Raw genomic sequence first — 288,358 nt, 5'->3', positions numbered from 1 at the left:
GTTATGTTTGTGGCCTGCCTTTGAACTTAATCCATAATGCTTGGGAACTCCTTTATGTAAGTGATCCATTTCTTTCCTTTCACATTCTTTCTTACCTTAGTTTTCTTCTTTGAAATATATGTATACTGTAAATTTAAAATATACATACATTTATATTTACATATTGAATTTGTCCCACTACTTGCACAGAAGTTTATAGTTCCCATCCTCTTTTTCCTACCTCTCTCTTTTGCCCTTAATGAAAAGAGATTCCAATTCATTTATCTCAGTGATGGGTAAACTGAGTTCTTCATAGGCAATTAAAATATATTTACAAATTAAAAGCTAAAAGGAAATAGTAGTAGTATTTTCTCTAGAATACTAGACTTTTTTTAAAGCCCCTATGAATGAATGATGGTTCTATTTTCATGGTAGACTTTACTTAAAGAGAAAACAAACAGAAGAACAAATTGTCAGCCAGAATTAGTATTATAACTTGTGTCAAGAAGGTAATCTAGAAGACTATAGCTTGCTTTCTCACTGTCAGGCTTAACCATGTATTAAATGTACTTCTATGGACTAATTTACCTCCTTGATCAAGGAAAATCAGTATAGCTAAGAATACATTTTGGAATGTTAAAGAATTAAAATACTTTTGGAGGTTTTTAGTATCCCTTTTCTCTATAATAAATTGCTTTGTTTAGATAAAATCTGGAATACAGATTCCCCTTTTCTTAATGACAGGATTCCCTTCTCCTCTCTTCCCATGGAACAACCTGCTTTTAAGGGACAAATAATTTATTAAGCTGCTTGTAGTGAGAACAAAGGCCCTGTCAGGGTTTGTTCAGGTAATAGTGATGGTAGTCACTAAACTGCCTTTTCAAAAAAGGTAAGTGGTTAGAGGACTTTGACTTCGAAGGCATGTCATTTGGGGCTGTTGCTGAGTTGCTTGAAGAGGAGGTTATTGGTTACAGAGAAAAGAGCTGACAGTGGAAAAGTGAGACTGCTGTGGCTGAAAGCAAAAGACAAAACTATTAATACAAAGTGAAGAAACACATATGATCTGTATTTTTAATAAGTGGTTTAAAATATAACCTATTAGTCTAGTCTCTCAGGTAACCTCCTTAATAAATCTGTTTTTGGGCTCTGCCTGTAGTCAGTTGTGGAGGGATTTTGAAGCTTACATCCAAAGATGTCCCTGATACAGGGAAATCATGACTGTTGCAGTCTGTTTTTCTGTGACAATATGCACCGCTTCAAGGTCAGTGCAAGCAGAAGTAGAAACTGACAGTGGGAGTACACCCATTGCTAACAGTCATTTGTCAAGGTCCAAGGCAAAATATACAATGAAAATTTTTATGGGGGGTCTTCTCGTGAGTACCCTCCTAATACTTTTACCTGCTTTTCTACTTCATTCCCCTTGTGGGAGATAGATATTTTATTTATATTATTATACCACAACTCAGGGTGCTGTTGATAATAATTATAATTATGGTACTATTATTATATACTGAGTACTTTTGTAATTTGTTCCAGTATTCAAATAAATTTCTACTTTTTTATATCATCCTGAGTTATCTACACCTGGGATTTGATCTTACGATAGGACCCATTCCTCACCCCTCCCCGTCCATCAGGAAATCTGTGGAAAGCACACATACACATCAGCTGCAACCACCACCATCCAGAAGTACTATTTCACAAAGACAGAGTTAGAGTTATTCATTCCAGAATAATACCATGGAAGGGTTCACATAAACGTTTAAGTGAGCTTTGGCACCTCAGGTCCTGTGGAACATTTAGCTCTTGAGACGGGCAGCAGACTTTCATTAATACTACCAAGGAAATTCAAAACCAGAAAGTTAATATTTCAGATGGAACTATTACAGAAGGGACAATAAACTAACAACAAACCTTTGGTTTATATGTTTATAGTGGTAATATAACTATATTCCTGAAAGGAGCTAAAATGTAAAGGGATAAAAAGCCAAATGATAGCATATATCTCCCTGTTTCAAAATTTTGTCCATAATTTTTCTTCCTTGAGTGTTTTCACTTATTCATTCATTGAATATTTTCTAAATCTTTGCAATAAACACAAATAAATAGAATAATCAAATGTGTTCTAATGGGGGTTCATAGCTAAATGAGACCTGATCTTGTGTAAATCTCCTAAAGATTTGAAGTGGCTTTTCAGTAAAGCATTTCTGCCCTGGGATAATCTTTACTCACTTTATCAGTGCAGAGAGAAGAGAAAACGTAGTAAAGACATAAGATTGCAAGAAGAAAAGAATATGAACCTCTTAAATAATAACAATAGATGACATACAACAAATGCAAAGTAAATATGAATACACTGGGGAGAGTACACTGAGATCAGCTTATGGTCTGGGCAGGGACTAAATCCTCATTATGGGCAATGGGAAATATTGACCACCTTCTCTTACAGTAGCTGGAATATCCCTTCAAAGTGAATTCATCTAGTTAATATTGCCTAGAACCAAAGGGAGAGCATCTGGCTTGTTTATTGAAATCTATCACTGACTGTTTAATGTGGGACTGGCAATATATACCTTGAAACTGGACTAGGAACAAATGGATGAAAATCAAATTTAGAATCTCAGAATTATCCAATAGAAAATTATTCCTGGCTCTAGTACTAGTATTTTTCTTGGCATCTTTCGTTCTTCAACCATTGAATGTCTCCCTTGAAAACTACCTGGCTTTAGTCCTCAAACAAAGATTGTAAACACATAATATCTAGCAGTAATTCTAGCTGTGCTAGATCAGGTTTATAGGGCAATTAAACATTGCCTGATGGCTAACAATATTGTTTGGTGAGGTCTATGGTATTGTTGCTCTAACATGATAGTTCTACAGAAAAGGGAATTAAAATAGACTCAGTTCACCCCATTATACCTCTGGTGGTGATGTATAGATCAGCTAAGATTGACTACAATATAGACTCAGATTTATAATGGCATAATGGAACCCCTTTCAACACACACACACACAGAATTCTGTAATAACTGAAATTCCTTTATAAGATGGTTTTGTTCAAGAATTTTATAAGCAATGCTGTTTTAAAGATTGGAAAATGATTAAGTGGATGCCTATTAATTTTTTCCCCTTTTGATTCATGAATTGCATGAGCTGATTAGCTTTCTTACATCCTCCAGATTGGCCTTCTTATTATATAGCCTTCTCTCTGCCTCCCAAAGGCTAACCTTTATGGATTTCTTGTTTGCTTCCATTGGGTTGACAAATGGAAAGATGGATAGAGGGCATTGGGGGCATTTATTGTCCCAACTCTGTGGTTTCTCTTTGGCCTGACTGCATCCTGTAGCAGAAGGTTCAATCTCTCCAGGTGGCCATCTCCACATGACACTCTGAAGATTTCTTTATATAAGTGCTCTGTCCACTCACCTCTTCAGGGGTACAAACAACCCTGGTGTTGGCTGGGTCACATCTCTGTTAATAGCCCTTTATTGAACTCCCTTGAGTTATCCAATCTGAATATGCCATCTGTTTCCAGCTGGTGCCCTGACTAATGTGCACTTGATCAGATCTCAGAACAAAGTAGCACTAGGAGCTCCTGATGATTGGATCAGTTCTGTTCACTCGCTGAGTTGTGTGTGACTCTGCAACCCCATGGACTGCAGCACTCCAGCCCTCCCTGTCCATTACCAACTCCCAGAGTTCACTCGAACTCATGTCCATTGAGTCAGTGATGCCATCCAACCATCTCATTGTCTGTCGTCCCCTTCTCCTCCTACCTTCAACCTTTCCCAGCATCAGGGTCTTTTCAATGAGTCAGTTCTTCACAACAGGTGGCCAAAGTACTGGAGTTTCAGCTTCGGCATCAGTCCTTCAATTGAATATCAGGACTGATATCCTTAAGGATGGACTGGTTGAATCTCCTTGCAGTCCAAGGGATTCTGAAGAGTCTTTTACAACACCACAGTACAAAAGCATCAATTCTTCAGCACTCAACTTTCTTTATAGTCCAACTCTCACATCCATACATGACTACTGGAAAAACCATCAGTTCAATTAAGTTCAGTCGTTCGATCGTGTTTGACTCTTTGCGACCCCATGAATCGCAGCACGCCAGGCCTCCCTGTCTATCACCAACTCCCGGAGTACACTCAGATTCACGTCCATCGAGTCAGTGATGCCATCTAGCCATCTCATCCTCTGTCGTCCCCTTCTCCTCCTGCCCTCAATCCCTCCCAGTATCAGAGTCTTTTCCAGTGTGTCAACTCTTCGCATGAGGTGGCCAAAGTACTGAAGTTTCAGCTTTAGCATCATTCCTTCCAAAGAAATCCCAGGGCTGATCTCCTTCAGAATGGATTGGTTGGATCTCCTTGCAGTCCAAGGGACTCTCAAGAGTCTTCTCCAACACCACACTTCAAAAGCATCAATTCTTCGCCTCTCAGCCTTCTTCACAGTCCAACTCTCACATCCATACATGACAACTGGAAAAACCATAGCCTTGACTAAATGGACCTTAGTCGGCAAAGTAATGTCCCTGCTTTTAAATATGCTATCTAGGTTGGTCATAACTTTTCTTCCAAGGAGTAAGCGTCTTTTAATTTCATGGCTGCAGTCACCATCTGCAGTGATTTTGGAGCCCCCAAAAATAAAATCTGACACTGTTTCCACTGTTTCCCTATCTATTTCCCATGAACAGCTTTGACTAAATGGACAAAGTAGATGGACTAGTTGGCAAAGTAATATCTCTGCTTTTTAATATGCTGTCTAGGTTGGTCATAACTTTCCTTCCAAGAAGCAAGTGTGTCTTTTAATTTCATGGCTGCAATCACCATCTGCAGTGATTTTTGGAGCCTAAAAAATAAAGTCTCTCACTGTTTCCCCATCTATTTGCCATGAAGTGATACAACCAGATGTGATTATCTTAGTTTTCTGAATGTTGAGTTTTAAGCCAACTTTTTCACTCTCCTCTTTCACTTTCATCAAGAGGCTCTTTAGTTCTTCACTTTCTGCCATAAGGGTGATGTCATCTGTGTATCTGAGGCTATTGATATTTCTCCCGGCAATCTTGATTCCAGCTTGTGTTTCATCTAGTCCAGCATTTCTCATGATGTATTCTGCATATAAATTAAATAAGCAGGGTGACAATATACAGCCTTGCTATACTTCTTTCCCGATTTGGAACCAGTCCATTATTTCCATGTCCAGTTCTAACTGTTGCTTCTTGATAATAATTCAGAAACTAATTCCAAGAGGTTTTTTCTATTTGACAAGTCACAGCCAGTAAAACAAGGGTCTGCTAGACTTCTGGATTGTTTTCCCCATTAGATATTTTCATCCTGTTCCTCTTATTTAATTTTTGCATGATTTTCCAAAAGTATCTCCCTTTTAAATAAAAAGGAATTGACTACCCCACTTTAAGTCTTTTTATACCATCCACATACCACAAACACCAACCTTCACAATTGAATTTCTTTCTCTTCCTTCTTTGGAATTTTTAAAATATCTTCACCTTTGAAAAGCCATGCCAGATGGTGCAGTATTGGGATCTGTGCCACTTTTCTGTGTTTCTTTAATAATTTTTATTTATACATTATATATTTATAAATATAATTATTTATATTTAAATTACAGCATGTATTTTAAAATATTTAAGGTGCCTATGTAATTGCTACCTATATCCATATGTGTATACATATATGTGTGTGTGTGTGTGTGTGTGTGTAAAATATGACACTCTTGAAAACAAGGACCGTGTTTTGTTCATTTGTGCAACATTACACGTACCCCAGTACTGACACATAGCAGTCACTCAGTACAACAGTCCCCTCTTGTCTATGGAGTATATATTCAAAGACTCCCAGTGAATGCATGAAACCAGAGATAATACCAAATGCTATATGTATGTCCACTATGGTTTTTTCTTGTACATATTATAAAATTTGATTCATAAATTAGTCACAGTAACAGAATATCCAGATTGCCAGCATCAGTACTCTTTTACTTTGTGGCCATTATTAAGTAAAATAAGGGCTATTTGAATAGAAGCATTGTGATACTATGACAGTACAGCTGATAACCAAGATGGTTTCTAAGTGACTAGTGTATATTGTCACCCTGCTTATTTAACTTATATGCAGAGTACATCATGAGAAACGCTGGACTGGAAGAAACACAAGCTGAAATCAAGATTACCGGGAGAAATATCAATAACCTCAGATATGCAGATGACACCACCCTTATGGCAGAAAGTGAAGAGGAACTAAAAAGCCTCTTGATGAAAGTGAAAGAGGAGAGTGAAAAAGCTGGCTTAAAGCTCAACATTCAGAAAACGAAGATCATGGCATCTGGTCCCATCACTTCATGGGAAATAGATGGGGAAACAGTGGAAACAGTGTCAGGCTTTATTTTTGGTTGATCCAAAATCATTGAAGATGGTGACTGCAGCCATGAAATTAAAAGACCCTTACTCCTTGGAAGAAAAGTTATGACCAACCTAGATAGCATATTCAAAAGCAGGGACATTACTTTGCCGACTAAGGTCCATCTAGTCAGGGCTATGGTTTTTCCATTGCTCATGTATGGATGTGAGAGTTGGACTGTGAAGAAGGCTGAGAGGCGAAGAATTGATGCTTTTGAACTGTGGTGTTGGAGAAGACTCTTGAGAGTCCCTTGGACTGCAAGGAGATCCAACCATTCCATTCTGAAGGAGATCAGCCCTGGGATTTCTTTGGAAGGAATGATGCTGAAGCTGAAACTCCAGTACTTTGGCCACCTCATGCGAAGAGTTGACTCATTGGAAATGACTCTGATGCTGGGAGGGATTAGGGGCAGGAGGAGAAGGGGACGTCAGAGGATGAGATGGCTGGATGGCATCACTGACTTGATGGACGTGAGTCTGAGTGAACTCTGGGAGTTGGTGATGGACAGGGAGGTCTGTCGTGCTGTGATTCATGGTGTCGCAAAGAGTCGGACACGACTGAGCGACTGAACTGAACTGAACTGAATGAGTAGGATACTTTGGAGAAGGAAAAGGATGATTCCTGTCCAAGGCAGGATGGAGTAGGAGGGCTTGAGATTTCGTCATGTTACTCAAAATGGTATGTAATTTAAAACTGATGAATTGTTTATTTCTGGAATCTTCCATTTAATATTTTTGAACCATGGTTGACTGTAGATAACTGAAACCACAGATAAGCAGCAACTATTGTACTCTAGAATAGAGCTATGAACTTAGTAAAGTCAGATTGAGTTTACCTAGCATTGTACTTACAACCACAAACCTGTCCCCTAGATTTAAGAAGACACAATGAGGATTGTAGAACAGCCCACTTCTCTATGATCTTTGATTCCCCATAATGCCTATATGTTGAGGACTCAAGGTTAGCAAAATGAAAAGAGTTCATTAAGGTGTTGTTGAAGCAACAAGGAAAATTTAACGATTAAATTTTTTTTCAAATAAGTGATAATTTTTTAGTCACTGTTCCAGAAAGTGTATCAGGACACCTAGATCTTTCCTACACCAATATTTCATTAGGGACATATTTTATTTTAAAATCTTTACACAATATTGTATATGTATTTAATCCTAATGAATTTTTTTTCTTTTTTCTTTTTTTTTAATTTATTTTTTCAATAGTTCAATAGCTCATTCTGGCATGCACTTGTAAAATCCCTCTCCATTATTCAGTTCACTTAAGGAGAAAACTAAAGAGCATCTGTTTTTAAAAATAATATTTTGCGATTTGGATACTTTATTTAAGAAATTACTTATGGTAATTTGGACCTTGACATTTTTTCTTAAGTCCTAATGTACCTAAGAATTGCTTAAAAATACATAAATATATGAATGCAATGAATAAAAACATGTAAGCAGAATGAGTAAATAAATAGGGTTTATAGAAGAAAATTTGAAACACCAGAATAATAACAAGTTGTCATCATACAATTCACTAGGTTAAATAGGAACAGAATAAGACATTGAAATAATTCTTCCATGAATGTTTCAGTTCAGTTCAGTTACTCAGTCAGGTCTAATTCTTTGTGACCCCATGGATTGCATCATACCAGGCTTCCCTGTCCATCACCAACTCCTGGAGCTTGCTCAAACTCATGTCCATTGAGTCGGTGATACCATCCAACAATCTAATCCCCTATCGCCCCCTTTTCTTCCTGCCTTCAAACTTTCTCAGCATCATAGTCTTTCCCAATGAGTCAGTTCATCACATCAGATAGCCAAAATATTGGAGCTTCAGCTTTAGCATCAGTCCCTCCAATGAATATTCAGGACTAATTTTCTTTATGATTGACTTGTTTGATCTTGCAGTCTAAGGGGCACTCAAGAGTCTTCTCCAACACCACAGTTCAAAAGCATCTATTCTTCAGTGCCCAGCCTTCTTTACAGTCCTGACTACTCTCACATTCATACATGACTACTGAAAAAGCCATAACTTTGACTAGACAGACCTTTGTCAGCAAAATAATGTCTCTGCATTTTAAAATGCTGTCTAGGTTGGTCATAGCTTTTCTTCTAAGGAGAAAACATCCATGAATGTTTAGATACCTCTTAACTCTGCTACTGTACAAGATTTAAGTGCAAAACTCAGCAGTGACCACAGAACTGGAAAAGGTCAGTTTTTATTTCAATCTCAAAGCAAGGCAGTGCAAAGAATATTCAAACTATAATACAATTGCTCTCATTTCACATGCTAGCAACATTATGCTCAAAATCCTTCAAGCAAGGCTTTAGTAGTATGTGAACTGAGAACTTCTAGGACCACAAGCTGGATTTAGAAAAGGCAGAGGAACCAGAGATCAAATTGTCAACATCCATTGGGTCATAGAAAAAGCAAGAAAATTCGAAAAATCATCTGCTGCATTGAATACACTAAAGCCTTTAAGAGTGTGATCACACCAAACTGTGGAAAATTCTTAAAGAGATGGGGATGCCAAGCCGTCTTACCTGTCTCGTGAGAAACTTGTATGCAGGAAAAGAAGCAGCAATCAGAACCAGACATGGGACAGCAAACTGGTTCAAAATTGGGAAAGGAGTATGTTAAGGCTGTATATCATCTCCCTGCTTACTTAACTTATATGTTGAGTACATCATGTGAAATGCCAGGCTGGATGAAGCACAAACTGCAATCAAAATTGCTGGGAGAAATATCAACAACCTCAGATATGCAAATGATACCACCCAAATGGCAGAAAGCCAGGAAGAACTAAAGAGTCTCTTGATAAAGGTGAAAGAGAAGAGTGAAAACACTGGCTTAAAACTCGTCATTCAAAAAACTAAGATCATGGCATCCACTTTCACTACTTCATTGCAAATAGATGGGGAAAAAGTGACAGATTTTATTTTTTGGACTCCAAAATCACTGTGAATGGTGACTGCAGCCATGAAATTAAAAGATGCTTGCTACTTTTAAGAATAGCTATGGCAGACCTGCTGCTGCTGCTGCTGCTGCTAAGTCGCTTCAGTTGTGTCCAACTCTGTGCGACCCCATAGACAGCAGCCCACCAGGCTCCCCCATCCCTGGGATTCTCCAGGCAAGAACACTGGAGTGGGTTGCCATTTCCTTCTCCAGTGCATGAAAGTGAAAAGTGAAAGTGAAGTTGCTCAGTTGTGTCCGACTCCTAGCGACCCCATGGACTGTAGCCTACCAGGCTCCTTCATCCATGGGATTTTCCAGGCAAGAGTTCTGGAGCGGGGTGCCATTGCCTTCTCTGATGATAGACCTAGACAGTGTATTTAAAAGCAGAGACATTACTTTGTGGACAAAGGTTCATCTAGTCAAAGCTATGGTTTTTCCAGCAGTCGAGTATGGATATGAGAGTTGGACCATTAAGATGGCTGAGTGCCAAAGAGTTGATGCTTTTGAACTATGGCACAGGAGACACAGGAGATGCAGGTTTGATCCCTGGGTTGGGAATATCCCCTAAAAAAAAACGTCAACCCATTTCAGTATTCTTGCCTAGGGAATCCCATGGACAGAGGAGCCTGGTGGGCTACAGTTCATGGGACTGTTTGAATTAAGAGTCAGACACAGCTGAGTAGCTGAGTACACACACATCACAGGTTTTATCCAAAGGACATATTTTCTTCTATTCAACCCTTTGATGGAATAAAAAGGTCAGGGCTCAGTGCTTTAAAACCAAAAAATAATGAAAAAAAAAACAGTAAATTATCTCTCACTGCCTTACTATCTCCTGGTGTTTGGTTCTCTGATGAGAATTCAGCTTGATTACAGGTATTCAGTTCAGTTTAGTTCAGTCACTCAGTCATGTCAGACTCTTTGCAACCCCATGAATTGCAGCACGCCAGGCCTCCCTGTCCATCACCAACTCCCAGAGTTCACTCAGACTCACGTCCATCAAGTCAGTGATGCCATCCAGCCATCTCATCCTCTGTTGTCCCCTTCTCCTCCTGCCCCCAATCCCTCTGACCATCAGAGTCTTTTCCAATGAGTCAACTCTTCCATGAGGTGGCCAAAGTACTGGAGTTTCAGCTTCAGCATCATTCTTTCCAAAGAACACCCATGGATGATCTCCTTTAGAATGGACTTGGTTGGATTTCCTTGCAGTCCAAGGGACTCTCAAGAGTCTTCTCCAACACCACAGTTCAAAAGCATCAATTCTTCGGCCCTCAACTTTCTTTACAGTCCAACTCTCACATCCATACATGACCACAGGAAAATCCATAGCCTTGACTAGATGGACCTTTGTGGGCAAAGTAATGTCTCTGCTTTTGAATATGCTATCTAGGTTGGTCATACCTTTCCTTCCAAAGAGTAAGCGTTTTTTAATTTCATGGCTGCAATTACCATCTGCAGTGATTTGGGAGCCCCCCAAAATAAAGTCTGCCACTGTTTCCACTGTTTCCTCATCTATTTGCCATGAAGTGATGGGACCAGATGCCATGATCTTGGTTTTGTGAATGTTGAGCTTGAAGCCAACTTTTTCACTCTCCTCTTTCACTTTCATCAAGAGGCTTTTGAGTTCCTCTTCCCTTTCTGCCCTAAGGGTGGTGTCATCTGCAAATCTGAGGTTATTGATATTTCTCCTGGCAATCTTGATTCACAACCCAGATAATCATGATGGTGTGATCACTCACCTAGAGCCAGACATCCTGGAATGTGAAGTCAAGTCGGCCTTTGAAAGCATCACTACAAACAAAGCTAGTGGAAGTGATGGAATTCCAGTTGAGCTATTTCACATCCTGAAAGATGATGCTGTGAAAGTGTTGCACTCAATATGCCAGCAAATTTGGAAAACTCAGCAGTGACCACAGGACTGGAAAAGGTCAGTTTTCATTCCAATCCCAAAGAAAGACAATGCCAAATAATGCTCAAACTACTGCACAATTGCACTCATCTCACATGCTAGTAAAGTAATGCTCAAAATTCTGCAAGCCGGGCTTCAGCAGTACGTGAACCATGAACTTTCAGGTGTTCAAGCAGGTTTTAGAAAAGGCAGAGGAATCAGAGATCAAATTGCCAACATCTGCTTGATCATTGAAAAGCAAGAGAGTTCCAGAAAAAACATCTATTTCTGCTTTATTGACTATGTCAAAGCTTTTGACTGTGTGGATCACAATAAACTGTGGAAAATTCTGAAAGAGATGGGAATTCAGACCACCTGACCTGCCTCTTGAGAAACCTATATGGAGGTCAGGAAGCAACAGTTAAAACTGGACATGGAACAACAGACTGGTTCCAAATAGGAAAAGGAGTACATCAAGGCTGCATATTGTCACCCTGCTTATTTAACTTCTATGAAGAGTACATCATTAGAAATGCTGGGCTGGAAGAAGCACAAGCTGGAATCAAGATTGCCGGGAGAAATATTAATAACCTCAGATCACAGGTATTAAAAATAGAAATAATGATTATTTAACCCCTACTCTTAACCATCTTGAATATTTTATTTATCTTTTTTATATTACATCATTTATTTTTAGACAACCATATAACATAGCTTCTACTCTAAATGTGTGATAAGACAGTTCATATTTAGGCAAATTAAGTACTTATACATGATAATGACACTCATAAATGGCAGATCAGACTGAAAACCATGCCCATCAAAGTTCATTGTCATACTTTTATGCTGTAATATTTACTCTCTAGATTACTCTATGCATCTCTCTCTGTCAAACCTTAATAGGCTTGGCTTCAGTTTCTTTCAAGCTTTGTTTGTGTACAGTTTTAAAAATGTTCATATGTATCATCAGTACTGCAACTAATCATCACTAACACACAGTGTCTACAATATTTTGGTCACTGTTCTGAGCATTTATTTGTATTAACAAATTTAATCCTCCAATAATTCTTTAGGTAAATATCATCTCTGCTTTGAACAGAAACAGGTTCATTCCTAAAGAAGTTAAGTGACAGAGTTAGAATTTATGTTGTAGTCTGACCCCAGAGTTTGAGTTCTTAAATGTTATTCAGTGTTTCTTTTCAGTGTTATCAAATTCTTAAATATGTTTATTAAATAGATTCACTATGCATACATTTTATTTTTAAAATCTTTATTCATTTTCACTAAATACTAGTTAAATATCTAATACTTAAAAAAAATTGAAGTATAGTTGATTTATAATATCATGCTAGTTTTAGGTGTACAGCACAGCACAACAATAGTGCAGCACAGTAATTCAGTTCAATTATGCATATATACACATACATATATTATATGTATATATCTCTCCTTCAGTTTCTTGTCCCTTTTGTTTCTTATAAACTAGTGAGTATAGATCCCTGTGCTATACAGGAGGTCTATACAGGAGGTCCTTGTTGGTTATCTAATTTATATATTTTAACTATTAATTATATTAGTAGTAGTGTATAAATATTAATTAAGACCTAATTCATCCTCCCTTGCCCCTTTCACCTTTGGTAACCATAAATTTGTTTTCTTTGTATGTCTCTTTCTGTTTTGAAAATAAGATCATTTGTATTGCAATTTTTGTTGTGGTTGTTCCATTTATAAGTGATATCATATAATATTTATCCTTCCCTGACTGGGCTACTTCACTTATTGTGATAATGTCTAGGTCCATTCATGTTGCTGCAAATGCATTATTTCATTCTTTTTTATGGCCGAGTAGTAATCCATTGTATATATGTACCACTGCTTTATCCCTTCCTCTGTCAATGGACATTTAAGTTGCTTCTGTTTCTTGGCTATTAGAAATAGGGCTGCAATGAACATTGGATTGCATATATCTTTTGAATTATAGTTTTCTCCAAATATATGCCTACGAGTGAGCTTTCAGGATCATATGGTAGGTCTATTTTTAGTTTTTTACAGAAGCTCCATGCTGTTCTCCATAGTGACTCTATCAATTTACATTCTCACCAACAGTATAAGAGGGTTCCCTTTGCTCTGCACCATTTACCAAGTGTATTGGTTGTAGATTTTTTATAATGGCTATTCTGACTGCTGTGAGGTAATACTGTATTGTAGATTTGACTTGCATTTCGCTAATAAATTCGTGATGTTGAGCCCCTTTTCCTATGTTTGTTGGTCTTCTCTATGTCTTCTTTGGAGAAATATTTAGATCATCCACCCATTTTTTGATTGGGTTGTTTGTTTTTTAAATGAGCTGTATGTGCTACTCATATTTTTGGACTTAAATCCTTGTCATTCTTTATAAGTGGCATCATTTGCAAATATTTTAATCTCATCTCATAGATTGCTTTTTGTTTTATGGTTTCCTTTACTGTGCAAAGGCTTGTAAGTTTGATTATTAATAGGTTCCATTTGTTTATTTTTGTATTTTGTTTTCATTATTCTAGAAATGGATCCAAAAAGATACTGCTGCAATTTATGTCAAAATATATTATGCCTGTTTCCCTCTTGGGGTTTTATATTATCTCGTCTTACATTTAGAACCTTAATCCATCTTGAGTTTTAAATTGTATATGGTGTTGAAAAGCATTCTAATTTTATTCTTTATGTGTAACTGTCTGGTTTATCCAAAACCACTTATTGAAGAAGCTGCCTTTTCTTCATTGGATATTCTAGCCTTCTTTCTTGTAGATTAATTGATCATAGCTGCATGGGTTTATTTCTAGGCTTTCTATTCTCTTCCATTGAACTATGTGTCCTTTTTTGGTGCCAGTACCATACTATTTTTTGTTTTTAATTTACTTTTTTTAATTGAAGGATAATTGCTTTACAGAATTTTGTTGTTTTCTGTCACACCTCAACATGAATCAGCCATGCTGCTGCTAAGTCACTTCAGTCGTGTCCAACTCTGTGCGACCCCATAGACGGCAGCCCACCAGGCTCTCCCGTCCCTGGGATTCTCCAGGCAAGAACATTGGAGTAGGTTGCTATTTCCTTCTCCAATGCATGAAAGTGAAAAGTGAAAGTGAAGTCACTCAGTTGTGTCTGACCCTCAGTGACCCCATGGACTGCAGCCTACCAGGCTCCTCCGTCCATGGGATTTTCCAGGCAAGAGTACTGGAGTGGGGTGCCATTGCCTTCTCCGTGAATCAGCCATAGGTATACATATATCCCCTCCCTTGTGAACCTCCCTCCCATCTCCCTCCCCATTCCACTTCTCTAGGTTGATATAGAGCCCCTGTTTGAGTTTCCTGAGCCATAAAGCAAATTTCCATTTGCTATTTAATTTACATATGGCAATGTATGTTTCCATGTTACTCTTTCCATACATCTCACCCTCTCCTCCCCTCTCCCCATGTTGATAAGTCTATTCTCTATGTCTGTTTCTCCATTGCTGCCCTGTAAATAAATTCTTCTGTAGCATTTTTCTAGATTCCGTGTGTATGCATTAGTATACAATATTTATCTTTCACTTTCTGTCTTACTTCACTCTGTATAATAGGCTTTAAATTCATCCACCTCATTAGAACTGACTCAAATACATTCCCTTATTATGGCTGAGTAATATTCCGTTGTGTATCTGTACCACTACTTCTTTATCCATTCATCTGTTGATGGACATCTAGGCTGCTTGCATGATCTAGCTATTGTAAATAGTGCTGCAGTAAGCAATGTGATACATATGTCTTTTTCAATTTTGGTTTCCTCAGAGTATATGCCTAGGAGTGGGATTGCTGGGTCATATGGTGGTTTTATACCTGGTTTTTAAAGGAATCACCATAGTGTCTGTATTAATTCACATTCCCACCAACAGTGTGAGAGCATTCCATTTTCTCCACACCCTCTCCAGCATTTATTGTTTGTAGACATTTTGATGAGGGCCATTCTGACTGGTGTGAGGTGATATCTCATTGTAGTTTTGATTTGCATTTCTCTAATAATGAGCAATGGAGAAGGCGATGGCACCCCACTCCAGTACTCTTGCCTGGAAAATCCCATGGACAGAAGAGCCTGGTAGGCTGTGATTCATGGGGTCACAAAGAGTCGGACACGACTGAGTGACTTCCCTTTCACTTTTCACTTTCATGCATTGGAGAAAGAAATGGCAACCCACTCCAGTGTTCTTGCCTGGAGAATCCCAGGGATGGGGGAGCCTGGTGGGCTGCTGTCTATGGGGTCGCACAGAGTCGGACACGACTGAAGTGACTTAGCAGCAGCAGCTATAATGAGCAACACTGAGCATCTTTTCATGTGGTTGTTAGCCATCTGTACGTCTTCCTTGGAGAACTGTTTGTTTAGGTCTTTTTCCCACTGTCTGATTGGGTTGTTTGTTTGTCTGATATTGAGTTGTATGAGATGCTTGTATATTTAGGAAATTAATTCTTTGTCAGTTGTTTCATTTGCTATTATTTTCTCTCATTCTGAGGGCTGTCTTGTCACCTTGTTCATAGTTTCCTTTGCTATGCAAAAGCTTTTAAGTTTAATCAGGTCCCACTTGTTTACTTTAGTTTTTATTTTCATTACTCTAGGAGGTGGGTCATAGAAGATCTTGCTTTGATTTATATCATCAATTGTCCTGCCTATGTTTTCCTCTAAGAGTTTTATAGTTTCTGATCTTACATTAGGTCTTTAATACATTTTGAGCTTATCTTTGTGTATGGTGTTAGGAAGTGTTCTAATTTCATTCTTTTACATGTGGCTGTCCAGTTCTCCCAGCACATTTATTGAAGAGGCTGATCTTCAGAATGGTAGATAAGTTTTATTCCTAGACATTTAATTCTTTTTGTTGCAATGGTGAATGGGATTGACTTAATTTTTCTTTCTGATTTTTCATTGTTAGTATATAGAAATGCAAGTGATTTCTGTGTATTGATTTTGTATCATGCAACTTTGCTAAATTCACTGATTAGCTTTAGTAATTTGATACTGTCTTTAGTGTTTGCTATGTCCAGTATCATGTCATCTACAAACAGTGAGAACTTTACTTCTTCTTTTCTAATCTGGACTCTTATTTCTTTTCCTTTTCTGATTGCTGTAGCTAGGACTTCCAGAACTATGTTGAATAATAGCGGTGAAAGTGGACACTCTTGTCTTGTTCCTGATCTTAAGGGGAATGCTTTCAGTTTTTCACCATTGAAAATAATGTTTGCTGTAGGCTTCTCATATATGGCTTTTACTATGTTGAGATAGGTTCCTTCTATGCTCATTTTTTGAAGAGTTTTAATCATAAATAGGTGCTGAATTTTGTCGAAGGCTTTTTATGCATCTATTGAGACTATCATATGGTTTTTATCTTTCAATTTGTTAATATGGTATATCACATCGATTGGTTTGCCTACATTGAAGAATCCCTGCATCCCTGGAATAAACCCAAGTTGATCATGGTATATGAGCTTTTTGATGTGTTGCTGAATTTTGTTTGCTAAAATTTTGTTGATATTTGCATCTATGTTCATCACTGATATTGGACTGTAGTTTTCTTTTTGTGTGTTGTCTTTGTCTGGTTCTGATATCAGGGTGACCTCATAGAATAAGTTGGAAGTGTTCCTTCCTCTGCAAATTTTTGGAATAGTTTTAAAAGGATAAGCATTAGCTCTTCTCTAAATGTTTGATAGAATTGTCCTCTGAGGCCATCTGGTCCTGGACTTTAGTATTTGTGGATATTTTTGATCAGAGCTTCAATTTCAGTGCTTGTAATTGGGTTGCTCATAATTTCTATTTCTTCCTGGCTCAGTCTTGGAAGATTGAACTTTTCTAAGAATCTGTCCATTTCTTCCAGGTTTACCATTTTATTGCCATATAGTTGTTCATAATAGTCTCTTATAGTCCTTTATATTTCTTCATTATCTGCTGTAACCTTTCCTTTTTCATTTCTACTTTTGTTAGTTTGATTCTTCTCTCTTTTTTTCTTAATGAGTCTGGCTAAAGGGTTGTCAATTATGTTTATCTTCTCAAAGAACCAGCTTTCAGTCATATTAATCTTTACTATTTCTTTCATTTCCTTTTCATTTATTTCTGCTTCGATCCTTATGATTTCTTTCCTTCTACTAATTTTGGGGTTTTTTTGTTCTTCTATTTCCAGTTGTTGTAGGGGTAAAGTTAGGTTTATTCAATAGAAAAACATTCTATTCAATGTTTTTCTTGTTTCTTGAGGTAGGATTGTATTGTTGTAAACTTCCCTCTTAGATCTGCTTTCGCTGCATCCCATAGGTTTTGAGTTGTTGTGCTTTCACTGTCATTTGTTTCTAGAATTTTTTTTAATTTCCCTTTAGATATCTTCAGTAATCTGTTGGTTATTTGGAAATGCATCATTTAATCTCCATGTGTTTGTGTTTCTTACACTTTTTTTCTTGTAATTGATATCTAGTCTCATAGCATTGTGGTCAGAGAATATGCTTGGTACAATTTCAGTTTTCTTAAATTTACTGAGGTTTGATTTCTGACTCAAGATGTGGTCTATTCTGGAGAATGTTCCATGTGCACTTGAGAAGAAGGTGTATTCTTCTGCATTTGGATAGAATGTCCTGAAGATATCAATGAGTTATCAATTAATCTCATCTAATGTATCATTTAAGACTGATGTTTCCTTATTAATTTTCTGTTTTGATGATCTGTCCATTGGTGTGAGTGGGGTATTAAAGTCCCCTACTATTATTGTGTCACTGCCAATTTTTCCTTTTATGTCTGTTAGTGTTTGTCTTATGTATTGAGGCACTCCTATGTTGGGTGCATAGATATTTACAATTATTATGTCTTCCTGTTGGATTGATCCCTTGATCATTATGTAGTGTCCTTCCTTATCTTTTGTAATGTTCTTTATTTTAAGGTCTATTTTGTCTGATATGAGGATTGCTACCCCAGCTTTCTTTTGCTTCCTATTTGCATGGAGTATATTTTTCTATCCTCTCACTTTCAGTCTGTATGTGTCTTTAGGACTGAAGTGGGTTTCTTGTAGACAGCATATATATGGGTCTTGTTTTTGTATCCATTCAGCCAATCTATGTCTTTTGGGTGGAGCATTAATCCATTTACCTGTAAAGTAATTATTGATATATGTGTTCTATTGCCATTTTATTAATTGTTTGAGGTTTATTTTCTTCTCTTGTATTTCTTGACTAAATAAGTCCCTTTAACATTTGTTGTAAAGCTGGTTTGGTGGTACTGAATTAACTTTTGCTTGTCTGTAAACCTTTTGATTTCTCCATCAATTTTGAATGGGATCCTTGTTGGGTACAGTGATCTTGGTTGTAGATTTTTCCTTTTCAGTACTTTAAATGTATCCTGCCATTCCCTTCTGGCATGCAGTTTCTGCTGAAAGATCAGCTGTTAAACGTATGGGGTTTCCCTTGTATGTTACTTGCTTCTCCCTTGCTGCTTTTAATATTCTTTCTTTGTGTTTAGTCTTTATCAGTTTGATTAGTATGTGTCTTGGCATGTTTCTCCTTGGGTTTATCCTGTATTGGATTCTTTGTGCTTCTGGACTTGATTGACTATTTCATTTTCCACATTGGGGAGATTTTCAACTATAATCTCTTCAAAAAATTTCTCATACCCTTTCTTTTTCTCTTCTTCTGGGACCCCAAATAATTCGAATGTGGTGCGTTTGATTGGCCCAGAGGACTCTGAGATTGTCCTCAGTTCCTTTCATTCTTTTTACTTTATTCTGCTCTTCAGAAGTTATTTCCACCATTTTATCTTCCAAATCACTGATTTGTTCTTCTGCTTCAGATATTCTGTTATTATTTCCTTTTAGAGTATTTTTAAATTTCAGTAATTGTGTTGTTTGTCTCTGTATGTTTATTCTTTAATTCTTCTAGGTCTTTGTTAATTGATTCTTGCATTTTCTCCATTTTGTTTTCAAGGTTTTTGATCATTTTACTATCATTATTCTGAATTCTTTTCCAGTTAGTTTGCCTATTTCCTCTTCATTTATTTGGACTTCTGTGTTTCTGGTTTGCTCCTTCATTTCTGTAGTATTTCTCTGCCATTTATTTATTTATTTTTTTTACTTATTGTGTTTGAGGTCTCCTTTTCCTGGGCTTCAAGGTTGAATTCTTTCTTCTTTTTGGTTTCTGCCCTTGTAAGTTTGGTTCAGTGGTTTGTGTAAGCTTTGTATAAGGTGAGATTTGTGCTGAGTTTTTTGTTTGTTTTTCCTCTGATAGGCAAGGCTCAATGAGGCAGTAATTCTGTCTGCTAGTGATTAAGTTTGTATTTTTGTTTTGTTTGTTGTTCAGACTAGGCATCCTGCACAGGGTGCTACTGGTGATTGGGTGATGCCAGGTCTTGTATTCAAGTAATTTCCTTTGTGTGAGTTCTACTTGATACTCTCTAGGGTTAGTTCTCTGGTAGTCTAGGGTCTTGGAGTCAGTGCTCCCATGCCAAAGGCTCAAGGCTTGATCTCTGGTCAGGAACGAAGATTCCACAAGTGGCTTGTTATGGCATTAAGTGAGATTAAAACAAATGCCTGAAAACGAGAAACCAAAGTTGAACCCCAGGCAAATAACATTTACAAAGTCAGGCAAATGAATATACAGATATACCTATACACCCATAAGCAAAGTCAAAACAGTCCAACAAAAATAAAATACAGTAGATTGACCTGGCAAACAAAGGAAATAAAAAATTATATGTACCAGTTAAGAATAAAACTAACTAAAGCACAAACTGGAAAAAAAAAAAAAAAACTAAAGAAAGGTGCCAAGTGTGGAATTAAGCAGTGAAAACAAAACTAACAAATATGTTGAGAGAAAAGAAGAGGAAGAAAAGAAAGAAAGAATAGATATGCAAAGTTAAATATAGGTAGATGAAAAAGATCTATATACATTAAAGATTAACTGCAAGGAGTAAAGAACAGTAGGAAAATCAAGCAAAGGATTAAATGTAGAAAAATATAATATGTTTAAAAATTAAAATTATAAAATGGAGAAAGGAAAAAAGAGGAAAAAAAGAAAAAGGAAAAACAAAAAAGGAATATTCCACAGAACTGCAAAAGCCCAATGTAGAGGCAGAGGTTTATAACAACAGTAAAAAGTGTAACTGAATATACACATGTACGTATATACCCATAAGCAAAATCAAAACAGTCCAACAAAAGTAAAGTATCATAGATTGACCCAGTGAACAAAGTAAACCAGAAATTGTATCTAACAGTTAAGAACAAAACTAATTAAAGCACAAACTGGAAAACAAAACTAAAGCAAGGTGCCAAGTGGGGAATGAGGCAATGAAATTAAAACTAACAGATATGTTGAGAGGAAAGGAAAGGAAAAAAAAAAAAAGACTAGGTATGCAAAGTTGAGTAGAAGTAGATAAAGAAGATTTATATACATTAAAGATTAACTGTAAGGGGAAAAGAACAGTAGGAAAATTAAACAAAGGAATAAATGTAGAAAATAGTAATAATAGGTTTAAAAAATTAAAATTAAAAAAAGAGAAAAACCAAAAACAGGAAAACTCCACAGAACTGCAAAAGCCCAACATACAGGCAGATTAAACTGTGACTGAGAAAACAATAAAAAATGTGACTGAGAAAAGAAAAAAAAGCTTAATTGGATTTGACAGTGCCAATAAAATTGACAACTACAATTAAGGCAGAAAAAGAGGGGAAAAAAAAGAAAAGAAAAGAAAAGAAAAATCCAAGACAATCTACAGAACAAGTCAAAACATAAGAATAATATATGTTTTTCTTGAGTCACTGCTGCCAGAATCCTTTCCCTCACTAGAAGTCACAGTCCACCTCACCTCCCTAGGATGCCCTCCAACACTGTGCTGTTTGCTGGACCTGCTGTGGGGGCAGCTCAGATTCTATTCTGGTCCTACTTCTGTGTTTTCTTGCCTCCAATGTCCACAGCTATCAGAACTAGTGTGTTTTCTTTTGTGGGAGCTCTCAATGTCCTTTTGTATATTCCATAGACACTGAGTCTCCCTAGTTGATTGTGTGAATTTAATCCACAAGCCTGATCTCTATGGTTGTGTCTCCATCACTGCCCTGCAAATAGGTTCATCAGTACCATCTTTGTAAATTCTGTATATATGTACTCATGTTCAAAATTTGTTTTTATCTTGATGACTTACTTTACTCTGTATAGTAGGCTCTAGGTTCATCTGTCTCATGAGAACTGACTCAAATGGGTCCTTCTGTGGTTCCATACAAATTGTAAAGATTTTCGTTCTAATTCTGTGAAAAATGTCATTGGTAATTTGACAGGGATTGCGTTGAGTCTGTAGATTGCCTTGGGTGGTATAATCATTTTGACAATATTGATTCTTCTCACCCAAGAACATACTGTATCCTTCCATCCGTTTGTCTCACGTGAAGTTTCTTTCATCAGTCTTAAAATTTTCAGAGTACAGGTCTGTTGCCTCCTTAGGTAAGTTTATTCCTAGGTGTTTTGTTTTGTTTTGTTTTCATTTCTTTTTGATGTGATGATAAATGGAATTGTTTCCTCAATTTCACTTCCTGATCTTTCATTGTTAGCACATAGAAAAGCAACAAATTTCTGTGTATTAATTTTGTATCCTGCAACTTTACCAAATTCACTGATGAGTTGTAGTAGTTTTCTGGTAGTGTCTTAAGGGATTTCTTGGTATATTATCATGTCATCTGCAGACAGTGACTAGTTTACTTCTTTTGCAGCTTAGATCCTTTTTATTTCTTCTTCTTTTCTCTTGGAAGCTGGGGCTTCCGAAATTATGTTGAATAAAAGTGATGAGAGTGGACATCCTTGTCTTGTTCCTGATCGTAGAGGAAATGATTTCAGTTTTTCACTGTTGAGTATAATGTTAGCTATGAATTTGTCATATATGGACTTCATTATGTTGAGATGTGTTCCCTCTATGCCTGCTTTCTGAAGAGTTTTTATCATAAACTGGTACAGAATTTTGTTAGAAGGTTTTTATAAATCTATTGAGATGGCCATATGGTTTTTATTCCTTAATTTGTTAATGTGGTATATCACACTGATTGATTTGTGGATATAGAAAAATTCTTGTATCTCCAGGATAAATCCCACTAGATCCTTTCCTTTTAATATATTGTTGGATTTGGTTTGCTAGTGTTTTGTTGAGGATTTTTGCATCTATATTCATCAGTGACATTGGCCTGTGATTTTCCTTTTTCCTTGTTCCTTTGCTTTTGGTATCAGAGTGATGGTGGCCTCACAGAATCAGTTTGGAGGTATTCCTTCCTCTGGTAATTTTTGGAATAGTTTGAGAAGGATAGATGTTAACGTTTCTCTAAATGTTTGGTAGAATTCACCTGTGGAATCATCTGGTCCTGACTTATGTTTGTTGGGAGTTTTTAAATCACAGAATCTATTTCAATATTTTTACTTCATTTATTCATATTTTCTATTTCTTCCTGGCTTAGTCTTGGGAAATTCTAACTGTCTAAGAATTTGTCTATTTTAGTTGCTTATAGTCATCTTTTACTGTGAATAATTTTTATCATGAATCACTTCCTTCAACACTTATATAATGCCAAATATTTACATTATCTTATCTTTAAATTGAAATTCCATTTGTAGATTTTTGTTGAAGAGCCAAAGAAGCATGAGTCACAAAACTCATCCCCCTACCCTGGAGTAAGGTGTTAGTCAACAGACTTCCTCTGCTGGATCATCTCAACATGCAACATTAGCTTTTGTTTTCTCTGTATCTCGAATATTACTCATGACACAAATCAGACGCTAGAACTGTAATTCTGATCCATAGGAAGTAAGATTAGTCTTGTGGAACATTTTGCCATAGATGTAAAAAAAAAAAATACCTATACCAATAGACATTAAACAGTTTAACTATAACAATGACTGTTTAAATAACAATTTTCTCCTCAGGATTTCCTTCTTAGTCTCCTTTACAGCAAAGATAACAAATGGGTTTCAACTCTTGTTTTAATTCTGATTACTTTGTATACCGTAAGTACATTCCCTCTTGTGCACAGCTCCTAAAATCAGTGTTTACTATTGCCCAGAACTTGGTATGTGCTCAGTTCAGTTCAGTTCAGTCACTTAGTCCTGTCTGACTCTTTGCGACCCCACGAATCACAGCACGCCAGGCCTCCCTGTCCATCACCAACTCCCGGAGTTCACTCAGACTCATATCCATCGAGTTAGTGATGCCATCCAGCCATCTCATCCTCTGTTGTCCCCTTCTCCTCCTGACCCCAATCCCTCCCAGCATCAGAGTCTTTTCCAATGAGTCAGCTCTTCGCATGAGGTGGTCAAAGTACTGGAGTTTCAGCTTTAGCATCATTCCTTCCAAAGAAATCCCAGGGCTGATCTCCTTCAGAATGGACTGGTTGGATCTGCTTGCAGACCAAGGGACTCTCAAGAGTCTTCTCCAACACCACAGTTCAAAAGCATCAATTCTTCGGTGCTCAGCCTTCTTCACAGTCCAACTCTCACATCCATACATGACCACTGGAAAAACCATAGCCTTGACTAGATGGACCTTAGTCGGCAAAGTACTGTCTCTGCTTTTGAATATGCTATCTAGGTTGGTCATAACTTTTCTTCCAAGGAGTAAGCGTCTTTTAATTTCATGGCTGCAGTCAACATCTGCAATGATTTTGGAGCCCAAAAAGATAAAGTCTGACACTGTTTCCACTGTTTCCCCATCTATTTCCGATGAAGTGATGGGACTGGATGCCATGATCTTCGTTTTCTGAATGTTGAGCTTTAAGCCAACTTTTTCACTCTCCTCTTTCACTTTGATCAAGCTTTTTAGTTCCTCTTCCCTTTCTGCCATAAGGGTGGTGTCATCTGCATATCTGAGGTGATTGATATTTCTCCCAGCAATCTTGATTCCAGCTTGTGTTTCTTCCAGTCCAGCGTTTCTCATGATGTACTCTGCATAGAAGTTAAATAAGCAGGGTGACAATATACAGCCCTGACGTACTCTTTTTCCTATTTGAAACCAGTCTGTTGTTCCAAGTCTAGTTCTAACTGTTGCTTCCTGACCTGAATACAGATTTCTCAAGAGGCAGGTCAGATGGTCTGGTATTCTCATCTCTCAGAATTTTCCACAGTTTATTGTGATCCACACAGTCAAAGGCTTTGGCATAGTCAATAAAGCAGAAATACATGTTTTACTGGAATTCTCTTGCTTTTTCCAAGATCCAGCGGATGTTGGCAATTTGATCTCTGATTCCTCTGCCTTTTCTAAAACCAGCTTGAACATCAGGGAGTTCACGGTTCATGTATTGCTAAAGCCTGACTTGGAGAATTTTGAGCATTACTTTACTAGCACTGAGATGAGTGCAATTGTGTGGAAGCTTGAGCATTCTTTTGCATTGCCTTTCTTTGGGATTGGAATGAAAACTGACCTTTTCCAGTCCTGTGGCCATTGCTGAGTTTTCCAAATTTTCTGGTAGGTGCTCGAGTAATGTTTATTGAATGGATGAATAGTTGGATGAATAGTGCTTGATAGAGAATTATCTTGAGAAAGAATTTTTCCCATCCTCTAACCTGAATGTTAAAGACTGACACTACTTTTTATATAGGCAGGAATAGTGAAATTTACCTCCTACATTTGCCAGGCTTGTAGAACAATGCTTTCTTCAACACGTATATACAAGTGAATCACTTGAGGATCCTATTAAAATGTAGATTCTAAATCCATAGGCATGAGATAGAGCCTCAGATCTGTTGATTTAACAAGTTACCATGGGTTCCCAAAGTTGTTGGTTTTAGGCAACACTTGGATATCATTAGCTAGACTGAACAGTGGTCCTTGTTAAAACCCAGATTGTCCCAACCACAGAGTTTCTGACTCACTGAATTTTCAGTGGAGCCTGGTAATTTGCATTTCTAACAAGTTATGAGCAGATGCTGATGCTGCTCTTTGCCTTACTATGCTTTGAGAATCATGGATCCAGAATATGTGGGTAAGAAAGAATGTAATCTACTCCCCTCCACCCCCCAATAATGATATATGAATCAACAAGTTTTATGGCATATCTCCTTGAATTTAATGACCCAACTTGGGTTATTTCCAGTTGCTGGTGTTTCCTTTCTCAGCACTCCAGAAAGAGTCCTAGACTGTTATCCATTTAAAAGATTTCTAAGAAAGCAATAGCATTTGCAAACTACCTACTTGTATATGTGTTGAGGATGAAGAGAGAAATCATTTTCTCTCTAGCTCACACATTTAGATATTATAGAAATTCCCCAGGGTTTTTTTTTTTTTTTTTGCTAAACCATCTGTCCCCCTAAAGAGAAAAACAGTCTGATATCTATAGCTATGTGTCAGTCACAGCTCAGGACACTTTTCTTCTGCTTAGGGAGCTTTAAATTAAACAAACAAAACAGTCCTGAGCATGATTGTATCTGGCATTTATCCATAATGAGTTATCTATAGCTGAGTTGATGAGGTATCGACTAATCTTTTAGAAAGTTTCATTTATCACTCTTCTATGAACTGTGAAATCGTTTTCAGAATTTGGTGCATCTAGCTTTGTGGTTTGTCATTTATCATCATAATATTGGGAAAAGAAAGACCACACTGTGCCATTTGAGTCCCTAGAAAAAAATATTAAAGCGATAAGAAGAATCTGATGATTTCTGGGAATGTAATTTCCATAGGGCAAGAAAAATAATATTTTATGTTCAAAGTCCAGGAAGCAAAGGGTTTGTCATTATTTATACTTTCATGGCCGAATTTTAATATCTTTAAAATTTGAGTATTTAAGAATTAAAATGTATTCTTTGGCATATCTGTAGGAGAAGGGGAAGATCCATTTGCACTTATAATTTGAGAACTCACAATTAAAATAAGCTATTGATTAGAGTTGCTTTTCAGATGACTGAGAAAGATAATAATTTCATGGGTTTTTATTCATAAAAGACTTGCTGGTGAAGCATTCTATATTATATTTACAATGCACAGATTTTCATATACTTAACGCCTTGTTTGGTTAACCTTGCCTAGCATTAGAACCGTGGGAAGAGCAATTAGCAAGTTTCCTTTAGAATTCAGTTTTCCTATCTAGTGCAAAATAGCAAGTTAAACAACTCATGTATACTTATTGATCAATTATGTTCATTTGTACCTGCTATATTTCTTTTACATTATGAAGGCAGGTTCAGGCAGCATTTCTTACACTAATGCCTGTGATACAGGCTAGGGCTTTGATTATATTCTCTGACAGTACAGGAAAAAAAAAATCAGTGGTGCTAGAAAAGTCTACAAGCAATAAATGCTGGAGAGGGTGTGGAAGAAAGGGAACCCTCTTACACTGTTGGTGGGAATGCAAAGTAGTACAGCCACTATGGAGAACAGTGTGGAGATTCCTTAAAAAACTGGAAATAGAATTGCCATATGACCCAGCAATCCCACTGCTGGGCTTACACACTGAGGAAACCAGAATTGAAAGAGACACATGTACCCCGATGTTCATCACAGCACTGTTTATAATAGCCAGGACATGGAAGCAACCTAGATGTCCATCAGCAGACGAATGGATAAGAAAGTTGTGGTACATGTACACAATGGAGTATTACTCAGCCATTAAAAAGAATACATTTGAATCAGTTCTAATGAGGTAGATGAAACTGGAGACTATTATACAGAGTGAAGTAAGCCAGAAAGAAAAACACCAATAAAGTATACTAATGCATACATATGGAATTTAGAAAGATGGTAATGATAAACCTGTATGCGAGACAGCAAAAGAGACACAGATGTATAGAACAGTCTTTTGGACTCTGTGGGAGAAGGTGAGGGTGGGATGATTTGGGAGAATGGCATTGAAACATGTATAATATCATATAAGAAATGAATCACCAGTCCAGGTTTGATGCAGGATACAGGATGCTCAGGGCTGGTGCACGGGGATGATCCAGAGGGATGTATGAGGAGGGAGGTGGGAGGGGGGTTCAGGATGGGAAACATGTGTACACCCATGGCAGATTCATGTTGATGTATGGCAAAACCAATACAATATTGTAAAGTAATTAGCCTCCAATTAAAATAAATAAATTAAAAATAATAATAAAAAAAGAAATCAGTGGTGCTAAATTTTAATCTTGGGTCTGGCACTTTTTAACTATAAAGCTGGCCAAGTCACTTTAACTTTCTGTCTTTATCCATAAAATGGGAACACCAAAACTCACCTTACTGTGTTGTTGCAAAGACTAAATCAGTTTGTTTATTAATGCCTATAGTATAGTACCTGACACTTGCAAACCCTCACTAAATTATAATTGTTACTATCATTGTAGAATTTTTTCCCCCACAGAGGCATTTACAACCCCAACAGATTAATTCTCTCAGAAAGGCACTGTAAGGGAAATGTAAGATTTTTGAACCTCTGGGTCTTCAAAACATTGCTCTAATTTGAAAAGCAGTCCATGTCTGATGCAGGATACAGCATGCTTGGGGTTGGTGCATGGGGATGACCCACTGAGATGTTATGGGGAGGGAGGTGGGAGGGGGGTTCATGTTTGGGAACACATGTAAGAATTAAAGATTTTAAAATTAAAAAAGTAAATAAATAATAAATAAATAAATAAAATTCAAAAAAAATTCAAAAAAAAGAAAAAAAAAGAAAAGCAGTAGGCACTCTTCCCTCACAGCATATCATAGTGTATTATTATCTTCCCATGCAGAAAGCTACATATATATATATAATCTGTTTTGAAGTATAAACATATAAATAATGAACTGATATCTTGCTTTCTCTATAATTTTCTTATGACACAACAGATACTAGTAAGGGACATTACTAGCTTTTAAAATACAAGCTTATATGTAAAACTGATCTCATGGCTTATACTTTCTGAAAGGAATGTTTTTATTGCAAAAATTTATGGTTTATTCCTTTTTTTATATTGGATAGTTTTACATCTCCTTTTTAGTTGACATAATTAATGGAATATCCTATCATAATAAAGCATAAAGAAATGACATTTTGGTGAGAGTTCCAGAAATAAATCATAAATGTTAGAAGTGAATGACTTATAGAACATTACTTCATTCAGTGGACATATTTGATAACACCTTAGATTTTTCTTTCTTGAATTCCTGGAAATTATTTTGACTGAAAAAGAGACCTTTTAAGAAAAATATACTTAGTGGATTTTGAGATTTTTCTGATTTTTTTCTCCTAGTTCAGAAAAATTGGGCATGGTCTATAATTAATAGTATATTTTATCAACCCTTGCCAAAGCCTCTTGGAAATATAGCTTGGAAATCATGAGACCAGCAGTTGAAAATGGTGCCCCCCTACTTAATATAAAATAAAACTGTCTATCCTGCATACAAGTAGACAACAGTTTTGTCTATATGGATTGCTTGTAGAAATTTACAGAAGAGAACATTAGAAGAAGATATGGATAGCTTAGAAATGTATTAAACAGTTTATGAACTATTTAAAAATGAGAGCTTATATCAAGAAATGCCATAACCCTCTTTAAAATCAACTAATCTTTATTAGAAATATGCCTCAGTTCCTCAACAGTGTCTGACTTTTTGCGACCCCGTGGACTCTAACCTGCCAGGCTCCTCTGTGTCTGTGGGATTTTCCAGGCAAGAATACTGCAGTGGTTGCCCCTTTCTGTTCCAGGGAATCTTCCTGACCCAGGGATCAAACCCAAGTCTCTTGTGTTTCCTGCAATGGTAGGTGGATTCTTTACCACTTGCTCCACCTAGGAAACCCCAGGAAATATACCTCAGGAAGCACAAAAATAAAAATTAATATATAATAGTAAATATTTACTTTCCATTTGGATATTAAAATGTTTTAAGAGACTATTTCCCTCATGCTAACAATTACAGCAATGAAACTAAAAAAGCTACAAAATCATCATCAAAAGGAGAAAAAAAAAATCTAAGAATTGAGTATTCAGACCAACAATACCAAAAAAGTATATGAATTCAAGTTCAAAAAATGTTGAATCCCTTTAAAGAGGGGAAAGCCTGCATTTGCTTTGATTTCTGGTAGAGAGAGAGAGGAGCATAAGAAATCTTCCAGAGAGAGGCGTGTGGAGAATTTAATAAACATTTAATTGCCATTTGTGGGCTGGTTTGATAGAATACTGAGGAGCTGCAGCTACTGAGCTGCTTTCATCCTTCAACTTTCTACAAGCTACCTCTTTAGGCTGAGGCAGGAAAAGATAATCAAGGGAGATCTACCCCACGGCCCGCACCAGAGGTGCTTTTCCGTGTGCAAGACAGCGGCTTACTGAAGCAGAACAGGGTTGAAAAGCTGAGACCACTCCCCTGGGGTACAGTAGACAGAAATTGTGTGCACTCAATTGTGTCTGGCTCTTTGCGACCCCATGGACTGTAGCCCTACAGGCTCCTCTGTCCATGGGATTTCACAGGCAAGAATACTGGAGTGGCTTGCCATTCCTCCCTCCTGGGGATCTTTCTGACCCAGGGATTGAACCCAGGTCTCCTGCGCCTCCTTCATTGGCAGGCAGATTCTTACCACTGAGCTATCTGGGAAGCCCTTGAGGTACAACAGGCTATCATCAAATCTCAGCCTTCCCACAGGCTGGGAAGAGGGTAGGGAAGCTGAGATTAACCCTCAAAGGTGGCCCTCCAAATCTTCTCTGAGTGTACTGTAGCAACCCTGCTGAAACCCCTGCAATTCTGGTGTTTACTGAGAATGTTGCAATGGTGCTTTAAAGGGTTAAATGTAGATTAAAGGTTAAATCTGTTGCACTCTGCTCAGTTGTGGCCGAAGAGATAGGATTGCTATCTCATGTAGGATTACTTACTCATGTAAGTAAGTATATTACTAAGGCCCATCTATTTATGTGGCAAATGGTAATGTGTAAGAATGAAGCATGAACTAAGCAAGAAAGATATATTTATTGCAAAGTTTTGACCTCAAAAGTTTGTTCTGTGTACCCAATAGTGAAGTGTATATATGATGCAAAGTGGAGTACCTAACACATAGTAAGACAATACTAGGTTTTTTATTATCATAATAATAATTGTTTTAAAATGTAAGAAGGCATATAACATGGTGTGAACCTTTTTCAAGTTCAGAATATTTGCTTATTCTTTTTTCCTTCTTCATTAAAAAAGAAGGATAACTACACAATGCAAAGAAAATTGTTTGATAATCACTGTCTTTTTGTTCACTTGACTTCTGCTTTTATATCATCATTTGAAGGGTGGAATAGTTCAAAATAGAGCCATATCATAAATATATGCCCTACTCATGTCAAATATGTTGCATATATAATAGAACAGTTAATCTAGAATAAAAAGAAAGTATATGATTTCCTAGAAGTACACTTCCAGTCTGTGTTACCATTGTTAAAAGATCAACTGAGTCACATTAAAATTTTCAAGAGTTTATTTGAACAAACATCAATCAGAATCTACCAATGCCAAACAGAAAGTAGTTAGGAGCATACCACCTGATAGGAGCCGGGGGAGAGGTTTTTATAGAGAGGAGGAAGAAGCAAAGCAAGGAAACTGTTGATTGGCTATCACTGAAGCTTCCCAGGTGGCAGAGTAGTAAAGAATCCACCTGCCAATGCAGGAGCTTCAAGAGTCGCAGGTTCGATCCCTGGTCAGAAAGATCCCCTGGAAGAAGAAATGGCAACCCACTCTGAGGAAGAAATAGCAACCCACTCCAGTATCCTTGCCTGGGAAATGGCATGGACTGAGAAGCCTGGCAGGCTACAGTTCACAGGGTCACAAAGAGTCAGACATTACGGAACACAGCACAGTTACAGTCACAGCTGAAGCAGTTGCCTTATTCGGGAAAGCCTAGGTAGCTGTGATTTTGTGAATGGTTGTTCTTTCATTTTCTTGGATTCAAGTGCATTGACTCTGCCTTAGGTTTTGGTTTGCTGAGTAGTCTGCCGAAGTATTAGAGCCACCCCAGTCTAACAGCTTCCTCCTTTAATAAGTTTTACACCAGCTTTTGCTTGATGTGTATGCACCTCATTCTATGAATCATAAAATAGCTGTAAACAACATAAATATGAATAATGCTTTTATAGTGATGAAGAAGATGGTACATAGGCTGGACTGCATAAAATATTTTGAATATTAGACCATAATTTTCTTCAAGGCTGGACATATTTTGATCCTTACTTTATCTCATCATTCAGTAAAGTGTGGTACGGTGTAGGTACACATTAACTGTTGTTCTGTAAATTTAGGACATTGCATTTTCCTTCGTCCTGCTTCACCTATTCTTTATAGCAGACATTTGAAGATTGCCTCATGGGATTTTGAGAAACTTATAATGAGTTACCTCACATTGCCCCTGTTAGTTTATATCGATAAAAAATTGTAATGTAATTTATTCAATGTTAATGGAATAGCAAATGAGAAAACTGAGGTTACAGATAGATCTTCTGACTACATACTGAATGTTCTTTTCATACTTATAAAGATGCATAAAAGTTAATTAAAGTGATTCCTAATTTCCCCAAAAGAGAAGTCTCTACTGAAATTTTAAGTAACTTTCCAAGAACCTCATCAGTTCAGTTCAGTCACTCAGTCATGTCTGACTGTTTGCAAACCCATGAATTGCAGCACGCCAGGCCTCCCTGTCCATCACCAACCCCCGGAGTTCACTCAAACTCATGTCCATCGGCTCAGTGATGCCATCCAGCCATCTCATCCTCTGTTGTCCCCTTCTCCTCCTGACCCCAATCCCTCCCAGCATCAGAGTCTTTTCCAATGAGTCAACTCTTCGCATGAGGAAGCCAAAGTATTGGAGTTTCAGCTTTAGCATCATTCCTTCCAAAGAAATCCCAGGGCTGATCTCCTTCAGAATGGACTGGTTGGATCTCCTTGCAGTCCAAGGGACTCTCAAGAGTCTTCTCCAACACCACAGTTCAAAAGCATCAATTCTTCCAACACTCAGCCTTCTTCACAGTCCAACTCTCACATCCATACATGACCACAGGAAAAACCATAGCCTTGACTAGATGGACCTTTGTTGGCAAAGTACTGTCTCTGCTTTTTAATATGCTGTCTAGGTTGGTCATAACTTTCCTTTCAAGGAGCAAGCATCTTTTAATTTCATGGCTGCAGTCACCATCTGCAGTGATTTTGGAGCCCAAAAAATAAAGTCTGACACTGTTTCCACTGTTTCCCTATCTATTTCCGATGAAGTGATGGGACCAGATGCCATGATCTTCATTTTCTGAATGTTGAGCTTTAAGCCAACTTTTTCGCTCTCCTCTTTCACTTTCATCAAGAAGCTTTTTAGTTCCTCTTCACTTTCTGCAATAAGGGTGGTGTCATTTGCATATCTAAGGTTATTTATATTTCTCCTGGCAATCTTGATTCCAGCTTGTGCTTCTTCTAGCCCAGCGTTTCTCATGATGTACTCTGCATATAAGTTAAATAAGCAGGGTGACAATATACAGCCCTGATGTACTCCTTTTCCTATTTCAAACCAGTCTGTTGTTCCATGTCCAGTTCTAACTGTTGCTCCCTGACCTACATATAGGTTTCTCAAGAGGCAGGTCAGATGGTCTGGTATTCCCATCTCTCTCAGAATTTTCCAGTTTATTGTGATCCACACAGTCAAAGGCTTTGGCATAGTCAATAAAGCAGAAATAGATGTTCTTCTGGAACTCTCTTGCTCTTTCCAAGATCCAGCGGATGTTGGCAATTTGATCTCTGGTTCCTCTGCCTTTTCTAAAATCAGCTTGAACATCTGGAAGTTCACGGTTCACATATTGCTGAAGACTGGCTTGGAGAATTTTAGCATTACTTTACTAGCATGTGTGGATGAGTGCAATTGTGCGGTAGCTTGAGCATTCTTTGGCATTGCCTTTCTTTGGGATTGGAGTGAAAACTGACCTTTTCCAGTCCTGTGGCCTCTGCTGGGTTTTCCAAATTTGCTAGCATATTCTAAGAAGATACATAGAAACAGAAATCCTTTATTTTTATATATTTTTTAAAATTGAAAAGTTGTTGGTTTACAATGTTGTGTTAGTTTTAGGTTTATAGTAAAATGATTCAGTTATGTGTACATGCACGCACACGCACATACATATATATACACACGCACAATATTCTTGCCTGTAGAATCCCACTGACAGAGGAACCTGGGAAGCTACGGTCCTTGGGGTCACAAAGAATGGAACATGACTGAGAGACTAACACTTTCATTTTTTATCATATGTATATGTATATATATACATGTATTCTTTGTCAGATTCTTTTCCAGTATAGGTTATTACAGTATTTTGAATACAGTTCCCTATGCCATACAGTGGGGCTTCCCTAGTGGCTCAGATGGTAAAGAATCTGCCTATAATGTGGGAGACCTAGGTTCAGTCCATGGGTTGGGAAGATTCCTTGGAGAATGGAATGGCTATCCACTTCAGTATTCTTGTCTGGAAAAGTGCATGGACATAGGAGCCTGGCAGATGACAGTTCATGGGTTCGCAAAGAGTTATACATGACTCAGTGACTAACATGCCATGTAGTAGGTTCTTGGAAATAGAAGTTCTTGATTTGAAAACTCTTATTACTATAAAGTATGCTCACTAAGGGACCCACCCACTGCATGCTGCATTTTAGAAGAGCTAAATTAAAACTTAGTGAGCTGTATGTAGGTTCATTGATACGTATATATTTACTACTTCTGTCATATATTTTCTCTAATTAGTATAACTGTTATGTCATTCTGCAAATAGCAGGCAAAATGTTCTTTGGAACGATTTTCATGAAATCATTCCTCTTCTCCGTAGTAGTCAGTGACACACTGTCTTAAAAGAACCTAACATATCAAATTATCTCATGCATTTAGCCCAACATTCAAGGTACTTATTCAGGTACTCTATTTCTCAACCTGTATGTTCTTACCTCTTATGATATCCTTTATTCCCACAGAGCTTATTTACTTCTAACTACGTATTTTCTGTATACTTTCTTCCTCTACTCCAATACATGCCTACTCTTTAACACCTACTGAAACCTTCCCCAATATGACATGAATTTCTTGATTAGCCATTGTAGCAACCTTTGTTGTTTCTACAGCTTAACATTCTATTCTCTTCTTGGAAAACCTATTAAATATATTCTGATTGCCAATGTGGAATTGGGCTCTTTCCTATTCTGAATCAACTTATTTCTAGTGAATCTGGTTAACACTGAATGAACATGGTAATCGGCAGTGATATTTGTTCGCAGACCTGAATGATTAAAAGAGTATCAGTTTCACAGAGATCTGAGGCTTTTTACTCTACTGGAATGATTCCATGTAGAGAAAAAGGCAAGAGCAAAGGCTTTGAGCCTGAAATGGACTTTGCATTTTTGAGCAACTGAAAGAAGACATAGAAGGTGAAGTGTGTAGTGAATGACCGGGGAATGGTGGGAGCTGGGAATGAAGTGGTGTTGATTTAGTCACTAAGTCATGCACGACTCTTGCAACCCCATGGACTGTAGCCACCAGTCTCCACTGTCCATGGAATTCTCCAGGCAAGAATACTGGAGTGGGTTTCCATTCCTTCTCCAGAAGATCTTCCCAATCCAGGGATCAAACCTGGGTCTCCTGCATTGCAAGCATATTATTTACTGACTTAGCTATGAGGCAAGCCCCATGATCAGTTTCTGAATTTTATGAGTACCAAAATATACTGGAAATTTTTAACTTTAAAATTTAAATTTTAGAAAGTCTGTATGATCAGACATATATGGATAAAAATCAACTTGAAATTTAGGGGAGAATGTGCTAAATGGTGTTACAGTGTAAGCCTACCTCCTGGTTATGAGCGAGCCCTCTCCTGCTGTCAAAAGAGGGTAACAGCTTCATTTAGTTCAGTTCAGTTCAGTTCAGTTCAGTCGTTCAGTCGTATCCTACTCTTGTGACCCCATGAATTGCAGCAGGCCAGACCTCCCTGTCCATTGCCAACTCCCGGAGTCCACCCAAACTCATGTCCATTGAGTCAGTGATGCCATCCAGCCATCTCATCCTCTATTGTCCCCTTCTCCTCCTGCCTTCCATATTTCCCAGCATCAGGGTCTTTTCTAATGAGTCAGCTCTTTGCATCAAGTGGCCGAAGTATTGGAATTTCAACTTCAAAATCAGTCCTTCCAATGAACACTCAGGACTGATCTCCTTTAGGATGGACTGGTTGGATCTTCTTGCTGTCCAAGGGACTCTCAAGAGTCTTCTCCAACACCACAGTTCAGATGCATCAATTCTTCAGTGCTCAGCTTTTTTTATAGTCCAACTCTCACATCCATACGTGACTACTGGCAAAACCATAGCTTTGACTAGACAGACCTTTGTTGGCAAAGTAATGTCTCTGTTTTTTAATATGCTATCTAGGTTGGTCATAGCTTTCCTTCCAAGGAGCAAGCGTTTTTTAATTTCGTGGCTGCAGTCACCATCTGCAGTGATTTTGGAGCCCCCCAAAATAAATCTGCCACTGTTTCCACTGTTTCCCCATCTGTTTGCCATGAAGTGATGGGACTGGATGCCATGATCTTAGTTTTCTGAATGTTGAACTTTAAGCCAATTTTGTCACTCTCCTCTTTCACTTTCATCATGAGGCTCGTTAGTTCTTCTTCATTTTCTACCATTAGGGTGGTGTGAACAGCTTCACTAGGAAGAAATAAATATGGTCTTTTATGAGAAATATTTAGGCGAGGATTTGATGAACAGTAATGATATAGGAAAGATCTTGGAATTTATATAAAAAGTCTAATGTAAGGGAAGGAGCATAATGTCTAGTCAAGAAATCAAGAGTTATATAATAAATTACATGTTATTCAGAATAGCAGAAGTAACAAAGGAGCAAAATATTTTCTGCTGAGAAAACTTCCTAATACTTGGGTTTCCCTTGTCCTTAATATGATTTATGCCAGTGCCCCGATGACCTTGTACAGCACAGGCCACGTGGATAAGGCTCAACCACAAGAGACACAAGCCTTATCAGAATGCCCTGTGTGTCTTCAGCAACAGGGAGAGATAAGCAGTGTCGTGAGGAGCTGATGCAAAGCAATTTCTCATTCACTTCCCTATCTTGAGAGAAGCTTTCACAGGGCAGTTTCTCATCTATCTCTCAATGGACATGAGTTTGAGCAAGCTCTGGGAGTTTATAATGGACAGGAAAACCTGGCGTGCTGTGGTCCACAGGGTTGCAGAGTGGACACCACCGAGTGACTGAACAGGACTGAACTGAGAACTGGCAAATTAGAGAGGCTGGTAAGTCAAACAAAGATTTTAGGAAACATATGGACTAACACTCAGAGGCCCATCCCTGAACCAGTTAAAGAATTGTTGGCCTTTAAAATTCTAGCAAACAAAAGGAAGACCCAGCATCTAATAGGCCTATTTGGGTATTGGAGTTAGTTTATACTTCATATGGAGACGCTACTCGGCCAGTTACATAAGAACACTGAAATGACAGCCACTTTTGAAAGAGGCGGTAACCAACACCAGACCCTAGAATCTATCCACCAAACTGTACACACACGAATGAGCCATGACTAACAATTATGTGGGTTGGAGCTTATGGCAAACAGTTGTTCCCACTAAGGCAGCAATGCCTTCTGGGCTTCTGGATACAGCACGTGCCTTCCTTTCCTTGTTAAGTGACAGTTATTGATTTGTAACTGGATGTTGGTGGAGACTGAGAGACTAAGCGACAGCCGATTGATACCTTAACATCCTTATCTGAGACTGGAGTTTCTCTGGTGGCTCAGATGGTAAAGAATCTGCTTCCAATGAAGGAGACCCAGGTTTGATCCCTGGGTTGGGAAGATCTCCTAGAGAAGGGAATAGCAACCCCCTCTAGTATTCTTGCCTGGAGAATTCTATGAATAGAGAAATTGGTCCACATGAAAGCACCAAGAAAATGGGCATTGACCAGTAAGCATTTATTTTAAATGGAATTAATATGTCCAGAAAAGTGGTAAGCCAAGGATTAAACAAAGCTACAGTAAAAAGTGCCTGGTCACCCTCAGATGGGACCATCTCAAATGCGGGGTCTACACTGGTCCTTTCATTCTCTGCATTCCTCCTCCACTCCTGTGACTCTCCTCCTGTATCCTTCCATGCCACGGATTTGGAGGTGTCCTTCCTGGCCTGCCTTTCCTGATGGCCATTGCCTATGCCTGGTACTCCCACAGCCCCACTGAACTGAATCCCTCCTGTATTCTATTATCTCAAGGGCCTATTCTTTGTTTACTAGCGTGTTTGCTTAATTCATGTCTATCTTCATGGTAATTAACGTTAACAAGTCTAATATATCGTCCGGTCTTTCAACTTTGTGCCTCTTTAGGGCTTTTAAGACTAAAGTAGTTGCTGATGTGGTAGATTTCAGACCTGGTGACAAAATAATGAGGGAGATTTTTCCGTGCCCCGAGAGGCATGGTGTCTTCCTCTGTCCCTTCTTGCTTTCCATTATAGAGCAGAATGTGTGGTAAGAGAGAGGAAACTTTACAGAGAGAAGCAGCGTCAGCACAGCCCAGAAAATGGACGGTGCAGGGCTCCACCCCATGGCCCTTGAACCAGAGCATCTGGTGCAGGCCACCTCCTGCCATCACTCTTGTGTTTTAAGGAATCCTTCAGCTGATTCTGATGCCTTTTCAAGTTTGAGAATCACTGATAAATTCATCGATGGGTTTAGATAAAGTGTTTCTAACTAATTTGTTTTTATGTGGTATTACTTTTGTCTGTAGTCAAGGACTATTTTTCCAGCAAATAGAGGAGAAATTCCAGAAAGAAATGCAAGTTTTAAGGCTCAGATTTTTCCATAGTGCTATGACTCACCAAGCCAAAAAATCTTATAAATAGTTTTTTCTTCTTGTTTGAAATAAGAGTATCGTGTTCACTTTGAGATTCAGTTCTGTGACCTCCAAGGCCTGGTTTCTGGGGTGGACTCCATCAGGGGCCTGCTGTGAGTAATAATTGCTCCTCATCTCTCGTCTCCCATTCTCTCTCTGTTCACCCTCCATCCCCTTTCAGCACTAACCTACTCTAAAATACATTTAAGGTAGCAGTTACATAACTTGAGTTTAGACCAAACACCTGTGTGTCCCCATTTATATATGCAATGGAAGGGTTAATACTTATTTTACCTCTCCCAAAGGTTTTTCAGAAAGCTGAAATAAAATCACATATGTGAAGTTATTTATAAACTGTGAAGTGCTTCGCAATCATAAGATGGGAATAGTAATAGCATGATTCTAAGCTAGACTTTTTTAACTCCAAGAAAGCAGAATTCTTGCTTGGTCAATTGATGTGTAAATTTTGTAAGGAGAGTTGATTAAAATAATAGTTTCTACTGTGAATGTTTTCACATATTGAGAGAAAGAGGGAAGAGGGGAGGGGAAAGAGGAGAGAGAAGGAGAATGAGAATAATATATTGCAAACAAAAGATATTTATTTTCTTATTTCAATAATCTAGTTTACCTTCTGGTAGTGAGAATAGGAGCTAAAGCTTTCACAAGTATTTAGCCTTGAAAGATGTCTCCTGGTTTCTGTCTCCTCCTAGGTACAACATTAATTTCCTCTGGGGCATTAAAAAAAAAAAAACAGTTGGGAGAGACAAAAATGAACAAATGAAGGCCTGGAAAACAATGTCGTCATATTTGTGAGTTGCCATAAGTATTGGTGAAACCACCCACCCAAGAAAATGAAAACTGGTCTTTGTGGACTCTTAAATTGATCTCAGTATTCACCAGGACCTTCATAGAGGCATACTTAGCAGTTGGGTCATATTTTTCAACAATAACTGAGTCAGAATATAACTGATTGTGGCCCTGGCAGAGGGAGGGGAGAAGGGACGGTTTGTTGATACCCGAGCCAAAACTATGATCCTGACTCCTCCTCACCTCCAGAATTGAGCCCATCTGTGATGATTTTAAAAATGTGTCATCTAATTCTTTGATACTCTTCCTTTGAATTGGTCTTGACTTAGTATTTATGTCTAAGAAATAGAATGAAGCAGAATTAATGGTATCTTGCAATAAGCTACAGAAGCACTGGTACTTCTGCTCTTTCTCTTGGGTCATTTTTATTGGGGAAGCCAGCTGCCATGTTGCTTGCTCTGGAAAATAGCCTATGAGGACTGAAGGCTTGCCAAAAACTAATCGAGCCATGAGATTTTTAAAATTTATTTTAAAATACTAATTTGGGTGAAAATTGGTTAACAGCAATAGATAGCCGACACAATATATCTTGATACAATTAAATGATTATTTAGGTCTTTTGCTTTTGCTTGTGGACTCCGGGAGTTGGTGATGGACAGGGAGGCCTGGCATGCTGTGGTTCCTGGGGTTGCAAAGAGTCGGACATGACTGAGCAACTGAATGGAACTGATCCCCAGTTGACTGGGCTTCCCAGGTGGCGCTAGTGGTAAAGAACCTACCTGCTAATGTAGGAGACACAAGAGACATGGGTTTGATCCCTGGATCGAGAAGACCCCCTGGAAGAGGGCATGGCAACCCACTGCAGTATTCTTGCCTGGAGAATCCCGTGGACAGAGGAGCCTGGCAGAGTACAGTCCATAAGGTTGCAAAGACTTGGACATGACCAAAGCAACTCAGCACACACAAATGACTGGGAAGGTATTTTATGAAAGGAACAGACATGGACACTAGTTCATATTCAATTCAAGGACTTTTTCTGCAAAGTATTTCTGTAAAAGATTTGAATCTTCAAAACTAGCTTTTTATTAACTGAGACGTTTTAAAGACATTTCAGTGCAGTTTTAGATTCACAACCAAGTTGAGAGGAAGGTACAGAGAGGTCCCATATCTTTTCTCCTCCCACACATGCAGAGCCATGCCTTTTATCAATACCACCACCAGAGTGGTACATTTATTACAACTGAAAAATCTGCACTGGCGTATCATTATCACCCAAACACCACAGTTTAGGGTTCACTCTTGGTGTTCTACATTCTATGAGTTTTGGCAAGTGTGTCAAGACATGGATCCATTGTTACAGTATTACACTAAGTAGTTTCACTTACTTCAAAATCCTCCATACTCTGCCTATTTATTCTCCCCATAGACCACAATCCCTTTATACTATCCCCACTGATCTTTTTACTAACTCCATAGTTTTGTTTTTTCCAGAATATTATTTAGTTGGAATGATGCAGTATGTAGCATTTTTCAGTGACTTATTTTACTTGGTAAGAATATACATTTAAGGTTCCTCCATGTCTTTTCCTGGCTTGAAAACTTATTTCTTTTTAGCACTGAATAATATTTCAATATCTGTCTGTACCATAGTTTGTTTATCCGTTATTCGTTAACCTACTGAAGGACATCTTGGTTACTTCCAAGCTTTGGTCATTACAGATGAAACTACTATTAACATCCATATGCAGGTTTTTGTGTGGACGTAAGTTTTCAACTCCTGTGGGTAATACCAAAGAAAAGGATCGTATAGTAAGAGTATGTTTATTTTTGTAAGAAACTACCATACTCTCTTACAAACTGGCTGTACCATTTTGCATTTCCCCCTGTGATAAATGAGAGTTCCCATTGCTCTACTTCCTAGCCAGTGTTTGGTGTTGTCAGGGTTCTAGATTTGGCCATTCTAGTGGGTACCAGATGGTATCATTTTGCTGTTTTAATTTGTTTTTCCCTGGTGACATATGAGGTGGAGTATCTTCATGTGCTTATTTGGCATCTATGCATGTTTTTTGGTGAGGTGTCTGTTAAGGTCTTTGTCCCATATTAAAATTGGTTGTTTATTTTCTTGTTGAGTTTTAAGGGTTCTTTGCATATTTGAGTTATCAGTGTCTTTTGTTTTTACGATGTGTCTTTTGTCAATATTTTTTTCTCAGTCTGTGGCTTGTCTTTCTATTTCCTTGAAAACTAAGACTTTTTTTAAAAAAAGTCTCATGACTCATGTGTCATTGCTAAAACTTGAACCCAGGAGCTCATCCTTACCTTGCTGCACCAAAGGCTGTTCTGAGCGCTTGTTATATAGTTTGCAAGGTTATAAGCACTTAGGATCAGACTGAACAAAACAACTACCAGCCTCCATTCAGCATTGATCATCAGGTCTGATTTTCCTTTACCTGATCACTAGAATTTTCAAAGCCATCATGACAAAATTTGTATCACATCCCTCTCTCATTTCCTTTACCCTCACCTTATAGGAAAATAGTCTGCAAGAAAGGAGAGAGGTCATATTTGTGTTATTCAGGAACATAGGCATCAGAAGGAAATGACAAAATTGTATCCTTGTGTGAATATCTATTTTTTTCTAAATACAGATGAAATAGCCTTTATTTGTATATTAAGCAAGTGATACATGTTCCTCTTGAAAAACACAAGTACAAAATCAAATATTACATTTAAGCACACAAAACATGGTAGTAATTACAAGTTTTTTCTAACTCTGTCCCTCCGTGTGTTTTTCTCTCCTCGTATCTTTGATGTGCATGTGTATGAATAGGTGTAGAATAAAATATTCTGGTGAATCCTTGCATTGACATAGTGCTTTATGGTTTAAATATTGTTTCAAATCATCTCTAATTGCTCTGTTAATAGTCACTGGACTTTGAAGCCTTTAGAGGCAGAGAGTCCATCTTCTACATTTTCCATGTCTGTCATAGTTCCTAACATGTATATGGATCTAATCATTGTTGAAAGTGTTATTCCTATTTTATATAAAGTAAAATGACTCAAGGATAAAGCAGAGGGCATATTCAAGTCATACTGTTAGTTCTCAATAGACCCTGGAACAAGAGATACTGTAATTGCACTGAAACTTCCTCTTTTCTGGGAAGGCACATGACTGCCTCTGGGAAGGTGAGGTGCTCTCTTGGGAAATGAATTAGTGGAGAGAATGACCAGACCTTGGATATCAGAGTGCAGTGGCCCTTTAAGCCTGGCTTTCTCTTGTAGTTTTGAAAACCTGCAGTGTTTTACCCACAGCTAATCAAAGAGCCAAGTCCAGTTAGAAGTGATAGATGACAGGAGAAAGACCACACCATCGGAGTCTGTTAGAAGTGTGGCTTTTGGAAAAGTATAGTGCTTTTTGTTTCCAGAGTATGTCTGCAGACGGTATAGTGCAGAACCGTTTTGGATTTTTAATGTTTCGTTCACAAAAAGCTATTTCAGAAATTGTCTCAATGCTGCTTGCTCAGTCTTTTCATTCACACCAGACAGAAATTCTGTCAGAACTTGTCACTTTTATTTAAGCAAGGCCCTGACACAGAGCAGCTTTATTCTAATCATGTTTGCATTCAGTTTGACACTTGCATGAAATTTTGTGTGTCCAGTGTACATGCTCAGATAGATAATTTATCGCTAAACATTTCTCTTTTGCCAACTGTGATACATTCTCACTTTCTTTTAGCTCAATTTCTGGGGAGCAATAAAATCTACAAAAAGTATTCTAGTTTTCCAGTTCTCTGTGGATGGTATGAGAAGACATATAGTAGAAACAAACAGTTTTATTTGTTGAGGGGCAGTGAGGGGGTAGGCAGGAAGCCAGTGGAAACTAGTAGAAAAGACGTAGTTCTCACAGAGAACTGAATCCTGAACTTTCTGATTTTCTCTTAGAATTTTATTTTCCCAAAGGAATAGATCACATTCATTCAGTTGGTTTTGTTGCAGTTTACAAAGCACATTAAAATGCAATTTTAAATGTTACATTAATAATGATATATAAACTGAATCTTTTAGTCATAGCTAGCCTTAAAAAAACTAAAGGTCAGAGGAGGACATTACTGAATAATCAGCTTTCATTGGTGCTGTGCAAAAAAATATTTTCATAGTAATAATATTAGTATCTCTAATTTCTTGAATGTGATTAAGGCTCAAGCTTTCTATTTGCTTTTATACAGTATTTCATATATCTTTGCATCTACTCTGTGAGGCATTATCAGCTCTACCTTACAGAAGAGGAGAATGAGCCTCAGAGTAGACAGGTGTCTTGTTCAAGGTCATTCTTTTAAAAGGTTGTTTCAGGGAGATGGTCATCCCTGAATTTTCTACGTAGATAGGTTAATCTGTAAATATTTTTTGAGAGGTGGGGCACAAGTGTGTGCCTTGTTATGGGCCAGAAAACTAATGGGGGAAAACGATAAGAATGGACTTTGACTAGCAGCCTTGCACAGTGTATCAGCCAACAACGCACTTCAATAAATGAGGAAACGAAAGAGTGATTTCCCATGAATTGCAACACTTAATTTGCACCTGTAGGTGCATGTGTGTTATCACTCTCTACACCCAAACCAAATTTGGGGTGGGGGTCCCTCCTGTCTCTGAGGGATAGCCAGATTATCTTGTATGTTTCCTAAAATGGGGATAATAGTATCTCTTTTGAAAAGTTTTTATGAAGGGAAATAGGAATTTAGTACATTGTCTGAAAGTCTTACTGCAGAGGGACGTGGTCTTAGGCAAGACCCCTTGGCTTCCAGGTGACACTCCTACCGCTGCTCGGTTCAGGTTTCTACTTAGATGTCAGCCATCAAATAGGATATTCTAACGACTCCAGCTTATACAACATCCCACATACTTTTCAGTACAATTCTCCAAATTAATACCGCTAATGCATTTGCACATATTCTGTTAACTTGTGAGAGGAAAAAACATATGTTTTGTTTTTACTTGGTAATACCCAATTAACTATGTAGCTCTGGATGTGGGTATCATTATGGAAACTGATATGTACACATCCATGGCTCCTTTTTTGTGATACTAAAAGTCAACCATGTACGTTGTCTAACTTTAAAAGCATACATACAGGTAGAAAGAGTAAAATAGCATTCCCCTTCCAGTTGTTCCTCCTCCTTCCACCTACCCACCTGCCCTCCCTTTTGCTTCTCTTCTTCTCTCCTGAATGTCCTTCCTTTATTTCCTCTTCATACCCTACACATGACATACTGTGCTGAGATCAGCATTCTCAGGAATTTAGTGTAAACTCTTACATATTTGAAAAATATTTATTATGATGCAGTGTATCTGTACATATAGGAGTAGTATGCCTTCTTTACATATGGACTATAAGTACAAAATCCAACTTTGCAACTTTTATATCTATCTATAAATAGATATCATTTTACAGTGTGCTTTTTCCACTTACCGATGTATTATGGATGTTTTTAATGTCAGTGAGCTTAGATCCACATCTTTATTTTAGCTGCTGCATAGTAACATATTACATGGGTGTATGTTGCTTATAATAATCAATCTCTTCTTAATGGCTGCTTCAAGTTTATATTAACATAACTTCAGCAAGGCATATATTATATATTACCATATCCTTTATAAATTTTTGTGGACATTATGTTATGCTCTGGTAGACCAATAAGTAAATAGACCAGATACAGATTCTGAAAATAAATGTATATTGATATTGTGTGGCTGAAGAAGAATATACATTTTTTAACTTTTAATTTTACATTGGAGTATAGCTGATTAACAATGTTTTGATAGTTTCATGTGGACAACAAAGGAGCTAGGCCATACATACATGTATCTATTCTACCCTAAACTCCCCTCCCATCCAGGCTGCCACATAACATTGAGCAGAGTTCCCTGTGCTATACAGTAGGTCTTTGTTGGTTATCCATTTTAAATACAGCAGTGTGTTCATGTCGATCTCTAACTCCCTAATTATCCCTTCCCCCCATCCTTCACCCCTGGTAACCATAAGTTAAGTCTGTGAATCTGTTTCTGGTTTGTGCATAAGTTCACTAGTATCATTTCTTTTTAGATTCCACATGTAAGAGATATCATATGATAATTCTCTTTCCCTGTCTTACTTCACTTGGTATGAGCATCTCTAGGTCCATCCATGTTGCTACAAATGGCATAATTCATTCTTTTTAATGGCTGAATAATGTTCCATTGTATGTATGTACCACATCTTTATCCATTCCTCTGTCAATGGACATTTAGGTTTTCTGTGTCTTGGATATTATAAACAGGGTAGCATGTACTTTAATGTGGGAAGTAATTGGTTCACGAATAATTTTTTTGAACTAAGCAGTTCAGTATATAAATTAAATCCTTTAAATCATATAAAAATAAATTCCAATAGGAATAATTAATAAAAATAATTAAAATTATAGAACTGTTACAATTAAGTATACAAATATAGTTTTCATTCACTGTTTAGGGAAAACTTGCTGAAGAAAAAAATACATAAACTTAATTACAATGAATTGAAAACTTCCATATGCCACAACAGAAAGTCTAAAAAACAGTGGACAAACTGAGAGAAGATATTTACAACATCTACACATTTATAACAAAGGCTAGCTATGCAGACCACACAAAAACAAAGCCTACTATGAATAAGATCAAAAAGAAGAATAAAGAAAGGAGATATATGAAGAAAACATATGATGTATATGAATAGCTGATTTACAAAAGAGATTTGCGTGATCACAAAGATAAGGAAAGATTTGGAAACTCATGAATATAAAAGAAATGCAATTTAAAACAAAGCAGCACAATTTCATACCTAATAGCTTAGAAAAAATATTTAAAATTGTAAGGTACTATGTATCAGCAGGAGTATGAAAACATTATTTTCTCCCATTTTTTCTGGTGAGAGTCTAAATTGATGCAGCTACTTTTGGAGAGAAATGTTAGTAGGTAGGACAGGATGAACATGACCACCAACATTTCTGTCAAATTATGTACACTGAAGGTTCTTTTTTGATTTAAGTAGGAAAAAAAATACACACAAGTTTAGAGAATTTACAGAATCCCTGAGATCTATCTCTTAATATTCTAGGCTGTTTATTAACTTCTATACCCCTGGTATATCATTTGCTTGTTTGTGAACTAGCAACATTATATAATAATCATCTAATGACTCGCAGAGCCCTTATGGGAGACTGTGAATAATTTAGATGCCTCAAAGCTGCTTGTAGAGCAAGAAATGGAGCTTTCTGTGTTATGATTCACCAGTGGTAGAATTCTAGCTGAGAGACGCGTGACGGACTGCCATAGACTGAAGTCTATGTACCCCCAAAATCTGTACATTGAAAACCACTCTCCAGTGCAGTGGTGTTCAGAGCTGGGACATTTGGGAGATGACCAGGTCCTAAGACTGGAGCCTGCTGGACTGGATTAGTGCCCTTATGAAAGGAGCCCCAAAGAGCTCCCTTGTCTCCTCTCACCATGTGAGGACAAAGTGAAAAGATGGACGTCTTTGAATCAGGAAGTGAGCTCTCACCAGGAATCAAATCTGGATTTCACAGGCTCCCAACACAATGAGAAATAAGTTTTTGTTGTTTATAAGACATCTAGTCTACATTATTTTGTTATAGCATGCTGAATAGACTATATATATATATATATATATATATATATATATATATATATATATATATATATATATATATTTAATTATCCAGGAGAAATCAAAACACATATATATAGAGAGAAAGACACATACAGAAGAGAAAGCCCTGTGAAGACAGAAGCAGAGATTGGGGTTATGCAGGCACAAAATCAAGAAAATCCTGCAGCCACCAGAAACCAAAAGAGACAAGAAAGAATTCTACCCTAGAGCCTTTGGAGGGAGCATAGATTTGTTGACAACTTGATTTTGACCTTCTGGCTTTGTGGATTGTGAGAGAATTAATTTCCTTCATTGTCAACTGGGAAACTAATTCAGAGTGAAAACAATTTAACTTCTTAGAGCTAGATGCTCCCAAGTGCTCAGGTTAAGTGATTAGACAGTAAATCTGCCTTCTCGATACTGGTTAACTCTGCTTCAGGCCATAGTAACTAACCCCATCCAGTCAACTAGCCCTGACAAATTTGACTACATTGCTGTCTATCCTTTACAACTAGAGAAGACTCTAGAAGATTCATATAAATCAGTGAGTTATTTCAGCAAGCACGTTTGATAGTTGTGTCTTAGATGTAATTTACCATTGACTAACTTTTTAACTTTTGTCGAGTTACTGAAGTCTATGGGTCTCCCTTTCTTTGTCTATAAAATATAGAGGTGATGTAAGGGAGAACAAATTATAGCAGAAATCAGAGGAATTTCATGTAGAAAAATTTGCTTTGTTTCTCTGGTTCTATTTATTCTTCTGTACCAACACATTTGCTTTATGAGAGCACAGTGATTCTCGGTTTTGAGAAACTAGTCCAGGCATTCACACCTTTCTAATCTATATAAACATTAAGGTAAATAATAAAATCATTTGAGAAGTATGACTTCCAGCTATGTCACTGCTTACTTCACTGGTGACATTTACAGACCTTCCTATTGCTCCTCACCATTTACTGGAGAATTAAATATCTGACTTACAGCCTTGCTTCTCGCTCTAAGTCCTAAAAAAATCTCCGTTTCTTCAGTATCTATGTGGATCACTCATCCAACAACATAACTTGAGTCTTTATCAGTTCTCAAGACCTTTGACCTTCAGTCAACACCAGTAAGCTGGACATTGCTATTTTCAGTATCGCTTTCCTCTGACCTCCATAGTCTTGTTTCATCTCTTTCTCCCACCTGTTCTTTTTAGTGCCAACTAAGTCACTTCCCAAATGCTTTTTCATGAATCAGGAAATGTTTCTATTTCATAAAAGTTATTTAGGATGTTGTTTAAAAGTATAATCTTTAGGTCAGATACACAGAGATTCGGATTCTTTGTATCTGGATTTGTGTTTGTGAATTTGCGTGACTTAGATTTATTCTGTGACCCTTCACCATCTTAATCAATATTTATCGCCTTCCATCTCCGTCCTGGATCTTATGAAAATCAGGTATATCTTTTTGACAAATGACACACACACCTCAGTACCAATCTTTTGTTGTTCTTTCTTCAGTCATGAAGTGAATGGCATTTTCCTTCACCTATGTATCAGGTCCCACTACATTCAGTCTCCTTAAGAATCTGGGTCATCACTGATAGAATTTATTTTCTTAGTCTTCAACCTTTTCTTTTCTTTGACTCCTTCCCAACAATATTTAAACCTGTGAAATTCTGTCCCATCTTTAAAAGATAAAACTTTGCCTTCATCTTTTTTAGGCTGCCTAGAGCTATTTTCTTATCTCTCTCCTTCCCTCCACATCCCAGTATCTTAAAGAAGTTGCCTACAATTGCCGTCTCTATTTTTTTCACCTTGCATTTGTGCTTCAGACAACTCCAATCTGACTTCTGCCACCTCCACTCAGATGAAATTATTGTAGATAAAACCACTGTTTTCTTCTTGGCTACTAAATTCAATGGAAACTTCTCAGTCCTAGGTTGCGTTAACCTTTGTGCAGAATCTGATCTGTTCATGAACCTCTCCTTCCATCACACCGAACTTCAGAGGGATTGAGGTTGCTGAGACACTACACTTTTTTTGCTGTGTCCTACTGGGCTTTCTTGTAAGAATTTTCTTTTATTTTAACTCAGGGTCACTCTTTTTTTATTTTGAACACTTTCCTTCAGTTATCATATCCATTCCCTGATCTTCATGCACTGTTTTATATTCTAATAATTTAGACTATACTTTTATCTCATTTTCCCCTTCTTGTCTCCAATCTAAATATCTCAGATCCAAGCATCCACTATATTATCACTACTTGGATAGTAATACTACTATTAAATGCAAAGATCATAATAATTGAGAAAGAACCATGGACCAAACTCTCTGAAATTTCCATTTCTTGATTTATTTCACTGTAAAGTATCCCCATTTTAAGAGGAATAAACTGAATCTTGAAGATATTTAATAAATTACTCAGTGCATACAGCTAGAATCCAGATGTGTTTGATTTCCCATTCCTTACCATTATTCATTTTTAATATGCTTCTAATGATAAATATGCAAGGGTTTCTCCATAAAAACTCAAATCCAACAGATCCTAAACTGAAATCTTTCACTTATTTTACTATTTCAATGATTTTCCAATCTCCTTCCATTTATTCAAGCAAGAATTTTTGTCTTACAAACTATATCTAGTAAATCACAAATTTTCTAACTTCTCCTTCCTTAATACCTTGAAAATACAGCACATTCTACTTATCCGCATGGTTCAAAACACTATTAACCCTCCCCTGAATTGGTGTAGCAATGGTGTCCCCGCTTCAGGTCATGACCCCTCCAATCCATTTTTCACAATGCAGTCTGAGTGATTTTGTGAAGTCAGATCCAATCATGTCATTTCCTTGCTTACTTCAAGCCTGTCAATGCCATTCTGCTGCCCTCAGGATAATGTCCACTCTCCTTACCAGGGGATGAAACGTCATTCGTGAGTGACCTAGTATCTCTTTAAATCTATATCTTCTTCTCTGTCCAACTACTTACTTCATTTTAAGCTCCAACCATTGGACCCTATTTGTAAATCCCTAAGCAGTGTGCACTTTCTTTTCCATTCTAAGATTTTAATAAAATTTTTTCTCCTGACAAAAATTTTTATCCTTCCTCCTCCATTCAGTGAGTTAACTGTAACCGATTTTTCATGATTCTGTCTAGATGGACTTTTCTCTTACAAGCCTTCTCTCTCTCTAACCAAGATACCCCTGTGTTCTTCCAGAGTGCAGAGTCGTTTTCCTGATAATAGAATTCATCACACTACAGTGTCATTGCCCATTTTCTTGTCTGACTTTGTAACTACACTTTATCTTCCTTCAAGAATGGGCATCATGACTTTATTTTAGCCTTGTTTTCTTTAGAAGAATAGCCTTAGAGAGGGATTATTCAAGTGCAGATAATTTTGCAGGTGATCTTGGGAAACTGGAGACAATAAGGAAGTGAAACAGGGAAGCTAAGTAGACAGTGAAGAGTTCAAGTGCATTACCACTCTGGATAAGTGGATATTAAAATGTTGAGGCATTCTGGGAGCCAGTTTAAAATCTGCCTTACAGCTATCCCAGGCTAGGACAGAGTTGGCATATTCACATACTATCTTGGTTATGTGAAGTTACACTTTTAGAACAGGGTAATCCCTTCATCCCAGATAAAACAGCGTAGTTAATCACCCTGCCACCAGCTCCCCTCAGTTAACTTTTGAAGGTAACTGAGAAGAGGTCAGGGAATTGGAAGAGAGGACATTAATTTCCTAATGCTTGTAACCTACCATGTAAAAAACAAAATTAACTCCAATAACCAACCCAAATGCACCCAGGCAAAGAAATTTAGGAGCTGGCAGTTGAAGGCTGGGCAAGTATATAATATGTATAGATCTCTCCTTTACTATAGGTTTACTGTTCTAGACTTAATGCCTCGCAGTGTCTCATACACAGCATGTACTCAATTAATTATTAAATGATGGAATACTTTATTTTCTAAAAAAGAAGCCCATTTCTGTGACTTTATTATTCTGTCCTCAGCATGGAACATGATCTCTAGCACTTGTGTGTGTTCAGTCACTAAGTTGTGTCTGATTCTTTGCAACCCTATGGACTGCAGCATGCCAGGCTTCCCTGTACTTCACTGCCTCCCAGAATATGCTCAAATTCATGTCCATTGAGTTGGTGATGCCATCCAACCATCTGCTGCTCTCTTCTCTTTTTGCCTTCAATCTTTCACAGCATCAGGACCTTTTCCAGTGAGTTGGTTCTTTGCATCAGGTGACCAAAGTACTGCAGCTTCAGCTTCAGCATCAGTCCTTCCAATGAATATTTGTATTGACTGGTTTGATCTCCTTGATGTCCACGGAACTCTCAAGAGCCTTCTCCAACAACACAGTTCAAAAACATCAGTTCTTTGGTGCTCAGCCAAAGAATCTGGCTTTATGGTCCAACTCTCACATCCGTACATGACTACTGGGAAAATCATAGTTGAGACAATGCAGAGTGATGTCGGCAAAGTGATGTCTCTGCTTTTTAATATGCTCTCTAGGTTTGTCATAGTTTCTTTCTAAGGAGCAACTGTCTTTTAATTTTGTGGCTGCAGTCACCATCTGCAGTGATTTTGGAGCCCGAGAAAATAAAGTCTGTCACTGCTTCCACTTTTCCCCCTTCTATCTGGCATGAAGTGATGGGACCAGATGCCATGATATTAGTTTTTTTAATGTTGAGTTTCAAACCAGCTTTTTCATTCTCTTTCACCCTCATCAAGAGATTCTTTAGTTCGTCTTCACTTTCTATCATTAGAGTGGTATCACCTGCAGATCTGAGGTCATTGATATTTCTCCAAGCAATCTTGATTCCAGTTTGGGATTCATCCAGCCAGGCATTTTGCATAATGTATCTGCATAGAAGTTAAATAAGCAGGTTGACAATATGCAGCCTTGTCATATTCCATTCCCAATTTTGAACCAGTCTGCTGTTCCATGTCCAGTTGCTTCCTGACTTGCATACAGGTTTCTCAGGAGACAGGAGGTGGTCTGGTATACCCATCTCTTTAAGAATTTTCTAGTTTGTTGTGATACACACAAAGGCTTTAGCTTAGTTAATGAAGCAGAAGGAGATTTTTTTTTCTGGAATTCTTTTGCTTTTTCTGTGATCCAGCAGATCTCTGGATCTCTGGTTCTTTTGTCTTTTCTAAACTCAGCTGGTACATCTGGAAGTTCTTGGTTCATGTACCGCTGAAGCCTAGCTTGAAGGATTTTGAGCATATCCTTGGTCACTTCCTTCTGTACAATGTTATAAACCTCTCTCCATAGTTCTTTTTTCTACCAGATCTAAGCCCTTGAATTTATTCATCACCTCTACTTTATAACCATAAGGGATTTGATTTAGGTCAAACCTGAATGAACTAGTAGTTTTCCCTACTTTCTTTACTTTAAGCTTGAATCTTGCTATAAGAAACTGATGATCTGTGCCAGCCACAGTCAGCTCCATGTCTTGTTTTTGCTGACTGTATAGAGTTTCTCCATCTTTGGCTGCAAAGAATATAATCAGTCTGATTTCTATATTGACTATCTGGTGATGTCCATGTGCCATCTCTTGTTGGAAGAGGATGTTTGCTATGACCAGTGTGTTCTCTTGGCAAAGCTGTTAGTCTTTGCCCTGCTTCATTTGTACTCCAAGGCCAAACCAGTCTATTACTCCAAGTATCTCCTGACTTCCTACTTTTGCATCCCAGTCCCCTATGATTTAAAGGACACCTGTTTTTGGTGTTAGTTCTAGAAGGTCTTGTATGTCATCATAGAACCATTTAATCTCAGCTTCTTCGGCATTAGTGGTTGGGGCATAAACTTGGATTACTGATACTGAATGGTTTGCCTTGGAAACAAACAGAGATCAATCTGTCGTTTTTGAAATTACACCCAAGTACTGAATTTTGGATTCGTTTGTTGACTGTGAGAGCTCCTCCATTTCTTCTAAGGAATTCTAGCCCACGATAGTAGATATATTGGTCATCTGAATTAAATCCACCTATTCCAGTCCATTTTAGTTTACTGATTCCTAAAATGTAAATATTCACTCTTGCCATCTGATTGACCACCTCCAATTTGCCTTGATTCATGGACCTAACATTCTAGGTTCCTATGCAATATTGTTCTTTACAACACTGGACATTATTTTCACCACCAGACACATCAGCAACTGAGCAACTGAGCATCATTTTCGCTTTGGCTCAGCATCTTCATTCTTTCTGGAGCCATTAGTAATTGTCCTCTGCTCTTCCCCAGTAGCATATTGGACATCCCCTGACCTGGGGGGCTAATCTTCCAATGTCATATCTTTTTGCCTTTTCATACTATTCATGTTCATGGGGTTCTCATGGCAAGAATACTGGAGTGGTTTGCCATTCGCTCTTCTCTCTGACATTTTGTCATTACTCTCCACTATTTTGGAGAGTATTTTGGGTGGCCCTGCTTGGCATGGCTCATTGCTTCATTAAGTTACACAAGCCCCTTTGCCAGGACAAGGCTGTGATCCATGAAAGGCCTCTAGCACTTAGTAAGTGCTTAACAAATATTTTGAATGAGTGAAAAATTAAATAAAATCCTCACTGCATGAAGTAGATGAACTTCAAGGTCCTTGTAAGTTGTGAGGGTCTATCATATTAAAAAAAAATTCAATATGCACCTTCCACTGTGTCCTCTAAACACGTCACTTCACTATCTCTGTGTGGGTACTGTGGAGGGCAGAGCACACTGTTTAATCATTCTTAAGCAGTCCACATTAGGGAAAAGGAATGTTGCAACATTATTCCATCAGCCTCACAGCAGAGTAGCTGTGACTAATTGGAGGAGGGCTACCATAACCCACTTTTGGGGCCCTGTCACCATAGAAACATTTAATGCCACACTGTGGGATGGTGGAACACAGACTGACTGTTGCTCCATGAGCTCCCCTAATGATGGAAATGAAAGGAGAACTCTGATCTCCAGAGCTATTACCCTGGTTCTTCCCTTGAGCACTTTCTGTATTTTTCAGAAAGAGAAGAATGAAAGTGGAGGTGTGAGTGTAGGAAGGGCTGTCTTCAAATAGCTTCTTGAAATGCCATCTGACACAGGAAGGGCCTGGAGAAGAGGACAAAGGGAATGTGTGTGAGCTATAGCAGAAAGTGAATGTGCTCTATTTCTGGTTTTCAGAACACTGAACATTTAGAGAAACTCTTTCTCCTGTATGTGTGGTTTTGTGTGTATGAATATGTATGTACCACTGCAGTCTGCTTTACCAGAAGAGTCTCTTGTTCTCTAAGAAAGTTCTTTTCCAAGCTGACTACATAAAATGTATTTTTAAAATCTAGATTTTATCACAGCAGTTTTAAAATTTAAAAACATATCCCTTTTCTGATTATAAGATTAATTCATGTGAATAACTGAGGATTTTAGAAAACTCAGATGAGGATTTTCTTTAAAAAGCAATGATCTCCAATGCTCTAAACATCATAAATATTTTTATCATTTTTTCTTATAACTTGTCTGTTGTCTATATCAATCTATCTGTCTAGCTAACTAACAAACTTGGAAGTTATCTTTGTGATTTTCTGATTTAAAATACACCAGGTAGTCTACTCAGAACTTTACTTTGAAGTACCCAGTGTTAGGATCCCAGAAAAGCTGCATGTCCTGATTTCCTTTGAACATATGTAACTTTCATGCTTCATTTTGGGATGGGTGGCAGAAGTCTTGATTTTCCTTGGAAAGCTCTCTCTGAAAGCTGACCTTCAAAGTGACTGAGATCTCTGTGCAGCTCAAGGGTCATGTGACTTAGTCAAGGGAGGTAAGGCGAAAAGGTGTTATGGCTGTGAATGGAGAAAACTGGTATTTCAGGTCACATGACGACCATTTTTATGTGCCTAAATCTTGGTTGGCAAATGTATATAACACAAATTAGGGTAAATAGCATTAAATGGTTCCTCATCTAGTCAGAGTTCATAATCTCAAGCTAAGAAACAAAGAATGGATATGGATTTGCATTTATTTTCACAATTGGATTATTCTGTTCATACATTTTGTAGAATATTTTCCATCTGCTAAAATATTATTTTAATTTTGTTCTACATGGCATTGTTTAGTAAAACTTGTGACCAGTGTAAGAATTGCATTTTGTAAAGTTAACTAGTATAAATAAACATAATAACAGGTCTGCTGATAATGAACTATATCCATCCTCTTCATTCTTTTTCAAAGGAAGTACTGGTACTTGTGATGTTTATGTGAAATGTCATGCATAGTTTATATGTGATATAAAAGGTAAACTTGGGAGTTCCATGTGGTCCATATCTCTCATTAGAAAAGTTTGAGCTGATTTTCCACCCCCTAAGGTTACAATGCTTATTTACTTGTAAAAAACATAGATGGAATAAAATTGATTTCATTTTCTATCAAGATCCTTTCTATTGTGCCCCATGGAAACTTCTCATATATTGGATCTGAGAAGGGATAAAAATTTTGTAATCAGAATCATTAGTTAAGCGTTAATAATTCTTACCAACTACTGAATTTCAAATTTAATACTTTTTGGCGTGATACTGTAAACTTTATACAGACAAACCCTATGCCATGATAGCTCCAAAGCATAGTTCAATGTTTGGCATATGGTGGGTGCTTAATGTATTTAATGAATTGAATCACATCTTCATTACTTTCCAAAGGGATCAAGTCTTTTGGGGGGAAAAAAAATCAAAGAGTGAAAGGGAAGACAGAGTCAGTAGATGTTTAGAAGAGGAAAGGAACTAAATTGAAGTACCATGTAGACTTGCCCAATCTTCTGTTCAGGAGGGTTAAAATCTGGTCCTAATGAGGACCTACTTCCTCCCATGACTTTCAAAGGAGTGAGGACTTTGCTCAGTGAGGCATAGTCTTATACATGGCTGGACACTAGGCTCAAAGAGCCTGTTGAATTCATCTGGTCTTCAAATGGTTCAACTGTAATCACTTTCAGTTAAGTCATATCAATTAAGTTTTCATTGTCCTCTAGTCATTTTGTTTATATAAATAAGACTCTGGTTTTGCTATTTTTAGCCCTGAACTTAGAATTGTATCCTTGGGTTCACACTGACTCAGAAGCCTTGCCGTTTTAAAACTGAGCAATAGCAAATGAGAAATACTGGATCAGAAGGTCCACTCTCTGTAAAACATCTCCAGGCTGCTTTGGACTGCAAATCACTGCCTGACTTGGCATCCTTGCCATGGGGCTCACCATAGGGCCATGGCTATTAACCCACATTAACTCCCAGAAAGCAGTTTTCTGAAGGCATTTGCTTGATGGTTGTAAAGTCAGTTGGAAAGTTATTTGTGCTGAATAGAATACATGGTATAAAAAATATGGGTCTCTAGAATTCCTGTGATTAAAAGGAATCTTGTGATTCCTTTTAACGATTACTTTTTTTCATGCAATAGAAACCATTGAAATGACATAAATATCACATTTATCATCAGATAATTATGATAACTAGTATACAAAACAAAGAGACTATGCTATTCTGTGCTATTTTGGGGAGCGATTTTTCTGGATAATTTCCATCCATTCCTCTAGATTGACTTTCTACCCTCTGACTACCAGTATGCCCCAGTGAGGCTAACCTCTGTTGCCCACACTGTCTGGGTGGGTTTCCTTGTCTTCCACTATCTATTTGGTTTGACCAACTGATCAAATAACGGGCTGCTTTGTGAAGGAGAAGAGAGAATTCTGGGTAATTATCTTCACCCTCCCTCTCTGCCTGAGCACTATTCACAATGGCTGTATCATTTGTCCAAAGTCACAGCTCCTGTTGGCTTGTTCTGCAGCATGTTCTGGGTCTCATTATGGCTCCTTCCTCTTTTTAGGACTAGAGAGGTATGATAGGCAGAATAATTGTCCCTGAAGATGCTCATGTTCTAATCCTCAGAATCTGTGAATGAGTGTACCTTATTTGGTTAAAAAAAAAGGGGGGGGTGGTGGCGGGGAGTTGGTTTGTAGATGGGATTAAATTAAGGATTTAGAAATGAATAGATTTAAATTTTCCAGGATTGTTGGGTGCTGTTATTTGGGCTTCCCTGGTGACTCAAACAGTAAAGCATCTGCCTGCAATGAGGGAGACCTGGGTTCCATCCCTGGGTTGGGAAGATCCCCTGGAGAAGGAAATGGCAATCCACTCCAGTATTCTTGTCTGGATAATTCCAAGGACAGAGGAGCCTGGTAGGCTACAGTCTATGGGGTCACAAAGAGTCAGACATGACTGAGCCACTAACACCAAGTGACAATGTTATCTCAGCGGTTCTTGCAGGTCAGAGTTCAGAGCTAGAACAGGACATGTGAGGAAGGAAACAGGTTGTACTGATGTGATTGCTATCTTTGAAGATGGAAGATGGCCCACTAGCCAAGAAGTGCAGGAAACCTCTAGAAACTTGAAAAGCAAAGAGCATGTTCTCCCTTAGAGTATCCAGCAAAAACTCAGCTTAGAAGACACTTCTGTTTTAGCCAGCGAGACTTCCACCGTTCAGAGGTGATGATGAATTTGTGCTGTCGTTAAGTCCCTAAGTCTGTGGTTATCGGATACAGGAGCAATAGGACACTAATTGAGATGGTAATGATGGACATGAGTTTGAGCAGGCTCCGGGAGTTGGTGATGGACAGGGAAGCCTAGCATGCTGCAGTCCGTGGGGTCACAAAGAGTCGTACATGACTGAGCGACTGAACAGAACTGAATGACTTTCCACTCCTGATTGACCCATGGTACTACCACATCCTTTTATTGGTGGATCTTTACCTTGCCCATAACCTTGCCAATAGCCCCTCCATTCATTTTACTTTACTTATCTGAGTATACCTTCTGGCATCTGCTAGGACTCTGTTGAATGCTTATGCCTTTATATTCAGCAAAGCCAATTGTTGGTATTTGTTCTATGAAAATTCTGGGAAATATATATAGTATCTGAGATATATGTAGATACTGATTGTAGAATTATTTATAACAACAAAAATAAACAGAATAGGGACTGGCTAAATAAATTATAGATGTATGATAATAGTAGAATGCCAGAAAATGTTTGTTAATTCATGCCTAATTATATGAAAAATCAGGCTACAAAACATATCTATTGTGTATTTTTACCTATGCCTCAATTTACCTATTGTATTTATCTATCTATCATTTATCTGTCTGTTTAAATACATAAAGAAAACTGAAAAAGGAGAAAAAGATAAATGATGCTTTTAGAGGTTAACTCTTGCTAGTGGATAAAGGATAACATTTCTTTTCTTTGTGCATTTTCATATTTTTCAAATTTTCTACAAGGCTTTCCTTAGTAGCCAGAAAGAAAGCTTTAAAGCAGTAATGGGTCCTTCTCACACATGGTGGAATGCTTTGTATTACAGAGGAAATCTCTATTTCACTCTCAATTAGAACAGTTTCTTCTATCTACAACTATTTTGCCCAGCTTCATTATATTTACTTGTATTCTTATCTGACTCCTGTATCATATTATGGACATTTTGATGCAGACCATGTCCTGAAATGTATCTCATCCTACATCACAGTGACCTGTGTGAGGCTTGCAATATGCATTTATTGAAAGCTTTATATTGAATTGCAGTAGATGCTTAATCAAAACTTCTTTGATGGGGCACTTATTTTCAGACCCATAAAAATTACATATAACAGAAAGAAAAACCTATGAGGCAAATTTGCATAGCAGGGAGATAGATGGAAGATAAACAACCTGATTTAAGATGCAAATGGATAGTGAATTATTTATATCATATTCTTGTCACAGAATTGTTCGTTTAAAATGTGTTTACTAAGAGGATTAGATGAATTTAAGTGCTTAGCTGAGATAAATATTAGGATTAGACTATTCAAAAATCTCATCAAGTACTGGAAGGGATGAAAAAAAAAATAGCCTATTATACTTTAGTCAGACTGGAAAGACTTCTTGAACCAGGTAGAATCTTTAATTAGTGACTCTTCAGTATGTTGAGCTGAAAAAGGTATTCTAGGAATATGGCACTATTTTAGAAACTACTCAAGGAGGGAATAGGACAGATGTGTCAAGATATCTATATGGAGATATGGCAGAGTTTCAGTTCAGTTCAGTTCAGTTGCTCAGTCATGTCCGACTCTTTGCGACCCCATGAATCGCAGCACGCCAGGCCTCCCTGTCCATCACCAAATCCCAGAGTTCACTGAGAGTCACGTCCATTGAGTCCGTGATGCCATCCAGCCATCTCATCCTCTGTTGTCCCCTTCTCCTCCTGCCCCCAATCCCTCCCAGCATCAGAGTCTTTTCCAATGAGTCAACTCTTTGCATGAGGTGGCCAAAGTACTGGAGCTTCAGCTTTAGCATCATTCCTTCCAAAGAAGTCCCAGGACTGATCTCCTTCAGAAAGGACTGGTTGGATCTTGCAGTCCAAGGGACTCTCAAGAGTCTTCTCCAACACCACAGTTCAAAAGCATCAATTCTTTGGCGCTCAGCTTTCTTCACAGTCCAACTCTCACATCCATACATGACCACTGGAAAAACCATAGCCTTGACTAGACAGACCTTAGTCGGCAAAGTAATGTCTCTGCTTTTGAATATGCTATCTAGGTTGGTCATAACTTTTCTTGCAGAGTTTAGGAGAGTCTAAATAGTAGATGGTAATCAATAATATCATACCATAATAAACAGCAGAGGAGTGATAGAATTAAGACATGTCAGGGGAAGGAACTAAAATTGGAAGATCTTCAGATGTGACTTAAAATCTCTATTCTTGGTCCAGTGACATTTTTCTTTTTTTTTATGGGCAGAGCACTCAGTAGTGATTAATGAGTCCTCATTTTCATTTCACTAAGGATTTTTGAAACAGCTACAAAACAATGTATTTGATTTATATCGCAAAAATACTATATTAAAAGAAGTACGTATTTATTTATGTTACACATGTTTATTTAACAATTTTTTGAGGGATTTAAATATTTTAAGGGAAATCATGTTTAATTTTCAAAAGCTATATCAACGTTTATCTCTTCGTACATATCACATATAGTGATTTAAATAATATACTGTTCCACTTGAGAGTAGTCCTCTGTTAACACTTAGCTCTATAATTTTCTTTATGTACATGAATTTACCAAATATGGGATGATGATAATACCACATTCCCACAAAGCAGAAAAGTGTAGTAATTAACTTCATAAATGACAATCATTATTCTTAAGCCAAGTAGACTATGAGCCTCATGGTCTTTGTTTTATGATATTTCATATCTGTGCTAAAGAAAATTACTAAAAAATCCAATAATTCCTTAGTATTACTTCAGTCACTCCTTGTAAACGAAACTGAGGTAGAGAAACGTTGAATATTAAGTCTTGACAGGTCCAGGATTTGAACCTGTGTAATCTGGAGTAAGAGTGTCTGCTTTTCCATTTTGTTTCAAAAACAATAATAAGGGAAAACTTAAAAAAAAAAAAATCCCAAATAGAGAAAAATAAAATCACAGCTAGATTTTGTAATTGGTATCTAACCTTAGACCAAGTATTAATAGAGTACTCCTACCACTTTTCTGATACAGTGGAAAGAATGAGCTGGTAGAGACAAGATATAAGAAACTCTGGTTTTCTCTTCTCCCATGCCCAGAGGAAAAAAAGGGCAACTCTGAGTCTAGAGCTTTTCAGATTCTTTGAGATCCCTTCTTTCAAGCAGAATTCTGAAAGCAGTGAATAACACTGGAAAGTGACTAGAAATAGAAGGAAATAAATGTAAAATCCATCAACTTAACTCTGTTGCTACATATTTTAAAATTTGTCTCATTGCAATTAAAATGAAGTCAAGATCAAAAAAGAAGGCATCTTCAAATTTGACAGATCTTAAAGCATGAAGAGGAAGATAATATATTCCAGATTTGACTTCCAAATCCTAAAACACTATGAGGGTCAGTAGAAAGAGTAATGCTTGGTGGCTGTCCCATGTTTGCCATTAACTGGCTGTGTGACCTCTGGCAACTCAGTGAGCATTAAAATTATATAGTAGAGCTATCGGTATAGGTCATTCTTTCTTTCTCCTACATGTTAAACAAAAATCCATAGTGACAAGGCATAAAGTTAGCAGTTTTTGACATAATCCCCAATGATCACATCATTTGGCTAAATGTAATTTGACCTTCGTTAGAGACAAAAAGCATTGCTACTAGTCAGAATAATATTGAGACTTTAAAAAGGGGATGGAAGCTAAAAATAAAGGCATTGAGTTAGACAGGAAACAAGACCAAAATGAAAACTTATTTTTTTATGTGTCTGGAAGGTGAGAAATAGATGTTTAAATTGGATGCAGGAAGACATCAGGGGCCAAGAGAATGATAGCAAGAGGAAGGTTAGGGTAGCTCGGTTTATAAAGGATTATGCTAACTGTTCTGAGGAATTCAGAGGACTTAAAACAAAAATGTGATATTGTCTCTGGAGCATGGCTCCCTATATTTTTAATTATTTGAGGGGGTGGTTACAGAGACAGGTTCTTTGGCTTTGAAAATAATCTAATATGTGACATTTTTCAATAAAGACTTAGATTGTCAGCCTGTAGTATAAAGAACGATCTGCAGTTCAGTTACTCTTTCAAAATGAAACATCATGCTACAGGGCCTCAGTTAAGACAGACTGGAACGGTGCCAGACGCTGTTAGCTGATTTGATGGGAGTGGGAGGAGCCCAGCAGCAGAGCACTGGTGTTACCCACGGGGGGCCTGATTACACCTAATTCATAGCTGGTAAATGGAGGCTTATAAAGGCTGACCTGACGGTTGTGAAACAGCTGGTCTCTGGCAGAGCTGGGATCCCAGTGATGGCTTACACCAGTGTCCCTTCTGTTAGCCTCACCAAAGCTTTAGGCACAGAAGTCTTGAGCTACTCCTTCATGCCATTTCTTTATGTCTCTACTCCACACTCCAAAAACCATCTCTCAATTTCTTTGAAGTGAGTATCATGCATAACATGATCACACTGCTCACAACTAAAATGAACATAAAGGGACGGCAGTGTTGGGGAGTGAGACAGAGAAGAGGGATCAGAGAAGAGACAAACAGAAAGTGAAGTTTGTCTCTTTTAAGACAAGTCAACCAACGACTGACCTGATGCCATGGCTTAGAATGCAGCATTTTTATTGTAAAAGTCCACATATTAGGCAGTTCCCTTTGTGAAAAGGTTTTCATATACATAGACCGGGAGCAGCTGATAATTAAGAATCAGATTATATATAATATATATTTATGTTGCCAATACTATGCACACATTGGAAAGCTAGCTTTTTTTCTTGAATGTCCCCATTAATGGAATACATTTCAAGTTGACAATAATAACATGTTTCTTGTCATTGAAAATTTGCCAACAACTCTCCCCAAAAGTCAACATTTAATATGTTAACAATTCAAAACAAGAAAATAATTCTATTTACACCTGGTTGAGGTTATATACTACAGCACTGATACAGTAAAGGTTTGTAAATTTGGCAGCTATATGTATTTCAAGATTCATCCAGATGACCTGATGATGACTTTACATGGTTTTCTATTAACAATGACACTTTCTCTTCTTTTCTACTCTTGGTAGATTATCTGTAGCTATGATTGAATTCTGACTTAAATAAATGATTGCCAAAAGGCAGAACTGATGAAGGACGCTATTTTAGAAAAATAGGAATTCAGGTTGAGTACATGAAAATGGAGCTCAACTCATCAAGCTTGAAGCCGGGGATAGCCACTCCGTGTGAGTACAGTATGGTCAAATGAGGACGCACTCATAGGTTTGACCTCCTTGTGAGTCTTTCGGGTTTCTTTAATTTTGTAAATGTAAACTTCAGTACATTTTGCTTTCCACAGAACAAAGGATACTACATTTGAACACCAGTCAGGTATGACTCCTGTTGTGCCTGTCTATGTCCTGGGTGAAAAAGTGGGGGGTCAGGACTGACTCACCCCCAGACCTGGAACCATACTACACAGATTCTAACTATGCCCTGGTAGACTCACTTCTGTACAGAAATATAGGACATAAATATTGTTCTAAAAGGAATATGGTCTTTGCCTAAAGTAAATGTGTAATAATGAACAAAAATAGTCAAAGTTCTTTGGATCCTTCTGTTTACTTCTATAAGATCAAATAGCACTGGACAATGCCTGTGTGAAAAGATGAATCACTGGTTCCAGACCAGTTCAGGAAGCTTTACCAGAGGCATCCAAAGCCAGTTCACTTCAAACCACATTCACAGGCACCAGCTATGTGCTGAGCACTCTATGTGGTGCTGAGGACCCAAAGGAGAGATGACAAGGATTCTGCCCACAAGGCACTCACAAGTCACTAGAAGCAGATCTTGAGCGTAAGTTCTGTGATGACCTATTATCCTAAAAAGAAGAAAAAGTAGCAAGCACATACATTTATTTGCTTTATACTCTATGAAATTGGGCATATTTCGAGGTGGCAAATGTCAATTATCCAGTCTATATTTTACTTAGTGTTGTAATACGTCTTACAAGGAAAAAAAAGAAAAAAAAACAAGATGTTTGAATCTTCATGCGTGAGGGAGAAGATTTGTCTCTCCTGTTCCAAACCCAAATCCATATAATTACATTCATGATTCATTTAGAGCCCAAAGACACAGAATAAAAGACAATATGATGTTAACTTCAGTCTACTTGTTTCAGCTCTAGAGATGCATGCATTAAACTTGAAGCATTCTATGTTACTGAAATATTTACATCATTGTACATGTGATGTGGAGGAAGTTTCCTTCATATCTTGGAATGGAGATATAATAGATTTCTAGTCTAGGTTCCTATATTTAAAGCAGGTTGTGATTTTTCTCAAATTAGGGAGATATCCTTTGGGAATCAAATTTACCACAACTTGATCCCAGAACAGAGGGTACACTTTTGGGTCTTTTGCATCTAATTGTATTTTGAATTCAGGAAGGATAACACCATTGTAAATAATAATGGCTTTCACAATTGCAATTGTTGTAGCTGAAAGAAAAGCTTGTTTTGTTTCAATGTTCTTGCTCTAATTTCACTTTGCCTTGCAGGTTTTGAGACACAGCAAACATTATACTTCAAATTACACTTACCATAGGAGAGTTGGGTGCAAACAATATGACATGAATACAATTTACCAGGCTGGAACACAGAAACAAATTCAAAGCATGGTAAACTACACAGGGGATTATGTAAGTAGACTCAGAAAGGACATCTTCTCTTCAAGGGATTTAGTGAGTAAGACTCACATCAGTAACACCCATACCTCTTCACAGGTAAAGGTAGGAGACCCAGTAAACCAGATTGAACAAGCAGAAAGCAGTGGGGAAGAAGATCCGCGCATAGGAGTCCATCTTGGCAATACGGATATGTATCCTCCCGTGTCTCCAAGCCCCTGTTCGGCAGTCTTCAAAACAGCAGAAAAAACTGGCACAGTCCTTGCCATCCAGACACTCATACCCGTATTCTTCATCTCTCTCTTGAAGGTGTGTGGCATTGTTCATTTGAATGGTTGCTGATCGTGGGCGGATGTCAATTGTAGGGGCCTGAGATGGAGTAGGGAAGGAGAGGGATCAGAGTTAGTTTTACCTGATAAATCCCAGACCATGTCTCCACAATGTCCCCAGTGTGCGAATGATGAATCTGAAAATGAGTACTCAGGGAATTGCTATGACATCATGATCTACAATGGTGAAATTGAACTTAGAAGGACAGCAGTTGCAGATTTCAGATTTTGAGCTTAAGCAGTGCAGCTGAAAATAATACCACCAAGCTAATAAGCTATAGCAAGAAGATTGAACACCAAAAGAACTCAAAGTTTGGAGATTTAAATCAAACAACTACATGGAATCTTATTCTGGTAAGTATTACATGTGAGGTTGGTTACATGAAGGCATTTAATGGTGTTGCATGTGAGTAGGATAGAGAAATAAAAATGAGTTGATTGTGAAATCAAATTTTGTGTACATGCTTATCTATATAGGCAAAGAGTAAACCCCATTACACTGAGCAAATGTGTTAAATGCTTTTAACAGAAAATGTTAAGCTATATATAAATATGGAGCTTCCTGAGTTTATACCACAATGGTAGGGCTTATACTTTAAAGTAATATAGTACTTTGCCTAATGTCACCCTTTAGAAGCTTCAGAATGTCAGCAATATTAAATTATACTACATGTGAGTGAACTTTTTTAAATGTTACTAGCTGTCAAACTCTCTTGAAGATTTGAGAAGAAACTAGTACCAATTAATTAAATGTTAATCTAATCTTTGCTGCTGCACCAATTATAAAATTGCTAAAAAATTCAATTTATTTAATGTTAATTCAGTAAGTTAGTTTTAGGAATGATATGTATACAAACTCTATTGTCTCTGAATCAGCTATCAGAAAGTTTAGCTGAGAATAGAAATCTCACAGAATATTGTATGATAGAGCCAAAAGGCCCCTGGATAACCCTGGAAGGAAGGGATGCATGTTTTAATTTAAAGCATTTCAAAGACAGTATCATTTTTATAGAGCCTACAGGTAGAGTTCAGGCCAATGGAGATTTTTATATGTACTTATTGAAAAACAATCCTTTTTTGAATTAGGACTTACAGAGTTAAATTTTAGGACATAAATGGAACTTGGTAGGTATAACCAGTGAAACTAGATTCCATTTTTATCTGCAAAGAGAGGGTAAGTCTTGGCTTTGATGTTTAATGAGGCCCACTTCGCTAATGACATCTCAGAGAGCTTAGAGATTTTTAGTCCCATATTAGGTCAAAACCTCTGAATTAATGTAGGGTTGCTGAATCAACTCTAAAACTCTAAAGAACTTTCTCCATCTTAAATGTGTTATCTCTAGTAGAATGCTTAAATGTCTATTCATAAAAAATAAATAAAACACCATGTAAGCATTAATAGTTAGGTCCAGCAGTTGCATGCAGTGAATTTCCATTCCAAAAAAATTATACCTTGAAGGAAAACATCCGAAGAAGCTTTGGTTTGTAGACAGAAAAGAGAATCGCATTTTTTTAATTAAAAGAAGGGAAAAAAGGAAAAAAAAAAGAGAGACAAAATAAGATAAATTAAAAATACATTTTGAAAACATAGCAAGTGAAATGAACTGAAATTATAAACACAGAAGGACAGTTCTGAGCTTAGAATAAAGTATATGCCTAATTTGGAAAATGAAATTTTGGTGATTCCTAGTGAAATCTTTGATAAATTAATCTACAATGATCTAACTGCAAAATTCAGTGCTGCCTACTTGTAAGGAAGATTTGTTGCCTATTTTCTCTGTATAGAAATGCTGATTTTATTTTCTGATTATCATTAAGGAGGCCTTAACTAGGAGAGTGTTGACATAATGAACCCAAGAACATATTAAATGGGAAAGTGAAATTTTAGCTTCTCAGTCACAATTGGACTCTAGCTAGTTCTGATAAATCATTGAATTAGCTTAAAAGGGAAATGAGCATAGAGTTCTTGGGTAATTTCATTTTTGCAGTTTCTTCAATTCCCTTTCTCCTCTGTCACCTTTTCTCTTTCTGCCATCCTCAGGACCAGGACCCTGATCTAAGGAATCCAAGTGTTTCTATCTCTGCAACAAAATCCACTCTGCAATAGAAAGGGCCAAAGGGCTTTCTCCACTGTCAGTCCTCACTCCCTTGTTACTACTGGCAGGTAATAATGCTGCATGGCGATAGAATCATCTTTTGGGGGGAAAATGAAATGGCAAGTGAAGAAAGGGGGAAAAATAAAAAACAACACAACAAGGAAAATAAACTAAGGATAGAAAAGATGCAAAGGTAAAGAGAGGCCATACAGAAAAAGAAGGGGCTGCATAAAGTGTAGTGATTGGGAAATTGAAGATAAGCCTTTCTTTTTACAGTAATCATCAAGAATAATGATGCATCTTTCTTTACCTGTTATAATGTTTTACAGTCAAATAAATGTGTGCCATTTGTCAAATTTCACCTGGGTTTCTGAAGATGCATCAGGATTCAGGCTAGAATCAGCTAGAATCAGTGGTTATAATTCAGCTCCCCAAAGTCCATGGGTCAGAAAGCTAGCCACTGTCATGGCCCTCACCAGGAAAGGCTATAAATTCAGGAGGGTGGGTGAGTTCTTTTGCCCCATTTTTGGAAAGAAATGGACCTTCACTTTCATCGGGCCTCCTGTAAACCAAACACTGGATTTAAGTGGGCAAATGGGTAGCTACATGCTCTTTTCAGCATCCATAATACAAAACAGTTACATTAGGCTTTTATAAATGTGCTTCTTCAACTCTGTTTAAAGTTTGGTGGCAAGGTGAAGTCATCTTACCTGTTTCCAAATCACTGAACTCAATCCAGGTTGGTAACTATATAAATCATCAACATCAGCCATCATCATCCATTTAAATGCCAGGTAGTATTTAATGTCTTTTATATCCATTACATTTATTTCTCACAGCAGCCTCATAAAATATATATAAAATAATACTCATTTATATATGAGAACATGATAACACAGGGAGGCTAAAAATATATATTTTGAGTATAAAACCAACAGAAGTCCTCTGGCAATGTATACACACACACACACACACACACACACACACACACACACACACTCTAAATGATTGATTTGCAAAAGTATGATGATCCCTGAAACTTTAAGAACCTCATGGCTTCCTATCGGAAAGCAGTGGATGAAGGACTTGAAACATCAGTAATTTTAAAATATTAAAGAGTCAGACAGCTGAAAATCAGTGAAACCTAAAATGACAGCTACTAAAAGATGAATGCAGTTTCCAGTCATGGTTATTCTTCCAGTGAAATGAAGAGAGCTACAGTCTGCCTCAGTGAATGAAGTCTCTCCCGATTAACTGATGACCATAATGGATCCTGGGAGCCTGGCCAAACTCACACAAGCTATCTTCACCTTGGGGCCCAAAGTGTGGATAGCCCACAGATAGGCCAAGCAAGGCCAAACCAAAACAAAACCAGGTGATCTTTCTGCATAAAAATGTCAAAGGGCCCAGTGAGAAATGATACATACAGGGTTTTTCTTCTTTTTGTCTTTGTCCTTGCTTGGTTTCCGGTTGCTGACAAAATAATGCAGAGTGCCATACTCCACCAAAGCAGAGAAGACGAAGATGAAGCAAACAGATACAAAGAGATCCATCGCTGTGACGTAGGAGACCTTGGGGAGCGACTTCCGGGCAATGGTGCTGAGGGTAGTCATTGTCAGGACAGTGGTGATTCCTGGAGGAAGGCAGGATGAAACAGACCCCGTGACCACATCAGCACATTGGATAACTGTCTCACTGGTGAGTCTAAACGTGCTTTGTGACTTCTGAGGAGTGGCCTCGGTTCTGGGAAAGGAGGCTTGACTGGAATTCATTCACACTGTTCACAGATATGTATCGCCTGCCTACCATGTGTCATCTACCGTATGTGCTGAGAAATGTGCTAATGTGCTGACTGTGCTGAGAAACAAAATAGACAAGGTCTCTGCCCATATGTCCCTTATGTACGCCCATGTGTATTTCAGTGAGAGACACCACCATGCATCAAGAAAGCAGAGAGAAGAAGAATGACAGATTATGGTACGCACCGTGCAGAAGGACAGGGGCGGTGAGAACTTAGGTGGGAGGCCTGTTTGAGGAGGTGATATTTAAGGTGAAGCTTAAAAAATTAGAAGAAACCAACCTTCTGGCTATCAACACTGAAGTAGCAAAGAGTTGGATACAACTGAGTGACTGGACTGAACTGACTAAATTAATTAAAGGGAGGTTCTGAGGAAGGGAAACCTTATCTGTTTTTGAATTTTTAGAACACCTGGGATGGGCGGCCAAGTCACAGTGATGCTGGGTAAATAGAAGTTACCTAGTTAAGTTATGCACAGCCTGCCCAGGAGTTTGCATTTTATTCAGAGTGTAAGGAGAAGCCCTTTAAAGGTATTAAATAGAGGAGGTACTTTGTATGTGACTGACATGTTCTGATGTATAAATTCTTTAGCAACTATTATATGATGAAAATAGGCATCTCAGAAGTGATAACTAATATTTACTGAAAATGTCCTCGTGCCAGGGACTATGGTAAATATTCCATGTGCATTCTCCCTTTGAATCTTTACAGCAAATATTTTCATTTTGATTTTATAGTTGAGGAAAAGGAAGCCAAAAGGGCAAGCTCTGTGTCAGATAGTAAAGTAGCAGAAAGATTTGAGCACAGAAGTTAAATGTCCAGTTTCAAAACACTTCTTTTTCCCATTGTACAACAGTACCCAAGAAAACTAGTTCTCCCCAATAATTGTTTAACAACAAAGTTAAGACAACCTATATGTATTTACAGGTGTGTTATTTATAACAACGGCAACATGGATTCAGTATTTGAATAGGTTCTAGCTCTAGTTCAGTTCAGTTCAGTCACTCAGTCATGTCCGACTCTTTGCAACCCCATGAATCACATCACTCCAGGCCTCCCTGTCCATCACCAACTCCTGGAGTTCACTCAAACTCACGCCCATCGAGTCAATGGTGCCATCCAGCCATCTCAGCTCTAGTTATAGTCACTCAATTCACTTCGGTATTCTAGGTTTCAGTTTCTGCATCTGTTTGACTATCTTTTTGAAGATCCATCCATTTCTTATCATGCTATGATTTTAATTCAACATTTCTTATGACTGGATGCAATTTTTCTGTACTCCAAAAATGGTCTTCCCAAGCCCTTACCGTCTATAGCCTTGTGACTTAACATTTTTGTTGGAGGCAGGGGAGAGGGGAAGTTTCTGTTGTCTAATGCTGTGTGCTAATTCTCACTATTACTAGGACCAAGATACTTCTAGGAGAGAGTCAATGTCCCTGCCTCAAAGAGCAGTGCTGGGAAACTCAGAAGGAATCAGACACGAGAAACTTGAGGAGCAGGGGAAGGAAGCTACAGAGATTAGGAACAGTATCACCATACAGGAAAAGAGAAATAGGATTTTCTTCTCTCTTTACAACATGAGTACAGAATGCTCCAAAGATGGTTAAGGGGAGCCAGCCACTCTTGAAGAAAGGTTAAGCCAAGAAGGACATTGACCTTTCTCTTCCTAATTGCTCAGGGTTTTTTTCAGAGCCATTTTTGAAGGGTTTGGGTATATTTCTAAGAATACTTAGCTTAGTATCCGGTTTGTATGCTACATTGTATGTTATGAAATTCTAGAGAAGGGAAAGGTCAGTGTTAGTTAAAAGAACTTCACAGAAAGAGTTAGCCTTTAATAGAGGCCCTCCACAAGGAAACTGTAGTCATAAAGACTGAGGCCTCTCTCGTGTTCCATCATTAGTGATTATGGAATAATACATCTCTCTGTCTAGTCTACATACTTTGTGACAACAGACAAAACATGAATCTTGATGTCCACTGTAACCCCATAGTGAGTATAGAGCTAGGACTCAATATCTGTTGAATAAATAAAATGATTGAAAAATAGTGTATACGTGAAATATCAAAGAGACTCAGCCTACATATGAAAATAGGAATCCATATTGATGATTCGGGAGGATCATTTTAGTTGTACATAACAGTAGCTAACATTTAAGAATCTCTTCGTTTGGCCAAGTACTATGCCATTTTGAGGGGCTCCAAAATCACTGCAGATGGTGACTGCAGCCATGAAATTAAAAGACGCCTACTCCTTGGAAGAAAAGTTATGACCGACCTAGATAGCATATTCAAAAGCAGACATTACTTTGCCAACAAAGGTCCGTCTAGTCAAGGCTATGGTTTTTCCTGTGGTCATGTATGGATGTGAGATTTGGACTGTGAAGAAAGCTGAGCAACTGAAGAATTGATGCTTTTGAACTGTGGTGTTGGAGAAGACTCTTGAGAGTCCCTTGGACTGAAGGAGATCCAACCAGTCCATTCTGAAGGAGTTCAGCCCTGGGATTTCTTTGGAGGGAATGATGCTAAAGCTGAAACTCCAGTACTTTGGCCACCTCATGCGAAGAGTTGACTCATTGGAAAAGACTCTGATGCTGGGAGGGATTGGGGGCAGGAGGAGAAGGGGATGACAGAGGATGAGATGGCTGGATGGTATCACTGACTCGATGGACGCAAGTCTGAGTGAACTCCGGGAGTTGGTGATGGACAGGGAGGCCTGGCATGCTGCGATTCATGCGGTCGCAGAGTCGGACATGACTGAGCGACTGAACTGAACTGATGTCAAGCATATGTATAATAATCCCAGAAAACCGTCAAAATGAGGTAATAAGCACTGCTATCCTTCTTTTTGCAAGTGGAAAAAATAAAAAAAATAAAAAAACCTGAAAAACTGAGCACAGAAAGAATAAACCAGTAAGAGAGAGAACCTACAAGCCCAGCAAGTCTGACTTTAAGTGCAATGTTCTAAACCACATTGTTGTATTTCCTCTCCATAAATAGGTCCATACCATGCAGGATGAAGTACCACATTCTTAGGAGCTATTAGGGATTTAGCCATCTGAAATCCCTAATCTGGGATGTGATGTGGATCTGTGAATCCTCCGTGTTGCCATGATGGAAACATAAGAGTGGTGTAGCTTCGCAAGTACAAACTAGGGATGGTAGTGACTGCATAAGGCGCTCATGAATATTTAATTAAATCATGAACATAGGCTGACAATTCCTAGTAAAGTCTCAATAAATATAAATATAGTCTTCTCATTTACTTTAGAGAAGAAAGATCTGCTTCTCAAAGTAAAAAAGCTTTACTTAGGTTGTCTATGTATTAATTCACGCAGAAGTTCTTGATTATACCTAATCACAGCTGATATTTTTGTGGGATAATTTCAAAAATTAATTGGCACTTTCTTCACTTCATTCCGGCCTCAAAGCAAAAATGACCTATGAGAAGTGAAAATGTCAGTATCCATAGCAGATATCATGGATATGTTCCCTTAAGAATATTTGGTATGTCCGATATTATTAGGCTACATGGAAGTTTATCACAGGCATGTAAAAGAAGAATCTTGAAAAGGTCCTTCACGATATTTTCAGGCCTGCTTGGAGCCACAGAGAACAGTGAAGAACAGAAAAGTAGTGATTCTAACTGATTTACCAACCAACAGCAAGATAGCTTAATCTGTTTCACTTGTTCCATGTGGTTTTTCAGTCCAGTTTTGCTAAGCAAAGAAACTAGACTTCTCTTACTTGAGATGGATGAAAAATATCCATAAGCTTTTTTCAGTTCCTTCAGTCTTGGCATGAGGTAAGCTCTTTAGGCATGTTTAATCCATCATCCTTATACCATGATTAAACCTCACCAGCTACCACCTGTGTACTAAACTATACTCAAGTGTTACAACCTTCAAAATGACCTCGAATGTTGTGATCTGCACTTAGAAAGCAGTCACTCTCTTAGCCACGTGGATATATTTATCTCGCTCCTCGAACAATGTGGCTCTGTGTTTTGTGGCAATAAACCTTTAAGTTCACAGGCATTTATTGTCCACTGGTTCAACTGTCGACTGTAAACATTGGAAAAGGTAATTGGACCCAATGGTCTAAGTCAGTGTTCCTAAACCTAAACCTGATTACGCCTAGACTCGCCTGAGGATTTTTTTTTTTTCATCCTAAATTCCACAAGCCCACCCCCCACCCCACTGTGTGCTCTCAAGAAATTAAATAAGCATATCCTGGGGTTGGACAAAGGCAGCTGTACTTTTGAAGGCCCTCTATTGATTTAAATACACAGTTGAACTTAAGAAGCAGTGATCTAGAGACCTGAGGCTGCAAAGCTAAATTTGAGAAATTGGCTCAGCTCACCACCCCACCTTCTCCCACAAGGGGCCCTTCAACAGGGCCTCACACCCAGAGCCACTCTAGGTCTCCTCAGCCAAGGCACACATCTGCTATCTGCTGGCAGTGGCCTTGTGAGTGCCATTTAACCTTATGGCACCTCTGCTTCCTCAGCTCTAAATATGTGATACTAACCTTTGTTTTCATTACAACTTCGACATGCAGTTATTCTAAAAAGTAGGAAAGCATGAGGACCACACTGAGGATGACTGGCTTACGGTAAATGATCTGTGAGCAAGAGGCGCGCCTACCCGCTATTTGTTCTGTCCCTCCTTCCTCAGCCTACTCTCCTTCCTTCCATCTCCCACTGCAGTCTCTTGCCGGTATGCACTCATTGATCAAGTGGTAGAAATGAGCTAGTACTATAAGCCTTAAGAGGGCTTTTTAACCAGCAGGAGTCTAGACTTCAAGGGAAGAGGTTGATTTGAAATCTTTCCCTTAAGATATTTTTGGGATGGGTGGATGGGAATGCATCAGTGTGCTTGTTCCCTCCACTCATAAGTGCACATATTACTTGAGTAATCACAGAGGGACCTGCCGTGGACCAGGCACTGTACTGGGAGTGAGGAAGACAATGATTGATACCCTGATGTGACAGACACAGAAAGCGAGTAATGTGGTACATTCTACTCACGATGACAAGTAATCGTCCTGAAAAGTAGCAACGTATTTTGGGTTTGTCTTAGCATGTAGCATTAGACAAGATATTATAATTGTTAAATACAGCCTGTAACATAAAGTACCGCCTATAACAGAAAAAATCAAAATAACCTTATTTTGAAACAGATGGGAGACTAAATTTGGTTTGGAGAAGAATAAACATGCAAATGATGTCTTTTTTTCCCAGTAATCATTGCTGCTCTCGGTTTTAATAACCTGGTACAGATCACTTTGTTAGAAAACGACTATAATTGCTAGTATTTCTGAGGCCCTACTATGTTTTGTGCTCTTTGCATGGAGTACCTGATTTAACCTAATACAAACCCCAACAGTTAGGTACAGGAAATGATGTTTCACATGTGAATGTGGTTTGTAGTAAAATGTGGTTTGTAGAGACTAAAGGATGTATCGAAGGCCATACCGTGTATGAAGGTTGAAATCCATTTGTTGGACTTCAAAATCCAAACTCTTAACTATTACATGATACTGCCTCTAGCCAAAGAGTGGATAGGAATGGTGGTTCTAGTTGTCACACAGATGATGAAAGAGGATAGCAGCCTTATAATTCATTTTTCAATCGTTTTAGTTAAGTCTTTAGGAAATATTATGTAGTGTGAGAATTCTATTCATGGACCTAGCCTCCAGTGTTTCCTGTGTGTCTGTGGCTTTGTAATAATCTTTGATTCCTCTTCCTTATGTGAGGAAAATGATGTGAAACTCCAAGACAGGTATCACCAGACAAGAGATTAAGCAAACTCCAAATAATCCTTCATAGGTAATCATATTTTCTCAAAATAATCTTTTCAACAGCTCTTGTGTACTGAGCCAGTTATGTATATGTGTGTCTTCAAATGGCATCAGAATCATGCATGTTGGAATTAATCAGTAGCCAGTGGTGTGCAAGTACATGTGTAATAGCTGATTTCCTAGGGAAAAGGTGCCCCTGATTTTTTGTGTTTATCTGTTTCCATGGTGTTAATATTTGCACCTGGGTTGATTTCAAGCTACCAAACTGGCATCACTGAACACAGTATTGGGAAAGGATAACTATGACCAACTCTAATGGGTATACAACTGCCCAGAGATCAAAACAAACAAACAAAAAATTTCCTGAAAAGTTTTTTAAAAAATTTTATCCCAGTTATTTTATTTAAAAGATTAATCCAGGTCTAGTTGGGAAGATCCCTTGGCTTCCTTGGTGGCTCAGACAGTAAAGTGTCTACCTACAATGCGGGAGACCCGGGTTCGATCCCTGGGTTGGGAAGATCCCCTGCAGAAGGAAATAACACCCCACTCCAGTACTCTTGCCTAGAAAATCCCACGGACTGAGGAGCCTGGTAGGCTACAGTCCATGGGGTCACAAAAAGTCGGACACAACTGAGCGACTTCACTTCACTTCTTCCAGTATTCTTGCCTGGAGAAACCCATGAACAGAGGAGCCTGGCAGGTTACAGTCCATGGGGTCACAAAGAGTTGGACACCACTGAGCAACTAACGCTTTCAAAGCAAGGAGAGAATTTAGCAAAACAGAACTAAGAAGCTTTAAACACTGTTTCAATATGCTAGTTTAAAATAAATGGCATTTCTATGTAATTACTAACTGAATTAAAAGCAAATCAACTTAGAAGGGGAAATAAAGATTAGTGTTGTTCAGTACTTACCTTGGGACAGTACAACACAAGAAATTGTCTCTCACCTAAAGAAGTTCTGGCTGGGACAGCATCCTTATTGATCCAGAAAGACACCCAGGATAGGACAACAATGAGTGTGCAGGGGATGTAGGTCTGGATGGTGAAGTAGCCCATTCTTCTGCTCAGGTCAAAATAGACAGTCATGACCACATAATCCCCTGGAACAGAGCAAAGATGGACCATGAAAACCCTTAACAAAACTGGAAAGTGTTTCAAAATAAGCATGTATATCACTCTCATGTGCACTGGAAAATTTTAATCCACCTGCATTAAGAACAAAAAACAACCAAAAGCAAAATCCAGCCTGTATTCACTGCTATATTTAAAAGGGATAACCAATACGGTCCTGCTGTAAAGCACTGGAACTTTGCTCAATCTTATGTGGCAGCCTGGAAGGCAGGGGGCTTTGGGGAAGAATAGATACATGTATATATATGACTGAGTCCCTTCCCTGTTCACCTGAAACTATCACAACATTGTTAATCGGCTATACCCCAATACAAAATAAAAAGTTATAAAAAAATACCCAACGTGTACTGAATTCTGATCCTTTAGGAAGCAACGTGACTACTAGATGAAAGGAAATACCTTTGAGTATATTGCTCGTATTTTCTTCTCTCGGGTGATTTTTTACTTTGCCGTCTCTGCTGACTTAATGCACACAATGTAAGGGTTTATATTTGGTGCAGAGGTAGGGGAATCTTTGTTTCTACCCTGTGCCTCTCTGGCCTGCAATGAATTCTAAGATTTGTTACAATTTCTTCTTTTTCTCAGGACCTTTCTCCATACAAATCAGAGAATTACCATTGTGCTTGACACTTAATAGATAACTATTTACTCAGTTTATAACCAAATTCCTGTGCTGAGACGATTTCTCATGTTTCCATTGAATCAAGTGGTTTTCCTTTATAACAGTTGCATCAGTTTGTAATTTCTTGTTCATCCCTGTGGTTGTCTTTGCAACATCCGTCTCATTGTTAACTTGATTCTGCATGAGTCCACAGACTGTGCTTACCCCAGCCCTTCCCTGCCCCTGTCACTACACGTAGCATCCCACTGGATTCCAAACAGGTACTCAGTAACATTTGTGAGTAAATGATTAAATGAACAATGTATTTATATATTTAACTATAGAGAAAGAAACCAAAAATCAGGAAGTTGTATTTTGGAACATTTTGGTGATAAAGGAATTTATATAAATATTCCAGAGAGTAGAGTAATTAAGGAATCCAAGAATAACTATACCTCTAGGCATGAGAACAATGTAATGTGACACAGTCCCAAGTCTCTGTAATTTGTTAAGATCATGATACATGCATTGTTTCACTTTACAGTAGCAACTATAAAGTACTCATATAGTATATACCATATTGTACCTTATAGCTCAGACTGATATAAGAGAACACCACTTTCAAGAGAGCAGATCATCGGCTATCTCCCAATACAAAATAAAAAGTTATAAAAAATACCCAGCCTGTACTGAATTCTGATCCTTTAAGAAGCAACGTGACTACTAGATGAAAGGAAATACCTGTCAGCGTATTGCTCATATTTTCTTCTCTCGGGTGATTTCTTAATGTGTATCTGCTCTCTTAATGTGAGGGGGCACGTGAGACTGCTTTTCCAATGTTGTTTTTTCCTTCCTTATAATCTGTCCTAAAATAAATGGACAGTGAAATCCAGATCACATTTTTTTTTTTAATTACTTGACTTCATGTCTGTGTTTCTCTACTTACTTAGATGATTTAAATCTGATTTGAAGATAAGGCACTTTAAAGAAGACGGACTTAGCTGGATGAATTATTATTGCTTAGTCCACTCCTTCCTTCCCTCTCTCCATCTTCACTCCACGTTCTTCTAAGCTGCTGAGACAGAAGACCCTTCACTGGGTACTCCTCGAGGGAGTCAAGATTCTCTGTTAACCCTGCGGTATTTCCTAAGTGGGGCTATGATTACTTCCTAACACTGCCCTTCGGTGGACGGAAAGACTGTCACTTGTCTGAGTCAGGCCTGGTTAAGGCAGTCATCGTGACCCAGATACTAATTACAGAATTAAGCTCCCATTAGAACGTACAGTTCCCTTTCTGAGAGCAGTAATTTGCCATTATTTAGCAATTATCTTTGAAAAGTTAAAGGTAAGAATTTTCTCATTGATCATAAATAGATTTGTGTTAGTTCCCTGAGATGATGCTTCTCTGTGTTGATTTATTTGGATTTGGCTATGGTTTTTCCTGTGGTCATGTATGGATGTGAGATTTGGACTGTGAAGAAGGCAGAGTGCCGAAGAATTGATGTGTTTGAACTGTGATGTTGGAGAAGACTCTTGAAGGTCCCTTGGACTGCAAGGAGATCCAACCAGTCCATTCTGAAGGAGATCAGCCCTGGGATTTCTTTGGAAAGAATGATGCTAAAGCTGAAACTCCAGTACTTTGGCCACCTCATGCGAAGAGTTGATTCATTGGAAAAGACTCTGATGCTGGGAGGGATTGGGGTCAGGAGGAGAAGGGGATGACAGAGGATGAGATGGCTGGATGGCAACACTGACTCGATGGACGTGAGTTTGAGTGAACTCCGGGAGTTGGTGATGGACAGGGAGGCCTGGCGTGCTGCGATTCATGGGGTCGCAAAGAGTCGGACACGACTGAGAGACTGAACTGAACTGAGGCTATTTAAAGTCACAGCATTTCATATATTTGTTTGGTCTCTGCTTTTGTTCTAATCTAGAATATTCTTCAATTACAGCCTGCCTCTGTTTATTCTAAAGATATTTAATTGCAGATGATCCCTATTAGTTTCTGTCTTTTTCTTTCATGTTTCTTTGACCACAATATCAGAGGCAAATGTAAGTTTCTTATTCTACCTAAGAAACACAAAGAAAGAAAGGGTTTCTTTTTAAATAACCATATTTGGGGGCACTTTTTCTTCCTAATTTTTCAAGTCCTTGAGAATTCTCTGTATGCAAATTATAATATCTTAAATAAATCTAGACAATTTTAGTAACATCTTTTTTACTCTTTATCATGCAAGTAAATGAGAATCTACACATTGCCATTAATGGCCTGACTCTTTTAAAGGTGAACTTTAATTTTGCCTCAAGTTAACAGATAATTATCTCAATTTTCCACTTCCCTTTAGGTCAGAATCGTGACTTCCCTAGCCTATTTATCTATCAATTCCTATTTTAAGGTAATAGCTTCTGAGCATCTTTCATCTTTGCCAAGAAATCCGAAGCTTTTCTATCACTAGATTATGGATTCAAACTTGGGAACAGGCCATTTAAAAGCCAAGCAGCTTCACAGTGAAAGCCTGACATCTGTCTTATCTCTAAGGCCACATCACTTTTTGTGTTTTTTAAAACTCTCAGGCTGAGAAGCCTATAAAATCGAATCCCCTGAAAGTGCCGCATCAGTGATTTCCCCAAGTCTAAAAGGTTTAAATACCCACCAAGTCAAAGGTGGTTATTTCAGCCACTTCTAACTTATTCTATTGATTTATTCTAACATGATACTTAAAGCCATAGCATCTTAAAAAAGTTTAGTTTGGTTCCCTGTTTTTGTCCTTGTTAATGTAATAGAATGTAATTGAAACAGGCTATGACTGAGAAGACATATCATTTGAATAACACCCATTAATGTCCATTATTTTTTGTAAGATTCTTATGTCTAGTTTTAGGAAGAGAGCAATGTCAGTGAATAATGGACTTCAATAATTACTTTTTTTAGCTGTCTGTCATATTAATAATTTGAAAGCTTTAAAATTCAAATTCATTGGAGTGTTTAGGGTCTTATACATGAAAGTATCTCCTCGTCAAAACTTGATTGCATGATAAGACATCTGCCCCTCCCGAATGCCCCAAATAATAAAAATAATGGTTTTCTAATTACAAGTAATGAGGGCCTACTATGTTCAGATACTGAGCTGAATAGTTTGCATATATTTTCTTTAAAATTCCTAAAATTTTGTCATGATGGTGAAAAAACTAAGATTTCACCTGGTTCCTCTCCCATGATTCTTACTCCACTTAAATATAGTTGAATAGAGTATATATTACTCTACTGGATTAATTTTGAAAGCATAATTTGTGTTGATATACTCTAGTTTCCTTTCTCTAGTCTCTTTATTTTTCAATAAATATTTTTAATCACTTTTATGCAAAGAGCACTAAATTAGGTAACATGGAAACTAAGATCTATGAAACCTCACAGACAGATTCTAAATTAAATGGATTGAATGAGAACAAGATTATTTCATCTCTTACTACAACTCAGAGAGAGAGGTATTGAGACAATGCAGTGCATTTTCCTTTATCACTCCTTGATACACACTTGAATCTGAGGCCTGGTTCCGCAGGGCTGGTTTTGACCACAGGAAGGTAGGAGAGTTCACTGGCTGTAAATTCATTTGGGGAAAAGGGTTTTCTGAAATTAGATCTATACCTCACCTAACACACAACAATATATTTGAGATGTATTGAAGATTCAGATTTAAGCATGAATATAAATACTACCCAAGAAAGAAATGTAAGAGAACACCTTCATGATCTGAGTGTGGAAGACACTTTGTCAAAGCACAACATAAAATATAGAGAGCATGAAGGGGAAAAAAGTATACCATGTTTAGAACTGTATTATACTTCTTTAAATAATTTTGAAAGGCAAAATACTGCATTTGAATAAAATATTACCTATATAAATAAATCAAAGCCTAATATCACTGATATGTAAGTAATTCTCATTAATTATTGAGACAGAGACTCACATTTTTAACTGGGTTGAAAAAATGAATGAACAATTCATAGACACTAAATACAAAGAAAGATTCTCAACTTCAATACTGATCAGTGAAATGCAAAGTAAAATAATAGTATTTCACTTTTAGCCTATAATATTGGGAAAAAATAATTTCCTATACCACAAAACGTGGATGAAGAGCAGAGCTATACACTCTTGCTAGGGGTATACACTGATGTAAACTTAAAGGTAACCTGGAAGCATATAAAATTATTTTACTTCTCTATATTTGGAATTAGCACTATAGAAAAAAACGGCTTTAAAATATTGACTTTTGATTAGCACCAAGTTTTTTTTCAAGGTTTGCTCTGTGCCCAGAAGTATGAATAGAATACTCAGTCCTTGGGCAGAATCATAATCCCTGAGTTTATGTGCCTAGTGGAATAGAGCATAGTGGAAGAGAAAAAAAATTCAGATTTAATCATGCTGCTTACTTCTATGCTGCTGCTGCTAAGTCGCTTCAGTCATGTCCGACTCTTAGCAATCCCATGGACCACAGCCTACCAGGCTCCTCCGTCCATGGGATTTTCCAGGCAAGAGTACTGGAGTGGGTTGCCATTGCCTTCTCCCTACTTCTATGCATGACACCCCTAAGTATTCTGCATCCATCACTGGCCCACCATTCCCAGGCATGGCTTAGGCCTGCAATTCTTCTGAAATTACATTCAACACTTTTCCAGCAACTAGGTCCTTGGAGGTCAAGAGCAGGCAAAACAACTAAGCTGTAATCCTTGCCATCAGGGAGTCCTCCGGCTAAGAACGACATATGAATATAGCATCATTACTCCACAGCACGCATGCATGCTTAGTTGCTTGGTTGTGGTGTCTCCTGCATTGGCAGGTGGATTCTTTAGCACTGCACCACCTGGGAAGCCCTACTCCATGGCCCAAGGACTATATAAAACATAGCTGTTAGTTTATCTTATACACCTTGATTAGATGAAGTTTCTAGCAAGCATATTTCTAAAAGTTCTGCTTAATAATGTTAATCTTCACAAACCTTAAAGAGATCCACTCTCTTCACAGAGAGAGTATGGCCTGTAAGGCTATCTGTAATTTGAATTTAATCTAGGTTTCTCTCCCTCATCATTCCCTTCATGTTCCCAAGGCCCTAAACAAAATAAATAGTTTCATTTCACACTGCTATGATTTTCCTGTCTTTATTCTTCCTGACATCTTATATCTCCCAGATTCCTACTGCTGCTAAGTTGCTTCAGTCCTGTCTGACTCTTTGTGACCCCATAGATGGCAGCCCACCAGGCTCCTCCATCCCTGGGATTCTCCAGGCAAGAACACTGGAGTGGGCTGCCATTCCCTTCTTCACCCAGATTCCTAGCTTATCTCTTTAATCTTTTTTACTCATTCCAACCTTCCAACCACCTCCAGCACCAGCACACACTGCACACACATACCCATACTGTGACTAGACCTGTGCTAAGTGGTAGCAATCTTAAGTAAATTTAAAATTAAAAATCAATTCCTTCAGTTGACCAAGGCAATATTTCAAGGGTTTTAATATTTATTTAGAGCTAGCAAGTACTGTGGGCTTCCCTGGTAGCTCAGATGGTAAAGAATCTGCCTGTAATGCAAGAGACCCGGGTTCAATCTCTGGGTCAGGAAGATCCCCTGGAGAAGGGAATGGCAACCCACTCCAGTATTCTTTCCTGGAGAATCCCATGGATAGAGGAGCCTGGCAGGCTATAGCCACAAAGAGTCGGACACCACTGAGAGACTGACACCTTCAGTAATATAATAGCACAGATATAAAAGTTACTAAATGATAGGAAGCTCAGTTAGATAGTGCTGGTCTAAGCTAATCTTTCTGGAAGGCACTTATGCTCATGCCATTCCCTTCCAAGTTTTTTGGAATAAAATCCATACTACTCAACATAGGATTCTAGTCTCCTTTCCCCTGATCCACAACGAACCATCCAAGTTGTACCTCCCACCATTCATAATCTCTCCATTTTATGCCCACCCAGCCTGATTTACCTTCTGCACTTCCAAGGGGTTCTGTTGTCCTCATTTGCCCATGATGTCTTCAATTTCTGAAACACTCTCCACGTCTCCAATGGTATGATTCATGTATATCTCCAAACCCTTTCATTATTGCCCATTGATGTTAAAAGCTAAATTAAAAGTTTTTAACTTGTCCTGTGGGAGTTCTTATGGCATTTCCCTGACTACTCTCCAGCTTCATCTTAAATAGTTTTTCTTTATACTCCAGCCCGAGTTCTTACAGTTCCCTTAGATGCTCCCTGCTACCACTCACAAGGTGGCGCAGTGGTAAAGAATCCACCTGCCAATGCAGGAGACAGAAACACAAGAGACACGGTTTGATGCCTGGCTCAGGAAGATCCCCTGGGGCAGGAAATGGCAACTGGCTGCAGTATTCTTGCCTGGAAAACCCCATGGACAGAGGAGCCTGGCGGGCTGTGGTCCATGGAGTCACAAACGGTCAGACACAGCTGAGCTACTGAGCCCACACACACACCTCTTACCTTAGAGTCTTATCACATGCTGGTTCCCTCAGCTCAGCGTCTAATGTCTCCATCTCTACTTAACGACAATCTTTCTTCAGATGTAAATTAATGTATCCCTTCATCTGAGAAGCCCTTAGTAGATCAGATGTTCTCAGTAAGATCTCACAGCACCATATGACTCTCATAGTGCTGATCTTGCTAGGAAGTATGTGATTGGTGTGAATATTGGATTACACTCTAGATTATAATTAGTCCATGAACTCCATGAAGTAACTGTAGCTATTTATCTCACTGTTTTACCCTCAGTATCTAGTACAGTGCTGGTACACACAGAAGGAATTCAACAGTTATTTGTCTAATGTATAAATGTTTTAGCTCATATGGCCATGAAAAATATCGTGGGTGAACTATATACCCAAAGCATTAAGACCAGGGCAGAAATCAAGGTAGGGTTTTAAAATACTAAATTTTGCTTTAGAAACTATTGCTTCTGGAGATATTTCTTACTGGATACCCTGGGGAACTTAATCTCCAGAGATGTAGATATAAGGTCACAGAGAGCTGTTAGCAGCCCTGACTGCTTGCCAAGAAGAAATGAAGGAAAATCAGCCACATCAGAGTGGCTGCATAAAGCTTATTAGAGAATCGATTGGTGATTTGAGTTTTTCAACTAGATGCAATTAGGGAGAGAAAAAGACAAAGGGGCTTGGCTGCTGAAACAGCCATCACTGTCCTCCACATTAAGTCTAATAGGTGTGTTTTCGTTTCAAAACTTGACCGTTATTATTTAATCTGTTGCTTGTTCAAGCTCACATGGTGATGAAAAAGAACAACATAGCAACTGGGGAAAATACAATGAAAAATAAAAAGTGTAATTTGTAATTATTTTCCAGGCTAAATCAATCTTTTCAAGACTTCCTCTGACTTTTCTCCACTGAGGAATGGGAACAGGGTTGTCAGGAAGAACAGGAGATGCTTCATGCCAGATGGCAAGGAGAAGTCCAGAATCCCTGCAGGGGTGACGTTTGGGGCTCAGCTATTGGAAAATGTGGAAAGCACACAAGGGCAGGGGGACCTGCTAAGCATGGATTTGCTTCAGCCCAAGGAGGAGAGCTTCCAGGAGGTTCTGGAACAAAGTGCACAAGCAGAGTTAGTGCCACTTGAGACCAGAGCGGCAGTCGCTTGTCTCCCACAGGCTGAGGTGGGGTGGTCTGAATCTCCCAAGTTCAGATGGCCCTACATTGCTCAAGGACATTCTCCAGACAAGGGGACAGTGATACACTGTTAGCATCCAGACTTTGTAGCACCTGGAGAACGGGGCACACCAGCTCAGAGAAGGTGAGGTGAAAGAGGGAACATCAGAAGTGTCCACTGCAAGAACTGGTGTTAGGCTGCATTCAAAGGTTCTAGTCCAGTCACTCACAGGTTGTGTAATTTTAGACAAGTGTAGAAATGATAAGAGAATATACCTCACAGGGAATCATGAACATAAAAAGAATTAACATATATAGTGTGCTTGATAAGTTCCTGGTACACAATAAAAGGTCTATTAATGTCAGTTATGATTACAAAGTAGTTTAATCTATGGAAAATAATTAACAAAATTCTGGCACATATAAGCATAGAAGAAATACAGTCCATGGAATTCTCCATGCCAGAATACTGGAGTGGGTAGCCTTTCCCTTTTCCAAGGGATCTTCCCAACCCAGGACTCCCACACTGCAGGTGGATTCTTTACCAGCTGAGCCTCAAGGGAAGCCCAAGAATACTGGAGTGAGTAGCCTATCCCTTCTCCAGCAGATCTTCCCGACCCAGGAATCAAACCAGGGTATCCTTCATTGCAGGTGGATTCTTTACCAACTGAGCTATCAGGGAAGCCCAGTTTAATCTATGGAAAATAATTAACACCATTCTGGCACATATAAACAGAGAAGAAATGCTACTAAACATTCGTAAAAGAATAAAAATTAGAAAGGATCCTAGCATTCATGTCAATCAATTCTATCCTCTCATAGGTTAAACAATTGAGATCCTCTGAAAAAGACAGAGTTGCAGACCCAAGACTCCTGCCTCCCAAACCAATACTCTTTGGGGTAAACAGCCTGCCCATTTTGAGCCAGTAGTGAAGATCATGGAGATAATGCAAAACAGAAAGTGGGATAAAGCAAAACAGGAAGTGGAACAATTACTGAATAGGGTTAATATAGAAAGCTGGTATGGATGACTAGGAGGCCCAACCTCAACAAGAAAAATTCCTTTCATTTGCTTTTAAACCTTATATAATAGACCTGTTACTTTTAAGAGAGTGGAAACTCATTTGTCTAGAATTCCAGACTAACACAACAACCATTCTAGAACTTTCCATCTGGAGAATAGCTCTAGATGAAAGGAAGCTCAATATTTGCAAAGCCTCCAGGTAGTGAGATAGCCGATAGACAGGCTCCAGGTTGGAAATTCACATTTGGCTAGTCTCCTCTCTGCATTTCCTGAGGCAAGAGATAGGTGGTCTCTGCTGAGGAATTTATCATCAGCCTCCCCTCTCCAAAAGGGAAGTAATAACAGAAACAGGGTAAATAGCCAGTCTTTGTTTCTTGTAAACACCTCAAGGAAATAATCATGGCAAGGACAAAGAGGCAAAACCCTGTCTGAGTAAAGGATAAGTGAGACACTACACACACACAAAAAGTCTCCTTGGAGTCAAAAATCGGGATAATTCCAGGTCAAAGTGAGTCTTGCTCTGCCCAGAAGCATTCACTTTGAGATCCATCAGTGTGCATGCTGACTTTCAACTGAGCTATTGCAAATTCAAAAGATGATGCTGTGAAAATGCTGCACTCAATGTGCCAGCAAATTTAGAAAACTCAGCAGTGGCCACAGAACTGGAAAAGGTCACTTTTCATTCCAATCCCCAAAAAGGGCAATGACAAAGAACTTTCAAACTATTACACAAGTAAACTCATTTACATGCTAGCAAAGTAATGCTCAAAATTCTCCAAGCTAGGCTTCAACAGTATGTGAACTGAAAACTTCCACTTGTTCAAGCTGGATTTAGAAAAGGCAGAGGAACCAGAGATCAAATTGCCAACATTCGCTGAATCAAAGAAAAAGCAAGAGAATTCCAAAAAAAAGAAAAAAGAAAAAAAACATCTGCTTCATTGACTATGGTAAAGCCTTTGACTGTGTGGATCACAAACGGGAAAATTCTCATAGAGATGAGAATACTAGACCACCTTACTTGCCTTCTGCAAAACTTATATGCAAGTCAAGAAGCACTGGTTAGAACAGGATATGGAACAATGGACTGCCTCAAAATTGGGAAAGGAGTACATCAAGGCTGTATATTGTCATGCTGCTTATTTAGCTTATATGCAGAGTATATCATGTGAAATTCCAGGATGGATAAAGCATAAGCTGGAGTCAAGATTGCCAGGAGAAATATCAATAACCTCAGACATGCAGATAACATCACCCTTAATGCAGAAAGCAAAGAGTAACTAAAGAGCTTCTTGATAAAGGTGAAAGAAGAGAGTGAAAAGCTGGCTTAAAATTCAGCATTCAAAAAATGAAGATCATGGCATTCGATCCCATCAATTCATGGCAAATAGATGGGGAAACAATGGAAACAGTGACAGACTTTATTTTCTTGGGCTCCAAAATCACTGCAGATGGTGACTGCAGCCATGAAATTAAAAGATGCTTGCTTCTTGGAAGAAAAGCTATGACCAACCTAGATAGCATATTCAAAAGCAGAGACATTACTTTGCTGACAAAGGTCCATATAGTCAAAGCTATGGTTTTTTCAGTAGTCATGCATGGATGTGAGAGTGGACAATAAAGAAGGCTGGGCACTGAAGAACTGATGCTCTTGAACTGTGGTGTTGGAGAAGAGTCTTGAGAGTCTCTTGGACTGCAAGGAGATCTAACCAGTCAATCCAAAAGGAAATCAGTACTGAATATTCATTGGAGGGACTGATGCTGAGGCTGAAGCTCCAATACTTTGGCCACCTGATGCGAAGAGCTAACTCATTGAAAAAGACCCTGATGCTGGGAAAGATTGAAAGCAGGAGGAGAAGGGAAGGACAGAGGAGAAGATGGTTGGATGGCATCACTGACTCAATGGACATGAGTTTGAGCAAGCTCCAGGAGTCGTTGTTGGACAGGGAGGCCTGGCGTGCTTCAGCCCATGGGGTCGCAAAAAGTAGGATACACTGAGTGACTGAACAATAACTGTGTTCACGCACACCCCAGGGGAGAGCCCTGAGACAAATTAACCAAGAGGGGACAAAGCACGATGATTGGCCTGAGGGAAGACAAAGACACAGAAAACTGCCCCTTTATAAAGTATCTAAACTTCCCCAAGGTGGGACTCTCTCTCTCTGAGCTTGCCTGCCGTGGGCCTTTCTACACATACTTTTCTTTTCAATAACCTTTTTACTTTACTCTTTACCCTCTGCCTCCTTGCCTGAATTTGTTCTTGACTAGGCAGGCGAGGCTAGGGACCTTAGCCCTAACTGCCGGTCCCTGTGGTCCAGCAGTTAGGACTCCCAGGCTGAGAAGCTGAGACACTGCGTCCAGCTACCACCCTCTGCTGCTTGCTGCAAACTGCTGCCTACTACTGCACCCATCCGAAATCAGTAGTGGTTTTCTCTAAATTCATATGGGATCTAGGTATTTGCTAGGATCTCAGTTCTTTGTTCTCTTTTAATAGAGCACTTTTTATTAGTGTACAGTAAGTCCCCTGCATATGAACAAGTTCTGTCCTGAAAGCGTGTTTGTAAGTCCAGTTTGTTCCTAAGTCTGAAAAAGTTAGCCTGGATATCCAACTAACACAGTCAACTGTATAGTACTATACTGTAATAGGTTTATAACACTTCTCAGAAATAATACATTAAATAAACAAAAATAAAACATTTTTAATCTTGCAGTACAGTGCCTTGAAATGTACAGTACAACAGCTGGTGCCCAGTGAAATAGACAGAGGGCAAGCTGCAATGTCATGCCTGGCATTGATGGCACAGGTTCTGGCTCTTTGCTGGAACCAGGTGGACGTTCGCATCTTCAAAAGTTCACAACTTAAAGGTTTGTATGTAGGGGATTTACTGTAATAGCTTCTCTTCCTAACTCTCTGAAAAGGCCACCACTGATTCTTAGCGTAGTGTGGCTTTTATAATTTTGAGCCCATCATCAAATCCCAACAATGCAGCAAGTGAATCCACCTTGGGATTTATGTAAATAAAAATCTGGCTTAGAATTCTAAAGCTGAAGACACAAGTAAATGCACTTGCTACTTTGACCCATCCAAAGGAAATGCAGTGTCCCAGCATAATTAAATCTAACTCCTACAAACATCTGACTAGATACTAAAACATGTTTCACATAAGGGCAGACTCGTTTACTGTAGCAGAAAATATACAGGATCCAGTCCCAGAATTCAAGTACTAGAGATGTCATTACCAGATACAGGGATCTGGGTGAATTGTTCAAATTCTCCCAGTAAAATAGAGATAATCACACCTATCACCGAGGCTCCAGTGAAAAACCATGTTTTTTTTAATGATGGGAAAAGTGTTTTGTAAACTTCCGGAGACAATATATAGATGAGATAGAAGTGCAGCTTCCTAAGGACAGTTGTCTTACCAAATAGCCTCTATGACATTGGTAGAAAACTTCCTGTTCAGTGGTTTTCTTTTTTTGTAGCTTTTTTTAAAAGGCTACCTGTAACTGCGAGGAATAATAGTAAAGCAGTCAACCTTGTTCTTGCTTATGTGACCTTTAACATATTCACCAAAACTGCTGATGCCATCATTTTAATACAGTTCACAAAATTTGTGTCACAAAAATTGTATATTCTTTTCTGTTCAACTTGGACTCTGAAGTACAGATAAATTATACAGTAACGTTGCTTGAGAGACAAAGGTAACAAAATGCCCATTTATGCGTGGTTACTTCTTCTGCAGAGTATCATTGTGATACCACCAGATCTCATAATGCATCTTTTTGAGAAGTCTCATTTCAGGGAAAAATTTTCACCATGAATTTCTATTCCAGTTCTTCTGGCTTTATGTTACTGACCAGAATATTTTTAATAGCTCAGAAGAGAGATACCAACAATGAACACACACCATACAGGAGTCGTATCTGTCTGTCAACTTTGATATGAAACTTAGACTGGCTTAATGGAGGTATCAGTGGAAATCTGAGAAATCCTGAGAAAGATGCACTCATTTACTTCCAGTCAACCTTAGGTACATGCTAGCTGAGGAAGGACTTTATGAAAAGTCAGTCAATCCTAAAGGAAATCAACCTTGAATATTCATTGGAAGAACTAATGCTGAAGCTCCAATACTTTGACTACCTGATACAAAGAGCCAACCACTCAATAGAAAAGACTCTGATGCTGGGAAAGATTGAGGGTAGGAGGAGAAGGGGACGACAGAGGATGAGATGGTTGGATGGCATCACTGACTCAATGGACATGAGTTTGAGCAAGCTCTGGTAAAGGACAGGGAAACTTGGTGTGCTACAATCCATGGGATGGCAGAGTCAGATACTACTTACCAACTGGACAGCAACAATTTGAGTTATCATATTTATAATCTCAGAGCCACAGAAAGGGCGCCAATATGTTATATTTTACCCTTCTGGCATAGAAATGATGAGATGATACTTCTCAGGAAGAGTAGAAATCCTATTTGTGATCTTTGGAAAGAATATTTTCCAGTAGGAAAAGGCATGGTTCAGAATTAAGTCCCTGGAAATTGAAGTCTTTAGCCATAATCAATCAGTTCCTGTCTTCTCTCACTTTTTCCTGACCTGTTAAATAGGAATTTCCACCCTTTCAGAAGTACTGGAAGGAAAAGATTCCCCTTTGACTTCTTCCCAATTTTTTCATTCTATGTACTCTGATTGATGAAATTGGGACAGTTACAATATTTCCTAATTTGTATTTCCTTCTAACAATCACTTTTGCCTGCTCTCCATTTGCTTAGGTATCCTGAGTTAAAACATAGGCTGATTTTTAGAGGTTAATCTAGGGCTTTATCTTAGTTCCTACTATAGGGATGTAGTTGGAGCCAATCAGTTAAGCAAGTATGCTGGTCTTACACATGCTACTCTCCTTTGAGTTGGTTAATACCAAAGATTAGATTTGGATGAAATATAGTAAGAATCCCAACTGTGATTACAAATTCATCCTCTAAACCAATACTACCAGCAATGAAGATGATATTTGAACTCTGCTAAATTTATGAATGCATCTCCCAAATAGTTTCTAAGAAACAAAGGGAAATATTGATAATTAGGGGGCTCAGCTGCTCATTGTAGATACAAAGGCCAGGTTAGACCTCGGTTCGATTCCTGGGTCAGAAAGGTCTGCTGGAGAAGGTATAGGCTACCCACTTTAGTATTCAAAGGCTTCCCTGGTGGCTCAGATGGTAAAAAAAAAAAAAAAAATCCACCTACAATGCAGGAGAGCTGGGTTCAATCCCTGGGTTGGGAAGATCCCCTCGAGGAGGACATGGCAACTCACTCCAGTATTCTTGCCAGGGAAATGCCATGGACAGAGGAGCCTGGTAGGCTACAGTCCATGGTGTCCCAAAGAGTTGGACAGGACTTAGTATCTTTCACATTCACTTTTTTATACATCAGAACCCAGAAAACTCTTCTGGAGAAAGAAGCTAGCAAAAATTCTGTATTTTTTCATTGTTTTCCCTCTTTCAATGGGCCTAGCATAACTTTGCCTTTGAAGCCATACCTGATGAGTCTAACCCAGGCATTGACATTTCCTTAAAAAAACGACTCCACAGAGGCTGAGAAACCTAATGTTACCAGAATACCAAGCTTTCTAAAATGACTTTTAAAGCAGTTGGAAAAAGAACATCTGAATTCAGGCAACTGCAGGCAGTGATTGCAAAAGGTCAGATCACAAAATGTTCCCCAAGATGTCAAATCACTCCTGGGGATACTCTGCACAATTGTAGGCTTAAGAATTTGACTTCACTTGCTCTTTGCTCTATGCCCAAGCACTGCATTTTAAAGGTTCTGTTTTCTTTCTTTTTTTTTTTTGTTCCTTCCTACTGGAATTCTCTCAACCAGGAAGTTTTACATTTTGTGATCTTCAAGGTAGTTGTTAAATGTCTGTCAAAAATCATTCAGTTCAGTTCAGTCACTCAATCGTGTCTGACTCTTTGCGACCCCATGGACCGCAGCACGCCAGGCCTCCCTTGTCCATAACCAACTACTGGAGTTCACTCAAACTCATGTCCATTGAGTCAGTGATGCCATCCAACCATCTCATCCTCTGTCATCCCCTTCTCCTCCCACCTTCAATCTTTCCCAGGATCAGAGTCTTTTCAAGTGAGTCAGTTCTTTGCATCAGGTGGCCAAAGTACTGGAGTTTCAGTTTCAACTCAGTCCATCCAATGAATATTCAGGACTGATCTCCTTTAGGATGGACTGGTTGGATCTCCTGCAGTCCAAGGGACTGTCAAGAGTCTTCTCCAACACCACAGTTCAAAAGCATCAATTCTTTGGTGCTCAGCTTTCTTTAAAGTCATTACTAAAATAAAAATCTAATATATCATAAATTATATCCATTACATGGAGTTGATTATAAAAGAACTGAATATCTCTGAATCATGGCTTTATCTTTTGGGTGGAAAGGCACTAGATTCAAAATGAGGTGACTTGTGTACTAATTTCTCTCTGGCTACAATCTAGTTGTGTGATCTTGGATAACTCACTTTTTCCTCTTTTTTCTTTACAAAATATGACTAATTCAACTAGATAATAGATCTTGTGGAAATTCTATACCAAATGTTAAATATTATCTTAATATTTAAAATGTATTATTAGTGATGTTATTTAAATCTGTGTATTTGAAATGCATGTCCAGATTTCACCAATCAGAATTTTAAAATTTATTTTAAAAGTGAAAGAATGAGACATTTCATGAAAAAAAAAGGAAGAAGAAAAAATACTAGCTATTTCTTAGGTGGACATTCATTTGCTCCATAACCTTGAGCATGTTATTTAAAGTCTCTGGTCTGTTTTCGCACATGGAAACATAGAGATGATGCTGCTAAGTCATTTCAATCATGTACGACTCTGTGCAACCTCATAGACAGCAGCCCACCAGGCTCCCCCGTCCCTGGGATTCTCCAGGCAAGAACACTGGAGTGGGTTGTCATTTCCTTCTCCGATGCGTGAAAGTGAAAAGTGAAAGTGAAGTTGCTCAGTCGTGTCCGACTCTTTGCGACCCCATGGACTGCAGCCCACCAGGCTCCTCTGTCCATGGGGTTTTCCAGACAAGAGTACTGGAGTGGGGTGCCATTGATGATAGTCACTCTTAAATCACAGAGTCATGATAAGGATTAAGCAGAATGATTCCTATAGAGTTTGTGATAGAGACTGAGATACAGTAAGTGCTTGACACATGTTCCTGAAAGTTATTACCATTTTTTTTCCTTTTAAAATGTCTTTGCATAACTCAGAGAATCTTATGACCTTGAGAATTTAACTGTATATAGAGCTTTTCATTTTGATTTATATTGACTGTAAGTATTTCTGTTTTTCTCCATCTGTCATAAAATTGAGAGCCTAGCAGCAGCAGCAGCAACCTCGTTCCTTCTTACTCTAGCTTTAAACCTAAAGATTCTACAGCTCTACCCCTGACAGCACCGCTCCTTTTGCACTGTAGTGGCCACCTGGGATGAAAGACAAGATAGCAGAATAAACCATTCTCTTCTTTCCCCTAAAGCTTCGCCGGTGACTCCGACGGTAAACAGTCTGCCTGCAATATGGAAGACCTGGGTTCAAACCCTGGGTCGGAAAAATCCCCTGGAGAAGGAAATAGGAATCCACTTCAGTATTCTTGCCTGGAGAATCCCATGGACAGAGGAGCCCGGCAGGCTACAGTCCATAGGGTCACAAAGAGTCAGACACGACTTTCCTTTTTAAAATGTTTTTGCATAATTCAGAGAATCTTATGACCTTGAGAATTTAACTGTCTATAGAGCTTTTCATTTGGATTTATATTTACCATAAGTATTTCTGTTTTTCTCCATCTGTCATAAAATTGAAAGCAACTTCACTTTATTCCCCTAACAAGCCTCTGTTATAGACAAAACCATAAGGCCACAGGGCAGCCAGGTCAGAGAAGCTCCCCTTCGCTGGAGGGCAGCAGGCTTTGAGCTCTGGGCATGAGTCTCTGCAGAATCTTTCAAGGCAAGGGTCCACCTCCGCCCTGCCTCTCCTCCATAGGCAGCATGATCGCCTCTGCCTGTCCACCAGAACACCCCTGTTGTGGACTTGATTGTGTAATTGAGGAAAATAATATGAAAGTTTGAAAAAAGTCAGCAACTATATCCACTTTCAATTATATTTGGGATTCAGGCCTCAGGGCTGTCTTGGTTTCAATTTATATGCCAGAGAACGAATTCCAGCATTGATGTTGTGGAATGTTGTGTCTTTTTCATTCTATACAGGGCAGTCTAGATTAGGGGGCTGAGGCCCAGCATTCTCTGTCCACAGGGAAAAGGAGGATTTTGTTTCTGAGAAAAATAGGCCTCTGGGAGCAACTGCTCTGAAAGATGGATCATGTGAATTATGGTATGTGGTATTTGCTTTCTATCTGATTTCTGCTATGGCAGGAGTGATATAGAAGATTATCAAAAGCCCTCCAAATCCATGTGGGTGTTTTTTTTGAGTTGGCACTTGCTTTATTTTCGCAGATGGTATTCTGTGTCTAATCAACATCAAGAACAATGGTGTAATGTTCTGCTCACCGAAATTGAAACTGGCCTCCTTACGTACAGAGTTTTCAGTGCTTTCATTGCTGAGTTAGAATTGGGATTTGACCCTACAGTGTAAGAGCTGAAAGAGTTAAGATCAGACCAGTCTCTTCATTTTACCAAAGAGTAAATGGGACTCTGAGAAGTGCAGCTTCTTCCTGAAGGTCAAGGTTGACACCTGCACCAGGAGCTAGGTCCCTCAATTTGCCCCCCAGAACTGTTTCATGTGTCATTTAAATAACTAAACTATGAGTTGTAAAACTGAACTATAGTCTTATGCATTAAAGATATAGTTAGATTTTTCTCTCTCCTTTCCTTTGTTTGAGTTTCTGAATAAATTTAGAGTCAACCAATCCCTGCTGTGATTGCTTTTATGATTTGCAAAGAAGCATAAGAATGATCCTTAATTTTAGAGTGTTACATTCGTTGCTTAGCACTATTGTTCTTTCAACATTGAAGTTAAAAACTCCTAGGCAGCTGATCAGGAGAGATTTCCCAAGGAGGGCTTGGTGTTGGTATTAATGAAACTGTAGCCCACTTGGAATCCCAGGTGGCTCAGTGGTAAAGAATCGCCTGCAGGAGATGAAAGAGATGCAGGTTTGATTCAGGAAGACTGGGAAGATCCCCTGGAGAAGGAAATGGCGACCCACTCCAGTATGCTTGCCTGGAAAATCCCATGGACAGAGAAGCCTGAAGGGCTACAATCCATGGGGTTGCAAAGTCAGACACGACTGAGCTAGTGAGCAACTAGAATCTGGTGTTTAAATAGTGAGAAGATGGAAATCCTTTTCTTCCCATCTACAGCCTTCCTTGAAGGGAGGAAATTCCTCACTTATTCCTTTCAAGCAGTTTTTATAGGATGTGTACTTTGTAGTTTTATTAACATTAAGGTATAACTCATTTGCCCCAATAAATTCTGTAACACATATTGGGGTTTTTTTGTGACTTGGACGTAGTAATGGGAAACATTTGTAAACTAGTTTGCAACTATAGGACATTATAGAATTAAAAATAGCTGCCTTCAGGTAAATACTAGCATCTTTAACCTTGTTAAATTTAAGTAAGATACTCCTGGTGACAGTTTAGGACTCATATTCCACAAAAAAAGAAAATTCCTCTTTTTTTTTTTCTTTGCTATGTGTCAGTTCTAGTGGACAATTTATTATCTACCCCAATGTCAGAGTCACCAGGCTTATGTGTAGTTAAGCTTCTGTAGAAAGATCAAAAACTTGTGGTAACATAAACATTCTCCATTATTTCCTCATAGTTCTCCTATATAGTCTGATCATTGATCTTATTAAGACACTGATAAATAAATAATAGAATATAAATAGACTTCCTACATCCCTAGTTCTAAAATCATTCCTTTAAACTACTATTGCTTTAAGTAAAATTGTGGAATCTGGTCCCATCACTTCATGGGAAATAGATGGGGTAACAGTAGAAACAGTGTCAGATTTATTTTTTGGGGCTCCAGAATCACTGCAGATGGTGACTGCAGCCATGAAATTAAAAGACGCTTACTCCTTGGAAGAAAAGTTATGACCAACCTAGATAGTATATTCAAAAGCAGAGACAGTACTTTGCCAACTAAGGTCCGTCTATGGTTTTTCCAGTGGTCATGTATGGATGTGAGAGTTGGACCGTGAAGAAGGCTGAGCACCGAAAAATTGATGCGTTTGAACTGTGATGTTGGAGAAGACTCTTGAGGGTCCCTCAGACTGCAAGGAGATCCAACCAGTCCATTCTGAAGGAGATCAACCCTGGGATTTCTTTGAAAGGAATGATGCTAAAGCTGAAACTCCAGTACATTGGCCACCTCATGCGAAGAGTTGACTCACTGGAAAAGACTCTGATGCTGGGAGAGATTGGGGGCAGGAGGAGAAGGGGAAGACTGAGCATGAGATGGCTGGATGGCATCATGGACTTGATGGACGTGAGTCTGAGTGAACTCTGGGAGATGGTGATGGACAGGGAGGCCTGGCGTGCTGCGATTCATGGGGTCGCAAAGAGTCAGACATGACTGAGCGACTGAACTTAACTGAACTGAAGTAAAATTGTATTAAAAGAAAAAAAATAGTATATAGTTTAGATTATTTAAAATTGGAAGGAATCATAAGCACCATCTCATTTAGCCATAGCTGGAACTCAGAGACTCAAAATTATACATCCAGGTGTATAAAATGTCAGATCTAAAAGATAAAATTTCAGTAGCTTGAGTCTCAGAAATTTTCTCAGACTGACTTTCCAGTGAAAGCATTGCACTGATTTTGGGGTATATGACACTGAAATAATAGCACAATAACTAAGCCATAGAAATATGCAGCTTTAGACCTCAACTTGTTCAATATTTTCATCTCAGAAATGAGGAAAGTAAGAGAGACCCATGACTCCCCAACCCCCTTCTAGAGAACTGGAGGTCACAGTCCCTCATCTGTCATAGGTTACCACCTGTGATAGTGGGGAAGAAGGCAAAGAGAGGAGAGAGAGCAGGTTCACTTTGGGGAAAATTGATTATCTGCCTGCTGAGAGCTGGGCTTGGAGCAAAAGTATTTTACAAGTGCTGATGCTTCCTTCCTCTATGTCACAAGAAGAGAAGCCAGGGCAGTTTTAAGCATTCTTCCTTGAAGAACTGTGGCATCCCGTTATGTAAAACAAAGCCATACAAGGGAAGGGATGCCAACAAACAGTCTCACTACACTTAGTCAACTGTCCTCCAGGGAGAGATGACAGAATCTCTCTGCCTCTACGAGTAAAAGAACACCACTTGCTGAATGTAGGTTGAATGACCCAGATGAAACTCTGAGCTGTAATCAATATAGCTCCTCACTGTCTCTCAGCCAAGGAAGAAAATTCAGGAGAGCTAAGCAGAAGAGAGACTTGGCTTGCATGTAGATACATTTGCTAATCCCCATGAAAGGAAAGGCAATCAGGAAGCTGGACCAGCAGTTGTAAGAAAACAGTTTCCCTTTTTTCTGCTTAATTCTGGAGCTCTAAACAAAAGTGTGATACCCAAGTGGGTTGGTCAAAAAGTTTGTTCAGGTTTTTCTGTGCCATTTTTTGGGAAACCCAAACAAACGTTTTGGCTTGCACAGTTTATCATATGTTTCCTGTTTCTCGAGTCCTTCCTCTTGCCACTCTGTGCTGTGTGACCGAGGATGAGCTCTTCACCCACTGCCCAGCTTCATACAGGGCTTTCAGGCCAGGCCACACCTCAATACTCCTCGCGTCTGGAGATGTGAGCGTCCAGCAGCTGGATTACATGATGAGTAAGAATATTGCTAATTCTAAAATCTTACAAAAAGCCTAGGTTTAGCCATAAACTTTAAAGCGAGTCATACAGGTGATTAGATAAAGGGGATAGATAGACCCAAACATCGTACTATGAAACTATAATAACCTGAATTTTTAGCATAGTTTTAATTTGCGGGGGGGAGCCATTTACCCCAAATAACTCAAGTACAGGCATTAGTGAAGAGATGACTTTCATGCCCAAAGAAATGACATTCGTATTCAAAAGTTTTGTCAGTATGTGATTTGATGACTTGCTAAAAACAATTCCTAACATGAATCTAGGTGCTCCAAGCTATCTTGGTCCCTTAATCTCCATTACCTCTGTATATATACAAGATTTTTTTCTTTTATCATTTAAAAGTGTTACTAATGAATTCTAATAAGGTTGATTTTAAAGGGGAATGATATCTGGGAATTACATCTGGAATTTTAGAATAGTGAGTATAAAAATATTCAGGAAGATTACTACTGGGAATTGAATAGATTTATAGCAACCACTGTATATTAATCACCTCTTATAAGCCTCTTCCGGGAGTAAGAACTGATGATGCAAGAGTACACAAGAATGTCCCAGTACAGAGTGCCGCTTATCTACTCCAGGTAAACAGGCAATTTGTAGCTTGTTATAAATGCCACGAAAGAGGCAAATAACGGACGAGAGTTGCAAACGTGCTCAGAGGTTGCTTCATCTCAACTGAATAATGAAGGGCAAAAAGCAGCTGTCAAGTGAAAAACACAAAAAGTGGACTTCCCGGGTGTCCCATTGGTTAAGAATCTGCCTGCCAATGCAGGGGATATGGGTTCAATCCCTGGTCCAGGAAGATCCCACAGGGCAACTAAATCCATGTGCCACAACTACTGAGGCCACGTGGCGGAGTCCATGCTAGGCAACAAGAGAAGCGCACCACTACAGAGAGTAGCCGCAGCTCGCCGCAACTAGAGAAAGCCCTCGCACAGCTGCAAAGACCCAGCACAGCCAAAAAAGTCCAAGAAGAACATTCCAAAGAGGAAGCCCTAAATATGCCAGCGAGAGACTGACAAATTTCGGAAACTACAAACAGTTATTGTGACTGTTGTAGAGTGTTGAGATTAAGTGAAGGAGTCGGTAGAGAAGGAACGGCTGGAGAAGTAGATATTCAGTTTCACGTATGCCTTACTAAGGAAGCAGAATTAGTCCTGAGTGCAAGGTGGAGCATGCTGCAGACCTTCTACCAATATCATCAGGCAGAGTAGTGAAACCCCGTGCTAGGATAATATCTGCCTTCCCCCAAAGCTTCAGCTTTATTTAAAGCAGTCAAGTGGAGTCTCACACTCACTAATAATCCCATCCTCCCCATCAGAGGTAAGAGTGAATCAATGCACTAGTCTAAGACCATGACTCTTCAGGCCTTTTCACTCATCAGGGACCAACTCAGCTGGGAGGTTGGCTTGCACACTGGAAACATCTGCTTCTCCAGAATGCTGTTTCTCATTGATGGGGAAGACTGAGTTGCAAACAACTCCTCCCCAGCCATATCCTCAGCAACCACATCAATACCAGATACCTTGAATCTACCATGTCTAATCTTAATATGCCCAGATTTGCTTCCCCTAATTACTTGGAGACTTTCAATCCTAGCTCACTGCCACACTCTGTGACAGCCCTGATATAAATTCTCTACAAAACTCCGTCCTGTGAGTTGCTTGGATTTCTCTAGTCTGATGATGCGGTGATGTTGATCTCAGCACTACTCCTTTCACACACTTGTGTGGCATACTCAACACCACTTTTTTAAAAAGTAATACCTGCAGCTTGACCATACTCTCCATTTTATGAACCTGGCTACGTGACTCACATCTTATTTGTTCCTAATTAACTCCCTCTGGGAGTCTAGTCTCTACAACCTTCTGGCCTAACAAGGAGCCTTAATCCATTGTTTCTATAACATTTTTCCTCTACCTCACCCCATCAATGTCCTCTCTGTCTTTACCTGTGTCAATTCTTTGATCATTACAGTAACTCTTTTACACTCGCTCAGCTTTACTGCCATTCATCAGACTCATCTGGCAAACCCACCACCTTTGTTAGACCCAAATTTCCTTGTGCTTGATGCACAATCCCAGACAAAATGACCTCTTGCTGTTCCTTAGACAACCCAGGAATCCTATAGCCTTGGTGACTTTACAGTAAATGCCAAGTGGTGGCTAGAAATCTGAGAATCACAAGGCTCCAAAAAACATGTACAGAACCCCAATAAACCTTACATGCTGCGGCTAAGTCGCTTCAGTCGTGTCTGACTCTGTGCGACCCCGTAGACGGCAGCCCACTAGGCTCCCCTGTTCCTGGGATTCTCCAGGCAAGAGCACTGGAGTGGGTTGCCATTTCCTTCTCCAGTGCATAAAAGTGAAAAGTGAAAGTGAAATCGCTCAGTTGTGTGCGACTCCTAGCGACCCCATGGATGGCAGCCTACCAGGCTCCTCCGTCCATGGGATTTTCGAGGCAAGAGTACTGGAGTGGGGTGCCATTGCCTTCTCCGAAACCTTACATACCAGTCCTTAAATTATAGCTGCTATATACATTTGCACTGAGGCCTTGTTGGTGTCCGCATCACCCATCATGTCAGTGGGAAATGGCTTAGTCACTCAAATTTAGACATTATTATTTTATAACTTCATAACAAAATTTCAAATGATTCGTAAAAACAGACACATTAAAAAAGGATACATGAGGAGGCAAGATAACAGCAAATATCTAGAGTATTAAAAAGGACCCCAGTATCAAATACAGTTAGCTGAAGATTCAACCTTTAGCAAATAAACATAAATTCTTGGAATTAAGAAAAAAATACAGACAATAGATTCCCTTAGTTGTTCCTTTACCAGATGAAAGTTTCTGACATCTTGGAACGAAGTGAAGTGAAATTCGCTCAGTCATGTCTAACTTTGTAACCCCAGGACTGTAGCCTGCCAGGCTCCCCTGTCCATGGAATTCTCCAGGAAAGAATACTGGAGTGGCTTAGTCATTTCCTTCTCCAGGGGATCTTCCCAACCCAGGGATCGAACCCAGGTCTCCCTCATTGCCAGCGGATTCTTTACCAGATGAGCCTTTGGGCTTCCCTGGTGGCTAAGATGGTAAAGAATCCATCTCAGAATTCAGCATGTTTATCCAAAATCTTACCTTTTTCAGATTCGACTATATGAAATACTGAACATAGATGAGGGATGGCTGAAAAGATAGCACAACCCGTGGTGAGAAACCTTGTCTTAACGTCAGTTTTCATATGGTTTGGTGAAAATATACACAAATGTCCTTCTAATCCAAAAGGATTAGAAGGGACCTTATTTCTTTTAAGACTGTTCTTATGTTTAGAAAATACTCTTTTTAGGTCACTTAGGAGATCCTTTGAGCTTTTTGCAGTTCCATTTAATTGCCACTGGGAATATTTAAGAGGAGCTAGTAATGAAGGAGTGACTCTCTACCTTTATGTAAGGTAGAAAATGAAGAAAAATAGCCAAGGGACTTCCCTGGTGGTCCAGTAATTAAGAAGCTGCCTTCCAGTGCAGGAGACACAGGAATCCCTGGTCCAGGAACTAAGAGCAGAGCAGCACGTGTCAAAACCAGAGAGCCCACGTGCTGCACGTACTGAGCCTTTGCACTCTAGAGCCTAGGCTCTGCAGTGAGAAGCCCACACCCCACAATGAGAAGCCCTTGCCCCACAAGAGAAGCTTGTGCATCACAACTAGAGAAAGCCAGCATGCCACAACAGAGTTCACATGCCTCAAGGAAGGCCCAGAACAGCCAAAAAAAAAAAAAGAAAATCTGGGGGATTTTAGGTATAGCTTTTCAAGTTGGTCAAAGTAGAGAATGTTTCACTGCCACTCCTGATGTCTCCCTCCTTGTGAAGGAACTCTATTAGGGTAACGATTAGCCTCTCTACATCCTTTCAGCCTACCCCAGGGAAGATTGAGTTACTGTGATGAGTATAAGGAGCTTTAGAAGGATAAACTGGACATTCATCATCCAATTCTTACTGTTCATCCTCATTCTTGGGAGTGAGAGGCCTACAGGGCACATGCATTCTACTCTGCTTACTCTTAATTCTTCTGGGTGGATAATTCTAGTTCTGTGGTTTAGTATTATAACATTCACTCTGTCACAGGTGTATATGAGATTTTTCACTATCAGCATTGCTGGTAACAAAGATGAAGCTTTGCTCACTTTCTACTTACTCGTGTTTAATTTTCCAGTTGTTTTTGAACATGAGAGACAAAAACAATTCTGAAAGAGATGGGAATACCAGACCACTTGACCTGCCTCTTGAGAAACCTGTATGCAAGTCAGGAAGCAACAGTTATAACTGGACATGGAACAACAGACTGGTTCCAAATAGGGAAAGGAGTATGTCAAGGCTGTATATTGTCACCCTGCTTATTTAACTTATATGCAGAGGACATCATGAGAAATGCTGGGCTGGACGAAGCACAAGCTGGAATCAAGATTGCCAGGAGAAATATCAATAACCTCAGATATGCAGATGACACCACCCTTATGGCAGAAAGTGAAGAGGAACTAAAAAGCCTCTTGATGAAAGTGAAAGAGCAGAGTGAAGAAGTTGGCTTAAAGCTCAACATTCAGAAAACCAAGATCATGGCATCTGGTCCCATCACTTCCTGGGAAATGGATGGGGAAACAGTGGAAACAGTGTCAGACTTTATTTTGGGGGGCTCCAAAATCACTGCAGATGGAGACTGCAGCCATGAAATTAAAAGACGCTTACTCCTTGGAAGGAAAGTTATGACCAACCTAGATAGCATACTCAAAAGCAGAGACATTACTTTGCCAACAAAGGTCCATTTAGTCAAGGCTATGGTTTTTCCAGTGGTCATGTATGAATGTGAGAGTTGGACTGTGAAGAAAGCTGAGCGCCGAAGAATTGATGCTTTTGAACTGTGATGTTGGAGAAGACTCTTGAGAGTCCCTTGGACTGCAAGGAGATCTAACCAGTCCATCCTAAAGGAGATCAGTCCTGGGTGTTCATTGAAAGGACTGATGCTGAGGCTAAAACTCCAATGCTTTGGCCACCTCACATGAAGAGTTGACTCATTGGAAAAGACCCTGATGCTGAGAAGGATTGGAGGCAGGAGGAGAAGGGGACAACAGAGGATGAGATGGCTGGATGGTATCACCGACTTGATGCACATGAGTTTGAGTGAACCCCGGGTGTTGGTGATGGACGGGGAGGCCTGGCGTGCCGCGATTCATGGGGTCACAAAGAGTCGGACAGGACTGAGTGACTGAACTGAACTGACTGGATTCCTTGAACACTCAACATTCACAAGTGCTTGGGTAAACTTGGTCCTTCCTATTTCTGAGCGTTTATCTGTGCCTTGCCTAATTGCTTTTCTCTCTTCAGCCTATCAAAATCTCTCTTCAGCCTATCAAAACCTCTCTTCACAATGACCTCAAGCACTCTGTTTCCCAGGGGGCCTTCTTTAGTTTATCAAGCATCTCTGTGCCTATACTGGACATTGCTTTAACTCCAGTTAATCCTAATCTTAACTTGCTGCTTTCTATTCTATTTTGCTCATGTGGACATAATAAGAGGATGTACTTTTCACCTGGATTTTATGATGACTGTTGTTTAAAGACATTCCTGTATCACTGGAATTATTTCAAATGTTTCACACACAGATAAAAGCATTAACACAGTATATTCCTTAGAGTCACACAGGTCCTAAGGAATTCTCTTGGATTTGCCACATTCTAGGTGACCTCAGCCAAGGTTCTTAACCTCTCTGTTTCTCAACTTTAGAATCATAATAATTCTTCATAGTTATGTAATAATAAAATGTATAATGCAGTAAGACACTTAGCTTATCTCCTAACACATAATAAATAGCCAATAAATGATAGCATACATTAGTCTTTATAAATATATATGTGTGCAAAGACATGTACATGCATATATACATTTTCATCTGTGATATGATTCCCAAGGCATTGAGCTAAATCAGATGTTTCATATTTGTTTTGAAAATGCATAATCATTTTTTTATTCATTAATGCCCATTAAATTCTAAGGAAAACATTGTTAAATATAGACAAGTATTTCATGAAAATCCCATAATCATACAAAATAGTTACCCAGTGGATAAAGGGAAGTTTCATCTATACATAGAAAATTTTGAAAGATTTCAATAAGCATGACTACATCCCAGCCATCAATAATTTCAAATAAACATATCCTTGGTATTCAATATGTGCTTAACGCTAGAGGTAGCAGAATTTAGAAAGGAAGTAATATTAGAAAGATAATTTTCAGCTATTGTATCTATGCCCTATCTTTCCCCAAAGATGGTTGCTAAGGCTTTGTAGAATATCCAAATATTTAATTAGTCATCTCTGAACTAAAAGCACTAAGCACTTTGTTTTCAAATATATAATGAATATCATGTTCAATATGTTCTAAGGTGTTTTAATATTAGTACTGTCTTCATTGTGCCAGAATAGACTTGCCTGACAAGTATTGTGAGATAATATTGATTTTAAAATGCCTTAACTTTAGACAGATTAAAATGTAAAATAAATATGCACCTTAGAATCAATGAAATAAGATGATTTCTCTCAGTAAAATTTTTTGAGAAAATATTTCAGATTCTATGCCAGGGTGTAAAACAGAGACTAATACAGGCAGTTTTCCTGCTCTCATGAATGTCAGGAAAAAATTATATGGGCAATACATGAAAAATAAAGTTAGGGCTTAAAGGAAATGATTTTTATAAAAATTTTATTCATAGCTAATTTTGTCTTAACTATAATTAAAGAGAAAATCCAAAAATAAAATTTTAATGCATGATAATAATAATTAGAGTTAAGAAAAGTAATCACACTGACTTCTACTTCAAGTTATAAAGGAGAAGCTTGTATTTCACCAAACTTCCTGATGAGATAAAACTATAAAAGCTGGATAAAATGTTTTAAAAAGGAAATGAAAATATATTACTTGAAGGCATAGGGAACAAAGGAGGCATCCAGAAGCGCTCTCAAAATGTTAGAGAAGAAAATTGCAGTAACTCTCACTTTTTGAGTCAATAGTTTTATAATGCAATTGTAGTAAAAGTCAGAATTCCAGGACAGACCTAGAAGATGGGCTTTAGAAAATAACCTATACTAGTAATCTATTGAAGGGTTAATAGGGTAGCAGAGATGTGCCTGCAAACGGGTCTCTCTGCTCAGGCTGAGCGTCCTTGCATATAAGGTGTTCTGCCAAAAAGTCTGGACACAGCCTTGAGTTTAATGGTCCCTTGCAAACGAGGGAGCATTCCCTTCTTGAGATAAGAAGGAGATGAGGGCTTTGGGCAGACTCTTCCGTAGACAGAGATTTCGCTCCCCTTTGCTATACGATAACATGTATGCACCTGCACTGTACTGAAAAGGCTTATTCTTACAGTCTGGAATTCTGCCTAAGGAGGGCTTTATAATAATAAACAGCAATTAGTTTGCCCAGTTGTTCCTCTGGCCAGAGTGGTGTCCTGTCTGTCTTTTGTATGTCTTGTATGTTTTATGTCATTTCACTCGTAATCTCCAGAAATCTCCTACAATCTATGCTTTCAGTTGATTTTCTAATTATTGGTTTTCGTATACAGAAATAATTTTCTATTGACATTTGATTTAGTGGCATTGTTAAATTTTTATTCCAGTGGAAAATCTTTCAATATTTTACAATGTATAATGTTTGATATAGGTTTGTGCTTTATATACCATTTCTATTCCCATTTTACTAATAGCCTTTAATCATTCATGAAAAGTAAGTTTTCCAAATGAAGTTTCTACATCCACATAGATGATTGCATGGTTTTCCCTTTTTATTCTCTGAGGGTCATGACTTTGACAGATATTGTTTGAATTTATATATATATATATATAAAGCCAGCCCTGCATCCCTGGAATAAAACTGTCCTTGGTCATGAAATACTATCCTTTTTAGGTAACATTGGAGTAGATCTGTCAACACTTTGATTACAATTTTAGTTCATGAGCAAGACTGACTGCGTTTTCTTATTTCTTGTTTCTCTTCTCATTCTTCTTGTTCTTTCACTGTGCTGTCCTTGTTCTTCCTTTTGTTTTTTTTCTCCTTGTCCTTCCTCCTCCTGCACCCCTCCTCCTTCTTCCTTCTCCGCCTCTACGCCCCCCACCTCCTCCTCCTTTCACTTGCCTTATGATGCTTTGTCTATTGTGATGTCTAATGAAAAATGTGTAGGATGTACACACGAACAAATGCATGTAAACACACATATGAGAGCAGCCACGAACTAGAGAGTATGAATGAGATAACACTAAAGTTCTAATTAAAGGGAGACAATATATACCCTGTTCATGGAAGGCTCAATATTGTAAAGATATTAGTTATCCATAATCTAATTTATAGTTCAATATAGTATCAATCATAATTTCATATACTACTTTTAAAACTGATAAGATTGTTTTGAGATTTATATAAAAATCAAAAGAACCAAGCCAAGAGAAAGAATAAAGCTGAGGAATGATAAGGCTAAATATCAAGAAATTTATAAATTAGAGTAATTGAGACAATGTGACATTGGCAAAGAGAAAATTAGACGAGATTTCCGCTCAGGCACACATGCAGTCAGTGTGTTACTAAGTTGCCACTGAAATGCATTGTGGAAAAGACTGTATTCAAAAATTACAGATTGACTTGTTGACTATCCATTTGGTAAAACTTATTTCTTGATTGCTATATTACTCCTTTGGACAGAGGAGCCTGGTAAGCGGCAGTCCATGGGGTCGCAAAGAGTCAGACATGACTCCTTACACAAAAAATGATTCTAGATAGAACATGGTCACAAATATTAAAGGTCTAACTGTAAAATGTGAATTCTAAAATATAGCATAGGGATTGTCTTTACTCCATTGTATATTCTTGCCTCCTTTGTCAAAGATAAGGTGTCCATATGTGTGTGGATTTATCTCTGGGCTTTCTATTTTGTTCCATTGATCTATATGTCTGTCTTTGTGCCAGTACCATACTGTTTTGATGACTGTGGCTTTGTAGTAGAGCCTGAAGTCAGGCAAGTTGATTCCTCCAGTTCCATTCTTCTTTCTCAAGATTGCTTTGGCAATTCGAGGTTTTTTGTATTTCCATACAAATCTTGAAATTATTTGTTCTAGTTCTGTGAAAAATATGGCTGGTAGCTTGATAGGGATTGCATTGAATTTGTAAATTGCTTTGGGTAGTCTACTCATTTTCACTATATTGATTCTTCCGATCCATGAACATGGTATATTTCTCCATCTATTAGTGTCCTCTTTGATTTCTTTCATCAGTGTTTTATAGTTTTCTATATATAGGTCTTTAGTTTCTTTAGGTAGATATACTCCTAAGTATTTTATTCTTTTCGTTGCAATGGTGAATGGAATTGTTTCCTTAATTTCTTTTTCTACTTTCTCATTATTAGTGTATAGGAATGCAAGGGATTTCTGTGTGTTGATTTTATATCCTGCAACTTTACTATATTCATTGATGAGCTCTAGTAATTTTCTGGTGGAGTCTTTAGGGTTTTCCATGTAGAGGATCATGTCATCTGCAAACAGTAAGTGGTGCTGGGAAAACTGGTCAACCACTTGTAAAAGAATGAAACTAGATCACTTTCTAACACCGCACACAAAAATAAACTCAAAATGGATTAAAGATCTAAATGTAAGACCAGAAACTATAAAACTCCTAGAGGAGAACATAGGCAAAACACTCTCAGACATAAATCACAGCAGGATCCTCTATGATCCACCTCCCAGAATTCTGGATATAAAAGCAAAAATAAACAAATGGGATCTAATTAAAATTAAAAGCTTCTGCACAACAAAGGAAACTATAAGCAAAGTGAAAAGACAGCCTTCTGAATGGGAGAAAATAATAGCAAATGAAGCAACTGACAAACAACTAATCTCAAAAATATACAAGCAACTTATGCAGCTCAATTCCAGAAAAATAAACGACCCAATCAAAAAATGGGCCAAAGAACTAAATAGACATTTCTCCAAAGAAGACATACGGATGGCTAACAAACACATGAAAAGATGCTCAACATCACTCATTATCAGAGAAATGCAAATCAAAACCACAATGAGGTACCACTTCACACCAGTCAGAATGGCTGTGATCCAAAAATCTGCAAGCAATAAATGCTGGAGAGGGGTGGAGAAAAGGGAACCCTCCTACACTGTTGGTGGGAATGCAAACTAGTACAGCCACTATGGAGAACAGTGTGGAGATTCCTTAAAAAATTGCAAATAGAACTACCTTATGACCCAGCAATCCCACTGCTGGGCATACACACCAAGGAAACCAGAATTGAAAGAGACACATGTACCCCAATGTTCATCGCAGCACTGTTTATAATAGCCAGGACATGGAAACAACCTAGATGTCTATCAGCAGATGAATGGATAAGAAAGCTGTGGTACATATACACAATGGAGTATTACTCAGCCGTTAAAAAGAATTCATTTGAATCAGTTCTAATGAGGTGGATGAAACTGGAGCCGATTATACAGAGTGAAGTAAGCCAGAAAGAAAAACACCAATACAGTATACTAACACATATATATGGAATCTAGAAAGATGGCAATGACGACCCTGTATGCAAGACAGGAAAAAAGACACAGCTGTGTATAACGGACTTTTGGACTCAGAGGGAGAGGGAGAGGGTGGGATGATTTGGGAGAATGGCATTCTATCATGTATACTATCATGTAAGAATTGAATCGCCAGTCTATGTCTGATGCAGGATACAGCATGCTTGGGGTTGGTGCATGGGGATGACCCACTGAGATGTTATAGAGAGGGAGGTGGGAGGGGGGTTCATGTTTGGGAACACATGTAAGAATTAAAGATTTTAAAATTTAAAAAAAAATTAAAAAAAAATAAATTAAAAAAATATATATAGCATAGGAAAATTTCTTCATGACATTGAGATAGGCAGATATTTCTCAAACAAAGTAAAAACAAAAAAACTACTGCTAAAAAAACTGTATTGCTTTAAACTTAAGACATTCTGTTCACTAAAAGACATTATAAGTGAGAATGAAAGTCAGAGGATAGAAGAAGATACGTATTTATTTGTCAAAAGACATATCCAGAGTACGTAAAGAAATCCTAAAAACCAATAAGAAAAAGAAGATAAAAATGATGAACAGGGATGTCCCTGGTGGTCCTGTCTAAGACTCTGCGTTCCTGAGGGCCCAGGTTCTATCCCAGGTCAGGGAACTATATTCCACATACTGTAAATTAGAGTTTGCATGCTGTAACTAAAGATCCTGAGTGCATGTGCATGCATGCCCAGCCATGTCTGCCTCTTTATGACCCCATGGACTGCAACCCACCAGGCAACTCTGTCCATGGCATTCTCCAAGCAAGAATACTGGAATGGGTTGCTATTTCCAACTCCAGGGGATCTTCCCAACCCAGGGATCAAATCCACATCTCACTAGTCTCCTGCATTGGCAGGTGGATTCTTTACCAGTGAGCTACCTGGGAAGCCCTACATATCCCACATGCAGCTCAAGGATCCCGCATGTTACAACTAAGACACAGCACAGCAACCCCCCTTCCAAAAAAAATAAATAAAACCAATGGACAAATTCTTGAGCAAGCACTTCACAAGGAAGAATAGGCAAATGATCGATAAGCACATGAAAAATTGTTCAACTTCACTAGTCATCAGGGAGATGTAAGGTAAAACTACAATGGAATGCACCTATTGAACCATAAGAATGGATAACATTTTTTAAATTAAATTTTTAAAAAGACACTGAAAATCTAAGTATTGCCTAATAGAGTATCTGAAACTTGTAGTGAGAGTGTAAATTGATATAGTCACCTTGAGAAACTTGCAGTTTCTACAAAAACTATTACATACATCATAATATAGAAATTTCACTTATGGATAAATATATATATATACACACATGGAAAAAATGTATAAATGCACCAAAAAGACATGTGCATGAATGTTTATAGCAACATTATTTATAGTACTAAAACCCAAAAAAATTCATCATGAGTAGAACAGAATATATTCATGAAATTGCATATTTCAGTGAAAAAAAATGAACTATTGCTGCTCAAAATATAGATGCATGCTAAGATAAATCTAAGATACCAAATGAAAAGTTATACATACTATATAATCCTATTTATGAAAATGTTAAGACTAAAACTTCACTAAGAAAATAAAAATCCGAATAGTGATGGGGTAGTGATAAGTGGGTATTGAAGATTTATTAGGGAGTCTTCTGTGGTGTTAATAATAAACTCTGTATTTTTAATCTGATTAGTGACAACATGAGTGCATCCCTTTTGTTAAAAATTCTTTGAGTTGATATAGTAATCAAAACAGTGTGGTACTGGCACAAAAACAGAAATACGGATTCAATGGAACAGAATAGATAGCCCAGAAATAAACTCACCCTCTACTGTCAATTAATCTTTGACAAAGGAGGCAAGAGTATACAATGGAGAAATGACAGTCTCTTCAGCAAGTGGTGTTGAGAAAGCTGGACATCCACGTATAAATCAATGTAGAACACATCTTCACAGTATGCACAAAAATAAACCCAAAATAGCTCAACGACTTAAATATAAAACATGACACCATAAAACTCCTAGAAAAGAACATAGGCTAAACATCCTCTGGCATAAATCACAGAAATGTTCTCTTACATCAGTCTCCCAAAGCATATAAATAAAAGCAAAAATAAATAAATAGGATCTAATCAGCTTATAAGCTTTTGCACAGTAAAGAAAACCACGAACAAAACAAAAAGACAACTTATGGACTAGGAGAAAGCACTTGCAAATGAGGTAACCGACAAAAGCTTAATTTCCAAAATATACAACCAGCTCATACTACTCAGTAACAAAAAAACAAACAACCCAATTGAAAAATGGGCAAAAGACCTAAACAGACGTTTCTCCGGAAAAGACATACAGATGGCCAATAAACACACGAAAAGATGCTCACCATAACTAAGTATTAGAGAAATGCAAATCTAAACTATAATGAGGTATCACATGGATCAGAATAGACATCATTAAAAAGCCTACAAATAACAAATTCTGGAAAGACTGCAAAGAAAAGGGAACCCTTGTACACTGTTTGTGGGAATGTAAGTTGGTGCAACCACTATGGAGAATGGTATGGAGGGTCCTTTAAAAACTAACAATAGAGTTGCCATATGACTTAGCAATGCCAGATATGGGTATATCTATCTGGAGAAAACACTAATTCAGAAAGATATGCACCCAATGTTCATAGCAGCACAATTTACAATAGCTAAGACATGGAAGTAACCTAAATGTCCATCAACAAATGAGTGACTAAAGAAAATGTTATATATATAAATATCTCATACACACACACATATGTACATATATATTTATGCTGCTCAGTCACTTCAGTCATGTCCAACTCTTTGCAAACCTATGGACTGTAGCCCAGCAAACTCCTCTGTTCATGGGATTCTTCAGGCAAGAATACTGGAGTTGCCATGCTCTCCTCCAGGGGAATCTTCCCTGACCCCAGGGATCGAACTCGTCTCCTGCATCTGCCCATATGTATGTATACATACATCTATATGTACATATGTATCACATATCCAATATATAGTGGAATATTACTAAGCCATAACAAGAATGAAATAAGCCATTTGCAGCAACATGGATGGACCTAGGGAATATAATACTAAGTAAAATAAGTCAGACAGACAAAGACAAATATTATATGATATCCTTTATATGTGGAATCTAAAGTGTTAGGGAATCTACAATATGATATAAATACATTTACATACACAACAGAAATAGACTCATGGACATAAAAATATAAACTTATGGCTACCAAAGGCAAATGGAGAGGAGGGTTAATTAGGAATTTGGGATTAGCAGAGAGAAACCACCATATATATAAATAGATTAACAAGGTCCTACAAGGCTGTATATTGTCACCCTGCTTATTTAACTTCTATGCAGAGGACACCATGAGAAACGCTGCACGGGAAGGAGCACAAGCTGGAATCAAGACTGCCGGGAGAAATATCAGTAACCTCAGATATGCAGATGACACCATCCTTATGGCAGAAAGTGAAGAGGAGCTAAAAAGCCTCTTGATGAAAGTGAAAGAGGAGAGTGAAAAAGTTGGCTTAAAGCTCAACATTCAGAAACGAAGATCATGGCATCCGGTCCCATCACTTCATGGGAAATAGATGGGAAAAGAGTAGAAACAGTGTCAGACTTTATTTTTGGGGCCTCCAAAATCACTGCAGATGGTGACTGCAGCCATGAAATTAAAAGATGCTTGCTCCTTGGAAGAAAAGTTATGACCAACCTAGATAGCATATTCAAAGCAGTGACATTACTTTGCAAACAAAGGTCCATCTAGTCAAGGCTATGGTTTTTCCAGTGGTCATGTATGGATGTGAGTGTTGGACTGTGAAGAAACTTGAGCACTGAAGAACTGATGCTTTTGAACTATGGTGTTGGAGAAGACTCTTGAGAGTCCCTTGGACTGCAAGGAGATCCAACCAGTCCATCCTAAAGGAGACCAGTCCTGCATGTTCATTGGAAGGACTGATGCTGAGGCTGCAGCTCCAATACTTTGGCCACTTCACATGAAGAGTTGACTCATTTGAAAAGACCCTGATGTTGGGAGGGATTGGGGGCAGGAGGAGAAGGCAACAGAGGATGAGATGGCTGGATGGCATCACAGACTCGATGCACATGAGTTTGGGTGAACTCTGGGAGTTGGTGATGGACAGGGAGGCCTGGTGTGCTGTGGTTCATGGGGTCGAAAAGAGTCGAACACGACTGAGAGACTGAACTGAACTGACTGATGGAGCTGAAAAATAAATTCATTGAGGTGAAAACACTGTTTTTGCAATTTTCTCTGTTATTTTCAATAAAAATGTTCATTAAAGTAAAATACTGCTGCAAAGTTTTAGCCTATGAGTGGTATCTAGATCTATTTAATTATTTGACTCTGATTCCTAATGAAGAGGTCATAAAATGACATCTCATTAACTGACATTCATTTCATGGAATTTCCTAGACCCCACAATAAATTTTCAATAATGGTTTCTTAGATTCATTTCTGGAGCTTCTAATACCACTAATGTAAATATGATTTAAAGTATACAGAGGAATCAGAGATCAAATTGGCAACATTTGTTGCATCATGGAGGAAAAAAAGGAGTCCCAGAAAAACATCTATGTATGCTTCATCAACTACACTAAAGCCTTTGACTGTGTGGATCACAACAAACTGTGGGAAATTCTTTAAGAGATGAGAATACCAGACCACCTGACCTGAGAAACCTGTATGCTGGTCAAGTAACAGCAGATAGAAGCAGACATGGAACAACCGACTAATTCAAAACTGAGAAAAGAGTAAGACAAGGCTATGTATCATCACCCTGCTTATTTGACTTATATGCAGAGTACATCTGTGAAATGCCACGCTGGATAAACTCAAGCTGGAATCAAGATTTCCAGGAGAAATAGCAACAGCCTCAGATATGCAGATGATACCCTCCTCTGAGGACAGAAAGTAAAGAGGAATCAAAGAGCCTCTGGATAAGGGTGAAAGAGGAGAGTGAAAAAGTTGGCTTGAAACTCAGTATTTAGAAAACTAAGATCATAGCATCCGGTCCAACCACTTTAGGGTAAATAGATGGAGAAAAAATGAAAATAGTGACAGGTTTTATTTTCCTGGGCTCCAAAATCACCATAGATGGTGACTGCAGCCATGAAATTAAAAGATGGTTGCTTCTTGGAAGAAAAGCTATGACCAACCTAGGCAGCATATTAAAAAGCAGAGACATCACTTTGCTGACAAAGGTCCATCTAGTCAAAGCTATGACTTTTCCAGTAGTCATGTATGGATGACAGTGTTGGGCCATAAAGAAAGCTGAGTACTGAAGAATTGATGCTTTTGAATTTTAGTCCTGGAAAAGACTCTTGAGAGTCCCTTGGACATGGAGGAGATCAAATCTGTCAATCCTACAGGAAATCAACCCTGAATATTCATTGGAAGGACTGATGCTGAAGCTGAAGCTCCAATACTTTGGCTAACTAATACAAAAAGTTGACTTATTGAAAACCCTAATGCTGGGAAAGCCTGAAGGCAAAAGGAGAAGGGGCAGCAAAGGATGAAATGGTTGGATGGTGTCACGGACTCCATGGACATAAATTTGAGCAAACTCTGGAGATAGTGGAGGAAAGAAGAACCCGGCCTGCCACAGTCCATGGATTTGAAAAGAGGCAGACACAACTTAGCAAATGAACAACAGTAACACAGGATGAACTGTGGATGGAGAAGCCAAGAACAGATTCATAAAATATTTTTAGTCTTTACATTTATGAGGAAACTTTCATCAATGATAAAATCCCTATAGTGAGTGGAAGACTGGATATCATAGCCATCAAGGTCTGTTGTTTTTAATCAAGCTCTGGCCTATTAAACCCAATATTGGAAGTGCTGCCTGGTGTTTTTAAGTCTCAACTTGCCCATCTCTACTGAACAGATCTAATTCTGCTTTATTGACGATGCCAAGCCTTTGACTGTGTGAATCACAACAAACTGTGGAAAATTCTGAAAGAGATGGGAATACCAGACTGCCTGACCTGTTTCCTGAGAAATCTGTATGCAGGTCAAGAAGCAACAATTATAACTAGACATGGAACAACAGACTGGTTCCAAATCAGGAAAGGAGTACGTCAAGGCCGTATATTGTCACTCTGCTTATTTACCTTACGTGCAGATTACATCATGGAAAATGCCAGGCTGGATGAAGCACAAGCTGGAATCAAGATTGCCAGGAGAAATATCAATAACCTCAGATAGGTAGATGACACCACCCTTATGGGAGAAAGTGAAGACGAACTAAAGAACCTCTTGATGAAATTGAAAGAGGAGAGTGAAAAATTTGGCTTAAAAATAAACATTCAGAAAACTAAGATCTTGGCACCTGGTACCATCACTTCAAGGCATATGGGGAAACAATGGAAAATGAGAGACTTTTTTTCTTGGGCTCCAAAACTACTGCAGATGGTAACTGCAGCCATGAAATTAAAAGACGCTTGCTCCTTGGAAGAAAAGCTATGACCAACCTAGACTCATATTGAAAAGCTGAGACATTACTTTGCCAGCAAAGTCCATCTAGTCAAAGCTATGGTTTTTCCAGTAGTCATGTATGGATGTGAGACTTGGACTATAAAGAAAGCTGAGTGCTGAAGAATTGATTCTTTTGAACAATGGTGGTGGAGAAGAGTGTTGAGAGTCCCTTGGACTGCAAGGAGATCCAACCAGTCCATCCTAAAGAAAATCAGTCCTGAATATTCATTGGAAGGACTGATGCTGAAGCTGAAACTCCCATACTTTGGCCACCTGAGGCAAAGAACTGACTCACTGGAAAAGATCCTCATGCTGGGAAAGATTGACGGTGTGAGGAGAAGGGGATGACAGAGGATGAGATGTTTGGATGGCATCACCAACTCGATGGACATGAGTTTGAGTAAGCTCCAGGAGTTGGTGATGGACAGGGAAGCCTGGCATGCTGCAGTGCATGGGGTCGCAAAGAGTTGGACACAACTGAGTGACTGAACTGAACTGACTGAACAGATTGGGGCTTCTGGTTGAAGAATTCAAAATATATCCTGCAACATGCTCATGGAAGAATGTTAAGACAAAGTCACAGCCAACCAACTTTAAGAATTATCTTTGGAATTTCTTTTAAAAGATTCTTATTTTATACTTCTCAGCTCATACTCCTCTATATTTTGCAATCCATATTGTTGATCTCAGTGGAGTTTACAAATAGCCAGCTTGGTAAACGGATTTATATCTCTTAGCCTGTATTTATTTTTGCTTTGCCGTTCATGTTGTCAGACACCCACAGAGGTTACTCAAAAATTGTTCAGCTACAGCTTCATTTTCTTGGGGCTAGTAACTTGCTTGTGCTGTACATGAGGATGCTCACAAGCATATCTTGACTTTCCTGTCTCTCTGAAGCTATTTTGCTAAGAATAATTCAATTCTAGAATGCACTGAAGATAAGTCTATTATATGAAATACTGAATGCCCATGCAGTCTACTCTGCCCTCTCTATTATTTATTCCAAATAAACTCTGAGGTACATATTTTCTTCATTTTACAGATGAAAAATATGTTCATTTAAAATAAATAGCACGAGTGACTCATAAACTGGTCAACTAGTAGTTTATAGTTTAATACTCAATTTTTTTTTCCAATTTCTTAGGCCATACTTCTCCCATCTTATTTAAAGAGCTGAAGCCTGTTGGAAGTTAATGATTCTAAGGTACAAATTAATGTCTGTTCAGGTGCTTCCTTTTGAAATATGTGAGTCTCCACCATACTGTCTGGCCAAAGAGATACCTACATTACCAAACAACTCTTAATATATTTGACCAGATGATGTACTAAGAAACAAACAATTCTTTTTGTTACACCCCTGCCATTTCTAAAAGGAGAACAAGAGTTCCTTAGTATTCTTTGCCCTCTCTGGATTAATCTTTTGAAGAAAGTTAATGTACTCTCCTTTTCCAGGAGCTGTTCCAGGACCTTAGAAAGCCCAGGTGGCAACCACTGGCAGTAAGAAAGGTACAACAAAATATGCCAGGGGACTAAAAAACATATCAAATACATTATAAGGCACTTCAAATGATACCCCTGGAAGCAGGGATGCAGAATGCATTACACAATGTACTATGGGAAGAAATTTGTTGGGGTGAGATGGAATCACTTATGCAAGAGGAAATAAGGCCAGTTTATGCTTAGGATCTGAGGCAGCACTTCTCAAACTTTATTCCCCCTTAGAATCACTTTGGGATCTTGTTAAAAATGCTGTCTCTAAGGTCACAACTCTGGAGATTCTAATTGTCCAAATATGGGGTGTGTGTGAGGTGGGGGAGGTCCAGAAATCTATACCTTGATAAAGTAGCAGGAGTGATGCTGAAACACCCATAATATATTGTGAGAATTCATACTCTAAAAAAAAATCAGAGGGATAAAGGAGTGATCAACAAAGGTTTGCAATAACGCAACCACTGTGTGCTTCCAATCCTATCTTTGGAAAAAAAATCAGTGTAATTGCTTTATGATGTTGTGTTAGTTTCTGCTTTACAACAACATGAATCAGCCCTACATATACATATGTCCCCTCCCTCTGGAGCTTCCCTCGCCCATCCCACCCCTCTACTCATCACAGATCATTGAGCTGAGTACCCTGTGCTGTGTAGCATGTTCTCACTAGCCATCTTACACAATATAGTGCATATATATGTCAATCTGACACTCTTAGTTCATCTCACTCTCTCGTTCCTGTGTCCACAAGTCCATTTTCTACATCCGCATCTCTATTTCTACCCTGCAATAGTTTCATCAGTACCAATTTTCTTATATATATACACACACATTAAATACGATGTTTTTCTCTCTCTGACTTACTTCACTCTGTAACAGGCTCTAGGTTCATTCTCATCACCAAAAATGGCCGAATTTCATTCCTTTCTATGGCTGAGTAATATTCCATGGTATATATCAATCACATTCTCTCTATCCACTCATCTGTCAATGAACATTTAGATTGCTTCCATGCCCCGTTTACAATTCTGCTGCTAAGTAACTTCAGTCGTGTCCAACTCTGTGCAACCCCATAGATGGCAGCCCACCAGGCTCCTCTGTCCCTGGGATTCTCCAGGCAAGAATACTGCAGTGGGTTGCCATATCCTTCTCTAATGCATTCATGCATGCTAAGTCACGTCAGTTGTGTCCAACTCTGCGTGACCCTACAGACAGCAGCCCACCAGGCTCCTCCATCCACAAGATTTTCTAGGCAAGATTACTGGAGTGAGTTGCCATTTCCTCTTTTTATTTCAAACCCCTTTCATTACTAAAATGTGGAAAAAGATCAGTCATCTCTAACTCATTTCAATGACCAACATGAGAGGCAATACAATCATTTGGATCAATTGCAGAGATTTAAGTAAATACTTAATTCCTTATTCTACACCTCTTTGGGGATAGATATGTTGTAAAGCAATTTTCTAAAAACATTTTGCAAAAGTAAGTATGTATATGACACAGTTATGGAATAATTCAGAAGGGCCTGGAGGGTCTGGAGCCATAATCAAACATATTTATGCTTCTTCAGAAAAATGTATGGATGCTCATACTTTAAATGAGATGAAGTCTATGACAAGTTTTCTGTCTTTTTAGGTCAGTTCTTTCTGTCAAACGAGTTAAGATCAAGTCATGTTATTTTTATGACAATGGGGAAAATTTTAATTTTCAAATAAATACTGTAACTTGAAATCAAATATTGTGGATGAGATACTATGGACTGTAAAAACTACAGCTTATTGAATCTTTAATATTTGCCTAGCATTGTATATAGTGTTTTCTATATGGTTTCTTATTATTGTTGTTTTCACAACATTTCTATGTAAAATATCTTACATGTCTTATTGTAAAGATGAGGAAACTGAAGCCCAGGGGGTTAAAGTGATTTGCTGATTTGCTCAAGGACAGGCTAGTGAGTAGCAGAGTCAGATCGAGGACAGAGCGGATCTGGCTTTAACAATAATATTTTTGTTGTTATTGCCTGGTATTATTGCTTTGCTCCAAAGTCCTCCCATCACAACTAAATTAAGAAGGAAAAGTGTGCTTCAGTGGTAATATGAATACAAGTTTAAAATCTCTAAATGTTTATTAAATGTATGTTATACTTTTGTAGAGTTCTTTGTGCAGTTCACAAGTATTCCCATTCCCCTTTCTCTCTGGACCATGGTAGAAAACCACTCATTCATCCCCTATGGAGTTAGACACGGCCTGTGATTGCTATGATAGCATCATCTCAAAGGACTGATACAGCACTCATAACCTGCTCTTACCCAGCTTTCTCATTTTGTGTCTACATTATTGATTTTAGTTTCTGTTCCTAACCTATAAAGTGACCAAAGTAAACAATTAATAAAGCTGTATAATAATTTTTCCGTTAAAAAACCCCACTGTTTCCTATCCTGGGCCATTTCTACCAACAACATATTGTCAGAGGAATACAAGAAAATATATTCTGCTGAAAGTCTGACACCGTAGATTGCTCTTAAATTCTAAGTTTAATACCACATAAGAAATGGTCAATTTGATGTTAACATATTTTTAAATTGATATTTCCTATTTTTTTCATTATTACTGGGATTTCACTCTAATATCCTCTAGGCTTAAGCTAAAGAGCACCAATGTTATGGATCTTTACAGGTCACTTACTCACTAGTCTCTCTTTCCCTTTTTCTTTTACCAATTTTCCTAATTTCCTTTGGGAAATTTACTCTGCTCCTTTCTCAGCCATTGAATTTGGATGGTACACACCACACTCCAGATCCTAGGATGGAGATTATTGTAAGGACCCTATTCCCGCACCTAGAGCAGTTGGTTTAGGAATGTGAACCTGACCAAATTTAAAGCCAACAGCAGAGAAATGCTAGGAACGCCAAGGAGTCTGTCTTTGACAGCGCCGTGTGAGGAGCTGAGGTCTGTTCTCGGTGCAGCAATTCAGTGTAACCAAGTGAGAATTTGGGTCTCCATAGTGGTTCTGTGTGGAGTCTGGAGATGAAGCCAACATCATGGATAGAAGGTGGATGACATGGAGAGAAGCCAGATCTTGATAGACATTTTCTGAGCTGCTGAATCTGCTATTGGTGACTTGAATAATCCTGTCACATATTTTGATTCTAAAAATAATTTTTTCTTGGACTACACTGAGACAAAAGGAATATAAGGATATTTCCATAACTTGAAAAGATGTTGACTGTGTTTCCTCGAGAAGACCCAGGGACCAACTAGGCTTTAGACATTTCCCCAAGAATGTCCTAAGCTTCTACCACAGAGCCACTCTCAATTGTGCCTCAAGAGGAGTCTTTGATACATGTGTTTTCAGTGTATTTACAGTCCATTTGAAGAGGAAAGAAACATGTTTCTTAAATAACTGTTTTTGGAATATAATTTGAAAGCATTGGTACAGTCATTATCTTTAAGTGCTGTTGTAGTTTATAATTGTTCCTGAGCAGCTCATGATAATCACGTGATGCAGACAAGTCCAGGGGCTTATTTTTTCTTCAAACATGTTTTATGTTTATTAAACTAGCAACAATGAAATGCTTGACAAAACACCCTGTTCAAGGCTGTACAGAAACATATGCTGTCGTCATTGATGGTGGGAAGCCTTTTTGTGGGGAATTTGGCAATACCTCATTAAATTAAATACATACATACTTACATATTCTTCCACTAAGTAGGACTGAAGATACACCTCTACAACACTAAATTATATACACATACACATACACAACATGTTTATTAGTCATGTATTTGTAACAACAAAAGGTTGAAAACAACGCACATTTGTTAATACAGACTGGTTAAATAAACTAGCCACACAGTGGAGTACCATGCTTCAGGACAAACTCTATGAGCTGTTATGAATTTCTAAGATTTATCAGGTAAAAAAAGTCAAAGTATAGAACAGAATATGGTCTGCTACATTGTGTGCCCCACCCCGCCACACACACACATGCACATGTATTCCAGGGGCTTATTTTAGCAAGTTTGTAAACAATGGTAAGTTCTGGTAAGTACATTGGCCACAAACTGGTCACAGTATCACTAGACCTGGGTTTGAAGGTTGTATGTGATTTATCCATAGAGGAAATGACTGTTTCAAGAAGGGGGATATATCAGTAGTGGGATGCTAGTGGAGAAACAGATACCACTTTATCATTTGCTATGTCAGTCATGGGGTAAGGCCCATTTCCTACAGTGTGTTCCTAAGCATCTCATGATAATCCTGTGTTAAGAAACAATAATAACTGCATTTTATAGAAGAACAGGGCAGTTACTTTAGTTTTGGTTTGATTTCGTTCTTACATGCATAATCTTGAGCAGGCCTAACTCTCATAGTTACTAGAGCAAAGGACCTATGAATGGCACTTAAATATTCAACATTCTCCTTAATTTTAACCAGTAAGACTTCCATTTAACTCTGAACAATTCAAAATTATTTCAATTATATAAGTAGATAGTTTGTCAGACTATAAAGAAGCAAATGCATCAGTGTGTTTCTTTGTGTGTCTCTGTATGTACCTACAGTCAGCAAAATATTTTAAGTTCTAGACTAGTAAAACATGGAAATTATTAAAATTATTAATAACAATTTGATTAATTATTAATATTTAATTTAATATTAAATTCATCTCATTCAATCCCACAAATTGTATTGTGCTTCTTTATATAATTTTAATAATTTTAATCTGATTTTTGCCTTGAAAACAAAGGCATTGCAATGTTAGTGAGAGCATTAATTTATCCCTGCATGTATGTATGCTTCCTCTGACACTTTGATATCTAGCTCTTCCACATTTTATAGGCAAAAATATTGGAGTGGGTTGCCATTTCCTTTTCCAGGGGTCTTCCCAACTCAGGGATTGAACCTGGGTCTCCCACATTATAGGCAGATTCTTTACCGTCTGAGTCACCACAGAAGCCCATTTTACATGCATAGACATTCAAGTGCCAAACTAAGATCTTTTTAGCAAAAACAGGCATTAATTTTCTTGATGTCATATTTTCACTTCTCTGTTGAAGACCAACAATTGTGTGAAGTACAAGCCCAGAATGGTAAATCATTTATCTGAGATATGCCTATGCATCTTAAATTACATTACATGATCCCTTACTCTCAAGAGGACACACTGATGCTCTTTCTACTCTGAGCTAATAGAAACAGAAGAGATTAAGAAGAGGTAGAAAAAATAGACAGAAGAATTGTACAAAAAAGCTCCTAATGACCCAGATAACCACGATGATGTGATCAAGCACCTTTGCCAGATATCCTGGAGTGTTAAGTCAAGTGGGCCATAGGAAGCATTACTATGAAGAAAGCTAGGGGAGGTGATGGAATGCCAGTTGAGATATTTCAAATCCTAAAAGATGAAGCTGTTAAAGTGCTGCACTTAATATCAGCAAATTTTGAAAACTCACCAGTGGCCACAAGACTAGAAAAGGTCAGTTTTCATTTCAATCCCAAAGAAGGGCAATGCCAAAGAATGTTCAAACTACCAGACAATTGTGCTTATTTCACATGCTAGCAAAGTAATGCTCAACATCTTTCAAACTAGGCTTCAATAGTATGTGAACTGAGAGCTTCCAGATGTTCAAGCTGGATTTAGAACAGGCAGAGGAACCAGAGATCAAATTACTAACATCCACTGAATCATAGAAAAAGGATGAGAATTCCAGAAAAACATCTACTTCTGCTTCATTGACTATGCTAAAGCATTTGACTGTGTGGATCACAACACACTGGAAAATTCTTAGAGAGATGGGAATACCAGACCACCTTACCTCCCTCCTGAGAAATCTGTATGCAGGTCAAGAAGCAATAGTTAGAACCGAACATGGAACAATGGACTGGTTCAAAACTGGAAAGAGTACATTGGGAATGTATATTGACACCCTGCTTATTTAACTTATACACAGATTACATCATGTGAAATGCTGGGCTGGATGAAGCAGAAGCTTAAATCAAGAGTTAAATGCTACTTAGGTTGAGTCCTGCTTGCCTCTCTTCAGTCATCTTTGTATGAATCCAATGGTTGGTTTTTGTTTATTTTTTTAAACGGTTTTTAGCTGATGTTCATGAAGAGCAGTACCTAGAACTATGCCAATAAAGGAAGGAAATCCTGTCTAAGAAGGTGCGTTTCTGTACCAGAGCTGTGTCATAACCATCCTTTGGGCCCTCTGCTGGAAAAGTAGAATCAAGTCTCAAATAATGCCTTTTTAATTATATCCTCTAGCATTCTAGATGTAGGACAGTACTGTATCATACCTCTGTGAATGTAAAATATCTTGTACCTGCTCTATGATATGTAGTAGTGACCGTGCTTTATCAGATCTGTTTTTAATGACGTTATTCTAGAATGTTTCTTTCCCGATGATGATTGAGAAATGTAATTAAAAAAAAAAAATGGTGCCAGGTACCACAACAGTAACAGAACTTTGCTGTTTTCTGAGGTTTTGTTTTTTTTACTTTTTTTTTTTTTTAATGGAGTGTGCTGGATGTCTCTATAATTTTGTTCAGATGACTGCAGAACTTGGAAAACCTGTTGCTGCTATTGATGCATAACATACTGCTATTGGTCTTTTTATATAAATAAATAAATCTATATATATATACATATATATATAATTTGAATTTTTGGAAACTTTAGCTGTGCTGTCAACTTTGGAAAAAGTATCCCAGTTGTACCGTGTTGGGTTGGCATTGTACAGAAATTAACAGCCATATTGGTCTAGAAATGTTAAACATAATTTTTTCCATTTGTACAGGGGTAACACACTGTATTAAATACGTAAGGTCTTATCTACATGGGTTTGATTACAGAAACTAATAAAGTATTCTTTAAATTAAAAAAAAAAAAGATTTCTGGGAGAAATATCAACAACCTCAGATATACAGATGATACCACCCTAATGGCAGAAAGCAAAGAAGAACTAAAGAGCTTCTTGATGAAAGTGAAAGGGGAGAGTGAAAAAGCTGGCTTAAAACTCAACATTCAAAAACCGAAGATCATGGCATCCAGTCGCATCACTTTATGGCAAATAGATGGGGAAAAAATGGAAACAGTGATAGACTTTATTTTCTTGGGCTCTAAAATCACTGTGGACAGCGACTGCAGCCATGAAATTAAAAGACACTTATTTATTGGAAGAAAAGCTAAGACCAACCAAGACAGCATATGAAAAATCAGACATGACTGCCAACAAAGGTCCGTATAGTCAAAGCTATGGTTTTTCCAGTAGTCATGTACAGATGTGAGAGTTGGACCATAAAGAAGGCTAAGTACCAAAGAACTGATGCTTTTGAAATGTGGTGCTGGAAAAGACTCTTAATAGTCCCTTGGACAGCAAGGAGATCAAACCAGTCAATTCTAAAAGAAATCAACCCTGAATATTCTTTAGAAGGGCTGATGCTGAATCCGAGACCCTGATGCTGGGAAAGATTAAATGCAGGGGCAGAATAGGATGACAGAGGATGAGATGCTTGGATGGCATCACTGATTCAATGGACATGAGTTTGAGCAAACTCTGGGAGATAGTGAAGGACAGGGAAGCCTGGCGTGCTGCAGTCCATGAGGTCACAAAGAGTAGGACCCGACTTAGTGACTGAAAAACAACAACTGCTCTTTCCACATTTCTGTAAAGATTTTTCCTATTTTCAAGGATTAGTTCAAATATTTCTATCTCCATATTGTTTTTGCTAGCTATCATCCTTCAATTCTACAACAGACATTTATGAAGCATCTACTCTGTGTCAGGTCCTGTAGGAGCTGCCAAGGATAATGAAGTTGAACTTTATGGCAGTTTGTCTGTCCTCATTCTTATAAAGGAGATACCCTTTCATCACATAGAAAGGGCTTGTGGTAGATCAGTTAATCAGAAGTGATTTTTATCATGTTTTAACACATATGATTTATACCATGTTGTAAAATGTGCTTCAATTGGACTTCCCTGGTGGTCCAGTGGCTAAGAATCTACCTGCAGGATTCGATCCCTGTTCTAGGAAGATTCCACACACAGAGAAGCAGCCAATCCTGTGCACCATGACTACTGGGCCTGTGCATCCTAGAGCTCTACAGTAAGGGCAGCCACCAGAGCAAGAAGTCTGAGCGTTGCAGCTAGAGAATAGCAACCCCCACACCCACCACGACTAGAGAAAACCTGAGCACAGCTTAGCTGAGAAGTTTCCATTAGAACATGGTACTGAAGTCCAACATTGCTTTCACTAACCAAGGCGTTCTTCAATTAGCTACTTTGGTTACTGAAAGCAATGTTGGATTTCAGTACTATGTTTTAATGGAAATTATTCCTTTAAGCTGGCTGTCTTCCTTCCTGTACAATGCAATACAAATGATCCAAAAGAATTATATACTGCTTTGTAATTACAAAGACATTTGCAATTTAACTATTGTATAATCAGTAATTAAATAATGCAACTATAATATCAAAATGTTACCTTTCATACATAAATTGACCCTAAATTTGTAGACCACACATCTAACTTCTTTCATTTAAGATCTATCAAGGGTAAAAGTTGTTTAATATTTGTCATTTTTTTAATCAGTCTTAATTAGTCCATACCTAAATCTATGACTTCATATAATATTGAATAGATCATTAAAATAGTAGTTCAACATTCAGAAAATGATTTGGGCAGAAACCCAACTGATTCTGGGTAGATATTAAATTTGACAGAATTATGTGCACACGTAGTAGAGTAAATCACACCCTCAAGTGTTCAATTTGCTAAGGACATCAGTCAATACTTTCAACAGTGGTATGGAAGAGTAGCTGTATAGACTAGCTGGAGTGAATTAAATGAGGAGAGTAAAGACAGCTGCTAGAGCATTATAATTATTGAATAAATAACTAAAATAACTAGGCTTTAGGCTTCTTGAAAGTAAGACATATCTCATGTAACTTTGAATCATGAATACTCTTTGTTCAGGTTTTATTTATCATATTAATATATGCCAAGAAGTACTAAGTGAATAAAAAAGTAACTAACTGAAAAACACCTTGGTTAGTGAAAGCAATGCTGGACTTCAGTGCCATGTTTTAATGGAAATTATTCATCTAAGCTGGCTGGCTTCCTTCCATGCTATACAAATGATCCACTAGAGTTTTATAGTGCCTTGTAGTTGCAAAGCCCCTGAAATTTCATTTAATTATTATATAATCAGTAATTGTATAATATAATTATATAATTTATTTTTGCTGTTTTGCTCTAAGTTATGTTCGATTCTTTGTGACCCCATGGACTGTAGCCCACCAGGCTCCTCTGTCCATGGGATTTCCCTGGCAAGAATACTGGAGAGGATTGCCATTTCCTTCTCCAGGGGATCTTTCCAACCCAGGGATCAAGCCTGTGTCTCCCACATTGGCAGGGGGATTCTTTACCACTGAGTCAATTAAAAACTATGGTGATGAAGTGCTTACTATAGCTTCCTAATATCTCCTTTGTACAGAGAAGTCTAGTGGGTATAATTTCATGTTTAAACATGAAATTGCAACACTAGGACAAAAGATCTCAAAGAGATCTCAATACTGTCCTTGACCATTATCTATTATATTCTCCTAGGCCACAGAAAAGACTCCTGAGGGACTGAGGATAGACTCAAAGGTTGGAAGCAACATCAAGTGACTATCATATCTAGAGCTACAGACACATTAGATCTATCTGCAAGCAAAGCTCATGATGGTATTTCCATGGGCCAAAAATGAATGTAAAAGATGGGGGAAGGCAAGTAGAAACCAAACAGCCTCTCACTCAACATTAAGCAGGCAGAGCTACAGAAATGCCACACTGGCTGACGTTTTCCTAAGGGCTTGCCAAGCAAAGCCCAGGTTCTCAGAGGGTTGGGATGGTAGTTGGTCTCTGCAGACACCTCTCTCCTACCACCTCCAACTGGGAGGCATCAGGCATGGGGGTGAGCATCCCGACTGACAGAAAGGGATGGGTGGAGGTTAGCAATTCACTAAAGTAAGCCCCAGGAGCAGTCACAATTATAAACTTCAGTAGCACTTAAACTGGATAATGACTGCACCAATACTTTGAAATTCTATTCCAAACACATATTAAGGTATTTTAAGATTTGAGATATTTTTTAGGTAATGGCTTTTTAATTCAGAAAAAATAAGAGTGAGGATGACATGCTATTGAAGCATATGTGCACTAATGTGTTCTGGTATAGTAACAGATTTTTGTGTGTGATACTCACACCAGGCTTGTTATGTAGAGATTCATGTAAGAACTATTTAAAATTTGATTAGATCCAGCTCATTGTCACCCCATTGGACTGAGAGCTGCTCAAGGGCAAGGACCATGTCTAATTGCTCATCTTGAGCCCTATGAATGATTCTTAGAACATAGGAGGCCCTCAATAAATAATCAAGGAGCTTAGTTATTTGGTTAGCTGATTTAGTTAACCCCAAAGAAAGGACCTAACCAGAGCTTGGAGCCACTCCTGGGAGTTTGGTGGTGTTGCATAGATGAATACGGGCAGTTTTGCAGTCTGGACTGAGCCTGAATTCTGGCTATTCAACTCACTGGCCATGTGACCTTGGGCAAGTTATTTATCCTGAGATTTCAATTTTTAATTTGTAAAATGGCTATATTAAAATTATCTGCATAGACCAAAGGAATAAATAACTTTGCCACTAGGAATCAGTAATCTCCATGGCAAAAAAAAAAAAAAAGGAAACCTTTTGGGGATTAAAGAAAAAAAAAAAAACTTTTCCCTAAAATTAAGGTATATTTTCATTAAAGCAATGAAAGTCCTGAGTCAGTTAAAAGAAAAAAGTATAGAAACCATATATCTATCTATTTTGAATAAGTTTACCCACTAATTTGCATTAATTCCCTAAACTATATTGAGTTTCTATTCCTAAAGTTGGTGAAATTCAGTGCTATATAAGCCTTAGAAATAAGGAAGCACATTCAGGTGCCTGACAGGTGACCTTTACAATTTATCTTTTCATCAGTTAACACATGGTAACAGAACACCATCCTTGAACCTGCCTTCAACATAACCTAGTAGTGTATTGACAAGTGCCTCCTAGGCATGCTGGTCTCAGCTTACAGTGGTTTTTAAATAAATTTTACATCCAGAACTCTTTTTCTTCTTCCTCTTCACACTCATCCCTCATCAAAGGCATCTTTGGAAAGAATCTTACAGAGCAGGATGTTTAAGAACCTGGAATTTGTGGCCTGTTTGATCTAATTTCAAATCCCCTGCTTATCTTATTGACTGTGAAGGCTCAGACTAATTTCCTTGAATAACAGAAAAAAAAAAAAAGTTTCTTCTTTGAAAGTAGGGGACTCATCATATCTGCTTTGCGATACTTATGGGGATAATTGAAAGAGATACTTTATAGAAATTGCCATAGGCACTTTGTTGCACATAGTATGCTTTCAATAAATCACATGATTAATTATTACAATGCTGGATAACTGTGACGTTGCAAAACACAAACTACAGCAATTATCTTGGTAGAGGTGTTCAAGAAAGCCATCAGTTCTCAAGAGATGAACGCCTGTTTCTCTCAATCCCAAACAGAACAGAAACTAGCGCTAATGCAGAGTGTGGTAACTTTCCTTGCATCACCACGTAGATGCAAGAGACTGCACTGAATATTTTGAAATGAAACGATAACCCACTGAAAATCTGTTTCCAAATCTCTACGTGAATTTTCATTTCAAAATGTTTTCCATCCTACATTCCTCATCTCAAAGCTGAACTTTCAAGTCCCAGGAAAGTTAGATGGCTGAATGTGCCTTGCTCTGCTTTCCCTCAAATCCCCATGAACTTTTAACCCTGTCAAAGCTTCAGGGCTCTTATTGGCTTCCTGTGAAAGCCAGGGGTCATCCAAATTCCCAGGGTGAATCCTAAGGGTCACCCAAATTCCTTCTTTCTCTGTCCTTCCTCTGAATATTATTCCTTTCATCCTTTCATTTCCACTTTTTGCCTTGATCTTTTAATAGCCGTTCCCCCTCAAGAGTAGCAAAAAAGAAAAAAACAAAGAAACTTTTATGTGTCTTTAATAATATTCCTGATTATTATTAGCTTGTCGTCCTTATTAGGTTTGGTGACAAAACCTGATCACAGGAACCTAGGAGTGAGAAGCAGGAAATTGAGTCACATTCCCCGTCTTGCACCTTCTGGAACTGGAGGAATGATTCATTTTTCTCATGTCTCAATTTCCTTCCTGGTAGAAGGGTGTGTGTATATATCTGAACTCTGAGGCATGACTTTAGAACTTCAGATCTAAAGGGTCCTCAGGGATAGTTATTAAAGCCACGTTGGCGACGCTTTCCATGCGCTGCATGCCTCACTTGGTTGTAAAGCATGTACACATTCATTATCTCATTTCACATTTGATTCTCTCCATACTTCTCTGAAAAAGGACTCCAGTTAATGCCATGTATATCTGACAGAAAAGAAACTGACACGCAAACGGTTTTGATCAAGGATATAATGGAACACGTTAGAGACAGGCCTGGAAATAGAATCTAGGTTTTAAGACTCTCTAGCTTTCTTTCATCACTCCAAGGTATTTCAACTAATACTGCATAGTGACAAACACCATCAAAAATGCTGAGCCTCAAGTACCTTACTCCTCAGAAAGTAATGACTGCTAACATCTTCCAGAAAACACAGAAAGTAGACATAGGTCACCTTCTAACTCAGTCATTCTTTCTCTCTTAATTTTTATTTTTCTTCTATTTTCTTCTATTTCATTATCTGATGCAAGAGAGAGGAGCTGCCAAAGTAAACTCTGAGTTATAGAACTTAACAGAGAGGCTTAGATGAGATCTGGAAGCCACTTGTGAGATGCTTCATTTCTTATGAAACTAGCTGGGAGAACTTAGGCAAGCCGTTTCACTACTCTGGACTTCATTTTTTTTTTTTTTTTTTAAATCTAGAGAATAAGGTAACTTGATTGGGCAAGTCCAGGGTGTCTGTGACGTGCATGGTTTTGTCTTTATTATGTAACCACAGCACAGAGTATTGTTAGTAATGTGAAATGAAAAATAATGAACTCCTCTGATGCATCTGGCAAATGTGTGTGTGTTAGACATTTCAAATTAGTCCAGGTCAGTCAACAAGTCAATTTAATCATACCTTCGCAAATCCTCAAGCACTATTCTTTCAAAGCCACTCTTCAGAACAGCTATTAAAAGAGCACTCACACTCACACTTCTGCCCTTTTATGGACACAATTCAGCTTTCTTCCTTTTCTGTGGTCTCACTGGAAGTTTACAAAACAAGCAGGAGTGGATAACTGAATCAATCACTGAAGTGAAATGAAGTGAAGTCGTTCAGTTGTGTCTGGCTCTTTGTGACCTCGTGGACCGTAGCCTATGACGCTCCTCCATCCATGGGATTTTCCAGGCAAGAGTACTGGAGTGGGTTGCCATTGCCTTGACTACCTTCTACAAATTTTCAATATATTATAAATCACTTTTATTTTCTTATATTCATTAAATATGCCTGGAATTTTCATGCAGAAACTTTTTCATTACAAAAATTAGAGAAAGGAATGAGAAAGGGGAGAAAGTACAATTATATTACGATCACATTGTCATTTATTGCCAAAGCTATTCACAATTCCCTCTGCATTTTCAGATGCTTACCTCAGTTAAGTCTCATAGCAACTCTGACGGGACAATCATAATTCTTCTATTTCACAGATAACCAGAGTAAGGTTCAAGAGGTTACATGATTTGCCCAGATAAGGCCTGTTAGGACTTAAGGCCAAATCTTCTTACCCTTAACCAAGAATTTTTTTTTTCCCTTCAGATTTTACTAAGAATGATGTTTTACTAATACAGTATTGACATAATTGTATCCAGAGTTTTCCTTTCTGTCATAGTGTTTTTGGTACTAGGAAACATTTGCCTAGTCTTGTTCAAGATACTTCTATTAATACCTCTTCTTATCTTTGTAAGAAGAAAATTGGACCTACCAGCATAGAGTCACTTATCAGCACTTTGAATATTGCCATCAACTTGAATAACAAAACATACCAGGTTGTTGCAACATGCAAGTGACATAAGGTACATTGAAAACATGTATTCTTTATTACGTTACACACATATACACATAATACACACACACACACACCTGTTTATGTCAATAGCCTTCTTCCTTAATGAAAATGAAATCACTGCTTCCTACAAATGAGACCCAACAAAAACACTGTGGCACTCTGTCAGAGCACACGTTAAAATCCTGGCTCTGCCTCTGACCAGCTATATCATCAGGGAACTAACAGTAAGATGTGTGCTTCTCATATGTGAAATGTTCAATGAAAGCTGGTTTTAATGTACACATCATCATATCATTATCAACTTTATTTATTTCTGTGTAGATTAGTAGTGGAAGATTTTTAGAACTAAAGAAAACATATCCTACTACTCGCTAATTCAGTATCATCCAATGAAATGAAAATTTATTTTTATATTAGCTTAGTCTTAGGTAGTGGCCAGGATATAGTAGCTTGGGGACATAGATGCCCATTGATAAGTTATAGTTCTACTAATAACTAGCCATGTGGAAATGTTTTAAATTATTGATAGCACTGTATTTTATGTACTTCATCTCTAAAACAGAGGAACAGAATTAATTTCAAGACTGTTTTAGAGAGGAAATAGTTAAATTATAGCTCATTGAAACTGCTCTGTTTATACTCTTTTTTTATATAGCACCGTTAAAATATTAAGGATATTTTTCTTCGCAAAAAGTAACAGTAATCAAGAAAGCTTGAGCTTTTCATCATTTTGTGGCCATTCATTATTAAATCATGTCCAATTATTTACTCTTCCTGACAAGAGGGTGATTCTACTTAATTGTTTCTTAGAAGTTACCCCTACCTAATATCTGTAAAATTGAATTTAGCATGGACCACTATTTATAGACTTGTTCTCTATTATAATTAATAACACTGTCCCAGCAGTATAGCAAGAGATATCTTGCCCAGATATATAAAACTTGATGGTTCCCATCACCCTACAATAATTTTCACATTAATATTGTGTATTTTTACCTGCTCCTTCTGAAGCCAATTTCACATGAACAGGAAACCATGACTCTAGGTCACTGGCAAAGTGAAGTGGGCTTGACAAAAATTCCCTTTTCAAGAGGAGAATTCTCAGGATAAGGGACATTTTTAAGCCTGGGCTCTATTTTCTTCGGGAGTAAGTTATTCCTTCCCCTTGCTGTGGTGTGGCTTATCCTGACATGTGATTTTGAGCTACAGGTACTCACTAGGTGGGACATGAATAGCATGAAGATTATAATGGTAAGTTTGGTTACAGTTTTGTAGTTTTATTTGCTATCTTTTTCTCCCAAATCCATTGCTATAGAAGCCTTCAGGTGGCCCTTTGTGTACGAGAAGTATGTATTCCACCTTATAGACATCAGACTAGCTCATGTGACTTGTTTTGGCAAATAGAACAAATGACTTATGCCTATCAAGCAGAAATTTTAAGAATCATTTTAGTTTTCTCTCATTTCACCCTTTGGCCCCCTGAGAATGGCATGCCACAGAATGAAAAAGCACAGGGGAAAGAGCAACAGAAGAATACATATATAGTAGTATGTATAAATTTTAAATCACTAAGATTTGAGAATTATTTTCTTCCATAGCATATTCTAGCATAATGTAACAAATACAATCTGATTCTACCTTACTTGTATGCAGTCAGCTTTAGATAGATGCCATAATAATAATGAGAAAACAAATTACACTCTAGATTAAAACAACAACAACAACAAAAACTATAGCCAAGGACAAGTCTTTCTGCAAACACAAATTTAGAAACAGCTCAATCGTCACTAGATTGGAAAACTGACCTCTCAGGAAACATGGGTGTCTATTTAGTAACAGATTCAATGGTTTTGGAAGTCTCTGCCTATCTGGATACTTTTCTACAAAACAGGTTGTACATCATAATGCCACCTGGAAAATGAGCATCACCTTATAAAATTACTGGGAAAAGTGAATGAGATGATGTATATAGAAAGGGCTTACAGATTCTAGTACATTATATTCTCATTATTATAGAGTTGGCAGTATCAGTACTGTTTTAATGGACTGCCAATTCATAGCAGCCTGATTTATATAATGAAACACAAAATGATAAATTCAGCTTATATTATGCACTCTCGGTTCCAAGTGTTCTTTCTGTATGAGGATACCCAATGTCTCTTTTTTCTCTTCTCTGAAAGCCATGTAAGAGCCACTGTCCTATCTTTGTCCCTTTCAATTTCTCATTCACACTGAATTCAATGAAATTCCACCCTCACTCCTCACACCCACAGTGGCCGTATTTTTCCTAGGCCAAGTTCATTTATTCACACCTTAACTAATTTACCAACCATATCTATGGCAACCCCATGAGCCTCTTGCACCACAGTTGCTAGCAGAGTCCTCAATACCTGACAGATAAAATAAATCCATTAATTTCTGAGTTTTATAGAGTAAGAAAACATGAAAAATTCCTGTTAGGAACTCATGGGAACAAGGAAAACCTAAATATCCGCCTTACGTTTGCATTATGACAGAACTGCTAAGTATCAGGAAATACAGAAGAGCAAATTTTAGGGGAACTTTACACTAAATCTAGTTAAATAAATTTTTTATTTGGAGATGAAGATATCGAGCATCAAAAGTGAAAATGACTTGCTCAAGGTCATTCAACTATGGTAACAAAACCACTAAGGGAACTCATAAAAGGAATCATAAGTTTTTGTGTGTATCTGCTATGTCCAGCTATCTCGTTTCATCAAAGAGGATGAAATAAAAAGTGTTAATTGGTTATGCAAGACTGCTAATGAGTAATGTGCAGGAAAATTGCAACAAAGCTTCTAGCTCCTTAGATATAAGCTGAAAGGACAGAAAGAAGGAAGTACAGAGTAGACTAGAGGCACAGATGTCCATATATTGTGCTTCGCAACTCTGTTTATTTAAAATCCATCTTCCATGAAAGCTCATCATAGACATACACTGAATTAACTTAAAATTGATTTGCATTGTATATGCCAGATATTTATGATAAATAAGCCTTTTTGTAGAATGTGAAAAGCAAGTGAGACCTAGGTTGGCGAGGTTCTGACACTTCTCTGCAACTCACTATCCTCAGTAAACTTCCATTGATTAACAGTCTTCACCATTACTTACTATTGTTTTTTTTTTATTGTTTTGTGACAGAAATTCTCTCCTATAAAGCAAATGAATACTCTGCATTTCCATAGAGACATATGTGCTCTCATTTGGAAACTGATAATCCTTCATTTCCCCCTATTTTGAGTGAGATATAGGTGCATATAGTTTTCCAAGATAAGATAACAATGATGATCCAAAACTTATGGGATATAGAAAAAGCAGTTCAAAGAAGGAAGTTTATAGCAATACAATCCTACACAAAAAAATAAGAAAAATCTCAAATAAATAACCTAACCTTACATCCAAAGCAACTAGAGAAAAAAGAACTAAAAAAAAAAAAAAACCAAAGTGAGAAGGATAGAAATCATAAAGATCAAAGCAGACATAAATGAAATATAAGTGAAGAAAAAGTTAGCAAATATCAATTAAAATAAAAAGTATTTCTTTGAGAAGATAAACAAAACTGATAAACTTTTAGTCAGATTCATCAAGAAAATACAGGGAAAGGACTCAAATCAATAAAATTAGAAATAAAAAAGGAAAAGTTACAAATGACACCACAGAAATACAAAGGATCATAAGAGACTATACAAGCTCAGTTCAGTTCAGTTCAGTTCAGTCGCTCAGTCGTGTCCGACTCTTTGTGACCCCATGAATCGCAGCACGCCAGGCCTCCCTGTCCATCACCATCCCCTGGAGTTCACTCAAACTCACGTCCATGGAGTCGGTGATGCCATCCAGCCATCTCATCCTCTGTCATCCCCTTTTCCTCCTGCCCTCAATCCCTCCTGGCTATACAAGCTACTATGTGCCAATAAAATGGACAACCTGCAAAAAATGGATAAATTCTTAGAAAAGTACAACCATCCAATACTGAACCAAGAGAAACAGAAAATAAAACAGATCAATTACAAGCAATGAAATGGAAACTTTGATTAAAAATTTTCCAACAAACAAAATTCCAGGACCAGATGGCTTCACAAGTGAATTCTATCAAACATTTAGAGAAGAGCTAGTACTCATCCTTCTCAAACTTTTCCAAAAAAAACTGCAGAGGGAGAAACACTCCCAAGCTCATTCTACAATACCACCACGATACTAAAACCAGACAAACATATCATAAAAAAAGAAAATTACAGGCCAATATCACTGATGAACTTAGACACAAAAATCCTCAATAAAATACTAGCAAACTGAATCATTGAAAGAAATATACACCATGATCAAATGAGATTTATCCCAGGGATATAAGGAAACAAGTAAGTGTTACTCGCTCAGTCGTGTCTGACTCTTTGTGACCCCATGGACTGCAGCCCACCATGCTCCTCTGTCCATGAGATTTTCCAGGCAAGGATACTGGAGTAGGTTGCCATTTGCTTCTGCAGGGGATCTTCCCAACCCAGGGATTGAACCCAGGTCTCCTGCACTGCAGGCAGATTCTTTACCAACTAAGCTACAAGGGAGGCCCCAGGGATACAAGGATTCTTCAGTATATGGAAATCAATCAATATGATTCATCATATTAACAAATTTAAGAATAAAAACCACACAATCATCTCAATAAATGCAGAAAAAGCTTTTGACAGAATTCAACATCCATTTATGATAAAAACTTCCCAGAAAGTGGATATAGAGGGAACGTATCTCAACATAATAAAGGCCATATAAGACAAAACGACAGCTAACATCATTCTCCGTGGAGAAAAATTGAAAGCATTTCCTCTAAGATTAGGAACAAGACAAAGGTGTCCACTCTCACCACTACTATTCAACATAGTTTTGGAAGTTCTAGCCACAGAAGTCACAGAAGAAAAAGAAATAAAAGTATCCAAATTGGAAAAGAAGAAGCAAAACTGTCACTGTTTGCAGATGACATGATACTATGTATAGAAAATCCTAAACAGGCCACCAGAAAACTAGTAGAGCTAATCAATAAATTTCATAAAGCTACAGGATAAAATGTGAATATGCAGAAATTAAGTGCATTCCTATACACTAACAATAAAAGACCAGAAAGAGGATTCAGGAAACAATCCCATTGACCATTGCAATGAGAAGAATAAAATACCTAGAACAACATCTACCTAAGGAGGCAAAAGATGGGCTTTCCTGATGGCTCAGTAGTAAAGAATCTGACTGCAGTCCAGGAGATTCAGCAGGAGCCACAGGTTCTATCCCAGGTCAGGAAGATCCTTGGAGTAGGAAATGGCAAACCCCTCTGGTATTTTCACCTGGAAAATCCCATGGACAGAGGAGTCTGGCAGGCTACAGACCACAGGGTTGCGAAAGAGTCAGAGACAACTGAGCAACTAAACAACAACAAAGGAGACAAAAGACTTGCACACAGAAAATGATAAGATATTAATGAGAGAAATCAAAGACAACACAGACAGAAGGAGAGAGATAACGTGTCCTTGGATTGGAAGAATCAATATTGTGAAAATGACTACATGACCCAAGGCAGTCATATAGGCAGTCCCTATCAAGTTACCAATGGCATTCTTCACAGAATTAGAATAAAAAATTGTACAATCTGTATGGAAACACAAAAGACCCCAATAGCCAAAGCAATCTCAAGAAAGAAAAATGGAGCAGGATGAATCAGGCTTCCTCACTTCAGACTATATACTACAAAGCTACAGTAATCAAGATAGTACGGTACTGGCACAAAAACAGAAATATAGACCAAAGGAACATGATTGAAAGCACAGAGATAAACCCAGGCACCTATGGTCACCTAAATCTATGGCATAGGAGACAAGAATACGGAGAACAGACAGATTCTTCAGTAAGTGGTGGTGAAAAAACTGTACAAGAATATAAGAGAATGAAATTAGAACATTCCCTAACACTATGGACAAAAATAAAATAAAAATGTGTTAAAGACCTAAGTGTAAGACTGGATACTATAAACTCTTAGAAAAAAAACAAACAGAATATTTTGACATGAATTGCAGTAAGATCGTTTTTGACTCACCTCCTAGAGTAATGAAAATAAAAACAAAAACAAATAAATGGGACCTAATTAAACTTGAAAGCTTTTGCACAGCAAAGGAACCCATAAACAAAATGAAAAAAACAACCCTCAAAATGGGAGAAAATATTTGCAAGCAAAGCAACTGATGGGCATTAATCTCCAAAATATGCAAACAGTTCATGTACCTCAATATAAAAAAAAACAAACAACCCAATCAAAAAATGAGCAGAAGACCTAAACACACATTTCTCTGACATACAGAGGGCCAACAAAGCATGAAAAGGTGCTTAACATCACCAACTATTAGAGAAATACAAATCAAAACTACAATGAGGTATTACCTCATACCATTTAGAATGTCCACCATAAAAAAATCTGCTAATGGTAAATGCTGGAGAGGGTGTGGAGAAAAGAGAACCCCTTTAAACTGTTGGTGGAAATAAAAATTGACAAAGCCACTATAGAAAATAGTATGAAAAGTCCTTAAAGAACTAAAAATAGAACTACCACATGACCCAGCAATCCCATTCCTAGACATAAACCCAGAGAAAACATAATTCAAAAAGATATATGCACCCCAGTATTCATTGCAGCACTATTTGCAATAGCTAGGACACGGAAGCAACCTAAATATTTATCAACAGAGGAATGGATAGAGAAGATGTGGTGCATATATACAATGCAATATTACCCAGTCATCGTAAAAAGGAATTAAACAGTGCCATTTGCAGAGACATACGGACCTAAAGACTGTCATAAAGAGTGAAGTAGATTCTTCAAAATTTGCAATCCATGATATATCATATTAACAAATTGAAAGATAAAAACTATATGATTATTTCAGTAGGTGCAGAAAAAGCCTTTGATAAAATTCAACACCCATTTATGATAAAAAAAAAACAACAACTCTTCAGAAAGTGGGCATAGAAGGAACGTATCTCAACATAATAAAAACCATATATAACAAACCCACAGCAAACATCCTCAATGGTGGAAAATTGAAAGCATTTCCTCTAAAATCAGGAATAAGACAAGGGTGCCACTCTTACATTACTATTCAACATAGTTTTGGAAGTCCTAGCCATAGCAATCAGAAAATAAAAAGAAATAAAAGGAATTCATATTGTAATAGAAGAAGCAAAACTGTCGCTGTTTGTGGATGACATGATACTTTACATAGAAAGCCCTAAAGATGCCACCAGAAAATTAATAGAGCTAAGCAATGAATATAGTAAACTTGCAGGGTCTAAAATTAATACACAGAAATCCCTAGCCTTCCTACATGCTAACAATGAAAAAATCAGAAACAGAAATTAGGGAAACAATCCCACTCACCATTGCAATGAAAATAATAAAAAACTTGGGAATAAACTTATTTAAGGAAACAAAAGGCCTATATACAGAAAATAATAAAACACTGATGAAAGAAATCAAGTATGACACAAACAGAAGGAGAAATATACCATGTTCTTTGATTGGAAGAATCAATATACTGAAGATGAATATACTACCCAAAGCAATCTACAGATTCAATGCAATCCCTATCAAACTATCAATGGTATTTTTTACAGAACAAGAACAAATAATTTCACAATTTGTATGGAAACAGAAAAGACTCTGAATAGTCAAAGAAATCTTGAGAAAGAAGAATGGAACTGGAGGAATCAACCTTCCCGACTTCAGACTATACTACAAAGCTACAGACATAAAGACAGTATGGTACCAGCACAAACACAGAAATATAGATCGATGGAACAAAATAGAAAGTCCAGAGATAAATCCACACACCTTATCTTTGACAAAGGAGGCAAGAATATACAATGGTGGAAAGACAATCTCTTCAACAAGTGGTGCTGGGAAAACTGGTCAACTCTGTGTAAAAGAAAGAAACTAGACCTCTTTCTAACACCATACACAAAACAAACTTAAAATGGATTAAAGACTTAAATGTAAGACCAGAACCTATAAAATTCTAACAGAAAAACATGGGTAGAACACTCTTGGACATAAATAACAACATGATCCTCTATGACCCACCTCCCAGTGTAATGGAAATAAAAACAAATAAACAACAACAAAAAAAGTGAGGTTAATTAAACTTAAAAGTTTTTTGAAAATAATAGCAAACAAAACAACTGACAAAGAAGTAATCTCCAAAATTTACAAGCAGCTCATGCAGCTCAATACTAGAAAAATGAACAATCCAATTAAAAAGTGGGGAAAAAAACCTAAACAGACATTTCTGCAAAGATGACATTCAGGTGGTTAACAAACACAGAAAAAGATGTTCAACATCACTCATTATTAGAGAAATGCAAATCAAAACCATGATGAGGTATCATCTCACACCAGTCAGAATGGCCATCATCAAAACGTCTACACACTCATACAGAAATCACTTACTTAAAACTTACAATGAAAAATTCCTATAAACTTACAATGAAAAATCAGAAAGAGAAATTAAGGAATCAATCACACTCACCACTGCCAACAAAAATAATAAAACATCTAGGAATAAACCTACCTAAGGAGACAAAGACTGTATACAGAAAATTTTAAGATATTGATAAAGAAATCAAAGATGACATAAACAGATGGAGATATATTCCATGTTCCTGGGTTGGAAGAACCAATATTGGGAAAATGACTACCAAATGCAGCCTATAGATTCAATGCAATCCCTATCAAATTACCAATGGCATTTTTCACAGAACTAGAACAAAAAATTTCACAGTTCATATGGAAACACAAAAAAAAACCAAATAGACAAAGCAGGCTTGAGAAAGAATAATGGAGCTGGAGGAATCAACCTTCGTGACTCCAGATTATACTACAAAGCTACAGTCATCAAGACAGTATGGTACTAGCATAAAAACAGAAATATAGACCAACGGAACAAGATAGAAAGCCCAAAAATAAACCCACACATCTATGGGTTCTTTTTTTGACAAAGGAGGCAAGAATATACAATGGGGCAAAGATAGCCTCTGTCATCCCCTTCTCCTCCTGCCTTCAATCTTTCCCAGCATCAGGGTCTTTTCCAATGAGTCAGTTCTTCACGTCAGGTGGCCAAAGTACTGGTCAGAATGGCCATCACCAAACAGTCTACAAACAATAAATGCTAGAGAGGGTGTGGAGAAAAGGGAACCCTCTTGCACTGTTGGTGGAAATGTAAATTGATACAGCCACTATGGAAGATGGTATAGAGATTCCTTAAAAAAAAACTAGGAATAAAATCACCATATGAACCAGCAATCCCACTACTAGGCATATACCCTGAGGAAACAAAAATTGAAAAAGACACATGTACCCCTATGTTCACTGGAGCACTATTTACAATAGCTGGAACATGGAAGCAACTTAGATGCCCATCAACTGATGAATGGATAAAGCTGTGGTACATATATACAATGGAATATTACTCAGCCATAAAAGGAAGGGCTTCCTTCATATTTCAGTTGGTAAAGAATCTGACTGCAATGAAGGATAGCCCAGTTTGATTCCTGGGTCAGGAAGATTCCCTGGAGAAGGAATAGGTTATCCACTCCAGTATTCTTGGGCTTTCCTTGTGGCTCAGTTGGTAAAGAATCCACCTACAATGCAGGAGATCTGTGTTTGATCCCTGGGTTGGGAAGATCTCCTGGAGAAAGGAAAGGCTACCCACTCCAGTATTCTAGCCTGGAGAATTCCATGGACTATATAGTCCAGGGGGATTCCTGGACACGACTGAGCGACTTTCACTTGCACTTTTCACTTTCATAAAAAGGAATGCATTTGAGTCAGTCCTAATGAGGTGGTTGAACCTAGAACCTATTATACAGAGTGAAGTATGTCAGAAAGAGAAAGATAAATATCATATACTAATGCACATATATGGAATCTAGAAAGATGGTACCAATGAATTTATTTGTAGGGCAGCAATGGAGAAACAGACATAGAGAACAGACTTATAGACATAGGAAGGGATGGGAAAAAAGAGGGTAAGGTATATGGAGAGAGTAACGTAAAAACGTACATTACCACATGTAAAATTGATAGCCAGTGAAATTTGCTGTATGACTTAGGGAACTCAAACAGGGGCTCTGTATCAACATGGAAGGGTGGGATGGGGAGGGAGATGGGAGGAGGTTCACAAGGAAGGAGATATATGAAGTTGACTCACTGGAAAAGACTCTGATGCTGGGAGGGATTGGGGGCAGGAGGAGAAGGGGACGACAGAGGATGAGATGGCTGGATGGCATCACTGACTCGATGGCCATGAATCTGAGTGAACTCCGGGAGTTGGTGATGGACAGGGAGGCCTGGTGTGCTGCGATTCATTGGGTCGCAAAGAGTCGGACACGACTGAGCGACTGAACTGAACTGAACTGATGGCTGATTCATGTTGATGTTTGGCAGAAAACAACAAAATTCTGTAAAGCAATTATCCTTCAATTAAAAAATTAAAAACAATAACAACTAAATCAAAAGATGTCTACTAACAATAAATGCTGGAGAGTGTGTGGAGAAAAGGGAATCCTCTTACACTGTTGGTGGGAATGCAAATTGGCATAGCCTTTATGGAGAATAGTATGGAGATTCCTTTAAAAATTGAGAACAGAACTGCCATATGACTGAGCAATCCCACTGCTGGGCATGTACCACGAGCAAATCAGAGTTGAAAGAGCCACCTATACCCCAATGTTCATTGCTATTTACAATAGCTAGGACATGAAAGCAACCTAGAGGTCCATTGGTAGATAAATGGATAAGGAAGCTGTGGTACATATACACTATGGATTATGACTCAGCTATGAAAAGGAAAGCTTTGGGGTCAGTTCTAATGAGGTAGATAAAACTGAAGCCAATTATACAGAGTGAAGTAAGTCAGAAAGAGAAAGACAAATACTGTATATTAACACATATGTATAGAATTTAGAAAGGTGGTACTGACAATCCTATATGCAGAGCAGCAAAAGACACAAAGAAAAGAATTTTGGACTCAGTGGGAGAAGGCAAGGGTAGGATGATTTGAGAGGACAGAACTGAAACATATACATTACCATGTGTGAAATAGATGACCAGTGTGAGTTGATACATGAATCAAGGGAGAGGGGTGTGGGAGGGGGGTTTGGGTTGGGGGGGGAACACATGTATACCTATGGCTGATTCATATTGCTATATGGCAAAAGTCATCACAGTATTATAAAGTAATTATCCTCCTGGTAAAATAAATTAATTTAAAAACAAAAGAAATTAAATTCAATAGGGAATCTTAAAAAATCAAAACTTATCTTGGTGTTTACATTTTACTTAAGCATAGGCATGCTAAATTACTACCTACAGATATGATATTTCTTTCTATAAGTCCCTTTTAACTCTTCAATGTTGATTTTTTTATTAAAATTAATTTCAGTTTGTAGATCTACCAAAAAAAGTGGAGCAACTCAGAAAAATGAATATCATATACTAACACATATATGTGGAATATAGAAAAATGGTGTAGATTATCTTATGTGCAAAGCAGAAATAGACACAAGTGTAGAGGTAGAGAACAAGTGTTTGGATACAAGGGGGCGGGAAGAACTGGGAGATTAAGGCTGACATGTATATACTATTGTTACCATGCACAAAATAAATAAATAAAGAGAACCTGCTGTATAGCACAGGGAACTCTACTCATTCTCTCTGGTGACCTAAATGGGAAGGAAATCCAAGAAAAGAGGGGACATATATAAACACACAGCTGATTCACTTTGCAACTATACTCCAAAGAAAATTAATAGGCAAACAAGGAAACAGTAATTCAAGAAGAAAATCATATAGTCCTTAAAATACAACAGGGGGTGGTAGGAATTTTGTTAAAAGAGATTGTGTGCCTCACCCACTGGGAGAAGTGAGAATTCAACTCTACCCAATCATTTTCAAATGCAAACCACAAGCTAGATGTTTAGGGTGTAAAGATGTTTCGATTTTCATATAAAATTTCTCAATTGTTCAATGTTGATGGAAATAAAATCTAACCCTGTCCATGTTTAATGATCTGTACTCTAGGTTAGACTTACAAAGAATTATTTTACCTTTTTGGAGTAATTACCCAAAATCAAATTACAGTTGGTCTTAATCTTTCATATTTAGCCCTAAATTTTTATGTTTCTTTCAATCTAATTCTATTCTCAGTCACTAACCCTGGTAACAAGAAATCAAAAAATAAAATATAATCATTAGGCAGTTACAATTAGTGATTGGATTACATTATCTCTTTAGCAAGGAGGTATTGTAAAGTTCATGATTTACACATGACCTTTTATATTACAAAGCTCTTCAACTCTTAGTAGTGAACAATAGATATAATGATAAAAATCAAGATGCACAATGCTGTAAATCATATGAGTAAAGGCAGATTAGAAATCATACTTGGAACCTATTTAAGTAAACTCAATTATCTACATTGAAGCTTTCATCTTGTTATCAAGGTCATTTACTGTACTTCAGTATTCACAAAGTTACCATCTTATAGAGCTGATAGAAAAATGAAAGTGAAAGTTGCTCAGTTGTGTCTGACTCTTTGCAACCCCATGGACTATACAGACCATGGAATTCTCCAGGTCAGCATACTGAAGAGGGCAGCCTTTCCCTTCTCAAGAGGATCTTCCCAACCCAGGGATTGAACCCAGGTTTCTCACGTTGCAGGCGGATTCTTTACCAACTGAGCTGTCAGGGAAGCCCAAAGTGAAAATCACTCAGTTGTGTCCAACTCTTTGTGACCCCATGGACTGTAGCCTGCCAGGCTCCTTTGTCTATTAAATTCTCCAGGCCAGACTACTGGAGTGAGTAGCCATCCCCTTCTCCAGGGAGTCTTCCCAACCCAGGCAATCAAACCATCGCCTGGGTCTCCTGCACTGCAGGTGGATTCTTTACTATCTGAGCCACCAGGGAAGCATGTTTATGGGAGAAGAACTAGAGAAAATGCTATTTTTTATTGTTTCCTTTTATCTCCCTAAGAGATGTTGTATAACAAGGAGTAGTTAAATTGGAAATGGATCAATTTAAACATTGATTATGTGGTTTATATGTTAAATTTGAAATGTTGTCAGTTTTTGAATAGCAGAGACACCATACATAAAAGTAAACAAAAAATAATATACTGAGTCATGTTTAATATATGGGTCAATTTTCTAGTCCTTGGGCTTTTCTGATCTCTTTCTGCTGCTCTGAAATGGATGAATAAAACCAGCTGTCCTTGATTTTCCAAGAGAGATAGATTACAGGAATGGCAAGTGAGAATAGTAAACAAATTCTGGTCACCTCAACTTGTAAACCCCCCAAATTCTTTTCAGGGTTATTATGTAATGTAAAGTTATGTGACCTTCATAATGACCTCCTTTGAAGAAAAGAAAGTTAAATATAAAAAGAAAAAACATTCTTTTCTTCCATGCTATTTGACGGCCTTTCCATTCTGTGACATGCCTAGATTTGCGTATGTGCAATTCTGGGCAGCATTATTTTCTGAAAATGCAAAAATGAGATGAAGAAATTATTTGATTGCATCAAACAGAATGAAAGGAACCTTCAATGATGTCTGTAGTCAGTCTCCCTCATTCACATTTTGATATCTTTTAAAAAGTATTTCATCTTTTACATTTACATGAGGACAGCAACTTAACAGGAGGGCTCCATTAGTTAGATCATTCACATTGATGAAAGTGTCTTTTAAACATAGCAAAAGAATTTCAATTGAATTAGGAAATGCCATATCTTGGATAAAAATTAATGTTTTCTTGACCTGACTGGTTTTGATAGTCAGAATAAGATATTAGACCTCAAAATTACTGTAAATAGTAGTCATGCAATCCTTCTATTATGCTTTTTTCTGATGATATTTTTCTGCAAGTAATACATTTACACAAATACACTGGATCCAATAGTGTCTTAGTTAAGGCCAGGTTTCCATGGTGACCCATAGGTTCATTCAGCAAGTGAATAATATAAGCAATAAATGTGTTTCTGAAAAAGGAAAATATATTGTCACTAAATTGTTTCGCACTTAAGGTTTTTGCTCTATGTAAATATAATTGCCATTCCTAAAAGTTAAAACATTTTATTAATTCTGACGTCAATACATGTGCATAGTTCTCATATTATGTGTATTACTTTATTGCATTGTCATGGTAAAATTGTTATCAAGCTGTTATCAAGCTGAGGAATAATTTTTATCTTATTAATTCATCTCTTTATCTCCTGTGCTTGTAAGAGGCAGTGTAGTAAAAGTTTGGAATCTGGGTAAATAACTCTTATTGAATAGTCTTGAACAAATTACCTAGCCCTTCTAGATTTAAGCTGTTCCATCTGTCAACTGAGAAAAATATTATCTCTTTGAGAAGCTTGTTGTGAGAAAAACAATGATATCATGTATGCTAGAAAGTTGTAAAACCTACTGTCCCTTCCTATCACACAACTGAATGACACTTCCCAGCCAATTTGATCTCCACCTTAACATACAGCTGGTTCTTGCCAATAAATGTAAGAAGAAATGAAGTGTGTCACCCTGGAACCAAACAATTTTTCTTAGATTTTCTTCAATTTCCTATGACTTCTCTATGCAGCCCGTTTCCACCTCTATATCCTCAGCAGGTACTGTCAGAGCAACCTTAGAATTTAAAATTCCAATGCGGGATTTTTTTAAATAGTTAAATCATTTTTAAATTGAAGTAGGGGCTTCCCATGTGGCACTAGTGGTAAAGAACCCACCTGCCAATGCAGGTTAGACTTCAAAGATGCAGATTTGATCCTTGGGTTGGAAAGATCAGCTGGAGGAGGGCACAGCAACCCACTCCAGTATTCTTGCCTGGAGAATCCCATGGACAGAGGAGACTGGCAAGCTGCAGTCCATAGGGTCTCACAGAGTTGGACACAAATGAAGTGACTTAGCACACACATATAGTTGATTTACAATATTATGCTAGCTTCTCGTGTACAGTGATTTTGTTATATACATACATATATGCTGCTGCTGCTGCTGCTAAGTTGCTTCAGTCATCTGACTCTGTGTGACCCCCTAGACAGCAGCCTACCAGGCTCCTCCATCCCTGGGATTCTCTAGGCAAGAATACCGGAGTGCATTGCCATTTCCTTCTCCATATACATACATATATTAATATATCATAATATGTATAAATATATAGATTCTTTTCCATATTCTTTCCCATTATAGATAATTACATGACATTGAATATAGTTCCCTACACTCTACAGTAGGGCCTTGTTGTTTATTTATTTTATATATGGTAGTTTGTATCTGCTCATCTGAAACTACTAATTAATTCCTCCTCCACATTTTACCTTTGACAGCTAGAAGTTCGTTTTCCATGTCTGAGTGTTTCTGTTTTGTAAATAAGTTAATTTTATCGTATTTTAGGTTCCTCATGTAAGTGAGGCATATGGCATATGTCTTTCTATTTTAACTTATCTAACTTAGCATGATCATCTTTACTCCATGCATGTTGCTGCAACATGCATTATTTCATTCTATTTTATGGCTGAGTAACATTCCATTGTATATATGCACCTCGTCTTTTTTTCCACTCACCTACTGATGGACATTCAGTTTGCTTCCGTGTTTTGGCTATCATAAACAGTGCTGCAGTGAACACTGGGGTGCATGTAGATTTTCAAATTAGAGTTTTCTCCAGATATACCCTAAAGTGGAACTGCTGGATCACATGGTAACTCTAATTTTAGTTTCTTAAGGAACCTTCATACTGTTAAGAACCTTCATACTGTTTTCCATGATAATTACACCAACTTGCATTCTAAAGTGGGATTTTTAAATGTAGTATATTAATTACTTCAGTTCAGTTGCTCAGTCATGTTCGACTTCCCAACCCCGTGGACTGTAGCACACCAGGCTTCCCTGTCCATCACCAACTCAATGTCATATCATTAATAACATGTTTTTAAATGGAATAGGAATGTCATCTTTTTTAAGTTAAAAGTCTAAAGGAGTATATTTTTGCATTTGACTCACCTTGTAAATGTTGAAAACTTGATGAAGTGAAAAATTCTAGGAAAACATCAACTATAAAGAAAGTTGCTCCCACCCTGAGACATCTATAGTGTAATCTTGGTTATATCAAAGAGTATAAATTAGTCTGAGGACTTTAAAGAAGCATCTAGTCAAATACATTATCTTTATAAATAAGGAATTTTCATCCCAGAAAGGACAAATGACTTCTCCTTGGCCATTCCTGGCCCAGCTTTCTTTACATAATGCATTCATTTTCCTCTCCTGAAACCAAAACTAATTTTCTAAATTGAAGGCTAGAAATAAAAATCTTTGCAGTCTTTCATACTGATTTAATTTAATACATTAGGTTGCTTCAAGTAGTTTGAAAAGCTTATTATTGACTAAAATGGGCTCGCAACTTACTGTGACTCAAAAACTGAAGACTGTCAGACTGGTGCTGAAGTTGTTTATTTCTCTTCTATCATTTAGATTTATTATGTTGTTCATTCCAAACTTCTTAATGAAAAAATTACCATTAACGTTTTATGTTTTGATTACCCTTTTTATTTTTCCCCAAATAGTTTACTTCAGTGATGAGTAGCTTTACATGTGTCTCCTTGGTTTGCCAAAGACATATAGATTAAAATACAGCCTAGAAAGTGGGAGCTATTTTTCTTTTTTCCTATTTGGAGAATTATCTGGCCAGTAGGTATATAATAATATAAGCAGAGAAGTTTAAACTTGAGCTTAGTATGAAGAAAAAATAGAGCATTGAGATCTGAAGTAGGTATAGCCCATCCAAAAAAACCTCAGGACAATCAAGGGAATGGTGGGAGAATAATGGACAAGGTTTGAAGATATAGGGTGGATTACATACACTTTAGAAACCAAGCAATTAACATGAACTTCATCCACAGAGCTGGTTTTCTAAAATTGTGGTCTGCATACCACTCTTGAAAAGTAAGGTGAATTTAGCAGTTCATCTTTTAGCAGTTCAGTTTAATTTTAGCATTTATGCATTTCTTCTAATAGAATCAAGAAAATATAACTTGCACAGGAAATCAAAGCCAGGAAAGGTGGGTTAAAGACAAGAAGGAGGTAAGTAATATTTAATGTGATGGGAATACCAAAAATTATGAAACAATGATGTTTACATTTCTAAAGATGATACAGAAGATTTAATGGTTTTCTAGACTTAACATGGTGATTATTTTGATATGTGTACAAATATCAAATCACTGTATTGTGTACAAGGAACTAACATAGTGTTGTAGGGCAAATATACTTTAAAAACAAACAAACTCAAAAAAAGAGATATTTGTGGTTACTGGAAGTGGGAGGAGGAAGAATTGGATTAATGTAGCCAAAAGGTACAAACTTTCAGTTATAAGATAAATAAGTACTAGACATGTACAACATGACAAATATAATTAACACTGCTATATGGTAATTATAGCACACAAAAACATGTTATATTTATAAGAGTAAATCCTATGAGTTCTCATCACAAGGAAAACATTTTGTTTTCTGTTTCTTTAATTTATTATCTATATGAAATGATTGATGTTCACTAAAGTCATTAAGATAATCATTTCATTTCATAATCTATTTACAGCAAACCATTATGCTGGATACCTTAAACAGTGTATGCTCAGTTGCTCAGTCATATCCGACTGTTTGTGACTCCATGCACTATAGCTCCCCAGGGTTCCCTAATGGAATTTTCCAGGCAAGAATACTGGAGTGGGTTGCTATTTCCCTCTCCAGGGGATCTTCCCAACCCAGGGATAGAACCTGTGCCTCTTGCGTCTCCTGCATTGAAAGGCAGTTTCTTTACCATTGGGCCACCTGGGAATCCCTAAACTTATACAGTTCTGTATGTCAATTTTATCTCAGTAAAACTAGAAGAAAGAAGATTCAACATTTTTCTAATGTAGGAACAACATGATATATTTCTTTTTGATTCATAATAATGGCAATGGGATCCCAAGAATGTAGGTTCCCCTAAGAAACTCATTTGCCTATTTTTCTAGCCCACATTTCAAAACACTATCAGGAATAAAGCCCTGCTTGACACCATATTGATATCATACAGACAATTTGGTGAACTGGCCATGGCAATGTGACTAGAAAGAACAAGATCTCCAACTTCAAAGTAAACAATGAGTAATGGAAAAAAGAAATAAGAGAGTTCTGCATTGCTTGAGATAAATTTTATGGCTTTATCAATATAATTGTCACAAGCAATCCATTTTATAATTACCTACAAATCAACAATTCTAAGCAAACCACAAGGCTAATAGCATCATGGATACAAAGATGATTATAAGAAGGCTTCCACTGGGAAGACTAATTGGAGTGAGAGGGCAGAAAAGAGGGAAGAGAAGTTGCTCAGTTGTGTCTGACTCTTTGCGACCCCATAGACTATAGCCCACCAGGGTCCTCAGTCCATGGGATTTTCCAGGCATGAATACTGGAGTGGGTTACCATTTCCTTCTCCAGGGGATCTTCCCTACCCAGGGATCAAACCCGGGTCTGCTGCATTGTAGGCAGACGCTTTACTGTCCAAGCTACCAGGGAAGCCCAAAAAAGGGAAACAACCTTCCAAAAAAAAAAAAAAAACAAGAAAAAGAAAAGAGGGAACTGTCCAAAAAAAAAAAACAAGGCAGAAATTATGTTTTTATAAGCTGCCTGAAAAATGCTCTGAATTTGGTAATGATGATGGTGCCCTGTATTTAATGAGTCCTTTCTATGTGTTAGGCATAGTTTTAAGTATTTGTAATGGATTATTTTACTTATTCCTGAGAGTAACCCTGTAACATTGATGATATTAAACTTTGATATATTCTATAATGTATACAAATCAATGTTGAAACCTGAGCTGCTGGCTTTAAGAGTGCACATTCTTAAAAACTGCTCCAGGTTGTTTGGGCATTACCATCTGTAAAGGCTTCATCGAAGATAAACCATTTATTTATGTTTTAAATTCATAAAGAAAGTATGGATAAGCTGACAAGACATTCAAAAGAGAAGAGATTGAAATTCAATGTGTATATAGAATTGGCTATTTATATTCAGGAAAACATAGACATAGTAATTATGTTACCAGCCGAGAAATTATGGAAAACCAAGCTGGAAAGTTCCCAAGATCTCAGGGTCTTATATATCAGGAACAAATTTTATTGTTGTTGTCATTTAGTCACTAAGTCATGTCTGACTCTTTTGCGACCCCATGGACCCCTGACGGCTCCTCTGTCCATGGCCTTTTCCCAGCAAGAATACGAACATGGGTTGCCATTTCCTTCTCCAAGGGATCTTCCCAATCCAGCGATTGAACCTGTGTCTCCTGCCTTGGCAGGAGGATTTTTTTAATACTGAACCACCAGGGAAGCCCGTTATAGCTTGTGCTTAATCGAATATCCTGAATTCTTGGGATATGAGGAAAGTTGTGGTTCAGGAAGACTCACTGGGCCACAGTGCAAATAAAAATAGTGCAGTGACTAAGAGCATGAGTCTGAAAGCAAACCGCCTGAATTCATGTCCCAGCTGCCGTCTCTGATCCCTGTAATAAACGAACCCCTAGAATTCTATTTCCTTATCCACAGTGGTACCCTCAGTGTTAATGACACTAAATATGACTGTAGTTATAAGAATTAAAGTAGGTCATTTATATATATATATATATATATATATATATATATATATGTTTGCTATGGTACATGTACTTAGTGCTCAGTAAGTGCTAGCTTTTATGATTAATGTATAAAGGATAGGCTGTAGGAAAAAGACTGACAGCAGGAACGTAGTTTAATAGGCTCCCAACACAGTCCAGATGAGAAAAGATAAAATCGTGAACTAGGACAGTGGCAGTGGCAATGGAAAAGAGGACAGTTACACAAGATATTTCAGAGGGCTAAGTGCCTTCGTGATTCATTAGATGTGGGAGGCAGACATGTGACTCTGAGTGTTCACGCCTGGCTCACTGGGACAATGATGGTGCTGTTACCAGATATAGAACAATCAGGAAGAGATGGTTTGCAGAGAAACCATGGATCCAGAGTCTATTTTGATGTATTGACTATGGATTGTAGGTATTCTTCAAGCCTTATCAATCCACCACCAAGACAATATTTTTCTCGAGTAATGCAGATAAGTGATAAAGATGATTCACGTGGTGTATATAGAATTATCACACAGCATTGAATTATATGTAAGAAAATTCCTTCCTGCTTCTTCTATCCTTCAGTTTAAATCAAAGAAGTGTTTTACTTTGGTGCTAGTTATCTTTTCCTTTTTCTCTTTCTTTTCTAACATATTCAGAGTCTGGGAAACACAAATATGTGCACTGAAAATTTAAGAGCATTTCTTTATTTTTCATTATATTAATCAATTTCTATTCATGTCAAATGTTTCTGGTTTTCCAATTATGGTCCCAATATGAACTTCCCTTTTAAAAATTCATTTTATTAATAACAAGGAATCAATTTAAAGAAAAAATACTAAGGAACCCACAGAATAATCATTACTTAGATATAACAAAATCATGAAAGGTGAACTTGAATGAGAGAAGGTTAGAAATTCATACAGTAAACTAGGCCAAATTTTAGGTAATATTCTTACCTAGTTTTGACAGTTTTCTCGAAAGAAGACACATTTGCTGTAAATCTAAGAGAAACCACATTGTTTGTAATGACCAGAAGTCAAAAAATCTATAATTGTGATCCTCTGATAACTTCCCAAGAAAGTTGTTAATGTAACTTCCTTGTAGGTATTAACTAGTTATGGAGCAATGCTTTGAAGATAAGAATGGCATCAGAAATGAAACAAAGTAACACACAGAAACTTTTGATCATTACACAATCAGCTATTACAAGAATCAAGATGCTCCTCAGCATGGGCATTAAGTTTCAATTCAGTCCTTTACCTCAGAGGCAATTGAAATGGTACCGCACACACAAAAAAAAAAACAAACCAGCAAGAGCTGAGAGTGGACAAAAGGACCAAGATGCAGGCCAACTCCAATTAAATGATGCTATTCAGTATCAACTCTGATATCAATACAGGCTTGCTTTGATTTCTCTAGGAAGAAAAGTAGTTTCATGATATCTTGATAAATTTCCTTGCCATGCTTTAAGTAAACAGATTATTTTCTTTTGGAAGTATCTCTTATTAGGCAGTAAATACTCATCATTCTCAGTATGAGACTTTGGGGAGGGGATGATATTAAACCTTGTGATATCAAATCAACACTTCCCTGACCATTAGCTGGTTTTAAGGCCATTCTGGGCTCAAGTGACTAAACAAAAAATCTGCTAGTCATAAGTTTGTGGGTTCTGTTTTAGGGTGCTATAATAACTATAGAGATATGCATACACAGCAGAATTTAACACCCTTTTTCTTGTTCTGGAAGCATGCAGACTTAGAGAATATTTTTACAGATATTCTTTCACAGATGGAAGACCTGTTCTAAGACAAGCCTGAATCTGCTAATGGGGACCAAAATAAGGACTGTTCTAGTACTTGATGGTCAGGATTTCCAGTGAATAAGAGAACATAAGGCCACATTTTAAAAAATAGACTAGAGCAGTTCTTTGATTTTCTTTTGGATTCTATTTGCTGTTTAAGAGTTTTGTTTAATTTTTTTTTAAGAAATCTGAAAATGCCAAAAACAATATTAGGGCCAGATAGCTTTGATTTAAAGGATGGTATTTATGAAGGTTGAATCTTAAATTTCCATGTTTGTCTAGCTTTTTGTTTCTTTCTGTACAGTAGACCAAAGCTTTTTAGTCAACACAAAACTATGTCCTATGAATTTCAGGGGAAGAAAAGTTAGTATGTGTAAATGAATAATCAGAAAGCGATTTAAGGAAACAAATATAAAAAGATATATCTTAATAGATGGTAAGTTGTGAACATAACGTTTATATTTGAAATTAGGACATGTTCAAATTCACATAGCTTTAAAAAGGAATAGCTGGAGTAATTTTTATGGAGTTCGTACTCAGCATTGCAAAGGGTTTGTATGAACCTATACCCACCTGTGAGATAGATACGGTCTAGAAATATGTCTGATTTGTCCCACATGTTTTTAATACTGTTAAAATTATGATAGTTGATATAGGATTATAGATTTTTAGTTTTTCTTGAAAAAACTGAAGCCCTGACCACATTAGGCCCCAGACATACTTGATAATTCGAATCAATATTATTAGGCAATACCACTTATTGAATGTTCGCTGTCAGGTTTTATTCTAAGCATTTTATCTTTTTTTTCATACATGTAATATGCCTGTAAGGCAGATCTTTTTGTGCACACTGTTTCTCTGAGGAGGCTGGTCTCCTGATAAATTCAGTAATTTCTTAAAATTTATAGTTGGTAACTGATGGAGTTGAGATTTGAACCCAGGCCTGTCTGATACCAGAACCCAGTCCCTTATTCACAGTGAGCCAGTTTAAACCATTTCACTACTGAATAGAGAATTAGTCCATATATACTATGGTCACTTTTCTGCATTTTTGAAAAGTTAATCTTTCCCATGTGATATTTTTTAAATATAAATTTATTTATTTCACTTGGAGGCTAATTACTTTACAATATTGTATTGGTTTTGCCAAACATTGACATGAATCCACCACAGGTGTACATGTGTTCCCCATCCTGAACCCCCCTCCCACCTCCTCCCCAAGACCATCCCTCTGGGTCGTCCCAGTGCACCAGCCCCAAGCATCCTGTATCCTGCAGCGAACCTGGACTGGTGATTCATTTCACATATGATAATATACATGTTTCAAAGCCATTCTCCCAAATCATCCCACCCTCTCCCTCTCCCTCTGAGTCCAAAAGACTGTTCTATACATCTGTGTCTCTTTTGCTGTCTCGCATACAGGGTTATCGTTACCATCTTTCTAAATTCCATATATATGTGTTAGTATACTATATTGGTGCTTTTCTTTCTGGCTTACTTCACTCTGTATAATCGGCTCCAGTTTCATCCACCTAATTACAACTGATTCAAATGTATTCTTTTTAATGGCTGAGTAATACTCCATTGTGTATATGTACCACTGCTTTCTTATCCATTCATCTGCTGATGGACATCTAGGTTGCTTCCATGTCCTGGCTATTATAAACAGTGCTGTGATGAACATTGGGGTACATGTGTCTCTTTCAATTCTGGTTTCCTCGGTGTGTATGCCCAGCAGTGTGATTGCTGGGGCATAAGGCAGTTCTATTTCCAGTTTTTTAAGGAATCTCCACACTGTTCTCCATAGTGGCTGTACTAGTTTGCATTCCCACCAAAAGGGTAAGAGGGTTCCCTTTTCTCCACACCCTCTCCAGCATTTATTGCTTGTAGACTTTTGGATAGCAGCCATTCTGACTGACGTGAAATGGTACCACATTGCGGTTTTGATTTGCATTTCTCTGATAATGAGTGATGTTAAGCATCTTTTCATGTGTTTGCTAGCCATCTGTATGTCTGCTTTTGAGAAATGTCTGTTTAGTTCTTTGGCCCATTTTTTGATTGGGTCATTTATTTTTCTGGAATTGAGCTGCAGGAGTTGCTTGTATATTTTTGAGACTAGTTCTTTGTCAGTTGCTTCATTTCCATGTGATATTTTAAATGCAGCTATTTCAATATTATGAAACATATTTCTTAAAAGAAATATTATATCTATGCCTAATAAATATTTTCTTCTTTTTAAATAATAGACATTGACTTTTCTAAAGGAAATTAAGCAAATGATTTACTTATCCAATTTGAATCTAACTTGCTTTAAACTGATAAAATCCATTTATGTTTATGTATTGTGCTAGAATACCAATTATAGTTGTCTCTAGTAAATTAACACATTTAGTTGGCTGAATATCATTTCTAGACAAGTACTGAAAGCTTCTAAATCATTTACACCAGAATTTAAACTCTGGAAAGGTCATTTAAAATTATTTTCAAGTGCATCTTACCAGAAGTTGTCTTCACTACTTCAGTGGTATTTCTCAGTCCAACAAATGAAAATTGATAAAGTCTCCAAGACCTTGTGTCACCCACTTCAACAGAACTACGCTTCCACTGATAGACAATTTCTTCACGTGGATAGCCATCTGCCATGAGATAGGAAAACATTTAAAATTATTAAAAATGAATATACATAGCAACCGCTTTCTATGAACAATACACTGAGGGAAATAACCAAATAGTTGTGACTTGGATGGTGATCCTGTATTAAAGAGCATTCAGTTCAGTTCAGTCGCTCAGTTGTGTCGACTCTTTGTGACCCTATGGACTGCAGCATGTCAGGCTTCCCTGTCCATCACCAACTCCCAGAGCTCAAACTCATGTCCATTGAGTCAGTGATGCCACCCAACCATCTTATCCTCTGTCATCCCCTTCTCCTCTTGCCTTCAATCTTTCCCAGCATCAGGGTCTTTTCAAATGAGTTAGCTCTTCGCATCAGGTGGCCAAAGTATTGGAATTTCAGCTTCAACATCAGTCCTTCCAATGAATATTTATGACTGATTTCCTTTAGGATGGACTGGTTGGATCTCCTTGCAGTCCAAGGGACTCTCAAGAGTCTTCTCCAACACCACAGTTCAAAAGCATCAATTCTTTGGCACTCAGCTTTCTTTATAGTCCAACTCTCACATCCATACATGACCACTGGAAAAACCATAGCCTTGTCTAGATGGACCTTTGTTGACACAGTGATGTCTCTGCCTTTTAATATGCTGTCTATGTTGGTCATAACTCTCCTTCCAAGGAATAAGCGTCTTTTAATTTCATGGCTGCAATCACCATCTGCAGTGATTTTGGAGCCCAGGATAATAAAGTCAGCTTCTGTTTCCACTGTTTCCCCATCTATCTGCCATGAAGTGATGCCATGATCTTAGTTTTCTGAATGTTGGGCTTTAAGACAACTTTTTCACTCTCCTCTCACTACATATGCAGGATATTGTTTATGGTGAAAGGGACTCAAAAGCATGAGATTTTGAGTCATGTAGAAACAGAAAATAATTGGGGATGTCCCCAATGGCTCAGAGGTAAAGAATATGCCTGCTATGCATGAGATGTGGCAGGAGCCACAGGTTCAGTCCCTGGGTAGAAGGAAAAAGATTCAAATCCCTGTATAGGGCATGTCCTTGGAGTAGAAGGAAAAAATTACCTCAACGATTTATATTATTCTCACACTCAATTTGTTGAGGCTTCTTTTTAATATACAACTATAATTAAAAGTAGTAAGTAGAAATGCCAAGGGGAAGATACCTATGTCGATTCTTTAAGGTTCAGTCATGTTCAGCCAAAACAACAGAAAGCATTCATGAAACAAATGTTACATGGATAATGTAGTGATCATTAGTAACTTTTCCTTGCTTAGCTTTTCCATAATACCCTAGACAAGTTTCTAATTTATATTCCAAATTATTTGTTTGCCTATGGGTGTACTTACATGGGGGTGATTATACTTATTTTGTGGAATTGTTTTTCAATATGTATTTGTTGAATGGATAAACATTACTATTAAGTAAAGTGTAGGGTAAACTCAAGTAAAATAGATAGACCACAAAACTAGAAATCTTTTCCACTGTATGTCTTCTAATAATTCTATGGAAAGGTAAGTTTTGATTATGGAGGGTGATTGACTCCTTGGAATAAAATCCCTTGTCTCTTTTATTCTTTGGTTTTGGTCCAACTTTTTGCCCACTATATTTATTAATTTAAAAGAAAGAAAGAAAGCAGGATCCCCAGGTTGCTACTGAGAGAGCGGTGGTTGGGTGGTAGTGCAGGATGTGATGAAAACTGAGAATTTAAGAATGATAATATTAAGGAACTTCCTATGGAGAATATGTTGGTGATTGAATTGTTTTGATAGCAATAAGTAATACTAAGTTGATTTTGGGCTCAGAAGACAATTGTCAATCAGCAACCTGATGGCATAGAAATCATTGTTTCTTAAGTTTCATCTAGCTCAGGAGAGGAGTAGTCTCAGTTGGAAATTAAAAGAAAGTAAATACCACATCCTAAAGCTTAGGGGAGTTTTCACTTAAAAATAGTCTATCCTTGGATAAGTAAAACATATGAAATAAGATTCATAATGAGAACTTTTCTCAATATATATAAAATATACAAGGAAATTTTCCTTTGGTGCCCTCTGTTTTGCTTTTTTTGTTTTGCTTTTTGTTTCCCTCTGGAAATGTTTGTCAAAACAGGTGATTGTTTTTCCAATCTTTTTTTGAAAGTATTGTTATTATGATTCAGTTTCTTTTTAGGCATCTCCATTACTCCCTGGCTGATAAATTATACATATATTAAAATTTTAAAATTCATAGTCTTTCCTTCTACACAATATACACAATTGAGAGTTCAGAAATAAGGAGGAAATAAGCAATCTAACATGAATACAGAACACATAGTGAGGCAAATGTGGGAAAAAATGAGGCTTGTTTTTGATTTAGGCAGGAAATACCTATGAAGGTTACTAAAGCTTAATTCCTACTAGAATCATCAAAGATCTTCTTGCTATAGGGTATATAATCTCATGATAATAATAATAATAAATAAAATAATACAGCTTCTGATTGAATCTTATTATGTGGGAGGTAGCATAGGCATTTTACATATATTATATGAACAAAACAATATTGAGGTGAGGCAGGTCTTATAACCTCTATGGGCACCTGTTGTGGACTCATTGAGAGATTTAATAATTTGTTCATATCTATAGTGATGGGATTGGGATTTTAACTGAACCCAATAGGGCTTCCCTGATGGCTCAGTTGGTAAAGAATCTGCCTGCAAAGCAGGAGACCCTGGTTCGATTCCTAGGTCAGGAAGATCCCCCGGAGAAGGGATAGGCTACCTACTCCAGTATTCTGGCCTGGAGAATTCCATGGGCAGTCGTGGGGTCACAAAGAGTTGGACATGACCAAGTGACTTTCACTTTCACATGACCCCCAAATCAGTCTTTTGCTCACTGGCAGATAACTAGTTTTACATATTACTAGAACTCCAGACAGAGGAGGTAATTTTCTATTCTGTTATTTTGCTGTTTCTGTTCATTTGCTCAGGCATGCTCAACTGTCTGCAACTCCATGGTCTGTAGCCCGCTGGGTTCCTTAGTCCATGGAATTCTCCAGGCAAGAATACTGGAGTGGGTAGCCATTCCCTTCTCCAGAGAATCTTCCCAACCCAGGGATCAGACCGAAGTCCCCTGCACTGAAGGCCGATTCTTTACCATCTGAGCCACCAGGGAAGCCCACATAGGGAGAAAACAACTAACAAATATCCTGCTAATATTGTCTGGGCCCATCGAGGGAGTGATATATAATCCACTATTACCTCTTTCTATTGAGACAAGGCCAGGCTTTACAATCCTTCCCAACATAGGCATTCAGGAGCTCACTGCCAATTTTTCCAAGTTTATGCCCCAATGAAGTCTAGTTGTAATTTCTGATAAAATAGATCCCTTTTTTAATGATGAAAGGTATTATCAGAATCTTCAAAGTCAACAACACTGCGTCATGCAATTTTGCATTCTCTGTAAGTTTCCCAATGAAATGGTATTGCAATGAGAAAGACTACTGATGAGAGGGGATACAGAATATAGAATGAGTAATTACTTACAACTGGAGAATTCCAGGGGGCAGGAATGTTCATCCATTGGAAAATTGTGCAACTGTAACTGGCACTCAGCATCAATTGTCAGCCTAAGTAGAAAGATATGATGCAAAGGTTTTAGATAGCTTAAAAAATTTTAAATATGTATTAGCACACTTTCTTATAACCATTTATTTTTATTCCTGGACAGTATCTCACCCATTCTTATTGATAATACAACGTGATCCTCACTGAAGAAATTCACCAAGTCCAGGATAAAATTGTGTAAGACTTAATGTCCATTTATTTTCCCAGACTAAACAATAAAGTCTCACTGACCTCAACTTCACTTATTCAGTACTTATTATCCCATATTTTTTTGGCAAATTAACTGCACACATGGGATTGCTCAGTGAATTCACTTAACTTACTTAATAGAAAAAACTCTTAAGAACTTAAGCTCATTTACTGTTTGCATGTAAATGAATGCAGATAATTCTCAGAACTTATCTGCTAATTACAGCAGAACCTTCTGCATGGAAGTACTTGTTAGCTGTTAGATTTAAATTACTATATGTGAGTTTAAAAATACCTGTGTTTCACAACAGAGTGTTAAGTGTCCTTACCAAGGAACACTGTAGAGCAATCACATAGGATGGTAAAGAGTTGAAGAATGTCCAGTAGCAGTCAGATGTTAAACGCACAAATGTATCAGAAACTGTCTGTCATGGATTCCCTGAAAGAAACTGAACGTAAAGTCGCTCAGTCGTGTCTCACTCTTTGCGACCCTGTGGACTGGAGCCCACCAGGCTCCTCCACCCATGGGATTCTCCAGGCAAGAATACTGGAGTGGGTTGCCGTTTCCTTCTCCAGGGGTTCTTCCCGACCCAGGGATCGAACCTGGGTCTCCCACATTGCAGGCAGACACTTTCACCTCTGAGCCATGGGGAAGCCCTCAGAGGCCGTGAGGTGCTTACTAAACATACAGACTTTCTTTCCCGATAGAGGCCAGAGCTCTAGGAGGGATAAAATTTAAAGGAGTCCTAGACGTTTTGACCACATTTGGGGAAGTATGACTATAATGTTAAATTGTGATGGTGATAGGTTGATGATATTTTAAATTTCATATTTGTTAGCTATACTTCTTATAATTACAGTTATCAATCTTAACATTAAAAAATTTATCTTATAAACCTTTTATATTAAAAGTTCAGCCTGAATGTAATTTTTCTATGGTATAATAGAGCAATTACTGCTCCTAAGATATAACTAATCATCATTGAGCCCTTAATTGCCAGCATGGCACTAGGTAAGGTGAATTTTTCTCTCATTCAGTAAGTGTTACTATGGCTTTATTGTACGTGGACTTGTCCAAAGTGACAAAGCTAGTGTCATGGTTGAGGTGTGAGCCCAAGACTGTGTCTCCAAAGCTGGAAGTTTTTATCATTGTCACTCAGTAATTACATGCTCTTCCAAAGAAAAGATAAGCTTTATTCATAAGTGAAATTATAATTAAATTTAATATTTTATTAGTATCATTTCTCCAAATTAAACTGGAATTGCTGAAATTGAAGATAATACAGATTGCAGATAGTTACACAGATATATATCTATGCACATATATACACATTTGTAACTCACTATAGATAAGCAACAAGAATGAAATAATCTCTTTATATAGATTAGCAAACTCACTCAAATCTTGAATGAATCTCATGAGTGATAATTTTGAGGTGGCTTCCATAATTAAATATTGTATAGCGTTTCTCTAAGTTAATAGAAATGAAAAACAACTATAATATTATGGGAATGATAAAGGGACTTCAGATAGCATAACTTTACTTAATACTTCAAAAGCTAGACTGAGCTCTTATTTAGCAGAAAAAATTTGATTTCCAGTAGATTCTGGAAATGATTCTGAATGATTCCAGTCATTGCTACTGCTAAGTCACTTCAGTCGTGTCCGACTCTGTGCAACCCCATAGACGGCAGCCCACCAGGCTCCCCCATCCCTGGGATTCTCCAGGCAAGAACACTAGAGTGGGTTGCCATTTCCTTCTCCAATGCATGAAAGTGAAAAGTGAAAGTGAAGTTACTCAGTCGTGTCCGACTCTTAGCGACCTCATGTACTGCAGCCTACCAGGTTCCTCTGTCCATGGGATTTTCCAAGCAAGAGTACTGGAGTGGAGTGCCATTGCCTTCTCCAATTCTAATCATTACCTCACATCTAATTTAATAAAACCCATGATGAAATCAAAACATATGCAATGAATTTCTTTTGCAATTATGGCTGTTTTTCCTACTAACTGATGTAACTCTGATGACAGGAGCTATGGATCCAGTTTAAAGTATTGAATTTTATATCTTGAATATTTACATATGGCATAAAATATACATCAGAAGGGCATTTAACATGAAATATTTTGAAGCTATAAGATGCTGGATACTAAGATCTAGAAGAATCACATTATTCATATTTATTACTGAAAATATATACAAATAATTTAAACATCTGCTTGTGCTTACTTTTTTATTAGATTCTATGTTAAACACTGGAGAAGGCAATGGAACCCCACTCCAGTACTCTTGCCTGGAAAATCCCATGGACAGAGGAGCCTGGTAGGCTGCAGTCCATGGAGTCGCTGAGGGTTGGACACAACTGAGCAACTTCACTTTCACTCATTGGAGAAGGGAATGGCAACCCACTCCAGTGTTCTTGCCTAGAGAATCCCAGGGACAGGGGAGCCTGGTAGGCTGCCGTCTATGGGGTCTCAGAGAGTTGGACACGATTGAAGCGACTTAGCAGCAGTTAAACACTTTGCATATCACCCCATTTAGTCCTTATTACCACTCTGTAAGGTAAGAATCATTAAGTCTATTTTATAGAAATTTAAAATGAATGAAAGGTGCTCAGTTGCACTACCAGGGCAGGAGCGTATGTCATGGCGGTAGAGGTACCTCCTTTGCCAATAATCCCCATCAATTCTCACCTCATTCCTCTAAATAAAAATGTAACTAAGAAAAAACATCATACTTACCATACAAATAAAACTTCGGGATACTCCTAGCAGCTAGACCCCTGCTACCAGATAGCTGCCTCTAGTCCTGCACATATTCTGAAGAGTTACCACTCCTGTAGAAATCCTGGAGAACTGCCCTAATACCTACAAATAATACGATTCAGGAGCTTCCCAGGTGGCCTTATTGGTAACAAACCCGCCTTTCAGTGCAGGAGATGTAGAAGATGTGGCTTTGATCCCTGGGTTGGGAAGATCCCCTGGAGGGGGGCATGGCAACCCACTCCAGTAGTCTTGCCTGGAGAATCCTATAGACAAAGGTACCTGGCAGGCTACAATCCATAGGGTCGCAGAGTCAGACACAACTGAAGCAACTGAGCACAGGACAGTAGGATACAGAGCTAATCATCAAAGCCAGATTTGTCTGATTCTTAAGCGTGTGTACTTATCTATTATGCTGACTTCATAATATACTCTCACCAATGAGAAACTTCAACATAAAAAATTCAAATGTATGCAATTATGAAGTGCTAAGATGATGGCATTAACTTAAGTCAAAAACCTGTCTAATGTTGGCTTAATATTTAAGTTCAGAAAATAAATGATACCTCCTCCTAAAGTTTTCCCCAAGAATATCTATTCCAAAAATAGCAAAAAAAAAAAAAAAAAAAAAAAAGTCAAATAGCCTATCAATGTAGTGGGGAGTGGATGTTGCGAGATGGAATTCATTCTAGTTATACCATTGTGCAGCTACAAAGAAAAGGATGTACAGATTCCCACATCAAAAATTCTCCTTTAGTAATGGTTTTCTTGGAAACAGAAACATTTTCAAGCATATCAACTCCTAAGTATGACTATTTTTTAGTGTCCATATTTTAAAGTAGCAGGACATACACATAAAAGCCAAGACTGGTATAAAGGTTAGATGATCTCATAAAGGCAAGGGAAATTTCATATCCCTGTGAGAAAAGAGTTCCTATATCAGTCACAGAAAATGTTTTAACTGTATCCTTTGAAAAAGTTCATTGCTAAGAGAAAAGAAAAAAAAAAAACAAACCTAATTTTGTAGCATCACATACTATTTTGCTCAAGCATGCCAATCCTGATTTAGGTTTGACATCTTAGCTCTTTTTGTTCTAAGATAACATAATTGATCTTTGTTTTATTCCCAACAATTACTCATTTCCTTTTCCAAAAGAATACCTTAAAGTGTAGAGCACTCGACCATCATTCCAAATTCTCAGCATCCTATTAGGGGTGGTTATCCAGTGTGCATCTGCCTTTTTGGAATTTCTGAAGAAAGTGTCTGGAATCCAGATTTTCCCCACCATGTTGCTATTCAGTCGGAGGACTTTAATGGTGCTGTTAAATTTCAGACGTCTGTCATACCATGTTTGGGCAAAAAATATATCGATTGTATATTCCTGTTTTAAAGAAAAAGGTGAAATGGAACATCCTTAATATAGTAGGATTGTATTATAGACCATTTGTTTGTATTTATCACTTATGATCTCATTGCCAATACAAAGCAAATCTCCTTTGGGTTTGAATGATCCAAAAGAAAGCAAAAGCTTGGCTAAGGAGACTCACCCATCTTTTATAGACAAGTTAATACATTATGAACAAACAGACCTGTGTAAATGAATTCTGGCAAAAATTCATAGCCTTAATACAGTTGTTTGCATTTGGTATTTATGGGGAAGAGTTTCTCATGTTATTTTTGGCCAGCTAATTCTTTGTTGTGGGGGCAATTTTGTGTATTTTAGGATGTTTACTAGCATTCTTAGCTTCTACCCACTAAGTGCCAATAGCACCAACAAAATATCCCACCCCCAAATTGTGACAACCAAAAGTATCTCCAGACATTGCTAATTGTCTTTTGAGGAAATCAGTTAGTCAGCTACAAAAAACCACTGCTACAGAGTAAAACAAAGTCCAGAACACTCAAAAAGAGTTCTAAACTAGAACTCTGGAGTTTAGGTTGCCTCGTAATAAATTGAGGACACCAGAAGATCTAAGCAGTGTGAAGATAGAAAAGGGGGATACATGCTATACAAAAAATACTTTGTGCCCTGTCTGGCAGATGGCAAACACTCAGTGTAAGGTAACTAATTTTATTTTTTTACTATTACAATTATCTTTTTTTTCTAAACAAGAAGAAATGCACCAATTAAAAGATAATCTTTATTGCTGTACTAATCTGTCACAAAACATATTCAAAAAGTGCTATGATGACAAGTAACTCTAATGATTATCCTCATGTACACAATTGACTTTAATCAAAGAAAAGAAAGTTTGATGTGAATTAGACCTGGAGCCATAACACCCAAGATCTATTTGGCTGTCATATTTAGATTTTATTTAGTATTATTTTACAGCTTGATTTTAATCTGTATACACATGAGAAAATTAATGGAAAAAATCCTTAGTGTTCTTAGAGCATGACCCTAATGTTCTTAGAATATGAGAGTTGAAGAATGGAAACCATCCACATTTCCTAGTCCCCTTAGCCCATCATCATTTATGAGGAAGAATACACATCAAAAGAAAAAAAAAAAAAACCACCAGAAGCCACAGGGAGATTGTTTATTTGCCTAAGAAACACAGCTTGTCAGGATCAGACTAGAATCTCCCTCCTTTGCCTGATTTCTGTTGTTCTGGATTGTATCCTTGCACTTTTGCCCTGTATCTCCCTGGAACTGGCTGCATTTCCACTGGGGTAAGTCATACCACTTCGTTTACAATTTAATTCTATATTTGTAGTCCACAGGTAATGGAAGGGGAACCTGTTTTGCCAGTAGATAGAGCAACTCAAGAATGTCTGACCTACATTTTGGCCAACACAAACACGTTTTAAAAGTCTTTAAACCATCATTGTACAAACTATAATCCTGGGACAGTAGTTCCGGGTACCAGTATTCCTGAAATTATTAAGTTTTGTGTTAAAATAGACTACATGTATAACTTATTCTTCTTAGATGTTCACAATCTTCATCATAATTCTAAACAGTCTGAGAAACATGTTGCCATTTGTTTCACGGTTAAACAAGCAAACCTATTTGCATGGAGGGTGCAGGTGGCGGTACAGTTTTTTTAATCAGCCTCATTGAGGGCAATAAATGTTCTTTTGTATCTGATTCAGCAGAGTGTCCTTATTGCTTATTTGGTAAATGGTGTTTTAAAGTTACCCTACCACTAATGTTATGTTACATTGTTCTACTCTATTCTACTCTACCTCCTTCTGCTCCAAGCTAATTTGTTATTTCAGATTTTGATAGAAAGCTTTATAAAAAATAAAGTTACATTTGTTGTTAAATCTAATGCACTATTTCTCCTCTGAGAAACAATTCTGATTTCAAGTATGACCTCTCCACACCATGAATATTCTAAAACATAGTAAAGCACTATATTTTATTTTATAGTAAGCAGTACCTACCAAATAAGCAATGAGTGTTGAATTTTAAGATTATAGCATTTTACACAAGTTAATTTTATACACATGATCATATTTAATTTTTAATACAAATCATTAAAAAATAATTATATTACAAGAGGGAAAAAAGATATGAAAGGTTCTCTCTCTTCCAATTTTGTAAGGATAGTTCTTGTTATTTCCATGATAACACACTACCTCTCTAGTTTGTTAATGAAATAAATAATTAGAAACTTACCATATTGATAGCATTTACTGGACCAATGCTATTCACATACATGTCTGTGTGAATTAATGTTGGTTTCACTGCAAAGAGAACCATAGAAATATATGCATATGAAGAAGCATAATGTTTTAACACTTTAGCCCTTGTTATTCTAGAAATATTTATTTTGCTACATAAGCAGTGATTTATTCACAACCAATGTGGAGTTAGTGATTAATTCACTACATTTAGCTATGTGCTTTCAAAGAAATATCTCCTTTTAAGCACATTAAGGCATTAACTAAGCATAGCACAGTTTTGAAACTGATTTTCTTTTTAAGACTATATAAAAATGAAAAAGTAAGAAAATACTGCACAGATTTTCTTCTTCCTTCTTCATATATCATGACTTTTATTATTTTTTTCTTAAAGTTCTTGAATCGATTTGGGCATTGTAACCTGACATGCCCCATATAGAAAATAAATAACTATTGTGTGACCTAGAGAATAAACTGCATTAGAAATATGAAGTAGACATAAAAAGCAACAAGTGTTATGAATTGTTATTGAAATATTGCTCCCTGTTGATTCCTTTTATGACCACTTTATCCTCATTCACCTCTAGCCAACACAAAATCAATCTTCCTCAATGATTTAATGAATTCCGTGACTCATCAAATGAGAAAACCATATGGAAACCCAATACACACCTATTTGTCAAAGAGGACTGATAGTGAAAATCTTGTAGTATTACATCCATGGTCTAATGAATGCGCTCCATTTTCATTTAATATTTAATGAACAAGGATTCATAACATCATTCTGGGCTTCAATTCAATAAGTACACCTCCCTCATCTTTATCCATTTTCCTTGAAGTGCCATGCTCTAATTCTCTGTGGGGGATTGGACTCTTCACCTATATCCTTGCCTTCACAATAATGAGGCTATTTCTCTGACTCTGAACTTTGAGCGTGACCATTTGATTCACACTGGTTAATAATATATGGACAAAGGTGAGTGTGCTAATTCTAATTCTAATTCTAATTCTAATTCCAAGCATTAAGCCTTATGAGCTTCTATTTTTTTCTCTTACTCTTTGCTATCATCACGAGAAGGATACTTCTAGCTAGTCTGCTGGTCCCAGGAGGAGAATGAGAGTAAAGCTTTCTTAAATGAACAGCCTCCACCTGGCTGACCTTAGATTAGGCCACCCCCAGCAAAGTGGCAAATAAATGCTAAGTACTCTATACCTCTGAGATTTTGTGCTTGTTACACAGCTATAGATAAGCAGTATGTCCTTCCTTTCTTTTTTTTTTAACTAATTTTTACTAGAGTACAGTTGATTTTCAATGTTGTGTTAGTTTCTGCTGTACAACCAAGTTCATCAGTTATACATACAAATATATCCACTCTGTTTTAGGTTCTATTCTCATTTAGGTCATTAGAGATTGAGTAGAGATCCTTATGCTATACAGTAGGTGTGTACTTGTTTTTGGTGTTACTTCATAAAGAAGCTGTCACTTTTTTTTTCTGTAGTCTCTCAGTTTAGGAAATTTTAAATTGCTATTTCTCAAGTTAGCTTGAAAATCATCTTTCCTCATTTTGAACTTATCGATGCTTCATCTACTCCCAGACTTGAATGCAGTTTATTGATTATTTTTACATTTAGTAAAAGTATCATTTATATCCTTCTGGTTATTGAAATAGGCTGATGCTTTGTTCTAATGTGGTAGGTGTCCTCGTTTGTATAAAACCCACATCACAAGAGGCTTTAACATACCTCCTATATCCGGTCGAAGCTTATTATCATATCCTTCCAGGAGATTGTTTAGGATGACTGTGACATCACCCTCTGGAACTTTTGGAGTCAAGACCCATGTTTTGTTAGAAGCATAATCTTCATAGTCATCATCAGACTTTTGTCTAGTGAGGCTAAGAAAAAAAAAATATATATTGATCAAGAATCACATAGACTCCATCCAAGTTGACTTTTAGTCACAGACCATTGGTGGAAAATGATAAACAAAGTAGGGTGGAGGGAATGTGTTACAATGGACTGCAGGGAAATTCTCAGCTGAGGTTTAGTCTAGCTAATTAAACTTCACAGACATAGATTAAAGTCTATTCAAGTGTACTCATTGGCTTTCCAGAATGCTCTGTCCTCCCATCTATAAATAGAACATGCTTTACCAGTTATCTTTGCCTTGTCCTTAGTTGATGTTCTTCCTGCCCACCTGCCCAACTTCACAAAGCACTTATTAAGAAACAAATCACAAGAATTTTGCTGAAAGCAATGCTTAAATGATCATAATCTAGTCTAGGCGGTTCAGGCATAATGTCGACTTCTTTCTCCTTGGAGAAGTTAACTTGTTCAACCTATTAATGAAAGTCAGAGGCTGATAATTAGATTCACTCCCACAAACCACCAGACAAATATCTTCCTCCTCAGTTGGACTACTAAGGAGAGCGTCAGTCTTGCTGTGTTTTCTTCCTCCCGGGTGTGTGTATGTGTACTTTCCTTCCCTCCCTTGCACTGAAAGCAAGGGTGGTTCATTTATCCTTGATTGCTAAGAACCTGGTACTATGAAGAAAGACATAGCTGTAGACTTTAAAACACTCTTTATTATAGTAAAAGTTCCTAAGCTGGAAATTCATACTAATGGTTAATGTACTATTTATATAATCATAGAAATCAAATTATTTATTTTGAAATATCAAAAAGTGACATAATATTCTGTGATTCAGTTTTCTATGCCAAAACCTGTCAGAAAACCCACAACTAAACCGAAGCTAAGGCTGATTTTGGAAGGATATTGAAATTCCTATAGTTTGTCTCCTCCCTGCCCCAAACTCCATGCCCCCGCCCCTGGCACACACATACACATAAGATGATCATAGTTTCCAGACCTAGTGGGAGTGCAAACCTTGCCATTTTCATCAATACTCAGTAAATATTGGTTACTTTTGATGTTTATGGTGAAATTAAAAATTACAATATACTTTCTCATACCGATCCTCATCTTCAGTTTATTTGCTTAAAGATATGGTAAGAATGAATCTTGTCAGACATCAAATCACTGTCACATTACCCTGAATATACATCATATTCTCAAACCATGTATTATACTCAATTGATATATATATATATAGATATATATTTGTATGTATAGACAGATAGATGACTAAAGATGGTAAGTGAAAGCTGATTTTGTGATTAATTTGGTTTGAGAATGAGGATGGGAGATGAAGTTTTAAAAGTAATCACTGGCATGGATCAACTTAGTAAGTAAGTAATCTTTTTATCCCTTCAAAGCTTTACAATAGGAAATATAAAAACTGAGTCACACACTCTCATGAAACCGAACATAGACAATCTTAAATCTTGCACTTCAATTAGCATAAGAACTTAAACAAAATTTGAATTTCATAGATCACCCACAGAGGGTATGTGTGAGGGGCTGGACGAAGCTTCAGCAGCACTCAAAACTACTTCAGTGCAGGCAGAGAGGAAATTTTCTGCTAGGAAAATTCCTCTTAAGCCTCAATTCTTCATTTCTCTAGAGCACTGATGAACCCTGTGTAATAGAGTTCTAATCCTATGACCTGAATCTTACTAGTTAAAGAAGAAAAAAAAGTTATCTGATAGAGAAAATTTCAAATCCCTCTCATAACTCATTGAGAAAAGAATGTAGTTGACCCACTGGATGTTGGATGTCATCATTATGAAATTTTATCTCTGTTTAATTTGTTCAGGGAAAGTGCATTTTCAAAAGAATCTCAACCTCTTGCTTCCTTTCTCCTGAAGCTTCTCTCTCTCCCTCCCTCTTTCCTCTCTGAAAAAAATGTACCCTATCAAAGTTTCTTAAAGGAAAGGAAATATATATTAAATAGCTATGTTTATTCACAGTACTTACTCATACTAGCAAATAAATAATCCAAGTATGATGGTGCCATGTTACCTTTATTACTATTTTCTGGAAAAACAGGAGGAAAAATACATGAAGTGAAAAGAAAAGGGATACTTCTTTAAAGGAACACTACTTTCTAGAATTTCACCTAGTAATTCTCTTGGAGTCATCATCTGTTGGATGCCAAAACAGTAATCACATAGATTATCTCATGTAAAAGTGTCAGTGACAGATTTGGTCATACTTTAGGATGCCTACTTAGCCACAAAGAGGTAAAATGGAGTAGAGAAATTAACAGCATATACTCAGGAGTTAGAAAGTACCAGTTTTGACTTCTGGCTTCATATCTTCCCTGTCACTTACTCTTTTATGACCTTGGGCAAATGATTTAATCTTGCTAAGCTTCACAAAGTTCTCATATTTAAAATAGAGTTAATACTAGTATTCTATCACATTTTTTGGGCAAGATAATGCTTGCTTCCCTGGTGGCTCGGACAGTAAAGAATCAGCCTGCATTGCAGGAGACCCAGGTTCAATCCCTGGGTTGGGAAGATCCCCTGGAGAAGGAAATGGTAACCCACTCCAGCATTCTTGCCTAGAGAATCCCATGGACAGAGGAGCCTGGTGGGCTACAGTCCATGGGGTCTCAAAGAGTTGGATATGACTGAGTGACTAACACTTTCAAGGTAATGCTTATTAAGTGCTCAGCACAGTACCTGGCACATAGCCCTGAAAGTAGATTTATATACAAAATTTCAACCTCATAACTAAAACCTGAATCTTCAGACACTGCTTCCAGGCTTTGATCTAATATGGGCTGAGAAGAACTGAAAACAGATGTTATCCAGGAAGAAAAATAATGGACCCCTACATTATAAATAAATGAAGTTTTTATTCTTTAGTGTGTTCCCAGCTGAGGTCTAAATTAATGGGGCTGATGAATAATCTGGGATTGTTTCCAGATTTGTTAAAAAAAAAAAAAAAAAAGAAAAAAGAACCTCTCTCATTCAAAATTGGCTGTTTCTCCAGAATTCTCTGGAGTTAAGGCCTCCTCACTTATAGATGGGAGCTCTAGTAATAATGACAATTAGATAAGGCATTCTGTGGAACTGTGAACTCCGTGAAAAAGCCTGGGCAGAAATAGGTTGATAATGATGCAAGAAAACTGATTAACAGTTGTGTACGCTGAGAACAAACTTGAACTTCTAGCTAAAGGCACCTACCTAAATGTAATGGCCTATGGAAGTGATTATTTCTTCTTGTACCCTTTATAAACTGAATATAATCTTGCAGAGGAAAAGGACTGAAATGAACATTACTCTTAACTTGCCATAATGAAAAACATTTTTTTTTGGTAGTCTGAGTGATAAGTCCTAAAAAACAGTGCCAGGAAAAGTTGTGAAGTTTTCATCTTTGAAAACTTAAAAAAAAAAAAAAAACCTGTTAGAAAGCCATCCAACCAAGAGCCTTGGACCAACAGCATGAGAATTTCCTGGGAAATCTCTAGAGATGTAGAACCCTGGGCCAACCTGGACTCCTGAATCAGAATCTTTATTTTAACAGGATCTTCAAATGGTTCACATGCATATTAAAAGTTGAGAATCTCAGTCACAGAGTGAACCAGGGGTGCTTACCCTTGTGTGTTTGTGTGTGTGTGTATGTGTGTGTGTGTGTGTGTGGTGTGTTGAGGTAGGCCCTTTAAAAAAGCACAGATTTCCAACTTTCTACTTTAGATTTTCTGACTGAAATTCTCTGGTATAAATTAGAATATTACTTTTAATTTTCATCTTTACAGTTACATGCATGATTTGAGTGTAATGAGTTATTTATAATGAGAAAAATCAATTTAAGAAAAAAGTGACAAAAAAATAGATAGTGAAGAGATGAGAGGTTGCTCTCAATTAGACAGTAGATCTTAAATATCTGAATGTTGGTACATATTTTGGATACTTGACACTGTGAAGATAATCATGAAGTTTATACACTTTTACATTTTAATCCAAGTATTTCATATTTTCACAGATTCAATAAAGCTCTCAGTTTTGTAGGAAGAAAAATCTAGTCATTGTACTTTCTTGGAGAAGGCGATGGCACCCCACTCCAGTACTCTTGCCTGGAAAATCCCATGGACGGAGGAGCTTGGAAGGCTGTAGTCCATGGGGTCGCTAAGAGTCGGACACAGCTGAGCGACTTCACTTTCACTTTTCACCTTCCTGCATTGGAGAAGGAAATGGCAACCCACTCCATTGTTCTTGCCTTGAGACTCCCAGGGACGGGGGAGCCTGATGGGCTGCCGTCTATGGGGTCACACAGAGTCGGACACAACTGAAGCGACTTAGCAGCAGCAGCAGGGCAGTATAACAGCACACACTTGGATGAGAAACAATAAAAACATTTGTTTTCTCACTTCGGTATATTCACATCCATTGGTATTTGGCATCATAAATACAGGATATATATATATATATATTTCTTTCTCTGCCTAAAATCTCTTCTTTCCACCTCCCAAAGTGCTATTGATCATGGCTTATTCCTTATAAGCTTTCAATTTTCAACATAAAAACCACCTTCTCAGCATCAGTAGAGGTCATTCCTCACTGTTTTCTCTGCCTCTGTTGCCCACCTGATCCTTCATATCTTCTCATCAGTCCCTCAGCTGCTTCATAGCATTTGTTACAATGTGCATTTACCGATTCACATACTGTCTGTTTCCAAACTACAAATTCCATGAGTGCATATGAAATTTACAAGTAAAATTTATGAAAAGAATCATTTTCTTCTGACTAATTTTCCTAAGATAAATAATACCAACAATGGCTATTGTTATGTATTCACCATGTTCTACACATAAACTTTAAGGACTTCATAAATATTCTCCCACTTTTACCTTTAAAACCCTGATACTCCTATAAATATCTCCAGTTTACAGATGAAGAAAAACAGTGATATTTGCCAATAGTCGTTTAGTTTGCCAAAACCAAAATGTTTAACCATTATGCTGCAAGGGTTTGAGAAAGGAAATGGGGCCAAAGAATCTGCGATTTTACACTTATCAGAAAGTAAGATCATCTAAAACAAACGGTTGCTCAAGCTCATTTTCCCTTAGGACCATAAATTCATTTATGCCTGAGTTCAATAAGAGTATGGCATCTTCAGCACAAAGTTAATAACATTCAAATTTCATAAACTTGCCATTGCAGATACCAATGATTTGATCTTCTCACACTGAGGAATAAAAGCAGAGCTCGTAATTTAACTTAATGGATGTGATCAACTTACTCTCTAGGTTCTTTCATGACTTGGAAAGCAGTGCATGCTGCAGTGGTAAGGCATAAGTTTATTTCAAAGACCGCCCTCTAGCTACTGCAAAAGGTGGACTTAGGTATAAAGTGTAGGAGCAGCTATGCTAGGTAAGCATATATCCCAGGGGGTGGAGGGGACTTAGAATCTGATCATAGGAGGAGGAGACTTCATTCCATATATCCCTGGAGGATGAGGGATTCTTGAGCAACACTGTGGTTTCGTGAGAAGGAGACCTGGGGCACAAGCTGCTCTTTCATGTGTGGCCTTTAGTGGCCAGTGGAATTCTGTATCTCCTAGGGAGGACATGTAAGAACCTGTGCTTATGCACAGGGTGCTCTAGGCATAGCTGTGTACATGAATGTATACATGCACAGAGGCTAGAGTAGGAGTAGGGGTATGTCTAAGGATCAATTCTGATGAATTGTTCTACTTACAGTGATGCCCCATTAGCTCATACCACGCTCAATTTTTTGATAATTAGGTCAGACGGAGGAGCCTGGTAGGCTGCAGTCCATGGGATCGCTAAGAGTCAGGCACAACTGAGCGACTTCACTTTCACTTTTCACTTTCCTGCGTTGGAGAAGGAAATGGCAACCCACTCCAGTATTCTTGCCTGGAGAATCCCAGGGACAGGGGAGCCTGGTGGGCTGCTGTCTATGGGGTCACACAGAGTCGGACAGGACTGAAGCGACTTAGCAGCAGCAGCAGCTGTTGGTAAATGCGTTTATTTGACTAAGTCAACTATCAAGATGTATATATTCCAATGTACAAAATGCAAACTGTTTATTAACAATTGTTGAAGACCTATATCAAATAAATGACTGAGGGATTTTATTAGCAAAGATGAATTTTATTGCAAGTATCAGAATATTTGGGCTTCCCAGGTGACTCAGTGGTAAAGAATCCATCTGCCAAGCTGGAGATGCAGGCTCAGTCCCTGGGCCAGGGAGATCCCTAGGAGAAGGAAATGGCAACCCACTCCGGTAGTCTTGTCTGGGAAATTTAATGGAGAGAAGAGCCTGATGGGCTACAGTCCACGGGGCCACAAAGAGTTGTAAACCACTTAGTGACTAAACAGCAAACAGCATCAGAATATTCAGATTAAATTGGGAGGGATATATAATTTTAAACCTAGTGTAGTATAAGCTTCCTGGTGCTTCAATTCAGCTTCTCATCTATGCATTTAACAACTTGGATTCTTTCTATCTTGTCCTTCTGTCCTCCATGGTATCAGCTTCAACCCAAAGATGGCATAATTGTATGATCAGAACTGAAATGAAACTTGCTCAGTCATGTCCAACTCTTTGTGACCCCATGGACTATACAGTTCATGAAATTCTCCAGGCCAGAATACTGGAGTGGGTAGCTGCTCCCTTCTCCAGGGGATCTTCCCAACCCAGGGATCGAACCCAGGTCTCCTGCATTGCAGGCGGATTCTTTACCAGCTGAGCCACAAGGAAAGCCTGTATGATCAGAAGATGCTAACAAAAACTTCCCTCTATGCTTCCTTATTTACATCCATGAAAAGAGATAAACTCTTCTAGATATTTAGTTTTCTAAAAGTCCCCAGAAGTTCTCATTTTGTGAATCACTAGCCTGAATACATATGAATTCATACATAAGAAACCAAATCTATGGCTAAAGGATGGGACTATGTTCATTATTTTGGTGTAATTATATATCCTACCACTAGTATCAAAGATGAAATCATCATCCCCAACGACATATGGACTTCAGAAACCAAATGAAAATAGGGATATTTAAGATAAGGACAGAAAACGTGGAGAAGACAACCATAGCACTCACTAGGAACAGAAGGTGTAAACAGGAAAAAAAAAAAAGTCCATGTCAGGTCATATTCTAGGCTTATTATTAAAGTTCATTTCCTTTGGGCTAGCCCCCTCACTGTGATTTGCTGTTGCCGCTGTTGTTTATTTGTTAAATTAAAGTGAGAGAATATGGACCAGCTAGGACTCACGCACAGCTGAAAGGAAAACAATTTGGCATGATCTGCTAATGATGAACATGTATGTATCCTATTGCCCAGAAAGTGTATTACTAGATTTAATCCAGAAAGAAATGCATAATGTACCTGGTACAAGACATGGATAAGAATGTTCATAGTTGCATTATTGATGAGAGAAATTCATATAACATAAATAAATAGTAGAATGCACAAATAAAATATGGCATATTTACATAGTGAAGTGTTATTCAATGCAAATGAGTGAACTACTGCTATGTGCAGTACAACAAATCTGAAAAATTGAGTAGTCTCACAAGCACACCAGAACCCTAACTCTCTGCGGAGCAACCATAGCTGAACAAGACTGGAAACTAACAGGGTGCTTTTCAGGTCTACTACGTCCTTCTACTTTTCTGTATGTTCATCCTCTTAATTTTTGAGGGCCTTATATTGAAACTCCAACTACAAATTTTAACTTATCTATTTAAAAAATAAGTACTATTGTGGAACTATCTGTAACTTTGTTCTGTATCTTCCAAGTCTCGTGTAAATGTATTATTATACTATCATAATTTTAAAAATAAAAAAGACAGAAAAAGAAGACTAGATCCTACCAGAAAAGATCTTCTCCAACTAAAGATATAAAGAAAGAACCACAATGAGATAGGCAGGAGGGGTGGATTCACAATATAATCAAATCCACAAAGTGGAAAATAATTGTATTGGAGAGATTCTTCTACAGGAGTGAGAGTTATGAGCCCCAAGTCAGGTTCCACAAGCCGGTGTTCTGGTGGATGGAAGACAAGCCCAACAGAGCGTGTGGCTTTGAAGGCCAGCAGGGCTTAATTGCAGGAGCCTCACAGGGCTTCCCTGGTGGCTCAGATGGTAAAGCGTCTGCCTGCAATGCGGGGGACCAGGGTTTGATCCCTGGGTCAGGAAGGGCCCCTGGAGAAGGAACTGGCAACCCATTCTAGTATTCTTGCCTGGAAAATTCCATGGACTGAGGAGCCTGGTAGGCTACAGTCCATGGGGTCTCAAAGAGTCGGACACGACTGAGTGACTTCACTTCACTTCACTTTACAGGACTAAGGAAAACAAGAGTTCACTCTAACGGAACACACAAAAACCTCATGCACACTGGAACCCAAGGGCAAGATCAGTAATTTGTTAGGAGCATGGGCCAGACCTAACCTGGTCTTGGAAAGTCTCCTGGTGTGAGCTATGGCTCACTTTGGGGACATAGAGGCTGGCATCAGATGTATTGCAGAAACACAGCAGCTGCCATATCAGCTCATTGGTACGAAGATCTGGCCCTACCCAGAAGCCTATGTATGGGTGCCAGTCCTGGGATGCCCCAGGCCAGACAACTAACAGGGCAGGAACACGGCCCCAACCCATCAGCAGACAGGCTGCCTAAGGTCTAAATAGCCCAGCAGCATCTGAACAAAGCTGGGCCTGGCAACCAACCAGACTCGGGACCAACTAAGCCTACCAGACCATCCACATAGTCAGATGCCACAGCAGAAGGACCCAAGCAGACCTCTTAGGGGAAACTCCTAAAGTGTATAGCTTGGGTGACCAGGGGGGACTGCTCTGCTGGGACTCATAGGATTTCTCCATGGTCAAGAAACTGAACTATTCTACCACAGACATAAAAATAAAAACAGCAGCTTAGACAAAATGAAGCAACAGATGAAGGAACAGGATAAAACCCCAGAAAAACTAAGTGAAATGGAGACAGCCATTCTACTGGAGAAAGAGTAAAGAAAAATGATCTAAAGATGATCAAAGAATTCAGAAGAGGAATGGACACAGAGAGTGGGAATTTACAAGTTTTTAACAAAGAGAAAACATGAAGAAAAACTAAAGAGATGAAGACTACAATAACTAAAATGAAAAATACACTAGAAGGATAAACAATATTCTCACGTTCTTGCTTGTGTACTCTTTGCCACAAATAGGAAGCCATCTTCAAAACCTGAATTATTTGGACAAAGCTCATCCTGTACACTGTACACCAATGCAGAATTTTTAGAAGGCAGTTAGCTGAAATGGAACTCGACGTATGTTGCTCTTATGCAGTAAAAATTTTTCTACACGGTGGCAGAGCTTAGACACTCTACTTGCACTGTTACTGGACTGTGACCACATGGTGACAAATGAGGCCAGTGCAACTTTGGGGGCCACTCTCCCTCGCTCTAGAAACACACGGGAAGTTTGCCTTCCTTGCTATTTTCCGACTACTGACATCCAAGACCAATTTTAACCACAGAAGATAGCAAACTATTAAGTTAATATCAGAGAGGAATATAATTATTTACCCTCAAAAAATAGTTCAAGAAGGAAATACTCTGAATTTCTTCATTTATGTGATGACTGTCATTCACCAGGAATGTGAAATGCCCAGCCTACACTGAATGTCTGATACTAAGATCCCCTGGAGGAGGGCATGGCAACCCACTCCAGTGTTCTTGCCTGGAGAATTCCATGGGCAGAGGAGCCTGGTGGGCTACAGACCAATTGTTCTTACTCTGGCAGCATGTTAAAATTACCCAGAGGGCTTAAAAAAATAACAGTGCTGAAAGCTTACTGCTTAAGATACTAATTTAATTAGACTAGGATGAGATGGCAGCAATGGTATTCACTAACTCTAAGGTGCAGCCTGGATGAGGAGCTACTGCAAGCGTATGACAGAGCTACTTGGACTTCCTTTTCTGAATAAACAGCATGGTGGTAACTGCTCTCAAGCAAGTAAAATAAATGTCACTTACTACGGTGTTTCAAGGTATACTGAAAATTCAAATTAGCATCATTTTGAATCAAGATCCTATGTCTATTAAGATCACTTTACATTAGTGTTTGCAAAAGTCTGAGACACTCGCTGCTAGTACCCAAAGCAATTTTAAGTTTCATAGACGCACAGCGTTAAATGATACTGAAATCTATAATTAGAAAGTTTTCCTCATTTCAGTTTTCTACTAGCTCATCCAATCATATTAAAGATAAGTCTCAGTTTATCTGTAATGTGTCTTTATCCACATTCTGCAATTTGCTAACCTACTTTCTCAAGAGGAGTACCAGCAAGCTTTACACCTCTGGTAGACAAGAATGTATAATGAAAACTTGATAACATTGTTGTGGCTTCACTGTATTTACTTTATGGTTTTCTTCTATTATGAAAAATGAAACTCATTTTCTGGGTTTAATTACTTTTGTTAAGTTTATTAAATAAACTAGGTAGATTTAAGGGCTCCCTGATGGCTTGGGATTCCCTAGCGGCTCATATGGTAAAGCATCTACCTGCAATGCGGGAGACATGGGTTTGATTCCTGCTTTGGGAAGATCCCCTAGAGGAGGGCATGGCAACCCACTCCAGTGTTCTTGCCTGGAGAATTCCATGGACAGAGGAGCCTGGTGGGCTACAGTCCATGGGGTTGCAAGAGGAGGACATGAATTAGTGACTAAGGACAAGCACAAGGTAGATTTAAAAGACACTGGTTTATAAAAAATAGTCAGTAAAAACATAGCCTAGTGTCACTGAAATGTGGCAAGAGTCATGAAGGTGGTGGGATTTGGGAAATAATGCCTTGTGAATTTAGATTTCTCTATCCTTCCGTTAATCAGCCTGTATTTGAGGATCTTTTGTGCAAAGTACCATTGCAGATGGAAAGATGTGCAAAGCACAATGCTGATATCAAAACACATCTCATCTATTTTGGGAGACAAATACCTGAACAGCTAGAAAAAAAAATGCAACACTTAAATCACAGTGCAAGGCAATAACAGAAACATTGTCACATGGTAGAATGTGACTGATCTCTGTCTACCAGCACCTCCAATTTGATATGAAGGTTATTTATATCAACATGCCTCTGTCATCAGTCCCACATCTCCCTTTCTATGGTAAGAGTAATATTTTTCTCTAGATATAAAACATTTGGGGGAACTGACAAAACATCTATTTCTGTTTTATTGACTATACCAAAGCCTTTGACTGTTGATCCCAATAAACTGTGGAAAATTCTGAAAGAGATGGGAATATCAGACCACCTGACCTGCCTCTTGAGAAACCTGTATGCAGGTCAGGAAGCAACAGTTAGAACTGGACATGGAACAACAGACTGGTTCCAAATAGGAAAAGGAGTACGTCAAGGCTGTATATCGTCACCCTGCTTATTTAATTTATATGCAGAGTACATCATGAGAAATGCTGGGCTGGAAGAAACACAAGCTGGAATCAAGATTGCTGGGAGAAATATCAATAACCTCAGATATGCAGATGACACCACCCTATGGCAGAAAGTGAAGAAGAACTAAAGTGCCTCTTGATGAGAGTGAAAGAGGAGAGTGAAAAAGTTGGCTTGAAGCTCAACATTCAGAAAACAAAGATCACAGCACCTAGTCCCATCACTTCATAGCAAATAGACAGAGAAACAGTGGAAACAGTGGCAGACTTTATTTTTGGGGGCTCCAAAATCACTGCAGATGGTGACTGCAGCCATGAAATAAAAAGACAGTTAACTCTTTGGAAGAAGAGTTATGACCAACCTAGACAGCATATTCAAAAGCAGAGACATTACTTTGCCAACAAAAGTCCGTCTAGTCAAGGCTATGGTTTTTCCAGTGGTCATGTATGGATGTGAGAATTGGATTATAAAGGAAGCTGATACAATGTTGTAACATAATTAGCCTCCAATTAAAATAAATACATTTATATAAAAAAAAAAGAAAGCTGAGCACCGAGGAATTGATGCTTTTGAACTGTGGTGTTGGAGAATACTCTTGAGAGTCCCTTGCACTGCAAGGAGGTCCACCCAGTCCATCCTAAAGGAGATCAGTCCTGGGTGTTCATTGGAAGGATTGATGTTGAAGCTGAAACTCCAATACTTTGGCCACCTGATGCAAAGAGCTGACTCATTTGAAAAGATCCTGATGCTGTGAAAGTTGAAGGAGAGAGCAGGAGAAAGGATGAGATGGTTGAATGGCATCACCAACTCAATGGACATGAATTTGAGTAAACTCTGGGAGTTGGTAAGGGACAGGGAGGCCTGGCGTGCTGCCGTCCATGGGGTTGCAAAGAGTTGGCCACGACTGAGTGACTGAACTGAACTGATAAACTTTTGCTTCCTCTTCTAGCAAAATAGAAGGTAATAAACATGAACTTTCAAAGTTGTCCTCTTACTTACAAGGGGGCAACAGGTGGATAGAAGAACTAATGTGTATTTTCTCATGGTCCCAGAACAAGAGGTCAAACAGTTCCAAAATAGTATACAGGTCCTGGAGAACCAGTTTATAAAAACAAAGCCTGGGTATGCATCCATTATCAACATGTATTCAGATATGTATTCAAATATACTTTAGATGTATGGACAATTTATATTGTTATAGTTTGTGTTATTCTGTCATAGCAAGAAATGAAATATTATCCTCGTTTTGTTAATATACAGATGTTTGGAACTAGGAGCAAATTTGTTTAGGGGACTGACTGAATTTTCATTTTTATATGGAAATTTTACCAATATGTATACATCCTAGTGACCACGAGTCTGGGAATTTTTCTTTAGAGAAAGAAATTTTTTTTTTCTTTTCTAAAATTGTGCTATAATCTTTTAAGTTCAATTCATGCAAATTTGCACTTTGTTCCTGTGGTGTGACCACTTTTAGAAGACTATTCTTAAGTTTTCATTATTTGGCTCTCCCTAGATAAAAATCAGTGTGTTATCAATCACTTAAAAAAGTTAATCAAGTTTTAGGTTTCAGTTTTGTTGCTAGCAGTTTTCTTCCTCCCCTTCCCTCTCCCTTCATTACATGAATAGTCCATCTTATCTCTACTCTACATCAAGTAAATTTACATAATTAAGAATTATGAATACTCCAGAAGTTGTATATTTATTCACTCATTTGTTATTATTCACAGACAGCGTCTATGAGCTGAACACTATTCTCAGCACTTGGAAATATTACTTTTTTGCCTATGAAAATATAGTAGATGTTGTTTTAAAAAGTTCCATGCTGGCAGTAAACATAGAAAGTCCAAAATTACTTTTGTTCTTAGAAATCTGGAACAGTGTAAAAGAAATTCCCAGTGGAATCTGAAATATCACAGCTTCACCCAAAGCTTAAAGGTGTTTTAAATCAGCATGCAGGCTTTATAGAGAAACTAAAAGTTTATATGATAGAAAAAAGGTCAATTTGTGTCACTTATATTTTTACAAATTTAGGTCCTTGTCACGCAATAGGTTGACTGCTTTATGACTGTCGTTATAGGATAATGAATTCATATTTCAAAGAATATGTCTTAAGGGAATAACTTACTGTCTTTTCTCAGTAGTGAATTTTTACCTTTTTCAAGACATTGCAAACATGTTGCACACATTAAAAGAGGAGCTCTCACAGAATCCATGCTTCTCCCTGCATTGGCCCTATCATCATTCTATCCAGTCTTTCCAATATCCTCAGGTACATGGTCACAAGTAGAATCAAAGCAGATCATATAACCATTAAGAAATGTATCAATTCAATCAAGAATGTATTCTCAAGTCAAATAAAGGGAAACACTATTTTGTCTGGAAAACTTGATATGATCATATTTATGTAAGCATTTCTGAAAAAAAATTATCACATAAATATAAAATACATTATTCTAGAATGTAAGTTTTCAATTCTCCCATGCAAATCAGAGTGAGGTTGTTCAGTAATGCTAGCTATATGCTTAATCTTACACAAAATTGCCAAATTGTTCCCTGTTTTTAATTCTCCCCAGTAACGTATGAGAGTTCCACTTGGTCCATGTACTTACCAACCCCTGGTCTTGTCAGTATTGTTTTTGTTTTACCCATTCTGGTCGGTGTGTAGTGTTACCACATTGTGGTCTTAGCTTGCATTTATCTCAAGGTAATGTGGGACTTCTTTTCATGTGCTTACTGACACCACAGTAACTGAGCTGACTCTCAGAGGCAGTATGCTGAATCTACACATATGACATTCCTGAAAAGAAAAACTAGAGTGATGAAGTAGTAGTTGTTTCCAGGAGTTAAGAGTGGGGGAAGGATGTGGCTACAAAGGGTTATAGGAGGAACTTTTTTGTCTGATGGTAGAACTGTTCAGCAGCCTGATTTGGGATACTGAATTATAAGAATTTACATGTGTGTTAAAATTCATACAACTGTACACCGATACACGTCATTTTGCTGTCTGTATGTTAACTTAAAAATAAAACTATTATGCTGTAAAGTAAATCACTGAATTTTTCAAAATATTCTTTGACATGAGACTTTTGTGAAATTTCCTAAAGTGTGAGGTAAGTGAGCCTAAGCACTAAAAAATCCCCTGGGGAAAAGGAAACTTTTTATTAATAAAATGGTAGCTTTTCTGTTTTCTTATTTGATGTGTAGATTTTTGTATATCTTTCAAGCTCTAAGAAGTATTACCTTCTGTGGTTCTATTTTATGTAGATAAAGTTCAATAATATATCTTATGGATAGGAATAAGTGTACATTTGTTAATGTTCCCTGTGAGAATCTGTTAAAATTTAAAAATCATTCAGGCCAATAACTGCTCCCCAGAAAACCTATTAATTTGGAATTAAACTATCTTTTCCACTTTTTAGATGCAAAACATTTATCTTTATAAAAATACATGTTTAAAGACACAAGCTAAATATAGTGCAATCATTTGATACTGCCATAATTTTATGGCATTCATAATGATGCCAAAATAATGACCATATTTTAAGTAATTGATATAATAGCAGAATCAATCTTTTTTTTTTTCTGCTAAGATTTTGCAGCAAGATGTAGAGCAACACTATATATAATTCTAAGGAAGCTATAGGTAAACAGTTTAGTTAATTGCTAAGCAACTTAAAATTATGAGGCAAACTGCAACCCTCACCATTCCCCAAATCATAGAGACACACTTCTTCCATAAGAACAAAACTGATGGTATTATTATATGAAGTATTTTCCTGAATTTAAAATATTCGCTATGACCACAAGACTGTACCATACGAAGTAGCCTTCTGCCTCCCAAATCCTATATCCTGACCTCTTCATCCATGATCACTGTCCTCTAGACATGTGGGCTATTTTTTATTTCCTGACCCACACCAAATTTTTCCTCTATTCAAGGCCCTTGAACCCGCTGTTACCTACAATAAGAAAGGGCTTCTCTTCAATCTTTTCATGGCTCACTTTTTTTTAATATGCTTACAACCTCAACTTCTTATCTGTTACTCAGATAGGACTTTCCTGAGTTTTCTAATATAGATCGTTTCTTTTTTCATCACATCACACCTTTTAGTTATGCAACATTTATCACAATTTGAAAGTTGTTTATTTACTATCCGCCTGTTCCTAGATTGCGATGTCTAAGAGGATTATGAAGATGTCTGTTATTCCATTTTAATCTCCAATCCCTAGTACAGTGCCAAACAAGTATTAGGAATGCAATAACTATTTATAGCAAGAAGGCAGGAGGCAAGAAGGAGGAAATTTGTCTACTTTGCATTTATTTTCATTCTGCATTTAACACAGTGCTTGAGAGCTTGATTCTTTTTTACATTCATTATATTGAAAACTAATACATGTGTGGCTATATACACATGGGTGGTGGTTTTCCTGGTGCATACATATGAGAAAATTTAACTCTACACTTAAATTCTTAACAGTTCATTGAATCTAAATTACATCTGTATTTAGGAAAATAATTGTTAGGAAAAAAGTTTCTCTGCTGTATGGGGAATGAATCAGAAGGCAGCAAAACTGGCATCAGAAAGGTACATTAGATGGCTGATGCAGTAACCTAGGTGACAGATGGAGGTGAAGTTCACTCTGTTATCAGATCCATAAGGGACACACAAAAAAATGAGGAATCAGTCAAAAACTTGAATAGAAAAATATCAGCTCTCTCTTCTTTGCATATAGTTAAAGAAACTGTCTTCAGGAAGAAGGCCCATGTCTCAGCACATATTTCATTGCTATTGGGACTTGGTCCATGCATAATAGACATTTTATTATATATAATATTGATCTAAAATGAATGAACAATATTGTCATCCCAGAAACTTAGGGAGCTTTATCCAATTTTCTCATCTTATACAAATTAAGACAAGGGAATAGAGAATTACAGAATTTTTATCAAAAAACCCCTCTCCTGTACTTTCCCCAAGTTCAAAATTTAATAGGGGTGGAGAGGCTACTGGTGCCTCTTGGGATATCCCAGGAAATAAATAATGACCCTGTAGTAGTAGAAACAATAACAACAACATATAAGAGATGCTTACTATGTGTCATGTTCAATGTATTATGTCAATTACTAATCAAAATAAGAGGAATTATTATCTTCTTTGTTTTTATACAAAGAGACTAAGGATGAGTGAAGTGAAGTAAGTTTACTAATGGTCATCAAGTAGTGAATGTCAAGGGTAGAAATGTGAATACTAGGGAAGTGTAGGTCAATCGCTTATGCACTATACTGTAGCACTTGCTTTTTTGTTTTGGTCACCAGCCATGTATGCTGGACTTAGGTGCTATGGAAAAGATGAAAAGATTTTTTTTTAAGAAGATAAATTTCAGGGAAAGGGAAATGCCATTATTATTACTTAATTAAACAGTGATTCCAGTTCCCTGGTGGCTCAGAGGTTAAAGCGTCTGCCTCCAATGAAGGAGACTCAGGTTCGATCCCTGGGTCGGGAAGATCCCTTGGAGAAGGAAATGGCACCCCACTTCAGTACTCTTGCCTGGAGAATCCCATGGATGGAGGAGCCTGGAGGGCTACAGGCCACAGAGGCTGCAAAGAGTTGGACACGAATGAGCGACTTCACTTTCACTTTTCCAGTTCCAGTTCAGTCGCTCAGTTGTGTCTGACTCTTTGCAACCCCATGAAACAGTAATTACTGAACATTTATCAGAAGCAAGGCACTTCTCTAACAGTCTGGAGTATAGCAGATGATGAAACAGCATCTCTGTTCTCGTCCATCCTGGATTCTAGCTGAGTGAGATAGAAAGTAAAAAATTAAAACAATAAATCAGTAGGTGTCATATACAGAAATTTTCTAAGTACTGAAGACTGTAAATAATAAGGAAAGGTGAAACACAGAAGAGAACTGGAGTTCTGAATACAGGCTTGAGGGACATTTGCAATAGTGCCCTGAATGGTCAGTGTAGGCACTGAGAAGGCAATACTTGACCAAAGATGTGAAGAAGGTGAATAAAGTAGTGGATATCAGGAAGAAATGAATCAAACAGGGAACATAATACTAAATATACTTTCTTAAATACTAAAAAAAAAATGTCATCATAACAGAACTGAGAAAAAATGAGAAATGTTATGCTCTCATTTAACACAAATGTGATGGATTCCCAAGAAGAGGCAGAACTTGCTAGAGAAAGCCAAAACCAGTCCTGCATTCTTTTTCTTTTACCCAGTTTGGGACCATATAATGGAAGTTAAAAGATTCAATGAGAGAGCAGTTCTTATGGAATAAGGTTGTTGGCCTAAGTGCAGAAAGAGCTGCAGCAGTTTCATATTCCGTCCTCACAGTGACATATGTTCCACCTCTCCCTCAAGGCAAGTGAAAAGCAAAGTCAAGCAACTCAACTCATAGATGTCTACCATTTAGCGAAGACTAAGAGATAACTGCTGTCTCTACTCAAAACAGAAAACTTGCATTATTAACTTCTTAATGAGGTTTCAGCACAGGGCAGACAGAGAATTCTTAGCAAAATTTGGCCTGTGGTCTCTAAAAGTCTAAAGAAGATAGGCTGGTTTGAACAATCCCTATAGTGAATCTGAGTCAGAAAAACATCATTACTTTCAGAAGCTGACAAGTAATTTTTCAGAGTCTGTTTTCCATTCATTCATTCTTCCTGAGCTAAATAGATGCCAGAAAAATAGTCATGGTGGAATCATCTTGAAAAGACTGTTTATTTAGAGTTTATAATGCAACTCTAGTAAGAAAATGCTAGTAGAAAGTCAGAGTGGATGTATTTTTGGAGTGGAGTGAAGGACTGTCCTGAAACATCAAGTCCCTACAGCATGACCCATGTCAGGGAATAGTGCAATTCTCAAGGTTCCCAGGGGGAGGAAGGAGGAAGAGGGTTAGCTTCACAGAACCCATCCAACTCCCCCATGAAAGAATGACTCAGCACGTAGGCCTCTTTCACCCAGAAAGTACAGTAAGATCTTTCTGCAAATGTAACCGTCCTTCCTACCTCGACCCTAATCTTGAAAAAAGCCAAAAGCAGCATAATAAAAAGAGGCGGAGCCTTTAGAACATGATGTAATAGGTGGGCTGCAGAAATCTAAGTCAGGCCTGATGAGAGAACAGAAAAATAAAAAAGAAAAAATTAAAGTGAGTGAGAGATTGAAGGATCAATTTAGATGAATTTAATACCTGAAAATGAGATTACAAACTCTAAAATGAATGGAAAATTTTGACATTAGATATATATTGTCCAGATGTGGTATTGAATGGGGGAGGGGTAGATTCAACAGATGATGTTTAAAAAGAAAGATAGTTTCTAGACCATAGCTATGTAATTCCAGCATGTTCGATAAATCAGTTACAGAGAAATTCAACCATATTTTAAGCATCATTTCATAATAGAAGGCATACAGTGAAAGATGTTTAAACTTATAACATCTAAACATGACTGTATTTCTGTTACCATTCACTCTCCCTGTTATTAGGGGTGAACATCACCTATCACAATATATGAATATCAATTAAATATCTTACAGGTATAAAGCAAATGGTGGTTAGAGGGTTCAGGGACTTCCCTGAGATAATTTAGTTTACAAATCATACCATAAACAAAAATAAACTCAACATGGATTAAAGATCTGAATGTAAGGCTGGACACTATAAAACTCTTATAGGAAAACATAGGCAGAACATTCTGACATAAACTGCAGCAATATCTTTTTCAATCTATCTCCTAGAGTAATGAAGGAAAAAACAAAACAAAACAAATGGGACCTAATTAAACTCAAAAGCTTTTGCATAGCAAAAGAAACCATAAGCCAAACAAAAAGACAACCCATGGAATGGGAGAAAATATTTGCAAAGGATGAAACAGACAAGGGATTAATCTCCAAAATTTACAAACAGTTCATGCAGCTCAATATCAAAAAACAAACAATCCAATTAAAATATAGGCAGAAAACCTAAATAGACATTTCTCCAAAGAAGACATACAGATGGCCAAGAGGCAAGTGAAAAGATGCTCAACATTGCTAATTACTAGAGAAATGCAAATCAAAACTATAATGAGGTACCACTTCACACCAGTCAGAATGGCCATCATCAAAAAGTCTAACAATAAATGCTGGGGAGCGTGTGGAGAAAAGGGAACCATTCTACACCGTTGATGGGAATGTAAATTGGTTCAGCCACTACGGAAAACAGTATGGAGGTTCCTTAAAAAATTAAAAATAAAACTACCATATGACTAGCAATCCCACTCCTAGACATGTATATGAAGAAAAACTTGATTTTAAAGGATGCATGCACCCCGGTGTTCCCTGCCTCACTGTTTACAATAGCAAAGACCTGGAAGCACCAAAATGTTCATTGACAGATGAATGGGTAAAGATGAGGTGGGACATATATACAATTGAGTATTACTCAGATATTATAAAGAATGAAATAACGCTATTTACAGAAACATGGATGGACCTAGAGATTATCATCCTAAGTGAAGTAACAGACACAGAAGGATAAATATCATATGAAATTGCTTATATGCAGAAAGAAAGTGAAAGTGAAAGTCACTGAGTCATGTCTGACTCATTGTGACCCCATGGACTCTACAGTCCTTGGAATTCTCCAGGCCAGAATACTGGAGTGGGTAACCTTTCCCTTCTCCAGGGGATCTTCCCAACCTAGGGATCGAACCCAGATCTCCCACATTGCAGGAAGATTCTTTACCAGCTAAGCCACAAGGAAAGCCCAAGAGTACTGGAGTGGGTAGCCTATCCTTTCTCCAGCAGATCTTCCCAACCCAGGAATTGAACCGGGGTCTCCTGCATTGCAGGTGAATTCTTTACCAACTGAGCTATCAGGGAAGCCCTTATATGCAGAATCTGATGCTAATAAACTTATTTACACACCAGAAACAGATTCCAGAAGTAGAAAATGAATTTACAGTTACCAGGGTGGGAAAGGTCAAGGAGGTGATAGATAGGGACTTTGGGATTGACATGTACATACTGCTGTATTTAAAATAGATAACCAACAAGGACCTACAGTATATAGCACAAGGAACTCTGCTAAATATTCTGTAATAACCTAAATGGGAAAAGAATTGAGAAAGTATGCTGCTGCTGCTAGTCATGTCAATCATGTCCGACTCTGTGTGACCCCATAGATGGCAGCCCACCAGGCTCCCTCGTCCCTGGGATTCTCCAGGCAAGAACACTGGAGTGGATTATCATTTGCTTCTCTAATGCATGAAAGTGAAAAGTGAAAGTGAAGTCTCTCAGTCGTGTCTGCTCTTTGGAACCCCAAGGACTGCAGCCTACCAGGCTCCACTGCCCATGGGATTTTCCAGGCAAGAGTACTGGAATGGGTTGCCGTTGCCATCTCCTGAGAAAGTATAGACACTTGTATAAGTATAACTGAATCATTTTGCTGCACACTTGAAACTAACATGGCATTGGTAATAAATGATATTCTAATACAAAATAAAAATTTGTTATAAAAATTAAAATCTAGCGCCAGACGTCTTGGAATGTGAAGTCAAGTGGGCCTTAGAAAGCATCACTACGAACAAAGCTAGTGTAGGAGATGGAATTCCAGTTGAGCTGTTTCAAATCCTGAAAGATGATGCTGTGAAAGTGCTGCACTCAATATGCCAGCAAGTTTGGAAAACTCAGCAGTGGCCACAGGACTGGAAAACGTCAGTTTTCATTCCAGTTCTAAAGAAAGGCAATGCCAAAGAATGCTCAAACTACCACACAGTTGCACTCATCTCACATGCTAGTAAAGTAGTGCTCAAAATTCTCCAAGCCACACTTCAGCAATACGTGACCCGTGAAGTCCCTGACGTTCAAGCTGGTTTTAGAAAAGTCAGAGGAACCGGAGATCAAATTGCCAACATCTGCTGGATCATGGAAAAAGCAAGAGAGTTCCAGAAAAACATCTATTTCTGCTTTATTGACTATGCCAAAGCCTTTGACTGTGTGGATCACAATAAACTGTGGAAAATTCTTCAAGAGATGGGAATACCAGACCACCTGACCTGCCTCTTGAGAAACCTGTATGCAGGTCAGGAAGCAACACTTAGAACTGGACATGGAACAACAGACTGGTTCCAAATAGGAAAAGGAATACATCAAGGCTGTATGTTGTCACCCTGCTTATTTAACTTATATGCAGAGTACATCATGAGAAATGCTGGGCTGGAAGAAACACAAGCTGGAATCAAGATTGCTGGGAGAAATATCAATAACCTCAGATATGCAGATGACACCACCCTTATGGCAGAAAGCGAAGAGGAGCTAAAAAGCCTCTTGATGAAAGTGAAAGAGGAGAGTGAAAAAGTTGGCTTGAAGCTCAACATTCAGAAAACTAAGATCATGGCATCTGGTCCCATCATTTCATGGGAAATAGATGGGGAAACAGTGGAAACAGTGTCAGACTTTATTTTTGGGGGCTCCAAAATTGCTGCAGATGGAGACTGCAGCCATGAAATTAAAAGACCCTTACTCCCTGGAAGAAAAGTTATGACCAACCTAGATAGTATACTCAAAAGCTGAGACATTACTTTGCCAACTAAGTTCCGTCTAGTCAAGGCTATGGTTTTTCCTGTGGTCATGTATGGATGTGAGAGTTGGACTGTGAAGAAGGCTGAGAGGCGAAGAATTGATGCTTTTGAACTGTGGTGTTGGAGGAGACTCTTGAGAGTCCCTTGGACTGCAAGGAGATCCAACCAGTCCAGTCTGAAGGAGATTAACCCTGGGATTTCTTTGAAAGGAATGATGCTAAAGCTGAAACTACAGTACTTTGGCCATCTCATGCAAAGAGTTGACTCATTGGAAAAGACTCTGATGCTGGGAGGGATTGGGGGCAGGAGGAGAAGGGGACGACCCAGGATGAGATGGCTGGATGACATCACGGACTCGTTGGATGTGAGTCTGAGTGAACTCCGGGAGTTGGTGATGGACAGGGAGGCCTGGCGTGCTGCGATTCATGGGGTCGCAAAGAGTCAGACATGACTGAGCGACTGAACTGACTGAAAAATTAAAATAAAAATTACCTTGATGTAGAAATAAGCTAAAACTGTCTAAATTTTTCTAATTTATTATAATTTGACTAATGAAATAATGGGTTTATGAAGCTTCAGTTCAGTTCAGTTCAGTCCAGTCCAGTTGCTCAGTCGTGTCCAACTCTTTGCGACCCCATGAATCGCAGCACACCAGGCCTCCCTGTCCATCACCAACTCCCGGAGTTCACTCAGACTCACGTCCATCGAGTCCGTGATGCCATCCAGCCATCTCGTCCTCGGTCGTCCCCTTCTCCTCCTGCCCCCAATCCCTCCCAGCATCAGAGTCTTTTCCAATGAGTCAACTCTTCTCATGAGGTGGCCAAAGTACTGAGCTTCAGCTTTAGCATCATTCCTTCCGAAGAAATCCCAGGGCTGATCTCCTTCAGAATGGACTGGTTGGATCTCCCTGCAGTCCAAGGCACCCTCAAGAGTCTTTTCCAACACCACAGTTCAAAAGCATCAATTCTTATGAAGCTTATAAAGTAATTATTTAAGTAATTTAAGTAATTTAATATTTGTTGATGAAGTTAATGAAGAATAATCAATTTCAAATGTACACTTTTTTAAAATTTGGAAGTTTTTTCTGAAAATTATTAAGAACTAATTTTAAAATAAAGAATGTAGGTGTTCATTAACAAAGTTAAAGGGAGATAATTTGGTTAAATAATAATTTTTACCTGGAATTATCAAGATATTGCTATTGACTTTAAAATCATCACTTTAAATTTTCCTTCTAAGAACTATTATTGAAAAATAGTTTTTCATTAAGAATAACAAATATATGATTACTATCTCAAATTATTACCACCAACTATCACTACCACCTCAAATTTAAAAGGCCTTATTCTTCCATTTGGAATCATTTAAGAAGAATATGTATTTACTCAATTTCTCTTATATAATATATTTTTGATAAGATTAAAAAAGGCATTATCCAAAGTTGCAGATTTGTGTGTAAATTCATAAGTATAGGACACCAGGCTTTTAGAATGATGATTATTTAAAGAAACTAAATAAATATTTGGTTATTCTAAGACTTAGATGAAGGGAGGAGATACTAGAATAAAATAGGTAAAATAGATTTTAAAAATTGATAATTTATTAACATAATTCCTAGCATCTATTCTCTTGCTCAAAGATTATAGTTTATTATTATTGAAAAGTAACTGAGGGAGTTCCCCAGTGGCCTAGTAAATAGGATTCTCGGCTTTCACTGCCATGGCCCAAGTTCAATTCCTGGTCTGAAAACTGAAATCCTGCATGCCCCACAGTCTCCTTCTATACATATTTTTAAAGGTCATACACAGTTCATTTTGCACATGATTTTAAAATCTTCAAAACTCTCACTGTTTTTTATCATATTGTATACAACTCTGAATTTAATTGATGCTCAACAGGTATTTATATTTAAGATGGCTGTGTGTATGTGTCTGCTTTTCCCCATTTGACGTAGTTGACTATATTGGATTGACAAAGAATCAGGGAAGATGCCTCAGCTGGAGGCAGTAGTAGGATAATAAATCTACTTTTACGCATCTGTAACTTGAAGACCTATTTACTGGATGGGGATGAGCAGAGCATAAGCCTTTCAACTGGCCATTGATTGGTAAAATTAGTTTGTGTTAAAATAATGTCACATATGATATAGTACATTATTTAATTATCCTTAACATAGTTCTAGTCTACTACATAACTTTTAAATAGTAAAAAATTAAATTGTTTTTAGAACATTAAAAATTTTTCACCACTTTTCTTCCAAAAAATACCACTCATTTTTAAGTGAAAAAAAAACCTCTTCAACTGACGTTAAAAAAAAAAAAAAAAAAACACACAGCAGTAACTATTATAACAAAGAAAAGGATGTTGAGATAGTAAAACCAACAAATGAGATGATTGTAGATCAGTTTTAGCTAGTTTGTAGATCTAACTTAATTTCTCGGTCCTATGCTTTCACCAGTTAGAAAACTGTCATAGTCTCTTAGCACCATATGACTTTGCTGTGTAGTATTTACCTAAGGTAAAACTTAGCAAAACTTTGATCATTGCCTGCCACCCCAAGAGACTGCAAACTCCATGAGGACAGAATTATGGCTTTTGCTACCCCATAGTTATATACCCAGTTACTAGCATAGAACTAGCTGAAATACTAGTCACTTCTATAGTTTATATCTTGAGTTTTTCCCTTACTTACTGTATCTCAAATGTGTTTTCAAAAGCAATTTATAAAAAGGGACTGTTAACCTGCACAAAAGAACACAAATAGGGCATTTATTTCTTTCTACCAAGGTTATATTGACAAGTTATATTCAGTTTGTTTTGGCCATTTAGTTTAAATGTGCCTAAATAAATTATAGAACTTGTTATTTATCTGTCTCACTACATAGACTTTGGTTCTACTACGATACTTGTGTTCATGGCAGGGTTTCAATTATTTCAAGGACCTTGGCTTAAAAAGCACCTTTTGTTTTCTCCACTATTATGTTATTTGGTATTCATATGGTTTTATTTATAAATAAGTAGAGAATGTAATATCAGGACTACTTATTTAGCATTTACATAGCACTTTATCTTGAGAGTTACATAATGATTTCATAATAATATAGAATTATTACCATATTTGCCCTCTTATTTTACACTGTAGGGATTAATGTGATTTGGAGTTAAATTTTATTTTTACCCTAAATCACTAATCTGTAACTTAAAAGTGCTTTTTTTGTTTGTTTTTTTCCTTTTAAAAGATACATATTCTCTAGAATACAGAAGAAATGAATAGCGAATAACCTTCCCAGTAAAGCAAACTGGAGAGGTCCTTTACATCTCAAAAAATCCAAGTATTTTTCTTATTTTTACAGAGAAAAAGGAAGACTATAGGTGAATGGTGTGGTGTATTGCACTAGAAATATATGACTGGGGAAATCTTAACCCCTACTCTACCATCAAAATTCAGGAAGAGTTGGACTATTTTCAGAACTATTCTATGTCTTGTTTTTAAAAGTCAGAAAAGTAAAATATTCTTTTCCTCATCTAACTTACAAAGATATAGAAGGAGAAAAAGTATGCACACCAACAGTCTCAGGAAAAAAAAGCCCCAATATCTGGAAAGTGTAATTTGTTTTCCTCTAGAAATGAAAAAAGCACTTTAAGTTTTCATATACCAAAGAAGTTAATCAAGCTGTTGCTTGTATGATTGAGGGGATTAAAACTGCTAACTTTAAATATCTACACACTGAAGATAAAGATATCCAGATATTGAAGCAGCAACATTTTTTTCTACTTTCATATTCAGTATGGTTGCCTCAATATAGAATTTTTGTAGGAAAACTATGAGACAACATTCAACAAGTCATCCTATAAATTTTCTCAATAGAAGATAAAGGTTTTTTTTGAAAATGGGATGACAAGGAGAGGTTAACTTTTTGGGTAATGACTGAATTGCAGGTTAAACTATGCTTTAGTTACACATAACAATTAAGAAAATACACTTTCTAAACATTTTTCCCAGGCATTAGATAATATCATTTAATATGTCATTAAACTAATAAAATAACTGAATACTGGATTATTTCTATCTTTTAGAGCTTTCAATCAAAAGTACAAGATAAATTTAAAATGGAGTGACTGATGCAGACTGAGGACCTCGAGCCACACTACTAGGTAAATTCAATCTTTAAAGTTATTTAGTGGGCTAATAGAATGTACATCCATACTAGCTTCTACTGTGTGATGGTAGAATCAGATAATTATAACAATTAAAATTGATCAGTTAACTACACTTATAAGTAAGCAGTACTGAGCAAATGAACCTGATGGAAAAAATCAGAAGAAAAAAACAAAACAGAAAACAAAATTTGGAAAATAGTGACAGATATAAAATGTAACCAGTTACCATTATCATGTATGAACATATAATTCTAAAATATTTTTTGAGAGAACATGCCAAATCACCTTTTATTTATACAGAAAAGTCATATTTAGCAAAGGACGCATCAAGGTCAGAGTGGCTATGGCCCAAGAGACAAGGCAGGGAGGTGACAGGCCTTCTGAAATCCTGCTTCAGGAGAAGGGGTCTGGGGCAAAGTGATGAGATGATAAGTAGGTGGTGAATGCTGGCAGCCACAGAAAGGAGAAAGCTCCAGTTGCATCAAAGCAGTTGGCAGGTCATGCGTGGAACTCACCTCAACTCACTGCTACTAGCAGTGCTGGGGTGGGGAGGAGGAGGGTGGCGGGAAACTGGAGTGAGAGCCACACCTGGTTCCCGGAAAACTCCCACCAAGCGACACAGGAATGAACCCCAGGATGGCGTGAAGTGTATATAAATGTACACATTTATCATTATAAATCTCTATTTCTATCCACATACTTAATCATTATTTTGTTACTTCTAATTATTTGTTGCTTTTAAGCAAGTCTAATGTCTCTATAATCTTGGTTTCCAAGTCAAATGTGGTTGACAAAAACTACTTAACAAATGTTAGTAAAATTTTGTGGGTATGTGTGTGTGTGTGGGTGTATATATATATATATATATATACATGATATAAAATAAATATATTTTATACATTGAAATAGATTGTATAACTTTATGTATGTTCATTAAAATCCATATATTAATATTTATATGTAAAATCTGGTTCAGTGTATGTATACACATGACAGAAGTAGATTGGAAAATCTGAGATTGATGTTACATTGTAACTATTTGGTTTCTGACTTTGAAGAAGTTACATAAGTCTTTTATAACCCACATGGACTTCTTATAACCAGTAGCAGGAGGATGAATTCTTTCTTTCATAATTGCCTGAATAAGAAATGTGCCCACCACTACTGAAATCCTGTATCTTTAAGCACTTAAATTGTTTGGACACCTGTGATGGTCAAACAGTTCCTGAAATGCACTAACTCTACAGTTTTTCCCAGTCTTCCTAGGTCTTTGATCTTGGACAGTCATGTAGGAGAGGAAAATAATTTTCCTTCTACACTTGTAGATTCTTGGTTGAGACATCATTGCGTTAATAAGATTCACAAGAGAAAAGAAAAAAAAAAGTAAACAGAAATGTAATAACATGTATACTTTCTGTATACATAGGAGATACCCAGGAAAGCTAAGTCCTTCAAATGGCCCAAGCCACCTCCTTACATACAGTGTCTGGTTAAAGACAAAAGATGTTGTGAGCAAGGGAGCCAGTTAAGGGCACTTATTGAGTAAAGCACTGTCAACAAGGGGATAGCTGTTATGCAGATTCAAGTCTCTGCCTTCACCATTGGTAAGTTTCTAGCTATTTAGCCACACTCTTCTTTCTGGTACAGGGGATGGAGATACTCATACAAATGGAGATTTCTGTTATTTGAATGCCTCTTACAAAAGGTAACTTCCACTCAGTTTTAAGCTTCACACCTGTATCTGCTGTTTGTTAAAAATAATAAGCCTAAAATAATCCTTATGCTGAAGAGGCATATTTTGGGTTGGTAAATTCTGCTTCTCTTCAACAAGAATTATGTCATTTCAGTAAAGCCTATGAAAGTCACTCAGTAGTGTTCTCCAGGCCAGAATACTGGAATGGGTAGCCATTCCCTTCTCCAGGGGATCCTCCCAACCCAGGGATCGAACCAGGGTCTCCTGCATTGCAGGTGGATTCTTTACCAACTGAACTATCAGGGAAGCCCTGGTAAAGCCTATTTGTACTTAAATTGTAGAAAGTCTCTCTTGGAATTACTAGGAAGTTATTCTAGTCACGGTCCTAGCAAAATAATATTCACAACAAAGATAAAATCTCTAAACTCAGTCTTACATTCTTCCAGTTTGAAAAGAAATCCTTGTTGATATGATGCAAATTTTAAAATGTATAGAACAGAGGCCTCTATCACTAAATAGTTTGTAATTCAATTATCTAGAGGAGATTATTCTAAACTGAGTCTAAGGTATCAGATGCATTTATGTAACTAAATTAAAAGCTGATTTTTAAATTTCTACCTACCGTCCAGATGTTTTGTCTAGAAGGTAGTAGGCAGCTGCATCCTGGGAAATACTGAGTGATAAATCTCTCTCTCTCGTTTTTTTTTTTTTTCCCCCCCAGATAGATGTTTGTCTCAGGGTAGACACTACTAGAAATGTTATATCTATAACTAAGCAAGTAAATATGCTGAGGAAGTGATTTTGATTTTTCTTTTTTAATAAGGCCAAGTGGAAAATTTGGAAAGATAGGAAACAACAAGCTTGTTTGGTTCAAGAATCATACAAGTTTAGAAAGTTTCCCAGATGATTCATATGATAGCATTGTATAAAAGATATGTGACAGTTTAGATAGTTTGGGGTTTCAGAAATTAATTATCCCCCACATAAGAGATTTTAGCAATAAACATCCTCATGCCAATGATTCATATTCCCCCTTGTTTTACTTTTGTAGAGACACAATCTAATTAATTTAGTCATTTTTAATGAGGGAAATTTATTCTTTAAAGTTATGTAAATAAAAAGTCATTAATTTTTTTTAAATATTCCTTCAAATTTCTGATTCTACTACCACTGTTTACCCAAAAAGCCTTTTTTGAATTTCTCCTAGAAACTCACATTTTTCTAGTCACTTGCTGTCCTTCTTCAGAATCAGCTTCAAAGATCAGAGCTACTATTTTCATCCAGTTCTATTCAGCGATTCAAATGGCTTTTTTCCCCTTTTTATGGGATTGCAACAAACTGAAACTCTGATCACATTCTCTGCACCAAGCTACAATGACTCCATTCTCTGTCATTACTGAGAAAAGGTAGGACTGTTCCTATAAGAAGACATCTTAAATTTGATACTCTTACAAATAATAAAATTGCACGTTTTTGGTTAAAATAAGTCCCTTGGAGATAAAATACATAAAAATGTACTCATCTATTTAAGTATAAAGTTGCTTACTAAAATGAATATAAGTGTGTGGGAAGGAAAGTGTATTTTAATCCACAGGTTTCATAAATAGAAAAACATCATTCTCATGTTCCTACTATCAACAAGTAACTATAAATTCCCTAATTTCTGAAACAAATTAAAGGCTACATACTACATTAAATAGTAAAATGTGTATAATTTTTTATTAAAAACATTGTTTTTCCAGTATGCCACTAAAATGCATAACACATAAACTATTTTCAGTAAAAGGCCCTCTTCTGAGAAAGCTACTTAATCTGATACTCTTAAAGAAAATGCATTCAATTTTTATAGTAATGCAGGAAGGTATGAAAAGTACTGGTAGATTAAGCAGGCCCCTCTGTCTACTTGGAAACTCCAAAGAGAGACTTTTACTCCTTGTTTTGCTTGGGTCTCCTTTTTACTGAAATCTTTCCCTCTCATTATCTACTTCAGAAAATGCAGCATCAGCAAAGTTAGCTTTCCAATAAAATAAAAAAATATTTTAACCTTCATCTCTTTTATCTCCCTTTATTACAACTACTACATAACAGTGTCAACTCCCAGGAAAACCTTAGGCAATGGCTTGGTTTCTTCTATAGCTAGTTTTTCTTCTTTTCTGTTTTTGAGTAAGGGTTAGGGGTGGTATTTGTAGAGTTTTGTCTCAAAGTGACAGTAAAGAAGAGTGCAACTAATATAAGTACAATAGACCTCTAACCTGCCTTTGGATCGGGTTGAAAATTCTGATGGTGTGTGTTGAGTCAGGGGGGTTGTTTTTGTGGGTGGATAAATGATGAACTATATGTGAAGGGATATTTCCTTGATATCTTTGGTGCAATGAAGTTAAAAAAAAATTAGGTGCAAAACACTTCACAACACAATCCTTTCCCATCTTTTCCATTCAGTGCAATAAGGCTTTAAGACATTAATGCCTAACTTCCCAATTTGGCATCACATTTACCTGGCTCAGCATATTTTTCAACACTGCAGCAAAGCCAACTCTTTTCCAGACCTATATCCCTCCATACATTAATTACACTCTCCACCCCATGCCCAACAGTGCCCCTCCTATCTCAAGGAGGGGGAAAGGATAATCAAAGCAGGGTCCCCATACATCAGTAGTGCTCCTTTGCTCCATCAGCATCCTGTCTTTACTATGACAATGTCCTGTGTAAATATAAAGTTGTCTTATGGGATTAGACAAGCTTCTTTTCCTTTGGCCCTGACAGGACTGCTGTCCCTGGTGCTGAACCATGTTACCCGACCAGGGAGTCTGCTGCCAGGTCAATGGGGCTGGATAGAAAACCTGGCTCACTGATCTTAAGAACGCTCAGGTGCAAAAACAAGAGATACTTTGGTCACAGGAGCAGAACCCATCCCCCAACACACACACAGACAGACAAACACATCTGCCGGGTGTACGCCAGGACCCCATTTGTAGTTTTCTCTTCCAGACCCCCACCCAAACGCCTCCAACATGGCCTCAAATGCCAGCATGTATCAGCACAGCCCACCTAGACATCAGATTGCAGTACTATCAAAATGCTGCTCCCCAAACGCAAAGTCTTTATGGCGTTAGCGTTACCATTCTAAAAGAAAGAAATAAAACCCATTAAATAAATAAATAAACGAAAGTGACCTTCCTTTTCTCTCCCTCCTTTTCCTGCCCCACATATTCACATTCTTCTAAATAACAAAGCCCCAAATCCCAGAAGAGTCTTTTAAATCTGGGTGGTCTCCCTAGTTCCTCTGTCCCCACCCCTTCCCCCACCTCTCTGAAACAAAACGACGCCGAAAAGGGCATATCTTACCCCGGGTAGAGCGATAGCAGGAGCAGAATCCACACCGTCATTTTCTGTGAAAATACAGGAGTCGAGTAGACTGAGCTTCCTGTGCTCCATATATTTGTCAAACTCATCGTTTTTTTTTTTTTTTTTCCTCCCCTGCCTTTAGCCTCTAGGTTGCAGAAGAATCCCTCCCCTTTGTATTATTATTATGCTTATGATCTGATGGTAGCTCCCCCCACCTGCCTCTAGTAGGTCCGTCACTGGGGAGCTGTATTGCTACCAGCTTCAGGAATTAATATTCAGGGGGCAGAAATAACATCAGCACAAACGCTTGCAGATACCATCAAAGCATCAGCTCAGGGAGCAGCTTTCAAGTCTAGGGGAATAATATAATTGAGGCAGGGGGAGGGTACAGGGAGAGAGGCATAGGAGACAAATAAGAGAATGAGAAACGCGGGCACACTCTTACACATATTCATGTCCCCCCACCCACCACCACCATTCACGCATATTCTCCCAGGTCCATCGTTTTAGGTTTGCTTGCTTGCTTTGCTTTGCTTTTTCTTTTAGAGGGCAGCAAGTATGTATGTGTGTTGGGGGTGTGTGTATGTGTTTAAAAGAAATACTCGAGTCTCTGCGTGATTAACCATCACGCAGATTAACTATGAGGTCAAAGTGGAAGCGATGCGTGCTGCTGCAGAAGGAATTAACACATGCGTGGTGTCTTGCCAGCACTGTTTAACTCTTTGGTGCACACACATGCATGCAAAGAGAGGCTTTCCTGGGGACAAGAGATGCTTTAGCAATTTGTATACTATATCACCAGTGACAGAAGGTGTCTCTTCAAATCTGCCAAGAATCCTTATTTAAAGTCACGCAACATTAGAAATCATGGTTACATCGTAGGGGAAGGGGGAGCAGGTGTTGCGGGAGGAGTGGTTGTTTCTCTGTAAACCATCCATTAAGAAAACAGATTCAGTGAATTTTTAACTTGAATGAAGAAAGAAAACATTGATAGAATTACAAAACAAGAAAAATCTATGCTCCTCAGTATTCACTCCTCCTCCTTCTGCTCTCCATCCCTAGTGAAAGTGTAAACATACAAACTACTTGGATATTAAATAATATAAATATAAATGCATGAAAATAGCTGCCTAAACATTCAGACAACCAAGATCATGGCATCCAGTCCCATCACTCCGTGGGAAATAGATGGGGAAACAGTGTCAGACTGTATTTTTGGGGGCTCCAAAATCACTGCAGATGGTGATTGCAGCCATGAAATTAAAAGATGCTTACTCCTTGGAAGAAAAGTTATGACCAACCTAGATAGCATATTCAAAAGCAGAGACATTACTTTGCTGACTAAGGTCTGTCTAGTCAAGGCTATGGTTTTTCCTGTGGTCATGTATGGGTGTGAGAGTTGGACTGTGAAGAAGGCTGAGCACCAAAGAATTGATGCTTTTGAACTGTGGTGTTGGAGAAGACTCTTGAGAGTCCCTTGGACTGCAAAGAGATCCAACCAGTCCATTCTGAAGGAGATCAACCCTGGGATTTCTTTGGAAGGAATGATGCTAAAGCTGAAACTCCAGAACTTTGGCCACCTCATGCGAAGAGTTGACTCATTGGAAAAGACTTTGATGCTGGGAGGGATTGGGGGCAGGAGAAGAAGGGGACGACTGAGGATGAGATGGCTGGATGGCATCACTGACTTGATGGACGCAAGTCTGAGTGAACTCCGGGAGCTGGTGATGGACAGGGAGGCCTGGCGTGCTGCGATTCATGGGGTCACAAACAGTCGGACACGACTGAGCGACTGAACTGAACTGACTGAAAGACTATAGACCACAGAATAGGGGCCTGCTTCTTGAAAGGATGGTGGATAAAGGGGAAGGTCAAGGTGACAGTAACAATATAAAGGGAATTCTATTTACTGTGCGGGGACTTTTGTTGTTTTGCTTGGTGATAATTCTGAAAATTTCTGGAGTGGAAGAGTGATGTTAGCATGCTTCTTTCTTGTCTAGAATGTTACCATGGATACTGATACATGGGAGATATCCTTTTATGTCAACTTAGTTCATCCACTGCAGAGGAAACCCCATTCTCTCATCATGGAGAAGCAAGTGGAGGAGTGTTTCAACACTGAGTGGTGCAACACTGAGACCATAGCAAAGATGTTCATGAAAAATTCCAAGTGAAGAGGATCAATCAGACCCCTTCCTGGAACACAGCAGGGAGTCAGTCCAAAACCAGTGCCTCTTCTACAAGAAAGTCTTCCAGGTAAGGAACTTGAGTAAAGAGTCCAGGATGCATAGGGATACAACATGTGATGAGTAGATGCACACTTCATCTGCAAACATAAAATACACTTAATGACAGTAGAGAGAAAAACTGTTGGCTTCCTTTAGACTGAGGCATCATATTCTGACGCCTAACAGACATGCCTGGAAACCTGCATGCCTTCAGAATTTAGACAGTTATTTATGGCATTTGAACAAAATCCAATTAAAACAACAACAGCATTCACATGTAGTAGTCAACTTTTTTTTTTTTTTTTTTGGTGGTGATTAAATTAGAGACAGAAAAAAATGAAAATGTCTTCCTTTGCAATTTTCTTATTCCTTACTGCACTGTGAGGAATTTTGGCCCTCCTTATATTTATCCTTTTTTTTTTTCTTATTTTAGAAAACAAGTCTACATTGTTAATAGCTGTGTATTTATTTTCAGTTAAGACATTCTATCATATTTTTGTAGGCCAAAGCTTACATGTTCACATTCCTACAAAAACCAAGCAAGTGAGAGAAGTGAAAAAAGAAAAGGAAGAGCTAGCTCTGAATCAGGATAGTAGTGGAAACCATGCACACTGGAGGGCTTGTACCCCATCTGAATGGCGTTGCCACTGTTCTGTTCCAGTCAGTTGCCAGAGGAAAGAGGAATACAATTATAAGAAATATCCTAATTTTTCAAATACACAGGAGGCCAAACTGAAATGATATACAGACCATTAAGCTGCAAATAAAAACTGATGTGCCAATTCTGTCTTCTACCAAACAGAACATTTCCAGTTTTCCAATGTAAGTTATTTTTTTTCTTTGAATTTAGTGACAAGCATAGCTAAGCAGTGAGAATGAATGCTATCACATTCACAAAGTCATAACTCAGATTTGATTCCTTACTGGTATCATAATGATCCCTGTAAATTATAAGTTATTTCAATAATGGAACACATGCCAGCATATTAAGAGAAATCTATAGAGGAAATTATACTATTAAAATGTCTGGGTACAATTTTAACTATGCTATTTGTGGCTTGCAAGTTGCAGTTTGCCTTGGTGGATCTTTCCTATCTGGTGGCTGCTATTTGAAAAAAAAATAGTATCTTAATATATTTTCTAAGATTTAACCACATACATATTCACTGGTATTTGTAAGAGATTTCATCTAATAATTTTTTGTAATCGCCTTCTAGTTATGAGTATAATCACCTTTTATTCTTGTCCATTTTTAAATTTATGTTTGATGCATATTTGCTGCTGCTGCTAAGTCACTTCAGTCGTGTCCTACTCTGTGCGACCCCATAGACGGCCGCCTACCAGGCTCCACCATCCCTGGGATTCTCCAGGCAAGAACACTGGAGTGGGCTGCCATTTCCTTCTTCAATTGATGCATATTTAAACAATCATAATTTGATAAATATGTTCATATTTTCACTGCAAACAATATACATATTGCTATATGAAAAGTGAAAGTGAAGTCCCTCAGTCATGTCAGACTCTGCTACCCCATGGACTGTTGCCCACAAGGCTCCTCCATCCATGGGATTTTCCAGGCAAACATACTGGAGTGGGTTGCCATTTCCTTCTCCAGGGGAATCTTCCTGACCCAGGGATCAAACCCAGGTCTCCCACATTGCAGGCAGACTCTTTACCAACTGAGCCACAACCCACACTAAAATTTTGAAATTATTAAAAAGTAGAAAGAAAAAACTACCACCTGCATCTTCTTATTGAAACAAGCCATTGTCAATATATTGGAGAATTGTTTGGTAGACTAATTTTATCTGAATGAAGATTATTTTAATTTGATATTGTGTTATTATTATTACTATTACTATTGTCACAGAGAAACGCTGGGCTGGAAGAAGCACAAGCTGCAATCAAGATTGCTGGGAGAAATATCAATAACCTCAGATATGTAATGACACCAAACTTATGCAGAAAGTGAAAAGGAACTAAAAAGCCTCTTGATGAAAGTGAAAGAGGAGAGTAAAAAGTTGGCTTAAGTCTCAAAATTCAGAAAACTAAGATCATGGCATCTGGTCCCATCGCTTCATGGGAAATAGATGGGGAAACAGTGGAAACAGTGTCAGACTTTATTTTGGGGGCTCCAAAATCACGGCAGATGGTGATTGCAGCCATGAAATTAAAAGATGCTTACTCCTTGATACGAAAGTTATGACCAACCTAGATAGTATATTCAAAAGCAGAGACATTACTTTGCAAACAAAGGTCCATCTAGTCAAGGCTATGGTTTTTCCAGTGGTCATGTATGGATGTGAGAGTTGGACTGTGAAGAAGGCTGAGCACCAAAGAATTGATGCTTTTGATCTGTGGTGTTGGAGAAGACTCTTGAGAGTCCCTTGGACTGCAAGGAGATCCAACCAGTCCATTCTAAAGGAGATCAGCCCTGGGATTTCTTTGGAAGGACTGATGCTAAAGCTGAAACTCCAGTACTTTGGCCACCTCATGCGAAGAGTTGACTCATTGGAAAAGACTCTGATGCTGGGAGGGATTGGGGGCAGGAGGAGAAGGGGATGACAGAGGATGAGATGGCTGGATGGCATCACCAACTTAATGGACATAAGTTTGGGTGAACTCCGGGAGTTGTGATGGACAGGTAGGCCTGGTGTGCTGCAATTTATGGGGTTGCAGAGAGTCGGACATAACTGAGTGACTGAATTGAACTGATTGTCATTACTATACCCAGAAGTGAACTATGAAGTCTAAAGCTGGATCAATTTGGTTGTCAATGTCAAATCTCCTATCACTTGGAGAATTAAAATAAATTACTTAGATTCTAGTTGCTAATGATGAAGTAGGCCCACCATTAAGCAGATAACATTTATAACTTGTGGAGAAATCATTAAATAAAAACTATGTAAAGTCCTAGAAAGTTTCCAAAAATGGGCAAAAAGTGATGAAGATTTGACCATAAAATGAGGAAACTGGATTGGATGAGGTCTAGGGTTTCCCTGAGGGCACTCAAAAGATGATAAAATTTTCCTCATTTGCTGGAGGCTTCCCTGGTGGCTCAGAGGTTAAAGCGTCTGCCTGCAATATGGGAGACCCACGTTCGATCCCTGAATCGGGAAGATCCCCTGGAGAAGGAAATGGCAACCCACTCCAGTATTCGGCAACCCACTCTAGTATTCTTGCCTGAAGAATCCCATAGATGGAATAGCCTGGTAGGCTACAGTCTACAGTGTTGCAAAGAGTAGAACACGACTGAGAGACTTCACTTTCACTTTCCACTTTCTTTGGTTTTAGCATGGAAAGTTTCATTCTAGGAAACAGTTTCAGAGATATAGGATGATTAACATCAGCAGAAGGCAACAACCTTAATTAACTATTAGAGCAGCTCAAATTAAGGGAGAAATCAGAGAAACAAAGTAACAACAGAAAGGTTAGACTCCAGATCCACATACAAACTTTGTTTAGATACCTGTTTTTGAAGGGAAAGAGCAACAAGGCAAAAAAACCTAAAATAAAGCAAAAACGGATCAACACAATTGAGGTCAGGAAACATGATACATTTCATGTGCTGAAAATAAACTATACATAGAATCAAATATCCAGTAGATAGATCTGTCAGAAAAGTAAGAGGGGAAAAAGACCTTTTCAAATAAATGAAGGCTGAGAGAATTTGTCACCAGCAAAGATGAGATAAAAATAATGCTAAGGTAAATTCTTCAGGCTGAGGACAGTGATGCCAGATGGGAACCCAGATCTGTGACAAATGAAGAACCCTGAAAATTGTCAACATATGAAGAAACTATATATACATCATATAGTATTGTATACATTATATGTATAAATAAATATATGTACATAAAATGTATTTATTTGTTCTTTTAAAAAGCACCTGACTTTTTAATACAAAAATTTTAACAGTGCATCTTGGAGTTTATAAAACATATATATGTATAAAATACATGTCAACAATTGCACAAAATATCCCAGAGTTGGGGGTAAATAAAATCATATTTTATAATTGCTTGGTTATTTCAAGAAAAAATATGGCAATTATACGTAGAGTTTGATAAGACAGAGGTGAATATGGTAATCTTTAAAGCACCACTAAAAGTAATATTAAAAGCTATAGCTAAAAATCATTCAGAAAATACTAAAAAAAGAGAGAAAATACCCTCATAAATACAAAAGAAGGCAGAAAATACCAAACAGGGGGAAAAGACAAACAGAATGCAGATAGGAAAATTGTGGCAGAATACCAACATAACCACAAGCAGTATTACAAGAGATAAAGAGGTGTTCTTTACAATGACAAAAAGATCAACTCATCAAGACGGCATAAGAATTATAAAATTTTCCACACCCAATAAAAGAGCTTCAGAATAAATAGGAGCAAAAACTGACAGAACAGAAGAAATAGATAAAGCTCACAATCATAGTTGGAGATATTAAAAGTCCTCTGACTTGACATTCATAGAATACAATACCCAACCATTGAAGAGTGAAGTAAAAAAGGTACATCATTTTCAACTGTTCATAATATATGCCTCAATAAGTATCAAATTTTTGGAAGCCTACATATTCTCTAACTACAATAGAATTCATTAGAAATCAATACTCTATGTAGAAACATTTCAAAAACTTTGAAAGTAATACTTGTAAGTGATACATAGATCAAAGAAGAAACCACAGGAAAAGTTGTAAATGTTTCAAAACAAATGAAAATGAAAATACAACATATCAAAACTTGTTTTGTGGAGTTAAAGCAAGCCTTAGAGGAAAGCTTATAACTATAAAATACATAGAAAAAGGAAAGGTTGGAAACAATAATGTAAGCTTCTGACTTTAAAAGCTAGAAAAAAGAACAAAGAGTTCTATGTATATTCATTTGATTTTCAGTAAAGGTGAAGCATTTCAAAGGAGGAAGATTAATGATTTAAAATAATGATGCTGAAACAAATGATTAGATTATTTTTAAATAGCATAATGTTGAAAATAACATTTGCCCTTTATTTTATCTCTTATGATGCCAAAGCTAAAATGAATAATTTTAAGAAGAAAAGAGAATATGTTTATAACTTTGGGATAGACAAAAATTTCTTAGAGCAGGCATAAAGTAGAAAACATAAAATATGACTGATAAATTGGTCTTAATAAAAATAAAAAATATCTGTTCATACAAAGACCACTAAAAAATGAAAAGGCAAGTCACATACAGGCAGAAAATGTTTGCATTATAAATAATAAAGGATTTGTATACAGGATACATGAAGAAATTCTTCATTTTAATAATGAAAATTCAAGCAACCTAATAAAAAAGGTCAAAGTCCTCAAACAGACTGAAAAAAGTTGTATGTATCTAATAAGAACATGAAAAAGCTCTCATCAACAGCATTCATTAAGAAAACTCAAAATGAAACCACAATGATATCTTTTCTTGTGGACTATAATGGCTAAAATTAGGAGAAGTGACAATATTAAATTTTTGAGGGCATCAAACAACGAAAGCTCATATTGCCTAGTAACAATGTAAAATGGTAATTGTATTTGCAAAGGATTATGACATTTTATTTCAATGTTAAACCGTCACTTACCACATGAACAAGTCATTTTACTTCAAGATATTTATCAAGGAAAAATAAATGTATGCATATTCCAAAAATCTCTGTATTTATACAAAGAATTGTGTAGATTTATTCATATTTGAAGTAATCTGAGTATCATTAATAGAAAAATGGATAATCAGATTTAAGGGTATATATTAAAAAAGGAAAAAAACCTGATTGAGGAGTAATCTTATGAATAATTCATTTTCATAAGCATATATACATATAAATACATAATATATATATATATACACACATATACATACATGTGACAACATGCTTGAATCTCAAAGCTATTACGTTAAAAGAAGCTAGGCAAACCACAGTATGCATTGTATGGTGCCATTTATGTGATCTTCCAGGCAAGCAAAAGAAAACCATGTGATTAAAATCAGAATAGAGGTTGCTTATAATGGTTGAATCACAAGAGAAATTTCTGGGGTAAAGGAAATATTCTTGATTAGGAAAGTTATCACCCAGGCTCATACACTAGTAAAATTCATAAAAGCATACTCAAGATCTGATCATTTCTCTGTGTATTAATTTCACATTGGTAAAATTGTTAAAATAAATATTACCTTTATCAATAAGCATGATCTGTGACAGCCAAAGTACTGAGAATGATAGGCTTTATTTGATCATCTTAAAAAAAAATAAAACAGAAGGCAAGCCATATTATTTTGAAATTTTTGCACATGGGAAGTTTAAAGTTTAGAGAGACTAAACTACTTGTCCAAGATAAGCAATAGTGTCCACTATAGTCTATAGCAGAGCAGATTTTAAAGCCGGACAGTCTGCAGTTTAAGCAACTGAACTCTTTAGCATGGTTGCACACAGTTTTCCAAAAGGTATGACTGGTATGACTGGTGGTAATAAAACATAGTTACTAATTCATTTCCTTAATCACAAGCTACAATAAAATTTTAGAGGAAACATGGTGTAATACAAAGATCAGAGAGTCTGGAGTCAAAAATTTCAGTTCTGTCATTACCTTTGTGACTTTAGGGAAATTACTTCATTTCTGTAGATCTTACTGTCTTGTCAATCAACTGATTGGGGATACAGGTGATATATGAGGATCTTTTCAGTTCTAAGTATTCAATGACCTATAATTTGAATAAGATCTCCTTGGGAATGAGGTGGGAGGAAACATCTACAACTTCTTCAAATAAGCTAGCTTTTTTAGTTATAGCATGACACAATAGGGTCAATGTCCATATTGTTGCACATTAAAATAAACTGAAAAAATAAGTTTCACTCAGTCATCTTGACCTTAGTCTCATTATATCTAATGGGAGAGTTAAAGTACCTTACTGTTGGTGATATTAGATGAGTCTGTCAGAGTCTATTTCTCCTGCTTTGAATTTGTGCTGACTTTAGGATTTGCTTTGTCCATTGGGATGCATAAAATGTGTCAATTCTGAAGGCTGGGCCTCAAAGAGCATCTTCACTTCCACCTTCACCCTCTTATAATACCCCTGACATCATGTAAGTACATCAGTTCTTCACAACACTGTATTTGTTGTGAAGATCCAATTCTCTATCCCCAGCATGTAGAAGAGGGGAGGGCCTCAGGTCAGTTTGGCCACTCAGTCGTGTCTGACTCTTTGCAACCCCATGGACTGCAGCACACCAGGCCTCCATGTCCATCACCAACTCCTGGAGCTTACTCAAACTCATGTCCATTAGGTGCATGATGCCATCCAACCATCTCATCCTCTGTTGTCCCCTTCTCCTCCTGCCTTCAATCTTTCCCAGCATCAGGGTCTTTTCCAATGAGTTAGTTCTTCATATTAGGTGGCCAAAGTATTGGAATTTCAGCTTCAGCATCAGTCCTTCCAATGAATATTCAGGACTGATTTCACTCAGGAGGGACTGGTTGGATCCCCTGGCAGTCCAAGGGACTCTCAAGTCTTCTCCAACATCACAGTTCAAAAAGCATCAATTATTCAGCACTCAGCTTTCTTTATAGTCCAACTTTCACATCCATACATGACTACTAGAAAAACCATAGCTTTGACTAGATGGACTTTGTTGGCAAAGTAATGTCTCTACTTTTTAATATGCTGTCTAGTTTGATCATAGCTTTTCTTCCAAGGAGCAAGCACCTTTTTATTTCATGGCTGCAATCACCATATGCAGTGATTTTGGAGCCCAAGAAAATAAAGTCTGTCACTGTTTCCCCATCTATTTCCCATGAAATGATGAGACCAGAGGCCATGATCTTATTTTTCTGAATGTTGAGTTTTAAGCCAATGTTTTCACTCTCCTCTTTCACTTTCATCAAGAGGCTCTTTAGTTCTTCTTTGCTTTCTGCCATAAAGGTGTTGTCATCTGCATATCTGAGGTTATTGATATTTCTCCCAGCAACCTTGATTCCAGCTTGTGCTTCATCCAGCCCAGCATTTCTCATGATATACTCTGAATATAAGTTAAATAAACAGGGTGGCAATATAATATAGACTCTTTGACTATTTGTTCAAATCTAAAAGTTGAGTCTTAGAATGTATCCTCTGGAAACAGTGTGTCAGTTTACATTCGCAGCAAAAATATATGAATGCCAATTTGATCATTCTTTAGAAGCCCCAGGAGATTTATATATACACACACATGTGTGTGTGTGTTCTGTGTGTGTGTCAAAGCTAAGGCCTGTAAAACAAAGGCATTCTCAACATTGACTCAGTATGCCATGTGATGTAAGAACTTGATCAACACTGTGAATTATCGTGTAATGCTTTTCAGATGGCCTAGGCAATCATGAGACAGTAAAAGACTTTCCCAGGATAATGTCTCTCAGTGCTAATGAGATGCTTCCAGGGACTTTTTTCAGACTTTGAGTCACAAGGGTGTCATTTAATGTGACTATTACTGGATGGGACTAGTGTGACAGATAAGCCTGGAACCATAGTATCAGTTTCCCCTATTGGCTTCAGAATCCCTTCACGTACCCAATAAAAGAGGACTTTAAAGCAAATAAAGGACAAATGAAAATGACAGCAAATGAGTATAGTGGTAATTTATGGCATTCTTAGAATTCTCATTTCCTTTTTGGGGGATTCAGTTAAAAGGTGAATGAGTTCTTAAGCAATTGATTTCCTTTATTTAAAAATTTAATTATAAAACATAAATATCAATAAAATTATTGTAGCCATTAAAATTTATTTGGCACAGTTTACATCAGAAGAAAAAAAATGTAAAAAAATAGAAAATATAATATTTTATTGAGGAAAATAATTTCAGCACCTCAAGTTAATACTTAAAAGAAAACATGGCTTCTTTCAACTTACAGAAAGTATGTAAAAATTTCTATTGTCTTTGTCAAAAAACCAGAGGTTTCAGCAAGACAAATTAATCCATTGTAATATTTAAGTTTTATCAGAAATTTTGTTTTACATTTTATCAGCTATTTTATCATATGCCTATGTCACAACTGATAAAGATTTTTTACATTTTACAATTGTCTCATTTTCATTTGAGCAAACAATACTAAACTCATAGAGCTGTGTGGATTAAATAAATATATATAAACAATGTATATAATTTCTGATCCATATTGAATATTCATTATAATTATTATGTGTTTTTTTATTATTCAACAACACTCACTAAAATTTTTTAGCATTTAATAGCTACAAGCCTCAATCTAGGCATCATTTAAACCTAGCTGGATTAAATGTATTTCTTGCCCTTGAGGAGATTATAGTTCAGTGACTTAATTTTCTACCCTTCTCACTAGAACACAGTATAATAAGCCCTTTACCAGTGCTCCCTGATTTTTCATAAATATATATCTGACTGCTTTGTAGACCCCTTCAGAGTCTCCTGGAACAACAAACTCTGTCTATCTAAGACATAAGTTCATAGATAGGCTTTCTCACAAAAACTCATTTCAGGTCTCTGCAGATTCCTCCTTTCTTCCACACGAAATCCCAGGCATAGCTCACTGTTTTCCCTGTCACTGTAGCTAACAGATGAAGAAGGATTTACCAGTTCTTACAGGTAAAATTCAACTTAACTCAAAACTCTAAACACTGCAATTTAAAACATTTCTGCTATACCAAAAAGATTTCCTTCAGGATAAGAATCTGAAAAAGGAAGGGGAAGACTAAATGACATGTCAGAGTTTTCTTGGTATACCTTTCCCCTCACTTTTCCCTAACACAGAAACATTCCCACACACGCACATACACATGTGCAAAGACATAAACAGGTATGCACCCTATAGCTGCTTTTTAACGAGGGGAGGAGGTGAAATGGAGATACCACTTGACTGGTACATTAAAATCTGATGTCAGAACCTTAGATACACAGTTACTCTCTTTTATGAGGCATTTTTGAGATGTCTTAAGAGATACCCACTAAGGGCTACCAAGAAGTTTCTTGGTATAGAAAATGTCTGAGTGGAGGTGATGATCTCAGTTGCTGCATCTCTGGGAGATGCCAGTCTTTTTTAAATGAACAGAAGTTCTTTATGTGAAATCTTTCAAGATGGTATACAGCCAACCCTCTTTCCTGGGAGTCACATATGACTCATGGAAAACACGCAGTTTTTTTGCCAAGCTCTGAAAGTGCAGAATGTTTCCAGTATATTCAGTCTTTTCCTCTATTACCAGAAAGCTCCAGCCATAGCCTCTTGCCTTTAGACTGTTATAATTCTGAATTATGTATAGGTCCCTATGTCCTCCAAATTCTTTAAGGAATGTCTGTCATTCTTTTTAAGTATTTCTCTTTAACTCCAAACCTGTGGCTCAAAATGTGAGGTCAGTTCACAGTATCTAAAAAGTGGAAGCAAGCCCAGTGTGCATCAAGAGATAAATGGATAAGCAAAGTGTTGTACATATATATGCACAAGAGAATATTATTCAGCCTTAAAAAGAAAAGAAAGAAAAGAAAGTGAAGCCGCTCAGGCGTGTCCAACTCTTTGCGATCCCACAGACTGTAGTCTCCCAGGCTTCTCCGTCCATGGGATTTTCCAGGCAAGAGTGGGTTGCCATTTCCTTCTCCAGGGGATCTTCCTGACCCAGGGATCAAACCCAGGTCTCCTGCATTGCAGGCAGATACTTTACCCTCTGAGCCAAAAGGAGATTCTTAAATATGCATAGAACAGATGAACTTTGAGGACTTTATGTTAAATGAAATAAGCTAGTCACACACAAAAAAACAAACAATGCATGATTCCACTTATATGAGATACTTATTGTTGTTGTTCAGTCACCCAGTTGTGTCCAACTCTTTGAAACCCCATCGACTGGAGCATGCCAGGCCTTCCTGTCCTTCACCATCTTCCGGAGTTTGCCCAAGTTCATGTTCATTGCACTGGTGATGCCGTCCAGCCATCTCATCCTCTGATGCCCTCTTTTCCTTCTTCCCTCAATCTTTTCCAGCATCAGGGACTTTTCCAATGAGTTGTCTGTTCACATCAGATGACCAAAATACTGGAGCTTTAGCTACAGCAGTAATCCTTCCAGTGAATATTCAGGGGTGATCTCCCTTAAGATTTACTGGTTTGATCTCCTTGCTCTCCAAGGGACTTTCAGGCATCTTCTCCAGCACCACAGTCTGAAGGCATCAATGCTTTGGCGTCCTGCCTTCTTTACGGTCTAACTCTCAGAACAGTACAAGACCACTGGGAAGACCATAGCCTTGACTATATGGAGTAATGTCTCTGCTTTTCAGCACACTGTCTAAGTCTGTCATTAAGATACTTACAAGTATTCAAAATCCTAGAGACAGGGAATACAGTGGTTGCCACCATCAGCAGTGACATGGGAATGGGATCTTAATGTTAAAGAGGTACAGAGTTTCAGTTTTTACAAGATGAAATGACTTCTGGAGATGGATGGCAGTCATGATTATATAATATTATGATAATAATCAGGAGAGAAAATTCCTTTGACATTATCTTCTCAATTCACATCAGTAAAGCAGCTATTTACTTATAATTTATTCCTACTTGTTTGAATCCTATTTTTAATAAAAATTTTGAACTGAATTATCCATAAACCTAGACAAACAAGTATGCTTTTAAGTTGGGTTGTCAACTCATTCATTTAACAAATACCGTAAATTGTCAACTAAAGAATCAGACACTGTGCCAGATGCTAGAGCTGTGCAGGTGATTAAGCCATGATTTTTGCCCTGAAGCTCCACAGATTCATGAGAAAGGCATTATGTGTACATCTTGGAAAAATGATTTAAGATGGTGAAACAAAAGGTGACCATCTGAGAACTTAGACATGGCTGGCTGTGAGTACTTGATATTGAATGGAGTATTAACTAAATCTTTGTGAATTACTGTAGCTCACTGATACTATGTTTATGAAATTAGAGAGTATTAACACTTTTATTGGGTTTCCCTAGTAGTTCACCTGGTAAAGAATCCACCTGCAATGTAGGAGACCTAGGTCCAATCCCTGGGTTGGGAAGATCCCCTGGAGAAGGGAACAGCTATCCACTCCAGTATTCCAGGCTGGAGAATTCCATGGACAGAGGAGCCTGGCAAGCTACAGTCCACGGAGTAGCAAAGAGATAGTTTTAACACCTTTTTTACTTCAGACATTTTCATTAATCAGTAGTAAATTAATTACTCAGTGAAAAACTATTCAGTGTAAGGGTTAAAAGTGACTTTAACACATGTAAGAATTAAAGATTTTAAAATTAAAAAAGTAAAAAACTAAACTAAACTAAAATAAAATAAAACCAGCTTGAACAGCTGGAAGTTCACGGTTAAAAAAATAAATAAATAAAAAATAAAATAAAATAAAATAAAAGTGACTTTATCCAACCAGACCTTCTCTTTGAACTAAAAAGGCAAATTAGGTCCAGAGGGGTTTAATGACTGACCTGAAGTTATCCTGCTGAATAGTAACAGAGCCAGGATGGGCAATGCAGATTTCCTAAATGGGCTTCCCAGGTGGCACAGTGGTAAAGAATCTACCTGCTGATTCAAGAGATGCAGGTTTGATCCCTGGGTCAAGAAGATCCCCTGGTGGAGGAAATGGCAACCCACGACAGTATTCTTGCCTGGAAATTTCCACAGAGACAGAAGCCTTTCAGGCTACACTCCATAGGGTCACAAAGAGTTAGACACGACCAAGCGGCTGAGCCACACACACAGATCTCACCTCTACCTGTGACCTCTTCTTCCAAGAGAAAAATCAAACAAACTTCAGTCTGCAGATTCAGACAAAGGTGAAGATTATCACTACAAGTATTTTTTTTCAGTCTTTTTATTGAATAATCTGCAGTTTATGAGATAGTTTCCTGTTTATGTAATCCAGTCACCAAAAGATCAGTTACTTTTTGAGTGCTGATATTTAACTCAATATATTATAGCAGAACACGATTTATCATTTGTAACGCTGGAGACAGAGAAGAAAAGAGTGCTAGGGGTTGGAGGGCATCCAGTGAGGTAGTTTTGGTCACCTAAGAGTTTATTTTAATGATAGAACTTGGTGTGAACCATTGAGTTGATGACAGTCTCAACCTCCTATTCTTCCCTTCAGATTGTTTTCCTTTATTTCTTCCTTGAAATCTCAGTTCTACCCAGGTAATTACCCAACTGACAGCCAACTATTTTATTTTGGTTGCTTCGTAAAAAGTACTTTGTATACAGAAGGTCTACAGCAATGTAAGTAGTGATTATAAGTTTTATTTCTATTTGAGACAAATTTGTTCATTTCAGCTAGGTTACCATAAGGCTTTTGGTATGAGCAAAGAAAAATGAAAAACAAAATGTTCCCTTCTAACATAAAAACTCATACTTTGCAAACATTTTTCATTTTCCTCTAGACCATATTAACCTTGTCATCTCCAGCTGCCTGGGGAGACCGTATTTAGTCATTTATCATTTTATTTCAGACTTTGGGCTTCTGTCTTCAAATGAATGAAAAATTCTTAGAGAATTCAAACTCCAATGTGACATGTAGCTACCTAAAGGGACTATTCTTTATTAAAAAGCATAACTATAATAATAAATGCATGATTTAGGGAATGGTTTGTGCCTTACAAAATCTTGACTATGCCAACATTATTTCTGAGAAATATGTCTTTATATTGTTATAATATTCACTTTTTGCTAATTGTAGAAGGAACCCATATTCTAGGTAAAATGTTTGGAAAAGATATTGAATAAAAATCTTTGCAGTTCCCTTTTAATGCTGGCTATTTCATTGGTCATCACATATTTTTTGAAATTCTTATTGTGATGACTAGATAATATTTCATCATTTTTTATATTCCAATTTTAACAGGCCTTTTATTGTCATCTACGCTATTTCCAAATATTTTTTGTTATCCAGTCTCCACCATTATAAATAACATAGTAAGAACATTTTTGTAGGTAAAGCTTTGATTGCCTCTCTACTTAGTTTCCTGTGATCATTTCTAGACAACAAATTGTTGAGTCAAAGGACACAGGTGTTTTTATAATTCTTGGTTTTTTGACCAACATTGCCAAATCACTGGAACGGGGCACCAACCAAACCTCAGGAATGGTCTCTCCAAGGTAACAGCTCCTTTCTTCCACTTGCTCAACTGCTGACGTCTCTATATTCTCATGTTCTTTTCCTCATGAGATACCTCCTGACTTCACCTTGTGTTAATTGGGGCATTTAATACAAACACTTAAGTATTAAAAGTGCTAATACTTAACACTTTGGAAACCCTATCATGTGCCAAACAATATGCTCTAGATGTCTGGAGGGTACACCAGTGAATAAAACAAGAGGGGTCCATTCCTTCTCTGAGCTGGTTTTCTAGTAGGGGAAATAGATATTAAAGAGAAAAGCACACTAATAAATATGAACTAACAAGTTGTAATAAGAACCATTGAGAAACTAAAGAAGTTGCACAAAGACTTAGTAACAGGGTGGAGGGTGTATTTGTATTGATACGGGGCTCAAGGACCACTGCATTTAGTCCTTAACAAGTCCTGCTTTCTAATGCATCACTTTTTTCTAATTGAGAAGTGCCTAGTGGCAACTTTCCCCTGCTTTATCATAATATCTTACATCAAAGATATCAAAGCCAGTAAGTAAATACCTTAGATTTTACTCCCATAGTCACAGAAAAATATTTTATAGCTTGAAACTTAAGACAAATCTAGAATCCATAAAGGAAGGTTGGGGAAAAAGAAATCTTCATGACAAAAGTGAACTATAAATGTAATCAAAGTTGAACTATAGACTATGAATTTTAAAAAAATTGACTCAAAAGTTGTTAATATATTATTCTGCAAAGAGCGCCTATAACTGGTAAGTAATTTCATTCCAACAGAATAACAAGAACAGGCTATAACAGTTAACAAATGAGGAGTTGCCAAAGGACAATAAATACATGAAAAAAGACAATAGTTTTTGGGGGGATCTTCCCAACCCAAGAATTTAACCCATATCTCTTACGTCTCCTCCATTGGCAGGCAGGCTCTTTACCACTTGAGTCCCCTGGGAATCCCAATGTCTACCATTATTTTCTATCTTGAGGGGAGAAGTCGCATCAATTTAATGGATATAAAATGGTTGTTTTAATATGATTTTTCTCTGGCAACTGTTGCCAGAGGTGGGGGGTGGGGGATCCAAACTCCTGCATTCAGTATACTGTGCCATGTGAGAATATCTTGTAATCACCTTGGAGAGCTCAGGAGGGGTGATCTGATAGCAGGAGGGGAGAGAGACCTGGAGACAACTGTCTTCACTGTCCAAATAAGAGTTACACAAGACTATGGTTCTTATTTAAATAAACGAAAATTCACAGTTTCCATTAGTTGTAACTCAAAGTAGCCTGATAATATGCAAACACTATCAATGGTAACAAACTATGAAAAAATATTTGGATAATCATCAACAAATAACTGTAAATAAGTTGAAATGTTCACTCTCGCTGTTCTAGCTATCAATACTGGATACTCTAAGGAATATGTCCAATTTAAATATAGCATATATCTTTTAACCTTAATTTTAAAAGCAAAATGATACAGACAAAGCCAAAAAACCCAAAAGCCTTTGCACAGCAAAGGATACAAATAAATGAAAAGAAAACCCACAGATTGGGAGAAAATATTTGCAAATAATGTAACTGACAAGGGATTAGTCTCCAAAATCTACAAATAGCTCATGAAGCTTAATATAATTAAAACAAACAACCCAAATCATAAATGTGCAGAAGACCTAAATAGACATTTCTCCAAATACATTCAGATGGCCAACAAACATGATAAGATGTGGCTTCCCTGGTGGCTCAGATGGTAAAGTGTCTGTCTGCAATGTGGGAGACCTGGATTCAATCCCTGGTTTGGGAAGATCCCCTGGAGAAGGAAATGGCAATCCACTCCAGTACTATTGCCTGGAAAATCCCATGGACAGAGGAGCCTGGTAGGCTACAGTCCATGGGGTCGCAAAGAGTTGGACACGACTGAGTGACTTCACTTTCACCTTTCATCCTCTGTCCACAGGGATTCTCCAGGCAAGACGAGTGGAGTGAGTTGCCATGCACTCCTTCAGGGGATCATCCCCAACCCAGCAGCTGAACTCAGGTCTCCTGCATTGCAGGAAGATTCTTTACTGTTTAAGCCACCAGGAAAGCCCAAGAATACTAGAGTGGGTAGCCTATCCCTTCTTGAGGGGAACTTCCAGACCCGGGGATCAAACTGGGGTCTCCTGCATTGCAGGAAGATTCTTTACCAGCTGAGCTACCTGGGAAGCCCCACTAATTACTAGAGAAATGCAAATCAAAACTATGAGATATCACCTCATACCAGTGAAAATGGCTATCATCAAAAAATCCAGTATTCATTAATGCTAGAGAGGGTGTGGAAAGAAGGAACCCCTCCAACACTATTGATGTGAATGTAAATTGGTACAGCCACTATGGAGAACAGTATACAGGTTCCTTAAATAAAGCTAAAAGGAGAGCTACTATGATTCTGCAATCCCACTCCTTGGCATAGACCCAGAGAAAAGCATGGTTTGAAAGGATACACACACTTCAATGTTCACTGCATCACTATGTACAAAAGCCAAGACATGAAAGCAATGTAAATGTCCATCGACAGAGAAATGGATAAAGAAGATGTGGTGCCTATATACAATGGAATATTACTCAGCCATGAAAAAGAATGAAACAATGCCAGTTGCAGCAACATGGATGGACTTAGAGTGTGTCATACTGGGTGAAGTAAGTCAGATGGAGGAGAAATAACATATGGCATCCCTTACATGGATAATCTAAGAATAAATGATACAAATGAACTTTTTTACAAAACAGAAAGAGACAGACTTAGAGAACAAACTTATGGTTGCCAGGGAAAAAGAATGGGGGGAAGCGATACTTAAGGAGTTTGGGGTTGACATGTACCCACTGTTATATTTAAAATGGATAACCAACAAGGTCCTGCTGTATAGCACAGAGAACTCTGCTCAATATTTCATGCAGCCTGTAAGGGAAGGGGGCTGGGGGGGAAATGGATGCATATATGGCTGAGTTCTTTTGCTATCTATCTGAAACTATCTCAGCATTGATGATAAGCTATACTCCAAAACAAAATAAAACACTTGGAAATAATAGAAAGGCCCTTCCATAGACATATGACTAAGAAAATGTGGTACATTATGGAGTATCATTGAGTTTTATGGAAGTGCTTATAAGACTTTAAAATGTAAAAGGTAGATCTATAATACTCAGGTTGGGAAGTGTTAATGTTAGTGCAAGTTATTTATCTACCTACTTATCTATGTGGGTTAGTCACTCAGTTGTGTATCTTTGAAACCTCATGAACTGTAGCCTACCAGGTACCTCTGTCCATGGGATTCTCCAGGCAAGTATGCTGGAGTGGGTTGCCATTTCCTTCTCCAGAGGATCTTCCTGACTCAGGAATTGAACCCAGGTCTTCTGCATTGCAGGCAGATTCTTTACTATCTGATATTCATTCATTTATTTATTATAAGATCCCATTTTACGAAATAATCATGTATTAGACAAAGTTTAAAATTATATTCTTAAGCAGAAAGGGAAAACTATAATGGAATTTTCAATAGCTTTTAACCATCCTAAAGATCATCTACTCCAACCTTCCTATTATATGAAAAGGTCAACTGAGTTCTGAAAGGGGGTGTCCTCAGATCTCACAGACAGAAAATAATCCCAGCATCCTGAATTTTATATCTATAGATGGATACATTTGTCCCTGATGATCATTGTCTCAAACTAGCCTATGTACAGGGGAGATCACAACAATATTATTTCAGAGTTTCAGAAAAGTCCTCTTCTACATTAAGTGATGCTGCTAGTTTCTTTAGGGACAATAGGCCTTAGCGCTTACAACATTAAGTGCTGGAGTCAGAAACATTTAAACTGAAATTCTGAACTTGTCATTACTAGTTTTTCAATCTTCCTCAGTTTACTCAATCTGAAAAATGACTTCTTGCTTTATATAATGGAAATAACCAGAATGGTCTGTAAGAATTATTTCAGAGGCTTAAGAAGCACATTAACATATGAAAAATATTAGAATTTACCATCCTACAATTGTGCAGTGCCAAAAGCTCCCTTAATCTTTCTAAGAGGTATACTTTATGTCAGAGATTTCTAGTTCTCAGTCTGCAGAGCAGCGCACAGCACAAGATAAAGAATGGAGAGGTATCACTCCCTGACATTTTTCTACACATTGGCAGACGCTTTGATCTTAACCCTTGACTATCCTATGCTCATGTGTACAAACAACTCATGTGGAAGTTGCAAGAGTCGTTATTAAATATAATTGCCAACTGAAGTTTAGCCAGCAGCCAACATTACCACCAAATTTCATTTTCTGAAGGCTTCGCAGCACAAGCTTGGGTTGATGCTGAATGGAACACAGAGGGGTTATGCTGAGTGATAGCTTTCCAATTTGACACAATTATAAACGTCATCCAATCAATAGACCAGGAATTATGGAATCAAACAGTCTATCATCTGCCTTATTTTTATATTTGTTTACTTTATCTATCCAGCTTCTGCATGCCATATTGGGTCCTAGTAGGCAGGGTTCCACCATCCTCTGTTATAGATCAATGGGCTATAATACCCCTCACCCCATGCCCAAGCAAATGGGAACAAGCAGTGGCCTCCTGGTCAGTCTGCACATGTGACCACATTCAAATCAAAGATGAATGGTTGATTTAGATATTGATCAAGGTGGTAAATGTGATTAGTGTCCAGACTATTCTTGAGATACGATCTTTGTTGTATTCCATTACCATTATTCCCTGATGTTACTGGATGAAAATTGTGAGTAGAAAGAACATTATCACAGGAGAGAATTCAACAGACTTAAATTAATGCCTGTTTAATCCAACCCTCGGCTTCCCTTGTAGCTCACTCGGTAAAGAATCTGCCTGCAATGCAGGAGACCTGGGTTCCATCCTGGGTTGGGAAGATGCCCTGGAAAAGGAAATGGCAACCCACTCCAGTATCATTGCATGGAAAATCTCATGGACAGAGGAGTCTGGTGAGCTGCAGTCCATGGGGTTGCAAAGAGTTGGGCATGACTGAGCAACTAACACTTAATCCAACCCTCTCATTTTAAGAAAGTCACACTATATCCTGTGACTATGTAGGTTGTCTAAATTTGCTGTGTCTTGCACATCACTAATCATCACATAAAGACAAAAATAATAATCCTATATATTCACAACCTTGAAAAAGTTGTGAAGGACACTGGAAAGTTTGAAGGACTTTTCAAAGTTACTCAGAAAATTTTGAAAATCCACAAGGCATTAATAATAGTGTGATAGGTTATTTTTTCCCCAATTCACACTTAAATAAAACTCCATATGGAGTGTTAAATAATTTCTTTATTCCATTTCATTCAGAGCATTCCTGACTTTTCTCACTTTTTGGTCTTATTCTTTTATGAGGACTAGGATTCTAAAAACAACCAAGTAGGATGTGGGTCGCATGATATTTGTAGAGAAACTTCAGTGAGACATGCTTCTATATTTAAAGTGAAAAATCTTTGGCCTGATTAAAGAGAAGGTGAACCTATTCAAAGACTCATTAAAAAAATAACTCTGGAGGCCAGATTAATATTTTAGGGTCCCGATCATTGGGAAAGAAAGGTACAACAGGATTCTGCCACCCCATAATAGATTCTAATAGTCTAATTCTATAGCCTAAATTCTCCAGATACTATTTCTTTTTTGGAAAGGGTAAAGCATAGAACAGAATACATCTTAGCAATATTTTTCAAAGTCTATTATACAAATCCAAAATCCCATGAGATGATACTCCAAGAGAAAAAAAAAAGTATTATAATCAAATGAATTTGAGGAACAATGTGGCAATGTCTCCCATTTAGAGGAGAATCAAAAAAGCAGTTTAGAGATTTAACATCCTCTAAAATGTTCTTAAGAAACCTATTACCTTTGTCAATGTATTTCCCAAACATACTTGCTAGTGGAAACATTTTGCAGAACTTTGTATTAGGTGGAATTAATGTTATGGCGTTTAAAGATCTGAGCCCTGGTGAAACCTGCAGCTGTGGCTAGACATGAGGTGTTGGAGAAGGACTGAGGTGGACCTTGGGCATCTGACGTGTAACACAGGAAGATGAAACCTATCTAAGCTGATTTTAATACTGTCTAAATTTCACAACTCTTTTTTGAAATCTTATAGCTTGATTTCCCTTGTGATGGACAATTCACAATGGAATAATAGTGATATATCCTTCTACAACTGATTCTATTTAATCAGACATACTTCATAGCTCCTGAAAAGAAAAAAAGGGATCTCAAATGTATGAAGTGTTGACCTGGATTTAGTGTCTTGCTGTGCACACACATATGCACACTCACAAACACATACACACACATGAACACCTACCTCCAATAAAATGCATACTAAAAACTTGGCTAAGAACTGGCTTCTCTGAGAGTCAAAATGATACAGCTCTTATCAGTTTTCTTTTTTAATGTAGTATATGCTAACTTGTAGCCCAGTTGGTAAAGAATCAGCCTGCAGTGCAGGTTCAATCCTGGGGTAAGAAGATCCCCTGGAGGAGGAGATGGCAACCCACTCCAGTATTCTTGCCTGGAAAATCTCATGGACAGAGGAGCCTGGTGGGCTGCAGTCCATGGGGTTGCAAAGAGTCGGGCAAGACTGAGCAACTAATACTTACTTACTTATGCTAAAAATAAGATGCAAAGCCTGAGTTGTCAATTTAATCACACCACAGGTGACAAATAGGTAATGATAGTGGCTAATGTCAGGAATCTAAAGTAATACTACTTTGTTCCATCTCTTTTAAAATTTTGTTTGGGGTTTTAGTTTTTATTTAATCTAAACAATACCTATATTAAATACATATATAAAATATCTTATTCCCATTAAATGATCTTTAAATTATATATAAAAGATTACTTATAAAATAAATGTAAAGAATAAAGATATGGTGATTCCCTATGGGGACAACCTTCATTTTCCTGAAGTTCTTTATGTACTCAATCCTTTCCCCATCTCCTTTACATCCTTAGAGAGGCCACTGTGTTGAATTTCTTTATTGTTCCTTTGCTTTTCTTTAGCTGCATACATTTATATCCCTAAAAATACGCTGTTTCATTTGGAATATATCTTAATGATATTATATAGTCTTCACTATTTTTAATCAGTTCAATCTTGATTCATCCATGTTGTTTAATGTAGCTATAATATAGTAATTTTGTCTCTGATGTGGGATAGTTTATTGAGTTAATATATTACAAATTATTTACCTGTTCTAATGTTGATGTTGATATTTATGGTTATTTGGATTATTACTTTTGGGTTACAAACTATTGTTTTATAAGCATTCTTGATTATTTCTTCTGGTGCACATATACAAGGGTAGAAAATATGAAGCATATACTTAGGCATGGAATTGGTGCAACTCAAGTATGTTCGATTTTATCAGGCAATGAATGCTAAATTATTTTTTAAATTCATTATATCAATTTATCCTCCCACCAGCAATATATTCCAACAGCTCAAACTGTCACTAATAGTTGATATTATCTATTCATGATTTTTAAGAGTTATTAAGATTTCCACTTCACAGTCTCTAATCAGTAATTAGGTACATAAACCTTACAGTTGCTAATCAGTGATCAAACACAGAGCCCTTATCCTCTCATTTAGAAAACATTTACATTCATCAGCACACATTCCTCAGAAAAGATTCATATATAAATAGCTGAGAGCACAATGAAGCTAACTTCCTATGATATGGTTTCAACTTTGCAAAACCACACTTGTAATTTGTTTACTCAAAAGCACAGATAAATAAGTATAGATAAAATTTATCTTTAAGTATGGTTGTATAAAAACCCACTTTCACACCTCCCATCACTCAAAATCTTTCAGCTGTCACTGGGCAGAAAGCACTACATTTCTTTAGTGTCAATTTTATATGGGTTGAAAGTTTTACACTTAAAATGTACATTCATTATGAATAAACATTATGTTTTGGGGCTTCCCAGGTGGTGCTAGTGGTGAAGAACCCATCTACCAATGGAGGAGACGTTAAGAGATGCAGGTTCAATCCCTGGGTTAACTATATAATATATTAAATCCCTGGCATACATGTACAAATATGAGTGTGTGCATGCTAATTCCCTTTCAGTCATGTCCGACTCTGTGTCCCTCTGGACCATAGCCCACCAGGCTCCTCTGTCAGTGGGAGTCTCCAGACAAGAATACTGGAGTGGGATGCCATGCCTTCCTCCAGGGGATCTTCCTAACCCAAGGATGGAAGTCGTGTCTTATGTCTCCTGCCTTGGCAGGCAGATTCTTTACCACTAGAAAACATGGATTGTGTTTACTATGGAAACAGCTGGAATTCTCCAGGCAAGAATACTGGGATGGCAAGAATACTCCTGTATTCCACATATATTTTGGAAACATTTCAAAGCTTTCTTCTGCATGGATATACCTGAAGCAGTTATAGCAATGAATGTCTCTTTGCTAACTTAGTATTTATTGTAACTTTATTTGTAACACTTATTGTAACAATATATATACATATATATATATATGATTTTATACTTTATTTCCATAAAATAGATCCTTGGTGTGAGTAGCTAGGTCAAAAGAGGTATACTTTTAAAAATATTTAAATTTATTTGCTTACAATTATCCAGAAAATGTTGCAATAATTTACATAACCATTGATAGTGTTTGAGATACAGTATGAGGCTACTTGGAGCCGGATGTTAACAGACAATGTTTTATTTAAATAAAAGAAAATTTCTCATAAACAGAGGTCACAGAAAAAAAGGTGCTCTCCCATAATAATAAAAATATTTAAATTATATTTAAATAAACACCTCAGGTGCAACTGTTAGTTGCTCAGCCATGTCCAACTCTTTGTGATTCCATGGACTGTAGCCTGCCTGGCTCCCCTGTCCGTGGAATTCTCTAGACAAGAATACTGGAGTGGGTTGCCATTCGCTTATCCAGGGGATCTTCCTAACCCAGGAATCAAATCCAAGTCTCCCTCATTGCAGGCAGATTCTTTACCATCTGAGTCACCAGGGAAGCCCCAAGAATACTGGAGCGGGTGGCCATCCCCTTCTCCAGGGGACCGCCTCAATTCCCTACTATATTTACAGGACTGAGATTCACAGCAGTGTTTTTTCTCCAACATCATTTGTGAATGTGTGCATAATTTTCTTTTTTCTTGAGAGGTGGGGGAATAAAAGTTCAGGGATGTAAACAGACGATTTTGGCTGAGCTGCTAAATTTCACGTGTATCAAGCTCCCTGGCTTGCCTATGCCCCACTGCAAATACTCCAGTGCTCATACATGTTGTGAGAGTTGAGGGAGAGGATACAAAGAGGTGTGTTTTCATGTGAATTACAATAAAATACTGAATTAATTCTTGGGATTTCATGTAATGGAATAAATTAACAGACATTACTTAGTAGGCAAATAAAGTCACACTCAATTCTCAGAAGATTCTTAGAAAAGAAAGGAGTGCTATTTATCACCATTACAAAGAGACAGCAAGTGGGGAAAAACAAATATCCATTCCTCAAATAGCCATCCCTCATGGACCTTATAAAAAAGGGTGCTAGAGAAACAGAGGACTGAACATCCGTGGAAGAAAAATTCAGGAGGACATGATGATTGTTGGGACAAGATACAAAGGAATTCACAAAACAGGAATTCTGCTTACCACCTCTTGCCTTCAGCAAAGGTTCTTTGTATACGGCGCCTGTCACATCTTGTATCCTTTATACATTTTGACCTTTGTCTCGGAAACACAGATATTTCAAAACCATGCACACAAGTCACAGAGAATTCAGATTTGCCTGTGCTTATACAATAAGACTTAAGCTCTAGTGAAGTGAAATTCTTTGCAATAAATCTTCAGTAACACCTTGTCAAAGCTAACACAAAATAATTAAAGGAAGCAAAGAGAGCAGATGGCTCTACTTTCACCTTTAGAGATTCTATCATTTCAATTAATAGAGGCCAAAAAATATGCCATCTTTTTTGGTGATAGGAATATAAATATTATTTTAATCATTATTTGGCCATAGTAAAAAGCAATATGTAATTTACAATTTACAATGCTATTTCTGAGTTTAATACGCGCTACCTGGTTTGCCTTCATTTGTCCTCCAAACAAAGAATATTCTTTCTGTCCAAAGTCAGTGGTACATTTTTCCCCCTTGTAAGGCAAATTTCTACCAGCTTTGGCATAGAGAGTTTTTATTTGATGCTAATCAGGAATGAAAATCTACAAATGAAAATTTAACTTAGAGGTTACCCTAGTAAAGGATGGTTCAGTTCAGTTACTCAGTCAGGTCCGACTTTTTGTGACCCCATGGACTGCTACATGCCAGGTTTCCCTGTCCATTACCAACTCCTGGAGCCTGCTCAAACTCATGTCCATTGAGTCGTGATGCCAGCCAACCATCTTATTCTCTGTCGTTTCCTTCTCCTCCTGCCCTCAATCTTTCCCAGCAATACGGTCTTTTCAAATGAGTCAGTTCTTTGCATCAGGTGGTCAAAGTATTGGAGTTTCAGCTTCAACATCAGTCCTTCCATCTCCTTTAGGATGGACTGGTTGGATCTCCTTGCAGTCCAAGGGACTCTCAAGAGTTCTCCAACACCACAGTTCAAAAACAACAATTCTTCGGCACTCAGATTTCTTTATAGTCCAACTCTCACATCCATACATGACCACTGGAAAAATCATAGCCTTGACTAGATGGACCTTTGTCTTTGCTTTTTAACATGCTGTCTATGTCGGTCATAGATTTTCTTCCAAGGAGTACGCATCATTTAATTTCATGGCTGCAGTCACCATCTGCAGTGATTTTGGAGGCCCCAAAAATAAAGTCTCTCACTGTTTCCATTGTTTCCCCATCTATTTGCCATGAAATGATGGGACCAGATGCCATGATCTTAGTTTTCTGAATGTTGAGTTTTAAGCCAAATTTTTCACTCTCCTCTGTTACTTTCAAGTTAGTGGTCAATAAACATAACAGTGTATTACCATGGTGCTAAGAATTTTGTGGTCATTAATTCACTTAAATTTTTTTAGCTTGAATTGTTTTCCATTATGTTATAAACAAGAAAGTGTTTGGTTCATAGGAAGGAACCAGTCATGTCCGACTCTTTGCGAACCCATGGACTGTAGCCTACTATGCTCCTCTGTCCATGGGATTTTCCAGGCAATAGTACTGCAGTGGATTGCCATTTTCTTCTCCAGCAGATCTTCCCAACCCAGGGATCAAACCCGGGTCTCCTGCATTGTAGACAGACACTTTACCGTCTGAACGACCAGGGAAGTCATACAAGTTTGGTTCATACAAGCTGTGAACAGTTATTCAATTCAGGAAAACCAACTGAGCACTATAGGGTAGTGCTCAAATAGCTATAGGGTATTCTGACTACATTTCTCCCATTTGCCTGGTTGATTGGAGGAGAAGGCAATGGCACCCCACTCCAGTACTCTTGCCTGGAAAATCCCACGGACGGGGGAGCCTGGTAGGCTGCAGTCCATGGGTTTGCTGAGGGTTGGACACGACTGAGCGACTTCACTTTCACTTTTCACTTTCATGCATTGGAGAAGGAAATGGCAACCCACTCCAGTGTTCTTGCCTGGAGAATCCTAGGGACGGGGGAGCCTGGTGGGCTGCTGTCTATGGGGTCACACAGAGTCGGACACGACTGAAGCAACTTAGCAGCAGCAGCAGCCTGGTTGACTACTGCTATTTCTAACATTTTCAGGAAGAAAGAAAGTGATTACCAACTTATGGATTGTCATGCCCCTTCCACTAAGGCAGATCACTCTCCTCTCACTATTAGAACCATGTACAACAAGTCTAACAATGGCAAAAAGGCCTTTTGAAATTGCAAGGAACAAGAATTAGAAAAAACAATCTCCCTTTTTTTTCAAAGTTATCCTACCACAGGAGCCAATTATTCTTTTAAGGAAATGTCCTTACTAGAAAGCAATATCTATGATTAAAAAGAATATTAGCAATAGAAGGATGCATCTCCATCTGAGGAGCTCTATGACTCTTCCTCTGAAGCAATATTAAAGAAATGGAGAGCAAATCTGAACTTGAATTAACCAAACTCAAGGCCTGACATGTATGAAATTCAGGCTTCAAAATGTTGCAGCTGAACTGTGTATTTTATTAAATCCAATGTTACTTCCACAGGAAAAGGGCACCCTGACCATGCTAAATTTTATTCCATTTCTATTTATTATATTTCATAATATTCATAGAATTTATCACTATTAGAAGTTCTTATTTCTTTTTCTTATTATGCTTACTGTCATTCTTCCTTACCAGAATGTGATTTCCATGAAGCAGGATTTTGTCCGATTTGTTTTAAATTTCAACTGCTCAAGTGAAAGCGAAAAGTCGCTCAGTCGTGTCTGACTCTTTGTGACCCCATGGACTATACAGTCCATGGAATTCTCCAGGCCAGTCTACTGCTCAGGGGGACTGCATTTAATAAATATTTATTAAATGAGTTAACAAATGAGCGAGTAAAATAATTAAAATGAATACCCCATAGAGGTGGAGGTAGATTAGAAGTGGCCTTACTCTCTCTGAACTTGTTATTCAGTTATCTAGTGAAAAACTTGAGTTAAATTTGCATAACTTCATATTAGCTCAAAGGCAAAATGGCAAAGGCATTGAGTATCTCTAGTTCTGGATCCAGGAAGACATAGCATAAATGTGGCTTTGACACTGACTAGCTCTCACAATTGTGACAACTTACTTAACCATCTGCGGTCACACTTTTATTTACTACACAATGGGGAAAATACTTTGTAAAGTATTGGGATAGTTACTACAGATAACCTGCGTAAAGTGTTTGACAGTGTATTGAGTACTCAGTAAGTGGTAGTTCTCAAGGTTTTTATTAGGACTCTGTGGGGCTCCTTTGCATCAAGCAAGTTTGTTCACAGGTCATCAAGGGCAACAAATATCAAATAAAATCTTCCTCAATGTCCTTTAATCTTTAATTCTAGATGTCAGAGTTTATATTTAGATTGGGAACATCAAGTTATATGACACGTAAGGAGTTGACACTATACTTAGGGAGATTTTAAACACATTCTTCTAAGAGGCAATTTAACCACCTGTATTTTGGAAATATTTCAAAGCATGAATATACCTCAGGCTGTTACAGCAAGGAATGTCTCTGTGCAAATTTAGTATTCTTTATTTCATATTGGATTGAGCTCACTGGAGGTAAATGGAAAATCAAGGACATTCACTTGCAGTAGGTTTGTGATTTTACAAATGTAATTCTGGTAAATACAAATGACTTGGCTTTTTTTTTAACATCCACAAACATCACTTCAGAGTGGAGAGAAGGATGTGAGTTGAATTAAGTTAGAATTTGAATGTCTATATGACCTTGAGACATAAGCACTGTCTCTAATTAAGCTGTGGGTGTTTTTTTTGTTTGTTTTTTTTTTTTTTTTTTTTTTTTGCTTGCCTGCTTGCTGCTTAGGAAAAATACCACTTATTTTCTTTTCTTTGAGTTTGGAAAACACATTTTTGAAGGAGAATAAGTTCTATCTTTAAAAAAACTGCCTTATGTAACTTTTTTTTGTCAAGTAACATTATTATTTAAGTCCCAAAGAACTGCACTCTCAGAAGAAATCTTTTTTATGTATCTTAAATACAGATAGTAACAGACACAACCAAATGAGTACCTCTTAATTATGCATGTTAAGGAAATGGGGAATAGTTCCAAGAATTTCAAACTTCAAGCAAGCTTCAAATTATTTATATGTGTCCCTGATCAGAGTACATCTAAGATATATGTTAATCAAATGGGGAATGACTCAAACCAAATTTAAAAGCTTAAGCAAAAACACTTGTGATTTAGTTGAATGTTCACTCTTAGAGGCAGACAATGTAACATGGTCTCATATATATATATAAATACACATATTTTATGAATTTTGAAGCACAACAGTAAAGATTCTCCCCACTCTTCTTTTTATTTATCTTCAGTCCAAGTGTCCCACTCACTCACTCTCTAAACTATGCCTCCCATCTGCCTTTATGGTTAGCATAAGAAATTTAGCATTACAATATAGGTGGTATTTACTTTTTTTATAATTTCAGAAGTAAAAATAAGAATAAGAGATAACTATTGATTCTCACAAAGATGGAGTAGTTGTCATTAGACCATTGAACTGATTTTAACATAAATTTATTTATTTTAATTGGAGGCTAATTACTTTACAATATTGTATTGGTTTTGCCATACATCAACATGAATCCACCACGGGTATACACACGTTCCCCATCCTGAACCCCCCGCCCACCTCCCTCCCCCGTACCATTCCTCTGGGTCGTTCCAGTGCACCAGCCCCAAGCATCCTGTATCATGCATCAAACCTGGACTGGTGATTCATTTCATATATGATATTATACATGTTTCAATGCCATTCTCCCAAATCATCCCACCCTCTCCTTCTCCCACAGAGTCCAAAAGACTGTTCTATACATTTGTGTCTCTTTTGCGTCTCGCATACAGGGTTATCGTTACCATCTTTCTAAATTCCATATATATGCATTAGTATACTGTATTGGTGTTTTTCTTTCTGGCTTACTTCACTCTGTATAATAGGCTCCAGTTTCATCTACCTCATTAGAACTGATTCAAATGTATTCTTTTTAATGGCTGAGTAATACTCCATTGTGTATATGTACCACAGCTTTCTTATCCATTCATCTGCTGATGGACATCTAGGTTGCTTCCATGTCCTGGCTATTATAAACAGTGCTGTGATGAACACTGGGGTACACGTATCTCTTTCAATTCTGGTTTCCTTGGTGTGTATGCCCAGCAGTGGGATTTCTGGATCATAAGGCAGTTCTATTTCCAGTTTTTTAATGAATCTCTGCACTGTTCTCCATAGTGGCTGTACTAGTTTGCATTCCCACCAACAGTGTAAGAGGGTTCCCTTTTCTCCACACTCTCTCCAGCATTTACTGCTTGTAGACTTTTGGATTGCAGCCATTCTGACTAGTGTGAAATGGTACCTCACTGTGGTTTTGATTTGCATTTCTCTGATAATGAGTGATGTTGAGCATTTTTTCATATGTTTGTTAAAAAGAGACTATAAATGCTGTATAGGATTTTTTTTAAGTCAGTTGTTTGCCGTTTTATATGTTCTCAGTGAAAGGTAAAGTTACTGAGAGAAGGGATGCATTATTACAGGTAAAATTACTGACAGAATGGATGCATTGGAGTTGGACTCCATCTATACTTCAGCTTTTACCTTGAGAGCATGTTGAAAAACAGGGATCAGTAAACCACACACACCATAAAAAAATAAAAATGAAATTTTTTATCAACTCCTGTTCTAAAATGTGATTCAGGGAAACAGGTTTTAAGCAGAGAGCAGAGGTCAGTCAGGCATAGAGTATAAAGTTGAAATTGAGGACTGTCCAGACAGCTGGGATTTGGGAAAATTGACCAGAGAGAGAAGGAAGCAAAGAAGGGCTGCAAAGACCAAATAAGTGAAGAGGAAACAGGTAATGTACTTGGAAAAGAATTCACATAATGCCAGTATAGGTAATACAAAATTTTGGAAACAGAATGAAGGTACAGATGGAGAAAATACAAGAAATGTTTAATAAGGACCTAGAAAAACTAAAGAACAAAAAAGCATGAACAACCCAATAACTGAAATGAAAACTACACTAGAAGGAATCAATAGCAGAATAAGTGAAGCAGAAGAACAGATAAGTTAGTTGGAAGACAAAATGTTGGAAATACCTACTGAGAAGCAGAATGAACAAAAGAGAATGAAAAGAAGTGGGACAGTTCCGGAGACTTCTGGGACAATATTAAATGCACCAACATTCTAATTATAGGGGTCCTAGAAGATGAAGAGAAAGAAAAAAGAATCTGAGAAAATAGTTGAAGAGGTTATAGCTGAAAATGTGGTGTTGGAGTCTCTTGGACTGCAAGGAGATCAAACCAAGCAATCCTAAAGGAAATCAACCCTGAATATTCATTAGAAAGACTGATGCTAAAGCTGAAGCTCCAATACTTTGGCCACCTGATGTGAAGAATTAACTCATTGGAAAAGATCCTGATGCTGGAAAGATTGAAGGGAAGAGAAGGGGACAACAGAGGATGAGATGGTTGAATGACATCATTGACTCAATGGATATTAGTGTGAGCAAGCTCCGGGAGTTGGTGATGGACATGGAAGCCTGGTGTGCTGCAGTCCATGAGGTACCAAAGAGTCAGACATGACTGAGTGACTGAACTGAACTGATAGTTGAAAATGTCTCTAACTTGGAAAGCCATTCAAGTCCAGGAAGTGCAGACAGTCCCACACAGGATAAACCCAATGAGAAATACACTGAGACACATATTAATCAAACCAAAATAAATTAAATGCAAACACAAATATTAACAAGGGAAAAAGAACACATAATATACAAGGAAAACACCATAAGTTTATCAGTGGATTTTTCAGCAGAAACTCTGCAGGCCTGAAGAGAGTGCAGGATATACTTAAAGTGATGAAATAGAAAAACCTACAACCAAGATTAATCTACCCAGTAAGGATATCATTCAGACTCAACAGAGAAATCAAAAGCTGTACAGGTAAGCAAAAGTCAAGAGAATTCACTACCAACAAACAAGTTTTACAACAGATATAAAGGAACTTCTCTAGGAGATAAACACAAGAGAAGAAAAATACCTACAAAATCAAATCTAAAGCAATTTAAAAAATAGCAATGGTAATATATATTGATAATTACCTTAAATGTAAATAGATTAAATGCTCCAAGCAAAAGACACAGACTGGCTGAATGGATACAAAAAGAAGACCCAAATATATGCTGTCTATAAGTGACACACTTCAGACCTAGAGACACATACAGACTGTGAGCAGATGGAAAGGTAAGGGAGTGGAAAAAGATATTCCATGAAAATAGATATCAAAAGAAAGCCAGAGTAACAATTCCCATATCAGACAAAACAGAACTTAAAATAAAGATTGTTATAAGAGACAAGGATGTACATAATAATAAGGGATCAATCCAAGAAGAAGATGTAGCGCTTACAAATATTTATCTACCCAACATAGGAGCAACTCAACATATAGGCAAATTCTAATAGCCATAAAGTGGGAAATTGTCAGAAACACAATAAAAGTGGAGCACTTTAACACTCTACTTACATTAATAGATCGTTCAGACAGAAAATAAGGAAACACAAGATTTAAACGACATGTCACACTAGATAGTTAATTGATATTTGTAGGACATTCCATCCAAAAGCAGCAGAATACACTCTCTTCTCAAGTACATATGGAAAATTATCCAAGATAGATCCTATCTTGGGTCACAAATCAAATCTGGGTAAATTTAAGAAAGTTGAAATCATATCAAGCATCTTTTCTGACCATAACATTATGAAATTAGAAATCAATTACAGGGAAAAAACTTAAAAAAACACAAATACATGTAGGCTAAACAATATGCTACTAAATAACCAAGAGATAAATGAAGAAATCAAATCAGTAAAAAAATACATAGAAACAATTGACAATGAACAGGTGATAACCCAAAACCGAAGGGATGTAGCAAAACCAGTTCCAAGAGAGAAGTTTATAACAATACAATACTACCTTAAGAAACAAGGAAAATCTCAAATAAACAACCTAACCTTTCACCCAAAGAAATTAGAGGAAGAACAAACAAAACCCAAAGTTAGTAGAGGGAAATAAATCATAGCAGAAATAAATGAAATAGAAATGAAGACAGCAAGAGCAGAGGTCAATGAAACTAAGAGCTGGTTCTTTGAGAAGATAAATAAAATTGGGAAATCTTTAGCCAGAAAAAGAGAGAGAGGACTCAAATCAGTGAAATTAGACAGGCAAAAGGAAAAATTACAAATGACAAGGCAGAAATACAAAGGATCATAAGAGACTACTACAGGCAACTATATGCCAATAAAATGGATAACCTGGAAGAAATGGACAAATTCTTAGAAAAGTACAATCTTCCAAGACTGAATCAGGAAGAAATAGAAAATATGAACAGACCAATTGTAAGTGATGAAATTGCAACTATGGTTAAAAATATTCCAGTGAGCCAAAATCCAGGACTAAATGGCTTCACAGGTGAATTCTATCAAACATTTCAGTTCAGTTCAGTCACTCAGTCGTGTCCGACTCTTTGCAACCCCATGAATCACAGCATGCCACGCCTCCCTGTCCATCACCAACTCCCAGAGTTTACTCAAACTCATGTCCATCGAGTCGGTGATGCCATCCAGCCATCTCATCCTCTGTCGTCCCCTTCTCCTCCTGCCCCCAATCCCTCCTAGCATCAGAGTCTTTTCCAATGAGTCAACTCTTCTCATGAGGTGGCCAAAGTATTGGAGTTTCAGCTTTAGCATCATTCCTTCCAATGAACACCCAGGACTGATCTCCTTTAGAATGGACTGGTTGGATCTCCTTGCAGTCCAAGGGACTCTCAAGAGTCTTCTCCACGCCACAGTTCAAAAGCATCAATTCTTCGGCGCTCAGCTTTCTTCACAGTCCAACTCTCACATCCATACATGACCAATGGAAAAATCATAGCCTTGGCTAGATGGACTTTGTTGGCAAAGTAATGTCTCTGCTTTTTAAATGCTATCAAACATTTAGAGAATAGCTAACATCAATTCTTCTCAAACACTTTCAGAAAATTCCAGAAGAAGGAACACTCCAAAGCTCATTCTCTGAGGCTGCCATCACCTTGATATCAAAACCAGACAAAGATACCACAAAAAAGAAAATTACAGACCAATATCACTGATGAACATAGACACAAAAATCATCAACAAATACTAGCAAATAGAATCCAACACCACATTAAAAGGGTCATACATAATGATCAAGTGGGATTTATCCCAAGGAGGCAAGGATTCTTCAGTATATACAAATCATTATGATACACCATATTGACAAATTGGAGAATAAAAGCCATATTATCATCAAAGTAGATGAAGTAAAAGCTTTTGACAAAATTCAACACCTGTTTATGATTAAAAAAAAAAAAAAAACCTCTCCAGAAGAGTGGGTGTAGAAGGAACTTTGTACTCAGTCACAGTTTTGCCCAACTCTTTGTGGCCCCATAGACTATAGCCCACCTGGCTCCTCTGCCCATGATATTTTCCAGGAAAGAATACTGGAATGGGTTGCCATTTCTTCCTCTAGGGAATCTGCCTAACACAGGGACCGAACCCATGTCGCCTGTGTCTCCTGAATTAACAGGTAGATTCTTTACCACTGAGCCACCTAGGCTTATTTCAACATAATAAAACCTATATATAACAACTCACAGCACATCTGAAAGGTCAGGAACAAGACAATATGTACACTTTCACCAGTATTATTCAGCATAGTTTTATAAGTCCTAGCCACAGCAATCAGAGAAGAAATAAAAGGAATCCAAATTGTAAAAGATGAAGTGAAACTGTTACACGTGCCCCAAGGTTCAATGAAGCACTATCTACAACAGCCAGGACATGGAAGTAACCCAAATGTCAATCAACAGAGGAATGGACAAAGAAGGTGTGGTCCATATACAATGGAATATTACTCAGCCATGAAAAGGGATGAAATCGTGTCATTTGCAGAGAAGTGGATGGACCTAGAGACTGTCATACAGAGTGAAGTAAGTCAGAAAGAGAACGACAAATATCATATATTAGTGTATATATGTGGGATCTAGAAAAAATAGTATAGATTAACCTACTTGCAAAGCAGGAATAGAGACACAGACATAAAGAACAAATGCATTAAGTGGGAAAGGTGGAGATAAACTGGGGGTTTAGGATTGATATATACACTGCTGCTGCTGCTAAGTCACTTCAGTTGTGTCCGACTCTGTAAAACCCCATAGACAGCAGCCCACCAGGCTCCCCTGTCCCTGGGATTCTCCAGGCAAGAACACTGGAGTGGGTTGCCATTTCTTTCTCCAATGCAGGAAAGTAAAAAGTGAAAGTGAAGTCGCTCAGTTGTGTCTGACTCTTAGCAACCCCATGGACTGCAGCCTACCAGGCTCCTCCGTCCATGGGATTTTCCAGGCAAGAGTACTGGAGTGGGGTGCCAATGCCTTCTCTGATATATACACTACTATGTGTAAAATAGATAACCGATGAGGACCTATTTAACAGCACAGAGGGAAAAAAGGTACAATCTGTTAACCTTAAAAATACATTCCAATATATAGTTCTGTTGTCATTAAGTCACGTCCAACTCCTTGTGACCACATGGACTGCTGCACGCCAGCCTTCCCGTCATTCACTATCTCCCAAAGTTTGCTTAAATTCATGTCCATTGAGTTGGTGATGCTACCTAATCAATACATAGTGTGTGCAGACAGATACTGTTTGATTCCCCTTATACGAGGTACCTATAATAGTCAAATTCGTAAAGTCAGAAAGTACATTGGTAGATGCCAAGGAGAAGGGTAGGGAGGGCAGATGGGGACAGTTTCAGTTTAGGAAAGTGAAAAGTTCGGGAGATGGATGATGGTAAGAGTCACACAACAATGTGAATGTACTTAATGGAACTGAACTGTACAGTTAAATATGGTTAAAATAGTATGTTTTATATTATGTGACTTTTACCACTATTAAAAAACCTTCAAAAAACAGTCTGTATAAACGAGCACATTTCTTTCATGATGCCCAATGCATATTAAATAAAACTATTGAGAAAGAAAAAGTAACAGGAAAACAAAAAAGAAAAGGGTTCAGCTACAGCATAACCAGAGATGACCAAGATAATGACTGTAGATAAAGCCATCAGCATAACTATATGTTAAAGACGACTGAGAAAAACATGGGCAAATGAAGAAAAATAGAGAATTTCAAAATACAGCATTTTATTTGAAAACATCAAATGTACATTCTAGGATTACAAAACTTAATATTTGGACTTAAGAGCTCTTTTAGTGGTTTTTAAGAGCAGATGGGAGAAAAAAAGAAGGCAGTATTTGTGAATTAAGAAACTAATTATATGAAAAGATGCATTTGGAGAAGTTAAAGAAATTGCCAGAATCTAAGAAACATGTAAAGCATAGTCAAAATTTTAAACATACTTAAAATCAGAGTTTCTTAGAAAAAAAGTAACACTAGAGCATAAATGATATTTGAAGAAATACTGTCTAAAAGTTTTCCTAATATGATGGAAAAAATCAATTAACAGCTTCAAGAAGCTCAGCAAATCCTATATAGCATACTAAGAAACCACATCTAAGCATATGATAACCAAAAACCAGACATCTTAAATAAATACAGCAGGTGAAAAATACATAAACAAAAGGGAGGAAAAATATGACTGATGGTAAACTTTTAACAAAATCTGTGAAAGTAGAAAGTAAATCTTTTATAGGACTAAAAGAAAAGAAAAATACTGCCAACTCAGAATATAGTTTAAAAAAAAAAAGGTGGTTTTTTTAAGATAAAAAAACTGTTATGTTTGGATAGCTTATTGGCAGCAGTGCTAATCTCCAGAAATTTGAAAAAAAAAAGATGTCTTCAGGTTAAAGGAAAATGATCTCAAATGGAAGCATAGAATTTGAAGAAATGAAGAAAAAAAAACTAGAAAGGTAAACACGATAGTAAATGCAAATGAATATTAGCTATTTAATAAAAGAAAAATAATATCTTGTGAAATTTATAATGTATTAAAATCATATATAGGACATAGAATAAGAGGCAGTTAATAAAAGATAAAATGCTTTTTTTAATTCTTTGGGAAGTGGTAATGAAATATTTCTAATTCAATCAATATTACAAAATATAGGATGTATATTTTCATCTATTTAGTAAGCACTAAAAGAATAAAATGAATAACCAAAGAAAGTGTTGGTAAAAAGCTAACAAAAACATAAAATGTAACATTTAAAATACTAAATTAATCCAAAAACATGTAACAAAAAATATAAATGGAATACAACTTATGGGAAACACAGAAAAAAAAAAAAACAGTAAACTTAAGTGCAACTATGTCAATTATCATGTTGTACACAGTAGTGGTCTTTCAGTTTCTACTCAATTATATATTATAAATTATAAGGATCATTGATTTTAAAGTATAATTGATGTGCTAAAAGAGGAGATAATTGGAACCATCTGAAACTTTTTTATTAAAAACAGAAGGTACAAAAAGTTTTTAAAAAGGAAAGAAGTTATAAAAAATAGAGAACAGTTTCAAACATGGTAGATGTTAATTAGAAAATAATCACTTTAAATGCAAATGGTCTAAAAGCAAGAGATGTTTGAGTAAAAAAAGGATCCAATTATACATGGTCTAACAGAAAGTGATCTTTAACATAAAGATTTAGCTAAGTTAAGAGTAAAAAGAGAGGAAGACAAACCATGGTAATTGTAATCAAAGAGAGCTGCGGCTGCTGCTAAGTTACTTCAGCCGAGTCCGACTCTGTGCGACGCCATAGACGGCCACCAGGCTCCCCCGTCCCTGGGATTCTCTAGGCACGAACACTGGAGTGGGTTGCCATTTCTTTCTCCAGTGCATGAAAGTGAAAAGTCAAAGTGAAGTCGCCCAGTCGTTCCGACTCATAGCGACCCCATGAACGCTATGGACCCCATGGAGGAGCCTACCAGCCTCCTCCGTCCATAGGATTTTCCAGGCAAGAGTACTGGAGTGGGGTGCCATTGCCTTCTCCGAATCAAAGAGAGCTAAAGTATGTTAATTTCAGGCAATGGAGACTTCAGAACAAGCAAAATTATCTGAGATCAAGAGGAGCAATGTGTATAATAGAGAAGTAAATTCTCTAAGAAAACGTAACAATCTTAAATGTGCATGCACCTAGCAATAGATGTTAAAGTACATGAGGCAAAAAAAATGAAAAAAGAAAAAGACAAATCCACTAATAGAGATATGGACTACAGCATCTACTCTGTTAGTAGCTGATCGATCCAGCAGGCAGAAAATTAGTAAGGATCAAATACTATACTACTAACCAACCTAATGGAGAAGGCAATGGCGACCCACTCCAGTACTCTTGCCGGGGAAATCCCATGGACGGAGGACCCTGATAGGCTGTAGTCCATGGGGTCGCTAAGAGTCGGACATGACTGAGCAACTTCACTTTCACTCTTCACTTTCATGCATTGGAGAAGGACATGGTAACCCACTCCAGTGTTCTTGCCTGGAGAATCTCAGGGACAGAGGAGCCTGGTGGGCTGCCGTCTATGGAGTCGCACAGAGTCAGACATGACTGAAGCGACTTAGCAGCAGCAGCAGCAGCAACCAACCTAATACTATATTGTTGTTGTTTAGTTGCTAAGTTGTGTCTGCCTTTTGTGACCTCACGCACTGTAGTCTGCCAGGCTCCTCTGTCTATGGGATTTCCCAGACAAGAATACTGGAGTGGTTGCCATTTTCTTCTCCAGGGCATCTTCCCAACTCAGGGATCAAACCCAAGTCTCCTCCTTGGCAGCCAGACTCTTTACTACTGAGCCACCTGGGAAGCCAATCCAATACTATACTACCAACCAACCTAATTGCCGTCTATATAATACAGTTCACACGGTAGGATACACATTCTTTTCTGGCTCATGTGGAATACTCACTAAGATATTAGATGCTAGACTGTACAGGACACATTAACAAATAATGATAGGAATCATACAAAGTAGGCTCCCAGACAAAAATTGCAGCTAAAATAGAAATTATTATTTTTTAATGGCTAGAAAACTCCCAAATATTTGGAAAATAAACAACAAACTAAGTAACACATAGGTCAAAGAAAACTCCCCAGAAAAATCTAAAAATCATTTTAAATTAAATGAAAATGAAAATATAACTAATGAAAATTTGTAGGGTGCAATGAAAAGAATTCTTAGAGGAAAATGTATAGCTTTAAAGGCATACATTAAGAAAGATGAAAGATCTGAAGTCAATAATTAAAGCGTCTACATTATAAAATTAGGGGGAAAAAGAATAATTTAACCTTAAAGCAAGTAGAAGAAAAGGGATATTTAAAATTTATGTTATAGTCAATGAAATGAAAAATAACACAATAGAGAAAATAAATAAAACCAAAGGCTAGTACTTTAATTCATGAAATTAATAAATCTCTAGCCAGGCTAACAAAGACAAAAAGAAATAAAATATACTTTCTGTATCAGAAATGAAAGCAGAGTTCTTATTACTGACCCTGATCTCAGAGGCACAGCAGTGAGCAATCCTAAAGAAAGATCTTAGCTCCCTGACCAGGAACAGACCCTGGGTAACCTGGATGAAAACCAGGAATCCTAGCTACTAGACCACCATGGGCTAGAGGCTAGAAGAAAAGGCCCTAGCTCCTTCCCTCATTGGAAAGCAAGAACATTTCAAGAAGGCAAAAATGGTAAAAACAGGTACAAAGTTTATTAATAGAGACACAGCCCATATGGGAGAGCACACAGAGAAAATTTAAGGCAGAAGCAAGGCAGAAATACACACCCAGAGACAAAGGGTACAGACATCTTCTCTAATGAGGAAGGAGCACTGTGAGGCAGAAGCCAGGCAGAAATACACCCCCAGAGAGGAGTGTGGGCATTCTGAATGAGGAGTAGGGCAGTTAAAAAGAGATTAAAATCGCTTATATAAGATAGTCCATCCGGGACTTTGTTTACCTTTATCTTGTTTCCTTTTTCACATGTGACTGGTGAATGGACCCTCCCCAAGATGCGTGAGCAATTCTTTTCTAAGATGTATCCTACTGCAGAGGTCTATGGATGCATCTTCACCCTTATTATAGAGTAGAGCCCCCTCTCTTTTGACCCCCAAGAAGCCTTCCTGTGCATGTGCAGACAGGGAAGTCTTCCTTGACCTCAGGAGTAAGCACTTTCCTCTTTACTTTGGCAGAGCTCAGTTTTTGCCACTAGCTTTGTCCTTGGAGTGTCTGGGTGAGAACAAAGCTTGAGTTTTACTCCACTTGACGAACACCAGCTGTCCAGCCCAGAGGCACATCTATCTCTTACCTCAACCTCATGAACATTGAAAAGATAATAAAGCAATATTATCAACAACTCAATGGCCACTGCTATATTTAAAACAGATAGCCAACAAGGACCCACAGTGGAGCACAGGGAATTCTGCTGAATAATCTGTAATAATCTAAGTGGGAAAAGAATCTGAAAAAGGATAGAAAAAACAATAATTAAAAATTAAATAACAGAACTGAATCAAAAATTAAAACACCTCCCCGCCAAAAAAAAAAAATCCACATCAGACCCAAATGGTTTCACTGGTGAATTTTACCAAAAATTTAAGGAGTAAAAATAATACTAATTCTCTATAATCTCTTTCAGAAAACAGAAGCAGAGAGAAGGCATACCTAACACATTTAATGACAGATTAGATGCTTTTACCTTAATCAGAAACAAAGCAAAAATGTCCTTTTAAATTCAACATAATTGTAGAAGTCTTATCTAATACAACACAAGATCAAAAACATAAAAAGTATATATTAGACATAAAAAGAAGAAATAAAGCTGTCTTTATTCAAAGATGACAGTGCATTTGTATAGAAAATCACAAAGAATCTACAAAAACAAAACAAAACCACTGGGAAGTAATGAGCCAGTATAAGATTAAAGGATACAAGTCTCATATACAGAAGTCAGCTGCTTTCCTGCAAGCCAGCAATGAACAATGCAATTTTAAAATTAAAAATTCAATACCATTTATAATAGCAACAACAAAAAAGCAGTACTAAGGTATAAATCAAACAGTATATATAATCTATATATAATAAAACATTTAAAAGAAATCAAAGATCTAAATAAATGGAAAGTTATTCATGGGTTACACATCAGTATTATTAAAGTATGAATTTATCCCAAATTAATCTGTAGATTAAACACAATCCTAAACACAATCTCAATAAGAATTTCAGCAGTTAGAAATTAATTCTGTATTTCATAAGAAAAACAAAGAAACTAGAATAACCCACATCATATTGAAGAACACTGAAGAGCTCACATTCTTATTTCAAGACTTAAGCAAAACGATAGATATACAGATCAATGGAACAGAACCTACTCACAACAGATCTATATAAATATTGTCAACTGACCTTTGATAAAGGCACAAGACAATTCAATGGCAAGAGGATTGTTTTCAACAAATGGTGTCTATAATTGTTAATGTAAAATGACAACACAACAAAACTAATGTCCAGATTAACCTTATACCTTCCCTAGAATTTATCTCAACATGGAATGCAAAATAGGATTCCCAGGTGGCTCAGAGGTAAAGAATCCATGTGTCAATGCAGGAGTTGCAGGAGACACAGGTTCTACCCCTGGGTTGGAAAGATCCCTGGAGGAAAAAATGGCAACCCCTCCAGTATTCTTGACTGGAGAATCCCATGGACAGAGAAGCCTGGCAGGCTACAGTTGCAAAGAGTTGGACATGATTGAGCATGCATACATGGAATGCAAAACATTAAAAATTCTGAATGAAAACATGAAAAAATTTACAAGAACCTAGGTATGGGGATGAGTTTTTGTGTATAAACCCAAAAGCAAATTTCATGAAAGAAAAAACATAAGTTTGACCTTATAAACCTAAAACTTTCTGCTCTATTAAAGAAGATTGTTAATGAGATGAATAGTCACATACTCATGGCAAAATATTTACAAAATATATTCAATAAAGAACTCATACACAAAATACACTAAGAAGTCTAAAAACTCAAAAATAAGAGCATAAACATCCAGAGCTTAAAAACAGGAAGAAAAACATTTGATCAGACATTTCAAAGAGGATATAAAGATGGTAAATAAATATTTGAAAGGATGTTCAATATCACTCATCAACAGGGAAATAACAGTTAAATGAAGTCACCACAACACGTATAGAATGGCTAAACCCAACCCACTACCAATGGTTGATGAAGAGAGTGCTGTGATCTTTCATTCATTGCTCATTTGAGTACAAAGTGGTACAGTAACTTTGGATGACAGTCTGCTAGCTTCTTAGAAGATGATGTAAGTCTTACCACGTGTTTCAATAATCATACACATAAATACCCAACTGATCTGAAAACATGCAACCTGCATGTGAATGTTTATATATTTATAATTTTCAAAACTAGATCCCAAAATGTTGTCTTTTGTAGGCGAGTAGATAGTCAAACTATGGTGCAACCATACATTGAAATACTACTCATTTGTAGAGTGTAACAGAGTAGAAGGCAATGGCACCCCACTCCAGTACTCTTGCCTGGAAAATCCCATGGACAGAGGAGCCTGGTAGGCTGCAGTCCATGGGGTTGCGAAGAGTCAGACACGACCGAGTGACTTCCCTTTCACTTCTCACTTTCATGCATTGGAGAAGGAAATGGCAACCCACTCCAGTGTTCTCGCCTGGAGAATCCCAGGGATGGGGGAGTCTGGTGGGTTGCCGTCTATGGGGTCGCACAGAATCGGACACAACTGAAGTGACTTAGCAGCAGCAGCAGCAGCAGCAGCAACAGAGTAGAACCAAAAAATCAAGAAAGCAAAAAGGCAAGCCATTTGTAGTCAAGAAAAATTAAAAAATAGTGAAATCTACTAAGTAACAAAAAAGATTTCTTTTTTCAATTAGCCAAAGCCCCAAACGGGCACTTCTCAAGGTTATCAACTGATTAGCAAACAAAATTGAGCAATGATATTAACCGTCAGAGAAATACTAATTATGAACATAATGCAATACAAATATGCATCCAAGAAAAATGACGAATAATAAGATTGACAATACCATTGTTGCCAACGTGCTGCATGTTACAGCTGCCGGTAAACAGTGTTGCCACTTAGAAAACTATATGGCAGTTTCTAAGAAAAAGTTAAACGTATGTTAAACTTTTTATACATGTATACATGTGTGTGTGTGTGTATATATATATATATATATATATATATAGCTGGGAATATTCTATACCCAGCACAACTAAGTATAAATTATAAATTCAACAAAAAAAGGTTCTTAGGTCCACTGAAAGATACATACATTATGTTCAAGCAGGTTTATTTTTCCTTGTAACAGTCTAAATTAAAAATAGCTCCTACGTCTAATCAATAGTTGAATGCATATATACTGTGCATATGTAACTTGTACATACACATACATCTGGGAATAAAAACATCAAGATGCTAAAGATTATTCTTTGTGAGTGGTGAATTATGAATAATTTTTTTAAATAAATTTCCCTATCTTCTGTTTCCTAAGCTTTCTGCAATGAGCGTGTACTACTCTTTAAAATTTGAAACATACATACAAAGCAAAAGATGTTATTAAAAGCAAACAAAGGTAAACTGTGAGATGATGCTTTCTTTAGAAAACTCTTGACTTGATCAGTGTCACAAGAAAATTTCAGGAAACAAGAAATGGCACCCAGAAATTGAGAGCATTACATTTACAAATTAGCAGATACACTTCCCTTTAGCTTTGGGCAAAATAAAAGACCTGAAAGGATTTTTACACAAATACTTTTAAGCCCTTGAGGAAAGTCTCAAGCCTACTGAACCCTGAGGCACTGACAGTTGACCACCCATATTGATAGATGACTACTAAAATTAGAATCTTCCCTTTGAAGATGACACAATGACAGCCCAAGTGAATTTTGCTTTCTCTTGAGTAAAAGCTAGGAACAAGGTACCATCTGGTAGGTGTGAGTACACATGTCAGTGGGTAAGAATGCATCATGTCCTTCTGAGAACAGTAAAGTGACTGCAAAATCAAAAGTTCACATTTTGAACAGTTATTTCATGTGACTACTTACTTTATACCCAATGGTCTTCCTAATATTTTCTGCACTAAAAAACAGTGGATTACAGAATACTTTTCATAACATTCTAACCATGTTCATAAATTGGATTAAAAATTACATATATCTTACAATATGAAATGGAGTTTCAATATGGGTGACCACACATATTCCTAAATATATTAATAATTGGCATTTTTATAGTAAGGTGATGAAGTATGGCATATGACTTTTGAAAGATTTTCTACAGAAAAATAAATTACTTCACAAAGAAATAATTTAAATAGCATTTGACCACTTATATTTATCTAATATATATTCATTTATTTATATTATCTATTCCAAGTTTATAAATACAGCAATACTCTAAAAAAATTTTAGCAACCTAAAACCAACAACTTAAAATGAATGATAAAGTTATAGGCACCACAGAGGGTGAAGAAGATAATTTAACTTTAGAAAAAATTAGTGTATTAATTAAGAAATGAAAGTAGAAAATCCGCTGATGTTAATAGGTATTTTTAAGTTTGATAAAATTCACTGTAGTAGCCAAGCTATTAATAGAAAAGTCCTGATAAATTTCTAACAGATTTATACTTCTAAGTAGAATACATAATAGTCATAGGTCAAAGCTTTTACTGAATCATCAAGATGAAGCCAAATGTACTATAAAAATTATGTTTTTAAAGAAACCAGAGGACAAAGCAGTGCAATGAAGATGGTGAAGCGGTGAGGGCAAACAACATCTCAGAGAGGGGGGCATCTTCCTGAAGTGAGGGTATAATTTCCAGCTGGCCAGTTGTTTCTCTCACTGTTGTTGTTTTTCTCCCTTGGGAGACTTTGCTAATTCTGGGGTTAGGTTGAGGCTCTGGTTTTTCCCAGGCAGATGGCTGATGTTGGAAACTATGAAAGTTTTAGTGAGAGTATGGGGCTATGATAACAAACTGGAAATATTGTAGTGTCTGAAATTCATGGCTGAGCTTCCCCAGGAGACATTTTCTGCATTTGAAGACTGCATGGGATTCAGAGGACCTAGGACCAAAGCAGAGTGGAACCTCTGGAATTTTCACTTTGCTTAGAAGACAAAGAACTAATGGAGGTCTGCCTCAGACTCCCAATTTGTCTCAGTCTCAAGATATCTATGGCAGCCCATTCCAGCACTCTCACCTGGAAAATCCCAGGGACAGAGGAGCCTGGTTGGCTGCAGTCCATGGGGTCGCTAAGAGTCGGACACGACTGAGTGACTTCACTTTTCACTTTCAATGCATTGGAGAAGGACATGGCACCCCACTCCAGTGTTCTTGCCTGGAGAATCCCAGGGACGGGGGAGCCTGGTGGGCTGCCGTCTATGGGGTCGCACAGAGTCGGACGCGACTGAAGTGACTTAGCAGCAGCAGCAGCAAGATATCTGCCAAATGTTGAAGCTTTCTAGGACAAGAAGCTAAAAAACTAGGCTCAAAAGAGCTAAATGGAATATTCTGGATTCATTTTTCCTTTATTATAACGTTATTCATTTATCTATTTTTGGCTGTGCTAGGTCTTTATTGCTGGGCAGGCTTTTCTCTAGTTGCAGTGAGAAGGCGGGCTTCTCATTGCCGTGGCTTCTTTTGCTGTGGAGCACAGACTCTAAAGTGTGCAGGCTTCAGTAGCTGCCACTTGTGGAATCAGTAGTTGCCACTCCCAGGCTCTGGAGCACAGGCTCAACAGCTAAGCGCATGGGCTTAGTTGTTCTGTGGCATATGAGATCTTCCCAGATCAGGGATAAGAACCAGTGTCTTCTGCATTGCAGATTCTTAACCACTGAACCAACAGGGAAGCCTTCCTGGATTCCATTAGTGCCAAAGAGACACAGAATCTCAAGCTCCCAATAAAAAGCCAGTGGGGATGGGAGTGAGTGGCACATACTCAGAACAGGAATTTTTATCACAGAACTCAGTGCAGTGATTACCTCCAGGAATGGAAGGATGCTTTGAGTGAAGCAGGGAGGGCATCAGGGCTCTTCTAAGAAACCTTGAATATATTTTTGATAGTAGCTTGATAAGTTTTTCAGCTTTTACTTAAATATGAATTATGAATAATTAAATATGAATATCGACACATTTTATGTGGTAAAAATGTCAGTAAAAGGTATATTTTAAATAAATAACAGTTACAATAACAATCAGAAAATACAACCAACCTCAAGTCAACCACATAACAATCTTAGATAATTTATAGGTAAGCAACATAAAATGTTAGAAAATTCATGAGAATTCTTTCAATTTCACAGATAAAAATTGAAATATTTCAGTTGGCTTGTAGTTTTGCAGTATTCTGTTCTTTATCCTCCATAATAACTTTCCAATAAACAGAGACTAGGAACAATATTGTAAGATCATTTAGTCATAAATTAGCAAAATAAATATAATCATTCAGAAAAAACAGTTTCTCTCATTGTCATCAATCTCACCTTAACTTTTGTCAGTAGTCTAAAGTTACTTGGTATTGGTACATCTTTTAGTCTGCTTGAGTTGGCATTATAAAAAACCATAGCCTGGATGTGTTTTCTATGGTTCTGGAGGCTGGAAGTCCCAGATCTGGGTCCAGCAGTAGGGAGAACTCTCTTGCTGGCTTGCAGATGGCCACTTTGTTCTCATGTAGCCTTTCCTTTACAAGTAAGCTGGGAGACAGAAAGTGAGCTTTCTGGTATCTCTTCTATTAAAGACACTAATCCTACCATATCTGGACTCCACCCTTATGACCTCATTTAACCTTAACTACCTTCTTAGAGGTCTCATTACCACCTGTGGCCACACTGTAGGTTAGGCTTTCAATGTACGAATGTGGAAGGTGCACCAACATTCAGGCTGTAACAGCAAGACATAGATATTTTCCCCTTTTATAAATATAAATATACTGATAAATAAGGATAAAGTCCTTAAGCCAAAGTATCTGTTCACATTTTATGAAGGATTGGCTGCAAATCTATTCTGTGAGAAGATATTTGATAGTCACACTTCTTTTGGTTAAAGTTTACTACTGATTAAGAGTACTCACTCTCTTGCTTTTTATTAGCATATCTCTATAAATATATTGAGGGAAACTTGTTTCATGTGAATTTACATGACTATAAAAAAGAGGCTATCATTGGATCTCATTATGACTCAGTCTAAACAATGGACTTGCAGTGTATAGAACCGGCCAGAGTCTTGGGTATGTGGATTTGGCAGTTATTTCCTTCTTATAAGCAAATGCATTGGCAGCTAAGAGGTCCTTGAACTTCCAGAAAATTGACGATATTCACTTCCAAGCAGAGACTTAAAAACTAGAAGAGTAATATGAAGAAATAAAGTGGGCAATGAACTGGACATAGAACAACAGACTGGTTCCAAATAGGAAAAGGAGAACATCAAGGCTGTATATTGTCACCCTGCTTATTTAACTTCTATGCAGAGTACATCATGAGAAACGCTGGGCTGGAAGAAACACAAGCTGGAATCAAGATTGCCAGGAGAAATGTCAATAACCTCAGATATGCAGATGACACCAAACTTATGGCAGAAAGTGAAGAGGAACTAAAGAGCCTCTTGATGAAAGTGAAAGAGGAGAGTGAAAAAGTTGGCTTAAAGTTCAACATTCAGAAAACGAAGATCTCTGGTCCCATCACTTCACGGGAAATAGATGGGGAAACAGTGGAAACAGTGTCAGACTTTATTTTGGGGGGCTCCAAAATCACTGCCGATTGTGACAGCAGCCATGAAATTAAAAGACGCTTACTCCTGGGAAGGAAAGTTATGACCAACCTAGATAGCATATTCAAAAGCAGAGACATTACTTTGCCGACTAAGGTCAGTCTAGTCAAGGATATGGTTTTTCCAGTGGTCATGTATAGATATGAGAGTTGGACTGTGGAGAAAGCTGAGCACCGAAGAATTGATGCTTTTGAACTGTGATGTTGGGGAAGACTCCTAAGAGTCCCCTGGACTGCAAAGAGATCCAACCAGTCCATCCTAAAGGAGATCAGTCCTGAGTGTTCATTGGAAGGAATGATGCTAAAGCTGAATCTCCAGTACTTTGGCCACCTGATGCGAAGAGTTGACTCATCTGAAAAGACCCTGATGCTGGGAGGGATTGGGGGCAGGAGGAGAAAGGGACGACAGAGGATGAGATGGCTGGATGGCATCACCAACTCGATGGACATGAGTTTGGGTGAACTCCGGGAGTTGGTGATGGACAGGGAGGCCTGGCGTGCTGCGAATTCATGGGGTCACAAAGAGTTGGACACGACTGAGTGACTGAACTGAACTGAACTGAGGCATAGCGATCATGTGAAACTTTTTCTCACTCTGTGTATAAAGTACTGAAATGCCGGCCTCACTTTAATTATAATGAATCAGAGTAAGGTCTATCTTACAGCATGGACTTCTCTTCCCTGTTCAAACACCACAATATGAAAGTGGATTCTGAATAATACTTTTCTAAATTTCTAGTGTTCATCTTTTTTTTTTCAATTTCCATTCTTCTTTGCATTGTTCAAGATGAATAGAAAGGAAAATTATCAATTTCATGCTGTTTTTGCTTAAAGTGAAGGAGGGAAAAGTGGAGAAGATGATTGTAAAGCAATTATACACCATTAAAAAAAGTATTCACTTTTCACATGATAAAGTCACAATGTTGTGTTAGTATCAGATCTCTCTCCTAAAGAAGACACAGATGGCCAAGAAGAACATGAAAAAATGCTAAACATTGACAGTTATTAGAGAAATGCAAATCAAAACTACGATGAGGTTTTACCTCATACTAGTAAGAATGGCCATCACCAAAAGTCTACAAACAATAAATGCTGGAGACGGTATGGAGTGGGTATCCTAGACTGTTGATGGGATTGTAAATTGATACAGCCACTGTGGAGAAAGGTTCCTTAAAAAGCTGACAATTGAAATGTCACATGATCCAGCAATCCCACTACTGGACATAAATCCTGCTGCTGCTGCTAAGTCAGTTCAGTTGTGTCTGCTTCTGTGCGACCCTATAGATGGCAGCCCACCAGGCTCCCCCATCCCTGGGATTCCACAGGCAAGAACACTGGAGTGGGTTGCCATTTCCTTCTCCAATGCATGAAAGTGAAAAGTGAAAGTGAAATCGCTCAGTGATAATTCAAAAGGACACATGTATACCAATGTTCACTGCAGCACTATTTACAACAGCCAGGCCATGGAGACAACCTAAATGTCCAACACATTTTTAAAAAATCCTTTTTCCCTTAAATCTTCAACAATTTTAGAATTTCCAATTCAATCTTTAAACTATGAAAAATGCTTTAGGTAGTTTGGGTAGTCCACCAAAACACTGACATTTTCAAATGATGATTAAAAGACTCTCTAACTTGAAACTTTAAAAATGAACCATCAATTTTCATCTCACTGTTGTTTTAGAACTGCAATTAAACATGCCATATGTTAGCTAATCTGCAAATAATACTTCTGTGATCATTTGTGGAATTTCCCTCCCCCGGACTTCTATTCCAAGCTCCATGGAAGCAAAGAAGTGCCTTATGAGTTAGTTACCACACTTCCCTTCTAGGAGCTGAAGATTTTGAAGGCCTCCATTTAGCCAAGCAAGATCTGAATTTAGCATAATAGGATAGGTTCATGGAGGGGAAGGGAGACAGAGGGATGACAGGACTTTTATCACCTTTTTATCAATAGTAAAATAATAATAATAAATAGTCTTTATTAAGTATCCACAGTTAACAGTTCTGTTATGATTCATGCGTAATACCTGGTTTTATCCTCAAGAAAATATAAGACAATGTACAGACAACTACACAGAACCACAAAGGTATGAAATAATATAGTAAAGGGAATGAAGTATGGACTCAAACAGTTAAGGGAAAAGAAAAAAAAATCACATTTTTGCAATTCATCTTCTCTCCTTCAGGAAACCACTTTTCAAGATTTCACTTATTGTTACTTCATCCGTATATAATTTTCTGACCTGCCCTTGGCCCTCCCCACATCCACAGACAGATGGAAATTATCCTTCTCCCCGTTTTCACAGCACTTAGCACAGACTGGTAAGACCTTTATGTTCTGAGCCTTCCCCTACAGCCTGTACATAAAGAGGATTACAACTTCACCAAAGCTGGCTTGTTAGTTTTACACAATGGGCAGGAAAGTGTTGCCTGCTTTCTTTGGGTGGGTGGCTAGGGGGTAAGTGGTTTTGTCTTGAAGAATCTAGAGCAAAGGAGGATGGGAGAAAGACCAGAGGTCTTGGACCAAGTTCAAGAGGGATTGTCTATCTCTATGCGTAGATATTAAAAAGATATATTAACAAATTTTCTAGGCAGTTATGAATCAGACCATCTGTAATGGCCTCTAGAAGCACAGATCCATGGCTTCATGGACAGGTAGCATAACCATTCTACTTGTCACAATACACTGAAATAATTTAAGTTTGCTTTTGTTGTTGTTCAGTTGCTAAGTCGTGTCTGACTCTTCTGTGACCCCATAGACTATAGCCCACCAGGCTCCTCTGTCCATGGGAGTTATGTAAAAGGGGGCTGTGGGAGTTGATAGGGAAAGATTATGTCCAACAGTTACACTATAGTGGAGCAAAATTTTGGTATAGTAACTGTCAGAGATATGTTTCCCTATCAACTCTCCCCACCCTAGTCTTTTTATGTAGCTTGTCACATTAAAATAGATCACAGTGATGAGTCAAAGGCACAGGAAGAAAGAGTAAAACAAACAATAAAACCAACTCTTGAAACTTTTCAGAGAGAATTTTACCTTGAAAATAAAATTTCGTTTATATGAGCTTGCTAATTTAGAATTCAAAAGGCTAGGCTTTGAAAGGAGACTATACCATAAAAATATAGTTGAAATAAAATAAAGACAACCAAATCTGGTCTCACCCTTAAAGCATAGAAGTGGCACTCAATAAGGTTAAAGAGTTTTGTGGAACCCTATACAAAGATAACACAGATTGTGCAGGGACATGGAATGATTGGCTGTCCCAGAAGCCAGTGAGCATCTGTGGCACACCCACAGACATCAGTGAGCACCATCAAATGTTCATATGGAGGTCACAGCCCATATAAGAGCTCCTAGTCCTCATTAGCGGAGAAGGCAATGGCACCCCACTCCAGTACTCTTGCCTGGAAAATCCCATGGACAGAGGAGCCTGGTGGGTTGCAGTCCATGGAATCACTAAGAGTTGGATATGACTGAGCGACTTCACTTTCACTTTTCACTTTCATGCATTGGAGAAGGAAATGGCAATCCACTCCAGCGTTCTTGCCTGAAGAATCCCAGTGATGGGGGAGGCTGGTGGGCTGCCATCTATGGGGTCGCACAGAGTCGAACACAACTGAAGCGACTTAGCAGCAGCAGTCCTCATTAGCAGTAAGAATATACATCTGTCATGCCCTTTTCAAATTACTCCTCGCAAAAAAGGTCGTTCTTTTTCTTTTTCTTTTTTTTTTTTTTTTTGAGGCTCTTCCTTTTGTCAAGGATGCAGAATGCTAGAAACATCAGTGCAAACAAAGGAGGCCAAAAAAAGTTATGATAAAATAAGGAGGGGAACTTGAGATACCTAGAGGGCAGGAGGTAGTTTGAAAGTAGAAACCCCCAGATTGTACACATAATATGGGAGTATAAGGAACTGCATGAAATCTCTTCCTGTATTAGTGGTTCTCAACCAGGACAATTTTGTCCTTTCCTTCTGGAAACACCTGACCACATCTAGAGACATTTGTGATTGTCACACCTTTGCAAGGGGGATGTACTGTTGGCATCCAGTGGGTAGACTGCCCAGCAATGTCGCTAAATATTCTACAATGCACAGAAAAGCCCTTCACAGGAAAGAATCATTCACTTATTTGGTCTAAAATGTCAATAGTGCTAAGTTTGAGAAACCATGCTCTACAGTATGACCTAGTTAAACAAGATTTTGTTATGCCTACTCTGTTAGACCATAACCTACTGGAGGATACCTAGGAAATCTTATTTATCTTTGTCTAGATATTAAGGATACGCAGAAAAGTATTCTCTGTAAGTGGGAGAGAAAACTCTTAAGATGTTTTCTTTAAATTCTTAATAAAAGAAACAACCAGCATACTATTTCCTTTTATGAAAATACAAAATACCTATGAAGAAGTACCTGTGTATATTACAATAAAGGTAATTTTTCTGAATAATAACTAATATTAAAACTTAATGAGTGAAAACAGAGATTCATTTTCTCACAGTTTCTCTAAGTCAGAAATCTGGGGGTAGTTTAGCTTGTGTTTTTCTGACTTAACTTCTCACAGGAGGTTTCAAGCAAGCAGTCAGACAGGGCTGCAAACTTAGCTGGTGCTAAGGATCCACTTCTAAGGTCATTCATGTGATTTTCAGGCTTTAATTTCTTACTGTATGTTGAACTGATAGCCATAACTCCTAGTCATGCAAAATGGGTTTGTCTGTACTGTAGCTCACAACAGGATGGTTGGTTTTCTCCACAGAAGCGAGCCAAGGAGCAAAGAGAGGGAAAGGAAGAGGGGTGAGGGGGAGAGATAGAAACCATAGTCTTCTGTAACCTAGTATCAGAAATTATACATTATATCACTTCTGCATTATGCTAGTCATTAGAAGAGAAGAGAAGCAATAATTTTAGCTCACACTCAAAAAGCAGAATACCCAAGGACAAAAAGACCAGGAAGTATAGATCACTGAGGAGATAGCACAATCCTTTTTATTGATCACGATGCTGAGAATTCAGTAAGGTTCAATAAATCATATCACTATGGGCTTCCTTGGTGGCTCAGTTGGTAAAGAATCTGCCTGTAATGCTGGAGACCTGGGTTCCATCCCTGGGTTGGGAAGATTCCCTGGAGAAGGGAAAGGCTACCCACTCCAGTATTCTGGCACAATCCATTTTATTGATCATGATGCTGAGAATTCAGTAAGGTTCAATAAATCATATCACTATAAAAAAGGGATCTGATAGTTGAACCCAGGACTCTTAAGACCATGTAATTAGTTATTTCTCTTTCAAAAACAATTTATTGGAATAATTTGAGTGTATTTATGAGATCATTTATTATTTTAAATTATTAACAACACTTTGGTATATTTTCTACTTCTGGACTTAAGTTTAGGTTTATCTGCATAAACAACAAGCAACAAGAAAATTACAGCAACAACCATGTTAGCAAGATGGACTTTTTCTCTCTCACACATAAAAGAACTCTGGAGGAAGACAAGCCAGGATAAGTAAGAAAACTCTACACTGTGATTCAGAACTCCAGGTTCTGATGGCTCTGTTTCAACATTCTAGCACACAGCTTCTAGTTTTATTTAAGCTCACCTCACATTCCAAGATGGCGGTTGGGAGTCTAGAAATTCATTGCTTGACAAAGGAACATAGGGAAAACACAGCTGCATTTTTCCCTGAAGTTAACACCTAAAGAGCTTTTTGAAAATGGCATACAATGCTTTCCCTTATACTTCCTTGGCAATAGCTAAGTCATACGACCATGCATAAATGTAAGACTGACAGGGAGATACACTCATTTGTTCTGTGCAGCAAATGTTTGTTCATAGTTTTTAAAAAAAATTATAATACTGAAAAGGAAGAAGTGAATACTGAGATAGGAAAATGATTGTCTTTGCTTCTCTGAATTATAAAACTGATGCTTTCTCATTAAAGACTGTGTGGATAGTAGAGAAATGTAGAAAAAAAGATAAAACATCACCTAGAAGCCCATTTCCTCCAGATAATCTGTTCTTTACATCCTTGTGTACTTTCTTCCTTTGGATTCCTCAATATATAGTTTGTGGGTTGCTTCTTTTTTTAAAATTCCATATGAGGGCATGAGGATTTGCAAAGGTGGGGATAAAAAGAGTGCTGTGGGAGTGAAGAAAGGACAGCTAGACTCGCTTCCAGGGTTTATACGGGAACAATGATCGTTAATAAGGCCTGAGAATAAAGGACCTTGAAGATAAACAGGACTGTTGCCTACATTTGGCAGGATGGAAATTTTTTCACAAAATACATCTGAGGACTTACTTTAGGAATTTCAAGATGTTTAGAATATTGTAAGGAAGGAAAAGACTAGAAATAATAAGTTGAACAAGCAATTATAGTGAGTAGTCCTGAGATAGCAGTACCCTAAAGAATGGTACACAAAATAAAAAGGAATGAACAGATGAGGCAAAGTAACACTGCACACATAGAAAATGATGCAATGTGATCTAAGCTAGATACATAGTTAACGTTAAGATTTCTCTTCCTTATTTCAGAGTATGAATGTAATAAAATAATAGGTAGTAAAATAAGGCCAGGGTTTCCACGTGGTGTGGTGCTGATGAATCCTTTTGCCAATGCAGGAGACTCAGGAGATAGGGGTTCAATCTCTGCACCAGGAAGATCCACTGGAGGAGGAAATGGCAACCCACTCCAGTATTCTTCTGTGGAAAATCCCATGGACAAAGAAGCCTGGTGGGCTACAGTCTGTCAGGTTGCTCAGAGTTAGACACAATTCTGTAAGAGATGGGAATACCAGACCACCTGACCTGCCCCTTGAGAAACCTGTATACAGGTCAGGAAGCAACAGTTAGAACTGGACATGGAAAAACAGACTGGTTCCAAATAGGAAAAGGAGCATGTCAAGGCTGTATATTGCCACCCTGCTTATTTAACTTATATGCAGAGTACATCATGAGAAAAACTTGGCTGGAGGAAGCCCAAGCTGGAATCAAGACTGCTGGGAGAAACATCAATAACCTCAGATATGCAGATGACACCACACTTATGGCAGAAAGTGAAGAAGAACTAAAGAGCACTTTGATGAAAGTGAAAGAGGAGAGTGAAAAAGTTGGCTTGAAGCTCAACATTCCGAAAACTAAGATCATGACATCTGATCCCATCACTTCATGGCAAATAGATAGGGAAACAGAGGCTGACTTTATTTTTCTGGGCTCTAAAATCACTGCGGAAGATGACTGCAGCCATGAAATTTACAGATGCTTGCTCCTTGGAAGGAAAGTTATGACCAACCTAGATAGCATATTAAAAAGCAGAGACATTACTTTGCCAACAAAGGTCTGTCTAGTCAAGGCTATTGTTTTTCCTGTGGTCATGTATGGGTGTGACAGTTGGACCATAAAGAAAGCTGAGCGCCGAAGAATTGATGCTTTTGACCTGTGGTGTTGGAGAAGCCTGTTCAGAGTCCCTTGGACCGCAAGGAGATCCAACCAGTCTATCCTAAAGGAGATTAGTCCTGGGTATTCATTGGAGGGATGTTGAAGCTGAAACTCCAATACTTTGGCCACCTGACGAGGAGAGCTGACTCATTTGAAAAGACCTTGATGCTGGGAAAGATTGGATGCAGGAAGAGAAGGGGACGACAGAGGATGAGATGGTTGGATGGCATCACTGACTCGATGGACATGGGTTTGGGTAAACTCCGGGAGTTGGTGATGGACAGGGAGGCCTGGTGTGCTGTGGTTCATGGGGTCACAAAGAGTCAGACATGACTGAGCGACTGAACTGAGCATTCATGCACAACATAGAATTACAAGAGGGAGAAATATAAACCATAGTACTATTTAAGGTGATTTGGGATCATAACATTTATAAAAACCTGAAGCAGCATCCCCAGTCGAGATGGATATAGCAGGGGAAGGTGTCAGAGAGGTAAGTGATAGCAGCCAGGGCAAGCATAGTCACACACGGATAGTATTCAGAAAATCACGATGAGGAGGAGGCAGTGCTAGCCATGGTCAAACACCCCAGGTGTCCAGAGAGATGAAGAAAAAGGCTTAGGGGCCTGCAGCTAAATGTGATTTGGAAAACCTGAAGAATCAAGAAAGGTCAGTCATGCACTAGAACCAAGTTTGATTGTCTTGGGGGATTTTGTTTTTATTTGTTTTAATTTAATACTCTTTGTTTGATGAAACCACTTGAAAAGTGACTGCAATATTTTGGCTAGTGAGACTCAGTGTTGGATGCTGGTTTGAGTTAGTGAGTGCATTATTTTATTTATGCAGAATATTGTCTTCATCTTTTTAAAGGTTCATCAAGCCCCTACCATTTCCCAAAAGTTAAGTGAATGAAATTCTGCCTTGCCAAATGCCAGATGTCTGGTGTCTTATTTGTGGAATTAAAAATAATTAAGTAAATCACACTCTAATTGTTTTGCTCCATCTCCAACCCACAAGTCTATCTAGATCTTTTTTCCAGACAATAGATATATAAGCACATGCTAAACTTTTTCATTTCCTTTTTTAAACTGTAGACCACAATTCATCGTGCAGTCAGAACTTGAGGCTAAGTTTGCCAAAAAGTTATTAAGCAGCTGTCATAGATCTGGCCTTTTCCATTATTGCTGGAGAAGTTACCGAGTGAAAATACAATTACTTAAAAATGTATCCATTTTTAATTTGTATATTCTACAACAAAAAAGAAAGCTGATTTTGAGTCCAAATTCTGCCAAATACAAATAGATCTATAGATATCTGTCTTATAGAGCTTTGGAAAGAAATAAAAAGATAAACTTTGTAGGCTATATCACCAGATAGGCATGTTGTATATGCCTGCCCAGTAATACCTAGTAGCTATAATGGGATAAATTAGCCACCTTATTTTAATTGTATATGAATCACATGTTTTTCTAAGTCCAAAAAATATGCAAAGTTTACTCTAGAAATTAGAAACTAATGCATAGTGTGGTAAAGTAAAATCCCCATGGCAAACGGCTAGTAGGGAAGAATGCAGATTCAAACTCAGATCTGTCCAACTTCAAATTAATTGCTCATCTCAGTATGAAACTAAATCTCATATTAGACCTGACTTCTAAACTTGAGTAGTATCAACATTAACTCCTACCTTATCCATAATTGTAAAGTCTTAACTTTAAGTAATTGCTTAATATAGCAAGAAAAAAATGCTAGTTATATTATACTTTATTAATTCTTCTCTGATATAAGCAAAATAACATATTTGTTCAGTTAATAACTGTTTATTAAGCAACTAGTATGTCTTAGGTTCTAACTAGTTTAGAAAAAAAGGTGAAAATTAGGATAAAATTTACAAACTTCCCAAATTTAAAAAGCATAATGAATTTAAACAGTGGCAGAGTTGTAGCAAATACGGTAATGGACTGCTGGGATTATAAATTAGCAAATTAACTTTGAACAGTAATTGTCGATTATCTAATAAAATGGAAAATATTGAGTATGATTCTACTTTAGATTCACAACCCAGATATTCATTTGCACATGTGGAAGGAGACACAGAGAAGAATATTTATTTCAATATTATTTTCAGCACACAAAATAAGTTATGCCCTAAAGTTCAATAGTAAGGCGAATGGTAATAACTATTCTCTGGAGTAGTCATATGTAGTAGTTACAGAGATAAGAGAGATTTGTATCTATTTTTCCAGAGAGAATTATAAGACACTGTGGAGACAAAAATGTCTCAAATAAAGTGTGCTAATATTCAAAAGCACAGAGAAATTTTTATTTCATTTTGCAAAAGATGAAACTAGCTGCACAGAGAGATTAAACAACCTTTCAAGGGCATTCAGATCCTTGAATACAAACCTAGCTTTATCTGGTACCTGTAGACCTTACTACAGACCACACTACAGCAGGCCATACTACAGACCTTACTCTTGCCAGGAGACAGTGTTTCCCATTCACCTGATAAGGCTTTTAGGAACCCAAGAGTCTCCAGTTTCTGGAGGGACCAGCCAGAGACAAAAGAAAAACCTTTCAATTCTACCCACAAGTATGTTTACCAAATTGTTGTAAGTCATAACTAACTTGAAAGGAAAGATTTCTTTGTATCTAGCAAACACAGATCAAAACCAGTAATATCCCAGACAAACCCAAAATTATAGCCATATCCACCTGTTAACCCAGTAACCAATCCGTTTAACTTTTCATGAAGTCACCCAGTTTTCCCTTAGTATTCTCTGATTTTTTACCCAGTTCAGTGGTATAATCTGAAATTTATCACAGACCTGTACTTATCAAAAGTCCCTTCCTATGAATCTTCTTAAAGATGAAACACCTTTGCAAAAGTTTCAGAGTGCTATAACAACTGTCTATAAATGACAAAAGGCTAAAAAGCACAGTTAAACACCTGATTACAATGTAATCAATAAAGCAACTTGGTTACAATAACAAGAATTATGATTAAATATAATCGGAACCCTTAAACATCTTCATGCTCAAGCTCAGTCCTGTCCCATTCTTTGTGACCCCATAGACTGTAGCCTGCCAGGTTCCTCTGTCCATGGAATTTCCCATACAAGAATACTAGAGTGAGTTGCCACTTCCTTCTCAAGGGGATCTTCCCGGTCCAGGGATCGAAACAGGGTCTCCTGATTTGTCAGGCAGATTCTTTACCTCTGGGCCACCAGGGAAGCCCCATGTAGCTTCAATACCAGGTATCAATTCAGTACTGATATTTCCCAGATCAACCCGAAATTCATTTGGGACAGAGAGCCCACGTGGATCATTTATAACTCAAAGTCACAAAAAGAGAAACACCAGTTCCTTCTAAAAAGCTAAGGGCATATGCAAAAACAGACAAACAGTTTTATAATGTCAAAAGAGCCCCATCTTGTCAATATCCAGGGATTTTTTTTTTCAGTTTCTAAATAGTGGATTCAATTTCAACAAATAACAGTAATAGATAATAATACAAATTATTCACTCACATGCTCCACTTTTAGAGGAACCAGAATAAGCCTTCAAGTTAGCTTACTTCACCTGGACTATCAGCTCAGCCTCTGTGGCCTTTCCTAATACTAAAAGCAACAGCTGTGGCCCCTTCTCCACCTCTTCGCCCCACCACCCTACCCTACCACTGAAAAGGCTGCCAATATCTCCCCAGCAGCCTTAGGGGTGTCTGATATTTCTCTGTACTCCCTTGGTACCCCCTGTTCATCAAGAACAGCCACCACAGAGCCCCACAGACTAGTGCAGACTATCCCGAGATTCCCCTGCAGCTTTGGGGATAGCCTCTGGAACTTTCAGGCCCCATCTGTTGGTGGACAGCCACCCCAGGATTAAACCTGCAACTTTCAGGTGCTACATTCATCCATGGCTTATCATTGCCATGGGATTATTGCCTGCCATTTTCAGGTCCCACATGTTAGAGGACGGCCCCGCAAATTTCCATCCCTTATTTTTACTTTCTGACATCTTGGCACTCATTGGAGCCCCCTTGGTCTCTTGGGTGCTCTGCCAACTGCTGGGCTGCATCATGAGTCCTACAAGCCCTAAGGCCTATACTTGGCTAAACTCAAGACCCAAGAAACAGCCCAGAGTCAGTGACAGAGACATCTGTGGTTCAAAAGATGGGGTAACTTACATGTCTGATGCAAGGTCCTGGAGCAACACTCACAGGCAGGACGCAGCCTCAGTCTTCACTCCCAGTTTTCACTGCAGAGAGGAGTGGAAGGTTATCAGTTATGGGGGAATTGCTGTCAGGTGGGCTCATCCATGGCCAGGGATACGAGCAGGAGGCCATGCCCCTGTTCCTCTTTGATAAGCCAGCATGTGGAAATGTTCTAATCTAAAGGTTACAACAGTCGCCAGCTGGGGCAGGGGCAGGTATGTAGGAAGAACAGTCATGTGAGCAGGTGTAGGTGAAGCAGGGACTGACTGCGAAGGGGATGTACAGACAGCAAGAGAACAGCAACCTTGAGCGGCATGTTCATACAACACTCCTGGACCAGAAGCAGTCAGTTACTAGGTGTGAAGAGAAACTTAGAGATTGTCTAGTTCAGTGCCTTGTCCCTTATATACCTAAGGGCCTGAGAGGGACCATGAGGATAACGAGAGGCTTGGCTTTGGCTCTTTCCTGACACCACTTCCCGTTTCTACTTTAACAGAGAAGTTGTAAGTTATTGTGAGTTTTCATTTAGGAGTTCGATGGGAATTTTTAAAAATGTTCTATGAAAACACCCATATGAAACCAAATACCTCAAATTGAAAACAAAGAGGGCTTCCCTGGTGGCTCAGTGGTAAATAATCCACCTGCCAATGCAGGAGACTGGGGTTCAATCCCTGGTGTAGGAAGACCCCACACACCATGGAGCAACTATGCCCACGTGCCACATCTACTGAGCCTGTGCTCTAGAGCCCAGAAACCACAGCTACTGAGCTCACGCACCCAAGAGCCCATGCTCTGCAACAAGAGAAGCCACTGCAATGAGAAGCTCACGTACTGCAACTAGAGAATAGCCCCTGCTCACCGCACTGCAACTAGAGAAAAGCCTGCTCAGCAACGAAGACCCAGGACAGCCAAAAATAAATAAAAAAATTAAAATAAGGAAGCTGAAACCCAGAGAGGCAAGCTAGGTTGCCCAGAGCCACAAGGCAAAGAGCCATGAATCAGAGCTGCATCCCCCACGCGCAGACTGCCTTCTCGGCTACCACGCCGCTTCTATGCATTCTCGGATCTTAACCCAAATGCCTCAGAACTGTGAGAAAAAGTCTCTGTTGGAAAAGGCAATCATTCAGAAAATTATCTTAGGAAGGCACCAAAAACCAAACAAATGGCGGCTGGGCCAAAAGATGGAAACTAAAGCTGCAGATGGATAAGAAAGGGTGACGAGAATTGCTTCAAAACGTTTTTTGCTTTCAACATACGTTTTCGAGGTTCTGCTTTTCTCCTGGAGCTGGAATAAATTTTCAAAGGGGACTAATTGCACTTTCTTAGGGGGAAAAAAAAAAGTAATTGCTTTGCAGTTTAATTGAATGAGGATAGATTAGTTTCCGCCGATGGTTTGTCTCCTTTTAGTAATGGAGACTTGCTGAAAATGAGCAGCCGATGAGCAGAGGAAACCAGCTCTCAGGGCCCAGTCTGATGGGCGCCCAGAATATAAACACTCATTTTCTCTGTTGAAATTTTGGGGCATGTTTGTCTTCTTTTGTTCACAATTCATCAGTTCCTGTAGCTTTCAAAAGTCACCAAGTAGCTCCTAACCTGGAAATACTTTATGATGTTGAATGAAAAAAAAAAAAAAAAAAAAAAAAAACCTGGTCTAGAAAACAGGACACCTGCCTTAAAAAAAAACAACAAACAGGAAAACTCCTTTTTAACTTTACAATGTCTTCTTTTTGCCATCTATAATGAAAACTAAATAAAATTAATTCATTCCAAGAATATTATTGATTAGTAGTTAGGGAGTAGTGAACTCTCACTCTAGGTATTTGCTTTCATATGAAAAGAAGTCAATTCATGTACCTATTGGCTTCTTTCTGCCTCTCTACATACTGATCTGCTGGGAGGATAGTGACCTTATTTGATTAGAATAATTGAAGAGAATAAACTGGCCAGCCTTAGTTTAGCTCCTTCCAAGGAATCTGGCCTGATTTTCCAGGGGTACATTCTTTTATGACCTTCCTTGGTGGCTCAGACGGTCAGGAATCTGCCTGCAATGCAGGAGACCCAGGTTTGATCTTTGGGTCAAGAAGGTCCCATGGAGAAGGGAATGACTACCCACTCCAGTATCCTGGCCTGGAGAATTCCATGGACAGAGGAGCCTAGTGGGCCACAGTCCATGGAGTCGCCAAGGAGTCAGACATGACTGAATGACTAACACTTTCACTTGTCCTATTGTTTTCATCAGGCTAGTCTGGTGTTGCCTGAGATACAGAACAAGTCAGTCAATTCTCCAGTGAGTTGACCCACATGGTTCTTGTAATAGCTTACAGCCAGTAATGTAGGCAATGCTTTTACCCTCACCTACCATTCTTGTTCATTCTTGTTCATTCATGCTTTTACCCTCATCTACCATTCTTGTTCATTCTCTCTCTCTCTCTTTTTTTCTGGAACACATATGGAAAAGACGTGGCCTCTCAGAGACTGTGACATCTTCAGTGTGTCAGCTACTCAGCTAGATCTGGCTTGCAGTGGTGACATGGGCCGAGAAAGACTTTTCCCATGGAGCTTGCAGTCTAGTGGAAGAGACATAACATCAAAAGGAATAAACACATCTCTAAGATAATTGTTTCATAATCATCTTATGAGACAGAGTAACTACCTGAGGGAGGTTACTTCAACTGAGTAGTAGTGGATGTACGAACTGGGTCTGAATAGAGAGAAATAGGCAAGTGAGTGAAAATGTGGGGAAAAAACATATCATAATAGGAAGAGCAAGTCAAAAAGACCTTAGCATGGTCAAAGAATAGGTGAAAAAAACGTAACATGACTGGAGAAAGTGATAGGTGGGGAAATGTAGGGATATTAGAATAAAGTGATAAGTAGAACATATCTGTTAAAGTTAAAATAATGCAAGACACACTTGGGATGTCTTTGGCTGTCCAGTGGTTAAGACTTTGCCTTCCAATGCAGGGGGTGCAAGTTTGACCCCTAGCTGGGGAGTTAAGATACCACATGTCTTGCAGCCAAAATAAATAAATAAATAAATAAATAAATAAATAAAACATGAACAATATTGTAATAAATTCAATAAAGGCTTTAAAATAGCCCACAACAAAAAAAAATATTAAAAAGAAAAGTAATGCAAGAAACATCATTTGATAAAAATATCAGAGACATGCTACTTTTTTTTTTTTTAGGTGAGCACAGGGAGGTTAATTCAGATCATTTCTCAAAGTGAAATTTGAAAGTTTACAATAACAAGGAGTTTCATTACTGAAAGAAGATTTAAATGGATATTCTGTTTGTTTTTATTGTTTTACTCATTTTTTCATGCCCAACCTCATTTTCCATGTCCATATACAGATCCCCGTATGAACATGCATAAAAATAAGGAGCCTATCATTTTGTCACCTCACTGTGTAACATGAAAACACACACACACACACACACACACACACACACAGAGTCTGAGAGAGATAGAGAAAGAAAGAACCTATTGGAAGTTTTCAAGAGATAAGTAACTGACAGATGGAAGTCACAACATCTGGGTTGTTTTAGGTCTATCTCTGACATTAATTGCAGATTAGAACAAGCCCCCTTGATCTCAATTTCCTCATTTAGTAACAATCTGGAGAATCTTGACAATCCTTTCTCTCATCTATCCAAAGGACTTTTCTATCTCTGAAACATTTCTTAAATTATCTCTCTCCTTCATTCTGATAGCCCTCTGATTTTTTTTTCTATACCATTTGCCTCTTCTTCTATTTTCACAGTTTATAGAAGTTGATTAACAACACAACAAAGAAAGCAGAGTGCAAGGAGAAATGATGAAAAGCAAGATTAAAGTAAGCAGCTCATTTATCTAATGAATAGCCCAAAGCTCCTGTGAATCTATTCATTCTAGGAACAGCAGGTTGAAAAAGGTGGAGTGAACTCACTTAATTCTGCAGTGTTGACACTGAGTAGGAGCCAGGGCAGTGAGCTATTTAGAGAAGCAGATCATCCATGGATAGCATAAGAAATATGTGTGTGGCCCACACGGCTGTTTTCTTTAATAGACTGGATGCTAAGATTTAAGCAACATTCAAATACTCAGTCTCTCTTTAAAATTTGGAAGATCTAGCATATATGGCCTACATGTTTGCGCTGCAGCAATTATCTGACACTAATAGAAGCTGTCCCCTCTGGAGAAGACATGAATACTTGGGCTTTGTTCATCTACCTTGCTCACTTCATGAATTTATATTGCCTGTCTTGCTTCTATAAGTGGCAAAATTTATGTCTCATGACTTAAGTCTAGAGAATGCAGGCTGATGTCCCTAAAATTGTAAGGTACTTAGACTAGGCAAACATGGTTCTGAATATGTGATCTTTACCTGTCCTGTGGTCCAGCACAAATCCCAAATCAGCTTCAGTTTCCTCACTTGCAATATGAAAATGATAATATTTACCTTACAAGGTTGATATGCAAAAAAAGTGTTTCAAATTATTTGAAAGCACAATAAAAAGCAATTTAGAGCTTTCTCGTTACGTAGGTATTGCTGAATAAGATTCGACAGGAATTGTCAGTACAGCGCTGGAGTTTTCATAGTAAGAACTAATGAAAGAATGGCAGTGAATGGGCATCTATTTTGGAATGTTCCAGGCTTCCTTACAAACTTCAAGTGATAGCATGTTGATTTTTTTTTTCCATTGGAGAGCAAAGTCTTCCATAAAAACAATCCATTTGATTTGGTTCTGGTGATATCAAATTCACCTCCAGCTTTAGGAGGTGTTGTACGACTCAGACTGGACCCAATTTAAAACATTGCAACCCTCTTCCTCTCACCTCCTTCATTCATGGAAAGTGACAACTTCAGGGGTGGGCAACACCCAAACCAGAACTAGTGATATAGATGAGGTAGCCCTGAGCTTTTTTTGAGATGATACAAGAGTGTTTTTCTCACACCTTGTCCTTGAAGTCCTGAGGATGTCACTTTGGACTGGAGCCACCTAGTGGACAGAGTTTGAAAGAAAGTATATCTAAAGAGTAAAGCAAAACTGGCTGGAAAATGGATAGATAAAAAACAAGAAGAGAGAAAAGACCACATGATATTGTTTGGACAGGGATTAAGCTGTTTCTGAAGGTAGCCCTTCACTTTACAGTAAAATCTTTCTTCCCCAGTGCCTGCTTGGTCGATGAATATATTTGAAATTTTCTTTTGCTAGCTGTAAATAACACACTGCTATTAATCTGTATCTTTATTGATATCTATCTATCTATCTATTGTGGCTTCCCAGGGGGCCCAGTGGTAAAGAATCTGCCTGCCAATGCAGGAGACACAGGAGGCATGAGTTTGATCCCAGGGTCAGGAAGATCCTCTTAAGAAGGAAATGACAACCCACTCCAGTATTCTTGCCTGGAAAATCCCATGAACAATGGTGCCTGGGGGGCTACAGTCCATGGAGTTGCAAAGAGCTGGACACGATTGCGCACACACAGGCACACACATATCAATCAACTACCTATCATCTCTAGAATTAGGCATTTCAGCATCACTGTTTATTAAAGTGGGTCACTTGGAAAGAACCCACATCATTTATTTCTCAATAGGTTTTATATCCCCTTTCCCCCAAATTAAGATGTATGGATTTTCACTTTAGTATTCAATTTAATTTTAGTGTTTATCTAAGCTATGTGGAGGAGGAAGCAATAAATAGATATTAAATAGTCTAGGTCCCTGTAGGAACTTTCAGCATCTTTGATTCAGAGAAGAACATATAAGGTCAAGAATTTTGAGGACACTTTGCCACCTAAATCTCAGTGAACTGCATTACCAGTCAGCCCTTTTTTGGAGCAGCCAGGGAAATTTCAATATGAGCACTACATTTGATGATACAGAATTATTAATATTATGAGGTAGTGTAAGTAACAGTATGTTGATTAAATAGACAGTGATCTACATTCTTAGGTGGTGCATTTAGAGATGAAGTGTCATGATGTGTGCAGATTCATTTTTTTTAATATACAGGTATGCATTGATACTAGCACCTTTTGTTTTGTGAAATTACTTCTCTACCATGATCAGTTCTTATGTTCAATTTTCCATCTCCAGGAGTGCTGGACTCAGACCTGACTGTGTATCATCCTCTTGTCCACAGTTATTAGTTCAGGATGAGCATGAGACTTAAGATCAATGAGACATATTCTTGGCATTTTGGCTTGCTAAATTTTGAGTCAGGAGATGCCAACAACAATTTCATCAGGTTGTAGTGAGGACCTCCATGAAAATGAAGCCAATACAGAAAAAAAAAGATAGAGAAATAGAAACCAATGACTGATAAGAATTCTTGGACTCCCTGGATCCAGCCATGCCCAATATCTGCCTTGAATCTTTTATTTAGGCAAGAAAATACACTCACGTTTTTAATTACATCTAATTTGAATTGAATTTTGTCATTTGGAGGACTTCTTATCAATAGACTACAGCTTTGGAATTTTATGCCTCAATACTGAGTTTTTATAGTCCATTATATTAGTCAAGAATGACTCATACCAATTAGCATTCTCTAATTCACCCCCAAATGAAAGTTATTTAACAGCATAAATCATCCATGCCTTATACCTCTAAAATATCTCCCATTGGACCTTTACATATTTTTCATACTAAGTATATGATGGCTGCTAATACATATTTGTTGATTGATGAGGAATATCTGTAGATGGTTGCTCTTTGCTAAAGTACATTTGATCATGAACTAGTGATACAAAAGGAGAAACCTGCCTTCCAGGGGTGGGGGGGGGTAGGTTTAAATACTTTCTATCTTCACCAGTTTTGTTCAGAAGTTCAATTTGGCTTATTTACATTTTTGTAGTCAAGAAGCACTATATTCATAATAATTGCCTAGGAGTGCTATTGATAATACCTGATTCATGGGGTCGCAAAGAGTCGGACACGACTGAGCGACTGAACTGAACTGAATGTTAATTGAATATTTTCTACATGCCTGATACTCTGCAGGCTACTTCAAGTGCATCATCTAGTTTTATAATATAACAACGCTATGAGGTATTTAACTTAGTATTGTTCTCACTTTGGGCTTCCCTGGTGGCTCAGACAGCAAAGAATCTGCCTGTTACACAAGAGGAACTTGGAACGGATCATGATTAAAGACTTTCCCTGGCATCTTAAAATAGTGGTACTAGGACTCAAACCCACATGGGTTTGATCCCTGGGTCAGGAAGATCACCTGGAGTAGGAAATGGCAACCCCTCTTAGCATTCTTGCCTGGAAAATTCCATGGATAGAGGAGCCTGGCAGACTACAGCCCATGGGATCATAGAGTCTGACATGACTGAGCACGCATGTGCAGACTGGGCAAATTTCCAAAAAAACAGGATCTCTCTGATGTTATACTCTGTTTCGGCAAAAGTTGGCAAGGTGTAGTTTTTCAGGAAACAGTGTCTTAGTTAAATCATCCAGACAGTAACTGTTCCTCATGTCTTGAGAGCACCACATGGACCGCGTGTCCTTTACAGGACATCAACTTATACAGAGTGAGAGTTCATTAGTTTTCTGATAAATTAGAAACATCTGTGAGTCTGATAGATTGCTCATCTAGAAAGGACAAAGTGAAATACTATTAATTCTTTAATAAGGAAAAAAGAAGTATCAACATTTCCAGAAAAAACTGATATATATATTCAGCTAACTAAAGTTTTATATTCACTAAATGTGTTGGATGCTATTTTTTAATGTAAGATTTAATTTATCCCACTGTGACTGGCTTTTCAGAAATAAGTAAACATTGTTTCATTTATTAACTTCTAAGTATTCATTTTTATTTAGAGGAATTTAATTCAGTTTTCTACTACAGTATATATCAGTTATTTAACCTTGAAGAAAGAATATAAAATGACTATATAAAAATTAACAAATATTTTAAAATTAAGACACAAAAAATAAAATAAACAGATTTCTATACACAAGAAAGTTTACTCTGAGATATTTTAAGAATTAAATCTTATTTTACTTCAACTTCTTTAAAGAACAGTTGGATCTTGAAACAGGAAAATAAAAGGATGGCCTAAAACCTTTGGCTCTTAAAATGTCAAACTTGATCGTATGGAGTTATTTTTAGCTGTGCTTTGTAATGTCTTTAACAATCAAGAAGAGAGATTTATGCTTTTACTCTGTCCTCAGATGATACAAAGATCAAGACCTGGTATTAGATTTTTATTATTAATTATGGTATAAGGTGTATTTATAAAGTTTCTTATCTACCAGGTATTTATAAAGAAAATTTCCAGAGCCTATATAAAAGAGTAGAAATGAAAAATATTGGAAGAGAAGGATCTGTAATCTGTTTAACTTGTTATCATAAATTGACTTTGGCTGTAATACCAAAGCAAAGAATTTCTTAATGAAGCTTAGACAGATTATGGATTCCTTAAGGATGCAATTAAACCTATTTCATAGTCTAAGGTCTGAGTAACAAAGCTATACTGTGGTACAATGTAAGACAGCCAACATTTAACTAAGGATAAATGCCACAGAAAATCTAATTAGAGGAGTCTTTTTAAAACACTGATTTTAAAACTTTATAGGGCATGAAACATATGCCCAAAGATGAGTCCTATCTGTATAAGCCTTGGGTAAAAGGCTTATGACATATGTGGCACCTGTATTTCTGATTTGGTAGGTGTTTACGAATATGAAGAACATTATTTCTTACCAAGAATATGCATTACAAAGGGATCTATGTTCTTTCCAAAACAGCTTGGAGATATCTTTATGAGATGACTAGGCTCCAGATTCAGTATCTCCATTGTGAATATAAGAAAACCTAACTGGAGGATTAAAGGGTAGGGGTGTGGATCAGATATCCAGGCTAAGAACATGTATATGAAAGTAGCCCTGGGAACTGTCCAGAGGAAAACCAGACAAAACACTGAATCCAACAAGCAGAAAATTATTTTATTTGAATCTTGTAGGGTTTAAATTATTTCAATCTCTAGGTTGAACATTTTCTTTTAGTTAAAATAAGACCCAATAGAGTTGGAATCAAAATAGTTACAGAAATAGGTAAAAGTACTTGTTTTATAGAATCATTTTAGTTTACTAGCTAAATTCTTCAATATCATGTTAGACTCAAAGTCAGCTCAATTTATATACAAAAAATATACGCATATTTTTCAGAACCAACTCTATTATCTACTTAATAGCTGCTAATAGTGAGCAATGCATAGGTAGAAGGCTCTGTTCAAGCATGTAACATTATATATGTATGGTATTAAGTCACACAGTCATCACCCAGTAAAGTGGGTACTAGTATTTCTTCAACTTTATACACTAGGCACAGTAAGTTTGAGAAACTTAACCAACTAGTCCCCTCATAATTTGTAGGAGTGAGATAGCACCCAGACTTTTTCCAGAGCCTATGTTCTTAACCATGACACGTCACTGTCTCTCTCAAAAGGGGAAACTCATTAAAAAACAAACAAACACACGTTTAAGAGACTTGTTACTACCTAGCTGGTAGTTGCTAGGAACAAACACCTGTGATTGAATACAAAGAAATCTTATCTTCTCAAGATGACTGTGAAAGTCCAAAATATTTACCACTGTTGTTACTGTTCAGTTGTTAAGTCGTGTCTGACTCTTTGCGACCCCATGGACTGTAGCACACCAGGCTTCCCTGTCCACTATCTCCCTGAGTTTGCTCAAGTTCATCTCCATTTCCAGATATTTACCATTTAATTCTCTAAATCTTTAATCCTTTATGTCCAAAACATCATCATATCTCACCTGGAGAACCTCTTGCAAAATATTTCTGACATATTTGCTTTCTATCTTGCTCTCAGATAATCTATTATCCACACAACAGTAAGAAGGAGGTCTTTTAAAATGTAATTTAAATTATGTCATCCCTAGTTTAAAGTTGTCAATGACTTCTTACTGCACATTGTATAAGATCTGAGTCTCTTTCCTTTTCCAACATCACCCCATGCCACATTAACCCTGATTCAATATTGTCCTGGAATACTGACCTCCCTTCTTTTCCTCAAAGATTTCAAGGTCCCTGCATCCTCCTACTTACTGCTATTCTTTCTGCCTGTCTGAATTATTACATTCAAACTAACCCCCTTCTCCAACTCACAATCATATTCAAATCCACAAATGACTATCTTTTTCATCCTTCCAATCTAAACTTAGATATTCTCTTCTCAAAGAAGGCTTTATTTTGTTCATTGTAACAGTGCTATGCACAGTTCTTCAAATCAGCAGGTGTTTTCACAAACTGGGAGTCCACAAGCATCTAACATATGAGGCACATAGAGTGGCTGCCTAACTCAGAATTTCTCCTGAGAAAGCATCTTTTCCAAGACCCATTTCTCCAGTCTCCTGGCTGGCCTGTCATTGGTTGGTTTGCAACCTTGGGAATTGCTGTGTCTAATCTTTAACTATACACAGAGGGCAAGGACTGAAGAAAGAGGCAGATTACTCCAGCTGTTTGAATAAGCATATGAGGCAACCATAGGCTAACTAAATCTCCACATCCTTCTGCCAGAATCATCAAAATTTGTGTAGAAATCTTAACAGAGTTCAGTTTTGTACACAGTTAAGATGGTCCAACAAGACCATACTTTCTCATGGCTATGTCCTTGAAATAGCTCCTGGTGAGGGACTGGTATACAGAATGTACTTTTTACAAGGACAGAGGAGGGGATGGGGGGATTTCCATTGCTTGAGTCCAGTTCATGAGTCAGCTGGCAGTCCCATCTGCTGGATGACCTCCTCCAACACAATATAGCACTTTTGTGCATTTATTAAAGAAAAATGATGACTTCTGTCCACTCAAAAACTTGTACCAGAAGGAGAGGAAACTCAGCAGATGTAACAAATGGGATAATTTGCAGTCTAAGAATTGTAACAGAAGAATCTGAATGTAAAAGAAGTATGTTAAAATGTTCAGAGAGAGCAAAAAAATGTTTAAGTAGAGTAATAATGGGAAGACTAGAAACCGTAAGGCAAGAAAGGACAGTATGGAAAAAGACTAGGGGAACTTGAAAAAAGACCCTTCATTCCAGGTGGTTTTCTCAAATGTATTTCTCTGTTTTTCATCCCCAACAATTGTCTCTATTATTGTGATCCTAATTAATTTCGGTATTAAATAACAGAAACACTAAGGATTCATTGTTTAACGAATAAAGATTTGGGTCACTTCCTGGGCTCAAATAGTAAAAAAATCTGCCTGCAATGCAGGAGACCTGGGTTCGATCCTGGGTCAGAAAGATCCCCTGAAGGAAGAAATGGCAACCTACTCCAGTATTCTTGCCTGGAGAACTCCATCGACGGAGTAGACTGGTAGGCTGTAGTCCATGGGGTCACAGAGAGTCAGACATGATTGAATGACACACACTGAGGTCTTAGGAGCTGACCTAAGACAAGAGGAATGCCCTCTCAGAGTGGGGGAAGAGGGCAGTCACCAGTGAGTCACCCCCAGGGCCATGATCAGTTGCAGAAGTAAGGAACGTACCCTCCACCACAATCCTGGAGCTGTTTGCCCACCATCCTCCAAGAGTCCTTCCAGTCTAATCCCAGCATGCCTCACAGGTTTATCAGATTGATTTCATGAGGTCTGGACCTCAAGTGGTCACCTACCATCATCTCGTTACATAGCGCTCCCCTTCCCAGCACTGCCCCAGGTCGTCCTTTATTCAACACATTTTTTTAATATAAGCACTTTATTGGAATCTTTGCTCTATCTCTTCACCTTTTATTGGGTTATTGTTACTGAAGTATAGTTGATTTACAATATTCTGTTAGTTTCAGGTATAGAGCAAAGTGATCTGGTGATTTGGTTATACATGTGTACACATTCCTTTTTTCCAGTTCTTTCCATGATAGTTTATAATAAGATATTGAATATAGTTCTCTGTGCTATACAATACATGCTTGTTGGTTATTTAAAAAAAAACTGTACAAGATTGTCATAGAAATTTATGGAATAGTAAAAACATGGAAATCACCCAAATGCCTTCTGTGTTAGTTGTTCAGTTGTGTCTGACTCTTAGCAACCTACAGTAGGGGAATATTTAAACAAGCTATCATATACTCATTACTTGGAATATTATTCAGAAAGAAAAAGGAACAAATTATTTTATTCATGGTGAAAAAAGAGTAGTCTTAAAAGGTCACATACTCTCATATACTCTATGATTTCATTTATATAATACTCTCCATATTCTAAAAATATACAGCAGAAAATAGATTAGTGGTTACTGCAGTTTAGGGATAGTGAACTGGGGGACATCAGTGTGATCATAAAATGGTACTACCAGGGAGATTTTTGTAGTGCTCAGAGTTCTGTATCTTTAATTTGGGTGGTGGTTACACATCTGATAAAATGATACAGAAGTGTTTATGCACACTGTACTAGTGTCAAATCCCCAGGTTTAACATTGTTCTGTAATGTGTCCATTAACTGGGTGATAGGTACACAGCAAGAGAAGACTCTACACATGGACATCAGCAGATGGTCAACAGTGAAGTAAGATTAATTATATTCTTTGCAGCCAAAGATGGAGAAGCTCTATACAGTCAACAAAAACAAGACCAGGAGCTGACTGTGGCTCAGATCATGAACTCCTTATTGCCAAATTCAGACTTAAATTGAACAAAGTGGGGAAAACCACTAGACCATTTAGGTATGGCTTAAATCAAATCCCTTATGATTATACAGTGGAAGTAAGAAATAGATTTAAGGGACTAGATCTGATAGACAGAGTGCCTAATGAACTATGGACGGAGGTTCGTGACATTGTACAGGAGACAGGGATCAAGATCATCCCCAAGAAAAAGGAATGCAAAAAAGCAAAATGGTTGTCTGAGGAGGCCTTACAAATAGCTGTGAAAAGAAGAGAAGTGAAAAGCAAAGGAGAAAAGGAAAGATATACCCATTTGAATGCAGAGTTCCAAAGAAGAGCGAGGAAAGATAAGAAAGCATTCCTCAGCAATCAATGCAAAGAAATAGAGGAAAACAATAGAATGGGAAAGACTAGAGATCTCTTCAAGAAAATTAGAGATACCAAGGGAATATTTCCTGCAAAGATGGTCTCAATAAAGCAAAGAAATGGTATGGACCTAACAAAAGCAGAGGCAAGAATACAGAGAAGAACTGTACAAAACAGATCTTCATGACCAAGATAATCACAATGGTGTGATCACTCACCTAGAGCCAGACGTCCTGGAATGTGAAGTCAAGTGGGCCTTAGGAAGCATCACTTCAAACAAAGCTCATGGAGGTGATAGAATTCCAGTTGAGCTATTTCAAATCCTAAAAGGCAATGCTGTGAAAGTGTTGCACTCAATATGCCAGCAAATTGGGAAAACTCAGCAGTGGCCACAGGACTGGAAAAGGTCAGTTTTCATTCCAATCCCAAAGAAAGGCAATGCCAAAGAATGTTCAAACTACTGCACAATTGCACTCATCTCATATGCTAGTAAAGTAATGCTCAAAATTCTCCAAGCCAGGCTTCAAATGTTCCGTGAGCTTCCAAATGTTCAAGGTGGTTTTAGAAAAGGCAGAGGAACCAGATATCAAATTGCCAACATCTGCTGGATCATGGAAAAAGCAAGAGAGTTCCAGAAAAACATCTATTTCTGCTTTGTTGACTCTACCAAAGCCTTTGACTGTGTGGATAAACTGTGGAAAATTTTTAAAGAGATAGGAATATAAGACCACCTGACCTGCCTCTTGAGAAACCTGTATGCAAGTCAGGAAGCAGCAGTTAGAACTGGACATGGAACAACAGACTGGTTCCAAATAGGAAAAGGAGTATGTCAAGGCTATATATTGTCACCCTGCTTATTTAACTTATATGCAAAGTACATCATGATAAACGCTGAGCTGGATGAAGCACAAACTGGAATCAAGATTGCCCGGAGAAATATCAATAACCTCAGATAGGTAGATGACACCACCTTATGGCAGAAAGTGAAGAAGAACTAAAGAGATTCTTGATGAAATTGAAAGAGGAGAGTGAAAAAGTTGGCTTGCTGCTCAACATTCAGAAAACTAAGATCAGAGCATCCCGTCCCATCACTTCATGGCAATTAGATGGAGAAACAGCGGCAGACTTTATTTTGGGTGGCTCTCAAATCACTGCAGATGGTGATTGCAGCCATGAAATTAAAAGACGCTTACTCCTTGGAAGGAAAGTTATGACCAACCTAGACAGCATATTAAAAAGCAGAGACATTATCTTGTCAACAAAGGTCCATCTAGATAAGGCTACAGTTTTTCCAGTAGTCATGTATGGATGTGATAGTTGGACTATAAAGAAAACTGAGCGCCGAAGAATTGATGCTTTTGAACTGTGGTGTTGGAGAAAACTCTTGAGAGTCCCTTGGACTGCAAGGAGATCCATCCAGTCCAACCTAAAGGAAATCAGTCCTGGGTGTTCATTGGAAGGACTGATGCTGAAGCTGAAACTCCAATACTTTGGCCACGTGATGCAAAGAACTGACTTATTTGTAAAGACCCTGGTGCTGGGAAAGATTGAAGGCAGGAGGAGAGGGGATGACAGAGGATGAGATGGTTGGATGGCATCACCGACTCAATGGACATGAGTTTGGGTAAACTCTGGGAGTTGGTGATGGACAGGAAGGGCTGAAATGTGCAGTTCATGGGGTCGCAAAGAGTCAGACACCACTGAGCAATGGAACTGAACTGAACTGAGGTACACAGCACCTTTCTTTGCTACTTTTCATCTTTCTGTGAATCTATACTTATTTCAAACTAAAAAGTTAAAAAATTAGGCTATATGTACTATAGGAAAATGCTGAAACCTCTGAAAGGTAAATTGACAATGTCTTGGGGTACAGGGTATGTATTCCTTAAAACTAAGACATCCTATCATGTTTTCTACCTAAAACTTTCTCACAGAAGTAACAAAGGAATGCTTTTTCCGAGACTGTGATCACAGTAGTATATTTGTGTGTAAGAGTAGAGGTATTGAAGTTTGACTGCAGTTATCCTTCATGGGTATTTCTACTTAATAAATTCAAAAGGCTTACATTTTCTCCCTGATATTTGATTTTCTAATACATGTGCATTCAACGTCTAAGTGAAAGAAAGAAAGAAAGTGAAGTTGCTCAGTCGTGTCCAACTCTCTGCAACCCCATGGACTGTAGCCTACCAGGCAAAAATACTGGAGTGGGTTGCCATTTCCTTCTCCAGGGGATCTTCCCGACCCAGGGATTGAACCCAGGTCTCCCGCCTTGCAGGCAGATGCCTTAACCTCTGAGCCACCAGGGAAGAATATGCATTCAATATCTAAGTGACTAATATGTAATTAAAGATGTTCAGTAACAAAGCCTCATTAAATTCAAAGTTGACATCACCAGATAGACTTTAAGTTACTGTGCTATGCTTACTAGACAGCATGAAATTTTGGCCAAAAAAAAAAAGATAATAACATAATAAAAATAATAATAAATGATAAAAATAGACATTATCAGATAAGAAAAAAATCTAATTAAAATCCTTTGTACCAGAAAGTAATTCAATTAATACTAACTTATCTACTGTGGTTCTTAGCTCTAAGTAAATTTCTAACAACATGGAGTAATTTTTTACTACACCATTTTTCCAGTTTAGCAGCTATTCCCTCTGCACTTAAATGTATTTTACATTTTTGACCATATATCCCTGGGTACCTGAAACTTGGGCTTTTCAGTACTTGATATTCAATAATCACTCAATCTTTAAACTTATACCCATTTACTTGTTCAGAACTTCAAGCAAAATTCAGTGCTTCTACTGAGCATGAAGAGCAAAACAGTAAATATAAAAGCTTGGCACCTGCCCTCATGGGGCTCACAGTTTAGTTGGGAAAGACAGAACTAAAAAGGCAAGGACAATGCAGTATGATAAGGACTATAATGGGGAAATAAGAGCATCACAGGAGCACAGGGAAGGTCACTTGTCAAACACTGGCAATCAGAGAAGAGAGGAAGTAATAACTATATTGAGACTGGATGGTCAATAAAGCTTTCTGTCTGGAGACAATTGAAAATTGTATTTCAGGCTGAGAGAAGCACACACTTGATGGTCCAGAGCCAAAAACCTTACCATCAGTGGATACTTACTGAAGTGTTCCAAAGAAAGGGAAAGATCCGGTTGGTTTGAAGGTAAGAAAAACAGTTTCTACAGAGTTTTGTCTGGAGAAGACAAGATCAGAATTATGAGATAGAGCCAGAGGGCTGTGTTAGAAATCTGGGCTATAAAGGAGAAAAAGCAGTGAGATTGGAAAGAATTGCATGATTCTGTGAGACTGTTAGGGAAAAATCAAAAAGATATTATGAATGTTTAGATATGATTGAAGAGGCTTAAAAGGTTTTAAGGATGATATTCAGATTTTTGTTATGGCATCTGGAATACCTATTGGTTTGAAAGTCAAACTAAGATTATTCATGGAGGATGGAGAAGTAACATTAATCATTTTTGGAAACAAACAAGCAATTGTGTATGTGTGTATGTACACACATGTACATGGTGAACAAGCAAAATACAGAGACAGAGAGAGACAGTATTTTGTTATTAACCTGATAGTAAATGGTTGGAATATATGAGGGGCAGACAAGGGCTATAGGAAGGTCTATAGAAGAACAGCTTTGTTCTTATTGCTTTACTCTTTCTAAATGCTCTTGTCTCCTCAGTAAGCCCGAGATTTTTGCTTGAGAATGTTCACTGACTATAGGAACTCGCAATTTGGACACAGAGCAAGCTGGAATTACTAGGAAGTTAATGCCCCAGGAGTTACCCTCAATCAATGTGGGACAGGGTTCGTAGAAAAATAAACCAGCTTCTGACTTCTTTGTTGGATTAGTACACCTATATGTAAACCACATGCCTGGCATAGGCCAAAGGCAAATATTAAAACATTCTATACTATCTAAGAGGAGGCATTAGCTCCTCTTTCCAGTTTAAAAATATAGCAGGCTGTAGGTCCATCCACATCTCTACAAATGTCCCAATTCCACTCTTTCTTATGGCTGAGCAATATTCGATTCTACATATGTACCACATCTTCTTTATACATTCATCTGTCAATAACCAGTTAGATTGCTTCCATGTCCTGGCTATTGTAAATAGCGCTTCATTGAACATTGAGGTACATGTGTCTTTTTGCATTATGTTTTTCTCAGGTTTTATGCCCAGTAGTGTGATCCCTGAGTCATAGGACATAGATAGGTGGGAAAGGAGGAAGGTCCAAGAGAGAGGGGATATATGTGTATGTATAGCTGATTCACTTCATTGTATAGCAGAAACTAGCACAAACTTGTAAAGCAATTATACTTCAATTTTTTTAAAAAGTTAAAAAATATATATATAGAACGTATGCCCATGATGGGATTAGTAGAAGTGTGTGAGCTCTGTGTTCTAGGGGTTAGCAACCTAACTGCATACATTACATTGAACTCATTACTGAGCCTTGCACTTCACTTTTGTTCTAAAGGAATTTTAATTTCCATTACCTGTTTTGTTCAGTCTCTTTCCCCCTGAGCTTCTGTGATATAACTGGTCTTGCTCCAAAAGAGCAGTATTCTTTCAAGATGGCTGTTTTTTTTCTCTTCCTCTAATCAATTTCAAGTCCATTTCTGTTGATTTTCCTGTAGCTAGTGTTCTAATCTCCCAGAGTCTCGGGTATGTTATTATTTCCTCACTCAGGTTGGACTTCCTCTTGTCGGGAGAGCGTTTATCTGTTTCCCACTATCATTGGGCCTCCATTCAGTGTAAGCTTGAGACCAAGCTAGGCCAATCCTGGGCATTTAATTTCTTACTTACATGTAAATCAATAGTACTAGTGTAATTTAATTTGGTGGCACAGTGGTAAAGAATCTTCCTCACAATGCAGGAGACTCAGGAGACGTGGGTTCAATCCTTGGGTCAGGAAGATCTAGAGTAGGAAATGGCAACTCAGTCTTGTATTTTTGCCTGGAAAATTCCATGGACAGAGGAGCCTGGGTAGCTATATAGTCCTTGGGATTGCAAAGAGCCAGACACAGCGGAGCGCACAACTGACTGACTAACACATAAGTGTATAATTTTGTTTTTGTTTGGAATTTCTGCTTATGGATCAGCTCGTACAAAGGTGAAGTCGCTCAATCGTGTCCGACTCTTTGCGACCCCACAGGCTCTTCCATCCATGGGATTTTCCAGGCAAGAATACTGGAGTGGGTTGCCATTTCCTTCTCCAGAAGATCTTCCCAACCCAGGGATCGAACCCAGTTCTCCCGCATTGTAAACAGATGCTTACCATCTGAGCCACCAGGGAATGGATCAGGTTGTATAGTTATTGAAAAATATATTTTAATTTAAAGAATTGTCATTATCCTATGAATCTGAAAAACCCACATTTAGGAATTTTGAAGCTTAGCTTAAGGAATCTAAAAGTCTACTCATTGCCAATCTGAGATATCAAAGAATGAGACAATAATCACTGGGAAAAAACAGAATTGGGCACCTCTTAGTATCAAAAATGAAAACAAGAGTAACAAGTTATTTTTTTTCCTACCTTCTCTTTATGTTTCCTTAGCTGATTATTATTGATTATTTCCTCACTCTAAGTGAAGAAAAATGACAGTGAGAGAGTTCTGGGGGAAAAAAAAGTTTGTTAATATTTCTGAATAATTATTATTGCTATTTGATGGAAGCCAGATTTCTCCCTTTACTACGTAACCTGTGCAGGGTACATAATTTTCCATTTTAGTTACATCACAATTACTTAGAAATAAATTAGATAAGTCATAGCAAATTCTTAGAACATTCCCTATACATGGTAAGAGTTCAAAATATGGTAGTTATAATTGTATAATAAGAAAATCAGAAATATTTAAATTACATTTGAGTAAGTCATTCCCTACTTAACTGGCTTCTCAAGTTTCTGCCATTTCTTTTGCCTGTAATTCTGCCAGTACCATCTCTAAGTGCTCCAGAAAAACAGATTTGGCTTTTTGTTGAGCCAGTTTGTTTAAAGAGGCCCTCTTTGCACGTATCCGCAGAACTGAAGCAGCATGTAGATTCTGAGATGCATATATTAAAAGAGAAAAAAAGAAAGAGAGACATCGTGATGTTACATGGAAAGGAAAAGGACAGGAAGTACAGTGTGTTCTGGTTTTTAAAGTTCAGAGTGTTTTGCATCACTGTGAAAATGACTAGTTTCTGAGGGTTGCTAAATTAAATCCTGCGGGGCCAAATACTGCTAGAGCTCCTCCTAACGGAGGTAACTGATGAAGGCGGGAAACTGGTCAGTACACTCTCCTAATGTCTCTGTGACTAACCAGTGAAAACCTAACACTTACCTATTTGCAGTTAATGGAATGGTTCAGAGCAAGACAAATATTTTTAGAATACTAGAAAAGAAACGTTCTAGTTCCAACAATGAGGAAAACTGTCCAATTATTTCTCTGGATATGGAAACAGAAGTGCTTTTAACTGAAAGAGAACTGATCGAGTGTCATCTTAATATAACTATGGACATTTTTCTCACCTAAATCATACCTTAGCAATTCATATACAGAATATTCCTTTGCAAAGTAGTAATAAAAAATCTGTATTCAGAAAGCATACACATTCATTTAAACCATTAAAGACTGTCATGTTAACTTTGATATGGGGCTCACAATGCAATTTCAGAATTTCCTGTTCTACTTTAGAGCTAACACATGTCACCACCTGTTGCTTCAGTAAGACTGACAAACAGTCTCAAGTTAATAAACGATTTATTTTCCAGGAAAATATTAGGGGTATTATTTATAGTTAATGCAATGATAACATCCAGATTTCTATCCTCGTAAATAAGTATTATTTATCCCCCTAATTTATTTAGATGCCTCTGTGGGTTTTTCCTTTGAAAAGGAAAAAGTCACCTTAAAATACTGTTGAAATAAATAACCAGTCACCTATCTGACTGGTTTTAAGGAAATGAATTGCTTTAAGAAAATAAAAAAGAAGGGTTTATTATAATCCTGGGAAATATTCTTAAATGGCTATTCTGTCAGGTGAGTACAAAAAAGCATTAAGCAAATGAAAGATAACAAATATGCACATTATATATGATGAATAAATAAGCATTTTATCCAAAATATTATATTAATTGACTTTCTCTTTTTATTGACAAAGGAAAAAAATCTTTGCCTCAGTGAATAAATCAGAAAGGATATTAAATTAGGAGCAAGGACTTTCAGAAAATATTGAGAGGTGTATAATGCTAATGCATGCATTTAGCTATTTGTCACCTTGGAAAAGACCTACCTATTGGTTATAACTGAGAATGAGGTTTTCTTCTTAAGAATAAAATATTTATCCACACAAAAGTGGAGACTATCACTCCATTTCATCTCTAACAAAGAATTATATCAATAGTGTATAATATTTATTGATTCTGGATCTAGAAATGTCAAACTACTGATAATGTTTTTAAATGTCTACATGTTAATTTGAAAGAGAGATAATCTCAATGAAAAAGATGACAATGGATGTATCTTAATATGCTCCTCTTTCCTTTTAAGGGAGGACAGATACTAATTTGAAACTAACTGATAGCAATCAGTAAATATTTTGACTGAATAAAATCAATGCTAAATATTAGGCTAAATAATAATTTGAATTTTGGACTTGTAAAATAACAACAATACATACAATGGCTCCTTCAGGGCAGGGACTATTTTTTATTAGTCTGTATATTGTTGATGCCTAACATGTACCTAACATATAATATATGTTCAATAAAGATTTATTGAATGAGTAGACAGTAGGTCAAATAGATTCAAGTTAGACTGGGCTCCAGTTCACACTTTTAAGTTTTGGGAGACTAGACTAGTGAGAAACGCTAATGTCATATTCTTCTCTCATTGTTAAAAAATAAGATCTTTGTAAAATTGTACTTGTTGATTTATTTCTTGTTTGTTCATAAAACTGACTGAAAATTCATCTTTTGTCCATCATATATGATATTTATACTCACTGTCAGACACCTGCTAAATCAATATTGATGATATTTTTTAAAATTTAATTGGGTTTAAAATACACTTGGTCTGATAGTCTAAGAGATTTAACTGATACTTAATAAGTACATTTCTTTATAGTGTGATCTAGCGACCTTGCTAAATACTTCCTCCAGATTCTCCCAAATTTAAAAGGAAATCTCAAGTTCTGCTTGCTTTCTGAACTAAACTTTAGAAGGAACATGCAGAGTCAAATTCACAGATCTTCAAATATTTAAGTAACAATATGGTATACTTATTGTGATCCACACAGTCAAAGGCTTTGGCATAGTCAATAAAGCAGAAATAGATGTTTTTCTGGAACTCTCTTGCTTTTTCCATGATCCAGAGGATGTTGGCAATTTGATCTCTGGTTTCTCTGCCTTTTCTAAAACCAGCTTGAACATCAGGGAGTTCACGGTTCATGTATTGCTGAAGCCTGGCTTGGAGAATTTTGAGCATTACTTTACTAGCATGTGAGATGAGTGCAATTGTGCGGTAGTTTGAGGATTCTTTGGCATTGCCTTTCTTTGGGATTGGAATGAAAACTGATCTTTTCCAGTTCTGTGGCCACTGCTTAGTTTTCCAAATTTGCTGGCATATTGAGTGCAGCACTTTCACAGCATCATCTTTCAGGATTTGAAACAGCTCAACTGGAATTCCATCACCTCCACGAGCTTTGTTCGTAGTGATGCTTTCTAAGGCCCATTTGACTTCACTTTCCAAGATGTCTGGCTCTAGATTAGTGATCACATCATCACGATTATCTGGGTTGTAAAGATCTTTTTTGTACAGTTCTTCCGTGTATTCTTACCACCTCTTCTTAATATCTTCTGCTTCTGTAAGGTCCAGACTATTTATGTCCTTTATCGAGCCCATCTTTGCATGAAATGTTCCCTTGGTATCTCTAATTTTCTTGAAGAGAACTCTAATCTTTTCCATTCTGTTGTTTTCCTCTATTTCTTTGCATTGATCGCTGAGGAAGGCTTTCTTATCTCTTTTTGCTATTCTTTGGAACTCTGCATTCACATGCTTGTATCTTTCCTTTACTCCTTTGCTTTTCACCTCTCTTCTTTTCACAGCTATTTGTAAGGCCTCCCCAGACAGCCACTTTGCTTTTTTGCATTTCTTTTCCATGGGGATGGTCTTGATCCCTGTCTCCTGTACAATGTCATGAACCTCATTCCATAGTTCATCAGGCCCTCTATCTATCAGATCTAGTCCCTTAAATCTATTTCTGACTTCCACTGTATACTCATAAGGGATTTGATTTAGGTCATACCTGAATGGTCTCGCAGTTTTCCCTACTTTCTTCAATTTGAGTCTGAATTTGGTAATAAGGAGCTCATGATCTGAGCCACAGTCAGCTCCTGGTCTTGTTTTTGCTGACTGTATAGAGCTTCTCCATCTTTGGCTGCGAAGAATATAATCAATCTGATTTCGGTGTTCACCATCTGGTGATGTCCATGTGTAGAGTCTTCTTTTGTGTTGTTGGAAGAGGGTGTTTGCTATGACCAGTGCATTTTCTTGGCAAAACTCTATTAGTCTTTGCCCTGCTTCATTCCACATTCCAAGGCCAAATTTGGCTGTTACTTCAGGTGTTTCTTGACTTCCTACTTTTGCATTCCAGTCCCCTATAGTGAAAAGGACATATTTTTTGGGTGTTAGTTCTAAAAGGTCTTGTCAGTTCAATTCAGTCACTCAGTCGTGTCCGACTCTTTGTGACCCCATGAATCACAGCACACCAGGCCTCCCTGTTCATCACCATTTCCTGGAGTTCACTCAGACTCACATCCATCGAGTCCGTGATGTCATCCAGCCATCTCATCCTCGGTCATCCCCTTCTCCTCCTGCCCCCAATCCCTCCCAGCATCAGAGTCTTTTCCAATGAGTCAACTCTTTGCATGAGGTGGCCAAAGTACTAAAGTCTTGTAGGTCTTCATAAAACCATTCAACTTCAGTTTCTTCAGCATTACTGGTTGGGGCATAGACTTGGATAACTGTGATATCGAATGGTTTGCCTTGGAAATGAACAGAGATCATTCGTCGTTTTTGAGATTGCATCCAAGTACTGCATTTCGGACTCTTTTGTTGACCATGATGGCTATTCCATTTCTTCTGAGGGATTCCTGCCCGCAGTAGTAGATATAATGGTCATCTGAGTTAAATTCACCCATTCCAGTCCATTTTAGTTCGCTGATTCCTAGAATGTCGATGTTCACCCTTGCCATCTCGTTTGACCACTTTCAATTTGCCTTGATTCATGGACCTGACATTCCAGGTTCCTATGCAATATTGCTCTTTACAGCATCAGACCTTGCTTCTATCACCAGTCACATCCACAACTGGGTATTGTTTTTGCTTTGGCTCCATCCCTTCATTCATTCTGGAGTTATTTTTCCACTGATCTCCAGTAGCATATTAGGCACCTAATGACCTGGGGAGTTCCTCTTTTGGTATCCTATCATTTTGCCTTTTCATACTGTTCATGGGGTTCTCAAGGCAAGAATACTGAAGTGGCTTGCCATTCCCTTCTCCAATGGACCACATTCTGTCAGACCTCTCCACCATGACCCGCCCATCTTGGGTTGCCCCGCAGGCATGGCTTGGTTTCATTGAGTTAGACAAGGCTGTGATCCTAGTGTGATTAGATTGACTAGTTTTCTGTGAGTATGGTTTCAGTGTGTCTGCCCTCTGATGCCCTCTTGCAACACCTACCATCTTACTTGGGTTTCTCTTACCTTGGGCATGGGGTATTTCTTCATGGCTGCTCCAGCAAAGCATAGCCGCTGCTCCTTACCTTGGACGAGGGGTATCTCCTTACTGCCACTGTTCCTGATCTTCCACATGGGATAGCTCCTCTAGGCCCTACTGTGCCTGCTCAGGCACCACTCCTCGGGTTGCTCCTCCAGGCCGCTGGCCCGAGCCTCGGGCTCGGAGTGGCTTCTCAGGGTCACCGTCCCTGGCCTCGGGCGCAAGGTGGCTTCTCCTGGACGCCCCTGACCTCGGACGTGGGGTGTCTCCTCCTGGGCACTGCCCCTGACCTCAGACATGGGGTAGCTCCTCTTGGCTGCTGCCCCTGACCTCGGACGCAGCGTAGCTCCTCTTGGCTGCCGCCCCTGACCTCGGACGCAGGGTAGCTCCTCTTGGCCGTTCCTAAGCCATCACAGCATGGCACTCTAGGCTGCTGCCCCTTGCTTCGGATGTGGGGCAGCTCCTCTCGGCTGCGCTGCATGCACCGGCTCGCAGCCGCCTGCGCTGCGTGTGCCAGCTGGCAGCCACAATAAACTGTGGAAAATTCTGAAAGAGATGGGAATAACAGACCACCTAACCTGCCTCTTGAGAAATCTGTAGGCAGGTCAGGAAGCAACAGTTAGAACTGGACATGGAACAACAGACTGGTCCCAAATAGGAAAAGGAGAACATCAAGGCTGTATATTGTCACCCTGCTTATTTAACTTATATGCAGAGGACATCATAAGAAACGCTGGACTGGAAGAAACACAAGCTGGAATCAAGATTGCCAGGAGAAATATCAATAACCTCAGATATGCAGATGACACCACCCTTATGGCAGAGAGTGAAGAGGAACTAAAAAGCCTCTTGATGAAAGTGAAAGAGAAGAGCGAAAAAGTTGGCTTAAAGCTCAACATTCAGAAAACGAAGATCATGGCATTTGGTCCCATCACTTCATGGGAAATAGATGGGGAAACAGTAGAAACAGTGTCAGACTTTATTTTTGGGGGCTCCAAAATCACTGCAGATGGTGACTGCAGCCATGAAATTAAAAGACGCTTACTCCTTGGAAGAAAAGTTATGACCAACCTAGATAGTATATTCAAAAGCAGAGACATTACTTTGCCAACAAAGGTCTGTCTAGTCAAGGCTATTGTTTTTCCTGTGGTCACGTATGGATGTGAGAGATGGACTGTGAAGAAGGCTGAGCGCTGAAGAATTGATGTTTATGAACTGTGTTGGAGAAGACTCTTGAGAGTCCCTTGGACTGCAAGGAGATCCAACCAGTCCATTCTGAAGGAGATCAACCCTGGGATTTCTTTGGAAGGACTGATGCTGAGGCTGAAACTCCAATGCTTTGGCCACCTCATACGGAGAGTTGACTCATTGGAAAAGACTCTGATGCTGGAAGGGATTGGGGGCAGGGGCAGAAGGGGACGACAGAGGATGAGATGGCTGGATGGCATCACGGACTCAATGGACGTGAGTCTGAGTGAACTCTGGGAGATGGTGATGGACAGGGAGGCCTGGCGTGCTGTGATTCATGGGGTCGCAAAGAGTCGAACAAGACTGAGCGACTGAACTGAACTGAACTAATGGTATACTTTTCAAAAATGCCTCACATGCAGTAGATCCTCAAATAACATTCTTGAGTAAATTACAAAATGTGTGAAACACAAGTTGATGAGGTTATAGGCTGACATACAGAATAAATTACATCTGTCACTATGGTGATACAAAATTCAGCCAACTTTAATATTTCATTTTCACTATAAGTAATTCATCTTATTTTCTTCCATTAAAATTTAGCCTGCAATTCTGTTATATTTAATTCTTTAAGAAGTCTTAAAGAGAAAAGAAAAATTTAAAAATCAATGGTAGGTACCTTATTGCTGAAATAAAAAATGGTTCACTCATCTGACAGATAATATTGCTCTAACCAAGGATAATGGTGTCTTCTTATAAAGAAAGTCCCTTCTCCTTAAAGGCTCAGCATCAAAGAAAGTTCAGTTCAGTTCAGTTCAGTGTCTCAGTCAGGTCCAACTTTTTGGGACCATGGACTGCAGCACGCAGGGCTTCCCTGTCCATAACCAACTCCTGGAGCCTGCACAAACTCAAGCCCGTCAAGTCAGCAATGCCATCCAACCATTTTATCCTCTCTCATCTCTTTCTCCTTCTCTCTTCAATTTTTCCAGCATCAGGTCTTTTCCAATGAGTCAGTTCTTCACATCAGGTGGCCAGAGTATTACAGTTTCAGCTTCGGCATCAACATTAGTCCTTCCAATGAATATTCAGGACTGATTTCCTTTAGGATGGACTGGTTGGGTCTCCTTGCAGTCCAAGAGACTCTCAAGAGTCTTTTCCAGCACCATAGTTCAAAAGCATCAATTTTTGGCACTCAGCTTTCTTTATAGTCCACCTCTCTCATCCATACATGACTACTAGGAAAACCATAGCTTTGCCTAGATGGACCTTTGTGGATAATGTCTCTGCTTTTTAATATGCTGTCTAGGTTGGTCATAGCTTTTCTTCCAAGGTGCAAGTATCTTTTAATTTCATGGCTGAAGTCACCACCTGCAGTGATTTTGGAGCCCAAGAAAATAAAGTCTGTCACTGTTTCCATTGTTTCCCCATCTATTTGCCATGAAGTGATGGGACTAGATGCTATGATCTTGGTTTTTTTAATGTTGAGTTTTAAGCCACTTTTTCACTCTCCTCTTTCATTTTCATCAAGTGGCTCTTTAGTGCTTCTTTGCTTTCTGCCATAAGAGTGGTATCACCTGCTTATATGACGTTGCTGATATTTCTCCTGGCACTCTTGATTCCAGCTTGTGCTTCATTCAGCCCGGCATTTCACATGACGTACTCTGCATATAAGTTAAAAAGCAGGGTGACAATATATAGCCTTGACATACTCCTTTCCCAATTTTGAACCAGTCCATTGTTTCATGTCCAATTCTAACTGTTGTTTCTTGACCTGCATACAGATTTCTAAAGAGGCAGGTAAGGTGGTCTGGTATTCCCATCTCTTGAAGAATTTCCCACAGTTTGTTGTAATCCACATAATCAAAGGCTTTGGTGTAGTAGATAAAGCAGAAGTAGTTGTTTATCTGTAACTCTCTTGCTTTTTCTACGATCCAACAGATGTTGGCAATTTGATCTCTTGTTCCCTCTTCCTTTTCTAAATCCAGCTGGAATATCTGTAATCTCACAGTTCACGTACTGTTGAAGCCTAGCTTGGAGAATTTTGAGCATTATTTTGCTAGCATGTGAGATGAAGGCAACTGTGCAATAGTTTGACTATTTTGGGGCATTGCCTTTCTTTGGGATTGGAGTGAAAACTGACCTTTTCCAGTCCTGTGGCCACTGTTGAGGTGAATTTAATTCAGATGGCCATTATATCTACTACTGTGGGCAAAAATCCCTTAAAGGAATGGAGTAGCTTTCATAGTCAACAATAGATTCTGAAATGTAGTACTTGGGTGCAATCTCCAAAATGACAGAATGATCTCTGTTCATTTCCAAGGTAAACCACTGAGTATCACAGTAATCCAAGTCTATGCCCCAACCACTAATGCTGAAGAAGCTGAATGGTTCTATGAAGAGCTACAAGACCTTCTAGAACTAACACCCCTAAAAGATGTCGTTTTCATCATAGGGGACTGGAATGCAAAAGTAAGGAGTCAAGAGATACTTGGAGTAACAGGCAAGTTTGGCCTTGAAGAACAAAATGAAGCAGAGCAAAGGCTAACAGAGTTTTGCCGAGAATGCACTGGTCATAGCAAACACCCTTTTCCAACAACACAAGAGATGACTCTACCCAGGGACATCACCAGATGGTCAATACCAAAATCATATTGATTATATTCTTTACAATAAAAGACACAGAATCTCTTTAATATCCCCATTACCTAAAACTAATATCTGTATGTCCTTTTTCTAACATTCAAATAACAAGACATATTTTAAAGTAATAATTAAATATTAAAATGATTAATATTCCAATTTATGCTCTAGAAAGCTGCAAGATAATTTTGCTTATTTATTCTTGTCAGGTGTGATTTTATAAAACAAATAGTCTTTTTCTTTGAACACACCTCTGTGAGACTCTGTTTTATCATTATGAATTATTTCAGTCTGTTGTGATCAGGAAGCAGCATAAAAATTATAATACATGATCTTCTTTGAGCATTATTAATTGTGCTCTCTCCTAAAGTATTGTATTTTAGAAGTGATTCTTTTATTCCTAGCAACACTATACAGCAAGTATTTTACTACTGAATTTTTATAGAAGAATAAAGTGATACACAAGAAGGCTAAGAAACCATTCAGCTGTGACACAGTTAATAAATAGCAGTTAACAAGCAGTAGAGTTGAGATATCAACACTGACAGTTTGGCTTCTGAATGTCTGAGCTACTGTCCTGCAGTTGTACGACACAGAAGCTGAGGTGTGGTAGATAAAGTTCTGGTCCTAGTAGTCTTGGACAAGGGTTTTGACTGAGTTCCTCAATTTCAAAATAGAAATATTATTTATTCTTTATGGCTTCATACAATGTTTGAGACCATAGATTTTGGAGCAACACTGGGTTTGAAGCCCAGTTCTGCTAGTCACCAGCTATATCACTTGAGCAAGTCACAGAGCCTATTTGTGCCATGGTTTCCCCACTGAGAGACTGAACTGAACTGAACTTCCCCATAAATACTAAGGAAATAATAAAATGCATACCTCATAGATGTCCTGAGAATTAAATTAGTTTCCCTCTCTCCTTCCTTCTCTCTGTCTCTCTCTCACTTGGAGAGTCTGGTAACTGTAAGCACTTTAAAAGTACTTGTTAAATATCATAAAAGGACTAAATTAATTTGAATAAATAATGGCTGTAAAACCCCAAATAGAAACAAACTAGGAAATAGGCATTGTTGTCTTCAATAGAGTACAGAGAATACTCAATAGCGAATATCTCTATTTTCATGTCTCATCAATCTTATCCTTGTATTCTGTGCTTTATTCTAAATTAATTGTTGTTACTATAAAATTGAGTTTTTTTTCTCAATGCCTGGCCTCACTACTTGTTCCCAATATCTGGACAACCTTCCTGTCTCTGTATCTTTTCCCTCCTTCCTTATTGCTCTCTATTGTCATCATCATCATGTGCTGTGTTTAGTCACTAAGTTGTGTCTGACTCTTTGGGACCCCAAGAACTGTAGCCCACCAGGCTCGTCCATCCATGGGGATTCTCCAGGCAGAGTACTGGAGTGGGTTGCCATGCTCTCCTCCAGGGGATCATCTCAACCCAGGGATTGAACCCAGGTTTCCTGCATTGCAGGTGGATTCTTTACCATCTGAGCCACCAGGGAAGCCAGAGAATACTGGAGTGGGTAGCCCATTTCTTCTCCAGCAGATCTTCCCAACCAAGAGATTGAACCAGTGTCTCCTGCTATGCAGGTGGATTCTTTACCAGCTGAGCTGCCAGGGAAGCCCTAGTCATTTTCATTATCATCATTATGAAACCCTCAGGCTCTCTGGGACTGGTTCTCTGGCTTGTTCAAGATCAGTATGGGAAGCCCTCACTCAAGTATGTCCCTACAGCTCCCTATGTTGTCGCTGTCATAACACTCACCATCAGTCCATACGACAATTGATTTCCTACTTGTCTGTCTGTTATCTTCAATTTAGGACACCTTAAGAAATTCTCTATCTCTCTAGCACCTACCACACTTCCTGATATGAAGCATTTTGTTCTGTATGTATACTGAGTACCTGGCATCTTTCTTTTCAATTGATGGGCACTAAGGTCTAAATCAGTGGTTCCCAAAAGATGGTGTGTGGAAATATTTTCTCAGCCAGTGAAAACAAATAAATAAATGTATCTGGTCACTTTTCATAGAGATAAATTTATTTATTTATTTAAAGTTCTTATGCTTATGATTTATATAAAAATATTCTTCATTAAATGAAAGTAATAATAAACAAATAGGTTTATTGTACCCTTTTAGAAAATTAAAAGCATTCAACTTATTTTTCCTAGAATCAGTATTTCTTAAAATTTAACTAAACCATGAAATCTAAAATTCTGGTGTCAACAGAACAAGGCATAGAAATATGGACCTAAGTGGGTGATATAGAAAAGTATGATGGTGAAGAGATTTAAAAAAGGATATGTGGTAACTTTTTTTTCATAATATTGTTTAGAATTAGTGTAAAATGTATTGCAATAGTCATGAATTTTAAACTATTTATTGTAATCTAAGTGAATATTCTATTTGTTGTACCTGTCCCAATACCTAAGTCTCATAGATGGAAGTCCTAGAGCATCTGCATTTCAGTTAGGCATTTGATAGAGTTCCAAAAACTATTATTGGACCAGGTAGAGAAACATTTCATAGCTGATGATAAAAAGCATGAATTCATAGCCTTTAAGTGATGGATATATGTCAATGTCAGCTTGAAATGTTATGGCATTTTCTTTGGCTCAGGAACATTCAAAATTTTATTATTGACTTGGGCTGAGGTCACTGATAGCTTGCCTATTTAATCTTGGTGTGATAGATATTATAAAACAACAACAACGATGGAGAATCAGATCCAAAAAAGTCCTTGAGAGATTAAAATAATAGACCCTTTTAAGAAAAAAATGTTAAGTGATAATACAAATATACACTTGTATGCCAAAAGGAAATTCACAGGTTTACTCATTAAAAGAAAGGTAGATGAGATGTGGGGATTTTAATTCAATATGAGCTAATAGATGAAGGACCTAAAAATAGTTGTAATTTCCTTTTGTATTAATAAAGGGTAGGATAGGCACAAGGGAAAAAAACAATTATTTGCTTTTGAGTAGTAGACAGACACCACATTGCAAGATGTTTTGATGAAGGCAATGCATATAAAGATAAGCTACCAAATGTTGAAAATAATCAACCTGAAATTAAAGAAGATTTAGAAAAATTATTTTCAAATATTTATTTAACTTTTTCATTCTGGGGAGTATGTGTATAGTGCATGTGTGTGTGTTTATATGTTGTCCACACTTACAGATTATAGAAAAGTATCTAAGAAGAAAAGTGCTTTTCATTGATTTATAAAAATATTTCAAATTATACAATGTCAAAGTAAATGTTTGTAGAGGCAGTCTATTACAAATGAAGTAAAAATGAAGTCACTTTCCTACAGATAAAGGTCAAAAATAGTATTTTACATCCTCCAAGCAACTGTTAAAAATGAAACAACTTTTTTTTCTTAATTTTCAAACATATTTAAATATTGAGAGCTGTGAAATATACATCCATTGCACTAAACTTGCATTTGATTTTTGCAGATAAGTAATGTCATAAGTGAGGTTGTGAGCAATATTAGAGGATAATAAGTCAGATTTTAATACCTTCTATACATTTCTTTCTCTGAAAGTGCATTTTATTCGTGTTAATTAAAGAGAATCAATAATACAGTGCTGAGAAAATGGCTTTATAAAACGCATTTGGTCAGTGTTGAACAAACATTCTATCAGGGTACCGAACAAGAAGGAATGGAGTCACATACGTCACTCTAGATGCCTTATTTCCCCAAATATTGTTCTTCCATCTTGTTCCCACTTTCTCTACGAGGCCTACGGGGCGAAATAAGCATAGAGACAAATTTGGAGTTACTGTAGGAGAGGAATACTCTATAACTTGAATAAATGGACTTTCTTTTTTATTCACTACTGTTCTTTTACTATGGATGTCACACTTCATTGGTCCAGCCTATGGCTAATGTGTCACCATGATGAATGCCACCCAGTGCTATGAGACAATAGTCTAGGGAAATGAAGCCTTCTTGATGAGCTGTAGTTCATTTCTGATTTTTGCATAGATTGGTTTAGTGA

At 37.8% G+C, this 288,358-nt stretch overlaps 1 protein-coding gene across 3 annotated transcripts; it reads right to left on the bottom strand.

The window, feature by feature from the left end:
• Positions 1–63,792: 63,792 nt before the first annotated feature.
• On the bottom strand, positions 63,793–196,338 carry GABRG2 (gamma-aminobutyric acid type A receptor subunit gamma2). 3 transcript variants are annotated; one of them, XM_068979552.1, is made up of 10 exons: positions 196,232–196,338; positions 164,868–165,019; positions 163,120–163,187; positions 160,652–160,872; positions 156,459–156,541; positions 152,804–152,941; positions 74,671–74,823; positions 67,552–67,757; positions 65,481–65,504; positions 63,793–64,068 (listed from the first exon to the last, which is right to left on the bottom strand). In XM_068979552.1, the coding sequence occupies exons 1-10, from the start codon at positions 196,336–196,338 to the stop codon at positions 63,793–63,795; spliced, it is 1,428 nt and encodes a 475-aa protein (XP_068835653.1). The 3 variants fall into 3 exon arrangements, with proteins under 3 accessions (XP_068835653.1, XP_068835654.1, XP_068835655.1); XM_068979553.1 differs by having other exon boundaries at positions 164,868–165,010; XM_068979554.1 differs by lacking the exon at positions 65,481–65,504.
• Between the last annotated feature and the right edge of the window lie 92,020 nt (positions 196,339–288,358).

The sequence above is a fragment of the Capricornis sumatraensis genome, chromosome 9 (assembly GCF_032405125.1).
Source record: "Capricornis sumatraensis isolate serow.1 chromosome 9, serow.2, whole genome shotgun sequence".
NCBI classification, from domain to species: Eukaryota; Metazoa; Chordata; class Mammalia; order Artiodactyla; family Bovidae; genus Capricornis; species Capricornis sumatraensis.
Note: the sequence above shows the minus strand (reverse complement) of the source record. Positions and strands in the feature narration are given on the sequence as shown.

What these genes read in the sequence shown, in the direction of transcription:
- GABRG2 (XM_068979552.1), bottom strand. Translation starts at nt 196,338, where the DNA reads ATGAGTTTGACAAATATATGGAGCACAGGAAGCTCAGTCTACTCGACT. An exon ending in CCCCCTGGAATTCTCCAGTT is followed by an intron (nt 152,942 to 156,458) that starts GTAAGTAATTAC and finishes ATCTCATGGCAG; the next exon opens with ATGGCTATCCACGTGAAGAA. An exon ending in TTCGGATGTTTTCCTTCAAG is followed by an intron (nt 64,069 to 65,480) that starts GTATAATTTTTT and finishes ACTCCATCTCAG; the next exon opens with GCCCCTACAATTGACATCCG.